General features: G+C 43.7%; 3 protein-coding genes and 2 pseudogenes across 15 annotated transcripts; 2 read left to right on the forward strand and 3 right to left on the reverse strand.

The window, feature by feature from the left end:
- Positions 1-28,761: 28,761 nt before the first annotated feature.
- Positions 28,762-79,822, reverse strand: PRMT2 (protein arginine methyltransferase 2). Of its 5 annotated transcripts, none has more exons than XM_053564805.1 (11): positions 79,687-79,822; positions 78,539-78,637; positions 69,076-69,180; positions 67,959-68,141; positions 62,897-63,058; positions 61,917-62,081; positions 52,632-52,807; positions 42,125-42,254; positions 30,935-31,071; positions 29,756-29,927; positions 28,762-29,346 (listed from the first exon to the last, which is right to left on the reverse strand). In XM_053564805.1, exons 2-11 carry the CDS (start codon positions 78,575-78,577, stop codon positions 29,314-29,316), a joined length of 1,302 nt encoding a protein of 433 aa, XP_053420780.1. In that variant the 5' UTR covers positions 78,578-78,637; positions 79,687-79,822; the 3' UTR covers positions 28,762-29,313. The 5 variants fall into 5 exon arrangements, with proteins under 5 accessions (XP_053420780.1, XP_053420781.1, XP_053420782.1 ...); XM_053564806.1 differs by having other exon boundaries at positions 78,539-78,640; positions 79,687-79,803; XM_053564807.1 differs by lacking the exon at positions 69,076-69,180.
- A 21,267-nt stretch (positions 79,823-101,089) lies between these two features.
- LOC128567520 (dehydrogenase/reductase SDR family member 7B-like) lies at positions 101,090-102,342 on the forward strand (annotated as a pseudogene). The gene has a single exon (XR_008374891.1). The product of XR_008374891.1 is annotated as a dehydrogenase/reductase SDR family member 7B-like (transcript).
- Positions 102,343-104,182: 1,840 nt separating this feature from the next.
- LOC128568094 (regulation of nuclear pre-mRNA domain-containing protein 1A-like) lies at positions 104,183-111,909 on the reverse strand (annotated as a pseudogene).
- Positions 111,910-115,719: 3,810 nt separating this feature from the next.
- Positions 115,720-125,651, forward strand: S100B (S100 calcium binding protein B). Its single transcript, XM_053564692.1, has 3 exons — positions 115,720-117,094; positions 119,736-124,592; positions 124,708-125,651. Exons 1-2 carry the CDS (start codon positions 116,970-116,972, stop codon positions 119,896-119,898), a joined length of 288 nt encoding a protein of 95 aa, XP_053420667.1. The 5' UTR covers positions 115,720-116,969; the 3' UTR covers positions 119,899-124,592; positions 124,708-125,651.
- Positions 125,652-125,791: 140 nt separating this feature from the next.
- DIP2A (disco interacting protein 2 homolog A) lies at positions 125,792-243,568 on the reverse strand. 8 transcript variants are annotated; one of them, XM_053564666.1, is made up of 39 exons: positions 243,249-243,568; positions 215,495-215,566; positions 211,513-211,632; positions 200,729-200,848; positions 198,583-198,834; positions 193,131-193,259; positions 183,278-183,397; positions 181,172-181,369; positions 175,470-175,561; positions 171,823-171,933; positions 170,039-170,162; positions 169,560-169,669; positions 168,876-168,978; positions 167,133-167,197; positions 166,865-166,958; positions 165,845-165,964; positions 164,060-164,174; positions 158,551-158,690; positions 156,169-156,305; positions 155,565-155,645; positions 154,468-154,595; positions 151,317-151,431; positions 150,448-150,649; positions 149,468-149,577; positions 149,313-149,393; positions 146,960-147,083; positions 141,216-141,337; positions 141,028-141,139; positions 139,893-140,002; positions 138,995-139,125; positions 138,294-138,462; positions 137,686-137,856; positions 136,705-136,734; positions 135,809-135,870; positions 133,668-133,725; positions 131,613-131,687; positions 129,622-129,796; positions 128,833-128,956; positions 125,792-127,932 (listed from the first exon to the last, which is right to left on the reverse strand). In XM_053564666.1, exons 1-39 carry the CDS (start codon positions 243,337-243,339, stop codon positions 127,680-127,682), a joined length of 4,746 nt encoding a protein of 1,581 aa, XP_053420641.1. In that variant the 5' UTR covers positions 243,340-243,568; the 3' UTR covers positions 125,792-127,679. The 8 variants fall into 8 exon arrangements, with proteins under 8 accessions (XP_053420641.1, XP_053420640.1, XP_053420645.1 ...); XM_053564665.1 differs by having other exon boundaries at positions 164,060-164,177; XM_053564670.1 differs by lacking the exon at positions 198,583-198,834 and having other exon boundaries at positions 164,060-164,177.
- Between the last annotated feature and the right edge of the window lie 225 nt (positions 243,569-243,793).

Raw genomic sequence — 243,793 nt, forward strand, 5'->3', positions numbered from 1 at the left:
GAGCTGAAACTCAGGGCCATAATCTGCTGGGGATTTCACAGGGGAATGCAGCCTACTCTAGCTTTCACCCACATTGAATGACTGATGAACATTTATACTCAGATTTTAAATCCAATTCAGAAAAAGATTTACATATAAGCCATACACAAATAAAGGGAATTGAACACAAAAAAAATCCCTTACCCAAAATAGGTTTTGCAAATATTTTCTTCCATTCTGTGAATTGCTTTTTCACATTGTTGATAAAGTCATAAGACACACAATTTTTTTTTTCATTTTTAGGGAGTTTCACTAGGCTATTTTTTTCTGCCTGTGCCTTTGATGTTATAACCAAGAAAATCATTACCAAATCTAATGTCATGAAATCTGTGCCCTAAGTTTTCTACTAAGAGTTTTATAGTTTTAGATCTTTCAGTTAATCTTTGATTCATTTCAAGTTATTTTTTAAATATGGTGTTAGGTAAGGGTCAAACCTGATTCTTTCCCATTTGGATATCCTGTTTTCTCACCACAGTTTGTTGAAAGACTGTCTTTTCTCCATTAAACCATTATGCAAGAGTTCATTTCTGGCCTCTCTATTCTGTTTTTTGTATTTTATTTTTCTTTTTTTGAGACAAGAGTCTCGGTAGAGTGCTGTGATGTCACAGCTCACAGCAACCTCCAACTCTTAGGCTTAAGGGATTCTCTTGCCTCAGCCTCCCAAGTAGCTAGGACAATAGTCACCTGCCACAATACCTGGCTATTTTATTGTTGTAGTTGTCATTGTTGTTTTGCAGGCCCAGGCTGGATTCAAACCTGCTAGCCTTGATGTATGTGGCTGGTGCCTAGCCCCTAAGTTACAGGTGCTGAGCCTGGGCTCTGTATTCTATGTCACTGGCTTATACCACACTGTTTTTACTTCCATAGCTTTGTAGTAAGTTTTGAAATCAGGACGTTTGAGTTCTTCAGCTTCTTTTTTAGGATCATTGTGGCTATTCAGTGTTCCTAGATATTCTGTGTGAATTTTAAGATGAGTTTTTCTATTTGGAAAAAACATCATTGGGATTTTAATAGGGACTGTATTGAATCTGTAGACCAATATGGGTGGTATTGACATTAAAAATATTAATACTTCCAATCCATAAACAGAGGATGTCTTCCCATTTATTTATGTCTTCTTTACTTTCTTTCTAGTAGCTTTCATTGTAGAGGTTTTCAATTCCTTGGTTAAGTTCATTTCTAAATATTTTGTTCTTTTTGATCTGCACATAATTTTTTTTAAAAATTCCTTGTCATAGGCTCGGTGCCCATAGCATAGTAGTTACAGCACCAGTCACATATCTTCAAACCTGGCCCAGGCCAGCTAAACAACAATGACAACTGCAACAAAAAATAGCCAGGCGTTGTGGCAGGCATCTGTAGTCCCAGCTACTTGGGAGGCTGAGGCAAGAGAATCATTTAAGCCCAAGACTTGGAAGTTGCTGTGAGCTGTGACACCACAGCACTCCAGTGAGGGTGACATAGTGAGACTCTGTCTCAAAAAAAAGAAAGAAAGAAAAATTCCTTTTCATAAATTTAACAGAAATTGTTAATATAGAGAAATACGACTGATTTTTGTGTGTTGACTTTATATCCTATAACTTTTCTAAGTTCATTGACTAGATAGTTCCACCAGTTTTTTTTGTGTATGTGTGGAATCTTGAGTATTTTCTACATACAAGATTACATCATCTGGAGACATACAATTTTGTTCTTTCTTTTCAATTTGAATGTCTTTTATGTCTTTTTCTTACCTAATTGCTCTGGTTAGAACTTCCAGTACAGTGAGGAATAAAAGTAACAAAAGCAGTGAGAAATAAAAACAAAATCCAAATCAACTGAACAGTTGCCAATCAACTGAACAGACCCCTTCTTGGCTGACCGGACCCCAGAGAAAACTTAAAACAGATTTCCTGCCTAATGATGGGCAGGGGAGGTTGAGCACACCTTTAGGCTTCTTCCCCACACATTAAACAGACCAGTCCTTTGGAAAGACACACTGTACTACTGATTTCTCAGTTGCACATGTGCGTGTTTCTCCCTTCATAAATAGTCATGACTCTTCCTATAGCTTATTAAGTATGGTATGTAGACTCAGACTCTCCTTATAGCACAAATCCTATTCCCTTTACCCTTCCCTCAAAGTGCTTACTCTTGACTTCCGCTTGAGGCTTTGCTTCCCAGCCTACAAGACGGCCAGTCCACAGGTTGCAACTCTTGTCATTCATCAGTTGACAGCAGGTATCCTTACCTTGTTCTTGATCTTAGAGTAAAAGCTTTTAGTCTTTGAATATTGAGAAGGTAAAAGTAAGAACTGAAATTATAAAACTCTTAGAAGAGTTTATAGGACTAAACCTTTATGATGTTGAGTTAGGCAATGATTTCTCAGACATGATACCAAAAAGTACAAGTAAAAAAAACTATATATGTGTGTGTATACATATATATAATACACACATATATATGCACACACACATATATGTGTATAAATTAGGTGTAATCAAAATCAAAAACATTTTAAAAAGCAAAAAATTCAATCCAAAGAATAGGAGAAATATTTGCAAATTGCATATCTGATAAGGGACTTGTAACCAGAATACATGAAGAACACTTACAATTCAATAACAAAAAGGAAAATAAATGGGCAAAGTGTATGAATAGGCATTTGTTAATAAAAAGATATAGAAAAGGTGAATAGAGGAAGATGGGAAGATGGAGGACTGAAGCCAGCTTTCCACAGAGGCTCCTGTCCTGAAGGAGAGTTAGGGGACGAAAATTTAGCAAGTAACCTGATGGTTTCGAGCAACACCAAGCGAGAAAGTTGAAGAACGCACATCAACCCCACTGAGGAGAGCTGCGACCACAAGGAAGCAAACAAAAGGTACAAAACCCATCACCAAGCGGACGGGAGTCCCCCCTCCCCCACCTGATCGGCTTAAGGGCCCCACAAACAAAAGGGCAGAAATCAAAGGCCATCCCACTACACTTCACAGGAGAGACCTACTACAAACTGGACCTACCTCCCTTACTAGGATGCCCAGGTATTCTCTTGCCAGGCATAAAACTGTATAAATCTGTAAATATCCTTTGCCGGCAACTCTGAGCACCCAGCACTTCCCTCCACTCTCTCTGAGGTCTGAAAGCCTGTCCCCCAGGAGTTCGGATTCTTGGGTGACTCCTAAAGGGGAGAGGACAGTCCCCGAGCTGCGGCTGGTCAGCACTGATTCTGGGGCACGGGAGAGAGGTGAGGACAGTCAGCAGAGGGAGACTCTCACCAGGGCAGCACTTCCCCAGGCGAGGTGCAGCAGCCCTCCTTGGGCAACAATACAACCAGGCATATAACTGAGTCAAACTCGCTACAAGCTGCTCTGAGCTCCCTGCTGCTTTGAGCTCCTGGTGCTCCCCCCGCCCTCGCTCTGTGGTCCGGAGACCTGGGTGCCTGCCATGGGACCGGGCAGGGAGCCGGGTGGAGCTGAGTCTGTTTTTCGCTGCCTGGCGGTTCTGGGCTCCAGCTGCTCCCTCCACCCTGCCCCCCACTCTGAAGCCTGAAGGTTTCTGCTGCGACGGTACAACCAGGCGAGAGACTGGGAGGAACTGAATTTGCTCACTGTCGACCGGGCTCCCTATGGCTCGGAGCCCCTGCTGGCTCTGGGCTCCAGGTGCTCCCCCACCCTCACTCTGTGGTCTGGAGACCTGAGTGCTGGCTGTGTAGCCGGGCAGGGAACTAGGGGGAGCCGAGCCTGTTCACTGCCCAGTGGGCAGTTCTGGGCTCCAGCCGCTCCCCCCCACCCCGCCCCCCACTCTGAAGCCTGAAGACTTGAGCTGCAGCAGTACAACTGGGTGAGAGACTGGGAGAAACTGAATTTGCCCCCTGCCAACTGGGCTCCCTGCAGCTCTGAGCCCTTGCTGGCTCTGGGCTCCCAGTGCTCACCCCGCCCTCGCTCTGTGGTCCGGAGACCTGAGCACCTGCCATGTGGCCGGGCAGGAAACAGGGTGGAGCCGAGTCTGTTCGCTGCCCAGCGGTTCTGGGCTCCAGCCGCTCCCTCCACCCCGCCCCCACTCTGAAGCCTGAAGGCTTGAGCTGCGGCAGTACAACTGGGCGAGAGACTGGGAGGAACTGAATTTGCTCACTGTAGACTGGGCTCCCTATGGCTTGGAGCCCCTGCTGGCTCTGAGCTCCCGGCACTACCCCCCACCCTCGCTCTGTGGTCTAGAGACCTGAGCACATGCCGTGTGGCTGGGCAAGGAACTGGGTGGAGCTGAGTCTGTTCGCTGCCTGGCGGTTCTGGGCTCCAGCCACTTCCCCACCCTACCCTCACTCTGAAGCCTGGAGGCTTGGGCTGCGGTGGTGCGGTGGAGCCAAAGATTGGGAGGAATTAAGTGAGCTTGCTGCCAGTGGCTCTGAGCTCCCAGCACCCCACCACACCCTCACTCTGGGATCTGGAGGCCTGTCCCCCGGGAGTCCAGATTCTTGAGGGATTTGTCAGGGCGTGGACAGTGCCTGAACTGCGGCTGATCAATCCTGACTCTGGGACATAGGAGTGAGGCTGGGGGAGACCCACATCAGAGCGGCAGTTCCCGAGGCAGCTGAAGCCATACCCCCTGCCTCCCTGGGCAACCAGAGGAGGCCACCCCTGAGTATAGGATTTGCCTGAGGTGACTCACAGACCCCGGAAACATCCAGGGTAGGGCCGACTCAGAGAACTGAGACTTCAACCCAGAGTAAGTGCTTCACTGAGGTCAAACAGAAGCCAGCTGACAATAAGTCAGAACCACTCAGCCCCACCACACCAGACAGGGCCCCAGTCTCTCAGGCTACAACACTGAATGGGCCCTCAACAAAACCCTAGGGGAAAAATCAAAGGGAGTAAGACCATGGGGCGGAATCAGCGGAAAATGTGATGGTAACATGAATAACCAGAATAGATCAACCCCCCTAAGGAAAGAAATGGTGGATGTAATTGAAGATCCCATTCATAAACACCTGGCAGACATGTCAGAAATTGAATTCAGAATTTGGACTGCATACAAGATTGATTAAATGGAATTAGGAATCTGAGGAGAAATTCAAAAGTTGTCTCAAGAATTTAACGAATTTAAAGACAAAACCACCAAAGACTTAGACACACTGAAGCAAGAATTTGCAGCCCTTAAAGATATGAAAAATACAGTAGAATCCCTCAGTAACAGAATGGACCAAGCAGAAGAAAGGATTTCTGACATCGAAGATAAAGCCTTCAAACGCTCCCAAACTCTCAAAGAGGAAGAGAAATGGAGAGCAAAAATGGATCTTTCTCTTAGAGAGCTCTGGGATAATTCGAAGAAGGCAAATATACGAATAATAGGAGTTCTGGAAAACAATGAAGTGGCATTGATGGGCACAGAGGCCCTTCTGCATGAAATTATGAAAGAGAATTTTCCAGACATGCCTAGAGATTCTGAAATTCAGATAGCAGACAGTTTCAGAACTCCAGCACGATTCAACCCCAATAAGTCATCCCCCAGACATATCATAATTAGCTTCACTAAAGTCAACATGAAGAAGAAAATTCTCAAGGTTATCAGGTGAAAGAAAGCCATTACCTACAAAGGTAAAACATTAGAATGACTGCAGATCTCTCTGCTGAAACTTTTCAAGCCAGAAGAGGGTGGTCATTGACTTTTAATCTCCTAAAGCAAAACAACTTTCAACCCCAGATCTTGTACCCAGCTAAACTGAGTTTCATCTATGATGGAGAAATTAAATACTTTAACGACATTCATATGTTGAAGAAATTTGCCACAACCAAACCAGCTCTTCAGGATATTCTCAGACCTATCCTCCGTAATGACCAACCCAATCCTCTACTACAAACGTAAACTCACTCAGAAACTCCTGATCAAACTCCAACTTCTACAATGGCGAAAAGATTAAAATTGTCCACTGGACTTTTGAAAAACTCGATACCCAAAATTTCACCAAACTTATCAATAATCTCCATTAATGTGAATGGCTTAAACTGTCCTCTAAAGAGACATAGGTTAGCTGACTGGATACAAAAACTCAGACCAGATATCTGTTGCTTACAAGAGTCACATCTTAACTTAAAAGACAAATACAGACTCAGGGTGAAAGGATGGTCATCCATATTTCAGGCAAATGGTAACCAGAAAAAAGCAGGTGTTGCAATTTTATTTGCAGACACAATAGGCTTTAAACCATCAAAAGTAAGGAAGGACAAGAATGGTCACTTCATATTTGTTAAGGGTAATACTCAATATGATGAGATTTCAATTATTAATATCTATGCACCCAATCAGAATGCACCTCAATTCGTAAGAGAAACTCTAACAGACATGAGCAACTTGATTTCCTCCAGCTCCATAATAGTTGGAGATTTTAACACTCCTTTGGCAGTGAGGGATCGATCCTCCAACAAAAAGCTGAGTAAAGAAATTTTAGATTTAAATCTAACCATCCAGCATTTAGATCTAGCAGACATCTACAGAACATTTCATCCTAACAAAACTGAATACACATAATTCTCATCAGCCCACGGAACTTACTCCAAAATCGATCACATCTTAGGTCACAAATCTAACCTCAGTAAATTTAAAGGAATAGAAGTTATTCCATGCATCTTCTAGGACCATCCTGGAATAAAACTTGAGCTTAGTAACAACAGGAATCTACATACTCATGCAAAAACATGGAAGTTAAATAACCTCATGCTGAATGATAGCTGGGTCAGAGATGAGATCAAGAAGGAAATTGCCAAATTTTTGGAACAAAACGACAATGAAGACATGAACTATCAGAACCTCTGGGACACCGCAAAGGCAGTTCTAAGAGGGAAATTTATAGCGCTGCAAGCCTTCCTCAAGAGAATGGAAAGAGAGGAAGTTAGCAACTTAATGGGACATCTCAAGCAACTGGAAAAGGAAGAACACTCCAACACCAAACCCAGTAGAAGAAAAGAAATAACCAAAATCAGAGCAGAACTAAATGAAATTGAAAACAAAAGAACAATACAACAGATCAATAAATAAAAAAGCTGGTTTTTTGAAAAGGTCAACAAAATAGATAAACCGTTGGCCAACCTAATCAGGAAAAAAAGAGTAAAATCTCTAATCTCATCAAGCAGAAATGACAAAGACGAAATAACAACAGACTCCTCAGAAATCCAAAAAATCCTTAATGAATATTACAAGAAACTTTACTCTCAGAAATATGAAAATCTGAAGGAAATGGACCAATACATGGAAGCTCATCACCTTCCAAGACTTAACCAGAATCAAGTGGAAATGTTGAACGGGCCCATTTCAAGTTCGGAAATAACATCAAACATACAAAACCTCCCCAAAAAAGAAAAGTCCGGGACCAGATGGTTTCACATCAGAATTCTACCAAACCTTTAAAGAGGAATTAGTACCTATATTACTCAAACTGTTCCAAAATGTAGAAAAAGAAGGAAGACTCCCCAACACGTTCTATGAAGCAAACATCACCCTGATCCCCAAACCAGGAAAAGACCCAACAAAAAAAGAAAATTATAGACCAATATCACTAATGAATATAGACGCAAAAATATTCAACAAGATCCTAACAAACAGAATCCAGCAACATATCAAACAAATCATACATCATGATCAAGTTGGCTTTATCTCAGGGTCTCAAGGCTGGTTCAATATATGTAAATCTATAAATGTAATTCAGCACATAAACAAAGTAAAAAACAAAGATCATATGATCCTCTCAATCGATGCAGAAAAAGCTTTTGATAACATCCAACATCCCTTCATGATCAGAACACTTAAGAAAATTGGTATAGAAGGGACATTTCTTGAACTGATAGAGGCCATATACAGCAAACCGACAGCCGATATCATATTGAACGGCATTAAATTGGAATCATTTCCACTTAGATCAGGAACCAGACAAGGCTGCCCATTGTCTCCATTGCTTTTTAACATTGTAATGGAAGTTTTAGCCACCGCAATTAGGGAAGAAAAGGCGATCAAGGGCATCCACATAGGGTCAGAAGAGATCAAACTTTCGCTCTTCGCAGATGATATGATTGTATATCTGGAAAACACTAGGGACTCTACTACGAAACTCTTAGAAGTGATCAAGGAATACAGCAACGTCTCAGGTTACAAAACCAACATTCATAAATCAGTAACCTTTACATATACCAACAATAGTCAAGTTGAAAAAACAATTAAGGACTCTATCCCATTCACAGTAATGCCAAAGAAGATGAAATATTTGGGAGTTTATCTAACAAAGGATGTGAAAGATCTATATAAAGAGAACTATGAAACTCTAAGAAAAAAGATAGCCAAGAATGTTAATAAATGGAAAAACATACCATCTCGTGGCTGGGAAGAATCAACATTGTTAAAATGTCCATACTACCCAAAGCAATATATACCTTCAACGCAATCGCTATTAAAGTTCCACTGTCATACTTTAAAGATCTTGAGAAAACAATACTTCGTTTTATATGGAATCAGAAAAAACCTCAAATAGCCAAGACATTACTCAAAAATAAAAACAAAGCAGGAGGAATTATGCTACCAGACCTCAGACTATACTACAAATCGATAGTGATCAAAACAGCATGGTATTGGCACAAAAACAGAGAAGTAGATGTCTGGAACAGAATAGAGAACCAAGAGATGAACCCAGCTACTTACCGTTAGTTAATCTTTGACAAGCCAATTAAAAACATCCAGTGGGGAAAAGATTCCCTATTTAACAAATGGTGCTGGTTGAACTGGATGGCAACCTGCAGAAGACTGAAACTGGATCCACACCTTTCACCACTAACAAAGATAGACTCTTACTGGATTAAAGACCTAAACTTAAGACATGAAACTATAAAAATACTAGAAGAGAGTGCAGGGAAAACCCTTGAAGAAATTGGGTTGGGTGAGTTTTTTATGAGAAGGACCCCCCGCGCGATTGAAGCAGCTTCAAAAATACACTTTCGGGACTTGATCAAACTAAAAAGCTTCTGCACAGCCAAGAACACAGTAAGTAAAGCAAGCAAACAGCCCACAGAATGGGAGAAGATATTTGCTGGTTATGTCTCTGACAAAGGTTTAATAACCAGAATCCACAGAGAACTCAAACGCATTAGCAAGAAAAGAACAAGGGATACCATCACAGGCTGGGCAAGAGAATTGAAAAGAAACTTCTCTGAAGAAGACAGGCGAGTGGCCTTCAGACATATGAAAAAATGCTCATCATCTTTAATCATCAGAGAAATGCAAATCAAAACTACTTTGAGATATCATCTAACTCCAGTGAGACTAGCCTATATCACAAAATCTCAAGACCAGAGATGTTGGCATGGATGTGGAGAAAAGGGAACACTTTTGCACTGCTGGTGGGAATGCAAATACATTCCTTTTGGAAAGATATATGGAGAACACTTAGAGATCTAAAAATAGATCTGCCATTCAATCCTGTAATTCCTCTGCTGGGCATATACCCAGAAAACCAAAAACCACATCATAACAAAGATATTTGTACCAGAATCTTTATTGCAGCCCTATTCATAATTGCTAACTCATGGAAGAAACCCAAGTGCCCATCGATCCACGAATGGATTAACAAATTGTGGTATATGTACACCATGGAATACTATGCAGCCTTGAAGAAAGATGGAGACTTTACCTCTTTAATGTTTACATGGATGGAGCTGGAACATGTTCTTCGCAGTAAAGTGTCTCAAGAATGGAAGAAAAAATATCCAATGTATTCACCCCTACTATGAAACTAACTTAGGACCTTCACATGAAAGCTATAACCAAGTTACAACCTAAGAAAAGGGGGAAGGGGGAAAGCGTGGGGAGGGAGGGGGGAGGTGGGTAGAGGGAGGGGGATTGAAAGAATCACACCTGTGGTGCATCTTACAAGGGTACATGTGAGCCTTGGCAAATATGGAATGTAAATGTCTTGGCAAAGTAACTAGGAAAATGCCAGGAGGGCTATGTCAACTAATGAGATGAAAACGTGTCAAATATTCTATGAAACAAGTGCATGGTGCCCCATGATCATATTGATGTACACAGCTATGATTTAATAAAAAAAAGAAAGAAAAGGTGAATAAGCACATGAAAGGATTTTCAACATCTTTAGCCATTAAGGAAATGCTAAACAAAATCACAGTGAGATATCGCTTCATACCTACTAGGATGGCTATACTATTTATTTATTTATGGGAGAGAGTCTCACTCTGTCACCCTGAGTAGAGCACCGTGGTGTCATAGCTCACAGCAACCTCAAACTCCTGGGCTGAAGAAATGTTGCTTCAATCTCCCTAGTAGCTGGGACTGAAGGTGCCTACCCCCACACTTGGCTAGTTTTTCTATTTTTTGTAGAGACAGGGTCTTGCTCTTGCTCAGGCTGGTCTCAACCTCCTGTGCTCAAGGGATCTGCCCACCTCAGCCTCCCAGAGTGCTTATACTTATTTTAAATCAACAAAAAGTGCTGGCTGGATGTGGAGAAGTTGAAACCTTCATGCGTTGGTAGTGGGGTCAATTTGGAAAAATACTTTGGCTGTTCCTCAATATGTTAAAAATACAGTTATCATACCACTTGCCAATTCCACCCCATTTCTCTCTACCCAAGAGAAATGAAAATGTATGATCCACACAAAAACTTGTAATGAAAATTTATGGCAACATGATTCACAATAGTCAAAAAGTGCAAACAACCCATATGCCCATCAACATATAAATGGGTAAATAAACTATGGTATACCCAGACAGTGGAATATTATTTATTCATAAAAAAAGAATAAACTACTGATACATGCTACCCAAACTTCCCTCTCCCACCCTTAGAAGGTTTGAGAACCTTCTACTAATTCTAATATTTATCATTAGTGGTCTAAGATTTTACAATCATTTTCTGGTGTGTGTTGTTCCTCAATTTTCCCACAGTCCTCAAGGCACTTGAAAAACCCTTTCAGTCTGAAGACCCACACCTATTCATCATGGACATGTTCAACTCACTACGGACAGCTTCCTGCCCTGGGTCTCTGTGTCCCTCCTCCTAGTCTGGTGGAGGATAGGCCTTGACCACCCCATCTGGGTCTCCCAACAGTGCACACTAATGGTTTTGTTTTGTTTTAGACAGAGTCTCAAGCTGTGCCCTGGGTAAAGTACTGTGATGTCATAGCTCACAGCAACCTCCATCCTCTTGCCTCAATTTTTCCATGTTTAGTAGAGTGGGAGTGGGTCTTGCTTTTTTGCTCAGGCTGGTCTTAAACTGGTGAACTCAAGCAATCCACCTGCCTCTGTCTCCCGGAGTGCTAGGATTATAGGCATGAGCCCCCGTGCCTGGCCACACACTTGTGGTTTCTGTACTATTGCATTTCTCTGCACTCTGACAGAATTTCTTGCATATTTCCAGATATTTTGCTCAGCTATTGGCTAGGATTGGGAAGAGACACACAGGACTCTGAGGGTCACCAAGAACCTGTTTCTGGTACGTTTGTAATTATTTGGTAAATGGAACATTTGTTTTATGACTTTTATCTGTAAATATACTGCATTCTACAACTTTTTAAAAAGTTGAACAAATTTTCTTGTCCTTGGGGCACTCCTTTTTCTCAATAGCTGTTCTCATCTGTGAATGTCTCTGAGGATACTCAGAGTTTTTTTCAAGATTCTCTCCTCTTCCTTTAACTGTTTCTTTATTTCCATGGCTCTGGCTTTTCTCCAGTGTTTGGTGACCTTTGGCACCAAGGGATGGCAATTTTTGCCTCACTGGCCTTTGCCCTGACCGAAAAGTTTATGCTTGGCCTTAAGGGCTCTGTGGGAGGGAAGAGACCCTCCTGTCCCAGGGAAGGGCCCCCAACCCCCTCTAGAGACCACTCCATATGCTCAGGGGATTCAGTAATCTCCTCCACAGTAGGGAATATGCAGGTGGGTCCTGGCAGGCCACTCACAAGGGCCTTGGAGCCTCTCCCTGTGGCACTTGTGAAACAGAGCAGCAAACATGGCTCTGTGACAACACACATTTCTCTGGAAAGATGCTTTTGAAGACAGAGCACCCACGTACACACACACATCTCTTGCCTGGGTCACTGCATTCCTTAATAGATAAATAACCCCAGCCCTTGCCTTTTCCTACACATAAGACAACATCAGATGGGGGTAGTGATTATACCTCTGAAATCTATAATCAAATGTACCCTTACACCCAAACCTTGATAGAATTTGCTTTAATGTAACTTCTGAACAAATTAGGCTTGGAATACTGAATCTTCACCATCTGTATATAAATTGTGACCAAAATACTGTGTTGGAGGAAGCAGACAGAACTGCTCTTGGGCTATAGACTTTGGACTGTAGACCACAGTAACACTGTGAATAAAACTAACTTTAATTCTCTATGAGCTTGTCCCATGAAGGGACCCAAAGCACATGATCCAGGATTATTGCAACAGTGCCATGCCTGGTGCCAGCACATAGAGTCCTTCTGGCTCCCCAAGGGCTGCAGACAACTATATGAGTCTCTCCTGGGTCTTGGGCCTCCTACTTGTTGATGGTCCTGTGCTTTATTTGACTAATTGTTTTTACTCCTTGACAAAGGGGTAAGTCCTTCCTTAAGATTTCTGTTTCTCAAGAAGGGGAATTCTCCTAGTTGAAAGCTACTAGGGAAAAATGGCTTCCTGTTAAACATATAGATAGTCCCTGATGGTAGGGGTTACTAAAGGAAACTTACCACTAAAATGGCCAAAAGTGAGGCTCTTAAACATTAGGCCCACCAGATTTCAAGGACTCTAACCATCTTCTTATTATGGCCCACTCTTCTGCACATTTTAAACTGATGGGCAAGGCCAGACACTGGGCTTATGCCTGTAATCCTAGCACTCTAGCAGGCTGAGACGAGTGGATGGCTTGAGCTTTGGAGTTGGAGACCAGCCAGAGCCAAAGCAAGACTCCATCTCTAAAAATAGCTGGACAATGTAGCAGGCACCTGTAGTCCCAGTTACTTGGGAGGCTGAGGCAAGAGAATCACTTGAGCCCAATAGTTTGAGGTTTCTGTGAGCTATGATGCCACAGCACTGTACTTGTTGCCTCAGCAACAAAGTGAGACTCCGTCTCAACAAAATGAAAATAAAAATAAATAAACTGATGGGCAAATTGCTGTAACTGGCTCCATAAGCAAACAAAAACCATTTTTAATGGGTTTTGGGTTTGGGGTTTTGTGGGGTTTTTTTAGTTTTTTAGTTTTGTTTCAAGTTCCCAGGCCAGTAAGATTTACTGACCAGAACTTTGAAACTGTCTGTCCCACTGATACATTCCCTTTTGAGTTTCTTTCCCAGGAATGGCAGAGCTCCTTGCAGCCACAAGCCTTACCCCACCTGTTTGTCCAGAAAGACAGTGATACACCACCACAGATTGTGCCCAAGGACCACAGAGCAGGTGCTCAAGACCGAAGAATGACCAATGTTAATCCCTAGCTCATTATAATACTAAACTCTCTTCTCATATCCAATTCTTGTTCATGAGAAGTGTGCAGTAGCATGATTCCTCACCGTGTTTGTATGCCCAGAGCTCCACCCCAAACATGTAATGATGTCACAGCTCTCATGCATTATTCTTTTTCACCTCCATAGAAACTCCTTGACCCTGTTGGTTGGGGAGACAGATTTGAGGTGGCTGTGCAACCCACAGCAGACGCATCTCCTTCAGTGAATCCTCCTTGACAGTCCTTATCTTTTCAGCCATTGATTCTCTGTGCTGGAGCAATGTGAGCACCTGTACCCCGTGGGTTCCTTAACATTGTATCAATGAAAATTCAGAGGTCAAATGGTCAATCTGCAACTGTAGAGTTAAAATATAGAGTTTTCTAAATTCTCTATTTATGTCTTTATTACTTTTCTGCCTAATTTAAATCTGGTGACTTTTCTACTGGTGGTGACATAAAAATTCACAGTTTAGGCAGTAACTAGTTCAAGGCTACTTGGAAATTTTGTTTGTCTTATACAATTTAGCCAGTTCTAGCTAAAATGCAAACATTAAAAATTTAACCTTAAATCCATTTAAAAATGTTTAAAAGGTAAAGTTTTAAAGATCAAACTGCCACAAAAATTGCTTTATTCAAAATTTTATTCTATAGTCTTCATTAAATTATCCATTGTGGAAAATAAAGTTTGTCCATATAAACTGATCCCAATTTAGTAAAAAAATATAATTTGGACCTAATCATCTTTTATAAATTGGTGAACCTGTATTATCCCATGGCTAAAATTCTAGAATGAAAGCTATTTTTATGTGTGTATGTCTGTTTAGACATGTTTATGCACAAGTACAGGTATTGTGATATATATTGAGTCTACATAGTACCAAATTGACTTATAAATAAATGTGCACTCACAAATTAGTACACTCAAATATTTTCCAGGTCACATGACTTCAGTAAATCCTTGATAAATAAGCTGCCTTTAACATTGTTGGTGAAATAAAAACTAAAACATCTTTCAATTATCAGCATACATTTTAAATCAACAATAATAACTTAGTTTTATTTATTAAAAACTTACGCACAGGTCATTTTAAATCTAGATAGGCAGTGACACCTTTGACTTGGGGAGGGAGTGTTTCATTTGGTGATTTTTCAAAGGACTTTGGTGGGAGCCCTATGGGAGGAACTGGGATTGCCTAGTAAGAAAAGAGTTCTGATGTGCTTACTTTGAGGCAAGGGAGTAAAGCAGAGCTAGACTCTGTCCTCATAACTCTGTACAGGCATTAGCCATGCAGTCTGTGTTAAGTACAATAGCCACTAATTGCTATCCCTACTGCAACAGATGTCTCTGTTACCTATATACCCTTAGGAGGGTACTTGTTGAACCTATGTAGTAACTTTGTAACTTCCCTAACCTTCTGTTGTCTTTGAGGACAGGTGGCCCTGCAACAAGGGCATGGGCCAACCTGACCTTTCCCTGATTCACAAGATTTTCACATGCACCCAAGCCCTAAAATGTATAAAAGGAAGGCCAGAGATTGAGTCAGCAGGCTCGATTTTCAGAACACTAGTCCACCGAGTCTCCTGGCTGGAGAATAAAGCCACTTCCTATTCCAACTTGTGCCTGGGGTCTTTTGTCTGTGTTGTCTCTTGCTACAATATGAACAATTACTTTATGTATTTTAAGGCAGTCATTTAGACAATTTGATTAAAAGTTGATTGTAGCGGCGGCACCTGTGGCTCAGTCAGTGGGGTGCCGGCCCTATATACCGAGGGTGGCGGGTTCAAACCCGGCCCCGGCCAAACTGCAACAACAACAACAAAAAAAAATAGCTGGGCGTTGTGGCGGCACCTGTAGTCCCAGCTACTTGGGAGGCTGAGGCAAGAGAATCACTTAAGCCCAGGAGTTGGAGGTTGCTGTGAGCTGTGTGATGCCATGGCACTGTACCTAGGGCCATAAAGTGAAACTCTGTCTCTACAAAAAAAAAAAAAAAAATTGATTGTAGGTTATGAACAAGGAACTAGAGACTGAAGAAGTTAATGCTGAGGAAGGCACATACACAGACCACAAAATCAGTATTGAGAACACCAGAAGTCTGCTGAATTGTTGCAGGAAGATGAAGTCCAATGGAGAGAAAGAGCACCCAAACACCATGTTTATAAGAGGAAGGGCTTTATTCACCAGCCAGGAACTTACAGCATAGAAGAATTCCAAATGGCTGTGCTCCCCGACTGGCTCGGTCTTTCCCTTTTTATCTTCAGTCAAAAAAGTTCCAACCCATAGGCACCTTTTTCATTGGCCAGTTTGAATTAAGTGGGAGATGCTATTCCAGCCCCCACAGAACTACAGGATTTCACAGAAGTGGAAATTTCCAAGTTCCAGGAAGTTAAATTTATAAATTCCCAAGAGCTGAGTCACCATGGAGAGGACCCTGCAGGTATATCCTTGTGGTCTCCTTGAGAAGACCTGTTCTCCTAGACCTCACCCTTCTCAGGTATCCTCTCTCATTCCCCCCTTTTGAGACTCCATTATATTTTAATTTGGGGTCTCAATATCAGCTTGCTTCTGCAGGTGCCAATATTAATCACTTTTCAGCACTTAGATTTTAGGGACTGTGATTCCTCTTGGGTTCTCTATTCAGGCCTTAATAGCACTGTAGTGGTAGTGGTGGGCTAATATACATACGAAGTTTTACTTTTCCCTCTGTCATATCCCTCTCCCCCTTTTGTCAAAGTCCAAAGTCCAATTAAGACAAGTCCCTTGAGGAGTTTCCTCAGGCTTCAGCTGTGCATTGACCAGCCAGCTCCCAGTATATGGCGGGAGCAGGGCATGTTGACTGTCTTAAAAGTTACTTTGCTTCCCATGGGGCAGTGAAGCTCTATTCAGCCAACTGTGATGAATCCAGGCGAGGATTCCTTTCACCTTCGCTACCATGCATGTGGTCAGGATGATGGTGTAAAGTCCTTTCTACCTTGGTTTGAGGGGGACCAGGTTCTGATCCTAGACCTAGACTTGATTCCCTTGATCCCACAGAGAAAGGATGTACAGACACAAAAGACTGTCTTTTGGTTAATTATTTAAGTGGAGATTTTTCTTGCTACTCTTCCTAGGGCTTTTGTCTGTCTAATTCTGTCTCTCCTAGTTCTTTTATGAGTCCTTGCTAAATTGCAGAGGATTGATGGAGGCCTCCTTGAATAACCAGTGGCAAGGCCTATAGCCAATTAAGCTTTGCTTCCTGGAAGAGTTTACCTCCTCTTATGGCCCTGTTTATGTGCTTTACCCTTCCTAAGCTTTGAGGCCTATAAGTCACATATAGGTTCTAGGTGATCTTCAAAACTTTAGCTATTATTTGCACTGATTCTGTTGTAAAGGCTAGTCTATTGTCAAATTTAAACCAGAGTGACAATCTAAACCATGGGATGATTTCTCTTGGCAACACTTTTACTACTTCAGAAGTCCTCTTCATCTTGGTGGGAAAGGCTTTTACCTATTCCAAGTATGTGCAGACCATCACCAGAAAGTACTTGCTCCCTTTACACCTGGGCATTTCAGTAAAATCTACCTGGAAGACCTCAAAGGGCATTGCCCCATACGACTGTATTCCTGGTGATACCATTGGTCCTAGGCATGCATTGAACTGGCTGTCAGTGACACACCATTAACTGACAGTTTGGGCCAGGGCTGCGAGGTGGGAGATGTAGAAGTGCCAGCCCAATATCTTCACCAAAGACTCCTGTACACTCCAGATGCGTGCTCTCATGCATGGCTGACACTATGGTGGCTCCTAGAAGCTGGGGGACTGCTACTTGTCCATCTGACATCTTTATCCATCCTCCCTCTATTTCCTGGCTCCCCTCCACTGCCAACCATTCCTTCTCCTCCTGGGAGTAGATAGGCATGAGCTCTGGAACCCATGGGATGAGGGGAGCTACTCTCAACACCTGGTAGGGCTTGGACGCAGCCCTTTTTGTCTCAGTATCGGCCCTAGCGTTCCCTTTAGTGATGGTGGAAGCATCTTGTTGATGTCCATGTCAGTGCATCACTGCCATTTTCCTGCATTTCCAACTGCCTCCAGCAACTACAGTATCTCCTGCTGATACTTAATGTCCTTTCCCCCAGAATTTAATAGTCCCTTCTCCTTGTACAATGCCCCCATGCACTTGGAGAGTCAGAAAAGCATACTTGGAGTCTGTGTAGATAGTCACACTTTTCCCTTGACTTAGTTCTAAGGCTCCAGTCAAGGCAATTAACTCAGCCTTCTGAGCCTATGCTCCTTGGGATAGGGGCTTAGCCTCTACAGTCTCTATTAAGGTGACCACTGTATACCCACCCCGCCCCTCACCTTGCACCATCACGTAACTGCTTCTGTCTACATACAAGTCCCAGTCTGCATCTGTCCAAGGCTGGTCATGCAAGTCAGGTCTGCTAGAATATACATTATCAATAACTTCGGTACAGTCATGCTCAGTCTCTCTTCCACTAACTGGAAGCAGTGTGGCTGGGTTCAAGGTGTTACATATTTCTATTGTTATGCATGGATTGCCACACATTAAGCTTTGTTAGTTAATCTTGCATTAGTGAGCCATAAATGTCCCTTAGTGTCCATTAAAGTGACCACAGAGTGGGGTACTTTCACTAGGAGATTCTGCCCTAGAGTCAGCTTATCACCTTCTTGCACCAACATGGCAGTGGCTGCAAGTGCATGGTGGCCATCCTTTCGAGACCCCGTCAAATTGCTCAGAGTGGTAAACTACAGGTCTTGGACAGGACCCAACCAGCTGGGTTAACACACCCACAGCCATCTTTTCTCTCTCTGAGACATACAAAGTGAAGGGCTTGGCCAAGTCTGGTAGCCCCAGTGCAGGTGCAGTCATCAGGGAGAAGGCACATTCTTGTTCTCCTCCCCATTCTAAGGGCTCTCCCTCCTCTCCTTTAGTTGTCTCATACAAGGGTTTGGCCAAGATGGCAAAGTTGGAAATCCAAAGGCAACAGAAGCTGACTATGCCTAAGAATTCCTGAACTTGCTTTTGGCTTGTGGGGGTGGAGAGGGAATTAATGACTTGCCTCCATTCCATGCCTAGATTCCTCTTCCCCTGCTGGATAGTAAATCCTAGTTAACATACTTGCCACTGGAAAATCTGGGCCTTCAATTTAGATACTTTATAGCCGTATACCTCTAGATGTCCTAAAAGACAGTCCATGCCTCAAGCACACCACTCCAGGGTAGGGTGTCCTATGAGGAGGTCATCAACATACTGGAGCAACACACACCCTAATTCTTCAGCCAGAAATTTCTGGAGATCATGAGCCAGTGCTTCACCAAAAATCATGGGAGAGTTTTTGAACCCCTGTGGCAACCTGGTCCATGTGTACTGGATTGAAGTTCTAGTGTCTGGTCTCTCCCACTGGACAGCAAACAGCCTCTGGCTTTCTGGAGCCAGCCTTATACTGAAAAAGGCATTTTTTTTTTTTAGAGCTCACTGGTGGGAAAACATCTTTAGCAGCTCACAAGGCTGTGCTTTATCTGGATTAGTAGTGCATTGTGCTCATTCTTAGGAAAGTACATATTGACAATTTATCAGAACAAACAGACTTCTGGTACAGGATGACAAACACATGAGTAGACGCCACAATCTTTAAACTTAAGCGGGTAACTGAGTATGCTAGGCAACATTTCTGATGCTGTGCATACTGGGGGCGCTGGGGGCAAAGCTCCGGGGAGCACGAACCACCTTCCCGTCGTTCTGTAACGCGGACAGCACTGCCTCACTACGGCTATATGCCGTGGGTGCGGCAGACCTAATAACCTTGCCCAAGGTGAGGGACTGCATTCATTCATTTGCTAGAAAGCTCATTCAGTTTGTAAAAGTATTTTTCCATCTACCAAGTTCTGGCCAAAATATCTCTCAGGGCCAATGTTTTTTACCCCTGGACAAAGGACTCATGCAGAAGTCCTCCGACTTGGGCTTCCTCCCCGCTGCCAGTAGCTTTGGTGCTCTTCACTTTCTCTGCATGGCCCTCTGTCCAACAAAATCCCATTTTATCACTGATCTGTGGCCTCTGGGCTCAATTCTCAAATCCCCCAAACCAAGGACTCACTGAAGAAATTCCAGTAACAAAACCACAACACAGTCATCCTTTCTGATGTCTTTTCATTTTTCCCCTAAGTCTCACATGGCCACATGGTCATCAAAGACTAGATCTGTGTCTGAGACAGAAAGCAGAAAACCTGGAACTTCCAGTTTCTCTCAGAATAGCCAGGGGACAAAGTTGGAGCAGGGAAGAAGAGACCACTCACACAATCATTTCACCCTGTGTGTGAGGTGGGGGGGCAAAACTCCACCTATTGTTACCTACCTCAGTCATTCTCCAAGCACTCACATGCACACAATTCCAAACCATTTCTTAACCTGGGAAAGCCTTGATTTCCCACTGGAACTGCCATTTAGCCATAGGAGGCAAACCAACACTCCCCTAGGCCCTGAAGTTGAACCTGAAGACAGGTTTAACTCCACCCTCAGGGTTCTCTCAGTCACACCACATCCACACACTCTCAAACACCTCTCGCCAGACCTGCCGGTGACCTAATGCCCCACAGGTTGATCAGACCCCCACTTCCACCCAAATGGTGGGAACCCCAGATCAACTATACCTTGCCTTAGACATCTCCCTGTGTAAATACCTGTTCCAGTTGCCAGTTCCTCCTGGTGTTTGATTCCTTGAAGACCCACCAAGGGGGTCCTTTGTCCAGCCACTTGAGGTGTCCACACAGGGAGGCCAAACTGCCTCTCTGACATGCTCAGTGGTTCTTGTCGACCAGGCTGATCAAGGGCCCCCCGCATGGGTGTTCAGAGGATTGGTGGCAACACCAGGTGCATCTGAGCCTGTTCTCTCCTAGGGTGGTTTCACTTCCCAGTCAGGGAACCAAAAATGTTGCAGGAAGATGAGGTCCAATGGAGAGAAAGAGCATCCAAACACCATGTTTATAAGAGGAAGGGCTTTATTCATAAGTCAGGAGCTTATGGCATAGAAGAATTCCAAATGGCCATACTCCCTGACTGGCTTGATCTTTCCCTTTTTATCTACAGTCAAAAAGTTGGCACCCATAGGCACCTTTTTCATTGGCCAGTTTGAATTAAGTGGGAGATGCTATTCCAGCCCCCCCAGAACTACGGGATTTCATAGAAGTGGAAATCTCCAAGTTCCAGGAAGTTTACAAATTCCCAAGAGCTGAGTCACCATGGAGAGGAGCCTGCAGGTATATCCTATGGTCTCCTTGAGAGGACCTGTTCTTCTCCTTGAGAAGACCTGTTCTCCTAGACCTCACCCTTTTTGTGTACCCTCTCTCAGAATAAGCAGCAGCTGAGGCCTGGCAGTTTTAGGACAAAGACTTGACTATCCAAGCCTTCACCTTTCTCGGGTGGGACTCTGGATAAAAGTCACTGAGAGGGGTCCGTGCTGAGGCAGGACGTGCCTATCAGTGAGAGTTCCGCTGTGAAGGAGGTTGGAAAAGATAATGAGCAGGTGTAGGATATGCAGGGAACAGTGCAAACACCAGATCTCATTAAGAAAGAAAAACATCTCTAGGGGTGAACATGCTTCTTTCCCCCCAGTTCTTGTTATGGCATGACATCAAACTGTCTGCCAGCAAGGTTCTGAAAGGCATTTGTGTACATGTTCTGATTGGGGGGTCTGCCTTCACATTCTGCTTCTAAGTTTTGTTGTTTCATTAACTGCATCCCAATTCTTCAGTTTAACATAAGAGTAGAGTCTAAGTAGTTAAAGAATAACTTAGCTATAGTGAAGAGTAGCTGAGTTAAAGTGATAAATGTGTATAGTGCCGTTTTTTACTTTCCCCCATTACTATTCATTTGTTGATTTCAATACACTGTAGGTAATACACCTGGACCATGCTACAAATGCAGTGAAGAAGGACTCTGGGTGTGATGTTGCCCTCGTCCTAGGCCCCTACCAGGGCCATGCCCTTTCTGCAAAAGAAAGGGCCATTGGAAGGCTGACTACTCTTTGGCCCAGAGAGGACATGGGGCCACCCAACCTGTGGCACCTACAACAGACTTGTTGAGTCTTGCCTCTTCTGAAGACTGATGGGACCCTGGCTTCTCTCACCCAATGAAGATCACCTCTGCAGAGCCAAGGGTAACCCTGATGGTGGCAGGTAGGACGATCACCTTCCTATTAGACACAGGAGCTAGCTTCTCAATTATTAAAGAGTTCAGTGGTCCTACCTCCCTGTCACCCACCTCTATTGTTGGGGTAGAGAGTTTTTCCCACTGTTCACATCAAACTCCTTTTTTTACACTGCATGATTGGCAATTTCTCATTTATACATTCCTTTTTGGTGCTGCCTTCCTGTCCAGTTTCCCTTCTGGGACATGACATACTTTCCAAATTAGGTACCACCCTCACTTTTGATCTTAAATTGATAGATGCTGACCCATCTCCTTCTGCCTCACTCTGCCTCATTCTTTCCCAAGCCATTAAAGACCCACTGCCCTGGCAAATTCCACCAAAGAAAGTAAATCCTAAAATTTGGGATACTCATAGTCTCCTGCTCTCCAATTCTTGTTAAACTAAAAGACCCCTCTATTTTTCCTTCTCCATGTCAATATCCACTTCCCCAATCTAGTCTCCTGAGACTCCAACCTATTATACAAAATCTCCTAGAAAAAGGGGTTTTATGACCTTCCCACTCACTAAAAAACCTAATGGCACCTATCTCTTAGTACAAGATCTAAGACTCATCAACTCTGCGGTCATTCCCATACACCCAGTAGTCCCTAATCTATACACCCTCCTATCAACAATCCCACCACAAACCACTTATTTCTCCATGCTAGACCTCAAAGATGCCTTATTCTCCATTCCCTTACTCCCTGATTGCCAGAACCTATTTGCCTTCACATGGACTGACCCTACTTCTCAGACTTATTCTCAACTCACTTGGACTGTAACTCCCCCAGGGATTTCGTGACAGCCCCCACTTATTTAGCCAGCCATTATCACAAGACTTTCAGTCCTATGATCCTTCTCCTTCAACCTTAGTTCAGTATGTTGATAACCTCCTGCTCTGTAGTCCCACCTTACATGATGCTAAGCAAAACACCTGTTCCCTCCTTAATTTCCTTGCAGATAGGGGATATCAGGTCTTTCCCTCAAAGATTTAATTATTCCAACAGGAATAATTAAATGTCCTTTTGTCCCCAGGTTTCAAAACTATTACCATAGACAGAAAAAGCCTTCTTTGCGACTTTCCTCTACCCACCACAAAACAAAACTCCTCTCCTTTTTAAAATTAGCTGGATTCCTCAGAGCATGGATTCCCAACTTTTCTCTCCTAGCTGCTCCTTTATATAATGCTACTCAAGGTGACCCTCATGAGCCTCCCCTAACCTCCATTTCCACTTCCTTTAAATCTCTACAGCATGCTTTATTAGAAATCCAGCCCTCCACCTTCCTGATCTTTCTCACGACTTCCTCCTCTATGTCACAGAAAACCGTGGTTTGCTCTCGATGTGCTTGAACATCAGCTAGGCCCCACCTTTGCTGAAGTTACTTATCTCTCAAAACAGATCACACTGTTCAAGGTTGGGCCCCTTGTCTCAAGGCATTGGCAGCCGCAGTTACTCTAATACAAGAATCAAAGAAACTCACTTTCAGTTCTCCTACTACTGTCCTGTCCCCTCATTCTCTATCTGATCTTTTAACATCTTCAAAATCTTCAAATCCTGCCACCATGCCGCATTCTTAACCTTCAAACCTCTCTCTTATCTGACCCATCATTATCTTTTAACACATGTCCCATACTAAATCCTGCATCCATCTTGCCTACTCCCTCTGACTCATCACCCACTCAGGATTGCCTCCAAACACTAGACACTCTTCTCTCTTACCTCTCCAACATACAAGAAGGACCTCTTCCTGATACTGATCTCCTCTTGTTTTCAGATAACAGTTCTTTTATGTACGAGGGAACTCATAAAATAGGCTATACAATTGTGTCCTCCAATAAGATCATCAAGGCACACTCTCTTTCCTCTTCCACCACTAACCAACAAGCAGAACTAATAACACTAACCAGAGCCTTCACCCTAGCACGAGATAAGTCTCTCACTATCTATAGTGACTCTAAGTACACATTCCACATATTATTATCCCATGCAGCTATATGGAAAGAGTGAGGCTTATGTAACACCAAAGGTAACCCTATTCTTGACTCTCACTTTATTATCAAACTACTAGAAGCTTCTAAATTGCCTAAGGCGATAGACATTGTCCATTGCCATTCACATCAATCTGACCACTCACCTATATCAAAGGGTAACAACTGAGCCGACCATACAGCACATATGGCTGCTCTCCCACACTCATCTCCTGACACCTCCTCTCACCTCCTGCTTATTTCTGCTCCTATTGCTGCTACAATAAAAGAAATGAATCAACCTCCCACTTGTGACCTCCTCATCTATCTCCATGAGTTGTTTCACCCCAACTCTCAGACTTTACCACAATTTCTCAAAACTTTCTTTCCTCTCTCATAGATAGATTCAAAATTTCTAAATCAACTTGCATCATCCTATAAGTCTGCCAACACTCCAACCCACAAATAAAGTCTCGCCTCCCACACTTTCCAACTCACCAGGCTAGGGGACTTCTTCCTAGAACAGACTGGCAACTTGATTTCACACACATGCCTAAGGTCAAATGTTATAAATACCTCTTAGTATTAATAGATACCTTCTCAGGTTGGATTGAAGCCTTTCCTACTACAAACAAGAGGGCTACCACTGTTGCTTCTATCATACTAAAAAATATTGTTCCCTTCTTTAGGATCCCCTCTTCTTTACAGTCAGACAATGGACCTAAATTCACCTCCACCATTTCTCAAACCTTAACCAAGCCTTAGGTATCCCATGGCACTTCCATATTCCTTTCCATCCTCAATCTTCAGGAAAAGTTCAAAGGTCTCTTACACACTAAACTTCAGACCACCCCAGTTATGATTCCTAACATTTTATCTTTCAACCTTTCAAACCCTACATCTCTTAATTTAACAACTTGAACACACGAAACTAAACCTTTTGTGCCTTCACTCAATCAAGTCATCTTTACTTCAACTTAACTGACACCACTTCCCTATTGGGTCTAAACCCATCAAAGTACTCTAATATAGTCACTTTCCCTTCTAAGCCAAAAAGAAGTTATACAGAAAGTGCCATCCTTCCTTCCAGTTTCTCTGTGGAAAAAAATTATACCGAATTCCCCCGTCCACATTCAGAGTCTCTGTTCCGTAGTTGTGTTGCTACCTAATTTTAAAATTATTGCAGGAGCTGAACCTGTTCCAGTGCCTCCTCTATCTCTCTATCCAACAACCCATATGAAACAGACCACCCAAGTTGCCATACTTCCCTTACTGACAGTGGTGGGAATCGTGGCTGACATAGGCACAGGAACAGCTGGCATTTCCTACTCAATAACTCATTTTATTCAAACTCAACTCTCAAAGTTGTCTCAACAGGTAATTACTCAGTTGGTGGTCCAAACCTACACCCCAGATACAGCTCCTAACCTACAACAAAAAGAAAGTGTTCTTCGTGAATGGGCTACACTCTACTCCAGACCACAAGACTTTCCTGAACACCACTTCTAAACAGCCACCACTAAAAGGGAAGTCTAAAAGCAAAAACTTACATCCTCCCAGCGAAAAAAATCATAATCGCCTTCTAGTTGGTCAATTGAAACTACGAGCCCCTCTCAGCAGGAAGAAACTACAGAAGAAAGAACTCAACATCCCCATCCCAAAGCCAACCCCCTATTTTTAACATATCGAGAAGGGAGGAATGTTAGGTAACTGCCCCAGTCTCAAAACTTACCTCATCTCCTTGTCCCAATTACCCACTGAAAATTTCAAACTTATGGCCTACCCCTAACAGCTCTTCCTGCCAGAGCAGTAACTCCTCATTGGCTATTCTACCATCCTGGTCACCATTCTAAGACTTCCCCTAAGCGAACTTCTATAAAGGTGCGCTCTCTCTCTCTCTCTCTTCTTTTCTCTCCTCCTTGGTGCTACTCTGCAGCATCCCTCCCTCACCAATAAAGACCTTTCATACAAGCCTTGGTGGTCTGTGAGATCTCTGCCAGTCGAATACTGCCCTTTCACAGACTGCTGCTGAGAGCCCTGTGGATGCAGGAAGAGTGAAGGCCCATGGCTGCGTGCTGGGTCTTGGGGCCACCATAGAGGGAGGTATGACTCACCACTCTGAGTCATCCAAGTCAGGAACTTCTCTCACAGATTGGCCAGAGTGGAGCCAACTTTCTCTTCATAAACAATCTAACACCTGGAACAATGATAGCCACATCCTCTGGCACATTGCCTCTCTTTAAAGCTTGGATCAGCTGAGTTTGGAAAGGGGGGTGGGGAGAGAGGGTCCGTCATCCTGTGCTCACTGCCCACTCCTCCCTCCAACTCCACCACTCAGCCCTGCAGCAGCCTCGCCGCTCCTGTGCCAGGTGCTGCCCCCACGCTCCTTGCTGTGGCTATTGCCTCTCCCTGACCCTCTGCAGGAAGTTTGACCAGCTCCCAACTGCAGATCAAACTTTCTGAACATGTTTGGGTTGCACCTAGCACTTTTCCCTCCTCCCAGCCACATTTCTCTCTCCCTGGCACACACACAGTTACTTGTTTCTCTGGAGAACCTGGCTAATACAGACTGTGGAACTGAGAAGTGGAGTGTGGCTGTAACAAACACTTAAACATCTGCAAATAGCTTTAGAACTAGATAATAGTGTTAAGGTTCATGCTAGACATATGGACATTCGGGTGACCCTGAAGAGGTCCAGATGGAGATGAGGAGCAGTGACTGGAAACTGGAGAGTCTGTTTTGGGCAAAGAACTTGGCTGAGCCTCGTCCTAGGTGCAGAAGGCTGAACCCGAGTGCCATAAAATGAGTATTTAGCTGAGAAGATTGCTAAGCAAAGTGATGCTATAGTGGCTTTTTCCTCCTGCTGCTTGTAGTAAAATTAAAGGAGAGAGAGGAATTGATGAGGGAATAGTTAAGCAAAAAGAAACCACAACTTGAATATTTGAAAAATTCTCTGCCTATTCATATTGCAAATATGAAAAGGCATGTTTTGGTGGTTGGCTGGTTGTTTTCAGTAACACAGTCTTGTTCTGTCACCCAGACTGGAATGCCATGCTACAATCATAGCCTCATGTAGCCTCAAATGCCTGGGCTTACACAGTCCTGCAGAGGGATGTGCTGAAGAGACACTAAGGGTGTGGCTGAGCAATCACTTGGTGAAGAAATCATAGGTGTAACTCCTGCAAGCCAGGAATAAGAGATTTGATTACACCAGCAGAGAAGATGCCAGTTTGGACTGACAAGAGTGGAACCCAGTGGCAGCAGCTGTCAGAGGCCTTGGATTTTCCAGGACTGACCTACAGAGCTATTCAGCTGGAAACATGTACTGCTCTTCCAAGAAAAGTGAATAACTCACAGGTGACTCAGAGACTATAAGGCTGGCATGCCTACCCCAGACCCAAGGGACATGTCTGTTTCTTCCTTGGGTCCAGAGCCTGGGGATCCATCTCTGGTTTCTGTAGGCCAGGATGACCTCCCAGTGCCTCTGCACAAGGTGGCTGTACCCAGGGCACAGCCCCATCCAGGAGTGTGGCCCTTCAGCCTTAAGAAGCTCATGGAGTTGGTCTTGCTGGGTCCTGTACTTTCTTGGGACCTGAGTCCTTCCTGCTCTCTAATTTGTTCCTGTTCCACCCACCATTGTACGGGGAAGCCTGTAACTTATTTGATTTCACACTTCACAGCTGGATAGAAGTTTTGCCTCAGGATAAATCACAGCTCAAGTTTCACCCTAGCTAGTTTAGGTGATATTTGGATAAGACTTTGGACCACAGAGTTGATATTGTAATGAGCTAAGACTTCGGTGGCTACTGGGATGGAATAAATGCATTGCCCATGTGAGGACATAGATTATGGTGGGCCAGGTTCAGAATCCTATGGACTAAATTGTGTCCTCCAAAATTCTGGTGTTGAAGCCATAACCCCCAATATGCTTGTATTTGGAGATCAGGCCTTTGCAGAAGTAATTAAGGCTAAATGAGCTCACAGAATGGAGCAGACACAAAATAATACACAAATATAATCCCATTTACATAATGCTCAAAACCAGGCAAAAGAAATACATAGTATCACAAGTCAAGGCACTGCCTTTGAGGGTAGGTACTCAGTGGAAGGGCCCTGTGGACCAGGCGCTCTCAAACTTTTTAAACAGGGGGCCAATTCAATGTCCCTCAGACCATTGGAGGGCCGGACTATAGTTTAAAAAAAACAACTATGAACAAATTCCTATGCACACTGCACATATCTTATTTTGAAGTAAAAAACAAAATGGGAACAAATACAATTCATACCACTTCATGTGGCCCGTGGGCCGCAGTTTGAGGACACCTGCTGTGGACAGTCTTGGCCCGGGTACTGGCTACACGTGTGTCTATTTGTGAACTCTCATCATCCCCAAATCCAGGGCCACACAGCATCATCTCCCTTAACTCCCTCTCTTATCCCATTCCAACCCCCATCCCACCACTCCTTCATCTTGTGGAAAAATTATCCTCCATGAAACTGGTCCCTGGTACCAAAAAGGTTGGGAGCCACTGATCTAGATATTCATGACAGTTCAGTTTTTAGTATATACCTTATTTTTCTTATTTTTTAAGAGACAGAGTCTCACTTTATCTCCCTCAGTAGAGTACTGTCACGTCACAGCTCACAGCAACCTCCAACTCTTTTTTTTTTTTTTTGGCCGGGGCTGGGTTTGAACCCACCACCTCCGGCATATGGGACCGGCGCCCTACTCCTTGAGCCACAGGCGCTGCCCTCTACCTCCAACTCTTGATTAGGTGATTCTCTTGCCTCAGCCTCCCGAGTAGTTGGGATCACAGGCACCTACCACAACACCCAACTATTTTTTTGTTGTTGTTGCAGTTTGGCTGGGGCTGGGTTCAAACACACCACCTTTGGTAAATGGGGCCGGCACCCTACTCACTGAGCCACAGGTGCTGCCCCTATACCTTATTTTGCAATAAAATTTTATTAAAAAATAAAAATGGTGGCTGTGTATCTACTGACATAGAAGCTTCTTCATAATATTAAGAAAAGGTTACAAGGCAATGCATATGTGATCCCATGCTTATAAAGACAATGTATATACACTGAAATAGGACATACACCATCCACTCATTAAAAAATATTTATTGAGCATGATGTACTATGTGCCACATATAATTTACCTGGAAGACATCCACACGACGGCACTACGCCATGCAGAGTCCCGCCACATGCATCGCCACCTCAGCTTTCCTGCACACCACCTGCACAGCACGGTGCAGTCCTGCATCCTGCATGTTGACTGGATCAGATGATGGCAGTAAGGACACCACTAACACAGAATGCGTGAGGAGTCACTGTCACAGGGTACATAAGGCTGACATGTGTGCGTCCTAGGAGTGCAGAACTAGACCTAGCATAGGAACACTGAGCCACGACTTAACCACAGGCAGCACCTGGGACACACAGCTACTTCTAGAGGACAGACACTGGGCAGTGAGGGTGGCCACAGCAGTGTGTTTGTGAAGGGCCCTGGCATCACCTGCCAGGCTAGGGAAGGGTTGATGTGGAGTGAACATTCACAGACTTTCACAGGAGTGTGTGTTAGCAGCCAGGTGCGTCTTGATTCACTTGTGTTCACCCTCAAGATACGCATGCTGCTTTCCAATGAAGACCAATTGTCATCTCCAGATTGGAAAGACTTTTTCTCCAACCTGAAAAAGATAAAGAAAAACTAATCAATCAAAGAACAAAATTTCTATTTCATGAACATATAATGAACATATAGTATTTCCTAATATCAGACAAAAGAATGCCATTCAAGTGCAGAAATTTTTAAATGACAAACACTAAGTTTTTAACTTAAAACTATCACAAAGCAAAGCACAAAAAAAGTATTAGAAAATAAAGGGAAATCATGTGATTATTTTTCTTTTCTCTCCCACATTAGCTCTGAGTCCAAAGAAGAGAATTCCATTTCTCAATGGCCTTTGAGATTTGAAGATTAAATAAAATGATGCAGATGGGGTATGGGCCATGGGGCCAACATGAAAACTTGCCACTGTTATCCCCACACTTGTCTCCTAGCATCCGCAAGACATAATTTTCAACAGAATATCTTACTTTTTGAGATGTGGGATCTTGTCTTGAAGTGACCACCCAGCTCAGAGCGACTGACATGTGCCTTCTCCACACAGGGTTTCTTTGCAGCACAACCGAGCCTGTGACTACATCACCTATGTGGACAGGGACGGGGTCATCCATCATAAACAATGTCTGCTTCCAGTGTGTGGGGCTGCAAGACAAACAGTGCACGTCAGCTGGAAGCTGCTAGTTTCATCTCTAAGTGGCCCTTGGGCACTGATCCCTGGCCACACTGAATTGTGTCCATGGCCCTCAGACAACCTGCAGTCCTCCCAGGTAGCCAGGGAACACAGAGCTTGATCTTCCAGTCTAATTTATGGGATAGAAACCCCTCAGCCTTGTGATCTAAACAGAATTTACGAGACACACTGGGATCAAAGTTACACAGTGAGGCAGACATTGCCAACTCTTTATGCAACAGTGGTAGTCTTCTTCAGGAGACTGCCCCATTCAGGGTGGCCTGCAGGACATAGGGGCTTAAGGGCACACACAGGGTCCCTGAGCAGTGCTTGGCTTCCTACACCCCTCACCAGGGCAGCTATCCACTCTGTTGCCCTCCCCGGGCAGTCCAAGCTCCTGATGCCAATGGTCTGGTCACTGCTATTTGAGTGAGATACACACAGCAGGATCAGTTCCCCAACAAGTCACTTCTGTGAGGGTTACATTCCCTGTGAGCAAGACAACCTTAACGTGTGGGGAACAGTCAGTTTTGGGTAACCCCAGGCTGCACTGGAAATGTCTCTTAAGAGCTTGGCACTCTCCCTGCTGCCCTAGGGTCTAGCCAGACCTCCTGTCTCTCTGCTCTCAATCTTCCTATCTCAGTACCTCCCCCCCACCAAGCCTGTATCCTGTGCCCACAGACACTGGGCACCTCAGGGCAGGATGAGACCTCGCTGGAGCTGTCCTGGACACCAGGACTGTAGTTTAACACTGGTATATGGACTCCTGGTCCCCTTCACCTTAAAGGGCAGGTGCTGAAAGGGGTAGCTGACCATGACTCCGACCCCCAGGGCCAGCTGCAGGGGGACTCCAGGGTGGCAGAGAGCACTGGGCAAGAAAAACTCCCAGCAGCTGCCTGTTCTGGATGCAGGCTCGCCTCCACCTCCATGCACAGGGGCCCATCACCCACCCTACCCCCACCCTACCCCCAGCACTCACGGGTGGAAGGGCCCAGTGCTGAGCACCTGCTGTGGCTGCCCCTCTTGCAGGCTCTGGAAGTGCACGCTGAACCAGGCTGTGAACCCATGCAAGGTGCCAGCCCTCCGGATGTCGAAGCACAGGTCACCTCGCATGGTCTAGGGTCAAGGGGCCAAGAACACAGACAGAGGCATGGGTCCAGGCAGGTCACTGGCCTCCTCAGCACCATCCCTGTGGGTACTCTCCTTGGCCTGCTCTGTGCTGTAGCTTGACCAAGCTGGGAAAGACTGAGGCCTGAACACCTGGCTCCCTGTGGTGTCCCCCTAATCTCCACCAGCATGACAGGTCCTGAGCACCTAGACATGTCCATAAACCCCATCCAGGACCTGATAGAATCAGGTACCTGCCCAGATAAACTTGCCATGCCCAGGAAGGGTCACACTTATGTCCCTCCCAGGAAATAGGAATGCCACCAATCCTGGCAGCTCTAACCCTTTAAGTCCCTGTCTGCCACAGCCCATGTGTAGACTTCTCCGTAGTCAGGAATCTTACCCCATCTGCACTCTAGATGGAATAAAATCACTTTAATCGCATGAACTGGATCTCCGTTTTCCTTTCGTCTCGTGTCTTGGAATGATTTTATCCTTGAGTCTGGAGCCTTTCATATGATGCCTTTGACTCACTGGGGAAAAGTCCCTTTGCAGGGCTGAAAATAACACCCCACCGAACCTGACCAAATGGCCCCTTATTCCCATGAGACAAAGAGAACCAGTGCACTCTCTGACCTTATCTCCCATTCATACTAAGGTGAGCCCTTATCTAAAAACTTTTTCTTCACTTCTTTCCTCTTCCAGTTCCTACTCTACTTCCTCCTGTCCCCGCCTCTTTTCGCACTTTTTACATATCTTTTATATAATCTCTGGACTCCTTTTACACATACTCAAGAGGTTGAATTTCCCTCTCCCTCTATCTTGCCCCCTGGTGCTCTACTGTGGGTCCACGTCCCTCCAGCTGGTTAGGTCATGTACAGAGGTAGTACCCTCTTTTGACTGAAGTCATAAGTTAAGAGTCCAGGTAATATCTCGATGCCAGCCTTGGCAACCCTATTGTGGGTCTGGATTATTTTCGGTAGTTCAGTTCAGTGAACTGGGTTCACTCATCTAGAATCTTACTGGAGGTCTAGATTCAGCTGACAACCATAGCAGAGGAAGCCCTCTTTGGTTGCAGTCTCAGTCCTTTTTTTGGTCCTTTTGTTCCCTTTTTTCCTTCGAAGGTCTACCCTATTTTCCACTCATAGCCTCTTTGTGTTAGATTTAATCTCATTTACTTTCTTCCTCCAGTTTTTACTATGGGCACCACTCAGTCACAGATTCCCCCTTCACCTCTAAGCTGTCTTCTAACTCACCTGAAACCTCTACATCTCTATCCTGACCTCAAACCTAAACGTCTCATTTTTCTATGTAACACTGCTTGGCCTATGTATAAACTTGACAATGGTTCATATTGGCCTAAACATGGCTCCTTCGAAGGCAATGCCTGTGGCTCAGTGAGTAGGGCACCGGCCCCATATACCAAGGGTGGCAGGTCAAACCCAGCCCTGGCCAAACTGCAAAAAAAAAAAAAAAAAAAATAGCTGGGCATTGTGGCGGGCACCTGTAGTCCCAGGTACTTGGGAGGCTGAGGCAAGAGAATGACCTAAGGCCAAGGGCTGGAGGTTGCCATGAGCTGTGACACCATGGCACTGTACTGAGGGCAACAAAGTGAGACTCTGTCTCTAAAAACAAAAATGGCACCTTTGATATCTCAGTTCTCACTGATCTTAAAAATCACTGTCACAAATGAGCCAAAGGGTTGGCGATTCCTTATATTCATGCATTCCTCACACTCTGAAATATTCCTTCCCCGTGTTTGTCCTGTGAACCCTCTCAAATTCTCCTTGGGCAAATACCTCCAAATTTTGCATACTCATCTGACTCTCCATTATCTTCTTTCGATTAGGCAGATAACCCCCACCCTCAACTTCCTCCCTACTGGCAAACTTCCATCCCTCCCCTTCTCCAATTTCCCAAAGCACAGTAAGAGAGAGAAAAAAAAAGGTAGATCTGGGACAGGAAAAAACGTGCCAGACCCAGCTTCCCTGCCATGTACTAGGTCTGGCCACACCTTTAGACCTCCCACTTCTAAAATACCTCAACCCTTATACCCAATCTGAGAGGTTGTGGGACTGAAGGCATTGTTAGCGTTCATGTCCCATTTTCTCTCTCAGACCTCTCCCCCATAAATCAGATTAGACTCATTCTCTATGGATCCCATAAAATACTCTCAAGAATTTAGATATCTAACCCAATCATATGATTTATATGTTATCCTCACCTCCACTCTATGAGAGCAAGTCTGGACTCAAGCCCAAATTTATGCTGAAAACCTACACAGGATAGATCAAAATCTGCCAGAAGGCATTAGGGATGTTCCCTGAGAGTGAGAGAGGATACCCAAGAAGGGTGAGGTATAGAAGAACAGGTCTTCTCAAGGAGACCACAAGGATACACACGTAGGGTCCTCTCCATGGTAACTTAGCTCTTGGGAATTTATAAACTTAATTTCCTGAAACTTGGGAATTTCCAAGTTCTGTGAAATCCTGTAGTTCTGTAAGGGCGGGAATAGCATCCCCAGCTTGATTCAAACTGGCCAACGAGTAGGGTACCTGTGGGGTGGAACTTTTTGACTCTCAATAAAAAGGGAAAGACCAAGGCAGTCGGGGAGCGTGGCCATTTGTAATTCTTCTATGCCATAAGCTCCTGGCTGGTGAATAAAGCCCTTCCTCTTATAATCGTGGTGTTTGGGTGCTCTTTCTCTCCGTTGGGCCTTGTCTTCCTGCAACATTTTTGGTTCCCTGACCAGGAAGCACCTGGAGAGAAGTAGTTGCTGCCAATTCTCTGGACACCCACGTGGGGACCCCTGATCGGCCTGGGCGATGTGAACCACGAAGCATGCCAGGGAGGCAGTTTGGCCTCCCTGTGTGGATGCCTCGACTAGGCTGAGCAAGGACCCCGTCGGTGGGTCTTCAAGGAGTCAAACACCAGGAGGAACTGGCAGGCAGGAACAGGTACCTACACAGGGAGAAGTCTAAGGCAAGGTATGATCAATCTGGGGATCCCACTACAGTTTTAGTGGAAGAGGAGCCTGATCAACTCCTTGGGTATTAGATTGCTGGCAGGTCTGTTGAGAGGGGTGTGAGAATGTGTGGATGTGGTGTAACTGAGAGAACTCCAAGGGTGGAGTTGGATCTCCCTTCACAGTTGGTTTGCCTTCTATGGCTAAGTGGCAGCTTGAGTGTGCTTGGGGACCTCAAGAGAAGAGGGATTTACCCAATGATTACAGGTATCTAATGGCACAGATGAAACCTGGGCTCTGAAAGGCTTTCAAAAAGTCCAGCCTGAGATTCCTTATAAAAGGTTCCAGCAAAGCCAATTTTAAAGGAAAGAAGAGCCTAGATGGCTAATAATTATTCTTACTGCACTTTATGCAAATAATCAGACCCCGTATATTGAAGGTACAGTTTATTTTGGCAAATAAGTTAGTTCTACTATAATTTGCCTTTAGTAAAGAGAGAAGTTGGAGAGAGAAAAATAGTTTAAAAGGAGGAAAAAGAGGCTGTGGTCCACCTGTATTTAGATCCCAGCCTTGTCTGTACTATCAACTCATAAAATGAGATGTAATTGTTTTTTTTTTTTTTTTTCTGTAGAGACAGAGTTTCACTTTATGGCCCTCAGTAGAGTGCCATGGCATCACACAGCTCACAGCAACCTCTAAGTCCTGGGCTCAAGCGATTCTCTTGCCTCAGCCTCCCGAGTAGCTGGGACTACAGGTGCCCACCACAACACCCGGCTATTTTTTTGTTGCAGTTCGGCCGGGGCCGGGTTTGAACCTGCCACCCTCGGCATATGGGGCCAGCGCCCTACCGACTGAGCCACAGGTGCCACCCCGAGATGTAACTGTTTTACTAAATGGATCTGTTAAATGGGACTAAGAGACTGGCCAAAAAGTATAGAATTATATACAGTAATTATATTTACTCTGAAGCCTTAAGACTCAACAAAGGTCACCTGTTGGCTACACTGGAAAAACTTGTGCAGTATTAAATGTTATCTAAAATTTCCCAGTAAATGGTGTAACTGTAACACTGCATAATACTGTGCCTAATCCATATACTCTGCTGAGTCTGCTGCCAGCAGAAGCCAAGTGGCCCACTTGTCTGGACTTAAAATATGCCTTTTTCAGTATAAGGCTGGCTCTGGGAAGCCAGAGGCTATTTGCTTTCCAGTGGGAGAGACCAGACATGGAAACAGTACACATGGACCAGGTTACCACAGGGGTTCAAAACACCCACGATTTTTGGAGAAGGGCTGGCTCATGACCTCCAGAAATTCCCAGCTAAGGAATTAGAATGTGTGCTGTTCCAATATGTCGATGACCTCCTTTCAGGACACCCTACCCAGGAGGGCTGCGCCCAAGGCATGGACTGTCTTTTATGACATCTAGAGGTATGTGGCTATAAAGTATCCAAATGGAAGGCCCAGATTTGCCAGCGGCAAGTACATTATCTAAGATTTACTATACAGCAGGGGTAGAGGTATCTAGGCATGAAATGGAGGCAGGTCATTAATTGCCTCCTCAGCCCCACAAGCCAAAAGCAGGTTTGGAAATACCTAGGCCCGGTCGGCTTCTGTTGCCTTTGGATTCCCAACTTTGCCATCTTGGCTGTTTTGGCTAAGCCCTTGTATGAGGCAACTAAAGAAGAGGAAGGAGAACCCTTAGAATGGGAAGGAGAACAGGAACATGCCTTCTCCCAGCTAAAGATGAGGCTGACACCAGCCTTGGACAGTTGCAAACTGGGACTTGCACGTAGACTGAAGCAGTTTTATGATGGTGCAAGGTGAGCGGCAGGCTGGGTATATAGTAGTTACCTTAACAGAGACTGTAGAGGGTAAGCGCCTACCCCAAGGAACATTGGCTCAGAAGGCTGATTTAATTGCCTTGACTCAAGCCTTAGAACTAAGTCAAAGAGAAAATATGAATCCTTTCTGACTCTCCAAGAATGTGACACTGTACAATGACAAGGGACTATTAAATTCTGGGGAAAAGGACATTAAGTATCAGCAGGAGATAACTTCAGTTGCTAGAAGCAGTATGGAAACCCTGGAAAGTGGCAGTGATATACTGTTGTAGACATCAAAGAGATGCTTCCACCATCACTAAGGGGAACATCAGAGCCAATACTGAGGCAAAGAGGGCTGCCTCCCAGCCATACCAGGTGTCACAAGTGGCTCCCCTCATCCCATGGGTTCCAGAGCTCACCCCTAACTACTCCCAGGAGGAGAAGGAATGGTTGGCAGTGGAGGAGAGTCAAGAAGCAGAGGGAGGATAAATAAAGATGCCAGATGGATGACCAGCAGTCCCCCAGATTCTAGGAGTCACTGTGGTGACAGGAGTATTTGATGAAGTTGCTGGGCCAGTACTTCTACATCTCCCACCTGGCAGCCCTGGCCAAAACTGTCAGTCTACAGTGTGTCACCAGCAGCCAGTTCAACACGTGCCAAGAAGCAGCAGTACCCCCAGGAATCTAGTTGTATGGAGCAACGCCCTTGAGGACTTCCAGGTAGACTTTACTGAAATGCCAAGGTTTAGAGGGAACAAGTACTGGCCGGTGATGGTCTATCAGACTTGGAATAGGTAAAAGCCTTCTGCACTGGGATAAAAAAGGACTCCTAAAGTAGAAAAATATTGCCCAGAGAAATCGTCCCATGGTTTAGGTTGCCACTCTGTTTTAAATTTGACAATGGGCTAGCCTTCATAACAGAACTAGTACAAATAATAAGCTAAAGCTTTGAATAATTTATAGGCCTCAAAGCTTAGACAGGGTAAAGTGCATAAACAGGACCATAAGAGCAGAAATTGGTAAACTCTGCCAGGAAGCAAAGCTTAACTGGATGCAGGACTTGCCACTGGTGTTGTTCAAAGAGGCCTCTGTCAATTCTCTGCAATTTAGCAGGAACTCCTAAAAGAACTAGGAAAGACTGAACTGAATAGACAAAAACCCTAGAAAGAGTAACAAGGAAAATCTCCACTGGGGTAATTAAGTGTGTTCTGTTTAGTCATTTGCGTCTTTACATCTTTTCTCTCTGGAAGATCAAGGAGACCAAGTCTAGGTCTGGAATCAGAACCTGGACCCCCTGAAACCAAGGTAGAAAGAACTTTACACCATCATTCTGACCACACACAGAGCAGTGAAAATGGAACAAATCCTCAACTGAAGTTATCACAGCTGGCTGAATAGGGCTTCACTGCCCCTTGGAAAGTAAAGGTAACTCAAAATCACAGTCCTTACAGTCTCATTTAGCTAAAAACAGCTTTAAGTTACTTAGGATTAGTGTAGCCATCAAAGAAGTTCAAAAGAAAGATAAACTATTATGTGCCCATAATAAAAATTTAAAAAACAAAGTTCAAATGGTAAGACTACTTACCACATTTGCAAAATATACATATCTTGTGTACATCCTAGAGCTAATGAGATGATGCAATTGGTACATTCAGAGAAAGCTGTGGCAGTGTAAATAGTCTAATCTTCTAAAAAGTCATTTGATAGTACTCTGCAGAGCCTTAATAGGGATGTGACTCTCTTTTGACTCATCACTACCACTCCTAGAAACTTCTCCTTGAGAAATAATCCTCCCAAAAAAGAGGCCACATGCATGGCAATATTACTATGGTCTTATTTGTGACAGTAAAATTTTAGAAACAATTCAGAGAGGAGAAAAGAAGAAGAAGAAGAAGAAGAAGGAAGAAGAATAAAGAAGAAAGAAGGAAGAAGAAGAAGGTAACTTTTAAGAAAATCAACATGCCCTGCTCCAGCCACATACTGGGAGCTGGCTGGTCAATGCATGGCTGAACCCTGAGGAAATTCCTCGAGGGACTTGTCTTAATTGGACTTTGAACTTTGGGAAATGGGGGGAAATGTCACAGGGGGAAGTAAAAACTCGTATATATATTAGCCCACTACTATGGTACTATTAAGGCCTGAGTAGAGAACCCAAGAAGAGTCACAGTCCCTAAAACCTCAGTGCTGAAAAGTAATTAATATTGGCACCTGCAGAAACAAACTGATATTGAGACCCCAAATTAAAATATAATGGAGCCTCAAAAGGGGGGGAATGAGAGAGGATACCTGAGAAGGGTGAGGTCTAGGAGAACAGGTCTTCTCAAGGAGACCACAAGGATACACATGCAGGGTCCTCTCCAAGGTGACTCAGCTCTTGGGAATTTGTAAACTTAACTTCCTGAAACTTGGAAATTTCCAAGTTCTGTGAAATCCTGTAGTTCTATAGGCGCAGGAATAGCATCTCCCGCTTGATTCAAACTGACCAATGAGAAGGGTATCTGTGGGGTGGAACTTTTTGACTGTCAATAAAAAGGGAAAGACCAAGGCAGTCAGGGAGGGTGGCCATTTGGAATTCTTCTATGCTGTAAGCTCCCGGCTGGTGAATAAAGCCCTTCCTCTTATAAACGTGGTGTTTGGGTGCTCTTTCTCTCTGTTGGGCCTTGTCTTCCTGCAAAAAGAGGACCCCAATTGTAATTACCAAATTGATGCTGCTGGAATCTGCCTCTGTAACCACATGGTCGTTTCTTAGAGGGATGAAAAAAAGCAGCCCATAAGGCTGTCAATTATGATAAGTTAAAAGAAATTACCCCCAAAACAAGATGAAAATTCTGCCCAGTTTTTAGCTCATCTTAACAAAGCTCTGTGGTGATATACTACCCTACCCCAGAAAGCTAGCAGGGCAGACTCATTGTTAACATGCATTTTATCTCTCAGTCTGCACCTGACATCCAGAAAAAAAACTAAAAAAGGCCCTCAAACCTCTCAGTGAGATCTTATGAACTTGGCTTTTAAAGTTTTTTGGATTTTTTTTTTTTTAAATAGAGACAGAGTCTCACTTTATGACCCTCGATAGAGGGCCCTAATGTCATAGTTCACAGCAACCTTCAGCTCCTGGGCTTAGGTGATTCTCTACTAGTAACTGGGACTATAGGCGCCCACCACAGTGCCTGGCTATTTTTTTGTTGCAGTTTGGCCGGGTCCGAACCAACCGTGAGGACACTTTTAAAAGGCAGCAGCTCTCAAAATTCCAGTTATTGGCTTCTGCCATTAGACAAAACCCCACAGTTTCTCAGAATTCCCTAGGGTACTCTAAAAAAATTGAGATTTGCCCCAGGACTGTGTTTTAAATGTGGCAGGCCAGGTCACTGGGCAAAACTATGCCCAAAGCCAAACCCTCCCTGCAAACCATGTCCAACCTGCAGAATGTCTCACTGGAAGTTTAACTGGCCACATTCTTCTGAGAATTTGATTCACAGACATTCCCTGAATGGGGTTAAATTCTGCCTAGGTTCTCCTGAGAACCTGGTTTGTGGACGTACCCAAAATGTGCCTGAATTTCCTGACCCTCTGGGCCTAGCTGTTGAAGATTCCCGGTTTCCAAAGCATTAGAGTGCCCCCTGGATAATTACAAAATCTAAACTCCAGAGGAATTTGCTAGTGGAAGGTAAGCCAATTTCTTCTTTAATAAACATGGGAGGAACCTTTTCCATGCTGCCATCTTATAAAGGTCCTTTAGAACAGACAGAGATCTCAATGATAAGGTATTGATGGTAATGTAATCTACCCCCATGTTACTCCACCTTTATGCACTTTCTTGCTCGCATTCATTCCTTATTATTCCCTTATGTAATGTTCCCCTACTAGGTAGAGATATTCTCCCAAATTGTAAGCAACTTTGATGATTCCCACTGGTCCACACCTCTTACTATCCGTCCTGCCCCTCCAACTCCTCCATTCTCTCAATCTGACCTCCCTGCAGATCCTATTGTAACACTATACCCTTTTCCAAGTATTTCTCTTTCCCTTACCTGATCCTGAAAACACCTGGTTTATTAATAGCAGTTCTTTTAAGCCCACATTGCCAAGGCAGGTTCTGCTATTGTGTTTTCTTCCCACATTATCACCTTTGTTACTCTGCCCCTGGGCACTTCCTTGCAACAAGCAGGACTCTGAGCCCTCACTAAAACTGTTACAACTCCACCATACAGCCATATGGCAAGAAAGGGGATTCATTACCACCCAAGGCTCCTCAGACTTCCTAAATAGAGCTACACTTCCAAAGGAAATTGCCATTATTCACTGTAAAGGTCACCACGTTATTCCTAGATTCGGTCTCCCCAGCTCTATTCAGGGCCAATGACCCCAAATCTCACAAGCCCTAGGAATTCAGTGTCATCTACATGCACCTTACAGACCCCAATCAGTGTGATCTACATGTGCCTTACAGACCCCAATCATCAGGAAAAGTAGAACAGATGAATAGCATCCTTAAACAACATCTCACAAAATTAGTACTCCAACACAAACAAGACTAGATTAAGCTCCTCCCCATCCTCTTACACCACATTCGCTCCACCCCTCGCAAACTCTTCTTTTATAGTCCTTTTGAAATGATGTATGGCAGAACTAGAGACCAACTTAGAAAAACAATCAGCTTTTACCCCAACCCTCAGCAGAGAAAGTCACAGACCAATTGGCAGGGCAACAAGTTCTCCTTAAATCTCCCTTGCCCTGCAAGACTTTATCTCCTCCTTGGACAGGCTGTCACATGGTTCTTTACAGCACCCCCATGGCTGTTCACCTTGTGGACCTCCCAGTTTGGATTCACTGATCCTGAATAGAACTGTGTCCTACGGAAAAAATTCCAACACTGAAAAACTATCACTGGAAGTTGCAAGTACTGTCCCCTGCCACCTTAAACTCACCAGGATCCCTGAGGAATCCACTCCCTGATAAATGTGTAACATTCCTCCCTAATTTTTTTCCTTTTCTCAGGATGGCAGGCTATTTTCACACGTTCAAAGTTGGAATGACCTCCTTGAAGCCTCTAAAAATCTGTGGTTACAGGGCACCTTCCAAGACTTTCTCCCTGAAGAAATCTAATTTTCTTCTTCCTTCTTTTTTTTCCTTTTGGCTACCCCTCCTATTGATTCTGGCCTTTCTTCCCTACCCATAGACCTCAACTGATGATAAGGTCGCTAATTACAATTCTTCTCATTCTCAGTTACAGATCAGCAATTCCTTACTTCATCTCTTAATTTATTGAGCAATCACCTGAAAACTGCTCATATCCTGCCCCTACTGGATACCAACCACCTCAAACTGAAAAAAAGCCAAAGAATTCATGTAAACACCACTCCCCTCCCCATTCCTCTCCCCCTCCCATTCTTTTTACAGGCAGCCCAAGCAGCCCCTCCCCCAGCAAGATACAGTGAAAGAGATGCCACGCCCATCACCCCACCTCCTTATAATAAACTGAAGAAGCTGTTATGATAGAATCACGTACCTGCCCAAATAAACTTGCCCTGCCCAGGCAGGGTCCGGTTCATGGCCCGCTCAGGAAGGGTCATACTCATGTCCCCATGGCCCTAACCCTTTAAATCTCTGTCTGCCATAACCCACGTGTAGATTTCTCCCTAGTCATGAATCTCATCCCACCTACACTCCAGGTGGAATAAAACCACTTTAATCGCATGAATTGGATTTCCATTTTCCTTTCATCTTGTGTCTTGGAATGATTTTATTCTTGCATCTGGAACCTTTCAGGACCCACATGCCCATTGGCTGCCAAGGAACTAGGGGAACAACTTCTAATAGTCTGTCATCAACTGTAGCTAAGAACACTGGGAACAAATTTTAATTCAAATATAGTGATGAAAGAGAATGTAATTTGTTTGATTTTGAAGTTGCTGAGACTATTAAACATAAATCTAAAAGTAAGACTAAAGAAAAGAAAACAATGTAAAAATATGAAAGACAATCAGAATAGAACATTAAAAAATGATGGGAAAAATCAATAGTAAAATGTTTATAGGTTCATTTTTTTTTTTTTTTTTTTTGGCCAGGGCTGGGTTTGAACCCACCACCTCTGGCATATGGGACAGGCGCCCTACTCCTTGAGCCACAGGCGCCGCCCTATAGGTTCACTTTTTGTATAAAAAAATAATTAGTTACACTTACACCCAGCATTCACTGAAAGTTTACAATGTGCCAGGCCTCTCAGTGTTTCAGTCAATTAAACGTTAAGAAGGAACAATTCTGATTTTTCTCACCTCTAGGTCTGAGATTTGCACAGTTCTCATGTCCAGCTGCAATATAGTGCACGGTTCAGAGAGACAGTCTTCTGGTTTCAAAATGTGGTTATACTTGGGCTTTGAAAAAAACTCCTTAATTGCTAAAGATCTAGAGAAAAAGAGCAAAAACAATTGTTGAGAGTCCCAACCAACACCCTGGGCTTTGAAATGTGTGTGGCCACCATAAGGCTTTTCTTCCACACCAGCAGGGACTTAACACTGGGAGTTCTACCTTGAATGCTAGGTCCTGCCTCCCTCCCTCCCTGCAGGACCCTTCTCTGCTCAGCAGGGCTCACCTAGGCATCAAGGAGCCTGCACCTGGACAACACCCCAAATGGACAGCACCCCAAAGTGTGTGAGGAATGGGGTACTCCCCTTTTATACCTTATTCCCAGGGAACTGAGCACATGGGGTGACAGTGTGTTTTCTTTAGTTCTACAATCTACTTTATTTCAAATACCTTCTGTGGGTTTTTTGTTTGTTTGTTTTGTTTTGTTTTGAGAGAGAATCTCACTCTGTGCCCTGGGTAGAGCAAGCCTCCTGCCTCAGCCTTCCAAGTAGCTGGGACTATAGGCACCTGCCACAATGCCCAACTAATTTTTCTATTTTTAGTAGAGATGGGGTCTCACTCTTGTTCTGGCTGGTTTTAAATTCCTCAGCTCCAGCAATCCACCTGCCTAAGCCTCCCAGAGTGTTATGATTACAGATGTGAGCCGCTGCACCCAACCTTCTGTGGGTCTTCTATCCCATAGCAAATAAAAAAGGTACCCCTGCCACAGGTGACTCTAAGATAAATATGACAAACTGGCAGGACTGAACTGGCCCATCTGAGCCTGAATTTTAGGAGAAATACATGTGTTGTTATACAAATTCCACACAGAAACAGACAACTGGACCTCCCCTTCCACCTATCACTCCTTTCCCTTGTGCTTGCCAGAAAGTCATGTATTATTCACCATGGAAATGTTTAAGAAATAAAGCAAAGACCTTCTGAAATAGCAAATAAATGCTTTAATAAAGATCCCATTATATGTACATATTTCTGAATATTTTGATATTAAACATAATTATGAATTTATTTTAAAAATTGGAAAACATACACAAGTATAAAGACAAAATTTAAATTTGCCATATTCCTGCCATAGAATTTGATGTATTGGGAATTCTGGGAAGATGGCTGACTGGTAGCAACCCTCAGGAGAGGCTCCTGAGTAGAGGAAGAAAAAGTGGATGGAATGGGACTCTATGAAGCCAAAGACAGGGAGCTAAGCCAAGAAAGAAGTTTGGCAAGCTGTAACTCCGAGGAAGAGCATTCAAGAAAACAAATTACAGGTACAAAGCCTATCGACCAGAGGACAGGAGACCCCTCCCCCAAGCAGGGGGGCTGCTGCAGGCTATCTGCGAAGGAGATAGCCTCTCATTTTACCTCACTGGAGTGAGCCGCTAAACTCCAGTCTCTTTCTCCAGGGGGGTCCCACTTATGAACCTAGACACCACCCCGCCAGGCATAAAACTGAACAGATATTTTCTCTCACAAGTCCAAACTCCCAGTCCACCCTTTCCCCCTAGCATGGTGGTCTGAAGTTCAGCCCCCTGCAGAGCATAGAGTGTTTGGTCTTGTCCTGAGAGATCTGGGCATAGTGTGGTCCACCAACTGGACCGAATCTATGACTAACAGGTAAGAAAGAAGGCATGGGAAGACAGGGACACTAGTGGGAGGAGAAGCAGTCCCCTGGTTATGACTATGCTCATCCAGTGGTAGTGTTGACCCTCAGTTCGGGCTGTGTCTGCCAGGACGGGGTGCAGAACCCCCAGCTCTGATGGCACCCATGGCAGGAGAGTGATTGCCCCGTATGGACTGAGTTTGGTAGACAGGGCTGGTCCCTACCCCCTGCTGGGCCTGAGAGCAGAGGCTTGATAGGTGTGGATTATAACAGCAAGGGCGTGGTCCCCTGTTTCTAACAGAATCCTTGATCAGTGGCTTACTGGGCATGATCCAAGACCTGAGGGCTAGGGTGTGGCCCACTGTCTCCATTGGGGCTGGTGAGCAGAAGCTTACCAGGTGAGGACTGAGACCTGCAACTGGAGTGCAGTGCCCTGACTCTAACAGAGCCTGTGAAGAGAGGCTTGCCAGGCAGCAGACTGAGACTGGCAGTGGACTGAGACTGGGGGTGTGGTCCTCTGACTCCAACTGGTCTGGCGAGCAGAGACTAGCTGTGTGTGGACTGAGACCAGAGTGCGAGGTCCGGTGGCCTGACTCCAACACAGCCTGTGAACAGAGGCTTGCCAGGCAGTGAACTGAGACTAGCAGGTGGGAACGTGGTCCCCTGACTCTAACAGAGCCTGTGAACAGAGGCTTGCCAGGCAGTGGACTGAGATTGGCAGGTGGGGGTGTGGTCCCCTGACTCCAATAGATCTGGCAAGCAGAGGCTAGCTGGATGTGGACTGAGACTGGTGGGTGGGAGTGTGTCCCCTGGCTCCAGCTGGGCCTGTGAGTAGAGAAGCAGACAACAGTGTGAACTGAGTCTGGCAGGCATGAGTGTGGATCCCTGGCTCCAATTGTGTTGTTGGAGACCCCTGAATCCCTCTGTTGGGTATGGTTTGCACTGTCTAAGACAATTTGGTTGGAACTCGTATCTGGGGCTGTCACACTCGGGGACATTCTGAGGTTGACCTTCAAAGTTCTGTAGTGGAAAAGAACTGAAGGGTGGGGGCTGGGTGCTGCAGCTGTTTGTATCTCTTCACAGTCGAGATTTAAACCTAATACTGCGGTTTCTTAGGTTAGGGTAGAGGTTGGCTGATACCAAAACAGAGCTAGCTTGTGCTGTCTCACCAAGTAGGTCCTCAGAGTCTCTGGCTAAAACTCTGAAAGGGGCCTTTGTAAGGTTGTAGGAGATAAGCCACAATTACAAACCCTAGTGCTTTGGTAAGGGGCTATCTCTACTACCTGGGAACCCCAATTCAATCTCACCCTAACAGTTCTAATAACCAAATGATGGAAAATAAACATGGTGAGGACCCAACAGAAGAACTCTGGCAACATGAATAACCAGAGTAGATCAACCCCTCTAAGAAATGACAAAGGAGATACAACTGAAGATGCCATGGATAGACAAATGGGAGCAATGTCAGAAACTGAATTCAGAATATGGACTGCAAATAAGATGAATAGAATGGAAGACAAGACAGAAATTGAATTCCAAAAAGCAGTTCTAAAGTTGTCTCAAGAAATTAATTCATTCAAAGTTGAAGTCACCAAAGATATGGACATAATGAGAAAAGAGATAGCAGAGCTCAAGGAAATGCAAAAGTTAGCCGAGGAGCTCCAAAATACAGTAGAATCCCTCAGTAATAGAGTTGACCAGACAGAAGAAAGGATCTCTGAAACTGAAGACAAAGCTTTTGAACGTTCCCAAACACTCAAAGAGGCAGACAAATGGAGAGCAAAAACTGATCATTCCCTGGGAGAGTTGTGGGATCACTCCAAAAGATCAAACATTCGTCTTACAGGAATTCCTGAAGGAGAAATGGATGGTGCTAAAGGTACAGATGCTCTACTCAAAGAGATTTTGGAGGAGAATTTCCCAAGCATTGCAAGAGATACAGAACTTCAGATATCAGACAGTTTCAGAACCCCAGCAAAACTCAATCCAAATAAAGCATCTCCTAGACACATTGTGATTAACTTTGCCAAAGTTAAGATGAAGGAGAAAATTCTGCAAGCAGCCAGACGTAAGAAAAACATCACCTAAAGGGAGAAATATCAGAATGACTGCAGATCTCTCAGCTGAAACGTTTCAAGCCAGAAGAAGATGGTCATCGACCTTCAGTCTCTTAAAACAAAACAACTTCCAGCCCAAGATCCTCTACCCAGCTAAAACGAGTTTCATTTGTGATGGAAAAATCAAATACTTTAATGACATAGACATGTTGAAAAAATTTGCCATAACTAAACTAGCTCTCCAGGATATTCTCAGACCCATCTTCCATAATGACCAGCGCAATGCTCTACCTCCAAAGTAAACTCACCCAGAAATTTTTGAACAAAACCCAACTTCACAGTGGTGAAAGGATTAAAAATGTCCACTGGACATCAAAAATCATGACACCCAAAGCACATATTGGCTTATCAATTCTCTCAATTAATGTGAATGGTTTAAATTGTCCTCTAAAGAGGCACAGGCTGGCTGACTGGATACGTAAACGCAGACTGGCTATCTGCTGTATACAAGAATCTCACCTTACCTTAAAGGATAAAAATAGACTCAGAGATGGACTTGTATATTACAGGCAAATAGAAACCAGAAAAAAGCATGGGTTGCAATTTTAGTAGCAGATACAATTGGGTTTATATTATTATTATTTTTTTTTTTGAGACAGAGCCTCAAGCTGTCACCCTGGGTAGAGTGTTGTGACATCACAGCTCACAGCAACCTCCAACTCCTGGGCTTAAGCGATTCTTCTGCCTCCACCTCCCAAGTAGCTGGGACTAGAGGCCCCCGTCACAACACCCAGCTATTTTTTGGTTGCAGCTGTCATTGTTGTTTGGTGGGCCCAGGCTGGATTTGAACCCGCCAGCTCAGGTGTATGTGGCTGGTGCCTTAGCCACTTGAGCCACAAGCGCCGAGCCTACAATGGCTTTGAACAAACAAAGATAAATGAAGATAAGGAAGGTCACTACATATTTGTCAAGGGAAACATCCAACATGAAGAGATTTCAATAATTAACATTTATACACCCTACCAGAACACTCAATTCATAAAGCAGACCCTAATGGATATGAACAACTTGATATCTTCCTGCACTATAACAGTTGGAGATTTTAACACCCTTTGACAGTTTTGGATAGATCCTCCAAGAAGAAACTAAACAAAGAAATATTAGACTTAAACCTGACCCTAGAACAAATGGACTTTACAGACCTCTACAGAACATTTCATCCTAATAAAACTGAATATACATTCTTCTCATCAGCCCACGGGTCGCCCTCCAAAATAGATCATATCCTAGTACACAAGTCTAACCTCAGTAAATTTAAAAGTGTAGAAATTATTCCTTGTATCTTCTCGGACCATCATGGACTAAAAGTTGAACTCAACAGCAACAGGAATCTTCATACTCAAACAAAGTCATGGAAGCTAAATAATCTTTGGCTGAATGATAGCTGGGTCAAAGATAAGATTAAGAAGGAAATCACCAAATTTGGGGAACAAGATGTTAACGAAGACATAAATTATCAAAACCTGTGGGATACTGCAAAGGCATTCCTAAGAGGGAAATTTATAGCATTGGAAGCCTTCATCAAGAAAACAGAAAGAAAGCCAACAACTTAATGGATCATCTCAAGCAACTGGAAAAGTAAGAACACTGCAACCCGAAACCCAGCAGAAGAAAAGAAATAACTGTAGAGGAATGGACACCATGCTTGCAAAGGACAGTTACTGAATCTTTTAACACTAAAAGAACATGCTGAGACCAGGAAAGTCTCCTGGCAAGCCTAAAGACATTTTATGACTTGGGGGCAACTCAGTGTTCCGGAATGAGATAAGCATGTGATAAACATTGATGCTTTGTACTTCTTCATGAGTGTTGTGGGGAAAGAAAACATGGGGAAAGAACACATGAGGAGAGCACGTGGCAATCCTTAGGCATGCAGCCCTCATATGTAATTACCTTAATTCTCCACACCTGTTGTGTATGTCAATTACCTTAACTCTTCACACCTGTTGTGTGTAACCCTAATAAACAGCCATTGTGGAGGGGGCTCGGGGCTACCCTGCAACTAAAGTTAGCCCGCCTCCCACAAACTTGTACTTCTAATCCATGTCACGCTGGTTCCTTCCTGTGGTGACTGAGACCAGTGCCTTAGGGGTTGCTACAAATAACCAAAATTAGGGCAGAATTAAATGAAATTGAAAACAAAAGAATCATTCAGAAGATCAATGAAACCAAAAGTTGGTTTTTTGAAAAGATTAACAAAATTGACAAACCTTTGGCCAGCCTAACCAGAAATAGAAAAGTAAAATCTCTAATATCACCTATCAGAAAATATAAAGGATAAATAACAACAGACACTTCAGAAATTAAAAACAATCGTCAATGATTATTACAAAAATCTCTATTCCCAGAAATATGAAAATCTGAAGGAAATGGACCAATACCTGGAAACACATCACCTTCCTAGACTCAAACAGGAAGAATTAGAAACCTTGAATAGACCTATATTAACCACTGAAATAGCATCAACAATACGAAGTCTCCCAAAAAAGAAAAGTCCAGGACCAGATGGCTTCACATCCGAATTCTATCAAACATTTCAAGAGGAACTAGTACCTATATTATACAACGTTTTCCAAAGCATAGAAAAAGAAGGAATACTTTCCAACACATTCTATGAAGCAAATATCACCCCGATCCCCAAACCAGGAAAGGATCCACCAAAGAAAGAAAATTATAGACCAATATCATTAATGAATATTGATGCAAAAATAGTCAATAAGATCTTAACAAACAGAATTCAACAACACATCAAAAAAATTATACACCATGATCAAGTTGGTTTTATTCCAGGGTTACAGGGTTGGTTCAACATATGCAAATCTATAAATATAATACATCACATCAATAAAATAAAAAGCAAAGACCATATGATTCTCTCAATTGATGCAGAAAAAGCCTTTGATAATATTCAGTATCCTTTCATGATCAGAATTCTTAAGAAAATAGGCATAGAAGGGACATTTCTTAAACTAATAGAGGCCACTACAGCAAACCCACAGCCAATATCATATTTAATGGTGTAAAATTGAAAACATTTCCACTCAGATCAGGAACAAGACAAGGATGCCCACCATCTCCACTGCTATTCAACACAGTAATGGAAGTCTTAGCCTTCGCAATCAGGCAAGAGAAGGTGATCAAGGGTATCCAAATAGGGTCAGAAGAGATCAAACTCTCACTCTTCACAGATGATATGATCCTGTAGCTGGAAAATCCCAGGGACTCAACTTCAAAACTCTTAGAAGTGATCAAGGAATACAGCAGTATCTCAGGATACAAAATCAATATTTACAAGCCAGTAGCTTTTATATATGCCAGCAAAAGTCAAGCTGAAAAAACAATCAAGGACTCTATTCCTTTTACAATAGTGCCAAAGAAGATGAAATATCTGGGAATTTACCTAACAAAGGATGTGAAAGATCTCTGTAAGGAGAACTATGAATCTCTGAGAAAAGAAATAGCTGAAGATGTTAACAAATGGAGAAATATACCATGCTCGTGGCTGGGAAGAATCAACATTGTTAAAATGTCCATACTACCCAAAGCAATTTATAAATTTAATGCAATCCCTATTAAAGCACCATTGTCATACTTTAAAGAACTTGAAAAAATAGTACTTCATTTTATATGGAATTAGAAAAAACCTCGAATACCAAATACATTACTCAGAAATAAGAACAAATCAGGAGGTATCATGTTATCAGACTTCAGGCTATACTAAAAATCTATAGTGATCAATACAGCATGGTACTGGCACAAAAAGAGAGTGGTTGATTTATGGAACAGAATAGAGAACCAGGAGATGAACCCAGCTACTTATCATCATTTGATCTTTGACAAGTCTATCAAAAATATTCAGTGGGGGAAAGACTCCCTATTTAACAAATGGTGCTGGGTGACCTGGATGGCAACCTGTAGAAGACTGAAATTGGACCTGCACCTTTCACCATTAACAAAAATTGATTCACACTGGATAAAATATTTAAACTTAAGACATGAAACTATAAAAATACTAGAAGAGCGTGCAGGGAAAACACTTGAAGAAATTGGCCTGGGAGAATATTTTATGAGGAGGACCCCCAGGGCAATTGAAGCAACACCAAAAATACCTTACTGGGATCTGATCAAACTAAAAAGCTTTTGCATAGCCAAGAGAACAGTAAGTAAAGCTAACAGACAACCTTCAGAATGGGAGAAGATTTTTGCAGGTTATGCTTCTGACAAAGGTCTGATAACTAGAATCTACAGAGAACTCAAACTAATCAATAATAATAAAAGAATAAATAACCCTATTTTTATGTGGGCAAGAGACTTGAACAGAAACTTCTCTGATGAAGATAGGCACATGGCCTACAAATACATGAAAAAATGCTCTTCATCCTTAATCATCAGAGAAATGCAAATCAAAACCACTTTGAGATATCATCTAACTCCAGTAAGATTAGCCCACATCACAAAATCCCAAAACTACAGATACTGGCGTGGATGCAGAGAGAAGGGAAATGCTTCTACACTGCTGGTGGGAATGCAAGCCATTATGACCTTTTTGGAAAGAAGTTTGGAGAATACTCAAGGAACTAAAAGTAGACCTACCGTTCGATCCTGCAATTCCTCTACTAGGCATATACCCAGATGATCAAAAATTATTTTACAACAAAGACATTTGCACCAGAATGTTTACTGCAGCCCAATTCGTAATAGCCAAGACATGGAAACGGCCCAAGTGCCCATTGACCCAGGAATGGATTAACAAATAGTGGTATATGTACACCATGGAATACTATGCAGCCATAAAAAAAGGTTGGAGACTTCACATCTTCTGTGTTTACCTGGATGGAGCTGGAACACATACTTCTTAGTAAAGTATCTCAAGAATGGAAAAAAAAAGTATCCAATGTACTCAATACTACTAAGAAATCATTATATAACCACTTACACACTCATATGAATGACAAAACATAACTATAGTCCAGAAAGTAGAAGGGAAGAGGAGAGGGGAGGGGAAGGGGGATATGGGAGGAGGGAGGGCATTTGTGGGGCCTCACCTAATGTGCATGATGCAATGGTACATTTCAAAGCTATTAAGAAACGAGTATAATTGTGATGGATGTGTTACTTAGTTCAGTGTAAGCATTTCACATTGAAGCAGTACCCTGAACCCCATAAATGTATCGATGTACAAAGTTATGATTTAATACAAAACAATTTAAAAAAAGAATTTGATGTATTCTCTCCCAAAGACATATTCTCATATATTTACTGATTTATGCAAAATAGGAAACATTCTGTAAAAATTGTTTGTCCTGACAGTTTTACTATCTCTTAAACACCTTCTAGTATCATTACATATTCCTAAAAACCCATGGTTTAAAAAAACAAAACAAAACACGGTTTCTTTAATAGCTGTACAGTCCTCTGTCAGATGGACACACAGCAATTTAACCATGTTCTTATGCGCAGCCACTTGTGTCCAGTGTTTCTCACATGCATGAACACACTGTTGACACGCAATCCTAGAGGGGCAGTCTCAGTGGAAGGCCCTGCAGTGACTGGGAGGCACGCAGGCCTCTGATGCTCCAGCCCACGCTCCACAGCTCAGGCAGTCACAGCATAAGCCAAAGGCACCTCCACTGGTGCCAAGAAGCACAGATTTTAACTTAATCTTTCCTCATCTGTTGGGCAAAATAGCATTTGTTTTAATTTGCATTTTAACTATTAACAACTTTTCAAGTACTTATTAGTAATTTTATTTCTTTTTTATGATTTGCTTGCTCAAGTGATTTGGTTATAAATTTTCATTTGGATATTAATCCTTTTCTAACTGATTCTAAGATCTGTCTGCAAATGACTTTCCTTAATTAGTTACTTCCTTCTAGAATTGTGTTTTTGCAGATTTCTGGCACATAGACTTTGTCAAAAAAAAAATTTTTTTTGATTCATTCGTTCAATTGATATTGTCAAATACCATAAGCTCAAGCCCAGTGCTGACCTCTCCACTTGAGTAGGTCTGGCACACCCCACAGACACCTGCAATCAACAGGAGATGCTGATGCTGTAACTCAACACTCTAGAATCCACACAGAATTAAATTTTAACATATGAGGTAAGAGGAGAAAATAACCTTTTCTAAAGTAACTAATCAAGTGTCCCAGAATAATAGGACACTCTGCCCTTCCTGCCCTCATACCATGTGGCACTTCCATTCTTGGATACAGGGGTTGCTGTCCCATGAGTCCCATTTTAATTCTCATCACATCTGTTAGTATCAAGGCACCAAAAGCAACATGCAAAGTTCTCAGGCAGGTACTGAGTTCAGATGAGCTTCACCCAGGTTTACAAGGAGGCTGTTACTCTGTGGCATAAGCACCTATAACTTCCGGGTGGAGCTTTCTCCACGGGCTACCCCAACCCCGCACACCTCCTCTAGCAGCAGGCATTGGCTTAATGCAGACACACCAGGCAGGGGCAGCCCAAGAAATGGTGGGAACCTCAGCAGGGCCCGAGGTCACAAGCGGGGGTGGGGGGGGGGGCGCAAGGACAGTTTTCCCAAAACAAGGGTGACTGTGTCTCCACAGAGAGTACCCCCCTCCAACTGAGGCTCATGGAAGGCAAAGGCAGCATGTGTATATAGTCTCCCAGCACCCAGCAAGCACCACCTGTCCAGCACCCACCCTGAGACACTATGGCCCTGCTATGTATACCTACTTCAGCGCGCTGAGGTTGAACTCGTAGGCATTGTCCCAAAAGAGCACCTTGCTGTGGTAATCCTTGTCAGCGCTGCAGGGCACAAGGTGCAGTGCAGCTGTGGTCGGCCAGATGACCCCGTCCTCCTTCAGCCAGGCATCCCGGGCATACAAGATGGACTCAATCATGAACTCGAACTGCATGAGGAGAGATACAGAGGGGATGCACCATTGAGGCCCTGCATTTGGAACATTCTGGACAAGAGTATCACAGGGCCAGCTCCAAGAATGTTCCCGGGCAGGTCAGCCTACTACAGATTTATTCACTCATTCACCCCAGTCATCATGGGGGGTCATGGATGCATCTGCAGCATTTCCCATCAAGGGCTAGACCAGGGCTACAGAGAAGACTTTACTCTTGTCCTACCTCAGCTATTCAGGAGTCAGCAACTGCCAGGCTGCCCCCCACCATGGGTTGCAGGCCCCTAACGTAAATAAAACTGGCTCAGTTTGGGGAATTGTCAGAACGCTTACAACCCCTTAAGCTGACTAAAATCACTACTTAAAAACCTGCAAACCACACAGGTATGCCTTGACCATCTGCACCACCGGCTCATGCCCCTCTAGCTGAGTGCTTAGAGCCAGGATCCTGCCTGAGGATTAGGAGGGCACAAGGAAGGTGAGGCCCAGGCCATCAGGGCACCTGCACTTCATCCTGCAGCTGTTAAGAAACAACGGCTTCTCGTGAATAATCTCAAGCAGGGCTTATGATCTGAGTAGTAGATCTTAAGTATGAAAAATTTATACTACTCAGAAAAACATAAAAATAAAAATCACAAGTAAACCAAACACTCAGAAGGACCCTTTTTTTTTTTTTTTTTTTTTGTAGAGACAGAGTCTCACTTTATGGCCCTCGGTAGAGTGCTGTGGCCTCACACAGCTCACAGCAACCTCCAACTCCTGGGCTTAAGGCAATTCTCTTGCCTCAGCCTCCCGAGTAGCTGGGACTACAGGCACCCGCCACAACGCCCGGCTATTTTTTGGTTGCAGTTTGGCCGGGGCCGGGTTTGAACCCACCACCCTCGGTATATGGGGCCAGCGCCCTACCGACTGAGCCATAGGCACCGCCCAGAAGGACCCATTTTTATCACTCTTTGGTTTATCTTCAAGCATTTTTCTGCACTTGCACACAAACATACACACATACAAAAATACATACACATAACGTTTTATCTTTTTAAGACATCATACAGTAAAATCAGCCTTTTCGGTGTACCATCCATGAACTTCAGCACTGTGCACAGATCTGTAACCATGGCCAGGACATAGTGCCACCACTGAGACATGGCCCTCACCCTTCTCATCCACTAGCCTCTGGAAATCAGGCACCTGGTCTCCATCCCTACGCTTCTGTCTTTTTGAGAATGTCTTGTAAATGGGATCATATAGTCATAACCTAAAAACCGTTCCAGGCGATGTCTCTGGGGTCACCCATGGAGCTGCCTGTTCCAATGGCTCCATCCTCCTCACAGCTCAGTAGTGCTTCCCTGTGTGGACACACCAGGGAGGATTATCCTGATGAAGGATGCTTAGGTTGTTTCCAGTTTTTCGGCAATTATAAATAGAGGCAATATAATCATTTACATGCAGGCTTTTGTGTGAAGATAGCCTGCCTTTTTGCAAGGTGAACACCTGATAGTGGGACCGGTGGTCATGTGGGAGTGAGCAAGCAACTCTGTGAGAAACCTTGGACTGTATTCCACGTGCCCATCAGCCATCCTCCCCAGCATGTGGTACTGTCAGAATTTCTTTTTTAATTTTAGCCATATTTTAATAGGTGTCAGTGATAGCTCAAGGTGACTTTCATATGCATTTCCCTGGTGGTTAGTAATGCTGAACATTTCTTGCTGACCTTGCTGTCCACACGTCCACTCTGGTGAACAGTCTAAACAAGGTTTTGCTCATTTTTCAATTGGCTTGTTGACTCCTTGCTGAGTTTTCAGAGTTCTTTGTACGCTCAGGATGCATATTGGATATGTTATTTGCAAGACTTTCTACAATTAGCTTGTCTTTTCATTCTCTTAAAACTGTCCTTTGCAGAGTAGCCATTTTTACTTTTGATGAAATCCAATTTATCTTTTTCTTTACTTCTAAGCATTTCTTATTTTTTAGAGCTACTGTAAATGGTATTATTTAATTTCAGTTTCCAATTGTACAGTGCTAGGATATAAAAATGTGACTTTTGTATGATGACCTTATACTCTGTGATCTTGTTAAATTCACTTATTAGTTTTAGGAAATTTTCATGTAGATTCCTTTGGATTTTCTACATAGTTGATCAGGTTATCTGGCAACAAGGATGGTTTCCTTTCTTTGTTTCAATCTACTTTTTCTTCTTCTCTTTTTTGTACCGTTTAGGCACTCTGGGAAAGTGAAAGTGGGTGTCCTAACTTGTCCCCACTCCCTGATATCAGCTGTAGGTTTCTGTAGATGTCCTGTATCCGTTTATGTTTCCTTCCATTCCTAGTTTGTTGAGAACTGTATTATAAACTGATGTTGAATTTTGTATTAATTTAGTCATTATTTTTCTTCTTCAAATGAAGAAGAAAAATGGTAGATAAGGTAGATTACATTGATTGATTTTGAAATATTGAACCAGCCTTGATTTTTGTTGTTGCATGCTATTACTCCTTTTATATATTGCTGGATTAAATTTGCTAACTTTTTTTTCTCTCAGGAGCATGTTTATTGTGTTTTCAGATGATACGTGAGGTGTGCTCTGAGCTACAAGAGGCAAAAGGAAATCCTGTCATTACCAACTGACAAAGGTAAAACACTTTTCACAACAGCATTTACCACATTCAGAAACAGATCTGGGTTTAATACAAATGACATAATTCCTAGTCATCTACAGCAACTTTTATAACTTCATACAGATAATGAATTACTGACTCAGCGCCTGTAGCACAGTGGTTACGGCACCAGCCACATACACCAAAGTTGGCAGGTTCAAACCCAGCCTGGGCCTGCTAAACAACAACGACAAAAACAACAACAACAACAACAACAACAACAACAACAAAAAATAGCCAGGCATTGTGGCGGGTGCCTGTAGTCCCAGCTGCTTGGGAGGCTGAGGCAGGAGAATTGTTTAAGCCCAAGAGTTTGAGGTTGCTGTGAGCTGTGATACCACACCACACACACCAAGGGCAACATAGTAAGACTGTCTCAAAAATAATAATAATAATATATGAAAAATAAAGATAATGAATTAGGCTAAAATGCACTAATATTTGGCAAACTTTAGGACCAATATCCTTAGTTCATCACAAAAGCAAGACTTGCAAGGTATTTTAAACATAACTAATCTACAGCTGCAAAGTTCTGTACTCAGTAGCATTTACATTTCCAGGAAGTCTCTCATACTTCACAGGATAAAAGCAGAGGGTAGAATCAGTATAACGTACAGAGGTCTGACATCACTATGTGCTTATGTTGGCAGTGCTGTACAAAAAGCTCAGCAAGGTTGCATAACCTAGGTGTATCAGTGTCTCACAGCTGTGTTTGTGTCAACATGTGGCAGTGTCTCGCAGTTGTATGTTTTTGTGTGCCATTGCAAGAATGTCGGAGCTTGGATTAGAGCAACAAACATTCTTAAATTTCTTGTTAAACTTGGCAAAAGTGGAAGTAAAATCAGAGACATGTTATTCCAAGTTTATGAAGATAATTCCATGAAGAAAAATGGCAGTATACAAATGGATGAAATGTTTTTTTTCTGAAGGGAGAGAAAGTGTCACTGATGAAAAGAGATCAGGGTGGCCAGTAACAAACAGTACAAATGAAAACATTACAAAAGTTCATCAAATTGTGTATCAAAATCATTGGCTGGCTAAGAAGAATAGCATACCAAGTAAACATTGACAGAGAAACAGGAAAATCTTAACTGAAAACTTTGGCCAACAACTCATGGCTCTTGTATCACGACAATGCACCAGCGCACACAGCACTATGAGGGAATCTTTAGCCAATAAAAAAATAACTGTACTGGAACACCCTCCCTACTCACCTGGTCTGGCCCCCAAGAACTTTTAAAGGAAATATTGAAAGAAAGACATTTTTTTTAATTTTTTGAGACAGAGACTCAAGCTACTGCCCTGGATAGAGTGCCGTGGCATCACGGCTGACAGCAACCTCAAACTTCTGGATTTAAGTGATTCTCTTGCCTCAGCCTCCTGAGCAGCCAGGACTACAGGCACCCGCCACAACACCCAGCTATTTTTTGGTTATAGTTGTCATTGTTGTTTGGCAGGCCCAGGCTGGATTCGAACCTGCTAGCTCTGGTGTATGTGGCTGGCGCCTTAGCCACTTGAGCTACAGGCACTACCAAAAGGAAGACATTTTTATGACGTTCAGGACATCAAGGGTAATATGACATCTTTAATGGCCACTCCAGAAAAAGAGCTGTGAAGGGTAGACTTGGTGCTGACATTGGTGCATAGCTTCCCAAGGGGAGTACTTCAAAGGTGACCATGGTGATATTCAGCAATGAGGCACATTGTCAGACCTCATGCACAGAAGCCGGATGGTAAAGGCCAGCATGAGTGGCAGCACCATGAGAAGATGCCTCTGCGCCTCACACTGCACACACATCACGTGAACTGTGCTGCACGCTGCCAGGTCCACTGCCCAGCTGTTCTGCATGTTCTGCTCTGCTGCTTGCACATGGGGTGCTATGCTCCTGACCTGAGGAATTGTCAGAAGGGATAAGCTTTGAAACAGTCAAAGCAGCACCAGTTGTCTTTAAAGCTGTTCAGACAGAGGACTCCCTGACTGCTCATGTTGTAGTGATATATTCTGGTGCAGAAAGTAAGCTTTGGTGCTTAAATGGGTAATCTGATAAAAATGCAACATCCAGAAAAAACACACCACCTTAAAACATAGAACCTGGGGGCCAAGCACAGCCGATCTCCACTCATGACAGTACCTCTGTCAGGCCCAGCACTGCAGCTCAGCAGAGTCTGAGTTCCTTTAGCACCAGCGGACAGCCTTGCAATGGTTTTGCTGGAGTTTGGGTGGGTTACGGTAAAGGTTTTTGTTCTTCTTGTTCTTTAGGCTCCGGAGCAACTGGGTCTCATGGGGTGTGTCTGATGTGCCACTGAATGTGCTGGGGGTCTCAGCATCAGACCATCATCATTGCTGGACATCTCGGTGAAGTTGTCTCTTGGGAATCTCAGCCACCCATCTGTCCCATGGGCACAGTGGCAGGGAGGGAGAGAGGAAAAAACCCTTCCTGGGGAAATATAGGCAGTTGGTGGGGGAGCTCAGGAGGCTCTTGTAAGGGAATGCAGGGCAGGTTGCGTGGTGCTAGGAGGCTCGGTGCTGGGCAGGCAAGACTGCAAGCTCCTGGGAGCTGAGGGGACATGGCCTCCTGCTGCTACCCCTAAATTTGCTAATATTTTCTTGAGGGTTTTTACATTTATGCTCATGACAGTTATATGTCTGTAGTTTTCATATCATACACTACTTTGGTTTTGATATTGGAGCAATGCTGCCCTTGTATAACAAGCTGAGCAGTACTCCCTCCACTTCTATTTTCTGAAAGTACCTGCTTAGAATTGGAGTTATTAATATTCTTCTTTAAATGTTGGTAGAATTCACCAGTGAAATCATTCAGGTCTAGAGGCTGAATTTCAGAAGGCTTTTAATTAGTTTAAATATGAATTCAGTATCTTTATTAGTTATTGGACCATCCAGGCTAAATATTTCATCTTAGGTAAACTGTGATAATTGGACCAATTCCTTTCACCTAAGTTTTTGACCTTATGTACACAGAGTTAACAACCAAATGGGGGAAATGATAAACTCAAGCTTGGCTCAGGGTACAGTTGTCCTTCAATGTCCATGGGGGATGGTTCTAGGACCCTCAGAAACCATATTCTTGGGTGTTCAAATCTGCTGTATAAAATGCTGGGGAGGGGGGTTGTTTGTTTTTTTGAGACAACATCTCAAGCTGTCGCCTTGGGCAGAATGCTGTGGCATAACTCACAGCAACCTCTAACTCGGGCTAAAGTGATTCTCTTGTCTCGGTTTTTCCATTTTTAGTAGAGACAGGGTGTCGCTTTTGCTCAGGCTGGTCTCCAACTCATGAACTCAAGCAATCCACCTGCCTCGGCCTCTCTGAGTGCTAGGATTACAGGCGTGAGCCACCACACCCACCCCTAAAATGGTGTTTTTTGTATATAACCTGTGCACAACCTTCTCATTCTTTAAATCATCTCTAAATTACTTATAATTGCTAATACAATGTAAATGCTATATAAATAGTTATTATACTATATAGTTTTTTTATTTACATTAATTTTGGTCATATTGTTTTCTTCTGCATATTTTTTTTTTTTTTGTAGAGGTAGAGTCTCACTGTACCACCCTCGGGTAGAGTGCCGTGGCGTCACACGGCTCACAGCAACCTCTAACTCTTGGGCTTACGTGATTCTCTTGCCTCAGCCTCCCGAGCAGCTGGGACTACAGGCGCCCGCCACAACGCCCGGCTATTTTTTTTGTTGTGGTTGTTGTTGTTGTTGTTGTTGCAGTTTGGCCAGGGCTGGGCTCGAACCCTCCACCTTCGGCATATGGGGCCGGCGCCCTACTCACTGAGCCACAGGCGCCGCCTCTTCCGCATATTTTTAATCCACAATTGGTCAAATCTGCAGATGTGGAACCCACAGATATGAAGGGCTGATCTTCTTCTGTTCTTCTTCCTCACTGTACCTGCCACTGTCTATTTCTCAGAGCCCTCAGGGAGCTTCTCCTTGCCAGGATCTACAGCTGCACTCAAGGCTGACTAGGGGTGAAACTGGGTTGTTGCTGTGTATAATTTTAGACAATAAAATTAGAATCATACTGTATACACTCTTTGTGCTTTTTGTAAAATCAGCAACGTCACCAACTTTGTCTCAAGATTGTTAAAAATCTTTCTAAAAAATATTTTTAACATAAATTTCTGTACAAATCTATTACTTCCTTAGGATAATCCTGTTTAAGAGTTTTTGGCCTGCCTGGTGCCCTGGTTCATACCTGTAATCCTAGCACTCTGGAAGGCTGAGGCAGAAGGATCACCTGAGCTCAGGACTTGGACACCAGCCTGAGCAAGAGTGAGATCCTATCTCTACTAAAAATAGAAAAATTAGCCGGGTGTTGTGGTGTGCGTCTATAGTCCCAGCTACCTGGGAAACTGAGGCAAGAGAAATGCTTAAGCCCAAGAATTTGAACTTGCTGTGAGCTAAGATGCCATGGCACTCTACCCAGAATGACAGTGAGACTCAGTATAAAAAAATATATTAAAAAAGAGTTTTGGGCGGCGCCTGTGGCTCAGTGAGTAGGGCGCCCGCCCCATATGCCGAGGGTGGCGGGTTCAAACCCAGCCCCGGCCAAACTGCAACAACAAAAAAAAATAGCCGGGCGTTGTGACAGGCGCCTGTAGTCCCAGCTACTCGGGAGGCTGAGGCAGGAGAATCGCCTAAGCCCAGGAGTTGGAGGTTGCTGTGAGCTGTGTGACGCCACGGCACTCTACCGAGGGCCATAAAGTGAGACTCCGTCTCTACAAAAAAAAAAAAAGAGTTTTGAGCGCTTCAGTCTCTCAATTCTGCTGTGTAGTCTCAGGGCTGCTGGCACTTCCCTGCTCGCAGGCCAACATGGCCTCAGGAGTGCAAGGTGCTGATAGAACATGTCATTTTACACAACATGAAAGTTCAGAAATGCTCAGAAAGGACAGAGGCTATCATTTTCTGTCTCCGTTTAGACAAAAAGTACATCACTGCAGAAGAAGGTAAGGGATCTTGGTTGGAGAAGCTGGTATAACCATAACTAGTTCTTTCAAGCATTTTGTGGACTGATCCCTGAAAAAGACAGGTGCTATGCTGTGTATGACACAAGCTTTGAAACCAAGGCATCCAGAAAAGAAGAGGTGGTGTTTTCTTTTCTTGTGAGCACCACCACTAGCAATTTTGAAAAGTCAAATGACCTATGCATGCTTTGAGGATACAATCAAAAAATTTTTTTCAAGGCAAAAAAAACACAAATGTCACATAAATGGACCAGAAGAGCTTGATCAGGGTTGTACTGCTGAAAAGCCAGGTGGATCCTTAACTGCAGCCTCTGAGAGGTGTCACCTTGAAAGTGTCACATAGCACAGAAACTGGAAGCTGCCAGGTCTCACTGAGGAGGTATTGTGTCATCTTTAAGAGTAAACAAGTACAAATAGCCCTATATAAATCTAAAGTCTAGTTTTATTGGTATGAAGTTAAGTTCTTATTGGCCAAATGCCTGTTTTGATGAGGTGACTTATAAAAGTTTTTGTTGAGCTCAGAATTTTTTTTTTTTTTTTAGAGACAGAGTCTCATTGTCACCCTCAGTAGAGTGTGGTGGTGTCACAGTTCACAGCAACCTCAAACTCTTGGGCTTAAGAAATTCTCTTGCCTCAGCCTCCCCAGTAGGTGGGACTACAGGAGCCCACCACAACACCCAGCTATTTTTTTGTTGTAGTTGTCATTGTTACTTGGAAGGCCCAGGCTGGGTTCCAACCCACCAGCTCTGGTGTATGTGGCTGGCGCCCCAGCCGCTGAGCTACAGGTGCTGAGCCTGAGCTCAGAATTTTTAATAATACAGTCCACAAAACAGTACTAGGCTATATTAGGATAATTATCAAATCAAACCTTTGTTAACCTCAGCAATTAAGCTCTGTTTCTTTTGTTTAAAGAATTGGTCAAACATAATCTGGTGATAATTTTGGCCTACATTTTTTATTTTCCTTGAACTAAGCAGAATAATCCCCAGATGCCCAGGAGGAGAGGGCTGGGCAAATGGCATCAATCTCATTGGTGACTAAGATTCATGCGGGGCATGTTTGTCCCTGCCACCAATATGTGAGATGGGGTCAAATGGTAGGAAAGGCCATACACACACCAGGTCTCAGCTACTCGACTGCAGTTCTCACAGCATCATGGGGCCAGGCCCTGCTACATAAAAGACACAGCCTCCTGGGTTAAAGATGGTATTTTTACAGGTTCCCAAGGAGAATCTGGTAAATTGTTCATGAGAAAGTTACATGAACTTGGATTTAAATTTCTCATGAAGGCATGTTTTAATCTGTTAAAAATTCAAGACACTGGGCCAATGTCCATATGAGAAATTAATTACTTTATCTAAGGAAAAAAAATCAAAATTAATCATGATTTTTGAAGGTTCCTGAGACCAGCTCAACTGTGTCTGTGCTTAGAAGCACTGTAGCCCCTGCATGGTTCCTCCTTACCAGCAGGCAGGTGCCCATCCACTCGGACACCAGCACGTCCACCTTCTCAGGCAGCACCACGTCCTCCACCTTCTGCTGGAACACGGTGATGGTATCAGCAAAGCCATTCTGCAAGACCAGCTGCCCTGTATGCTGGGCCATCTCACTGGCCTCCACTGCGTACACCTGTAGCAGCAGAAGTGCCATCAGGGCATGCCCAAACCTGCGTTCGAGTCACAGCCAGCACCAAGAAGACAGTCACTGATCACAGGAGGCAGTATTCTGGACCGCGGTGGCTGGCACAGGACAGGCCACACCTGCTGCCTAGCCACAGAGCTCTGTAACCCTGAGGGCACCGGGCAAGGAGCCTCTCTGCTGCTGCTGCTTCTTCCACCCTTCACAATGTGCAACATGTGCTGGAAAGAGCCTCCTGCAGGGCAGGGCAAGCACTTGGCACCCACTAAGACCAGTTGGTCTATTAGGACATCTTGTGGCCTAGGAGATGACTTCAGTGCAGGTTCTTAGAGTAGGTGTCTAGCAGGGTCTAGACTCAGGAGTCACTGTGCTGTGACCTCACATGTTGTGTCAGGCCCTCAAAGGGCCACACCACAGCACAGAGTTGCAGAGGTGTGGAGGGCAGAGGTGCAGGGTGCAGGAGCCCAGAGTGTGTCCCATTCCCACGTGGCCACCCTCACACATGCCAAGCAGACACAAGGATGCACCTGTGTCTATGTTTTATTGAAAAACAAACATCTCACAAATTCCTCCTGCCCCATGCAACTCACTGGGCTTCAACCCTGCCCTGTTTCATTCTGTGCTGACTCGCTAAACTGACGTTACAGCTACAAGCAGGTCTGGCATATAGTCTGAACATGCTGCCCATTTTAGCAACATAGGGCCTCACATATGAGGACGAGGATGTTCATTTTAGCAACATGCAGCCTCACATATGAGGACGAGACCCTTGGGGCCTTGCCCACCTCTCACACTTGTGCACTTACTGCCCGGGGCCGCGCGTGATGTGCGCAGAAGAGACTGATGATGCCGGTCCCACAGCCAACATCCAGGATGACTTTGTCCCTCAGGGACTCTTTGTTCTGCAGGATAACACTATGGTATTTTGTTGTCCGGGGCTGGTCTGCCAACATTTCCAAGTGGAGTTTCTAGAGGAGACACAACACACTCATCAAGTCACCACCTGCCATCTGAGCCATGCCCAGTTCTGGTTGAGATACAGAGTAAGTGCCTCGGCCGATGCCCCAACCCACATCTGCTGAAAGTATGAGCAACAAACAAGGGCAAAATATAGTCTTTTGTTTTAAAAAAAGAAAAAACCAAAATATGCCAACAGATAAAAATGAAAGTGGACAGTAATGGAATGAAACAGCAGTTTCTGGAACTGCTCCCCCTCAGTACGGCATAGGCTGCACCTTTGCCCTACACCTCCCTGAGGGCCAGGTGAGCAGAAAAGCAGGTGTGGGCCCCTTTGGACAGGGCTATCACGGCACCTGCCCACCCACACCCATGGAGGCAGGAAGGCCCACCGCATGCTGACCAGAAACTCTAGGCCAGGTGTCCATCCTGAGAAAACAGTGAACACACCAGGGAGGTGCCGTGAGAGGTGAGCAGGGCCCCATGTGCTCCTCACACACACGCTTGCCTTATTTGCGTGGGCACCCAGACATGGTGGCTCAGGTTCAACCCTCAAGAGTAAGTGTGAGGCCCCCTGCCACATCCTGAGGGCAGAAAACACCTAAAAACCCCAGGATGCCCACTGGAGTTCGGCCTGCCCCAGGAGGCCTCAGGGGTGGTAAGAGCCCCTGGCCGAGGCACCCTCCCCACATTTACAGGCTACAGAAGGCCCCCAAACAACACCTCCCTGGGCAATGGCCCAGGACCATGTGGAATGAAAAACAAAGGTACAGGAGGGAAGAGTAGACAAAAGGGGAAGGGAGGCTCAACCATCCTGCTTGCAAGAAAAAGACAGAAAAGGTGGACCATGCCAACACCCATAGAAGGAAGTCGGAGCTACATGGACATTCAGAGTGAGAGAACCCCCAGGGCGAACATTCCCAACATTCGCACAGGAATCAGCTCCTGAAAGGACATGACAACTCTAAATATTTTTGTACCTGATTACAGAGCTTCAAACTATGCAGAGCAAAACCCAATAGAAAGGTGAGAGGAAATCAACAAATCGACAATCCTGGTCAGAGATTTCAGCACCCTCCTCTCAGCAACTGACAGGAGACAGAAAATGAGTAAGGCTGGGGAAGGCCGCACATCACCATCAGCCACTGACACTCACAGACACTTCTCCCAGCCCCTTATAATAGGAATAGTGAACAAAAAATACACAGAAATGAATTTCCAGTATTAGAAATTATCTAGATGCTGGGATAGCTGGGTATTTGCAGAGGTGAATTAAGGAAGAATTTTACCTTATTCTTTACAAAAATACACTCCAGAATGATTAAAATATAAAAGGATCATGGGCGGTGGCTGTGGCTCAGTGGGCAGGGTGCCGGCCCCATATACTGAGGGTGGCGAGTTCAAACCGGGCCCCAGCCAAACTGCAACAACAACAACAAAAAATAGCTGGGTTTTGTGGCAGGCGCCTGTAGTCCCAGCTACTGAGGAGGCTGAGGCAAGAGAATCGCCTAAGCCCAGGAGTTGGAGGTTGCTGTAAGCTGTGTGAAGCACAGCATTCTACCGAGGGGTGATAAAGTAAGACAACATCTCTACAAGAAAAATAAATAAATAAATAAAATTAAAGGATCATAACAGCTCTAAAGTATAGATATTTATAATCTCAGAGTAGGGAAGGTCTTTTAGAGTGATACACAAAACCCAGAAATTACAAAGAAAAGAAAAACATATTAGACTACACAAGATAAAAAGTACTATTTAGGAAAAAAAGAGTGGCAAGTGGTAAAAGTAACACACATCACAAATTTAGGCTAAACCACTTCAACTAAATAGACTCAACATATGAATCAACAGAAATAAAAACAGGCAAATGACATCAAAAGTTCACCAAAAAATACATACAAAAGGTCAACAAACACATAAAAGACAATCAATCTCACTTTAAAAATTGGAAATCAAAATCAAGAGATACCATATTTCACCTTCAAGACTGGAAATCTGTCTGTACTTGTGGTCTGAGGTAGGGAAAGGGGTGTGCACATCCCCAGGATTCCTTAAGAGGCAGGGGCTTGGGAGGTGAGGTGACTAGGTCCTAGGGACTCCACATTTGTAAATAGGATTAATACCTTCATGGAAGGGCTCCAGAAGCCTCTTGCCTTCAGCCAACAAGACCAGGGCAGCCTACCCAGCCCTAGTGCTGGTACCATTCCAGACCCCAGAATAATGGGAAACAAATTGCTGTTCATTATCATTTACCTAAAGTTAAGGTATTTTGTTATAGAAGCATGAACTAAGATAGAGCATAATTAGCAAGTCTTTTTGGAAGGAAAACTGGCACAATCCACTAAATAAAAAATATATATACAGTAGGAACTCTGAAAGTTTGACCACCCAGGGTAACAAACTGGTCAACATACAGGGGTGGTCAATGTAGGACCCAGGCCTGCTGTACTGATACACACACGCTGTGCATGTCTAGTCTGTGAACTTTAGGTCAACTTAAGTAGGTGGTCAGTGTGGGCAGTTGGTCAATTTATTAGGAAATACTCATGCAAATATATAGATATACATATATATTTACACCCTAGGAGTTTACCCTATGGAAATTCTAACTGGAATTTACCAGGATTAGGAGGATTCCACTACAGCATTATCTGTCATGATAAAAAGTTGTTAAATAACCACTGTCCATCAACAGGATCCTCCTGAAACCATACAGTGCTCTGGAGTTATTATGACAGCTACCAACACCTTTGAAATAACACAGCCATGTGAAAAGAGCAAGGTGAAGACCTGTGTTTGGGGAATAATTTCTTTTCCATAAATTAAAAAAAACAAACAAACAGGTATTGTTTGGACATGGTATAAGCACAGAGGAGTCTCAGTGGGCAGGGGCTATCTATGGGCCTGGATTGAAGACTTTGGTTTTCCATTATGTATCTTTCTGTAATGGATTGAAAGCTTTAACTACATAAATATATTAGTTTTGTTTAACTAAACATCTTAATTGGGAAATAAGGCATGCCTACAAAAAGTGTCTTAGGGGCGGTGCCTGTGGCTCAAATGGGTAGGGCGCTGGTCCCACATGCCGGAGGTGGCGGGTTCAAACCCAGCCCCAGCCAAAAACCACAAAAAAAAAAAGGTGTCTTAGGAAGTAGCTATACAGTTCATCAAATATAGTCACATAGCAAACACCTGTATAAACCTACTCCCCAACACCCCCAGCAGCCCAGTCAGTCTGCCCCCTCAGCATTGCCAGAGCCCCCCTCCCACCAGTCACCTCCCTCTGACAGGTCACTTCCCTCTCACTGGTCACTTCCCTCCCACCAGCCACCTACCCCCTACTGGTCACCTTCCTTCCACTGGTCATCTCCATTCAGACCCATAGGGCACTGGGTTCCTGCCCTCAGACCACTCATGCACATTCATAAACAACACCTTTCTTTTTATTTATTTTTTGTTTTTTTAAGGTTTTTTTTATTGTTGGGGATCATAAACAACACCTTTCAACACTGCCTCTTAACTTGATAAACTGAGACAAATGTTATATATTTTTCCTTCTTTGACTCAACATTATTTTTGCAGCACTCATCCTGTAAGTAACTGCTTTCATTTAGTCTTAAAATGTAAACCGGGCTTATTGCCTGGGCCATGGATTATGGCCTTCCTCCATAGCAGGAAGAAAAACTAATAATCTGGCTGTTTAGAAGTATTGTTGATCATTGACATATTCTTTTTTCAATTTTATTTTTGTAGTAAAATTTATTATTATTATTATTATTTTTAATTTATTATTTTTTGGAATATCTGGCCATAAAATAAGCATGCTTTGTAAAAGATGCATCATAATCTGTCTTCTTTCAGTGAATGAAAGAGTTTTACAAGAAAATTGCCTAACGGTATGAACTAATAAATTTGTTAGAAAAACATGTTTCTTTGCATATTGGTAGCTATAAGTAAGAGTTGGCTCTAAAACACAAACGTAAGCATATTACCTAAAAAAAATTATTACTTGTTTGAAATACTGAGAGTGCTAGGCACAGTGGCTCACCCCTGTAATCCCAGCACTCTGGGAGGCCGTTGTGGGAGGACTGCTTGAACTCAGGTGTTTGAGACAAGGCTGAGCAAGAGCAAGAACTTGTCTCTACTAAAAATTAGAAAACTGAGACAAGAGGATCACTCGAGCCCAAGACTTTGAGGTTGCTGTGAGCTGATGATGATGCCACTGTATTCTACCCAGGGTGACAGAGTCAGACTCTATTTAAAAAAAATAAAATAAATACTGAGAGAAGTGCATAATCCCACTGCTCAAATAACATCTCTAGACCAAAGTCAGTAAACCACAGCTTCTGGGCCACGTCCAGTCACCAAATATTTTCATATGGCCTCCAAACCAAGAATGGCTTTTTCATTTTTAAGTGATTTTTAAAAATCAAAAGAAAGTTCAGCTCAGTGGTTAGGGCACCAGCCACATGCACTGAGGCTGGTGGGTTCGAACAACAATATCAACAACAACAACAACAACAACAAAAAAAATAGCTGGGCGTTGTGGCGAAAGCCTGTAGTCCTAGATACTTGGGAGGCTGAGGCAAGAGAATTGCTAGAGCCTAAGAGTTGGAGGTTGCAGTGAGCTGTGAAACCACAGCACTCTACGGAGGGCAACATAGTGAGACTCTGTCTCAAAATAAATAAAAATAATAATAAGATGATCTTGTGGCATTCAAATTTCAGTGTCCATAAGTAAAGTTTCACTGGATCATAGCCATGCCCATAGCCGCATATGTTTACAGCAGCAGAACTGCTCCTCTGCTGCCAATGAGGACAAGCCTAGAACTTAGTTTTGAAAAGTTAGAGCCTGAAGCTAAACAAAAGCCCACCCACTGGCCCACTGAGCAGGGGTCTGGAAAGCAGTACCAAGGTCCCATAGCTGCCGAAGTACTCTTCATCTTGCCAGGTATCCTCTGGGTCATACTCCTCCAGGGCCTTCCCGACATGGTTCGCGGGAATGTACCCACAGCAGCCACCACGCTCGCCCCACCACCAATCTGCAGTGGTTTGTCGCAGGATAAGAATTTTTTCTCCTCTCAAAAAACTGAGCTGTTAAAAAAAAAGAAGTTAAAATTCAATTAAAAAAAAAAAACTTGGTATTTCAAGTGTGATTCAGTAACAAAACCCCCATCAGTGGTGACGAAATCACAGCAATTTCAAAAGGGATTAGAGGGTAATTATAGCATCTGAAAACTTACGAAAGTGGTACCAAGATTTAGAAATTTTTATGGAATGTCCACCTGAAGGAAGGGCACATTTTCAATATTTTTTAAAAGAAAATATAAAGACTGTTCAATGGCTCAGGACAGAATTTCTCAATGGCCTCTTGAGAAATTTGCAGTGATTCAACTACGCCATAGCCTATTTAGTTACTGGAGGCTTACTCTAAGAAATTCCTTTTCTAAAGTCAAGACAGCTATATTATTCAAGCAGATTTTTTTTTTTTTTTTTTTGAGACAGAGTCTCAAGCTGTCGCCCTGGGTACAGTGCTATAGCATCACAGCTCACATTAGCCTCAAACTCTTGGGCTTAAGCTATTCTCTTGCCTCGGCCTCCCAAGTAGCTGGGACTACAGGCACCCACCACAATGGCCGGCTATTTTTTTGGTTGTAGTTGTTATTGTTGTTTGGCAAGCCCATGCTGGATTCGAACTGGCCAACTGCAGTGTATGTGGCTGGAGCCCTAGTCAGTTGAGCCACAGGTGCTGAGCCTCAAGCAGGTATTTTTATTTCATAGCATTACTTTTCATTAGCAGGGTAGCTTCTAAATCAAGGTCTCCAAGCAGAACCTGAGATAGGGGCTTTCTGCCCTGACTGTGGTCATCATACTATGCCTGGGTCAGGCTGGGAAGTAGTCACATAGAGGGTGGGGTGGCTCTGAACATCTGGATGTTTCTTTATTCCACTTTGGTATGACTTATGCAAAATTTATATCTAATTCTGCTTTGAGCATGCTGAAATCCTAGGTGCCTGACACACGCTACCTGGGTCTCATCGGTGGCAGCATAGTCTGCAATGGCCACAAATTCCTCTGGCTGTGCTGCAGCCTGCAGAAGGACCTCCTCGCTGCATCCAACAGGGGCTTCTTCCTGCTCCAAGCCAAGAAAAGCACAAGGAAAAGACTGTGAAGCCTTCTTTTTCTGTTTTGGTCTGTGTTGTTTGTCTCACTCTGTAGCCCTGGGAAAAGTGCCCATGGCATCATAGTTCACACCAACCTCATACTCCTGGGCTCAAACAATCCTCTTCCTGAGCACCTGCCACAATACCTAGCTAGTTTTCCTATTTTTATTAGAGACGAGTGTGTCTTGCTCTTGCTTAGGCTGGTCTCAAACTCCTGAGCTCAAATAATGACCCCTCCCCCCCAGCCTCCCAGAGTGCTGGGATTACAGGCATGAGCCACAGTGCCCCAAGAGAGCATACTTTTATTTTCTCTCTTTCTTTTTCTTTTTTTTTTGGCTACGTTGTTAGTATGGTTTCAAACTTAAAAGGAAGTTTCCTGTGACCAAGTATTCCCCATGCGAATGACCTGAGTTATCTTCCCTGGCACATCAAGGGCTTGTCTTTACATCTAAAGAGAAGGCCTAGGAAGAAGCCAGGAAGAGACAGCACTGGGTCTCTTGGGTAGGGTTAGGGTTCTCCGGCAAGGCCTTCTCAGAGGGAAATCCTGGGCTCTGGGGACCTCATCAGACCTAGGGTCAGAGTGGGACCCAGTGCCCCAGGCAGGCACAGCCAAGGGCTAAGGCACAAACCTCCAGTGCCCTGGATGGCCACAGCCCAGGCAGCCTCCACTCAGACCACTGCCAGCTCAGACCCCAGAAGAGTCCATGCACCACCCCCCACTACATTAGAATAAACCTGCCCAGCAGGCAGAGGCTCCAACCACACATTTCAATTTTCCTAAACATAAAAGTAATTCATGTTTATTTGAGAAAATGTATGAAAACACAAAAGTCACAGAAAATTAAAACCTCCTTTAACTTCACTGATCAGAGGTAATGACAGTCAATTCAATAGCAATTATCCTTTTAGACTTTTTTTTTTTTTTTTTTTTTAGACAGAGCCTCAAGCTGTCGCCCCGGGTAGAATGCAATAGCATCACAGCTCACAGCAACCTCCAACTCCTGGGCTCAAGTGATTCTCCTGCCTCTGCCTTCCAAGTAGCCGAGACTATAGTCGCCCGCCACAACACCTGGCTATTTTTTGGTTGCAGCCATCATTGTTGTTTGGCAGGCCCGGGCTGGATTTGAACCCACCAGCTCAGGTGTATGTGGCTGGAGCCTTAGCCACTTGAGCCACAAGTGCCAAGCCTATCCTTTCAGGCTTTTAAAAAAGTGTACATATTACATAGGCAACAAAGCGTTTGCTGGGTTCACACAACACAGCCTTGTGCCTGTGTCTCTTACTTCCAAAGACCACACCTTTAATACCTACACACTGTTCCACACCATGAGTTGTCATGACTTACCGTCCAATCTCCTAGTCTGGACATTTACGCTGTTTTCAGTTTTTACTCATAAATTTTTAAGACAAACTTTGTTACACATGAGTCATTCTGGCTGTCCCTGATAGCTTTTTTAGGTTAAACTCCTAATTGTGAAACCGATGGGTCAAGACAGCACAATTTATAACTTGTGATTTCACCACCAAATGCCCTCCAGAAAGGGTGTTCCTCAGACAGGTGAGAGTGATCTACCAACTGGCCTATACTTTCATCCAAATAGCTATTGATCACTTCACTCTCAGCCAATCTGCCGGTTAGAATCACCTCTTTGTTCCATTTGCCTCTCTTTGATTACCACTGTGGTCAAACATAATATTTTGCTAATCATCCTGTCAGGCCCTTTGTACCTTTTCCTTTATCATGACTTGCCCTCAAGACCATCATTGCCCTCTTAGCCCCAGGGGGCCACTCCACCCCTGTTCCCGCCCACATGATCACCTCACAGCCCTCCCCAGGCATCCCTTACCACCTGGTGTGCACTCTCCTGTGTATGTCATTTACAAACACCCAGGGACCTCCACACACACACACACCCCAGCACACCTGTACACCTACACACAAACACCTACACACAACACCTGCACACCTGCCTATACAAAGACCTGCACACCTAAACACACACCTGTTCACCTATATACACACCTGTGCACCACACCTCTGCACCTACACACACACAAACACCTGCACACCTATGCACACACCTGTGCACCTACACACACAAACTGTGACATTTTTTTCTTCTAACACAGTGGTTTTATCGTAAAGAACACAACAGACCCATTTTTATAGTTTGGGCGTCACAGCTCTAAGGCTGCTGTCAATGGCTGTACAATATTCCTTCTGGGAGTTCTGCCTGCTTCGTCAACCAGCCCCCACCCATGGGCTTTCTCCTGGTGTGTACCTGTCTACCACCATAAACAATGCTATAATAGGACAAACTGGTGGATGTGCACTGCACGTGGTGACATTTCAGTTCTACAGGACTGCCAGGGTTGAAGTAAGTGTGTCTTTGCTCAGACATGTCCTATTCTCTTTGTAAGGGTGAACACATCACACTTCTCCAGCAGTGCAGGGCCTCCTACCTGAACATGCAGCCACCAAAGTCCCCACCACTGTCACCTTTTTTGCCAGAGTGACAGGAGTAAAGCGATACCTCACAGTTACTCAATACCCATTCTTTGACTACTAAGTTAATCACGTTTTTTTGGCTGCTTGGATCTGCTCTTCTACAAACTGCCTCATTATTTTGTTTTATTTTTCCCATTATTCTATTTGGCAGGTTGGCAAACTCTTTGAATAATATAGATCTTATTTGAGATCTTGAGCAAACATTTCTTGCAAATATATTGATTTCCCAGTTATTTTATTTAGAATCAGTAAACTTGGAGTCAGGTTAATAGAAATTATCTGAATTGAAGCACACACACACACAAAATGTGAAAAAAATGATAATAGGGCATGAGAAACATAAAATAATAGCAAAAAATCTAACTTATGTATAAGCAGTCCCCCCAAAGAGGAGAGAAGATGAAGAAGTAACTGAAGAAATAATAATGGAAAAATTTCCAAAATTAATAAAAATCATCAGCTCATAGATTCAAGAAGCTTAAGGAACACCAAGGAGGATAAATACAAACAAAACTGCTATTAAAAGAATAAGAAGCTCTTAAATGTAGCCAGTGGGGAAAAAAATAATAATACATTAGTAGAACAACTGCAAGACATAGCTGACTTCTTTTTTTTTTTTGAGACAGAGCCTCAAGCTGTCACCCTGGGTACAGTGCTGTGGCATCACAGCTCATAAGAACCTCCAACTCTTGGGTTTAAGCAATTCTCTTGCCTCAGCCTCCCAGGTAGCTGGGACTACAGGTGCCCGCCACAACACCCAGCTAGTTTTTGGTTGTAGTTGTCATTTTTGTTTGGCAGGCCTGGGCTGGATTCTAACCCGCCAGCTCTGGTGTATGTGGCTGGCACCTTAGCCACTTGAGCTACGGGCGCTGAGCTTAGACATAGCTGACTTCTTATCAGAAACAACAGAGGACAATAAAATGACACCTTTAAAGTGATGAAAGGAAAATAAAATCTCTTATCAAGCTAAAATATTCTTCAAAAATGTAGGTAGGGCAGCGCCTGTGGCTCAGTGGGTAGGGCGCTGGCCCCTTATACAGAGGGTGGTGGGTTCAAACCCATACCCAGCCAAACTGCAACAAAAAAATTGCTGGGCCTTGTGGCGGGCGCCTGTAGTCCCAGCTACTAGGGAGGCTGAGGAAAGAGAATTGCCTAAGCCCAGGAACTGGAGGTTGCTGTAAGCTGTGTGACGCCATAGCACTCTACTGAGGGCGATAAAGTGAGACTCTGTCTTTATAAAACAAAAAAAAAGTAGGTAAAACGTTTCTGTTCAAACCAACATTGACAGTTTGACAGAAGACTCACAATACTAAAAACAAAAGTATCAATATGTTGTTCCAGTTGAAGGGAAATGATCCTACATGGAAAGAGAATGCAGGAAAAAAACCCAGAAAGACCTAAGAAAAGGTTAGTATGCAGGAAATAAAAAAGACTATGTTTGATAGCATAAACATATCAACAGTATGTAATACCAACAGTAATCATTATTGTGGAGTTTATAACATTATTATAATGTTAAATTATAATAGAATTATACATATAATTCTATATAACAGAATTAGAATAGAATTAAAACATTACAACAATAGTACAAAAATATGGAGCTATAAATCTAACTAATTTGTAAGATCTTCACGTTATGAAGTGGTTAAAAAAAAAAAAGAGTGGAACAGGGCGGCGCCCCATATGTGGAGGGTGGCGGGTTCAAGCCCAGCCCCGGCCACACTGCAACAACAACAAAAAAATATAGCCGGGCGTTGTGGCGGGCGCCTGTAGTCCCAGCTACTTGGGAGGCTGAGGCAAGAGAATCACGTAAGCCCAAGAGCTGGAGGTTGCTGTGAGCTGTGTGACGCCATGGCACTCTACCGAGGGCAGTAAAGTGAGACTCTGTCTCTACAAAAAAAAAAAAAAAAAAGAGTGGAACAGATTAAAAAAGCATATCACAATTTCTTGGGAAACCAGTAAAATAATATAAAGAAGGTACAGCTAATAAGCCAATTGATGAGATGATTTGGAATTACAGAAAATACTTATTAACAGAAAGGAGGGCAGGAATGGAGAAATGTACAAAGAAGAAATGTGACCAAATAAAACAAACATCAAAATGTTAGACTTAATAATATAAATCATTACGTTAAATGTTAATACTCTAATGTACCAATTAAAGGGCAGAAATTGTCTAACAGTGAAAAACAAGATCCAAGAGCTAGACCCAATTAACTCTTCACAAGAGAAATGCTTTAAATATAAATACTTAAGTTGAGAAAAAAATATATAAATATATATATTCTCTCTCACTCATACACTCCACATGAGCACTAACCATACAAAAGCTGGTATAACTACCTTAATATAAGGAAAAGCAAATTCAAGATAAGGAGAATTTTACAGGTAAAAAGAGAGAAATTTTATAAAAATAAGATCAATTCATCTAGAAAACAAAAACTTTCCTAAATGTATGTATCAAATAAATAGGGATTAAAAACATAAAGCAAAAAGTGACAGAACCAAAAGGAAAAATATATAAATAAATCTATAGTCATAGTGAAGATTTTTTAGTAATTAATGGAGCAAGTGGACAAAAAAAATAGAAAAGATATACAGAGTTAAATATTATTGATAATAATCCATTTCACCTTAGTAACATTTATAGAACACTAACACACAGCAATTACAGAATACAGTCTTTTCAAGTGTTCATGGACATTCACCAAAATAGCCCACATGACTAGGCCATAAAACAGGCCTGACTAAATTTCAAAAGACTTAAGTTATAGAATATGTCATGTTCTTTAACCAATATAATCAAAGTTAAATTAAATTTTAAAAAGGAAAATTTCCCAAATGTTTGGAAATTAAGCAACATAATTTCAAACAGCCCTGGAAATTTCTAATCTCCATTGTGATATACTAAATATTTTAACTGAATAATAATGAAAATACAATGTGTTCAAATGTGTGGCACAACTATAGCAATGATTAGAAGAGTTCCAGCTTTGAAGATACACATTAGAGAAGGTTTCAAATCAATGATCCAAGCCTCCACCTCTAGATGCTAAAAAAAAGGTTTGGCACCTGTAGCTCAGCCGCTAGAGTGCCAGCCACATACACCAGAGCTGGCACGTTCCAACCCAGCCCAAGGCCTGCCAAACAACAATGACAGCTCCAACAAAAAATAGCTGGGCGTTGTGGTGGGCACCTGTAGTCCCAGCTACTTGGGAGGCTGAGGCAAGAGGACTGCTTAAACCCAAAAGTTGGAAGTTGCTGTAAGCTATGATGCTACAGCACTCTACTAAGGGTGCCATAGTGAGACTCTCTCTCTCAAAAAAAAAAAAAAAAGATGCTAAAAAAAAAAATGGAAGTAAAATAGAATAGGCATAGCACAGTGGCTCTGGCCTATAATCCTAGCACTCTGAGAGGCCAAGGCAGGTGATGGCTTGAGCTCGGGAGTTTAAGATCAGCCTGAACTAGAGCAAGACCCAGCCTCTAAAAATAGCTGGGCATTGTAGCAGGACCCTGTAAGTGAGCTCTGGGCAATCCACCCACCTTGGCCTCCGATAAATAAATAATTTTAAAAAACAGAATAGAATGAAGGAAATAAAGATAAAAGTAGACATCAATGAAACATAAAACAGAATAGAGAATTCAACAAAGATGAAACTGGTTCTCTAAAAAGATAAAATTAATAAAACCATAAAAAGTGTGTTCAAGAGTGATAAAAAGAGATAAAACACAAATCACCAATATCAGGCATCTCTTCTTTAATGGAAGATGGTATTAACAAGATGAATACAAGTACAACTGAATACTACCATGACCTGTAAGTAATCAGGAAAATTAATAACAACAAAGCACTTCCAACCTACCGAACCTATCAAAATTAAGACGCCAATGCTGGTTGGCTGTGGGGGCTCACGCCTGTAATCCTAGCACTCTGGGAGCCTGAGGCAGGTAGATTGCCTGAGCTCAGAAGTTTGAGACCAGCCTGAGTAACAGTGTGACTCTGTCTCTAAAAAACAGCTGGACATTGTGGCGGGCACCTGTAGTCCCACCTACTCAGGAGGCTGAGGCAAGAGGATTGCTGGAGCCCAAGAGTTTGAGGATGCTGTCAGCTATGACACCACAGCACTCTACCCAGGGTGACAAAGTGTCTCAAAAAAAAAAAAAAAAACGAGAGAGAGTCTGATGGCCTCAAATTTTAGCAGGCACTACCATGGCTACTGGCAGACTTGCAAACCAGGGAAGTTGCCTGGGAAAACAATTGGTCATCTTGTAAAACTAAACAATGCAATCCCTTCCATCCTCCAATGCCATCACTGGGTATACACCCTGGTGCACACAGGTATGGGAAGGATGGTCACTGAAGCACTGTTTGAAACAGAGAAAAACTGGAAACAACTTAAGTGTCCAACAAAAAGGAAATTAAAGGGGATATATGCTTACTGTATCGCACTGAGACCGCCACACACCCATACATTCAGTATCCGTGAATGTGACACTGTCATAGAAGGAATATGCTACAGGAGAACCTACAGTAGCAGCCAGGACAAATCCTCCCAACGTAGTATCAAGTAAAAAAGGCAAGCTCGCCGGGCGCGGTGGCTCACGCCTGTAATCCCAGCACTGTGGGAGGCTGAGGAGGGAGAATCGCTTGAGCTCAGGAGTTCGAGACTTGCCTGAGCGACAGTGAGACCCCGACTCGTAAAAAAAAAATGGAAAAACCCAGCCGGGCGCCGCGGTGAGCGCCTGTAATCCCAGAGGCTTCCGGAGGCTGAGGCAGCGGGGTGCCCGCAGCCTGAGTCTGAGGTTGTGGTGAGCTACCATGCCCACTGCACTCTGCTCAGGGGCATAGGGTGGGACCCTGTCTCAACAACAACAAAAAAAAGGCAAGCAACAGATGATGCAGAGAGTATGACACCACATATGCAATTTCTAAAAGCACACACAAACAAAACTGTATGTTGTCCAAGGACCTCTATTACAGTACAAAGGTATAAAAAATGATGCAGTAGCGCATTTCAAATTCATAATTCACTGTAGTGGTAGCCTCTGGAGAGACAGGAAGAAGAATGAGACTAAGGTTAGAGAATAAACTTAACCCATGGTATTGCTATTTTTTTCCCAGAGATGGGTTCTTACCATGTTGCCCAGGCTAAAGTGCTGTGGCTACTCACAGAAGCAATTTATAGCACACAATGGCCTTAAACTCCTGCCTTCAAGTGATCCTCCTGCCTCAGCCTTCCAAGTAGCTGAGACTACAGGTACACTCTAATGCACCCAGCAGTGCTGTCACTTTATGTACATATGTTCTGAAGCAAATATGATAAACGTTAACAAGTTTTCAACTCTGTATAATATGTGCTTGATGTATGCAATATTATTCTGAAAATACCCAATATTTTTAAATTTCTCAAAATAAAAATAGACAACCATTGAGTTACAACATTTTATAATTATAAAAAACAGATTAATAAGATGAGACACTATAAATAAATTCCTCCATCAAAAAGTGGGCAAAAGACATGAACAAATTTTTTTCAAAAGAAAGCAGACCAACAAACATATGAAAATATGCTCAATATCATTAATCATCAGGGAAATGCAATTTAAAACTACAATGAGATATCACCTGACCCCTGTCAGAATGGTTATTATTAAAAAGTTAAGAAACAACAGATGTTGGCTCCAATGCAGTGAAAAAGAAACATTTATACCCTGCTGGTAGGAATGTAAACTAGCACAATGTCTATAGAAAGCAGTACCTAGATTCCTCAGAGAACTAAAAATAGACCTACCTTTGTATCCAGCAATCCCACTACTGGATACTTACCCAAAGGAAAAGAAGTCATTTTATAAAAAAAGACACTTGGACCTGAACATTTATCACAGCATAATTCACAATTGCAAGATATGAAATCAACCTCAGTGTCCATCAACTTTAAAGAGGATAAAGAAAAGGTATACACTATGGAGTACTATACAGTCATAAAAAGGCATGAAATAACGTCTTCTGCAGCAACTTGGGTGGAACTAGAGACAATTATCCTAAGCTAAGTATCTCAGAAATGGACAAACACTGATGTTCTCACTTGTAAGTGGGAGCTAAACAGGATATATATGGTCATAAAGAGGTGTAATGGACATTAGAACTAAGATGAGGGGAAGGAGGAAGGGATAAAAATCTACCTATCAGGTATAATGCATGTTATTTTGGTAATAACGACACTAGAAGCCCCAACTTTGGCATCATACAGTTCATCCACAAAACAAGAATAATTGTACCCCCTAAATCTGTTGAAATATAAAATCAATTCCTATATATAAAAATCCAAATGAAAGTAGACAACTAGAATAAAAGAAAAACGATTGTTAAAATTGACATCACAGACGTGAAAATGTTTGATTTTTAAAAACATCATTTATTAAAGTATTTACTTTGTTAATTTTACATAATCAACTTTCCTTTAAGTTTAAGGTGACTTTTTAAAACTTACTAACTTGAATGAAACTAGATGAGTATCCCAGGGAGAAAATCAGTGCGAATCCATGAATCTTTGTTCGTATGTCAAGCTTGCCTTCAACACACTGCTAGTATTATACCTGGAATTTTGCTAAACTAAAAAAAAAAAAAAAACGCTTGTTTCACCAGCTCAGGTACCAAAAATGATATCTTGGATGACTAAGATGTTTTGGAGCATCCTAAGTATTTCCTTAGAAGTGTTACCCAATTCAGGATGTCATCCTACAATTGCATCTCAGCTCCTGGCAATGTTGTCGTTCATTAAACACAGGTTCCTAGAAACCAGAACCGAAATTACCTGAAATTCACTTCTGGGGCAGTCACCTGAAGTTGCCATAGTTCTGTTAGGCTCTTCCTCATAACTGCTGCTTTAAGTATTTCATTTTCTCTTCCATTTCTACTTTAAAAGAGAGAAACACAAAGTATTTATTACATTGCTTAATTATATTCACTTAACTTCTAAGGTCAAAGGTACTCTATTAAATAGAAGAAAATGTGTATGTGTGATGAGTGATCTAGAAGTAAAAGTTATAATCACAATTATTTACAAAGACTTCTAAACTTCAAATAGTGTTTCTTCACCTATCTGCAAGGTTTTAACCTTATTCATTTGCTGAAGCCTGTTATTAATAGCTTCTGTGAGATCACAGTGGTAATTTAAAATAATAAATCGAGGTCCAGTTCTTCTTTTGAACTCTGACAGCTTTAACTCCAATTAAAATTCCCTACCTCGGGCTTTAGTGTTTGCACTAACAGGAACCAACCTCTGCAACTCTGTACTATGCTACAGGATGGATGTGTTTTTTTCCAACGGCATAGCAATTCTTTATTTAAAATGCATACTTCACTACTAAATCAAAACCTGACACCTATTTTTGTGATACATATGATAAACACTGCTGTACATACAATAAGTCGTAAATCCTGGGTCCAGGGTGACACGGTGCTGGGCGGAGGCAGGACCCCGGCCCACCGAAGGGTGCCCAGAGAGGCCGAGGATGGGGAGGCAGAGGCCGACCAGAGCGAGGCGGAGTGCAGGGTGGCTGGGGCAGCCGCGTAAGGGCGAGGACCGGCGGAACCCGCCACAGGCTCAGGGGAGAGTGGACCGGTGAGGTGGGCGTGGCCCGGAAGAAAGGGGTGTGACTACGGACAAATTGTGAAGGTGGAGCCCCGAGCGTAAGGTGTGGCGTGGCTTAAGGAAAGGGGCGTGATTGAGGAAGAAGGGAGTTGGGAGGTGGGCGTGGCGCTGGGAGATGGGCGTGACGGGGCCCGGAGCCCACAGCCTCAGAACGCAGGGCAGACAAGCAGGGAGCTCCTCAGTGGTCCCGAAAAGGCGCGGAGGCCTTGGCCCGCCAGCGACGCACAGACAGGGAAAGGACCCCCTCATCTGGTGTGCCCTGAGTCACATGCGGTCCAGCCATCTGATCTGCCCATCAAGAAACCTACCTCAGCTGCGTTTCTCCGCTGGGTTCAGCAGCCACACCGCTGGTGCAGAGGGGCAGACTGCTCAGGAGACTGAGCCACCGCCCTCGACCCGCGCAGGCGCACTGCGTGAGGGCTGTCTGCGGAGAAGGCCCCGCCCAGGGCCCGGCGTCCCACACAGGCGCAGTCCGTACGCGCCCCTTCGTCTGGGGAAGCCGATCCGCCACCCTTGATCTCCGCAGGCGCGGTGCGCACGGGGCTCCAGCGGACAGGACTCCGCCCGCGGCTTGACGTCCCACGCAGGCGCACTTCAAGCTCTGTCCTTCCCGCAGTCGTTCGCAGGGGTAAACCTCCTTCTTGTGTGGAGGTTCAACCTTGTCGTGGCCGGTATTCAGAGGCTCAGCAGAGAGTCAGATCCAGAGGCGGGTGTGGGGCCCGACCTGGAGACGGGGCGCGGGGCTGGGAGTCCGACCCGGAGAGGAGACGTGGGTAGTGGATGGGTTCCGACCCAGAGAGGGCTGAATGAAGTGAAGTGGTGACTCCACTGTGGTTTGGTCAGTTGAGCCTGGTGCTAGAGCTCAGTCCAAACCGTGAACTAAAATCTTGAGTACTCCCAGCTGACTAGGACCCCTGCCCTTGGTGAAGGGGACCCCAGAAATACCCAAAAGCTGATTTAATGACCATGAGAAGGGCAGTCAGGCCTCGTCAGACCCCCTCACTTCCCCCTCTTCCTGGAGATGTCTTTTGTCACTCATTAGAAGGCGAAGGCTACACAAGACAAAACCTCACCTGCTGGCCACCAATTTACTTAAAAAGGTCACCTTAGTTTCGGTATATGTCTGGTATATGTTCATTGGCTTGTGTCTGATTAAAAGACTTAAAATATGGCTTAGCACAGTGGTTAGGTGTTGGCCACATACACCGAGGCTGGCGGGTTCAAACCTAGCCCGGGCCAACTAAACAACGACAACTTCAACAAAAAATAGCCAGGCGTTGTGGCGGGAGCCTGTAGTCCCAGCTACTTGAGAGGCTGAAGCAAGAGAATCGCTTAAGCACAAGGGTTTGAGGTTGCCGTGGGCTGTGACGCTAGGACACTCTACCGAGGGCGACATAGCAAGACTCTCAAAAAAAAAAAAAAAAGATTTAAAATATTCCAAGCCTTTGACCAATTACAAATCAAAGAATCTTTAAACCTACCTGTAATCTCCTGGCTTTGGGATGTGTTTTCAGGCCAAAGCAATGTGCACCTTCCATATACTGCTTTATGATATTCCCATCTCCCTGAAATATATAAAAGCAAACTGTAACTCCCTCACAGGAAACCACTTGTTCAAGGCTTCTTGGGTGTGGCTCTGGGTCACTGTCACACTCAGAATAAACATCTTTAAATTATTTTACAGGGTTTGGGTTATTTTCTGTTGACAAAACCAGTGACCTCCCATGAATCTCATTTAACAATTTTCCCCCTTGGTCAGGCTCTGCCTAGGACCTCACTGCTTTCAGTCACCATCAGTTGGATTTTCAGCTCAATGCAGTGTTCATACATTATAGTGTCTTAGTTTTCATGCTTTTCTTGAAGTTGTCATTCTTGCCAGAAAAAGACTCTGTGCTTAATTAGCATTGAGCAGATGGCTGCGTGTAGACATTTAAGATGGTTGGAGGATGCAGTGCACAGGAGGACACTATTGTCACTATCAGGAGGGGACTTTGGAGTATGCTCTTAGCAGGGTCCCCACAAATCAATCTCTCTAAAAGCAGCAAATCAGAGAATAGCCAGTTGAGGAATCTACCCAGTTTAACAGAACAGCCTGTTAGTTTTATTTATCTCTATGGTATAGAAAATGTTAGCACTACACAGTCTGCCCTCAGCAAATTGGTAATCTGGCATCCCATGATTGATTTAAATTAAAGCAAGGAGTGAGAATAAGTGGGTCTAGAAGTCAGTCCATAAAAGGGACTAGTGGAGCAAACAGTTGTGTTAGAGACGTTGCTAAATTTAGCCATTGGGTGGACTAAAGGATCCAAGATCTGAGTTTTCCTTGACAGATCCAACATGTCAAGTTGCCTGGAGAAGCCACTGATTGTGAAATTCTAACGATAGCAACATAGTGCCAAGCAAAAGTAGTAGGCATAAGCAAGAAGAAATTAAGACAGGGAGTGCTATTCCAACATCTTAGGAAAAGCTGTCCACAGCTTTGTTGTTGTGAGGCCATCAACAGCTCATCCTGGTTTGTAGTTTGAGCATCTCCAGTTGTGGCACCAGGCCTGTCAGTGACCATAAGTGGCCCACACATCACACGTTGTCCCTTGAAATCTTCATTGAGTTCTTGTTCTACATTGGAGAGTCACAGCCAGATACTGGAAGAGACCAGAAGACTTTAAGATCCAGTCCAATCTACAGGTAAATAATAAAAATGCAAAAAGAGGGCGGCGCCTGTGGCTCAGTGAGTAGGGCGCCGGCCCCATATGCCGAGGGTGGCGGGTTCGGACCCAGCCCCGGCCAAACTGCAACAGAAAAATAGCCGGGCGTTGTGGCGCGCGCCTGTAGTCCCAGCTGCTCGGGAGGCTGAGGCAAGAGAATCACTTAAGCCCAAAGGTTAGAGGTTGCTGTGAGCCGTGTGACGCCACGGCACTCTACCCGAGGGCGGTATAGTGAGACTCTGTCTCTACAAAAAAAAAATGCAAAAAGAAAGATTATAATAACAAGTACAATATAGATTTTTTTTCAGAAACAATTTTTCTCTCTGCAGTACCACTATTTCTACCAAAGATAATCGGTAAGATTAATTTGTTTGCAAAATAACTTTAGTCTCACCAAACTTGTCCTGATTGTTTACCTAAGTGCAGGAAGAGCAGTAGTGATTGACCGCATAGACTCTGTAATTTGCTTGCTGGAACTTTTTTTTTTCTTTTTTTGAGACCAAGTCTCACTTTGTCACCCTCAGTAGAGTGCTATGACATCATAGCTCACAGCAACCTCAGACTCTTGGGCTCAAGTGATTCTCTTGCCTCAGCCTCCCAAGTAACTGGGACTACAGGTGCCCACCACAATGCCTGAGGTCTCGCTCTGGCTGAGACTGGCCTTGAACCTGTGAGCTCAGGCAATCTACCTGCCTCGGCCTCCCAGAGTGCTAGGATTACAGGAGTGAGCCACTACACCTGGCCAAAAAAAATTTAATTAGCTGGACACAGTGGCACAAGCCTGTAGTCCCAGCTATTCAGAAGGCTGAGGCAAGAAAACTGACCCCAGTGTTTGAGATTATTGTCAGCTATGATGACGCCCCTGCACCCCAGTCTGTGACAGAGCAAGATCCTGTCTCTAAAATAAAAAAATAAAAAACAAAAAACTTTCAGGAAAGCATCTAATCAAAGTTGTTTGTGGAGTCCAATACTTAAAATAGCCATGGTTGCAAAGCTAATTAATTCTTTATGATAATGATACAACTCACAGAGAAATTTGGTTATTTCTGTGGCATTGAAATATGTTAACATAATATGATAGATAGATAAATTATGATAGATAACATTAGATTTATAGGAATCTCATACACATTTTGGAACATGTATCAATAACATGCCCATAAATATAACTTTAAAAAGTTTTGGCATCACTACCATTTCACAATGCTTCCTATATAATTTAATGTATTAAATAAGCCTAATTGGCTGGGCGCGGTGGCTCACACCTGTAATCCCAGCACTTGGGAGGCCGGGGCAGATGGATTGCCTGAGCTCACAGGTTCAAGACCAGCCTGAGCCACACCGAGACCCCCATCTCTAAAAACAGCCGGACATTGTAGTGGGCACCTGTAATCCCAGCTACTTGGGAGGCTGAGGCAAGAGGATCACTTGAACCCAAGAGTTTGAGGTTGCTGTGAGCTAAGATGAGCTAAGATGTGAGCACTCTACCAAGAGTGAGCAAGTGAGCCTATGTCTCAAAATCAATCAAGAAATAAATACATAAATAAGCCTAATTAGCTTATTTCTCTTTTATGAGGTGAGAGTCATATCCTTCAAGGCTTTCCAGTGGCTGGACCGCATTTGATTTGCTTGAAACTTCGTTTTGGTTTTAAAATTCTGATTTGAGAGGACTCGTGTCTGTCTTCTTGTGTCTGTATAGGAAACCCAAAACAGTTGCTAGCAGAGCCAGCAGGGGGGTATGTTTTGTCTACTTTGCCAGATCCTGAGCAGAGTAAAAGGCCTTGGTGTCCTTGTTATTTACGTGGTCTCATATCATCTTGGCTGATATAGGAAAGGCTAATTCAATTCCTCCATTAGTCCACTGGGGTATATTCTGCAGACTTGGATGGCTTTTGGCTACAAACTAAAAATTCCAAGAAAATGGTTCTCTTTTGTAGCCAGTGAGTGGGATGGTCAAAGTTCCAACTCTTCTAGAAGCTCCTGCTGAGGGAACCCAGGAACCCAACAAGCCAGCAAGAGAGTAAACATTCCGGAGGAGGGAGACAAGATGGCGGCCTGAAGCCAGCTTTCCACAGAGGCTCCGGTCCAGAAGGAGAGTTAAAGGACAGAAATTTAGCAAGTAACCTGGTGGATTAGAGCTGCACCAAGAGAGAAGGTTGAAGAATGCACATCAACCCCGCTGAGGTGAGCTGCGACCCCAAGGATACAAACAAAAGGTACAAAATCCATCACCAAGCAGACAGGAGTCCCCTCCCCCATGAGAATGGCTTGGAGTGCCCCACAAACAAATGAGCAGAGTTCAAAGGTCCTCCCACTATACTCCACAGGAGAGACCCTCTAAAAACTGGACCTAACTCCCCTACTAGGGTGCCATGGCACTCTCCTGCCAGGCATAAAACTGTATAAAACTGTATATGTTCTCTACCTGCAATTCTGAGCTCCCAGCACTCCCCTCCACTCTCACTCTAAGGTCTGGAGGCCTGTCCCCCAGAATCTTGGGTGGTTTTTTGAGGGGTGTGGACAGGGCCTGGACTTCAACTGGTCAGTGCTGATTCTGCGGCACGGGAGTGAGGAGAGGACAATCGGCTGAGAGGGAACCACACCAGAGCGGCGGTGCCCCAAGGTACAGACCAGCAGCCGTTTTTGGATACAATAGGAATACAACAATGTCCCGGGATATTCCAAAGTCACCCCGCCCCCCAGTCTCTCTGGGCAACCAGAGGAGGCCAGGCATCTTCTCAGGTGGCAACCACCGCAGACAGATCTGGGACAGAAATGCAGGCCCCATGAGTAAAGGGTTTGCCTGAAGCAGTACCGGCCTGGGTGGAGCGCAGGGACTAGAAAACGCACGCACAGAGCCGGGAGATTCCCAGGGCGGGGCTGACCTAGAAGACCACTTTACTGAGCCTAAGGTGCACCCAGCCCCCAGGGGACCATCAGCTTAAACAAAGGAGGGCAGGCAGAGGCTGGATCTGACAGGTAACCATGCTGTGAATATAAACAGCTGAGACAATCAGCAGCACAGACAGGGCCTGAGGCACAGCTTCTGGGAACTCAAAACAGCTTCTCTTCTGCAGGGGAATTTAGCAGGGACAGAAACAACCCCCCGCAAAGTTGTTCTGTTCTGTCAGTAACGTCAATCAGGGGCAGGGCCGGAACTGAGTGAACACCCCCCAGCCTCCATCAAGCACCCAAAGTTGACAGGCCGCACCTCCCCCTGCTGGATAGAAGCAGAGAGCAGCGGCCTGGCTGAGTAGATTCAGATTTCCTTGTGATTCAGGTGGGTGCAAACCCCTGGAGTATCTGCTCATTGGAGGCAACTGGGTCACAGCCCTTCGGGATTATCAGTGGCTGGGTGTGATAGAGGTGCAAGGTAGGGAAGGAGGCGTCAAACTTCCCAGACTAATCTATGTTCTGGGTGGATCCTCCTGACTTCACGGAGCACTGGAGCAAGTCATATTTGAGTTGTCAGCAGACCCCTGTGATCTAGTTGCCAGAGACCTTTTAAACTCACCCACCTGAGATAGGTGTGGACTGAGACAATTGATTTGGACCTTTTGAACTGAGCCAATCGCCCAAGGACTATCCAAGTGGTGCCCCGGGTGTGTTGTTGTAGAAAGGATTGATTTTCCTTTTCCAATTGTTACCTAAGTGGGGCAGGGTGACTTAATTGCTGGTATTTCTCCACAGCTGAGACTTCAACCCAGAGTAACTGTTTCACTAGGGTTGGACAGAGACCAACTGAAAACAAGACAGAGCTACTAAGCCCCACCACACCAAACAGGTCCCCAGTTTCTCAGGCTGTAGCACTGTACAAGTCCTCGACAAAGCTCCAGGGGAAAAGTCAAATGGTGTAAAATAATCATGGGCCGGACCAGGCTGTAGCACTGTACAAGTCCTCGACAAAGCTCCAGGGGAAAAGTCAAATGGTGTAAAATAATCATGGGCTGGAATCAGTGGAAAAACTCTGATGAATAACGAGAATAGATCAACACCTCCCCTCCCCCTCCAAGGAAAGATATGGCAGATGTAACTGAAGATCTCATTCATAAACAGCTGGCCGAGATGTCAGAAATTGAATTCAGAATTTGGATTGCAAACAAGATTAATAGAATGGAGGAAAATTTGGAATTAGAAATTTGAGGAGCAATTCAAAAGTTGGAATTAGAAATTTGAGGAGAAATTCAAAAGTTGTCTCAAGAATTCAATGAATTTAAAGACAAAACCACCAAAGATTTTGACACACCGAAGCAAGAATTTTCAGCCCTCAAAGATCTGAAAAATACAGTAGAATCCCTCAGTAACAGGGTGGAGCAAGCAGAAGAAAGGATTTCTGACATTGAAGACAAAGCTTTTGAATGCTCCCAAACACTCAAAGAGGAAGAGAAATGGAGAGCAAAAACTGATCATTCTCTCAGAGAGCTCTGGGATAATTAGAAGAAAGCTAATATGCACCACATTGGAATCCCAGAAAGTGATGAAATGGCTTCGCAGAGCATAGAGGCTCTTCTCCATGAAATTATGAAAGAGAATTTTCCAGACATGCCAAGAGATTCTGAAATTCAGATAGAAGACAGTTTCAGAACCCAGTATGACTCAACCCAAATAAGACATCCCCCGGGCATATCATAATTAACTTCACTAAAGTTAATATGAAAGAGAAAATTCTGAAAGCAGCCAGATGTAAGAAATCCATTACCTACAAAGGTAAGAATATTAGAATGACTGCAGATCTCTCAGCTGAAACTTTTCAAGCCAGAAGAGGATGGTCATCGACTTTTAATCTCCTAAAGGAAAGTAACTTTCAACTTCGGATCCTGTATCCAGCTAAACTGAGTTTCATTTATGATGGAGAAATTAAATACTTTAATGACATTCATATGTTGAAGAAATTTGCCATAACCAAACCAGCTCTTCAGGATATTCTCAGACCTATTCTCCATAATGACCAGCACAATCCTCTACCACAGAAGTAAACTCACTCAGAAACTTTTGATCAAACTCCAACTTCCACAGTGGTGAAAGGATTAACAATGTCCACTGGACTTTCAAAAAACTCGATACCCAAAATTTTACCAGACTTATCAATATTCTCCATTAATGTGAATGGCTTAAACTGTCCTATAAAGAGGCACAGGTTGACTGACTGGATACAAAAACTCATGCCAGATATTTGCTGCATACAAGAATCACATCTTACCTTAAAAGATAAATACAGACTCAGGGTGAAAGGATGGTCATCCATATTTCAGGCAAATGGTAAACTGAAAAAAGCAGGTGTGGCAATTCTATTTGCAGACACAATAGGCTTTAAACCAACAGGTAAGGAAGGATAAGAATGGTCACTTCATATTTGTTAAGGGTAATACTCAATATGATAAGATTTCAATTATTAATATTTATGCACCCAACCAGAATGCGCCTCAATTTTAAGAGAAACTCTAACAGACATGAGCAACTTGATTTCCTCCAGCTCCATAATAGTTGGAAATTTCAACACTCCTTTGGCAGTGTTGAATAGATACTCCAGTAAGAAGCTGAGCAAAGAAATTTTAGATTTAAACCTAACCATCCAACATGTGGATTTAGCAGACATCTACAGAACATTTCATCCCAACAAAACTGAATACACATACTTCTCATCAGCCCATGGAACATACTCCAAAATTGATCACATCTTAGGTCACAAGTCTAACCTCAGTAAATTTAAAGGAACAGAAAGTATTCCTTGCATCTTCTTGGATTAAAGGAATAAAAGTTGAACTCAGTAACAACAGGAATCTGCATATTCATACAAAAACATGGAAGTCAAATAACCTTATGCTGAATGACAGCTGGGTCATAGATGAGATTAAGAATGAAATTACCAAATTTTTGGAACAAAATGACAATGAAGACATGAATTATCAGAACCTGTGAGATACTGCAAGGGCAGTCCTAGGAGGAACTGCAAGCCTTCCTCAAGAGAATGGAAAGAGAAGAAGTTAACAACTTAATGGGACATCTCAAGCAACTGGAAAAGGAAGAACATTCCAACCCCAAACCCAGTAGAAGAAAAGAAATAACCAAAATTAGAGCAGAATTAAATGATATTGAAAGCAAAAGAATTATACAACAGATCAATAAATCCAAAAGTTGGTTTTTTGAAAAGGTCAATAAAATAGATAAACCTTTGGCTAACCTAACCAGGAAAAAAAGAGTAAAATCTCTAATTTCATCAATCAGAAACAACAAAGACAAAATAACAGACTCCTCAGAAATTCAAGAAATCCTTAATGAATATTACAAGAAACTTTATTCTCAGAAATATGAAAATCTGAAGGAAACTGACCAATACCTGGAAGCACGATACCTTCCAAGACTTAGCCAGAATCAAGTGGAAATGTTGAACAGACCAATGTCAAGTTCTGAAATAGCATCAACCATATGAAATCTCCCTAAAAAGAAAAGCCCGGGACCAAATGGCTTCACATCAGAATTCTACCAAACCTTTAAAGAGGAACTAGTACCTATATTACTCAACCTGTTCCAAAATATAGAAAAAGAAGGAAGACTACCCAACATGTTCTATGAGCAAACATCACCCTGATCCCCAAACCAGGTAAAGACCCAAGAAGAAAAGAATATTATAGACCAATATCACTAATGAATATAGATGCCAAAATATTCAACAAGATCCTAACAAATAGAATCCAGCAACACATCAAACAAACTATACATCATGACCACGTCGGTTTTATCCCAGGGTCTCAAGGCTGGTTTGATATACGTAAATCTATTAGTATAATTCAGCACATAAATTAAAAAGCAAAGACCATATGATTCTCTCAATTGATGCAGAAAAAGCTTTTGATAATATCCAGCATCCCTTCATGATCAGAACACTTAAGAAAATTGGTATAGAAGGGACATTTCTTAAACTGATAGAGGCCATCTACAGCAAACCCACAGCCAATATCATATTGAATGGAGTGAAATTGAAATCTTTTCCACTCAGATCAGGAACCAGACAAGGCTGCCCATTGTCTCCATTGCTCTTTAACATTGTAATGGAAGTTTTAGCCATCACAATTAGGGAAGAAAAGGCAATCAAGGGTATCCATATAGGGTCAGAAGAGATCAAACTTTCGCTCTTCGCAGAGGATATGATTATATATCTGGAAAACACCAGGGATTCTACTACAAAACTCTTAGAAGTGATCAAGGAATACAGCAGTGTCTCAGGTTACAAAATCAACATCCATAAATTGGTAGTCTTTATATATACCAACAATAGTCAAGCTGGAAAAACAGTTAAGGACTCTATTCCATTGACAGTAGTGCCAAAGAAGATGAAATATTTGGGAGTTTATCTAACAAAAGATGTGAAAGATCTCTATAAAGAGAACTATGAAACTCTAAGAAAAGAAATAGCTGAAAATGTTAACAAATGGAAAAACATACCATGCTTATGGCTTGGCAGAATCAACATTGTCCATATTACCAATAATGTCCATATTACCCAAAGCAACATACAATTTTAATGCAATCCCTATTAAAGTTTTACTGTCATACTTTAAAGAGCTTGAAAAAATACTTCATTTTATATGGAATCAGAAACAAACCTCGAATAGTCAAGACATTACTCAGAAATAAAAACAAAGCAGAAGGAATCATGCTACCAGACCTCAGACTATACTATAAATCGATAGTGATCAAAACAGCATGGTACTGGCACAAAAACAGAGAGATACAAGTATGGAACAAAACAGAGAACCAAGAGATGAACCCAGCTACTTACCGTTATTTGATCTTTGACAAGCCAATTAAAAACATTCAGTGGGGAAAAGATTCCTTATTTAACAAATGGTGCTGCGTGAACTGGCTGGCAACCAGTAGAAGACTGAAACTGGACCCACACCTTTCACTATTAACTGAGATAGACTCTCACTGGATTAGACATTTAAACTTAAGACATGAAACTATAAAAATACTAGAAGAGAGTGCAGGGAAAACCCTTGAAGAAATCGGTCTAGGTGAGTATTTTATGAGGAGGACTCCCCAGGCAATTGAAGCAGCTTCAAAAATACACTACTGGGACCTGATCAAACTAAAAAGCTTCTGCACAGCCAAGAACACAGTAAGTAAAGCAAGCAAACATCCATCAGAATGGGAGAAGATATTTGCAGGTTATGTTTCTGACAAAGGTTTAATAACCAGAATTCACAGAGAACTCAAACGTATAAGCAAGAAAGGAACAAGTGATCCCATAGCAGGCTGGGTGAGGGACTTGAAGAGAAAATTCTCTGAAGACAGGTGCACAGCCTACAGACATATGAAAAAATGCTCATCATCCTTAATCATCAGAGAAATGCAAATCAAAACTACTTTGAGATATCATCTAACTCCAGTAAGATTAGCCCATATCACAAAATCCCAAGACCAGAGATGTTGGTGTGGATGTGGAGAAAAGGGAACACTTCTACACTGCTGGTAGGAATGCAAATTAATACATTGCTTTTGGAAAGATGTTTGGAGAACACTTAGAGATCTAAAAATAGATCTGCCAGTCAATCCTATAATTCCTCTACTAGGTATATACCCAGAAGACCAAAAATCACATTATAACAAAGATATTTGTACCAGAATGTTTATTGCAGCCCAATTCATAATTGCTAAATCATGGAAAAAGCCCAAGTGCCCATCGATCCACGAATGGATTAATAAATTGTGGTATATGTACACCACGGAATATTATGCAGCCTTAAAGAAAGATGGAGACTTTACCTCTTTCATGTTTATATGGATGGAGCTGGAACATATTCTTCTTAGTAAAGTATCTCAAGAATGGAAGAAAAAGTATCCAAGGTACTCAGCCCTACTATGAAACTAATTTATGGCTTTCATATGAAAGCTATAACCCAGTTATAACCTAAGAATATGGGAAGGGGGAGGGGAGGGAAGGATGGGCGGAGGGAGGGTGATTGGTGGGATTACACCTGTGGTGCATCTTACAGGGGTACATGTGAAACTTAGTAAATGTAGAATATATACAGATATATATAGATATATAGATATATTCTGTGCTTTCACCACTGAAGCTCGGTTCACATCCCCGTCAGGGAACCAATCTTTTGAATTTGATATTGGGGTGACTTTTGACTCTTTGTGTTGTCCCTTTATTGATCCTTCCCATTCCATGGATGCTTTTTGAAATACTTTTCCATTGGTGGGGCATGTGGGGCTTTGACGCCTTTGTGTTGGAGACAGCTGAGAAGTTAAAGCCCTAGAGAATGTGTCTGCAATGGAATGCAAGTTGTATTCCATTTGCAGCTAGCAAAACTTTCCTTTCTTTGAGCTGAGTTTGGGTGGTTGTGTATCTGGTAAGGACCACCTTGTGTGTTCTTGGTTAAGTTGGAACCAGGATTAAGGTCCATGGGCTTCATTCTGAAGGCACCTTTGGTAGAAGAGATTCATAAGCCAGAATTATCAGCTGTTTATCTTGGGTAAAATCTGAATAATATGAGTTTTAGAAGGATTTTTTAAAAGGAGCTACATGGTCAAAAGTCAGCTAAATTAAAGGCTAATACCCTACCCCTACAGTAAAAAAGGAAAAGGGAGAAAACACTTGTGTGTGGCTGGCAAGTCACTGGCTGAGGGTGGCTTTTTACAGTAAACAGTTTTTACTACAGGGGCTACTCTGTATGTTCAGATTTTTTTAAAGGGTACAGTTTAAATGCTTACAAAAATGCATTTATAAAAAGTGCACTGTAAAAACATTATGTATCCTGGCTCATGGCATTTCTCTCTTTCAGGAAAACTGGGATTCAGTATGGGCCCCACCCTGAGCTCAGAGGTCCACTTAGAAAACAGAATGCCACGTACATAACTAGATTGGTTTCCAAAATGTAACATTCTGACATTTAGCCGGTTATTTTTTTGAGATTTCTGAATTTCCACTAGGCTCATCCATGTGTCTCCTTATCAAATTGACTTGATAATTTATCTGTAAGTTTATAAAGACATAATATAAATGTCAATTACTTGATAATTTATCTATAAGCTTACAAAGACATAAAAATGTGTTTTTTCTTTTTAAAAAGTAATTTTGTCTAGTTTAGAGGTTTTAAAAGTTGTTTTAGGCTCCTCATATAGAACACATTACCCCAAAGATAAAGAATATACATTCTTCTCATCACCCCATGGAACATTCTCCAAAATTGATCATATCCTGGGACACAAAACAAATATCAACAGAATCAAAAGAATTGAAATTTTACCTTGTATCTTCTCAGACCATAAAGGTGGAACTCAACTCTAACAAAAATGCTCGACCCCACCCAAAGGCATGGAAATTAAACCATCTTCTGTTGAATAACAGATGGGTGCAGGAAGAAATAAAACAGGAAATCATTAACTTCCTTGAGCATAACAACAATGAAGACATAAGCTACCAAAACCTGTGGGATACTGCAAAAGCACTTTTGAGAGGAAAATTCATTGCTTTAGATGCCTACATTTGAAAAACAGAAAGAGCGCGCATCAATAATCTCACAAGCGATCTTATGGAATTGGAAAAAGAAGAACAATCTAAGCCTAAACTCAGTAGAAGAAAAGAAATATCCAAAATCAAATCAGAGATCAATGAAATTGAAAACAAAAGAATCATTCAGAAAATTAATGAAACAAGGAGTTGGTTTTTTGAAAAAAAAAAAAATAGATAAGCCATTGGCCAGACTAACAAGGAATAGAAAAGTAAAATCTCTAGTAACCTCAATCAGACATGATTAAGGGGAAATAACAACTGATCCCACAGAGATACAAGAGATCATCTCTGAATACTACCAGAAACTCTATGCCCAGAAATTTGACAATGTGAAAGAAATGGATCAATATTTGGAATCACACCCTCTCCCTAGACTCAGCCAGGAAGAAATAGAGCTCCTGAACAGACCAATTTCAAGCACTGAGATCAAAGAAACAATAAAAAATCTTCCAACCAAAAACTGCCCTGGTCCAGATGGCTTCACTCCAGAATTCTATCAAACTTCAAGGAAGAGCTTATTCCTGTACTGCAGAAATTATTCCAAAAAATTGAGGAAGAAGGAATCTTCCCCAACACATTCTATGACGCAAACATCAACATGATACCAAAACCAGGAAAATACCCAAACAAAAAGGAGAATTTCAGACCAATCTCACTCATGAATATAGATGCAAAAATTCTCAACAAAATCCTAGCCAATAGATTACATATTTTCAATCATATTTTCAATCAGACAAAAGCTTGATAACTAGTCATTCATCATGATCAAGTAGGCTTCATCCCAGGGATGCAAGGCTGGTCTAACATACGCAAGTCCATAAACGTTATCCACCATATTAACAGAGGCAAAAATAAAGATCACATGATCCTCTCAATAGATGCAGAAAAAGCATTTGATAAAATCCAGCATCCTTTTCTAATTAGAACACTGAAGAGTATAGGCATAGGTGGAACATTTCTAAAACTGATTGAAGCTATCTATGACAAACCCACAGCCAATATTTTACTGAATGGAGTAAAACTGAAAGCTTTTCCTCTTAGAACTGGAACCAGACAAGGTTGTCCTCTGTCACCTTTACTATTCAACGTAGTGCTGGAAGTTCTAGCCAATACAATTAGGCAAGACAAGGAAATAAAGGGAATCCAAATGGGAGCAGAGGAGGTCAAACTCTCCCTCTTTGCTGACGACATGATCTTATACTTAGAGAACCCCAAAGACTCAACCACAAGACTCCTAGAAGTCATCAAAAAATACAGTAATGTTTCAGGATATAAAATGAATGTCCATAAGTCAGTAGCTTTTGTATACACCAATAACAGTCAAGATGAGAAGCTAATTAAGGACACAACTCCCTTCACCATAGTTTCAAAGAAAATGAAATACCTAGGAATATACCTAACAAAGGAGGTGAAGGACCTCTATAAAGAAAATTATGAAATCCTCAGAAAGGAAATAGCAGAGGATATTAACAAATGGAAGAACATACCATGCTCATGGATGGGAAGAATCAACATTGTTAAAATGTCTATACTTCCCAAAGCAATCTACCTATTCAATGCCATTCCTATCAAAATACCAACATCGTACTTTCAAGATTTGGAAAAAATGATTCTACGTTTTGTATGGAACCGGAAAAAAACCCGTATAGCTAAGGCAGTTCTTAGTAACAAAAATAAAGCTGGGGGCATCAGCATACCAGATTTTAGTCTGTACTACAAAGCCATAGTGGTCAAGACAGCATGGTACTGGCACAAAAACAGAGACATAGACACTTGGAATCGAATTGAAAACCAAGAAATGAAACTAACATCTTACAACCACCTAATCTTCGATAAACCAAACAAGAACATACCTTGGGGGAAAGACTCCCTATTCAATAAATGGTGTTGGGAGAACTGGATGTCTACATGTAAAAGACTGAAACTGGACCCACACCTTTCCCCACTCACAAAAATTGATTCAAGATGGATAAAGGACTTAAATTTAAGGCATGAAACAATAAAAATCCTCCAAGAAAGCATAGGAAAAACACTGGAAGATATTGGCCTGGGGAAAGACTTCATGAAGAAGACTGCCATGGCAATTGCAACAACAACAAAAATAAACAAATGGGACTTCATTAAACTGAAAAGCTTCTGTACAGCTAAGGAGACAATAACCAAAGCAAAGAGACAACCTACACAATGGGAAAGGATATTTGCATATTTTCAATCAGACAAGCTTAATAACTAGGATCTATAGAGAACTCAAATTAATCCACATGAAAAAAGCCAACAATCCCATATATCAATGGGCAAGAGACATGAATAGAACTTTCTCTAAAGATGACAGACGAATGGCTAACAAACACATGAAAAAATGTTCATCATCTCTATATATTAGAGAAATGCAAATCAAAACCACCCTGAGATATCATCTAACCCCAGTGAGAATGGCCCACATCACAAAATCTCAAAACTGCAGATGCTGGCATGGATGTGGAGAGAAGGGAACACTTTTACACTGCTGGTGGGACTGCAAACTAGTATAACCTTTCTGGAAGGAAGTATGGAGAAACCTCAAAGCACTCAAGCTAGACCTCCCATTTGATCCTGCAATCCCATTACTGGGCATCTACCCAGAAGGAAAAAAATCCTTATATCATAAGGACACTTGTACTAGACTGTTTATTGCAGCTCAATTTACAATCGCCAAAATGTGGAAACAGCCTAAATGCCCACCAACCCAGGAATGGATTAACAAGCTGTGGTATATGTATACCATGGAATACTATTCAGCCATTAAAAAAAATGGAGACTTTACATCCTTTGTATTAACCTGGATGGAAGTGGAAGACATTATTCTTAGTAAAGCATCACAAGAATGGAGAAGCATGAATCCTATATACTCAATTTTGATATGAGGACAATTAAAGACAATTAAGGTTATTGGGGGGGGAAGCAGAAAGAGGGATGGAGGGAGGGGGGTGGGGCCTTGGTGTGTGTCACACTTTATGGGGGCAAGACATGATTGCAAGAGGGACTTTACCTAACAATTGCAATCAGTGTAACCTGGCTTATTGTACCCTCAATGAATCCCCAACAATAAAAAAAAAAAAAGAAAAGAACAAAAAAGTTGTTTTAGGCTCCTGCTAAACAACAGTGACAACTGCAACCAAAAATAGCTGGGTGTTGTGGCGGGTGCCTGTAGTCCCAGCTACTCGGGAGGCTGAGGCAAGAGAATTGCTTAAGCCCAAGAGTTTGAGGTTGCTGTGAGTTGTGACCATGGCACTCTATCAAGGGTGACATAGTAACACTCTGTCTCAAAAAAAAAAAAAAAAAAATAGTTTTAAATTTAGAAGTGATAGATAAAATATAAAAAAAAATTTAATGTTCATTTATAAAAACTGATAAAGGTTTATAAAAACCTACTTTATATGTATCAATACTGACCCAAATTGAGTACATCAGTTTAATGTTTTATTAAAATTAGCTTTAGTATTAATAATACACTAATATAGGGGGACAGGGTTCAGCAAGTTCCCACCCAAAGGGAACAATGCATGGGTATAGGGCACACCTTCTGGGTGAAGGACACAATTATAACTCAGACTGTACCTTACAAACATAAACAACATAACCTAATAGTGTGTACCCCTGTATTAATCTGAAAGTTTAAAAAATAATATACTAACATAAAAATATTAATTTTTATTTTAAACAGATTATTTTGTAGTCATAATGAGGTAATAAAAGATTTTTGGTCACTTTTTAAATAAACCACAAAAAAAAAAAAGGAAGAAAGAAAGATTCAGTTTCCCTCATGCTGTCTTTATTAGGTTGTTTGATTACTTAGGAAACTGAGTCTCCTGTCTATCAAATAGTAAAGGATTTTGTATTTTAAAATCTCTGTCACTTTAGGCTGGGTGCAGTGGCTCAGGCCTATAATCTTAGCACTCTGGGAGGCTGAGGCGGATGGATTACATGAGCTCAGGAGTTGGAGACCAGCCTAACCAAGAGCAAGACCCGTCCTCTAAAAAAAAAAAGAAAGAAAGAAAAAAGAAATCTTCATCACTTTGGTTAAATAAATGAATTATTTTACACTGATTTGTCATCCTATTTTGTGATATCAAGTGTTTTAAGCCTTTGATATTTGACAAACTTCCCAAAATCAAATTCTAAATTCAGTCTTTTTGACCTTAAACTAGCTTTTTGGATCTTAGGTTCTAGAAGTCCAAGAGAGAGATGTTTGCTTATTCAGCATGTTATAATCATACAAAAACATGGTAAAATATGTTTAACTTTCTTTGAGTTGTATTTATATAAATGTGTTGTTCATGTGTGCTCTAAAATTATGCAAAATTTCTAAAATTCTGCTATGTACGAATTACCAGGAATCATAATTATAGTAAAGTATCACATTCCACAGAAATAATCAAGTTTCCTTGTCAATTATATCTTTATTGCCAGTCTAAGACTTCTGGCATCCACAATTATTGTTTGACTTTGTTCTCAAAACCATTTTTTTTTTTTTTTTTTTTTGAGACAGAGTCTTACTGTGTCACCCTGTGTAGAATGCTGTGGTGTCAAAAAAAAAAAAAAGAATGCTGTGGTGTCATCATAGCAAAGTCAAACTCTTGGACTCAAGTGATCTTCTTGCCTCAGCCTCCTGAGTAGCTGGGACTACAGGTTCCCACTACAACACCTGGCTAGTTTTTCTATTTTTAGTAGAGACAGAGTCTCGCTTTTGCTCAATCTGGTCTCAAACTCTTGAGCTCAGATGATCCACCAGCTTCAGCCTCCCAGAATCCTGGGATTATAGGCCTGAGCCACCGTGCCCAGCCTGATTCTTCTCAAAAAACAATTTATAATCAACTGTAGTCCAAAATTTGATGCCGGTTTTAAAAAAATTCATTTAAGACGACGCTAACAAGTACTCCTGAATACAGGTTTCTGGTAACTTTAGAGGTCATGCTATTAAAAAACTGTTAGGGCTCCAATTTAAAAGTTGATGGATTCATGAGGACTGCTAACCCAACACCAAACAGAACAAGGGTTAGACATGAGACTAAACCAGTAGAGGACTGGAATCATTTTTCATTACTTTTTTATTTTAAAAATGCTTATTCTTTTTATATTTTGTTTTCCAGAAGTCAATAAAACTTGTGTTTTGAGCTGTTTATAGCTTATAACAAATTGGGTGAATTACATCTTTGTAAACAAAAATTGAAACGCTTTTATTTGTCTCTACTTGATTTCTCTAGTTTGGAAACTATTTGTGAGTATTCTTAATATACTGTATCATTATTAGTATAGTTACTTATGTAAGTGCAATAAGAATCTGTTTTCTCTTGTAACTGGACACAATTGGAAACACTGGTTACTTTAGAGAAGTTTTGACTAGAATGGCATATTTTCAGATATGCCCTGGGTGCTTTGAAGAATTAAGGTTGACTTTGCAGAGCTGACAAAAACACCCTTTAAAAGACTGCCTTGAAACCTTGTCTAATGATTCTATTACAAGGTTCCTGACCTGTGATAAGCAAAAAATGTCATGATCTGACAGGCCCAGGAACCTCATGTTATTTTGGACCCTTGAAAAGAGTAATTCACCTAATTGATACAAGTATCTATAAGGCACCAATAAATCCTTGGCTTGTTTAGCCTCAAGAGATTTGTAAAAGTCTAATCTGAAATTCCTTATAAAAAGTTCTAGCAAAGCCAATTTAGAAGGAGGTCAAATGGCCAATCACTATCCTTGCTGCCTTTTACACAAATAATCAAACTAAGATTAGCCCTTATTTTGCAAATAAATTGGTCCTATTTATGTCTTTAAAAAATGGAAAATTAGAGAAAAAAATGTTTCAAAAACTATAGTATACCTATTATTAAATTCTAGGCTTGTCTACTGTTTTTGAGATTTTATTATTTGCCTATAATTTGGACTGCATCTTGAATCTTTCTAATGTTTCCAAATTATTCTTCCATTTTTCTGACTTGAACTCAATAAAATTATTACCACCTTTTTCTTGAGGTCCTATACATGGAAGCTCATGCCTGGTGATGCTTCAGGTCTAACATCTAGATACCTCAACTGACTATTTTCCAGACACTAATTAAACTAGGTTAAGATCAACTTCAGGATTGGCATAGTGGCTCACAGCTGTAATCCTAGCACTTTGGGAGGCTGAGGCGAGAGGATCTCTTGAGGCTAGGAGTTTGAGACCAGCCTAAGCATCATAGCAAGACTTTGTCTCTAAACAAAAGGTAGAAAAATTAGCCAGGCATGGTGGCAGAAGTAGAAAAATTAGCCAAAAATTAACCTACTTGGGAGGCTGAGGCAGAAAGATTGCTTGAGTCTAGGAACTTAAGGCTGCAGTGAGCTATGATACCACAGTACTCTGGCTCAGGGCAACAGACTGAGACCTTGGCTCAAAAAAAAATCAACTTCATCCTCATTGACTGGGAACATACTCAGTAAAATTAAAAAGAAACTGTGCAGCCACCATTCCTGGGTGAGGCTATTTCCCCCAAAGTCATCTGACCCCTGCTATCAGAGCATGACAAGAAATGGAAACCACACCAGAGGAAAAAGTCATTGTTCTGACCATCCAAACATGGGGTAGTGACATGCTCCTACACCTGACTCCTCCATATCGACCAGCAAAACCCTGACAGATATCAAGTTTCTGCTCAGGAGACAAACTCCTAATGAGAAGCAGTGAAAGGTCATGTCACCCTGATACTGCTGTTTGGCATTGCTTTTCTTACTTCCTTCCTCTGCTACTGGCTCAGCCAATCCTGGGAGCTGCCATGAGGTATCCTTCACTGCACATGCTCCCTGGGAACTAGGAAGGGTCGGCCATTTCCTCTTTTCTTTTTTTTTTTTTTTAGAGACAGAGTCTCACTTTGTCACCCTCGGTAGAGTTCTGTGACATCACAACTCACAGCAACCTCCAGCTCTTGAGTGTAGGTGATTCTCTTGCCTCAGCCTCCCAAGTAGCTGGGACTACAGGTACCCACCACAATGCCCGGCAATTTTTTTTTTTTTTTGTAGTTGTCATTGTTGCTTGGATCCAGAACGAGCAGTGAGGCCAGCTTCCCACCCTAGGATGCTTGTGTTCAGCTTGTGCCTCTGGGAGGGCTGGTGAGAAACCAGATGGAGTCATGGCATTTGATGTGATGCAAAAGCAATATAATGTGATACCCATGGAACACTGAATTTTCTTAATTTGCCTAATCAAGGCCCTTCTGGATTCAAAGTATTCTAAATTAGCCTACAGGCTCTTCTGTGCTCTTGGACTCTCGTTGCCTGCTCAGAAGCCTCTCCCTGCCATCTACTATTCTTTGCTGGAGATGCACCTGGAGGTTACTGCCCTGGCTCCTTTGATAGACAAGAATGGTGACTTTTATAATAACAGTGACCATTAATTGCCACATATTCATGTGTTGCATCTGAGTGTGTGTGCACATATATAAGTGCAAACTTCAATCACAACTCTGACAATCCACTGCAGGGTGTAGCTTTTTTCCTCTTTTCAGAGGTCGTCATAGTCCTACATCATAACCCGGCCCCAGCACCGTGGCCACAGCAGTCCTTAAAATAGGAAAGGCAATTAATTCTCACTGCATCAACAGTTGCATTTACTACAACAGAAGCTTTTTGTCCCTTCTCCATGTTTCTTTAGAACACAGGCCTTCTCTCCTGTGGACATTAGCCACTGGAACCAATCTCGTGAGCGCTATCCTTTGTGTGAGAAAACAATGTTGCTGCCCAAGGCTTTTCCTTCTGGAAAACGCAAGCCAGAATGACTTCTTTCTGCCCACTGAGCAGAAAGAGGGACTGGCAGGCTTGGGACTGGCTAGCCAAAGGATTGGTGAATGGATGAAGGACTGGCTGACAGGGGAAGGGACATTCAAGTGACTGGAGAAGATCTTGGCAGAGCTTTTATGTCCAAAGAGAGGCATCTGTTGATCCACCAGCACCTCTGTGTACTGGCCGGGTGGAAAAGGCTCTGCCTTGCCACAATAGATGCCTGACTCCTCACCGTTATGGAGCCACACTGCCATACTCCCCTCCATGGCAAAGCCTCCCCACTGGGACAGCAAACGGCGGGAGGCCAGTCACACAGAGCTTCCCCCACCACTCTCCCAATTACCCCCCAAACTTCACATATTGGAACATTGGGCAGTTCTTTCGGATGCCATGACCACTATCAAGCAAAGGTCCTTGGCTGTGGAGTTGTGCCAGTGCTCCCCAAGGTGGGAACTACTCCCCCTGGGCCTGCCAGCCCCCTAGTTTCACCCTCTTGAGAGATACCCATAGTGAGCTCTGCACAACACTCAGCTCCTGGTTGGCACTCTGCCTTCCTAAGCTCTTTTATTATTTGGGTGATATGGGTAGTATGTATTTCTTTTATAGATGGACTATTTATATTTGCAATGTCTTATGAAATCAGCTTGGGTATTTTATGTATTTTAAAAAATAACTATTCAGTCACCTTCCAGGCGGGAGGATGAAGTTGATTGACTATGATCTTTCCAGCAACCAGGAGGAGTCTGCTGAAGCCGAGGGTCATGGACTTCATCACCTCTGCGGCCATTCTGCCCCTGCTGTTCGGGTGCCTGGGCATCTTTGGCCTACTCCGGCTGCTGCAGTGGATGCGCATGAAGGCCTACCTATGCGGGGCTGTGGTGGTGATCACAGGCGACACCTCGGGACTGGGGAAAGAATGTGCAAAAGTCTTCTATGCTGCGGGTGCTAAGCTAGTGCTCTGTGGCCGGAATGGGGAGGCCTTGGAAGAGCTTGCCAGAGAACTCTTTACTTCTCCTGCCACCAAGGTGCAGACCCACAAGCCTTACGCAGTGACCTTCAACCTCGCAGAACCTGAGACCATAGTTGCAGCAGCAGCAGAGATCTTGCAGTGCTTTGGCCATGTGGACATACTCATCAACAACGCTGGGATCAGCTACCGTGGTGCCATCATGGACACCACCGTGGATGTTGACAAGCGGGTCATGGAGACAAACTACTTTGGCCCAGTTGCTCTAACAAAAGCACTCCTTCCCTCCATGGTCAGGAGGAGACATGGCCACATCGTCGCCATCAGCAGCATCCAGGGTAAAATCAGCATTCCTTTCCGGATCTGCATACGCAGCCTCCAAGCATGCAACGCAGGCATTTTTTGACTGCGTGCAGAGATGGAACAGTATGAAATTGAGGTGACTGTCATCAGCCCCGGCTACATCCATACCAACCTGTCTCTGAATGCCATCACCGCTGATGGGTCCAGATATGGACTTATGGACAAGACCACAGCCCAAGGACGAAGCCCTGAAGAAGTGGCCCAAGATGTCCTTGCTGCTGTGGGGAGGAAGAAGGAAGATGTGATCCTGGCCGGTCTGCTGCCCTCTTTGGCCATTTATCTTCGAACTCTGGCTCCTGGGCTCTTCTTCAGCCTTATGGCCTCCAGGGCCAGAAAAGAGCATAAATCCAAGAATTCCTAGTGCTGTGTCAGATCCAATATAAAAGAGTGGGGGCAGAGAAGCCACCACTGCAGGGGACATCTGCATTTGTTGAGGCTTAATGGAGATCTGTCTCACAGTGGGAAAGATGGCAGAAACCCTTCTCAGCAGACCCCTGCTGGCAGAGAAGGGCAACCAACACAGGCAGCAAGCTTCTTTCCAGGGGGGAGGGGTAACACTTAAGAAACTAAAAATATGAAATAAATGAACAGTAAGAGAGTCCTCAAGGACTACAACTACACACTCCTTGAATTCCAGCCACCCGCCCCCCCCCCCAAACTCCTGGGAATTGTTTGAATCATGGAATCAGAAAATGTTGTCACCTGACCCAGCTGTTATCTTATAGAACTTATCCAGCAGCAGACCACTTTCAGGGACCACTCACTTCAAGAAAGCAGCCTGCGGTTTTAGGAAATCTGTTGTAACCTTGGTTCTCAGGCCCCTGTGACATCTCACTAGTTTGTGGTGGGTTATTTGCATATCCCCAGTGACGGGGGCTCTAGCACCTGACAGGAATTCCTCAGTTTCTCTTGATTCTTGCCACAGCCCAGCAAGATGCCAGACACTATTCCCAGCAGAAGAGGAATTTACTACAGAGACAGCAGCCAGAAGGGAGAGAACCCTGTGTGGCCCCGTGCATTGTCTAGAAAATGAAGCAGTGGGGAACTTGCCAGGTGGACACAGTTCTGCAGCAGCCCCTGGTCCTGGTGGAAGTATGCCATTTGTTAGCTATGACTAGTTGGATTGTAGCCAGAAAGAATGCTGCTTCCACCTTCCTGATTTATTAAAAATACATGATGGAGGCTGAGTAGATCAGCTCCCTTTCTAAAGGTCAGGAAGAAAATTTTTCTATTGCTGAAATGTAAAGTTGAAATTCTGGTCCATTGTAGACTTTCCCAAATTGGAATAAAACCACCCAGCATACACTGAAAAAAATAAATAAATAAATAACTATTCATTTCTGTCTTCCAGTTCAGCACACAAAGAGCTTAGAGGTCTTCACTACATCCTGACATCAAACAAAAAGCCAAACAAACTGAAAAATCAACAAGTGTTCGTAGATCCACCAGAAAAGAGGGATCATAGGACAAACTCTTGTTCCCAAAATAGGAGCAACAGATAGGTGTAAGGAGAGTCACACTTTACCCAAGCAGATACCTCCAGCACCAGGGTAGGAAATGGGAACTGTGGCTAAGAAGGTGCTGGAGGCTCAGTTGGGAGAGTCCAAGAGACAAACCTGCTGGGCTGGTCACAGGGGCCTCCTAGAGCTACACCAGGTCATCACAGCAAATAATGGGGGGAAATCCCCTCATTCTTCAGCAGGAGGAAGAAAAAAGAACCATTTTTTTTTTTTTTTGTAGAGACAGAGTCTCACTTTATGGCCCTCGGCAGAGTGCCGTGGCCTCACACAGCTCACAGCAACCTCCAACTCCTGGGCTTAAGTGATTCTCTTGCCTCAGCCTCCCAAGTAGCTGGGACTACAGGCGCCCGCCATGATGCCCAGCTATTTTTTGGTTGCAGTTTGGCCGGGGCTGGGTTTGAACCCACCACCCTCGGTATATGGGGCTGGCGTGCTGCTCACTGAGCCACAGGCACCGCCCCCAAAAAGAACCATTTTGAAATACACCAAAGCATTCTGTTCTTCCCTTTTTTTTTTTTTTGGTTGTTTTTTTTGGCTGGGGCCAGGTTCGAACCCACCACCTCTGGCATATGGGGCCAGCGCCCTACTCCGCTGAGCCACAGGCGCCATCCAGCATTCTATTCTTCTTAATGATGTTTGCCCTCAGGAGAAACTATTTTACTAGAGCTACCCTGGCTGAGAGTATTGAGGGAAAAACCCTACCAAAATAGAATTCTGTACCCTGTGAAATTATCCTTCAAAAGTGAAGGAGAAAAGACTTTCTGAGACAAATAAAAATTATTGCCAATGGAGCTGAGAGAAAAGTTCTTCAGAAAAAAGGAAAATGATATTGTCAGAAACTCAAGTCTATGTAATGAAAGAACATGAGAGAATGAATGTAATGGTAAAATGAAAACTTATTTTTCTTATTTTTTTTGGCTTTGAAGTTTGATATTTATTTTTAGCAGGAAGAATATGCTAATGGTGATGACATAACATTAGAAGATACGCCCATGTCCAATGCTTCCAATTTATGCTCTTTCTCTGCCAGGGCTTCCTTTTGACAACGAAGAAAATCTGCTAACATTCAAGTGAGTTGCTTCCTATCATCTATATTTGCCGCCAGTCTGTCATTGTAATCTGCCAGCAACATAGAAGCATCTTCTACCATTTTAGAAAGCCTTTCTCCAGATTCTTTATCTGTTATTTTCTCTAGTGGGGATACTTCTTGGACTTCAACAGGCAAAGAAGCTATCCTCTGATGAACTGCTGCATGACCTGAAGCTGCATTTTCTAGATCTTGTAATGCTCTAACAATATCTAGAGCAGAGGTCCTCAAACTACGGCCCGCGGGCCACATGCGGTGGTGTGAATTGTATTTGTTCCCATTTTGTTTTTTACTTCAAAATAAGATATGTGCAGTGTGCATAGGAATTTGTTCATAGTTTTTTTTTTTAAACTATAGTCCGGCCCTCCAACGGTCTGAGGGACAGTGAATTGGCCCCCTGTTTAAAAAGTTTGAGGATGCCTGATCTAGAGTCTGTGGTGGTTCACTTCGAGATCCCAGAGAGGAACAGTTTTCATTTTCATCTACCTCTTATCGCCATACAGAGCTTAAGTTGTTCTAGCACATCATTTTCATAAACAGACCTTTCTTCCCAAATAGATAACACTCTTCCAAGATGCTTCTTACAACTGTCATCAGTTTCTCTTGAAACATGCTTAAAAACTCCACTATAACTGGTGCAAAATCTTTTGTAAACTCTGGCCCCTTCCTTTTGCCATTCTGAATGATATTATTGGCTAGGTACAGAAAAGTAAGCTTCTTGTTTGGTTTGGCTTTCCACAGCTCCCGCTTCCACGCAGTGACTATGGGCTGTAAGTGCTTGCGATGGTGGATGAGCCACAGGGACAAGGTCTGCACACTGTGCTGCGAGTTGCTTAACTCAGATGGATTCTTCTCCAATGCCGCCTCGGGGTATTTTTCTTATTCTTAATTGATTCAATAGATAATATTAAACTAAATAATAGATGCTGGGTACAGTGGCTCATCCTGTAATCATAGCACTCCGGGAAGCTAAGGCGGGTAGATTGCTTGAACTCAGGAGTTCCAGACCAGCCTGAGCTGACCCCATCTCTAAAACTAGCAGGGCATTGTGGCAGGCACCTATAGTCCCAGCTATTCAAGTGGCTGAGGCAGGAGGATTGCTTGAGCCCAAGAGTTTGAGGTTGCTGTCAACTATGATGCCAGGGCATCTACACAGGGTAACAAAGTGAGGCTGTCTCATTAAAAAAAATCAAGATTTGGCGCCCGTAGCACAGTGGTTACAGCACCAGTCACATGCGCCAAGGCTGGAGGGTTCTAACCTGGCCCAGACCAACTAAACAACAATGACAACTGCAACAAAAAATAGCCAGGTATTGTGGTGGGTGCCTGCAGTCCCAGCTAGTTGGGAGGCTGAGGCAAGAGAATTGCTTAAGCCAAAGAGTTTGAGGTTGCTGTGAGCTGTGACATCACAGTACTCTACTGAAGGTGACAGATTCTGTCTCAAAAAAAAAAAAAAAAAAACAGAATCAAAATAATAGCAACAGCATATTTGATGACCATGTATACTGTGTATAGATGTATGTAGGATCAGAAATATCTTGTTATTTTAAGATACTTGGACTACCCATGACATGGTATAATGTATTGAAAAGTGAATTTAGATTAATTTTAAACACACACATTACAAACTCTAAGGCAATATTCACTGAAAAAGAATTTTTTTTTTTTTTTTTTTTTGTAGAGACAGAGTCTCACTTTATAGCCCTCGGTAGAGTGCAGTGGCATCACACTGCTCACAGCAACTTCCAACTCCTGGGCTTCAGCGATTCTCTTGCCTCAGCCTCCCGAGTAGCTGGGACTACAGGCACCCACCACAATGCCTGGCTATTTTTTGGTTGCAGTTCAGCCGGGGGCCGGGTTTGAACCTGCCACCCTTGATATATGGGGCCGGCACCCTACCGACTGAGCCACAGGCTCCGCCCTGAAAAAGAATTTTTTTTTTTTTTTTTTTTGTAGAGACAGAGTCTCACTGTACCGCCCTCGGGTAGAGTGCCGTGGCGTCACACGGCTCACAGCAACCTCTAACTCCTGGGCTTCCGCGATTCTCTTGCCTCAGCCTCCCTAGTAGCTGGGACTACAGGCACCCGCCACAACGCCCGGCTATTTTTTGTTGTTGTTGTTGTTGTTGCAGTTTGACCGGGGTTGGGTTTGAACCCGCCACCCTCGGCATGTGGGGCCGGCGCCCTACTCGCTGAGCCACAGGCGCCGCCCCTGAAAAAGAATTTTTAAGAAGCATAAATTAGCCTGGTCTGAATGTAGTGGCATTCACAACTAATTGATCACAACCAGTTACAGATTCCGTTTCTTCTTCTCCACTCCCATTGCTTCAGTAGATTAGCCTTAAAAAAAAAATTGACATTCTAAGGAAGAAAAAAATAGAATCATATAAAATGCTCAGTTAAAACCACTGAGGCAACCCCCGAATAGCTAAGGCAGTTTTTAGTAATAAAAACAAAGTCAGGGGCGGCGCCTGTGGCTCAAGGAGTAGGGTGCCGGCCCCATATGCCAGAGGTGGTGGGTTCAAACCCAGCCCTGGCCAAAAACCGCAAAAAAAAAAAAAACAAAGTCAGGGCATCAGCATACCATATTTTAAGCTGTACTATCAAAGCCGTAGGGGTCAAGACAGCATGGTACTGGCACAAAAATAGAGACATAGACACTTGGAAACAAATAGAAAACCAGGAAATGAAACTAATATCTTACAATCACCTAATCTTGGATAAACCAAACAAGAACATACACTGGGGAAAGACTACCTATTCAATAAATGGTGCTGGGAGAACTGGATATCCACATGTAAAAGACTGAAACTGAACCCACACCTTTCTCCACTCACAAAAATTGATTCAAGATGGATAAAGGACTTAAATTTAAGGCATGAAACAATAAACGTCCTCAAAGAAAGCATAGGAAAAACACTAGAAGATATTGGCCTGGGAAAAGACTTTATGAAGAAGACTACCGTGGCAATTGCAACAACAACAAAAATAAACATGGGACTTCATTATACTGAAAAGCTTCTGTACAGCTAAGGAGACAACGACCAAAGCAAATAGACAACCTACACGTTGGGAAAGGATATTTGCATAGTTTGAATCATATAAAAGCTTGATAACTAGGATTTATAGAGAACTCAAATTAATCCAGATGAAAATCCCATACATCAATGGGTAAGAGACATGAAGACAGATGAATGGCTAACAAACATGTGAAAAAATGCTCATCATCCCTAATTATTAGAGAAATGCAAATCAAAATCTCCTACCATTTAACCCTAGCAAGAATGGTCTACATCACAAAATCTCAAAACTACAGATGCTGGCATGGATGTGGAGAGAAGGAAACACTTTTACGCTGCTGGTGGGACTGCAAACTAATACAACCTTTTTGGAAGGAAGTATGGAGAACCCTCAAAGAACTCAAGCTAGACTTCCCATTTGATCCTGCAATCCCATTACTGGGCATCTACCCAGAAGGAAAAAAAATCCTTCTATCATAAGGACACTTGCACTAGACTGTTTATTGCAGCTCAATTTACAATCACCAAAATGTGAAACGGCCTAAACGCCCACTAACCCAGGAATGGATTAACAAGCTGTGGTATATGTTCACCATGGAATACTATTTGGCCATTAAAAAAATGGAGACTTTACAGCCTTTGTATTAACCTGGATGGAAGTGGAACACATTATTTTTAGTAAAGCATCACAAGAATGGAGAAGCATGAATCCTATGTACTCAATTTTGATATGAGGACAATTAATGACACAGTGGGGGTGGGGGAAGGAGAGAGCAGAGAGAGAAAGAAGGGACAGGTGTGGGTGTGGGATAAATTCCCACATGTGTGCCATTGAGGCAGGGAAAGACAGGTTGACATGATTTCTGCCATCACAGGGAGTTAAAGCTCTAGCTACCTTGGTCAGCATATAGGGCCTATGAAGTAGGAAGATAAAATTCCATTCGCTATGTCTCTGATGCAGTCATTAAGCCCAGCAAGGTCACAGGTTGAGAGCCTGCTGGCTGGAGACACAAGCCAGAGGTTGACTATGTGGGAACACATTGTCTTAAACAGCTATGTGGCTTCAAGCACTGTAGATAAACAGAATCATAAAGCTTGTCTCTTAGATCTCAATGGGCACATGAAAATCTTCGGAACGGTGCTCACCCATCTCTCAGGACCGACTGACCCATGTTCAACTGCTATTCACATGGAACCCTTCCCCATTGGCACATGAAAATCTTAAGTGTAATCTCCCCAAAAAACTTTCTGACTGATAGCTTTGTGTAACAGATAGCTGAAGCATGTCCATAGATAAAACATGATGGAATGTTTATTGTTGATGTATAAAATAGACATTGTTGATTTCTAGATTTGATATCCCCAACTAGAGTTAAAATTAGTTAAAAATTGTTTAGAAGGATAATTCTTAGATTATAGATTAATAGTGTGTATGTGACTGCTTGACTTTATAAGGTGGTTGAGAATAAAGCTCATCACTACATGCCACTCTGAGCTGTAGTCCGCTTCTTGCCATTGTAACAATTGCAGGAGCAAGCTTGTATTCACGGCAAGGCTGCTGTTCCCTCGCATCGTCCATCACCGCAACATGGGGGAAAGGAAGAGTAGAGAGAGGGAAGAAGGGAGGGGGGCAGGGTCTTGGTGTGTGACACACCTTTTGGGAGCAAGACACAATTGTAAGAGGGACTTTACCTAACAAATGCAATCAGTGTAACCTGGTTTCTTGTACCCTCAATGAATCCCCAACAATAAAATAAAATAAAATAAACCGCTGAGGCAGAAAAAGTGTGGAAGATAAAAACAAGAATAAAGAACAAAGGCAACAAATAGAAAACAGTAACAAATATGATAGATATTAATCCATCTGTATCAATAATCAGTTTGAACAGCAATGGTCTAAACCAAACCTGGCCTGTGGTCTAAACCAAACTGCGGCCTGTGGGCCATATGAGGCAGTGTGATTGTATTTGTTCCCGTTTTGTTTTTTTAACTTCAAAATAAGATATGTGCAGTGTGCATAGGAATTTGTTCATATATATTTTTTTTAAACTATAGTCTGGCCCTCCAACAGTCTGAGGGACAGTGAATTGGCCCCCTGTTTAAAAAGTTTGAGGACGCCTGGTAAACATCCCAAATAAAAGACAGAGATTGTCAGAGTGGATCAGATTATATGTTGTCTACTAGAAACCCATTTTAAATATAAAGATGCATATAATTTAACAGAAAATAGATAGAAAAATATATACCATGCTAACACCAACTGAAAAAAGTGGGAATAGCTATGTTTACTTTCAAACAGAGCAAACTTCAGAGCAGGGAAAGTTATCAGGGATAAAGAGGGGGAACACAATGATAAAGGGAGCAACACTTCAAGAAGACATGACAACTGTTAACATGTATGCATTAACACCAGAATCTCAAAATGCATGAGGCAAAACAAGTAGAACTTCAAGAATAAAAAGATGGATCCATAATGAGAGTTGAAGATATCAATGCCTTCTATCAACAGTGGTCAAACAGCAGGAAAGAAATTAATAACAATATATGTGTATAGTTGAACTCTACCATCAATCAATCAAATAGATAAAATGGACTATAGACTACATCATCTGATAACAACAGAATACACATTCTTCTCAAGCTACATCATACTATGGGCCACAAAATGCACCTTAACTGATTTTTAAAAATAAGAACCATAAAATAAGTGCTTTCATACCACAATAAACTAGAAATAAATAATAGAATGATAGCTAGAAAATCACAATATATTTGGGCTTTAAGCAACACATAAGTAACACATAGGTCAAAAAAGAAATCTCAAGAGAAATATTAAAAATTTAAAACTAAATGAAAATGAAAATACAATTTAAAATTTGGGGGATATAATAAAAGCAGTGCTTAATGAGAAGTTGATAGTGTTGAATTAATGTATTAGAAAAGAGAAAGATATGCAATCAAGAATGCAAGCTTCTACCTAAGGAAACTATAAAAGGAAGAGAAAATTAAATCCAAAATAAACAACAGAAAAAAATAACTATTGATTTTAGGCCTCAGTACTATTGTTTTTCTGAATTTTGTCTCTTCTACATTTATCTTTCCACATATTATCCTTTTTCTAAATTAAAAAAAATTTTTAGATTAGCAAGAAAGTTTTAATTTTTTTTTTTTTTGAGACAAGAGTCTCAAGCTGTCACCCTGGGTAGGGTGCTATGGTGTCACAGCTCACAGCAACCTCAAAATATTGAGCTTAAGTGATTCTCTTGCCTCAGCGTCCTAAATAGCTGGGACTACAGGCACCCCCCGCAATGCCTGGCTACGTTTTGGTTGTAGTTGTCATTGTTGTTTGGCAGGCCTGGGCTGGGTTTGAACCCACCAGCTCTGGTGTATGTGGCTGGTACCCTAGCCACTAAGCTACAGGCACTGAGCCAAAAGAGTTAAAAAATTTTAAGGCTGCGTGCAGTGGCTCATGACTGTAATCCTAGCAGTCTAGGAGGCCTAGGTGGGTGGATTGCTTGAGCTCATGGGTTCCAGACCAGCCTGAGCAAAAGCAAGACCCTATCTCTACTAAAAATACAAAAACTGAGGCAAGAGGATTGCTTGAGCCCAAGAATTGGACGTTGCTGTGAGCTATGATGCCACGGCACTCTACCCAGGGCAATAGCTTGAGACTTTGTCTCCAAAAAAAAAAAAAAAAATTTTTTTTTTTACTAAACCTTTCATTTTTCTTGTTCCCTAGTGTTTTAATCTGGGTCCAATCATGAGATGGACACTACACAGTAATTTAAACAGAAAAGTTTAACATAAACAATGATAAAAACCATGAAAGGACAGTAACTGCAAAGGGTGAGAGGAATCACCAGGGAAGGCAAATTCAGAGGAGAGACCCTGTCCTCAAGGCAAGGGTGCACTTTGTTAGAAAATTTGCTGGTTGCCAGGCCAGAGCTGACCCACAGCTGGATCAGATTGGGTCAGCTGGGGACAGGCAATCAATATGCCATGGCCCTGAGTGTCCCTGCAGATTGTTGCTCTGTGAGCCAAGAATGCTTTACCGGCCATTTCTCAGACCTGTGTTTGTAGAGCGTGAGCCTAAGGGATGAGGACACAGAGCAGTCTCATTTACACTCTCCATGAAAGCAGCGAACCCCTAAGCTCACTGTGAGCCTTCATCCAGGTCACCTGCATCACTGCAAGGAGCAGAAACATTATGCTCTGGCTGTTGATTTTGCTCTAAGTAATCTCTGAACTATAACCTTCATGTATTCGGCCAGCATCTATAAAACAATAATAATGCTCTAACTAGGAAGCAGGGTAAAAATCTCAGGCCATTTGCAGTTCTTGGCACAATCCCATGGAACACGGGTGAACCGAGGCAGGTGATGGGTACACAGAAGGTGCTGGGGTCCAATCATGGGTCTGAGCCTGGACTGTGCAGTTCCTATATCAGAAAAGTCACAAGAAACAAGATTGCTGGGCACAGGAAAGCCAAGGCTGGTAGTGGACATGCAGAGAGTGTTGGGAAATGAAGTCCTGATGTGGGCAGCGTCCATGTCGGGAGACCAGACAAAGGAGCCTCCAGGTCCAGGCCAGACTTTGGGGCTGCACATCTCTGGACATTTGGCTGGAACACAGCACCACCAGATGTACCCATGCACAAGCACCACTGAGGGCACGATGTAGGACAAAGACAAAGCAAGACACATTCCTCTAGAAGCAGGAATACATACCTACAGAGGTCTATCCACATGACCCTTCCAGAGCCTGCCCTGTCACCAATTTTCCAATCCTGTTCTTTCTAAATTGCTGACCAACCAGACCATTAGCAACTGCCCATGAATTAAAGCAGATCCCTGCTCATAGCCACCTCTTGGCCCAAACGTAGTGGGTAATCCAGTGTATTGCTCAAAGTTCTGCCCACTGAGGGAGCGCTCTTCCCACTGTCTTTCAGGGTGATCCTTGAGTGGGGCTGCAGTGCTGTGACTGCCCACCTCAGAATGGTACCAGTATCTCCTGCAGACCCACCTGTAAAGCAGGCTCAAGCTTTTTTCTTCTGTGGTTTTAAGGTACACCCCAGGAGTCCACAGACATGCGGTAAGAGAAGGGAGGCAAGAAACAGGAGTTAGTGTCAAAGGAATCTGAGCCACCTTCTCATGCAATTTGCATCTTCAGATTTACCTCAGATCAGTCACACACATACCCAACTTCATGGCTGCATAGGTGAGACAGCACTTGGGCCACATTCCTGATGTCACCTGGTTAAGGCCCAACAGCAAGCCAGAAGCTCACAAAGACATGGCCTTACTCAAGAATCCCAGAGTTCTGTCCTATGAGTCTCTACTGGTGCATGTGGTGGTCCACACACTGTGCTCCAGACATTTTAGATATCAATGGACTTGTAAGGGCAACGCAATACTCTGGCTTCTCTTCGGATCAAATAAATCTTTCACCTTTTAAGGGAAAAGTGGTGCAGCAGCTTGCACCACAACCTACACTGTCTCTGGTCACTGTCTCTGGGTGGTGGAAATGGCACATGGAAGTACGGTAAATGTTCTACCAAAATCCCCAAAGTCCAACTAAAATGTTCTGCTTCTTTTTCATAGTAGGTGGTAAAAAACCACAGCAACTTGTCTTTCACTGGGAGGGGTATTTCATCATATTCTAGCCCACTGAACCTCCCAAAACTTCAGTGAGGTGGGGGGCTCAAGTGCTTTCCTGGGCTGGTCACAGGCCTCAGTGCCTGCACCCCACAAAAAAAAGCGTTTGGACATTTCTGGAGGTCATCTAACTCTGACAGTCTGTGACCTCCTACCCAAGGGAGAAGGGAGAGAGGCTTTGGGGAGCAAATGGAAGGTGACCAGGGTTTTCCCTGAAAGCACCAAGTGTCCAGATTTTGTTAGAGTGGGAAGCTACTGGTAGGTGCTCCATGGGCTGAGAAAAGATTTCTGCAGACCAAGATCAGGACATAAAAGTAGGCAAGAGAATCGCCCAAGCCCAGGAGTTGGAGGTTGCTGTGAGCTGTGTGACGCCACGGCACTCTACCGAGGGCCATAAAGTGAAACTCTGTCTCTACAAAAAAAAAAAGTATAAACTTTATCTTCTTAGAAGGAACTTTATCTTCTCTTTCTCACTGAAAGAGAATGAGGAAATTAAGAGGAAAATAGAGCTGGGGAAGAAAGGAGAAATACAGTCTCACACTGACAGGCAGCAGCTCTTACAGAACAAAAGAGAAGGAAGAGAAGGGACAGGCCTTTCCCAGGTGTTTCTGATCATCTATCTGTTGTTGATTCTGCCCCGAGATGCGGGTCTGAGGCCGCAGCGCCCACCTTGACCAGTCTGGCTGAGCATCCCTTCCACCTGTCCGCAGCGCCACAGCTCGGGGTGACCGCCAGCTGGAGAACCAGGAGGAGGAGGGAGCCCGACTTTAGCCCTTCCTGGAACTATGTCAAGACTTGTCGGACTTTCAGAGACCGCACAGTTAGTTCCACAGACGTCTATGGGGTCCAGGGCAGGGGCGCCGGGGGCCCTCCCTGCGGTCGCCCGGCACAGCCCGTCCGCTCGATCTGAATTCGCTAATCCAAGTCTCTCACCAGCCCCCAAGGGAGCCTCAATATTACGGAACAAACATGCACAGCCTCCACCGCACTTCGTTCCTGCCCAAAGGCCCCCTTCTCCCGTCCCCGCTGTCGGCTGCGAGGCAGTAAGAGGTGCCTGGGCCCCAGCTCCAGCCAGCGGATGCCGGCAAGGCGACAGGGGCCACAGGACACTCCAGCCTCGCCGGAGGTATCTGCGTGAGGGAAGGGACCGTGCCGTTGCCCCAGCACTAGTGACCGCGCTGCGCGTCCTGATCCCGCTTCGCCTCTGCGCCCTGCGGACCCGGCGCTGCGCCTTCACCGGGACACGTGGCCGGGCACCTGCGGATGCCCAGTCTCCCCAAGGTCCTGCGGGCGCTTCTGCTTCTCTTTGAAGAGCGAGGTTCGTGCTCCATGGGGCTGAGAACGCTGGAGACCTGGATGCTTGTTTGGCCTCAGATCACAAGCAAACCGTCTTCCCTTCGGCCCAGGTCCCCCTGCACCCCGTGTCGGAAATTAAGAAACAGCTGATAAGGTCTTTACCAATAAATTATGAATTGGGCCAAAGAAACTGGGGTTATGATGGGTTTTAACTTTCCTCAGTCTTACAGTTTCTCAGGGAGGCAGAGCCCCTTTCTTAAGAGAGGACCCTCACGACATAGGTGACAGTCCAAGACATTGACATTCAGAAGTTCTCCTTTTCAGTGTGAAGATCAATGCAGAATGTTCACAGAATGATACAAACGAACATGGTTTTTATTCCCATTTCTCTTAAAAGATAAGCTATACACCACGGTTTCTCAAGTCAAAGGGAAGAATGTAACAGGAAAAAAGTTTTAATTAATTTGTAATGTTATGAAGAAAACCATACTTTATGTAGTTTTCTAATGCATGAAATATGTGTTTTATGTCTTTGTAAAATCATGTTAGTCATTCTCCACAGAAAAATAACTCCACGTCCCCTTCCTCGAATCACCAGAATGACAGAAAAGTTGCTTGTTTTTTGTTTTGTTTTTTACTATATATCAGTAATCTAAGACTTGAGTGCAAAGAATTAGAAAATAAGAAATGGCAAAGACTTTAATCCATCTGAATTGTTCTATGTCAATGAGATTTGTATCTGCACAGACATACACAAGGAAATGGGAAATTGTAGCTAAATGTACCTTTATATACAAAATATTCACCGCAACATTTTACAAAATATTTCTCTATGTGTTGATATATAAAGGTATCAGATATAACTACATTAATTTTTCTATGTATGGAGACTTTTGGGACACCCTGTATTTGTGTGGATACAAATCTCATTGATATATCAGATTTTTAGGATTTAAGAGCAAAACAAAGTACACTGATTAATAGGATGGCTTTAGCAAAGAGCAGACCAATATAAAAATCTTCAATCCCATTTCTTTTGTGAGATCAGAAATAAGTAAAATTTTAAAGATTTTATTCTAAGGTCAGGTGCTGTGGCTCATGTCTGTAATCCTAACACTCTGGGAGGCTGAGGCAGGAGGACTGCTTGAGCTCAGGATGTTCAAGACCTGCCTGAGTAAAAGCCAAGACTCTCTACTAAAAACAGGAAAACTAGCTGCCTCAGGTGGGTGTCTGTAGTCCCAGCTACTAGGGAGGCTGAGGCAAGAGGATCTCTTGAGCCCAGGAGTTTGAGATTGCTGCGAGATATGATGCCACAGCACTCTACCCAGGGTGACAAAGTGAGACTCTGTCTCAAAAAAAAAAAAAAAAAAAAAAAGATTTTTATTTCAAATTATTTTAAGACGTGATAGATTCAACATAGAAGTAATTTTTCAACAGTATTTAATTAATTTCATTTAATTTTGACAGTGCAAAGATTCTTGTTCCATGATTAGAACTAAATGCCTGGGACTGACGATTTCTCAGTTTGGCAACTGGGAAGCATGCTTGTGGGGAGGTGGCAGGAAGCGCCTCACGTTGAGATCTGCAGACACAGTTCCTGCCTGTGCGGGTCATTGGTGAGTGAGCACCAGGCGTGCTCGGCTAACACACAGCAGCCCCCGCATGGATGCTCGTCAGCTGGCACCCAGCTCTGCTGAACTCTGTCTGTCCCAGCCTCAGGACCACTCTGGTTTAACCATTTGACTAAGATTTCTATTTCTAGTAGATCAAGTACCTTTCATTGCTATTTTTTTTTAAATGGTGGCAATTCCACATTTATTTTTCCAAATGAATTTTATATTTTGTCATGTTTTTCACCCATCCAAAAAAAAATTCCACTTATATTTTAAATGACTTAAATTTATATATTAATTCAAACAAAAGAAACTTTCCACATTTTATATTCCTTACAATCTTCTGGGACTGTAGTTTTCTTCCTAAACTTTTTATTTTTCTGTCACCCTGGGTAGAGTGCTATGGAGTCATAGCTCACAGCAACCTCCAATCTCAGCTCAAACAATCCACCTGCATCAGCCTCCCAGAGTGCTGGGATTACAGGTGTGAGCCACTGCCCCTGGCCTCTTCCTAAACTTTTTCTTAGCTAATACGTCATTGCTAAATAGGATATTTTGTACCATACTTTCTATTTGTTGATCAAATATGGGAATGTGTATATTGTGTATTCGTATTTTGCTCTACTCACCTTAGCGCTTTCTGGTTAACTCTCAATGGTCTGCAGATACTTTGCTGGCTAATATTGGAGCCCTGCAGAGCAGAGGTGCTTAGCCCTGAATTCCCTTCCTTTCTGCCACTGTACGGCTATATTTTCACTAAAGTTTCCTATAGCCCCATGCTAACCCAAAGCCAGAGGGCATGAGACCCCCACCCCCACCCCAGAGTGGAAGGGGGCAAGAAAGGAGGACCTAAGAGACAGACAGACAAGACTCCAGAATTGTCACAACTGTGCAAATTCCCAGAATGCCCCAGGCCACACCCACCTACTGTAAGCCTGAAGAGAAACAAGCCAAGGCCAGCCCCATCATCAGGGCTGGAGTGTGGGAGGACAGCACGGTTCCCTGTTCCTTGTGCAAACCAGGCTTCTTTCCTCTACGGGCCCAAGGATGTCCACAGAGAAGGCCGTGGTGGCCCTTAGTGATGGTTTCCAACAGTATTCCGGGAGGGAGGGTGACAGACACAAGATAAAGAAGTTGGAATTCAAGGACCACACCAACAATAAGCTCTCTGGGTTTTAGAACTGAGTGTGCTTTTTAAAATCAATGGCTTACTTGTTCCCATTCCTCTTTACAGAGCCACCTGTATACCCGACCTGAGCTGTCCTGCAGATGACTCCAGTTCTATTTGGGGGGACTCCTAGATAGCTTCTGAAAATAGTTGAATGACTGAATGATGGTTACAGAGGTGGCTTGGATGGGCCTGTTGTTCTCATTTTCTTGTCAACTGTCTTGTATATAGTAAGCCCATAGAGGAAAAATGGTCTCAAAGGCAAAAGTAAAGGAATGCTGACCTTTATCCAAAAATCTGAGGATTTACAATGATAATGATAGCAGAATATGATGAAAAAAATGCTCATGACTTACCATGGGCCAAAGTGAACATGTAAGGAAACAGTTAAAAGTTAAACTTTGGGAATGTTTTTGGGAAAAAGATACTTTTGGCTTTAACTGTTTGGCATTTATGTAGAGACAGAGATGCCAGACATATACTCTCTAAATCAGTGGTTCTCAACCTTCCTAATGCCGCGGCCCCTTAATACAGTTTCTCTGGGTTGCCACCCAGAAGTTGAAAACTGCTGCTGTAGATGGCCACTGGGCACTCAGTGGTCCACACTGCAGGGACACAGGCCCTGCAGACCCAGCCTCTGTCCTGGGGACACCCAGGCTGGCATATCAACAACTGACTGAGGACATAGTGGAAGTCTATGCACACCCTGGAAGCCCTGGGGCCTCAAAGGACACCAGCCAAGTGCTGTCTTTGGTCAGGGCCCTGGTGAGCCCTTGCGTGCTCCAGAAAGGTCCTGCTCTAGCCTGAGGTGGAAGCATGTTCATACGCCTGCATTAAGGACATACTTCCTGACTTTGGCTGGCTGCCCTTGGGTCTGACCCCCACTGCTCTGCCCTCCAGCCTCATGCCCCTGTGGAAGTGAACAGAAGTGTCCTGGTAGCTGGTGCTCCCTCAGTGCTCAGAACCAAGGCTGGCCGACAACATGCCGTAAGCTGTGGTACATACATGAGATGTGCCTCCTGGGCCAGATGTGACCACTCACACAGACGAGAAACAGCCAGTGAACTAGCATTCTAGTGTCAATCACATGCTGAGTCTGGGTAAATGCCAGGGCAGAACCCTGCTGTATGGCGCTGAGGCTAGGGAACCACCCTCCTAAGCAGGTCCAGCCCCTAGCTTCAGGATGGCAAGTCCTGGGTCTCAGAGTGAGGTGGTAAACATGGTCCAGAGGGCTGGCCAGGGCTCTGTACCTATCCCCACCCAGACACTCGGTCACACCACCAAGCAAAGCACATAGGCCTGAAGCTCACTGGGAGTACCCCAAGTCTGCCTCTGGATTGGCTTTCTCAGGCATTTGAGTTCTCAGAGCAACTGCTGCCCCACCCATGATTAGGAGTCTCATCTCACCAATTCTGCCTTTGACCTGATAATTTAAAGTTTCAGTTTCTTCTTCTGTAAAATGGTTGAAATAAGACAGTGTTTGTTGAGTGCTTAACACCCAGTGAAACTCAAAAAATAGTAGTTACTAATTACTGATCTCAAAATATTGAAAAGGTTTAGCATGTGAGAACCACACTTTATAAATAAAAAATAATTCATAGCAAGCAAATCAGGGCATCAGGAGCATTTGCTGCCTTTGCTTTACCAAGGTCACTTTAGATCAGAAGCAGGTCTGTCATATGGCTGAAGTTACTGTCCTGCTCCCACCCATTCTTCACAGACGTTCTCAGACTCCGCTAACCCTAATTCTGGGGTCGCAGTGCGTCTCATCCTTGAGGCAGCTATTGTACCTTTGACCTCTCTAGCCAGGCTGTCCTGTCTGGGGAGTCGTCATTCTGAACAGTCTGCATTTATGCTCTTCTTGTGTTCAACACCCACATTCTTCCCACCATGTTTGCAGCCCTGCCCTGTGTTTGTTCCTGAGACTTTGTACATTACTTAATACGTGGGTCATTACAAAAGTTTTGAAATACACAAAAATCAAGAAAGGTAGAATCTGTTCAGACAGAAACAAATGAAGCCCTCCCAGCCACACTGATAAACTGAGGAAATTAAAACTTGCATGGGTGAATCAGGAAGGACAGTGTCCGCGGCTATGTTTCTTGGAAGTGAAATAATGGACGTAACACTCACTCTCAATGCTTTTGTAGGTAACCACATCATTTGCTTTGCTTTAGACAGAACTTTCAGGAAAGTCTTTCGGTACCTGGAGAGTAGCTCAATTGGGAAAAGGAACATAAGGCATGGATGTGTTCCCAAGGGTTATTTCAGCAACACGGGAAACTTCCAAACATTAAATTTCACTGGAGCCTTCCTATAGGGGATTCCACACAGAGAAACACATGAAAAGCTTAGGAGGGCCAAAGTTCATTTTTATTTCAAAATACTTGCTCAGATTTAGGATAGCAACCTACATTTTCACATCTTGGTTGTTCCATTGAGGCTTTCCAAGTCGCCCAGGTCCAGGCACAGACCTTGAGGCGTCTGCCTGCCAGCAGTCCCCTGGCCACAGGATTCTTCCCTATCTTGAACTTTATATCCTAGGTTATTTCTCAAATCTTACAGTATTTCTGATATGCATGAAAACTTTTCATCCAACTTTTCACATTTTGATGGCCCTAAAGTCCATTTAAAAAGAAGCGAAGCAATTTCTCTTATCTCTCTTGGGAACTCAGAGAGAAGGAGGTTGTGGACAAAGACATGAAAACACTGGACAACGACAGAGATGGTGAATGTGACTTCCAGAAGTTCATGGCCTTCCCTGCCACGGTTACCAATCCCTGCTCCAAGTTGTTTGAACAAAAATGAGATGGAGAAAGCAGCGGGGTGCTCCTGTAACAGAGAAAGTCACCCAAAGAGGCAGAGAGCAGGAGCAAGCAGGAGCATGCAGGCTTGTAGGAGCTGAACTCCCTGGTCATGCAGTAGCTACTGAGGAAGTTTGATTTGCTTTGTGAACGAAAAACTGGCAACCTCTTTCTGAGGGCTGTTTCATATGGCCTGTACCATTATTTCTGCTATATTAGACCAGTAAGCTGGCTGGTCCCAGGGACTTTGGTAATAACCATTTAGGAAAGTCATTCTCAGTCATAAATGCGCTGTATGACCACTATGGCTGTGTAGAGCCCTAGAGAAAGCAAAGCTGACTACCAAAAATTACCTTGGGGTGTCCTTAACACTTTCACTGCATTTTAACATGCAAAGCCTTATCCAGCATCATTCCAAAAGGCTGTGCTTCCTGAGATCTGCTCATCAGCACAAATAAAGCCTAAAGCATGTAGAGGGCCTGACTGTTCAGCACCACCTACCCAAGAACTGGGTCACATTTAGGTCCCTGTTCCAGGGATGACCTGAGATGACCAAGTACATTAGACAGTTCTAAATGGAATGGTGTGTCTCATAAACCACAAGTCCTGACAGTTTAACCCCAATGGATGGGAATGCGCCTGCTGGGGATGATCCTGAGGTATGGGGCCAGGGTTCCAGCTCTGACCTGGGATGACTGTGGGGGGCAATGTGGGCCTGCCTGCCCCTGAGCTGCAGACCACTGAGTGCCCCACCCCAACCCAGACTGGCCCACTGGGGAGGCCAAAGCTGCCTTTGATGCTTCTGTGTTCCAATAAGCCAAAAAGCTGCAAATATGAAAAACCACTCCCAGGAAACTCCAATTAATTGTACCTGCCCTCTTCCCATTAAGGGCGCAGATTATGGTCATCTTCAGAGTACTGCCCATGGCCATCTGGTGAATGCAGTGATATTTAGCAATGAGGTATATAGCAGTTTTAGTTGGAGAGTTTATGCACTTGTCAGACCTTGTATAGCTATAGCTCTGACGGCCATTCTAGAAAAAGAGTCCCAAAATTGCTTTGAAGGGTGGACTAGGTGCTGGCATCAATGCATAGCTTCCCAAGGGGAGTATCTCAGAGTTGATATAGTGACATTCATCAATGAGGTATGTAGCACTTTCTCTAGGACAAGTTCACAAACTTAATTGGCATATCTCATACATTGGATTTCTCTTTACACATAGGTTCGTACTAGAATTTCAAGTTCCAAATTGTTTCCAAGTGACTTTGAAATGGAGTTTCCTTATATTGCAACAAGACTCAGAAATAGCAAGCAATACAGGGGATCTTCAACACAGAAATGCCAGGGCCTGTCACACAGATGGGAACCCAAAGAGGACAAACGCCATCTCAAATGCCCTGCCACTGGGCTGGAAGGCTCACAAATGTGAATCCACAGGGGATAAATGCCGCCACACATAGCTGGAAGCTCTAAAACCTTCCTCCAATAGGTGGCCTAATCCCCCCATTCTCTGGGCCTCAAATAAGTGTCCTAATCCTGTTCCCTGGCAAACCCTTCCAAATGGTGGCCTAGACCCTCTGGGAACCACAAATGAGCTGCAAATTCAAACCAGCTTCCCTAGTTTCACTCACAATCTCATGACCTCCACCCCAAAAGGTACCCCAAAAGAAACACAATTGACAGTAAGGTCTGAAAACACCCCACATGGGCAGAATCAGCATCTCAGCATACACACTGGGAAATTTACCCAACAAGATGCGTAGTGTCTGGACACTTTTCAAATCCATTTCCTTTCCAACTCAGTTTAGGATGCAGGGAGTGCATCTACTTTGAGGAGACAGATGGGGGTTCCCCCAGGCTCCAGCAGCTGCTGTGGCCATCCCTTGTTCCTTTACCTCAAAAAGTTGCTCTGACTCACGAAAACCTATGGCTTTGACCCAGGGCTGCTCCCTGCCTCTTCTGGCAATAGGGGCTGCCACGCCACCGGGGATGCCAAATTCTGTTTCCAAAATTTCAGCATTTGTTCCTGAGGCTGTATCCGAAGAAGGACGGTAAGTTGTTTGAGGAGAAGGAAAAGAGGTTTATCAACTTGCCAGCAAATGAGGAGGTTGACAGGCTCCCCTCTCAAAGCACCAGCGTGTTTTCTTTCTGTTGGTATCCTATTCTCTCCATACGCTGGCTTCTAACTTTCCCATAGCCCCCAGCTCCCTGAGCAGCCACTTTTAGTCTCTGTGGAGTAGATCTGCCATCAGGTCTGTTTCAGGGACAGTTTCAATTGATTTTTCCTTTGAAGGAAACACAGTTCACTATTCCTTTGTATGCCTGGTGGGTTTTTTGTTGAAAAATAGGCATTTAAATCTAATCATTTTATAACTCTGGAAATCTGATTGTCCTCATTCCCCAGGGTTTGCTGATTTAATGTTTTTGTCTATCGTTTCTGTTTTGATTGTTGTAGGCTGTGTATATTCTCAGGTCTTTTCAGAACCTGGGCTTGCAGTATCACTTTCTAATTTTCTTCACATATGCAAGTGCTTTTCAATGTCCTTGTCTTTAATGTCTGGCTCCCAAGGGAGGAACCAGAAAAGACAGAGAGGGGCTCACAGAAATGAGAGGATATGCCACAAGGGCCCACAGCCTCTTTGCCCCTTTGAAATCAGAAGCAGCAATCAGAACAGAGATCCCTGGGACTTGGAAGGCCCATGTTGCCATGCCGGCTCCACAGCACTGTTCCTGGTACACGAGTACAGCTGCCTAGGGGTGGGGCAGCTGCTACTGTTCTAAGAGCTGAAATCGACCCAAACCAGATTTACGTCCCAGCCTTTCGCTGGAAGCTGCAAGCCATCAACACAGTTCCAAAACAGCTATATCCAACCACCTGATTCTACCAGTACAATTAGCAGTGGGGAGAGAGCTTCCTGGTGCTTTCTGCTCTGTCATCTTTCCAGAATCTTCTGTCTTCCCTACATTTTAATGTAAAATAAATTTTTAACTCACCTTCCTCTGTCACAGCAGCACCACCCACAGGGTGGTTCAGCCCTGCTGCTCTCCACCTGGAGCCAATGCCAGGCAGTAACACAACTGTGCTCTTTCTTCCCCTCAAAGCTTGATTTGGTCCCTAGGGTTCATTTTTCAACATCTGACTTTTATGGGGCATCTGTAGTGAACATTCATGATTTCTGGCCTTTTCAATTCCTGTAAGAGTCTGAAGAATCAGTAACTATACACTTAATAGGCACTTAAAACAAATAACAACCTTTCACTTCCTCTCACCTTGCACCATCCTCAGCAAACTCTACAATGTCCTTCCGAAATATCCTGTTTCTCTCCTTAACCCAAAGGCAGAGCTGAATTCAGGGAACCTAGGGTGAGGGTGAGGATGAGGCTGAAGAGCGAGGCTTTCAGACTAGCCACAGGGAGGAGGGAGGACACCATCCACTTGGATATGTTGAAGTCGTTCCCCTTCAATACATGATTTTAAAATTAAGAAGCAAATGGCTTGGTGCCCCTAGCTCAGTGAGTAGGGCGCTAGCTATATACACTGAGGCTGGCAGGTTCGAGCCCAGCCCAGGCCTGCTAAACAACAATGACAACAGCAACCAAAAAATAGCTGGGCATTGTGGCTGATGCCTGTAGTCCCAGGTAGTTGGGAGGCTGAGGCAAGAGAATCACTTAAGCCCAAGAGTTTGAGGTTGCTGTGAGCTGTGACATCACAGAGCTCTACAGAGGGCAGCATAGTGAGACTGTCTCAAAAAATAAATAAATAAAAATAAAATAAAATTAAGAAGCAAAAATGTTAAAACAATTGGTTTTGAAATTTTGCATGTAGTTCATTTTTAATTTCCCATTGCTGAAATCGAACATCATACAAAAGGCTGAATGCCACTGCCACACACCACCTTATGACACTGTTGTTGTTGTTTTTTTTTTTTTAATATCTAACTTATAGAGAAGTACTGGGTGGCCCAGTGGCTCACACCTGGGATCCCAACACTCTGTGAGGCCAAGGTGGGGTGGGGATATGGATCCTGGAGCTCAGAAGTTTGAGACCAGCCTGAGTAGGAGCAAGATCCCTGTCTCTACTAAAAATAGGAGAACTAGCAGGGCACTGTGGCAGCCACTACAGTCCCAGCTATTCGGTAGGCTGAGGCAGGAGGATCATGAGGCTGTTGTGAGCAATCATGCCACAGCACTCTAGCCTGTGCAACAGAACAAGAGACTGTCTCAAAAAAAAAAAAAAAAAGACTGAGGAAATGTTTCTTCCCTAACACTTCAGGACCCAAATTTACATGAAGTGGATTCAGAGAAGGGAGTGCTGCTATTTATTCTCTCTGCACACAGCAAGTAACATGCACATAATTTCCTCATAGCAAAACACAGAGGGGCCAACAGGCTTCTTTACCTTTTCCTTAGAATAGCCTGCAAGGCTTGAGGCCAGGTCTGAGGCAGGAGCTGAGCAAACACCAGAAGTCAGTTACTTATTTCTCTGCCATTTACTGCCTCATTGGATTATGCTGAATAGTCCAGTAGAACCACTTTGAAATACTGGTAAATCAGCTATATTTATAATTTGAAATTAAGTGTAAGTGACAATAGTTCACATAAAGGTAATAGAACATTTTTTAAAACCGGAATTAAAATAAATGGAACCAAAATACTAGTACAAATGACCCACTAGGTAAAGCAGGGAGCATATGGAGGTTATAATTCTTTTTTTTTTTTTTTTGTGATTTTTGGCCGAGGCTGGGTTTGAACCTGCCACCTCCGGCATATGGGACCGGCGCCCTACTCCTTGAGCCACAGGCGCCGCCCGAGGTTATAATTCTTAATGTAAAAAGGCTCCAACAAATCAGTAAAAACTTAAAACTTGGTAAGAATTGTCAAATGTGATTAGAATACATCAAATAAGAAATAAAAATGACCATAACATGAGAACACATTCAACGTGACCAGACCCAACACTTGCTTGCCTATCAAACTGACTTATTTTAATCTTGCGCACTGCGGCCCACTGCCAGCTGCAAAGAGGCCTCTGCCCTGTTGCCATCCTGTCCCTGATGAGGAAGCAAGTTCCCAGAGTGTCATACCTGGTATGAACTCTGACCTACTCACCCCACCTGTAACAACTGAGCTCCACGCAGCAGTTGTGACCATGCATGTGTAAACACAGCCTGAGAGGAGGCACACGGCAGCCTGAAGTGGGACACATGGCCATGGAGCACACGCTATACTTAGTCCTGGCACGACTATATGGTATAGTCATTAAAATATGAAAGAATAAATGTAATGAATTTTAAAGTCTGTAATCTATTAAGTACAAAAGCAGATTATAAAAGTAAGTACATGATCCTAATTTTGTAAAACTAAAAAAATGAAAAAAGTAAGATTTATGTCAAGTACTAATAGTGCCATTACCCAGATAAAGAATTATAGATTATAATTTCCTTCATAGTTTAACATGTTTTGTAGATTATATGCTGTAAACATAACTGTTTTTTTTTTTGTTTTTTTTTTTTTGAGAAAGTCTCACTCTGTCACCCTGGGTAGAGTGCCATGGGCATCATAGCTTACAGCAACCTCAAACTCCTGGGCTCAAGTGACCCTCCTGCCTCAGCCTCCCGAGTACCTGGGACTATAGGTGCCCACCACAACACCTGGCTAACTTTTTCTATTTTTAATAGAGATGGGGTCTTGCTCTTGCTCAGGCTGGTCTTAAACTTCTGATCTCAAGTGATCCACAGGCCTCGGCCTCCCAGAGTGCTGGGATTACAGGTGTGAGCCACCTCACCCAGCCAGCATAACTGCTTTTATATTCAGAAAAAAGTAATGCAAAATAAAATATATCCTATTTGGGGTAACTCTTAAAACCTTTTCACACATTTCAAAATGCAGAATTACAAACAGTTAATAACTTTTATTAACATAATGATATAAAAAATTTTAGTGTAATATACAGAACTCCCAGAGAGTAATTCTAAAGCATTTTAATGTGTTTCTTAAAATCTCAATTTACAAGACACCTTATCTTCCTGCCACTGACCTTCTAATACAAAAAGTTTATGCTTTTGTTTGTTACAAAATGACAACATTAAGGGACAGTTAGGTAGTTCTTTTCCCTTCTCAGCCATTCTATTGCAAAGAAAGTCCATTAGTCAGTTGGCTGCTAAAACCTCTGTGTGACAATAAGTTACATAGATTCTGTACATAATTACAACAGGAATATTAAAATTCCAAGGTGTTGCAACATACTATACCACAGTCCACCACCACCAGCAGACAGGGCTGCTGTGTATTTGCAGCCAGACTCACTTGTGGAGAATAACAGCTTTGTTAGGCACTGATCCAGGCTAATTCTGGAAAAATCTGGTTGTTTCTGTGAAGCATGCATAATTCATAAAATTTAACCACACTCAATCCCCCTAAAATCAACAATTTCATAACATATTCTTAATTAATTATATAAAAATAATGTCTTAGATTCATGCCTTCAAATTCTTAGAAATATTTAAAGGATTTTATGTTGTCTTCTTTGATTTAGGTTTGGTATAATTTTAGATCACTTGGCTTAGTCAAGTTTAAATAAAATAACTGAAAAATGATTGGGCAAATTTCACATGCACACAAGTTAAAATGGGAAGCCAGAGATAACTGTGCCTGACTCCAGCTCCGAGAGGCAAGGCTGCCCCACTGCCCCTCAGTGGTCTGCCAGGTGCTCACCAAACAACACCAAAAATGTGAAAACCTCAGACTTTGCTACCAATGCTTTTGCATCTGCTGATGTGGAAATCAGTACACTTCCACGAGAAGGATTAACATTGTAGTGTTATAAAAACCAGCAATTTAACGAATAGTATGAAGTTACAAGCCAGGACAGTGACTTAAAACTAAATGCTGGCTTCTCTTTGAGTAACAGAGCAGTTGCTTGACAGTCCAAAATGGCACCAAACGAGTGTTAGTGGTGATGCGTTCAGACTGCACACATGTGTCTCTGTGAAGACACTGGCAAAGAAGCAGCACCAGTCTTAAGCGGGGAGGGCAGCCTGTACTTGCTCCCTCTACCAGTTTTCCTGGGCTCCGCCACCTGGAGATGGAAGAGAGGCTGCTGTGCTCACAGCCTCAAAGTTCTTCAGCCAAATTCTATCAATGAACTTGTTATTTGAAATGGAAATAACTAACTGAATTTGTTAAACCAAAAATTTTTTTAGCTTAAGGCAGCGGTTCTCAACCTGTGGGTCACAACCTCTTTGGGGGGGTTGAATGACCCTTTCACTGGGGTCGCCTAAATACGTCCTACATATCAGATATTTACATTGATTTATCATAACAGTAGCAAAATTACAGTTATGAAGTAGCAACGAAAATAATTTTATGGTTGGGGGTCACCACAACACGAGGAACAGTATTAAAGGGTCAGGCATTAGGAAGGTTGAGAACCACTGGTTTAAGGGAAGTGCAAACTTGTAGTACAGCCAAGAACCACCAGGGTGTCTGAGCTGCCTCCAGATGCACACACCCGGCCTTTCCTTTCCCTGTCACTACATCTGTTAAGGTGCTGGCATCCATGTTTTTGTCAAAGCACTTGACAGATGGAAAATATTTCTTTATATCATTCAGGAAGTGCTGTCTGGAATGAGATTTGGGGAACTGTTGAGGGGATCTATGAAGCCCAGAAGAGGTGAGTCGTTGTGGAGACTTATTCTCCCAGTAAGGGCTCTGTGGCATCAGCACGCTCACACCTGTGACTTGCAGAGTCACACCCTTTCCCACACGTGGGCCGTGTGCCTTGCTCACATGTTGTAGGCCACGTAGATCGGGTCCAGCTGATCAGCCAGAAACCCGTCCCGAAGGTGCATGCGCTGCTTCTCGCCTCGCGAGTTGATGGGGATGACACCCGGGTCCACAATGACCACCACACCCACCACCAGGTAGTGCTCCTCCAGCACCACGTTGGTTACCAGGGCCACGAGGTCCAGGGCATCCTGCTCCAGCCCGTCCAGCTCCACCACCACCACAAGCAGGTTGGTCCAGGTGAACACAGCACTGCAGAGAGAAGGACCAGGTCACGCTGGTGGACATAGGCTCTGGGCACAATGGACATTTGAGGAAGGCACATAAAGATGGGGAAAGACGCTGACACATATCTGCTGATGGCACTTGCCTGTCCAGCACCACTCAAAACCCAGACATCAGACCAAATATGTTCTGTAGGGATATCTGCTCTAATTAAAACTCTTGCTGAGACGGTAGCGCCTGTGGCTCAGTGAGTAGGGTGCTGGCCCCATATACCGAGGGTGGAGGGTTCAAACCCGGCCTGGGCCAAACTGCAACAAAAAAACAGCTGGTATTGTGGCAGGAGCCTGTAGTCCCAGCTACTCGGGAGACTGAGGCAAGAGAATCACCTAAGCCTAAGAGCTGTGCTATGAGCTGCAATGCCATGGCACTCTACCAAAGGCAACAAAGTGAGACTGTCTCTAAAACAACCGAACAAAAAACTCTTGCTGAGACTTGATGCTGAAAGCTAGCCTCATCACACACCAACAGAAGCTCCCCCTGAAGTTACTAAACCATGAGCCACAATCATCTAAATTAAGAAATTCTCATCAAAGTAGAAACACTGTAGAAAAAGAACTGTGGGACCTGTGCATTTGGGGATAGTCTCTCAGTTTAAAACTCATTAGAGAATGAAAAAAAAACAAGCAAAACCCAAAGGCATCAAGGCATGTTTTGGCACCATGTTCTGTAATATAAGCCCAGGGGAGAGGAACTCACAGGTCCACTCACGGAAGGCAGGTGACTGCTGGCACAGCCAAGGTGGACAGAATTCATCTAACCCAGCACCCAGCTCTGCCTGGAACTAAGGCGACCACACAGGAGGCCTGATGCACAGCCTGGCACTCCCTGGGCAGCAGGGCAGAGACTGACGTTTATCTGGGCTCTTACCATTCAGCAATGCTCCTGTGAGCTCGGATCACCGATGTCTCGATGTCAATAGGGTGGTACCGCAGACCTCTTAGCTCCAGGGTTTCATCCAGAGACCCGACAACATACAGTGCATCGTGCCGTCCTGTGAGCACACATGTGCACGTGCTCAGACAGACTGGGCACCTGGTGAAGGACCCCCTAGCACAGGGAGGCTGTAACTCAACACATGGCACCCACAGGCCTTGCTGCAGGATTGACAGAGGTGCTGGCTATTAACCTGTGCAGACAGTAGCTACCTCCAAGCAGTTATAGCAAATGTTATGAACGTATGTATAAAAATAAGGTTCATCTCTGGGAACAGAATGGTGTCTACAGGGGATTCCCAAGCTGTGACTTGATCTGGTCAGCTTGCTGTGCTGCATGGGGTCCTTGGGTCATTGGCCATGACTGAGTGGGTCATGGGTGGGGAGGACACTGGAGAGATCAGACTGTGGAGAAGGCTGCTTGGCCAGGGAGGGACCAGGTGGCTTTAGCACCAACTATTGCCACTCCCAGCATATCCTCAGCAGAGGCCAAGGGTCCATGTAAGGGATGTCATGGAGGGAACAATAGCAACTTTCAGAGAAAACCTGTATCAGAGTACCTCTTTTATACTAAACAAAACAACACACAATTGTGGCAAGGAATGAGGTGCCGTAAGGTAACTGAGGCTCTCACAGAGCCTGACAGGCCCTGGCATGAGTCAGGTGGGCTCACAGGGCAACACCACGGCCCACAACACGCGTACCCTGTGCCTGAGCTCCTTACCTCCGCTGGCATCGGTGAGCTCTGTTCTTCGGAGGAAGCCAAGGTAGCCAGTCCTTGCCCAAATGGTTTGGGTGTCTCCAAAACTCAGCCGGGCACTGAAATGGTCAGCATGAAGGGCCTCCTCCCCGTAGACTGTGTAGTATCCCGTGGCATTGTGTGGGCTGCTCACCCAGATCTGGCGGGGCCCAGGGCACAAGAACATGGGCTTGTTACAAACCACCGAGTACAGATTCTGCCAGGAGACACTCAGCTGGGCAAGAACAGCGCTCAAGGAGACGCTGAACAGAAGAGGGTGTCACATCTTCTCTCTGACTTTGTGAACTGAGTCAAAACAACAGGCAAAGGTTTCTCCTCAAATAAAGTTTTCCTTCCTTTGAACCAAAAATGACATTTGTCAGATTCTGTCCTATGTGATAAGTACACAGAGATAATTTCACCTTCCTCACATCAAACTACTGTTGATAACTGAGAGCGAGCTGTAAGCAAACTAAATGTCCACAACAGGGATTACAGCTACCTACAACAGTGGGGATGGATAGCCCTTCAGACTCACACTGAAATAGAATGAAGTGCTGGTAATACAGACAGTGGGCCACAGAGCCCAGGCCAGCACTGTACACACGTTTATGTGCGCTCCTGTGTTTACCCCATACCTGTGTGCACGGGTTTCTGTGCACCCCCACATCCGTGTGTTTGCGTATGGCCCCCTACCCATGTGCGTGGGTTTACACGTGCCCCCAAACCTGTGTGCTTAAATGCATTCCCATACTCATGTTTATGTAAGCCCCCATACCCATGTGTGTGGGTTTATGTGTACCCCCATGCCTGTGCGTGTATGTTTATGTCCACCCAAAGGACCACGGTACTCAGTGTGTCCTGGGACACTCCTAAGAATAGGGCCTGAATGGAGTCGGTTCCCATGCTTACAGCACCTGGCTCTGAGACATCCCTACACGGCAGCTCCCAAGGAGAAGAAGAGAGCCAGCAGGACTCCTTCCCTGAGTACCTGCACAGCCGTTTGTGGGACACCTTTGCCTTACAGACCTGGGTTCGGCTGGCTGAGGGGAGGGCCCCTCAGTCCATCCACACTCAGCATTAGGATCCAGAACACTTTCCCATTAGGACACTGTAAGACCACCCAGGAGCTACTGGCTCACACCTTGTCCCACTCAGGTGGAGCCGCCAAGGCGTGTCCCGACTGGCTTTATAGCAGAGCCCACCTGACCCTGGGATGTCACAGGACTAGGAATGTGAGCCCTGTGCCCCCACAGTAATGAGAAGCAGAGCATTCAGAGTATGACCTGCACACAGACCGCCACTACTGCCTGCAGCTGCAGGTACCACGCGCCCCAGCTACAGCAAGATTCGTATAAATGCAGGTGTGTCAACACTGCTGCATCCTGGATGACCAGGACCCCTCCCAGTTCCACCACTGTTTCCTCGGGACAGGATCTGCCATGCTCCCTGGGCCTCCCCTCCCAGGTGGGGGCCCTATCAAGTCCCTCCCCAGCTCCCTATCTGTACTCCTGGCTCCATGCAGGAGACACTCTTCTTGAGACAAGGTCTCCCTCTATTGCCCAGGCGAGGGTGTCCTACGTCACAGCTCCCCACAGCCTTGAACTCCAGGGCTCAAAGGGATCCTCCTACCTCAGTGTCTTGAGTTGCTGGGACTGTGGGAGAGGAGCCACGTGGCCAGCACAGGAGCCGCTCCCCATGGAGCAGCCATGTGCATCTCCTCTCATTGTCCTCAAACCTTAAGGGCTCCCTCTGCTGCTGTGACAACCCAGGGAGGGAGCCGTTAGTCACATGGCACTCCAAAACCCTAAACAAGAGCTAGTCTGAAGCACAGTGTACACAGGGGAAAGGGCCAACAGTGTCTGGTGGATTCCCCAAGACACATGTGACCCCAAAGGATACAGAATTCCCAAATCTGGGGCAAAGGAGAAGCCAGCTGGGGCGCTTTTGTCCCCCAAAGGGCCCAGAGTGCTCACCTCACCCAGGTGTGAGTCTCCCAGGGGCCCTTTGGTCTCCGTGTGTGCGATGATGACCTTCACTCCTGGGAGGATCTGGAAGAGGAGAGCTGTGTCCCTTGTTCAAGACAACACAACTCGAGACTTTCCTGATTCAGTGACATTAAAATTAATGTCCCCTAGAAACCTGTAGGACTGATGTGCCTGTGTCAGGTCAGAAGTTGAGAAGCCACCCCAAATTTGGTTTAAATTAAAAAAAAGAGACATTAATAGAAATAAGTTGTGAATCTTAGCAAGAAGACCCCAGTTCTTTGGATGTCAGGAGAAGCAGGGGGCCTAGGGAAGCCTCCGGCTCTCCCCTGGGAAGACCACCTGCCAGACAAGGACAGCACATATTGGGGCCGTGACAGGGTTACACCCAGCTGCACCCCTCTGGAGGCCTGTGTCTGTCAGGTCCAGCAAGCCTCCTGGTTCCTGCCCAGGAGCCTGATCTTGAGGAAACTCTTCCCACCCCTGACTGGAGGCTGATGTAGGACAGTGGGAGGCCACTGTTTTGCCCAGCCTCTTGTGTCCGTTTCTGGTGGCCCTCTCTGGGGTCAGTCAGATCCCTCAGCTGCACAACGCCTGGCTACTTTTTCTGTGTCTTCAGTTCCCATATGGGAAGTGGGGTGATGACAGTGCCCATGAGAAGAAGGGACCAGGAGTCAGCAGGAGGCGACAGCTAGTGCCCTGCCTACTGGGGTCCCCATCCCCTCCCCATGTGGCCGGGCTGAGCCCGGACACCAGAACTCTCCTTCCAGAACACAAATCCAACAGGCCCGAAGTGATCGTAAAAGCAGGAAGAAAAGCTGCAGACACTTTGGCAGAGCAGAACAAGCATGTACGGGAGCTACTATGATAGGTGGCATGGGAGAAAGATGGCTGTACAGAAAAGGCCACGCAGAACACACACAGAGCATCTGACCCAGCACAAGGCACATCTCTCTGTGCTCTGAGAAACACCGGGAAGATGTGCGGTAGCCTCAAATCTCCCACAGATGTGCTGTCCCAGCAAACTTGCCTGCTTCTCAGAGTATCTTTTAGGAGGAGATGAGGGCAGTCGGCTCCCCAAAACCTTGGCCCTCCATTCTCTGCTCTCCCTCCACCTGGTTCCAGCCATGACACCCCCCAAACTGTGCTCCAGCTGTGCCATTTGCCCTACATCTAACCCCCACCTCCCTGCAAGAGTCTGCTCAATCCTCAGCACATGGCCCACCCCTCTCTAGGGACCTATCTGCCCTCCCCCAAGGCAGCAGCAGCCACAACACAGTGAGTAGAATCAAGGTGGCCAAGCACCATTTCTTGCCTCTGGAGTTGTAAAGGAGCCCTGAGGCCGGGGTCAGTGCATAGCAGCTATGGCTTGAGGCCTATGGTTCCTGGGCCCGTGGCAGCTGCCTCCCCACACTGTGTTACTTTCCATGCTGCATAACAGGGCTAGGTGGTTTGTTCCTTCCTTTGACCCTTTGCTGGTTCTGAGTGTGCTTTCTCCTCGGCCTACTTCTGTAGACCCCTCACAGAAGCTCACAGTTTTACCTGGGATCCTTGAGCAGTTTCAGGCCCCTAAAAGGCCCGGACAAGGATGGCTTGGACAGTAAATCCCCACGTGGAGTGTAAGACTCCACCTCCTGCCCAAGGCCCTGGAGGGGCCCCATCCTTGCTGTCATCCTGAACTAGGATATAGGTCTTTCCTATCCCCAGTGCAACACCAGGGCACCAGCTCTGAGTCTGGATGGTGAGTGGGCTGGGCCTCTTCACCCACGGCCTTGACCCCAGAGGCCTAAGGACTCACACCACCCAGTGGGAGCTCCTTCTCAGTTTCCGTACCTCGAGTTCTCCCTTTCTTGGTTTTGAGCTCAGATACATATTCAAAAGACTTAACCCAGCACATTCTGTGTCTCAGTAAAGCAAAAGAGGCTTGTAAAATAGTGCAGCCCACCCCAACCAGAAGCTGGCCCCTGGCCCCCAGCCCTTTTAGGGTGACGCCTGAGATGGGGGCTCAGCAGTGTCCTGGGGTGGGCAAGTTGCAGCTCCCACTACCTTTCCAGACTCCATCAGCGGCAGACTGTGCGGAGAGCCCCGTTCCACCAAACGTACCCTAAAATGTAATAAGGGAGAATTTCAGAGTAAAATTACTACACGGTAATTTCTTTCTTTTTTTTTGAGACAGTCTCACTTTGTCACCCTCCATAGAGTGCTGTGGCATCACAACTCACAGCAACCTCCAGCTCTTCGGCTTAGGCGATTCTCGTCTCATCCTCCCAAGCAGCTGGGACTACAGTCGCCCCCCTGGCTATTTTTTTGTTGCAGTTTGGGGCCAAGTTTGAACTCACCACCCTTGGTATATGAGGCCAGCGCCCTACTCACTGAGCCACAGGCGCTGCCCACTACACAGTAATTTCTAAAAAAAAAAATAATAATCATGGGGTAAATGGAAATTGATCCTCACTCTAGGGGTTGGGCTATGGATGCCAGGCCAGCCAGGACACTAGCCTTTTTTTCTTAAAAAACAAAACAAAACACAGAAGCACGACCATTTCTTTATTAAATTATACAAAAAGGGGAGGGAAGGGGGCAGTTGTGGGACTCAGCCCCAACCCCGGCCCTACCCTGGCCTGGCGCTGTATGAGAAGAGGGGATTTGAGGGAGATCCAGGAACAGGCAGGACAGGGATGGGGCAGGGCATGAGGCTGGGGGCTGCAGAGGTTAGGGAGGAGGCCTCCAGAGAAGGGGTGGGACTGGTAGGGGACGGGAGGAAGAGCGCAAAGAGATAAGAGTAACAGGGGCCAGCTGGGGAGTCAGATGGGGTAGGTCGGGAGTGGGACAATGGGAGAGTGAGGATGGAGAAGCAGAAATAAGAAGACTGGGAGTAAGAGGGTGGCACCTCTGGCAAGGGCCCAGGGCAGAAGCCAAGTGAAGAGTGGCTATCCTTGTCTGTTCCCATCCCCATCTCCAGGCCCTGAGGGGCCTCCCACCCCCGGCCCACTGGCAGGGGACTCATGCTGATGTCCTGTTTTCTATCTTCTGCCTCCTGGGACCCGCTTCACCCCCCTCTTCCGTGGTACAGGCCCTTAGTCATCATCATCCTCTTCTTCCTCCCCTTCATCCTCCTCTTCTCCATCTTGGCAGTTTCTTCTTCCTCCTCCACTTCTTTCTTTCGCTCTTTCCAGCTTGCCTTTCCTCCACCTTCTCCTTCAGGTTCTTGGCGCTCAATTCGGCCACTGCCTCCACGATTTTCTCTGACATGATGCCAGGGCTGGGGCTGGGCCTGGCAGGGAGCTGGGATGGCGGAGGGGGCCGCAGCTGGAACCTGACACGGTGGCAGCCACCTGGCAAACTGGGTCTCTGGAAGAGGCAGCTGAGGCATGACGGGTGGGGCCGGATGGATCTAGAGGGGAGACCTGAAGGGCTGAGGCCCTCTGAAGGGTGGGCGGTGCAGGTGGTAGCTAGCAGACTTGCCTCAGTCCTGGCTAGTAGCCCCACACCAGCAGAGCTGCCACCAACCAGCTATGACACCAGCCTTTCGATGACTCAATAGACGTGAGTGCGCTGGGCAGTGACTCTGGGCCACTGGGAACATTCCACTAACACCGAGGGTCTTGTGGGTCGGCGCCCAGGCACGTTCTTGGCCTGCTGTGCCCACTCATGTTTCTCCTGGGTCCACCCCAGACCCTGCTGGCCCCTGACACGCAGTAAGCTGCACTCATTATTTACGTCACACTATAATGTGGCCAGATTTGAGGGTCCAGGATTAGGATCTGAGCTTCAAAGCTGCAAGAAACCCTGAGCGCATATCTGAACACAGACCGGCAAGCACACACATAGGCCCCAGCTCACGCTTACTAGTGTGAAAACTAAGATGTCTTAATACCATCCGGGAAGAAGCACTCTGTCCTTAGTTGGTCTACTTGTCTTCCATGCATCCCCTTAAAAAATTGAATGTCACACATCTGGTCAATCTTATCACCCTTCCTGGTTGTGACAGAGAAATGGACCTGGGGCAGCAAAGCCACAGAGGCCGAGCTTCCCCTATGGGATACACCCACAGCTCTGCTCCTTCCCTCTCAGTGAAGATAGGCTGGCCATCTCAGCCAGCTGTCCCTGATGTCTGAGTACCTGGAGGTGGTCAGCCTGCACTTTGTCATTGGGTGAGGACAGGGCTTTGTGGGCAGGGATCTCACCTGTCATGGCGTAGTGCTCGCATGTCCACGTAGACAGTTGTGGGGTCTGGGCCTGCTGTACCCTGGAAGGAGAGCAGCAGAGGAGCCTCTGGTCAGGGCCAGATCACTCCTCTTCTGTGAGCACAGGTGTCTGTGGGCGACGCCCCAGAGGGTAGCTGCTCTGCTCGCTATAGTAATTCCGCCCAGGGCTAGGGTCCCCAGGGCAGGGCTGACACTTCCATCCAAATATTCAGATGGCTTGATAATATCAAACAAAAAATGTTTCAAACACTGAATAAAAATGTCAAATCATACAACTTTGTATTTCAGTTGTAACAACTTTCTATTCTCATTGGTCTTTTGCTGTGATGAAAACAACACTAGTTTGGGGGGTCATTTCCATTGAGCTGTTGGGCAGGGCCAAGCCTCTCTCCAAGTAACTTAATCTCTAAAACATGGGACACAGATGAGACCACCTGGACGGGTGGATGACAGCCTTTGCTTCTCCCTTCTGTTTCCCTGATTTCTGAATCTTACATTTGAAATTGATTGTCATTAAAGGATGTTATGTGCCATTTTATCAGATAAGGAATGCCAGATTAAGTGAGTGCTCTGATGGATGTCACTCCCTAAAGATTCCAGACAATATAACCTATGTCTGTCCTGGAAATAAAACAAATATTTCTACTCTGAGACAAAACACATCCCTTTATCCCAAGACAATGACATAAACATTATTTTTTTTTTTTGAAAACAGTTTACTTTAAATTTGGTCACAGAAGAACTCTTGTGAGATGTCAAATAATAGGCACTGTGGACAAAGAAAGAGCAAGAGAAGCATATATTTGTCTAGAACTCACAAGGAAGCCACATGAGCTTGTGGGGGAGCAGAGGCAGCAATAGGGTTGGGGTCGTACCTGCTCAGCCAGCTTTCCCAGCCTGTTGGGCTGACAGAGGCAGAGTGGGACAGGGAGAAGACAGCCACAGGAAACACAAACAGAAGGCAACAGGCACGAGAGAAACAAGGAGCAAACGTGAATATCCCATGAACATTTCTGCACTCACACGCACATCTATGTGCCAACAAATAGAACAGAGGCCTCCCAGTAGCTGTTGTGGGTGCAGGGGCTCTCACACACAAAGTAGACAGAGGGTCTCCACTCACAGCCACCAACACACCCACACCAGCAGGAAAGGACGTTTAGAAAGGGTCCTACCCCAGCTCCTCTACTCCCTGACAAGGGTCCAGGGTGTTTTCCAAGCTGAGAGGACACGAGCAGGACACTAACCAGCCCTGCATGTGCTGCTACCTTAGGGCACACAGGCAAGGCACGGATCTGGGCAGGCTGACCCTGCTCCTCCCTGCCATTCTGTGTGATGTGAGCGAGTGAGGCAATTGATGTGTGGGGTGTCTAATGAGCTACTTGGTTTTCAGATGTTTGTAGAAATGGAATGATTATACTAGCGCAAAATATGAAGTAGTGGTAAACAGCATTGCAGTCAGCTGTTGGGATTTTTGAAACTGCTTCCTTTTAAAAAATAAAATACCTTAAGGTTTCAAAAACAAATCAGTCAATACAAAGTATCACATTAATCATTCACCAATGTTTCAACTTAAAATTGCTAGATGTCTTGAAACAGTAAATTCAATCTTGCTTTACAAAATTAGTTGCCTATTTTACCCAAGTTAGAGATTTTTACAGGTTAAGATATTAATCATTATTCAGAAAGTTTGGTCCCCCCCCCCCCCAAATAAGCCTCTGCTCTTCAACAAAAATAGAAGCAAGCTTTTCAAAGGAAACCCTTGCACTCTCTAAGCTGCACAGAAAGAACAGGCCGAGGCTCAGGCTCAGGCTCAGCAGAGGATGGACCAGGCAGGCCCTGGAGCATCCCCTCACCTGCAGGCAGATGGCCACGTTGACCCGGCACCCGAATGTGGTGCTCACAGCACGCGCAGGCAGGCCCAGGTCCTTGAACAGCTTGGAGAAGGACTGAGTAAGCGCGATCCTGGGCCGTTCCTCGGCCACCACCATGCACGTACGCACACACGACAGGTTCACCCCCTTCATCTGCCAGGGGAGTGAGAGTCAGGCCTACAGAGCTTGAGGCTCTGCAAGGGGCTCACGAGAGAGCACTCAAAGGTGACGTGCACTCTGCCTCTGCTCCAGGGAATTCTAAGTGCCTGAGCAATGGAAGGCATGCATGTGATCCATGCCCCACAAGTGCCCTCTGGAGCTGCCAGACCTCTTGCTAGCTCCAGGCCCTCAGTGCCCCCACCCTGCCCCACCCCTTCCTGTTAAGGGGCCAGAAACCCAAAGCCAGGTTGGCCCTGGAGGAGGGAAGGAAGGAGGAGGAGAGGGAAGGAAAAAGGGAGGGGAGGAGAAAGGAGAGAAGAGGAAAGAGGGGAGAGGAGGAGGAGGAAAGTCCGTACACCAGGTCCAGCACAGGGAGGATCTTATGAGTCCAGTTTGGTTTGCTCCTTAAGTTCCAGGATCTGAGAACTCACCCTCAGGACGCCTGTCTGTGTGCCCAGCCCCCGAGTGCACATCTCCATCACAGAGTAGGAACAGAAGGTGACTCTGGCCCTGTACTGGCTGACAGCCGATAGCCACAGAGACACGTTGCTCTCGAGCTCCAATGGTGGCACCAATACCGACTGGTGTCCTGAGTAGACGCTGTGAGAAGGGAAGGCCGGCCCGTCGCTGCCCGCCTAACAAAGACTCTGAGAAAAACCTCACCGCCGTTCCCTTCCTCAAGGACACTTCTTTCCCAGCCAGGACAGGAGCACAATTCTGTTCTCACATCAAGTGGAGTTCAGAGAAAAACACCCTGCGGGATGGAGGTGCAAGCACAGGTCCTGGCCTGTGCCCCAGACTCTCCAGATGGACCCGCAATGCCATAATGGGACATTTTGCTTTCAGAGATGGATCACCACTTCCCAGCATTTGAAGGAATCAAGTAGATTCTTCCCAATTATCAATAATGGATAGTATTTAATGATCATTAAATCATTGTATTTAATGAAATATGTATTTTTATTCTTTTACTCAATTTCAGACTCTGATTCCAACCTACCTCATCCCCCAGCAAAACCACTCGCATGAATCCCTCCAGCTTCCTGACACTTGCGAAAAGGGCTCCAGAGGTTCAAGGCCCTGGAAAGCCCCCCTATAGCCCCAGCTCTAGACAGGTAGGGCCCACACTCACCTGCACAGACACCACAGAGCAAAGCCGAGTCCGCAGTAGGGGTCCAGGCAGATGGCGATCTGCCTTGAGGGGTACAGCTCACACTGCAGCTTTATGGAGCGGCATAGGGCACTGGTGGCTGCGTGTGACATCTTAGGAGTAAGATAAGAGTCTGTTCAGTGACGTTCGGGAAGAAAGAGGGTTTGGGACATTTGTGGTAGCTCCAAACTATTAAACACTATTATCACATCCTTAAATAGACTGGCTGAATTCTCATGTAATCTATAGAATATCCACAAAATAGCTCACAAAAAACTTTTTTTTTTTTTTTAAGAAGGCAGAGTCTCATTTTATAGCCCTCATTAGTGCCATGGCATCAGAGCTCACAGTAACCTCAAATTCTTGGGCTCAAGTGATCCTCTTGCCTCAGCCTCTCAAGTACCTGGGACTACAGGTGTCTACCATACACCCAGCTTTTTTTGAGGTGTGATCTCACTCTTGCTCAGGCTGGTCTTGAACTCTTAAGCTCAATCCATCCACCCGCCTCAGCCTCCCAGAGTGCTGGGATTACAGATGCCGGCTTCCCACTAAAAACTTTTGAAACAAAATTTTAGGATAGGAAGAAATTTTAATAGTGCTATTGGCTCCTACGTAAGGAAACTGACTCATCAAAGCCACCTATTCCTGGAAGCCAGTCATAGATCAGAACATTTAGTTATTACCAGTAAGCATCAAAATATGCAATACTCTCAGGCTAATCACACCTGGGGGTACCGCTATTTAACACAAACTTTAAGAAGCAGTATTACTGTTTTGTGCTCTGGGTAAGGAATAGGACCTGCTTAGACCTGCACAGACATTCCTCGGGTCCTGTGTCCCAGGGGCTGACCTGAATGGGAGCCTCGCTGAAAGGACCCACCTTCACACCTGCCAAGATCCCCGTGGTCGACACACTGAAGTCCAAGTACGCCAGCACATCTGGGGAGGGGGGTCTGAAAATGCTAGCTACCTTCTTTTTCGGTATATCATCTGTTAAACAGGAGACAGTGGTGACATCAGTGCTCTGGCATGTATTTTGACAAGGTAAAAAGCCAGGGGCGGACAAGATGTGCACTCCGGGAGTCCTGAAGACATAAGTGAGGCTGTCTGTACGTGGAAAGATTATCCTAATCTTTAAGAAAACGCCAACAGTGCAGACCCACCAAGACCATGTTGAGCCTGTAGGGACAGAATAGTGGGTGAGGGCAGGCATAGGCTGGGAGAGCTGCACAGGAAGTTGAGTTATTGATATAGGAGAAAGCTGAGACCATGGAAGACTGCCCCAAGGTCCCAGAGCCTACACAGAGCCACACCAGGCTCCACGCATCTCATCAAGTCTTTGTGGCCCCATCAGACAAACACCACTGCCATCCCCGAGCGCAACTGGACACAGGTCCAGACAGGACAGATGCCGCTCCCCTGGGGGGCCTGAAGGCTGCCAACTGCCTGGCACACCAGCTGCCCTGGCTACACCCAATCCAGGGACTGGGATCCATGGATGGCTCAGCCTCTGGTTGAGATGGTCTCTTCAAGCTGAGCCAAGGCTAAAGGGAACCAGAGGCAGCCACAGTACTTCACGGCACATGGCGACATTCACTGGAGATGGTGGGGGCCACGGGGGCTTTGTCCCCGACCAAGCAGCAGAAAGCTGCAGAAGAGGGCCCACTCCTGTGCCAGCAGAAGAGGCGGTGAGGGGAGGGGAGGAGAGACTGTGGTCTGCACTACTGGGCACAGGCACTACCCTGGCCTGGAGTGGAGAGAGGATTTGCAGAGGAAACACTGGCCCCAACACTCACTCCCGCTGTCGTGCAGGAAGTACTGACATCTGATTTCTCTGGACTCTGCTGGGCAAACCCACAGATCCCAGGATACCCGACCTGCCTACTAGGCCTGCAGTGGCCCTGTCACTACTTACTGGGGCTGCTCTTGCTTACCACTTACATTGAGACCAGCAATTGAACACTATGACAAAGAGTGGGAAAAGCTCCTTCAGTGGGCCTGGAAAGGACATGCACCTGTGTCCAGAATGGTTGGCCATGTCCTGATGTCTACCGCAGCAGCAGCTTCCTTAGACCGGAGGAGCCGTGTGACGGCCTGAGTGGTAAGCATGCACGCAGACTTGCTGACCTGGCAGGGCAGAGGTGGAATGAGCATGGCCTTCCCAAGGGGTGCAGCCCCAGGGAGCCCGCCCATCTGTGCGCACCTCCACGATCATCTTGACGGTGGGGAGCGTGGTGCTGAGGTTCTGCGGGTGCGGGGGCCGTACCGTGACCGGCACACAGCCACAGTACAGGCAGCCATAGAAGGCAGCGATGAGGTCCACGCCTGCGGAGACACAGGCTGTCACTGCTGGCTCAGGGCCAGCATCTGACCTACATGTGTCCACTGAGACCTGCGGAGTCCGTCGGCTTTCCAGGTGGTACGGCTGCAACCAGCTCCACACTGGCGCTCAAAGTGAGGCGAGGCTGCCACAGAGCATGGCACATGACAGTGGCCCAGGAAGTGCCACACAGGGTTCCCTGGAGACCCGTGGGACGCCGTCTGCAATATAGAATGCTGCAGAAGGTGCTGGGCACCCACAGAGGCTGCTCAGAGGAAAATGGGAGGTCCCCAGGAGGCCTACCAGGACCCTACCACATGACTGCTCTTCTAGTTCTCCATAGAACCCCCACAGTTAAAATTGGGAGTAAAATCATACCAGGCTCACAAACTGGTTTTCACTGGGCCTGGTGCTTCATGCCTATAATCCCAGCACTCTGGGAGGTCAAGGTCAGAGGATCACTTGAGGCCAGGAGAGGCATGAGCAAGGGCAAGAACCTCATCTCTACTAAAAAATAATATAACTAGCTACCCAGGAGGCTGAGGCAGGAGGATCACCGAGCCTACCAGTTTGAGGTTGCTGTGAGCTATGATGCCATAGCACTCCAGCCTGGGCAACAGAGTGAGACTCTGCATCATAAAACCAAATACCAAAAAGCAAAACGAAGAATCTGCTTCCTGGTACTGAGGAAACTACACAGTGGAGGTCCCGGGGCATGGTCCTCCTGTCCCCAGCGTCTGCAGAGCCCTTCCTAACCCTAAGCCACCACCTCTTTGAGACCTGGATGAAAGTCCTAGATACTACCCGCCCCACCCCATCCTTGGCCAGTGTGCATGTGCAAACCTGTCTCCACCTATGAAATTCAGGTCTGTCTCCCATGATTATACTCTCCAGCTGCTAAGTGTTTCAATTGCAGACGCAGAACTCTAACATGGATTTTCTTTCTCTGATTATAAGTATTTTACCAGTAGTATTGAAAACTAACAAAAAAGCAAACAGTTGTGTCTGTCCTACATCTCACACAGCACTGCAAATGCTCCATGTCATTTCTTCCTCTGTGCTTCCTTTGACCAGTGTCGGAGGTAGCTCTCTCAGCCCGCCCCTCCCTAAGAGCATCTGCCCAAGCACCACCACCTGCCCCTGCTCTAGGAAATGCTCTCAAACTCCCAGGCTGAGCTCAGCCAGCTCTGCTGTGGTTGGTGTGGACAGCAGAGGCAGGTAACTCCAGCCTGGCTGTGCTGCCACTTGCAGAGTCTCTGCCATCTCTCAAAGTCAAGGTGATGTCTGACTTACATGAGGGGCTGCATAAAGCACCAGATGTGTGCTTGGGACACATGAAAAATAGGAATTATCACCATTCCTAGAGAAAAATTACCTCACATTATAGGGCCTGGGTAGAGTGGAAGCTCTGGAGTATCGAAATTACTATATGCCTATACCAAGAAACAAGCTAAGCCACCACCTTTCCAAGAGAAGACTCCGTGACTGCAAGGGACATGTACATCCCATGGCAGACCCCAGGAAGATACCCCATGGAGGAGGTGCTGGGGCAGTGCCCCACAAGAGGACCTGGAAAGGAGGACGGACCATGCTGAAGCCTGAACAAGTGACACAAAAGACCTCGCAAGAAAGATGTCAGCACAAGAGTAAAAACAGGTGAGGACAATTGAGAAGATTCGAGAGGCAGGTAACAGGTCCACAAGCAAGGCAGGTTCCAGAAACAGAGCAGGAGAAAGACACTTTATGAGATGCAGATGAGAGTACAGAGATTAAATGGGTAAGAAAATGATAAAAGACTCACACAAGGGCCTAGCCCAGGAAGATTCCTAACCTCTGAGGCAGAAAGAAAAATCTATGTTTCCAGGCAAAATAGCAACAAACTTACAGGAAAAAAGGCTGGCATTTTTTCCTTAAGACTCCCCTGCACAGAGAAGCAGACTCCCAACAGCCACGCCTGCTAGCTCACACAGTGCAGCCTCCTGGCCTCAACACTCACCAGCACCCACCCACCCCCTCTTTTTTTTTGAGACAGAGTCTCACATTGTCACCCTGGGCAGAGGGCCATGGCATCACAGCTCACAACAACCTCAAACTCTTGGACTTAAGTGATTCTCTTGCCTCAGCCTTCCAAGTAGCTGGGACTACAGGCACCCACCACAATGCCTGGCTATTTTTGTTGTACTTATCAGTTGTTTAGCAGGTCCGGACTGGGTTTGAACCCGCCAGCCCCAGTGTATGTGGCCAGAATCCTAACCACTGAGCTATGGGTGCCGAGCCTCACTAGCCCTTTATCATTCAAAAATGCTCACATCACCTCTGTAGGAAATGAAATGGTGCTCAGCTCTTTTCTGAATGTCAGCAATTACTGAATAAAATCTTTTTTTTTTTTACCACTTTAAACTTTGAGACAGAGGAAAGAGGGCAAGTAAAGATGGGACAGGGGCAAACCAGACCTGGTAGGCACATGATTCTGGAAACATGCACCCCGAAAAGACTCAGGAGACTTCTAGAAAGAGCCAAAGGCTCAGTGAAGGGTGAAGGAAAAAAGAAGTGAAATTTTCTAGAAGTCTCTGTGAGGCAGGGTGGGGTGGGGGGAGCAGGGTGGAAGTGCCACACTCTGGGGGAACATCCCTGGCAACTGTTCTTAAACCTTGTAGGTCTGATCAGAGAGTAGAGGGCAGAGAGGCCACCAGTATGAAAATCATCTATCCATTCACCAATGACAAGGACACCTATGGGGCTCTGAGAATGGGACAGAGCCCCACGCCTAGGAGATGCTAACAGGACTGTGGGAAAACAATTGAGCAGAAGACAGGGAAAGGTCATGGTGAGAGTGAGGATGGGAACACAGCCAGGAAATCTGAGAAAACAGTGCCATATGAGGTCAAGTCCAATACAAAGTTATTAGAAAAGTCAAAAATAGGGCGGCGCCTGTGGCTCAGTGAGTAGGGCGCCGGCCCCATATGCCGAGGGTGGTGGGTTCAAACCCAGCCCCGGCCAAACTGCAACCAAAAAATAGCCAGGCGTTGTGGCGGGCGCCTGTAGTCCCAGCTACTCGGGAGGCTGAGGCAAGAGAATCGCGTAAGCCCAAGGGTTAGAGGTTGCTGTGAGCCGTGTGACGCCACGGCACTCTGCCTGAGGGCGGTACAGTGAGACTCTGTCTCTACAAAAAAAAAAAAAAAAGCCGGGTGTTGTGGCGGGCGCCTGTAGTCCCAGCTGCTCGGGAGGCTGAGGCAAGAGAATCGCGTAAGCCCAAGAGTTAGAGGTTGCTGTGAGCCGTGTGACGCCACAGCACTCTACCCGAGGGCAGTACAGTGAGACTCTGTCTCTACAAAAAAAAAAAGAAACAAAAGAAAAGTCAAAAATAGAATATTATCTGAACATATATATGAAGCATGCCAAAAGACAAGCCCATAAAAACTGTAGTTGTCTACTTCAAAATGTGCTAAAATTTATCTAAAAAATACAAGACAGAAAAGAATATCAGAAATCATAATTAGAAAAATGAATCAGAAATCAAAAATTAATGTCAAAAACGAAGATGAAGCTTGAAGGAAGACTTAACAGGTAAAAACTTAGGATATACGAACACACTCTTCTTAGTAAAGCATCACATGAATGGTGAAGCAAGAATCCAATGTATTCAATTCTAATATGAAGGCAGTAAATGAGCTAATACAAGGTGGGGGGAAGGGGAAGGAGAGAATGGTGGAGGGAGGAGGAGGATGGTGGACACGGTGTATGGCACACCTCTTGGGGCTGGGACACAATTATATGAGGAACTTTACCTAACAAATGCAATCAGTTAACCTAATTCTTTCTACCCTCAATGAATCCCAAACAATAAAAATTAAAATTCAAAAAACCAAGAAGACCCCAGCACTCTAGGAGGCTGAAGCAGGTGGATTGCTTGAGCTCAGGAGTTCCACACCAGCCTGAGCAAAAGTGAGACCCCCATCTCTACTAAAAATACAAAAACGGAGGCAAGAAGTTCGCTCGAGCCCAAGAGTTGGAGGTTGCTGTGTGCTATGATGCCACGGCACTCTACCCAGGACGACAGCTTGAGATTCTGTCTCAAAAAAAACAAAACAAAACAGAAAAAATTTTAGGATAAAATAAAAGATAAAGATGAGGGTAATTTAAGACTCAAACTGAAATTTAGTAAGCAACAGAGGCAGCACAAGAGTGAGTGAACAGTACTGAGACACACTAGATCTGGGGAGTGGGAGCAGCAAGGGGAAGCACAAACAAGAACCACAATCCAAGAAAACCTGCAAAAAGAGACTTGGAGCTACATATGCAAAGATGCCCTGGACAGAGATTGTTAGCCCACAGCAACTAACATCAAGACTGCAACATACTGGACCTTAAAGAAAAAGAAAAATACCTGTTTTACATCTAAGCCAAAACAGCAAGTGACTCGTAAGAGAAAAATAATCTGAGATTATCACCAGATCTGTGACAGTGATGCTGTTTTATGCCCTATTCATGATACTTAAGGAAAGAAAATGTGAATCAAGGGATTGTTTTGCCTAGCAAAAACTGACTTATAGAGTCTATGAACTATGATCCACAAATAAGGACTCAGGAACTCCTGCTCCCAAGGCCCTTCCTGAGAAGACCATGTGAGAAGGGCCCAAAGAACCAGCAAGACCAAGAGGCAGTCACGGAACTGAACACAAAGCAGTTTGTGGCAAAGAGGAAGAGGCTGGAGTATGTGAAGCCTGTCCCTTGGGTCACAGGTGAACATAGTTTGAGAAAAGGGGTGGGGAGCTGCACATGTGTGAAAAAAATCTCACACTTGTTTCATCAGGAGGAAGGCCACTGTTACTGCTAATTTGGGGAGTACTGTGGGTGATGTTGAAGCACATTAGAAATTATGGGATATTCTGTGTCATGTCCCCCTCCTAAAGAAGCCGGATTCCTAGTGTGGAAAAAAGGAGAACTGACACATTGTACAAGGATCATTACAAAAATTTTGAGATAGGTCCATAGCGTCCTGATTTACCTGTGCATCTTTCAATATGCTGAGCTTACAGGTGTTGCTGGGAGGGCTTCATTTGTTTCTGTCACTGCGGTTTTACATTTCGTGATTTTTGTGTATCTCAAAATTTTTGTAATGACCTATGTAAAAGAGTTGTAGTAAAAATCCTACAATCCTGAATTTGAGTTGGCTGTGACGTTATGAACTATGAGCTGTTTATTTATAATTCCTAGCTCTCCTCACTGAAAATGCCAAGGAACAACAGCTCCGCGGCAATGAAGCTTCCCGCCCCAGCACACACATTGTTCTGAGAGCATCAGAGCTGAGGCTGCTGGAGAAAGGCCTGGTGACAGGTCTAGGGCAGGAGTGGGGTGAGCCAGGAGCTGCCACACCTGAGGTAAGGAAGCCATCAGGACCACTGTCCCTGGGAGACAGGAAGACAGACAATGCTGGGGAGGGGGTGTGAGTGAGGGATGGGGCCAAGGCTTCCATAGCCTACTGAATGTGAGCTGACGGGGGGGCGGGGGGGGGCAGGCATGTGTAGAGAGGAGGGGCTGAGTTTAATTTTGGAAGGCTGAGGAGGGAATGTCTCAGGTAGCTGCATACAAAGAAGTGGTGATGGACAGCCTGGTGCTGCACTTACCTGGGGGATAGACCAGAGCCACGTGGTCCCCAATGTTCAGTCTTCCCTTCTCCATCAGTGCTGCAGCCACTCGTTCAGCCCTTTTGTGCAGCTGGGCACAGGTCGCAGTGCTGGTGACCGTACCCTAGGAAAGCAATTGAGTCAGTGTGCTAGGATATGCAGACAAGTCTTTGCCTCAGACCTGGGTACACACTACATGCAGCCCACTGTAGCCCACATGCCTGCAACTAGGGGCCAGGATAGCATCCCCATCCTGGTGGGCGGCTGGTCTTTTCCAGTCATCTGCACCCTCTCCCCTGCAGTGGAGGGCTGAGTCTGAAAGCCAGAGTGCAGGCACTCTGCAAATCTGGGACAAAGCCAAAACACCCGATTTGCATAATGTTAAGAATAATGTTACAGATATCCAGGTACTCTTTTTTTTTTTTTTAAGAAACAGAGTCTCACCCTATCGCTCTCAGTAGAGTGCTGTGGCACCATAGCTCACAGCAACCTCCAACTCCTGGGCCCAGGCAATTCTCTTGCCTCAGCCTCTAGAGTAGCTGGGACTACAGGCACCTGCCAGAACACCCAGCTATTTTTTTTTGTTGCAGTTTGGCGGGGGCCAGGTTCAAACCCGCCACCCTCGGTATATGGGGCTGGAGCCCCACCCACTGAGCTACAGGCGCCACCAAAGGTACTCTTTATCTATTAATATTTTACCATATTGTTGCAATTTCTCTTTTGTAAAATATATTGTCATTGTGCTTGAAGCCACTTTGAAAACCACCCCCAAAGTCCATCCCCTTTTTCCAGAAGCAGCCATTGTCCTGCATATAAATACACGTGGGACAATAAGCAAATATAAATATAACACGCACCAAGTCAGGACCTGTGCTGTTCTGCAACCTCCCTCTCAGGTGCCCCCAAGTCCCTTCCATGGCTGAATCAGCTCATCCCCTCTGCTGAAGAATGTCTAGATTATGTGAGCAGCTTGGTGCAAACGGAAAAACCTTGTAGCCCCTCCCTCCACTCTGTAGACTCAGAGCCTGAGCCTGACCCCCAAACATACTGGGGTGCTGAAGTCCTCAGCCTCCTGACCCCTTGCCAGCTGCACAGCTTCTTAAGATAGTAGAAAGGACAACTCAGTCTAATAACCACAGAACTGCTGGACAGATCAGTGTCATATCTGGGTTGGTGGCCTCTACTGAAGGCAGACAATGAATGGGAGAGAGACCAGTGGACACACCTGAGTGCTGTGCCCAGGCACAAGGGCCAGGAAGATCCTGAGAGTCCAAATCCTGGAGCCTTGACAGGCCCTATGAGTCAGGTACTTAGAGCCCCCACATTCCTAGATCCTACTGCACCCCTGGGGGAAACCCAGCACCCTCCTCATATGCCACACTGGCCTCATCTCCTGTCTTGAGCCCACCAGGCATCACTGCCTCAGAGCCCTTCCCCGCACCCCGGGATCGCATTCCTCCTCTGCTGATCTCAAGGCCCTCAGCCTGAACTGGTTAACCTTGGTTTATTGGTAATCACTGGCTGTCTGCAGGCTTTAGTACTCAATCATGAAATGAGTGTTATTGAAAACTGTTCTAGGGGCTGCCAGTAAGCCAGTGAACAGGAAAGACGGTCTCCTCAGAACTTGTTTTCTAGCAAAGAAGAGTTATATTGAGGGTCCTGAGAGCAGGTGCCCTCTTTATCTCACATAACAATGTGTGCACAGTAGGCATCAATCAATATTTTAGAATGAATGAGCAGCTCTGGAAGATAGATTAACATTTTCTAAGCACGTGGTGAGCCACCCTTTACTGTGCCAAAGTGAAGGAGTCCTTACATCCTGTACAATATGTGCAATAGGAAGTCTTTCTAGACTTTTATTCTTGTTTAACTTGTTTTCGTATTTTGTATGCCTGCTCATAAAATGGATGTAAAGATTACAGCTTCTCCTTTATGTCCTAAATGCTCCTGGTATAGTATAATGCACATCAACAGGTATTCAAACTACATGTGAGTGAATTTCTAAGTCACCAGCAGGATTCGGAAAATAAGTAGTATTTATCATTTTAAAGCTGTAAAAAACAGATATTCTAAATGCCTAATTTTTACAAAATAAAAATTTCCTTTTAGCTCACAAACTTAGAAGTATTTACATGTATACAGCTCATAATTTAAAAAGATGGAATGAACAGACTTTTCCTGCTAAATACAAAATCAAAAGAAATACTAGTGTACAAATTGTACAGAAAGCCAGGCTCTACAAAGAAAAGGGCAGGCAGAGAGAATTTGCCAGACAGTCTGCAGACACACTATCTCTGAAGTGAATGTACTGGGGTACTGAAGTTACACACTGGACAATGGTGGATATCCTCACCTTGGCGTTGAGCAGCAGAAACAATGGGTGGTCAGGAGTGGTGTGGGCCCGCCACTGCAGCACGTCAGCCAGGAACGGGGACTGTGTGGGAGGGCAATGGTCACTGGCAGCACCATGTGGGGTCTTGCTGTCCCCCTCTAGGAACCAACTGTTACCTTCCGAGCCTGCTCGCTGTCCTCTAGGTGGGCAAGCTCCCTCCCCGAGGCCTGCGCAATCCTCTTGCCAGCAACCAGGTTCCCAACGATCATTGAGGCTGGTCCCACCTCTAGAGAAGGGGAATTCTGAATAAACTGATAACTTCTAACATTTAGTCAGCATGTGACTTCATTTTCACCACACCAATTTTTTTGAAAACCTTCTTGAATTAGGCATTTAACTCTTCTACTAAGACACAAGAGCTACAAAGTTTATGTTAAGTGACAAAGAATTTCTCTCTTAAATATGAACCATAAAATACATGACAGACATCTAGGGCGATATGATTTAGCTTCAGTCATAGCCAAATTCTTAATATATGTCATTGTTTTACCATACATTATGTATAAATCAGGAAATTAAATCTTCCTGGTGGAAATGTATTCAGTGATATTTTATGTGTTCAATAATTAGCAAAAGAAAAGTTAGCCTGTACTAAAAATTTACACAGCTGAAGGAAAGAAAACTGCATATATATAAAAAGTTAGGTTAGTCTTTAAAATTAACTTTAAATGTATAAAGTCAGGGATGGGAAAACTGACCATTTGTGAAGAGACTTCCAAGGTCTGTGACAGCTCCCAGGGCCTAAATGAGCAATTGGCTTCTGAGGACAGGCATTGCCACCCTCGCAGAATGGCCCACAGAGGCTTTGTAGGTCCCAGAGCTCCAAGTCTGCTCTAAGCCAAAGGTAAGCTGCTGTCTCTAGATGTCTTTGAATTTATGACTAAAACTGGTTCCTAACCAGTAGTGGAAACCACCATACAGGTGAAATGGTAAAGTTCTCTCATTCATGGCTCTGTCCCCAGAATTCAGGAGGCAGCTACCACACTGGTGTGTGTACTCACTCGAGACCCAGCCCCGAAGACATGGGCAGTTTCTTCTATAGGGCCTGTGGGGCTGCACCTTGACCCGGCTCAATTTGATGACTGGAGGGACTAACCTGGTTGTTTCTGACGAGGTTTGGGAAGGTTGGTAACACAAGTGTGGGGGCACATCAGCACATTACACGGGTGCAGCGTCCCTTCCAAAAAGCGCTGTTTGGTCTCAGAAATGTGAATCCCTCCGAGAGGAGCCTTGGGCAAGGTGTTGGCAGGAACCAGGGCCAGACAGTACACGCCCACCTGGTGGATGCTGTCCACGGCCTGGAAGGGGAAGGCCTGCTGAGCACCTGCTGCCACCCGGGGCAGCTGAGGTGCTAGGAGGCCTGGCACTGCAGGGAGGCACTGGCACCCAGAGACCCAAGGTGGAGGGACCTCAAGATATCCTGTTAGGTGAGGAGAAGGAGAAAGGCCATGTGCTGCATCCTACTGTTTAACTCAAAAAGGGGAGACACACACATGTACGTAAACCTCTGCCCAGGGAGCAGAACAAGGGCTCCCAGTGGCTGGGGGAGATTGGGAGATGGCAGTAAAAGCTCTAAAGCTTCAATTAGACAGGAGGACTAAGGACTTTTCTTTGAGATGTATTGCACAGACTAATATAGTAAAGAGTAATATAATGTACATTACTAAATTACTGAGAATAAATTTCAAATGTTGCCACAAAAAATAAGTATTTGAAGTGATGGATACATTAGCTTCATTTCATTATTCCACAATGTGTTAATACATCACAATGTTACTCTGTACCCCGTAAAAATATACCACTATAATATGTCAATTTGCAATTTTTTAAACTGCAATAAAAATAAAACAAACTGGAGATAGGGAGGCTGGGTGGAGCAAGTGTAGCACTCTGCCCTCAGTGGAGCCCATATGCCCAACCAGCGGGGCAGAGGCCCATCTGGACCACAGGCCACACAGCACACACCTGTAGCACACGGCTCATCCATTGGAAGCTGTCCTCCTCAGAGGCATCGGGCCGCTGCTCGGCTACCAGGACAACACGGTCATCACGCAGCACGGTCACGGAGAACACAGCGATCCTGCAAGGAGAGACAGCAAAAATGGCCAGGCAGCAGGAGCTCAAGCGAGACACAGATACCTTCTTGGCTTCAAAATAGAATATGCAGAATATATTAACATTTAAAATTCAGTCTAACGGATGGTGCTATATATGGTAAATTCACAAAGAATCAGTCTTTCTAACCTAGAGTATGGCTGAAGGAGTTTCAAGTCACAGAAACAGCACTTCAATCCAACAGCCAGGCACACATTTTTAAAAGAAAAGTTTCTTTAATCTAACATCGAGGTACACTACATACTTCTTTGTGCACAAATCTTTGTCTAAAATTCTATTAATTATATTTTTGAATTCATCAGGTTAAATCTCTCACTATAGCTAATCTATTCCTATTTATTGTGATTGGTGCACAGTAGAACCTCATGGCTGACCAGCTCCCTACAGTGACCACCTCCTGATGTTGCCCTAAAGCAGGGGTCCTCAAACTGTGGCCCGTGGGTCACATGAGGCGGTGGGATTGTATTTGTTCCTGTTTTGTTTTTTTACTTCAAAATAAGATATGTGCAGTGTGCATAGGAATGTGTGCATAGTTTTTTATCTAAAAACTATAGCCTGGCCCTCCAACAGTCTGAGGGACAGTGAATTGGCCCCCTGTTTAAAAAGTTTGAGGATGCCTGCCCTAAAGTTTACAGACTAGACATGCACCACATGCATGCTTACCGGTACAGCAGGCCTAGGCCCTTGGGTTGACCACCTCCTGTTGCAGCCCTGTGTCAGCTAAAGACTTCTACTTTATTTGGACTTGTTTGTACTATGTTGCTTTGAAAATTTCAGCACATCCTCCTTTTTCTTGTGTTCCTCTTTTCTTCTTCTACACTGAGTTGATCTCTACGCTATCCCTCATCTCCAGCAGAGCCATCATCCTAGTGAATCTACTGTGCTAACTCTGGGCCATTACAGACAGACCTCTCCCTGGCTCTTTGCTAGTGCACACATACCCACATCCCCCACAGGCACACACCCCCGTGCACACATCCTCCATGCACCCATACCTACACCTCCCCTGCATACACACACCAACACACACACATCCCCCACATGCACACATATCTCCCACATACACACACATCCCCATCTCCACCACATGCACACACACATTCTTTAAACAGACTTCACCCGCTATCGAGTTTTCCTTACTTTCGTATACTGCATTACACTTCTTGAAATTATTTCTCTTAAGTACCATGACTATGTTTCGGACTAGATCTTTTTGTTACAAAACCAGTGATATTTATATGTCTGAAAAAATTTTTCAATTACTGTGCAATCTGTATGACTATAACACTGAGCTAAACTTTACTGCACTGTCGTCATGCACAGCCCCACTGTGGGGCAGACTGAGGTGTTCTGCTTGACTGCTCTGTTGTGCACTGTGAATGCTGATAAACTTGACATGCCATGGGGCCCTCAGTGGACTTGTCCCCATACAGAGAACTTCCATCTCCTGCTTCCTCAGACTTTCCCTTCTCACCCCCAGCCCACCCACAAACCTGCTGTCTGGATGCCCCCTTCTCTCCTGCCTCTCAACTCATTCTCTTAAGATTCCTATTTATTTACTTCTACAGTAGTTCCTTAATCCAACTTTCTACCTTTCAAATTTGTTCTCCAGCTGTATCCATCCTATTTATCCCATCTGTTGTGTTCCTTATCTAAATAATCACTTTGTTAGGACTTCTTGATCTTACTTCATGTTGCTAATATTCTTGGCCCTGGGCCACACCCCGCACATCCCTCCATGTCCACATGCGCACCCACACAGGCTGCCCACTGATCTCCCTCAGAGGGTACCTCATGTACTTGCCACCCAACCTCTGAGGGTTTTCTTTAGGACTGCCCTAGGGGGCTATAGCCCATGGTGACTTCCCTCACAGGTACCCTAACTTGAGTAGGGAGCATCCCCTTGAGAAGAATAACATTTTGAAAGGGAGCTGAGTGGAACAGACCAATTAGAAGAGATTCCTCCAGTACAAAGAACTCAGGAGCAGAAACAGGGATGAAATTCTCCTCCTGGCTGCTATGCCCTATGGCACAGGCCCAGAGGTCCATTTATTTGCTCAAAGGACATGAAACTCTCTACGGTCCTTGCTTAACACATGCAGAAAAGCAGAATTGATTTTTATTCCAGGAGCACGGTAGGGTACTGTGTATGTCTCACTAAACTTTAGTAGAAAAAAGAATCGACCTTTCGTGATTTCACAGAGAAAACAGCGCTTCTCTGTTTTAACCACATTTCTAAGGGTATCAGGAGATGGGACCCATTTCTCTTCTGTCACTGATCACATTTCTTCTTTTGGTTGATCTGTCCCAGGACCCTGTGCACAACTGCACGTTTAAATCTTATTTTCTTCAGGAATTGAATAAATTCTTTGGACAGGGATGATGTTAACTTTGGTATCACTGTTGCAAATGCTTTTCTTTTCTTTTTTTTTTTTTTTTTAAGACAGAGTCTCACTATGTCGCCCCTGACAGAGTGTCGTGGCGTCACAGCTCACAGCAACCTTAAACTCTAGGGCTTAAGTGCTTCTTCTGCCTCAGCCTCCTAAGTAGCTGGGACTACAGGTGCCCACCACAATGCCCGGCTATTTTTTTGTTGTAGTTGTCATAGTTGTTTTGTCAGGCCCAGGCTGGGTTTGAACCCGCCAGCCCAGGTGTTTGTGGCTGGTGCCCTAGAACCACTGAGCTACAGGTGCTGAGCCTATTTTTGTTTTGTTTTGTTTTTTTTTTTGCAGTTTTTGGCTGGGGCTGGGTTTGAACCCGCCACCTCCGGCATATGGGGCCGGCGCTCTACTCCTTTGAGCCACAGGCATCGCCTCTATTTTTCTTTTTCTTTCTTTTTTTTTTTTTTTTCTTTTTCTTTATGAGTTTTTCTGATGTACAGAAATTTCTAGGTTCTCTGAATTCAAATTTGCTGTGCATGTCCTTCCACAGCAGACAGCCTTCTCAAATTTTCAGTAGAGAAGGATCTAAATCCACAGTGCAGGGACCCGTAGCACATCACCTGCCTCTGTAGACAAACTTCATGGGTTCTACAGCCAGCGCAGTGGCCACGACGTCATCTGCGTTATGTCTGCGAACTCCAACAATCATCAGCCCATCCAGCTTGCCCACGACGAAGACCAGGTTATCCTGAGGGCGAGGGTGGTGGTCAGTGCTCAGTCCACAAGGACAGGTGCTGACACTGTGGTCAGGCCGCACTGCAAGGAGCTGACAGCATAGGAATGCTGAGTACTATTCAGACAGAGCCCACCAAGGGCCATGCACCCAGTAAAAAGTTACACCTACCGTGGGGTAAGCCATGTGGGAACAGGGGGACTGTGAGGACAGCCAGGGAGGTTGTTACCATAAGAGAAGCTCAGAGGGGCACCTTAAGCCATGACTGAGGTTTGAAAAGGACTGAGAACTCCTGTGCCAAAGGACATGTCAGGACTGTGGAGGGCTGCAACACTCTGGCAGGCACTGTCCTAGGCACTGCCGGACACTAATGTCAGTAGCCCCCTCCCCCCTGGAGTTGTGACAACCAAAAATATCTCCAGAAGTTGACACATGTCCTCTGGAGGGTTGGGAGGTAAGATTTCTCAGCTGAGAACCATTAGGACCAAAATGTCATAAACAGAAGTACAGCAGAACCTCTATAGCTGACCACCTCCCCACACTGACCACCTCGAGTTGACCTAATTTTTACATGTCTCACTCTACTCCTTTGAGCCACAGGCATGTCCATGACAGCACAGGAGGCCTAGCTCTTACAGTGACCTCCTCAGTATGTTGCCCGGTTTGTAGTCCCTTGGGTCACCTTACAGAGGTCCTTTAGACATCCAAATGGTAAAGAATTATCCCCAAGTACCTAACAGCCCATATAAAGAACAAAACATTATCATCCATCCCCAGGACACTGCTTAGGACCTATGTGAGTTGTGGCTGGTCCACAGATGTGGACGGCCCTACATACAGGTGAGGCAATGGGCGAGGAGATCATGACTGGCTGAGTCCACAAGAGGTCAGGGACATCCCAGCTGTCCTCTCATGCAATGAGGCATCCCTTGTTCACTCCCTCCACCCCCGCCTGCCAGCCCTGGTGAGAGAGGATGTACTCACAGGCCCAATGAAGCCCAGCAGCCCCGTCCTGGTGAAAGGCCTGTCAGAGACGGGCACTCCTCCTGCAGTGACCGGGACAGTCTGCAGAGCGGGGGGCACCATCAGGCTGTGGAAGTCAACCCATGTTTCCAGAGAGGGGAGGAAGCCACCCCAGACCCAGAGGCCCTAAGCTCACACGGCCCAGGCCTGCTTCTTGGATAGCTGCTCCGTGAGCTCCAAGGCAAGATACAAGCATCCTTATCTCTATGTTCCCCATATCTGACCTTGCCAGCCTTACCCTGAACTGCGTGTGCCCCAACAATGCAAACACAGAAGAGGCTGCTTTCCCTGGGGCCACCTTGAGCGTCCTCCTGTTGGCCAGAGGCAGCAGGTGACACCCACATGCCCTTCTCCTGCTCAGGACTGTAGGAAGTAGGCTGGCTCACAGCGTTCAGCCCACCAGCCCTGCCCACCCTCTGGTGGCTATATTGCCACAGCCCCTGAAGGCCTGTGTGAAAGACCCTGTTCCCAAGGACTCGGCTCCCTTCATAGCATCCTGCACACCTGGGCCCAGTCAATGCTCAGGGGACTTAATTTTAACACAGGAGTAAGAAAAAGTACAAACCTCAAATACATTCTTTGTGATTCCAAGCAGTCCATAGTACGCTGTGCCAGTTGTACTGGAATTGACACATATTTCTCCAACTTCATCAGTTTTACAAAGATAAGGGGTGCCTTCCACCTTCACAACACATACATTAGCTAAAAAGAGGAAAAAAAGCCTCAAAATCATAAACAAGGAATACACTTAAGTGACTCACAAAGATCAACTTGCTACTGTCTTTGCACTTATGGGAACAGGACATTATCTGTGGTATGTGCAGGATGCTCCCATGGTAAGTTTTATAACAATGGATAATACACATGCTACCTAGTCATAAGTTTTTATCTTTTATATATATTAATATTTTTATAACCAATATGAAGTGATTAAAACTACAATTTTCATGTAATAAACCAAGCTGACAAAACACTCCATCTCAGAGACACAATCTGTGGCACCACCCTCTCAAATCCATGTGGGTGTAGGTGCAGTCTGACGTGGCACCTGGGGTCACCACCTCTCCATGCTTCCCCTCCAGTGGGGACCTTGCCTGTCTACTTCCTGGCCACAGGGGACCAGAGGCATGGAGGAGCCTCAAAAACAGCTTTGCACAAAAGCACAAGACACACATTTGAATGTGCTGGGGTCACGTCATGAAACTTGGGTACTCAGTGACCAGTTAGGAACTGCCTTGCTATGCCTCCTCTTGAGTTTTTACTAATACCTATCATCTCCAAAGACAGCAAGCAAGAAAAAAGTGGAGAACGATCACTTCTTTGTTTTGTTCACACAGATCAGAGGAAAGACACTGCAGGGGAATGCTTGGGCCCTTGCTAGCGGGGAGGACGCTGCTTATCTGTGTCTTACATCCAGGCAGGATTTGGTGCCTTAAGGAGCTCACAGGCAAGCACAGTGATGGATCACAAACCAAAAATCCACTTGATGTTGTGGCAAACACGAATACCATGTGGCCCATGCAGCAGAGATTGTACAACTACTGAAGATAAGATGCCACCAGGAGTCACTGTGTTGGTCAGCCTGCCAACTAGGAGCACAGCCAGGGGTTCTGGAGGATCACGGACAAGAGAGGCCCACCTACAGGAGCACTACATGCAACTAGGGGGTCACTGCACACACCCAGGGGACACACCCCCAAGATCACTGCAGATCCACACACCCGGGGGAGCCCTGCGTGCATGTCCTGTCCTGTCCTAATCTTTGCTTTACCAATAAAAGAAAATGGCACAACCGAGAATGTTTCTGCAAATTTTCACCAATGTTTGTTAGGGTTTCCTGTACTTTCCTTATAATAAAAATAAGTAAGACCCATTCATCACTATTTGTGAAAATGTCTAACCCACAGGATAAAGCATTCTCTAACACTGATGAGTCCATTTCTGGGTAGAAGTATAGGAATAAATGATATCATTGATATTATTAATAATAAAAAGTAGATCTAGAAACAAAAGTTTAAAATCTCCAGTCTTGTTCAAAGAGACCACAACTTCTGTGCACACACAGGGGTCAGCATCACTTGGTCCCAAGCTCCAGGTTAGGGGTTGGCCAGACTGCCCACCTGAGGGAGACAGCTGCAGACATGAGAACTATGTGGTGCCAGCAACCTGTGACACATCCCTGGTAGCACTGGGAATACATTCTAGACAGAAATGGGACCTGCCTTGAGAAGTCACTAGGAAGGAACAAAACTGTTCCATGGGGAGGAGAGAAAGCCAGACAATTGGTAGCCTCAGACTGCGTGAGAGTGCCTCATCATGCTGTTACCAAGTCCTCCTGTCCTCACGAGACTTTGTGCCTGCATGAAGATTGATTGCTCCGTCACCCTCTCTTCACCGCACTGCCACGGGACCAGCAAGGGAAACCGCCAGGGAAACCTGCTGTGACATTCAGACCCATGGGGCCAAATTCTGCAGGAGGGTTTACAAGGGCCTTTCTGAAACTCAGAGGAATTGCCAGGAAGCTTCTGCATCAGGCCCCTATCACAACATATACTTGCTACAACTTACTTAGATAACCTAATTAAGTTATTTATCATCTTCCTCATCAATGCCCACTTTGTGGGGTTGCAGTGGGGCTCATGCATGTCGAAGCATGAAGACTGTGCAGTGAGCTATTATCACATGTGCCCCAACGCCAGAGAACCCCCAGTCAGTTTCACAGCCATGAACCTTACATTTTGGTTCATCCTTAAACTTAATACAAAGAGAAGAAAAGACTGAAAAAAAATTTTACAAATTAAAACCCCAATTCACATTGAAAAGGGTTTTTGAGAAAGCGTTTATTCCTGCATTTGCTTCTAGAGCACTACCATGAAGCTGGAGCAGTTATGACCTGTTTGGTTATGCTGCCAGGTCACAGGACATGCACGCTGGTTCAGTCCCTCACCTCCAGGCATCACCTGACCGACGTCCTGAACAGTGAGGACTGACAACTTCTCCTCAGTATCGACTCTGATCACACCGTAGCTTAGACCATTCATTGACAGGACAGCTTTCCTTGGAGGGGGTCCTCCCAGATCAGGTGGCCTAGAAAACAAAACTAACACAAAGTTAGCAGGGGAGGAATATGATTCCAGGACAGAGGAGACCAAAGTCCTGCTCCATGTGACAGTCTAAGGAAACTGCATGTTCTAAAGATGCTCACACAATGTGTCTAAACCATGGCCCCTATGCAATGTGACACTGACACTACTCTCATCAGGAGGCAGCCTGTGACTACAGAGTAAGTGATGCTATGAGACTTCCAAGGCAAGTCAAGAAAGGTGACTCAGTTTCTACTCAGCTGTCTTGGGACAATTACCTGTAGCCCTTGGCAGCCAGTAAGAAGAAAGACTATTGGGGACACCACGCTGCAAGGAAGTTTGGACTAGGCTGCTCTGAGGGACTGGGAGGAGCCCCACAGTTGTATAGCCCTCTACCAGTTTAGTTCAGACACCACCTCACATAAACCAGAACCTTCCCCAACTCCCAATCTACAACACCTGAGAGACAATATAATAAGACTGCAGTTTTAAGCCATTGAGTGTGGGAGAGATCTGTTGTGCAGCAAAAGTAACTGAACACTGAGCAACAAAGGTCAGCGCTGTCTCTAGCAAGAAAGAGCTACAGTGGCCAAGACCAGGTGCAGGTGCTCATGCCTATAACCTCAGCACTTTTAGGAGTCCCAGGCTCCCAGGAAGATTGCATGAGGCCAGGAGTTCAAAACCAGCCTCGGCAACAGAAAAAAATTGTACTATCATCAAAAAAATTTATCATACAAAAAAGGAATGAAGAATAATTTAAGTTGTGAAGGAAACTATTTTTATGCTAAGTCATTAAAAATTTAGTTACTTAGGGCGGCGCCTGTGGCTCAGTCGGTAAGGCGCAGGCCCCATATACCGAGGGTGGCGGGTTCAAACATGGCCCCGGCTGAACTGCAACCAAAAAATAGCTGGGCGTTGTGGCGGGCGCCTGTAGTCCCAGCTACTCGGGAGGCTGAGGCAAGAGAATCGCTTAAGCCCAGGAGTTGGAGGTTGCTGTGAGCTGTGTGATGCTACGGCACTCTACTGAGGGCCATAAAGTGAGACTCTGTCTCTACAAAAAAAAAAAAATTTAGTTACTTAATACCTGCATATATGTAAATATAGCAGAACTTCCATAGCTGACCACCTGCCTGTATTGACCACCTCCTTGTCATAGACCAGACACATACCACATGTGTATATTGACCACCTCTGTATGTTGACCAGTTTGTTATAGTCCTTGAGTGGCCAACTTACGGAGGTGCTACTGTGTATACTATTTATGAACTAACGATGTGGTATAAGACTACAACTTTCTACCAAACCTTTAAAGAAGAACTAGTACCTATATTACTAATCCTCTTCCAAAATATAGAAAAAGAAGGAATATTACCCAACACATTCTATGAAGCAAACATCACCTTGATCCCTAAACCAGGGAAAGACCCAACAAGAAAAGAAAATTACAGACCAATATCACTAATGAATACTGATGCAAAAATATTCAATAAGATCCTAACAAACAGAATCCAACAACACATCAAAAAAATTATACACCATGACCAAGTGGAATTTATCCCAGGGTCTCAAGGCTGGTTCAATATACGTAAATCTATAAATGTAATTCAGCACATGAACAAACTAAAAAATAAAGACCATATGATTCTCTCAATTGATGCAGAAAAAGCTTTTGATAATATCCAGCATCGCTTCATGATCAGAACACTTAAGAAAATTGGTATAGAAGGAACATTTCTTAAACTAATAGAGGCCATCTACAGCAAACCCATAGCCAATATTGTATTGAATGGAGTTAAATTGAAATCATTTCCACTTAGATTAGGAACCAGGCAAGGTTGCCCATTGTCTCCATTGCTCTTTAACATTGTAATAGAAGTTTTAGCCATTGAGGGTGGCGCCTGTGGCTCAAAGGGGTAGGGCGCCAGCCCCATATGTTGGAGGTGGTGGGTTCAAGCCCAGCCCCGGCCAAACACTGCAAAAAAAAGAAGTTTTAGCCATTGTAATTAGGGAAGAAAAGGCAATCAAGGGTATCCACATAGGGTCCGAAGAGATCAAACTTTTACTCTTCGCAGATGATATGATCGTATATCTGGAAAACACTAAGGATTCTACTACAAAATTTTTAGACGTGATCAAGGAATACAGCAATGTCTCAAGCTACAAAATCAACACCCATAAATCTGTAGCCTTTCTATATACCAGCCTTTCTATATACCAGCCATGTACTTTATCTAACAAAGGACGTAAAAGATCTCTATAAAGAGAACTATGAAACTTTAAGAAAAGAAATAGCTGAAGATGTTAACAAATGGAAAAACATACTATGCTCATGGCTGAGAAGAATCAACATTGTTAAAATGTCTATACTACCCAAAGCAATATATAATTTTAATGCAATTCCTATTAAAGCTCCATTGTCATATTGTAAAGATCTTGAAAAAATACTTCGTTTTATACGGAATCAGAAAAAAACTCGAATAGCCAAAACATTACTCAGAAATAAAAACAAAGCAGGAGGAATCACGCTACCAGACCTGAGACTGTACTATAAATCGATAGTGATCAAAACAGGATGGTACTGGCACAAAAACAGAGAAGTAGATGTCTGGAAATCCAGCTACTTACTGTCATTTGATCTTTGACAAGCCAGTTAAAAACATCCAGTGGGGAAAAGATTCCCTATTTAACAAATGGTGCTGGGTTAACTGGCTGGTGATCTGTAAAGGACTGAAACTGGACCCACACCTTTCACCATTAACTTTCACCAAGACAGACTCTCACTGGATAAAAGATTTAAACTTAAGACATGAAACTATAAAAATACTTGAAAAAAGTACAGGGAAAACTCTTGAAGGAATCGGCCTGGGTGAATATTTTATGAGAAGGACTCCCCAGGCAATTGAAGCAGTATCAAAAATACATTACTGGGACCTGATCAAACTAAAAAGCTTCTGCACAGCCAAGAAGCAGAGGAGAAAATATTTGCAGGTTATATACCTCCGATAAAGGTTTAATAACCAGAATCCACAGAGAACTCAAACATATTACCAAGAAAAGAAAAAGTGATCCCATCTCAGGGTGGGCAAACGACTTGAAGAGAAACTTCTCTAAAGAAGACAGACGCACGATCTACAAACACATGAAAAAAAGCTCATCATCCTTAATCATCAGAGAAATGCAAATCAAAACTACTTTGAGATTATCACCTAACTCCAGTAAGAGTAGCCCACATAACAAAATCCCAAAACCAGAGATGTTGGCGTGGATGTGGAGAAAAGGGCACACTTCTACACTGCTAGTGGGAATGCACACTAATACGTTCCTTTTGGAAGGATGTTTGGAGAATACTTAGAGATCTAAAAATAGACCTGCCATTCAATCCTGTAATTCCTTTACTAGGTATATACCCAGAAGACCAAAAATCACAATATGATAAAGACATCTGTAGCAGAATGTTTATTGCAGCCCAATTCATAATTGTTAAGTCATGGAAGAAACCCAAGTGCCCATCGACCCATGAATGGACTAGCAAATTGTGGTACATGTATACCATGGAATAGTATGCAGCCTTAAAGAAAGATGGAGACTTTACCTTTTTCATGTTTACATGGATGGAGCTGGAACATATTCTTCTTAGCAAAGTATCTCAGGAATGGAAGAAAAAGTATCCAATGTATTCAGTTCTACTATGAAGCTAATTTATAGCTTTCATATGAAGGCGATAACCCAACTATAGCACAAGAATATGGAGAAAGGGCCAAGGGAGGGAAAGGGAGGGAGGAGGTTAGGGTGGAGAGAGGGTAATGGCTGGGGTCACACCTATGGTGCATCTTAGAATGGGTACAAGTGAAACCTACTAAATGCGGAATACGAATACAATAACCAAGAAAATGCCATGAAGGCTACACGTTGAACAGTTTGATGAGAATATTCCAAATTGTATATGAAACCAGCACATTGTACCCCTTGACTGCACTAATGTACACAGCTATGATTTAACAATTAAAAAAAAAGACTATAACTGAGATTATAACAGTCGAATTGAGGGTAGGAAATGAGCACAGAAGCCGCCCTCAACTGTAAGCACACTGACTCCACCCCAGATGGTGCTGCGGCGGGCAGGTGAAAGATCAGCAGAGCAAGCACAGTGAACAGAGGGGCCCAGGCCCGGCCACGGCCTGAGGTGCAAAAGGAATACAGGGAAGGCCATAAGCCTAGTGCCCACATACAAGGACAGCTCAGGAAAGTCAGGTGGCCTCTCAACATCACCCTCAAGACTGAACTACATGACAGAGGAAAACACAGCCATAAGAACAGCAGGGGCCTTCTCAGGGGCAGGGGCTGGGCACAGGTTAGGTGCTTCTTTGGGCAAGTCAACAGTTCCCCATGGACAGATCCATGGCTGATAGGAACTGCTTGGAATGAGGACCAGTCCCTGGGTCATGACTTTACTACAGCTAAGGATGTGATGACCAGGCCTTTGTGATTAGGGAAGAGGCTCTTAGGAAAATAACAGGCAGACGTAACAGCAAGAATTCAGAATCTGGGTGGCACACTGTGGCTCAATGAGTAGGGCGCTGGCACCATATACCAAGGGTAGCAGGTTCAAACCTGGCCCAGCCAAACTGCAACCAAAAAATAGCTGGGCGTTGTGGCGGGTGCCTATGGTCCTAGCTACTTGGGAGGCTGAGGCAAGAGAATCACCTAAGCCCAAGAGCTGGAGGTTGTTGTGAGCTGTGAAACCACAGCACTCTACTGAAGGGGACAAAGTGAGACTCTGTCTCTAAAAAAATAAAAAAGAATCCAGAACCACCCAACTCCCAGCACGAATCCAGGCTTGCGAGGAGCATGGGGTCAGAGGAGCAGCACAGAAATGGTGGGGTGAAGGGAGTACACCCACAACTGCAGTGCCGCAGACACTGGGGGCCCCTGGCACCCACACAGCAGTGCTATATAGACACTGAGGGCCCTAGTACCCACACAGCAGTGCCGCACAGACACTGAAAGCCCCGGCACCCACACAGTGGTGCCACAAAGAAACAGGGGCACCTACACAACAGTGCCACACAGACACTGGGGCCCCTGTTACCCACACAGCAGTGCCGCACAGACACAGGGTCCCAGCGCCCACAAAGCAGTGCCGCACAGACATGGGGGGGGGCAGCAACTACAGAGCAGTGCCTCACAGATACTAGGGGCCCCGGCACCCACACAACAGTGCCTCCTAGACACGGAGGCCCCCAACACTCACACAGCACTGCTGCAGGGCTCTTGCTGTGCACAAAGAGTAGTAAGCTCGGGGCCATGGGCAACTCAGATGTACATGGAAGACTAAGTTATGGGCTCACAGGACAGAGCAAGGAATGAGGTTACCTGCGGATGGCAACTGTCAGTGCCTCAGGAGAGCTGGCACAAGGACAGATGACCTCTGGCCTCAGACCTCTGGACTGGAAGACGTTGAGGAAAGCATCACAGGAGGATATCGACCCTGCTTGAAGCAACAAGAGTGGAGCCAGAGGTGACTGGAAGGCAGCAGGACATGGCACACCAGGGATGGTCACTAGTGCCCAGGAGCAGAGGATGCACATGCTAACCCACCAGTCCATTTTGTGTGTCAGCTCCAACCTACTGGGAGATCACTGCTATATCACAGAGAGGCTGGGACTGTTTCAACAAAACACACATGACACATTTTCAAGTTGCCTGCAAGTCAGAGGCTGGAAATCTAACCTTGTGTTTCTTACTGAGTCCAACTCACTGCCAGCCCTACTCTTCCCTGCCTGCTCCTGGACTAGTCTGGAAGGAAGAGCCTCCTTGTGTTTCATGTCCTGGGGATAGCAGAGTCTGCCAAGTGGCTGAGAGGTGTCCCATCATGGCCAGGTTAGGGCACTGTGTGCCCCGTGGTGCAGTGAATTTGGCTCCAAAGAGCTCAGAACTGTACCATCTGCATAACCGGCTGCAGGGGCAGCCTCTGTGCTCTGGCCCCAAGCTGCCCCCCTTCTCCCAGATGTCCCCTTCCCTGGGGAGCCACCTGTCACAGTCAGGGGTGTCAAGCCTCAGCAGCCAGCCCTGCAGATGTGTATACTCAGCTCTAAGGAGACTCTGTATGCTTGGAACTCAAGCCTCCACAGCCCGGTGCCCATGGGGACCTAGCTTTCTCCAACTTCCTGTTTCCCACAAGAGCAAGGGCCTCAGACTCTGTGTTCTTCGGGGAAGAGGGAGAAACAAAATAGCTACAGACTGCCTATGCTGAGGGACACACAGAGGCCCAATGGCCAGCCGCACGGTGGGGCGCAGTCACTGGGAAGGGCTGTTGGAGGAGGCAAATGCTGTGACCCCACTGCAGGGACCAGCCAAATGGCCAGGGCCAGGCAAAGTGCCGAGGGCCAGGTAAGCATGGCACTGCAGAGATGTGAGCAGCACGTAGGACTCAGGGGCAGGCCCTGTTTGGCCAGTGTAGACAAAGGGACTGGGGAGCTCTGGAGGTGCTGGAAAGTGGGGTGCTCACATGAAATGGGATACACAGGCATACATGGGGACATGGGCACTGGCGGAGATAAGGAGGAGATAAGATGAAGGCCAGGTCCAGGGTGGTTTCCAGCACAAACTTCAACCTAGGCTTAGCAAACACCACTGAGGCCCTGAGGGTGGGTCAGCCCTGGACAGTCCTGGGCTCCAGGAGGCTCACAGTTGCAGCCTCCAAACAAGCAGTTATACCCAGATCACTCCGGGTGCCTAGGGTATCCTTGGGAACCCCTGTAAAGGACATGGGATGAATGGCTGGGGCCAGAAGCAAGACAGGTAGAGGCAACAGCACACAGGCAGGAAGCTTGGCATAGGGTCCAAAGAGAAGCAGGGATTCTGATTTCTTAGGGAAGGTGATTCTCATTAAAGGATTGACTTCTGTCAATTATGATAAAATTGCTCTTAGAGTTAGTAAGCATGCACGAGACATGCCAGCAAATTATCCACAAGATGTTCTGTGTCACAGAACATTACAGGTTATTTGTGAACTCATACAACAGTGGGGGTGAAAACACCTCCATTTTGCTTCTCAACATGTTCTATTTCAGCAGGTTGCCTCGGCCACCTGGTGAGTCGCAGTTTGCAAGAGGGGATACCATGTGGGCTGTGCCTTGGTCACGTGGGCTTACTCACAGGGGTTAGCGCCATCGGCCACAATTAGCATTCGCAGTGAGCTGAGGCTGACATCCCTCTGACCCCTCTGTGCCAGGAGAGACCAGTGCATGTCTCGGGACTTCACCAGCGCAGCCTGGGCTACAGAGACAGGAGTAGAGATGCTGCAGTGTCACGGTAGTGGCCAGCACCCTTGTGCAGACCAACACACATACCCTGCTCCCATGTGGCAGTGCACAGCACGGGGTACATAGATTCACATCCCAGGCCACAGGCTCTCTCCTGCCCCCAAACCATTTTCCTTAAAAGTCAACTTTGAGGTATAACTTAGAAAAAATTCAGATCCATTTCAACATTATTTTTTTCCCCAGAAGCTCTATATTGCTCTTTTCCTATCTGCCCATTTCGTCTAATATTGTCCCTCCCTGAGTTGTTGGCACTGAGTTGACAAGCTGTTATCACAGCCTGCTGTGTGGTGAAGCTTCCAGGCTGCAAGGTGGGAGGACTCCAGCATCCTAATAGGTAGACTCAGCCTGGCCTGTGGTGCCAGGTGAATCCCCCTAGACTTCAGTTTTCCTCCATTAAAAAAAAAAAAAAAGAAAAAAACAGCTATCACCACCAGGCGGCTTTGAAGCAGAGCACAGGATCAGCCACAGGCAGAACCAGTCAACAGCACAGCCAGGGCCTCAGGGGCTGCTGAAGTAGCTCTTGAGCTCCACAGGGTATGACGGGCCCTGAACCACCAGGTGGCCACATCTCACCTCATCTGCCCTGGACTGTACCAAGCCCCTGACAATCTACAAGGCTGTGCCCCCAGGAAGAGGCAAGGCCTCAATTACCCGCCCCCCCTCCACTCCCCGCCACCAATGCCTAAAACACATTAGCCCCAGCCCAGGCAGGAGGAAGGCAATTCCTGGAGCTCCTTAGCCCACACCTGTAGTTCCACAAGTCAGCTTCATTTTTTTTCTTAATCACCGAAGATCAGTTCAAAGGTAGTTCTCTGAAGAATCATGAGCCCAGTTTGAGTGGCATTTCCGTTACCTTTATAGGAACACACTTTCTGAATCCAGGAGAGGGGGTTGACCTTCATCAGTGCATAGGGGATGTTGACCACATGCATCCTGTTCAGGACACTCTGCCAGAGAGAGAGACCTGCTCAGAGACTAGCAGGACTGAGCCACTCAAGGAAAAGCAAAAAAAGCCCAGGTATTCTCACAACAATACTCAGGCACAGGCGTGGGCTCAGTTCTTGCACGAAACACTAGCAATCTCTTGTTCCAACAATTAGTCATTAGCAAACAACACTCACTGTTAACACTCCATGCCAGAGACCAGCATCTCTTTTGAAATCCAGCACATTTGTTAATGTTTCAGCTGAAAGTAGACAAAGAAGGTTAAACTGCTGAACAACCATGTGCTTTTCTAGAGAAATTCTGAGTACATCACTGACATGTACGAGTTTTAGGGAACAGAAGCATTTCTAAATACCAGGCACCAATTAATCAATAATTAATTGGTTATTCAAATTATTAGAAACATGTAAAAGTAGAAGGTCATACAACTCTGGACTGAAACAGAGAATCACACTGTGATCACTAATCTGAAGTACGAATGTCACATACTTGGGAAGCTGTACACATCACCATTGTTCCCATCTCTTCAAGTGAGGAGACAGGTGAGGAGCTGTCCTAGATATCCTCACTCCTTAGCCTCACAGACAGGCACTCCCATCCCCAGAGGCCAGAACCTGGCATCCTGGGGCTGGAGGTTTGTGCAGAGGTGTGTTATGTTCCCAAAGGCTCCCGGCCTAGCCTGGGCTGTGGCAGACCTGCCTTCCCACTGAAGGCACTGCAGCTCCCAGCTGCACCCACTGACAGAGACCCCAGGGAACAGGAGGTTTGACTGCTATGCCAGCAAATGCTGCTGCATCACCTGGACAAGGTCACTCTAAATATCTCTCTGGTAGCTCAAGAACCCAGTTCTAGGAGACTATGTGAGATCAGCACTGGATTGAAGAAAACCATGGGACATGATTTGATGGATCTAACCCTTTAAAAAATATTAGAAGTCCTTAAAACTGCAATCATTTTCCAGTCTCCACTAAAATCTTTAGCTGTACCCTCATGTTACCCCTTGCTTTTAATTGTATTTTAAATATTTAAACATAACCATTCAATTTCACTTCCAAGTTTTATTCAGTTCAGTACTGCACTGTAAGAAAACTACTTTAGTAGTCCTCAACTATTATTGTGTTTGGGTCTATCACTCTGATTAGCTTTAATATTTGCTTTATATACCTTGTTGTTCCCATGTTGAGGACATATATATATATATATATATATATTCACAATTGCTAAATCCTCTTGCTAAATTGATCCTTTTACCATTATATAATGATGTAATTAAAAAAAATCCTTAGGTCCATTTTTACAGTTTTAAAAATAACATTTCTCACGTTGTACCCCATAAATACATATAATTATTATCTACCAATTTAAAATAATATTTTATACGAAAAATTATTTTAAAATATCTGATATTTAACAGTAAATCAGGGACTACCTGTAAATTACCAAGAGATAATCTATGACCATAAAGATTCCACTTGTATATTTACATGCATGATAGCTTAAGTCAAAACTAGTCATAGAAAACAACAATAGAAAAATAAGAGTGCTTTCTATTTTTTTAAACACAAATACCCTGTCCCTCAGCATGTCACAGATTGAGCCAGCCCAGCTAGTACTGTGCACAGACTGAGTGGTGGGTACACTGGTCTGTACTCCAGGAAAACAATATGCACGAGAGGGTACTGAAGACGATCAGCACCAGGCAGCCCAGACTCTGCCAAGAGAGGGGGTCCAGCATAACCAGAGACCTCATGACCATGTTGGGGATGGGTACATGGCCTAACCTGGTATGGCTGGGGTTAAAGGGCAAAGGCTCAACCCAGGGGTGGCTCTGACAGGCATAGTGACAGCTGCATGATGAGATCTGTCAGGTCCCTGTGCAAGGCCAGAAGTGCCACTGCCCCTGCCCCAAGAGCCCTTACCTTCTGAGTACCCGCACGCCTGGGTCAGAGCCCGGCACTGTGCCAGCAGGGATGCGTGGGACACGGTGACACCCACTGTGCTGCCTTCTTTGCTGGTTTTATACTGAAAGATTTCAAGGAAAAAAACATCTTGTGGTATTTCTAGAGGTCATACCAGACAGAATGGAGGCTGATGGAATGTTTAGAAACAGCAGCATAAAGCATTGGGTGTAGTGGCTAATGCCTGCAGTCCCAGCTGTTTTGAGAGGCTGAGGCAGCAGCATCGCTTGAGCCTGGCATTGAAGGCCAGCCTGGGCAATAAAGTGAGACCTCCATCTTTATAAAAAAATTAAGGAAGTGGCCGGTGTCTCCCATTTGCTAACCCCAGGTCCTGACCCATGAAAGGACACTCTGCACATGGTTGTGGCTCTCTCTGGCAGGGGCCCAAGAGCAATGGTACACATGGCTCCATCACAATGGTTTGTACCCTGGGGGCCAGCTGGGGAGAATCAGGTGAAAGTGAGACTGGAAAGGGTCTGTGCAAGGTTTTACATGATACTTTATATTGTATTTCTGGGCCAGAGATGAAACAATGAGAAGTTAGCCTTAAGTTCTAAAAAACAATAGCTTATGTGCTCTTGAAACAACAAGGCCCAAACCTCTGGTGTATGCCTTCTTGTGTTCCGAGTCAGGAGTGGCAATTACCTCAATGTAGGCGGTTCCAGCCCCTGTGTCTTGGGCCAGAGGGTGCCAGTCCTTGGGGGGTTTGGCTAGATGCTTCCCGTCAATCACCAGCCAGGACAGGGGGGGCCAACCTGTGAACAGGCAGATAGGAAAACACTGCAGTGTCAGAGGGTCTGGGCTCCCCACACACAGAGCCTGCACCTCCAATGCCCAACTACCCACTGAGTGACTAAGGAGCTCACGATTCAGTCTCGCTTTATTTTATTCACTTTAAAAAAGTACAGCAGGCCATAACAGACTGCAAAGGTAGGGGAACCCAATCAGATGAAAATAAGATTCACCAATGCCTTGAACAAAGGCATTCACCAATGCTTTTATCACTTTTGATAAAAACCCTGCAGTCTCCCTATGGTTTAATTTCTGGAACAGCACATGGGGGGAATGGGCAGCCTAACAAAGACCACATCAGAACACTGGTGCTCTTTCCACAGAGGCCTCACCTTTGAAAGTCGCTACATCTCCTGTCTGTGCCTTGGGCAGGCCTTTCTGACAAGCATCTGTGGTCAGGGCCAAGGTGACTCCACAGCTGCCCAGCAGAAACCCAACCTGCTGGCTCCCTGCATCCTGTGGAGAACACAACAGCAGCTGAGGACAGCAGCCCCAGACCCTCAGGACTCCAGGCCATGCAAAGAATACAGCCTTTTTCCCACACCTCATAAAACTTCTAGAATAATTCACTCCTGTTTTGGCATATATGATAGGTTCATGGAAATAGTTCATGAAAATATGAATTATTTTTAAATTTGAAAAATATTTTTAGTTTGTTTTTGTAGTGAAATATAAAGTTCTACATAATAGGCTAATTTCTCAAAGATTTTTTTTTTTTTTGAGAGTCTCATTTTGTCACCCTCGGTAGAGTGCTGAGGCGTCACAGCTCACAGTAACCTCTAACTCTTAGGCTTAAGATATTCTCTTGCCTCAGCCTCCCAAGTAGCTGGGACTATAGGCGCCTGCCACAACGGCCGGATGTTTTTTGTTGTTGTTGTTGTTGCAGTTGTCATTGTTTAGCTGGCTCAGGCCAGGTTCAAACCCACCAGCCTCAGTGTATGTGGCTGGCACCATAAACACTGAGCCAAGGGCACTGAGTTTCAAAGTTTATTCTTATAAGTAACATTTAGAAGCATTTTAATAAACTCTAAAAATAACTGCATTGAAATTTCTATTGAATCATGTTTGAAATTTACAAATTAATCTTGGGGGCCTGACCTTTAACAATATTATTAATCATTTCTTTTTTTTTTTTTGTTACAGTTTGGCCGGGGCTGGGTTTGAACCCGCCACCCTCGGCATATGGGGCCGGCGCCCTATTCACTGAGCCACAGGCGCCGCCCTTATTAATCATTTCTACACAGAAATACGTGTTTTCTTCTGGCCAAATCTTCAATTACATAGGTCCCTCAGCAAAGTTTTGTCATTTCCTTCATATGAGTCTGACAAATCTCCAGTTTTTTCCTAAGAATCACTGAATTAAAAGACCTGTTCATCCTCTGAAATATACTGGTTTTGTCTGCAAACTTTACTATTGGGATGTTTGCATATTTGTGGATAATGTTCACATTAACAACTGCCTGAACACTGGAATAGGATGACAGAAAACTAACTTTGTAAAACATGTCTAGTCTTACTCATAAACTGTATCTTTTCAATAATCTGAAAATCTAATCCAATATTTATCTCAGATAATAGCTACCTAGAACATTGGTAAGTTCCCAGTTAGTTTTTGGTAACAAAAACTGCTTTCTGTCATGTAAGTGAACAGAAATACAAGAGGATTTCTGTTTATTCAAAACAGTGAACTATACTATCACTGTAATGGTATTATATTTATCCCTAAGAAATGCATATCATTATCAACAAACACACGGTTTTCAGGAAAAGTTTAACAAAATCCTATTGAATCACAAATTCTATTCATTAGAAGAAAAAAACGCCTATCATTTTTGTTGAGAAATTCAAACAGAGTTTGAATTGAATTTGCCAGAGCAACTCTGAGTGACAAGGGTGTAGCATGGCCTCATCACCACCAAAGTTGTTCCAAGTGCCCCTTGCCAACAACACAGGACAGTATCTGCAGACAGCGCTGGCCTTCCTGCCATCATCTTCCTCTTCTTGTCAAAACAGCTACTTGCTTCCAGCCACATTGAGAGAAGCTTGAGTAAAGGGGAAGCTACACACCACTGACAGTGACGACACACACATGCAGGCTCAGCCCCAGCTTCGCTACCTTTCTTGTTAATGGCACTTCTATAGGGACGGGAACCAGCTCTGCCAGGAGACACCCATAAAAGGCAACCATGAACATCACAGGGTCGCTGTTCGGGAACACGAGCGCCACCTGCAACGGTACAAAGAAAAACATGAAATCTGCTTGGGAATAGTTGAGTCTTCTTAATATTTATAGATGTAACTATAGATTAGATGGAACTCAGACATTTTAGATTCTCTTATAGTTTTCCAAATTTAGTTCAGAAAATTTAATTTTGGAATTAACTCTTGGTTACATTTCCTTATTCATGTCATTTTTAATAAATAGTTTTTAGGTTGAGGTCTTTATTACACATGTAACAAAATAATTTTAAACTTCTGGGTTTAAAGTCCACTAGGCCAGGTCTGGCTGTGGGGTCGAGATCCAATTCCCACCCACAACAGCATAATCCGCCCTCCATTAGCCCAGGTAAAAAACACCTTTACCAACATAGAAAGTGAACAAGGAATAAAATTACATCTAAAACAATAGTTTCCAAAGAAAAACTCCTAACACCAAAGCTCCGCAGAGATACACAGAGCCTCCCGAATGTCTGTCCCCATGGGTGGGGCACTCCTTGGTCCTACCTGGTCACTAAGTTGACACTATTTTAATTGTAAGTTCTACTTTATTTACATTTTAATTTTTATCTTTAAAACACAGATTTAGGCTTGGTGCCTGTAGTTCAGTGGCTAGGGCGCCAGCCATATACACCAGAGTTGGCGGGTTCAAATTCAGCCCCGGCCTGCCAAACAACAATGACAACTACAACCAAAAATATCCTAGTGTGTGGCAGGCACCCGCAGTCACAGCTACTTGGGAGGCTGAGGCAAGAGAATTGCTTAAGTCCAAGTGTTTGAGGTTGCTGTGAGCCGTGACGCCACGGCGCTCTTGAGGGCAACAAAGTAAGACTGTCTCAAAAAGAAAAAAGTAAGTAAAAAATAAAAAATAAAACACAGATTTAAATCGCCAAAAGTACTAATGAAAAGAAATAGGCCACATGCTACCCTTCTCCATTCCTCAAAGCAACCACTTTTTAAAAATTTTAGATTCTTTTGTTATTCACTCTTATATTTTTAAATATAACTTATACATTGCTATATTTTGTTTTTAAAATTTATAGACATCTTGTACACAGCTATGACTTAATAATAAAAATAAACAAATAAAATAAAATAAAATACATCTCAAAAAAAAAATTTATAGACATCTACTTTACTTCCTGTAGATGACTCTTCAGCCCTGCTTCCCTCCTCCATCAGCACAATCCTCATTTCTTACAATATCTGGTTAAATTAAAAGCTATTTATGAAACAAATTATTATAATAATTGTACCTAAAACCATAAGTGGTAAGTCAGAATAGTACGTAACAGAGACTTTCAGAACATATAATGTTGGAGAACTAATAACCCTTCACTTTATAAGACAAAATTTAAAGTATCTTATTTTGTACATGAGGTCTGCAAGCTGAGTTTCTAACAAGTTTGTCTTTCAAAAGCGTCTCCTTCAAAATTTTATTTTTATACTGGTTGTGCCAGAACTGTAACCTATAACCTGGAGACCAGATGTTTGGTATGGAACACATTGTTCTAGAAAATTAGTTGTGAACAGTTATGTTCACTTTTATGAAGTATAATGTCATGGGAGGTGAAATTTGACACCAATCCCTGATAATCAATTCACTCTCTGTGACCCTATTACCTTTTACAATTAACCCAACTATTATATGTGGATTCTCCTAAGTGTCAAGAAAGTATCTGAAGGTCTTTGCCCTTGTAAGAATGTTTTTCAAGAAAAATAAATCAGTGACTTTTGTATTCACTCTAAAACACAACATAAAATCTCTTCTGCCAGCACAACACATCATAATATCATTCTCGAATTGTTTGGATTTCTACGGCCAACTGCAAGTTTCCTTTCTTGTCTGATAGTGAAGGCACCAGCATTATCGTTTGCCTTTTCTATGTATGTCCCAGCCAATCTGTCCTAAAATGCTCTACCAGATGTGTCAAATACCTGGCAATTGTATTTTCCAAGTGAACAGCCAGGGGAGCCCACTACACGTGTCCCCTACTGTCAGCTCTCCACTCCACCCTGGGGCCTTAGGCCTCCTGTCATGTCTGGGCTGCTCCTTGGTCACCTGCTTGTGGCCACGCTGGACTGGGCTGTAGCTCTCCTGCTTGGGCCCCATTCACTCATCTGGCTGAGGCTTATGCTCTAGGGACTTGCCAAGGAAGAGTGCTTACAAGCCGAAGTGTTCTGAGTCCTGCACATCTAAAAATGATATGCCAGCCTCACATTTGGTAAGTCTCTGGGAACAGAGCTATAGGTTAAAAGTCATATTCCTTCTGAAGTTCTGAAGTATCACCTCACTCTCTCCCAGTTTCACCATTGAGAAGCTCCGAAGCCACCATGACTGGAGATCATCCACATAAGTCCCACTTTTGCTTCCCTGAGAGCTGTAAGGTTCTCCCTCTGGGGTCATGCGCTGGCACAGGTTTGTGTGATTCAGTCAAGCCGACTGCATTTGCTCTCCATGTCAGGAGATCGCCATGTCTAACACTCCCCTTTCTCATCCTGGACTCCTGTCATCCATCTGATGTTGGGTCTTCTTAACCAAGTCTTTAATTTTGTCCTCTATTGCCTACTACTTTGCATTTCTTGGTTTTCTTACTAGCATCTTTTTCATAATGTATGGAACATCTCCACCTCAGATCTCTGAGGATATTAACACTGACTTAAGGGAAATTTGTCTTCTGTTATCTACCTTCCTCCAAATTTGCCTGCTCCTCCCTCCCTCTCACTCTCTTCCCTTTTCTTTGCCTTTGGTTGTTTTCTTTCCTAGTGATGCTTTCCTCTCAATTGTCCTTGGCTCCTGGTGAGGCACAAAGGGTCCTTGTGACTGCTAGCCAGCTTGTCATCATTAGAGGACCGGACATAGGCAACCTCTTCACTAGGGGATTTTACTGGTTATGTAGGTTGGTTTTCACCATATTCTCTTGTTTCCTACCTGGACTTTTTAGCCCACCTGGCCACCTCCAGCCTGGTTCATCTTGCCATGCTGGTACTGTCCGACAGAGTTTTCTGGGATGATGGAAATGTTCTAGCCACGTGTGGCTACTCAGCCCTTGAAATGTGGCTTTTATGAATGAGGAACTAAATTTTTATTTAATTTTGGTTATTTGAATTTGTCTTTTTCCCTATCCCATGCGGGTTGCCAGCCATGAGGGCCATGCAGCCAAAAGCACATGCCCGCGACTCCACTTTGTCCTGTTTGGCAGATAGGCCAGTGGCGCTACCTGGACACACAGGCAGGGAAGAACATAAATACAAAGCCCAGCATTAAAGTCAGGCCAGTGTTAACTCACAAAGCTTAAGTTCTGGATATTTAATATCAGCACATTTAAAGTCAAACAGAAAAGAAGAACAAGAATCAGCAGATGGTGGCAGAATGAGGATCATACATCACAAACTTTTCCCATTTCAATTTTTTTCATCACTGACTTTCAATGCCTATATTAATGCTATGATTCTAACCAAGGGACAGAACGCTGATTTCAGTGAAACAGGTTTTTAAAGTCTCTCTTTTTGCTCATTCAACAAAGTTACCGTCCAGTTACTTACTCTGTCTCCAGGTTTAAGTAGTGGTTCATTCTTACTAGTCAGTTTATTAAGTAGAGTATAAGCTAGCTTTAAACTCCGACTCCAAAGTTTGCCTAAAATAAAATAAAAATACTAAGCAATGTAAAATTTAAGAAACTAATAATTAACATTTTAATGTAACAATCATAAAGCCCTATAACATACCATTACCCTATTAATGGAAATTCATATACTTTCTAACTCACAACTATTATGCACAATGCTGTGATAATAGTTTTCTCTTATAAACAAATTTATTTTTGTTCATACAAAAATATAGAAAATTCAGAATATAGACAAGTCAGTAGAAAAAAGCCAGTATTCTACATACATATATAAATGTGCATACACACAGAAATATTCACATACACAATTTTCAAGAAATGACATCATACTTCACCCTACTTTTCCAATTAAGTGTGAATGCATTTTTGTGACATTAGCTATCCCTCAATTACACCAGTTATAGGAATGGCTCATAATTCACTTAATCTTTACAACAATTCATAAAGTAGGTCATATCTTTGTCTCCATTCTTTCCTCAAGAGAGCCATTGGCTGCTAGAGCAGGGTACTGGACCTTGCACCAGGCCCAGGGCCCAGGAGTCTTTGCCCTGTGGGGTTGTCCCTGCTCTCAAGCCTGCACACAGCCAAGACACGAGCTATGCACAAGGCCCAGCTGGGGTGAGCACAACCAAGGAGAGCTTCGCTGAGGGAGGGTGATGATGAAACAAGGAAGCCCAGAGGACTGAGGGTGTCCAGGCAGGCTGACACAGACACAAGTATAATGGGACAGGAGGACTAAAAAACCTGAGTGCACCCCAACACCTTAAGCAGCTATAACATCCCCCTTTAGCTCCCCTCAAGCTCCTGTGGCTCAACCACACTAAGGCTGAGCACCCAGGCCCTCCACGTGAATGCTCAGATCCCACAGTAATAATACAAAACTCAGGTGCAACACTGTGAAAGTAGTGAACTGTGGGACCAGAGAAATAATCAAGGAAAAAATATTCAACTTAAAACACTGTTTTAGCCTTTTATAAAAGGCTAAATCAAAATGATAATAGTTGTTTAAGATTTCCAAACCAAATCCACCTATATGTAAAAAGAATTATGCATCATGACCAAGCCAGTTTCATCCTGGGAATGGATGCAAAGTTTAACAGAAAATCAACTTAATTTGCTACATTAAAAGAATAAAAGTTAAAAAAAAAATCTTCTCAAAGGATGGCAGAAAATAACAATCATTCATGATTTTAAAATGAGTATAAATGATTTCTTAAATCACTTCAGAAGACAGGATAGGGAATTTGAATAAAGGAAAATATTCAAACTGAAGTATTATTTAAAAAATGTGAAATATAAAAAAGAACACTAAAGCAATGTAAGACTCAGAGAAAAGGTAAAATATAGTATAATATAACTGGAGTCCCAAAAGAAGAGAAGAAAAAAATTCAGGAAGAAGCAATATATCAAGAGATGATGGCTGTAATATTCTAAAACTGGTGAAAGACACCCTGTGGACTTCTTGAAAATTTCAAAGAATATCACAGGAAAATTTCAAAGAACATCATTTCTAAATATGTCATAGTAAGATAGCTGCAAGCCAAAGAAAAAGAACATTTTTAAAGCAGCCGGAGGAAAAAAGACATAATAATATCAAAAGGACAATAGTCCGATATCTTCTCAAAATCCAATAACAATATCTTTATACTGCTGTAGGAGGATAAATGGCTACCAAATATAACTTTCAGAAATGGAGATAAAATACACTATTGTCATGCGAGCACGGAGAGACTTCTTCAGCAGCAAACCTATTAAATACCAAACATGCAGAAAGTTCTTCAGGCCTGAAGGAAATGATTATGCAGGAAAATGTGAGACTGCAGGAAGAAAAGCATAGTGAAAAAAAAGAGTAAGAATGTACGACTGACTTTTAAAAACAGTGGCAGTAAATCTTACACTGTGTAAATAACAAGGAGAATGCAAAAAAAAAGAGCAAGTGTGCCACAGAAACAGACTCAGCCAGACTCTGTTTTACTAGAGAACAAAGTGTAGTTCTGACAGGGTTTCTGCAAGGGAAATCTGCTGAGCAGACATGACCAGGCCCCTGCTCCACCACCACGCTTAGTTGCTGACCCCAGGCTGCCCCACCAATAGCATGACTCAGACCTGAAAGCTGAATTTAACAGGTAGAGCTGTGTTCCTTTATGAAGGAACTATAGATCTCTAAGGAACCCAGATATAAAAACTCTAAACACCACATTGGCTAATCAAATGCAGATGTATATTTTAAAAAGGTAAGCTGTCATAGCCATGTAGGATTTATTCTAGGAATGCAGGGCCACTTAAAATTTGAAAATTAATGTAATTCACCAAATTAATGGGGGAAGGGAGAGGGGAAAAAACCACACGATCATCTTGCTAGAGCAGAAACAGCATTTGACAAAATTCAGTGCTAACCATGATAAGAACTTTTAGCAAACAAGGATTAGAAGGAAACTTTCTTAATCTGACAGTTTCTACCAAAAAACGAGCAAACGAAACTACAGAAAGCATCATACCTAATTACCAAAGGCTTTTCCTCAGATGGAGAAAGAGGCAAGAAGGCCAACTCTCCAACACTGTTGTATTCAACATGGTATTGGAGGTTCTAGCTTGTGAGGCAAGAAAAAGAATAAAGGTATAAGTACTGAAAGGACAAAATAATAGTCATTGGTCACAGATGACATGATTTTTGTACACAGGAAATCCAAAAGATACATGGACAAACTACTAATTAATGAATAAACAATTAATTTGTTAACTTAGCAAGATCACTGGATGCAAAGCCACTATTTAAAAAAAAAAACAAAACTGCACTCCGATGTATAAGTAACAAATCTGTATAAAAATAAAAAATTATACAATTTACAGTAGGAATAAGTCTCATAAAAATGCTCAAGACTTCTGTACTCAAAAGTATAAAAAAATATACTTTTTGGGCACAGTGGCTCAAACCTATAATCCCAGCTACTCAGGAGGCTAATGTGGAAAGACTGCTTGAGCCCAGAAGTTCAAGACCACCCTGGGCATCATAGCAAGACAAAAAAAAAAAAACAATATGAAAATATTACTGAGAGAAATAAAGATAAGCCTTTAAAAAGGGAAAAATAATACACGGCCATAAAATGGAAGATTTCATAATTGTAACATAGGTTTAGTATTCCTTATCTAAAATGGTTAGAAACAGAAGTGTTTCAAATTGTGAATTTTTTCGGGTTCTGGAATATTTGCACTATATGTACTTACTAGTTGAGCACCCCAAAGCTCCAATGAGCATTTCTTTTGGGCATCATATCTGTTGTATTCAAGAAGTTCCTAATTTTAGATTTTAGGATTTGGGATGCTTAACCTGTGATATCAAATCTCTTCAAATTGAACTACAGATTCAAGGCAATGCTAATCAATATTCCAGTAGGAATGTTGATGGAAACTGACAAGTTGATTGTGAAGTGTACTTGAAAATGCAAAGGGCCAAGCGTAGTTGAGGCAACCCTGAGGGACAATCACAGAGCTGAGGATCAGCCAGCTGCAGCAGCGCAGAGCATATAGACAACAAACCGAGGAAAACAAAGGAGCTCAGGAACAGACCTACAGGAACATTTCTGACTGGATATATGACTCTGGGGAAAGGACTGCCTTTTCAGTAGACAATACTGAGTCAGATATCCACAAGAAAGAAAATGACTCTGACTTTACACCAGACACAAAATTAAATTCTAGATGGATTATAACACCTGTGAGTAAAAGTTTTTAGAAGAATATGTAGGAGTTTTCTTTCTTTTTTTTTTTTTTTTTTTTGTAGAGACAGAGTCTCACTGTACCGCCCTCGGGTAGAGTGCCGTGGCGTCACACAGCTCACAGCAACCTCTTAACTCTTGGGCTTACGCGATTCTCTTGCCTCAGCCTCCGGAGCAGCTGGGACTACAGGCGCCCGCCACAACGCCCGGCTATTTTTTGGTTGCAGTTTGGCCGGGGCTGGGTTTGAACCCGCCACCCTCGGCATATGGGGCTGGCGCCCTACTCACTGAGCCACAGGCGCCGCCCTTCTTTCTTTTTTTTTGAGACAGAGTCTTACTCTGTCACCCTGGGTAGAGTGCCGTGGTGTCATAGCTCACAGCAACCCAAAACTCTTGGGGCTCAAGTGATCCTCTTGCCTCAGCCTTCCAAGTAGCTGGGACTACAGGTGCCCACTACAAAGCCAGGCTATTTTTTAAAGACGAGATTTCACTCTTGCTCAGGCTGATCTTGAAATCCTGAGCTCAAGTGATCCACCCTCCTTGGCCTCCCAAAATGTTAGGATTACAGGCATGAGCCACCGTGCCCTGCCTGGAGGCTTTCTTTCTGACCTCAAGTTTGGCAAAGAGTTTCTAAACTGGACAAAATTAACCACAATAAAGGGGGAAAAAACAGATAAGTTAGACTATATTAAAACTTTTCAATCACCAAAAACCACAATGAAAGTGTTAAAAGGCAACCCAAATAGTGAGAGGATATTTGCAAAACATGTATCTAACAAAAGATATGTATCTGAAATATACAAAGAAATAAGAAAGTGTTAGCAAGCAAATAGAAAAATCAGGCAAAGATTTGAAAAGTTTATAAAAGAGGATATTCGAATAGCCAATAATCATATGAAAAGCATCATCAGGCAAATGCAAATTAGAACTAAAACCTGACACGCCAACAAAAATGAAATAAGCAGGTATCAAGAGCTAGTGAGGACACAGAACTGAAACTGTGCACTGCTGATGGAGTGGAAACTGCTGCAGCCCCACTGGAAAACCATCTTGCACCACGTCCCAAAGCTGAACAATTACACTTCTCTGTTTATACCCAGCACAAATTCCTGCATGTGCTTACCAAAGACTCACATCAGAATGTTCAAAACCACACTATACACAATGGCCCCAAAGTGGAACGATCCACATGTCCATCTACTGGAGAGTGCATAAATAACTAGCATCTAAATAAAATAATATTCATCAATAAGAATAAATTAACTATAACTCCATACAACAATGGAGGAGTGCACGTGCTGAGTAAATGGATAGAAGTGCAAAAAAATCCATTTTTATATAATCCTGTTTGCACAAAATGTAAAAACAGATAAAGCCAGTGGTGTGAAGTAGTTAGGACAACGGTTATCCTTGGGTGTGGGAGGACGTCAGTGCTGGAAGGAGCATGAGATGAGGGGCCTGGGGATATAGGAAGACTTGTGCTCCAAGTGCTGCTTATTATAGGAACATGACACTCTGTGAGACACACCAAGCTGTACCCACACTTACAATTTGTATTACATAAAAACATAATATGGAACCAAAAGTTGCCAGATACAAAAACATATATAACTGCATGATTCCATTTATACCAGTTCAAAATAAGATAAAACTAAAGTACATTGTTCAGAATACATTTACAAAAGGTTCAAAACACTCAAAACCAAAGTGGTGGTGGTCACCATCAGTCAGCTAGTGAGGGAGAGGCACCAGGAGTGAGGTGATACTCTACTTATTTGCCAGCTGCATTGATTTCTTAGGAATTTGTTTTATGGCATTTTAAAAGATACCTGCATACACTGTAAAATATGTGTCATATGTCACAGCTAAGCCCACGGCACAATCACACTCTGCTAACACTTGCCATAGGTCAGAGTGCAGGTGGCCTTTCCAGTTGCATCCAAGGCAGTCAGACAAGGGGCTTTCGGTTGTGTTGTGCCCCACCGCTGCAAGGCAGCCAGCAGTGACGGAGCCCAGGGAGTTCCCACAGCCAGAGGCTCCCCTTTCAGCATAACCATCTGATTTCCTTCAGGCTTTGGCTGATTCGGATCTGGCTGCTGAACTACAAGAAAATCAAAATTTAAAAATCAACATTTCAGAGTACCATGCATACAATCTGTTTTTAAGCATTCATATTTTATCATTTTGTTTTCTAATTCCAACTATGAATAGCTTATAAAAAATGTGTTCAGTTTTTTTTTTAATCTTATCACAATCATAGACCAATTAACCAAAGGACTAAAGTCATGGATAACGATAGTTTTGAAATAAAGTTAAAAACAACTCATGGGGGTGAGCGCCTGAGGCTCAGTGAGTAGGTTGCCAGCCCCATATACTGAGGGTGGTGGGTGCCTGTGGTCCCAGCTACTTGGCAGGCTGAGGTAAGAGAATTGCCTAAGCTCAAGAGCTAGAGTTTGCTCTGAGCTGTGACGTCATAGTACTCTACTGAGGGTAACAAAGAGACTGTCTCTTAAAAAAAAACAACACATCTGCTTGGGAGGCTGAGGCAGGAGAATCGCGGAAGCCCAAGAGCTAGAGGTTGCTGTGAGTCCTGTGTACATCATGGCACTCTACTGAAGGCGGTAAGGTGAGACTCTGCCTCTACAGAAAAAAAAAAAAAAAAAAAAAACAACACATGGCTGGGCACGGTGGCTCACACCTGTAATCCTAGCACCCTGGGAGGCTAAGGCAAGAGGATCCCTTGAGTTCAGGAATTCAAGACCAGCCTCAGCAAGAGTAAGACCACATCTCTACTAAAAACAGAAAAATTAGCTGGGTCAATGTTGTGGTGGGCGCCTGTAGTCCCAGCTACTCAGAAGGCTGAAGCAAGAGGATCACTTAAGCTCAAGAGTTTGAGGCTGCTATAAGCTATGACGCCACGGCACTCTACCCAGGGTGACAGAGTGAGACTGCCTCAAAAAACAAAAATCTCCAAAAACCCACCATCCTGGTAACTGCAGCCTCACTTAGTAACAGTGTCCACTCTCCCCCTCCCCTTCTTTGGTTTGGACAATGGCACCTTTAATGCCTACAACCAGCACAGCAGTGGCCAACAGCAGGCTCAAACAGCCAGGGGATAGGACCTGGTGACCTGCTCTTATGGGATCAAAGTGAGCAGAACTGCTTCCATGTAGACATCAGCATAACCGTCACCATGTTCAAAGGAAAAAGAGTAAATACTATTTGCAGTAGTTATACAACTAAAATAGGCCCAAGCACTAAGAGAGACATCTCTAAGAAGCATTGACACCATTGAACTCTGAATTAGAAGGGCACTGTCCATTTATAGAAGGGAAACAATGTCCTAAAGGCCATGTCTAGTCCCCTGGTATGGAGGAGCCCTAGGCCAACCTGCTGCAGAGACACTGCCTGCACCAGAGGCAGGGCTGAGCTGGGCCATGTGGGACCCTAGGGTTCTACAAACCCACTCGCATGCTATGCTGGCCTCATGTTTGGTTTACACTTCCTTCCGCTTCTTTGAGGTTTTCTCTTTAAAAAATAAACCTATATTCTTTCTTTCTAACTATACATTTCATTTATAAATGCAAGGCTAAAATTTTGAAAAGGGGCCAAATTGATGCTGAAAATTGAATACTTTAAAACCATGAGAACACAAGAATTTTAGGTTTAAAGCTTAAATAAAAACTTAAATATGTAACTGAGAAGTACTTTTACAATAGTATTTTCATGAAATACTAACCACTGGACTAGATGCACAGCAAAATGCTAAACCACTTTAACATGAGCACCAAATTTTCTACCTGCTCAAATAAAGGAAGCAGTCACGTGTGATTCTAAATTCACCACCATGCAGAGTGACCACAGAGTCTGGAAAGAGAATATTACTTCATTGCATGACAGACACCATGATAGCAAGGATCCATGCATGACGCACATCTGCCTGTGTTTCCAGATTTCTAGGCCATTCTTTTCATACAAACACAAAAGCTCAAAGCCAGACTACTCTTACCTTCCAACAGCTCCTCAAAATCATCCACAAAGAACTCCTTCAGAGGGGGGCGCTTTGGCCTCTTCAGGGTGTTCAGAAGCTGCTGGATCTTGGAGGACACTCTGCTGTTCACAGGGACACCTGTCATATGAAGGACAGAGGCACAGGAACACTCACTGAAGAAGTGGAGATGGGCACAAGGTCCGAGGACAGATCACATGAGTGCATCGGAATTCACAAACCCAGCCAGGTGCTGGGTCCATCGCATGGCAATTTTGCTATTAATTCATTTAACAGCATTTACTGCTGACCTCTACAAAACAGAATTTGTTCTAAGGTAGTAGCTATTAAAGTGGTCCAGGGACCCCAAGGGGTGCCCAATGCCCTTTCATGGGGAATCCTGGGGTCAAGACTACCCTGTGATAATGCTTACAAGGGGTCTGCCTCCTTCCAGATGCTTGTGTCATGCTCACCAGAAGTGAGACTAGCAAAAATAAAAAATAAGCAAATTCCTTTCACTAAATGTTTGCTGTTTTGAAAATTGTTTTAGAAGTATGCATAAGTATAGGCTATTTATGTTAACAAGTAATGAGCTGTTACTGTTATTACTTATTATTATTTTTTTTTAGAGAGACAAAGTCTCCACTTTACCACCCTCGGTAGAGTGCCGTGGCATCACACCACGGCTCACAGCAACCTCCAGCTCTTGGGCTTAGGGATTCTCTTGCCTCAGCCTCCCAAGCAGCTGGGACTACAGGCACTTGCCATAACACCCAGCTATTTTTCTGAATTTTACAGCTATTGGATCATTCTTGCCAGAACCAATCTTTACTGAGATTGCCCCAAAATAATTTTCTACCTCTATTTGGATTTATCAGCAAGCATTGGTACTCTTATCTGTCTTAGTATTCTTATCTATATATCTGTCTAGAGGGACTTGTAGCTTGTTATTTAATGTACAAAATTGTCCTAGACTTAGCCAGTGGATGCTCTTGCAGGATGACACATGACATACTCCCTGCCTCATACTGTTTTCAAAGCACTGCCTGACATCTGTCATAAGAAAATGCTTCGGAGTTATTATTATTTTTTTTTTGTAGAGACGGAGTTTCACTTTATTGCCCTCGGTAGAGTGCCGTGGCGTCACACAGCTCACAGCAACCCCCAACTCCTGGGCTTAGGTGATTCTCCTGCCTCAGCCTCCTGAGTAGCTGGGACTACAGGCGCCTGCCATAACACCCGGCTATTTTTTTGTTGCAGTTTGGCCGGGGCCGGGTTTGAACCCGCCACCCTCGGTATATGGGGCTGGCGCCCTGCTCACTGAGCCACAGGCGTGCTGCCCCAGTCCTAGAATCTGCCATTTCTCTAAGGAGCTCTGGTTCTTCTTAAAGACCAAGGTGCAGGCACTATGCATACTCATGGCTACTGTAATGTCTTGGCTTTGTTTAGCAGATAGAACTAAAAAGTACACACGTATATATACATGCGTGCACTCACATATATACATACACTTCTACCTACGTAACATATGTGCATAACAGCCATAAACAGATACATGTTTGTGTCTCAGAAAGCACAGTCTATAACAATACTTCCAAAACCCAATCTGCCCCAGGGTCCTCCTTGCCATTCCCCCTCACGTCTGGATGTCCCCTGGTTCCCCCCAACATCAATTTTCCCCCTAAGGAATTAAGCTATTTTGCATTCCTACCAATAATGTCTATTTCTCTAATTATGAAAAGAGTTGAAGATTATATTTAAGAGCTTCCTTTACATATCTTTTTGTGATCTGTCAGTTCTTTTTTTTTGAACCTATACTGGACTTGGCAAAAAAATTTTTAAGGGCTAGATGATAAATATTTTCATCTTATAGGCCACACAATGTGTCACAACCACTCAACCACAGCCTCTGCAGCCTAAAGCAGCCACAGATGATACATGAAAGGATGACATGGGTGTGTTCCAACGAAACTTTATTTACAAAAACAAACAGCCAGTCCAAGTCCAGTTTGCTGACCCTGATCCATATGAGTTGGGGGTATATTCCCCTTGATTTTTAAAAGTTCTTTTGTAAGAGAAATATTAGATCTTTATCCATTGCATATGTTGTACATATTTTCTCCTAGTTCATCAAATCTTCTTTTTGCTTTCCTTATAGTATTATTTTACCATGTAAAAGACTGTTTTGTAGTTTTGTATCAATCACATCAATCAAATTCATCTATTATGACCTACAGAATTTGGGTCATATTTTAAAAGTTTTTAATCTATTACCAGGTTAAAGTAAAATTCACCAACTTTTTCCTTTTATTTGTCATTTCTTATACTTAAATATCTGATTCATTTGGAGTTTTTCCTTGTCAACAGTATAAGAAAAGAATGTACTTTTAACTTTTTCTGAAAAGCTTCCCAGTGGTCCCACTAACATTTATTAAAAGACCATCTTTGCCACAGTGAGACAGAGGTATTATAATATCATTTGAAGGCTTGCAGTGATGGGATGACAGCCCATATTGCAACCACTAAAAAATCTGGAGATAAATAGAATGACAATGCAGAAGAAATTTAATGAAACCAAAAGAAGGCAGAAAAAGTGGGAAAGTTAAAGAAATTAACAAAAGGGTAAAATAAAAAACAATATATATTTTTTAGAAGTGAGAGTGGGAGACAGAGAAAACAAACATGACAGGGTCACAGATAAAAACCCAACAATACTGCTAGTAACACTAACTATAAATGGTTCAAACATTCTAATGAAAAGGAGATTGCTTAAATAAAAAATCAAGAATGAAAAAATGCTAAACATAAGAAACATTTTTAATTATAAAAATGTTAAAGATTTCAGAACAAGAAATATCACCAAGAAGTATTCCCTAACAATGAAAGAGTCAATTTATTAAGACATAATCTTAAATAGGCGTAAGGCTCATAACAGAACTTCAAAACACACAAAACAAAAACTGATAGATCTAAATGAACAAACCAGCAAGTGTAGACAAGATCAGTACACTGAGGACAGACTGACAAGCACACAATTAGCGTTAGAGGTTCAACACTCCTCTCTTAGCAAGTTATAGAACACGTAGACAGAAAATCAGTAAGGATAGAGAAGACGCAAACTAAGGGGTCAACCAAATAGATATGAATCACTTATTTTACAAAATCTACCCCCTAAACAATAGAATAAACATTATTTTCAAGTAGGAACACTCACCAAAATAGACCACGTGCTGGGCCATTCAAAAGTTTTTTTTTTTTTTTTGTGGTTTTTGGCCAGGGCTGGGTTTGAACCCGCCACCTCCGGCATATGGGACCGGCGCCCTACTCCTTGAGCCACAGGCGCCGCCCCATTCAAAAGTTTTAATAAACCTAAAAGAGGTTAAATTATATAACAGAAATATACCTGAATATTAGGCGGCACCTGTGGCTCAGTGAGCAGGGCGCCGGCCCCATATACCGAGGGTGGCAGGTTCAAACCCAGCCCCGGCCAAACTGCAACAAAAAAATAGCCAGACGTTGTGGCGGGCGCCTATAGTCCCAGCTACTAGGGAGGCTGAGGCAGGAGAATCGCCTAAGCCCAGGAGTTGGAGGTTTCTGTGAGCTGTGTGACACCACGGCACTCTACTGAGGGCAATAAAGTGAAACTCTGTCTCTACAAAAAAAAAAAAAAAAATTAAAAAAAAAAAAGAAGAAATATACCTGAATATTTAGAAATCTGTTGAAAGTAAATAATACACTTCCTAAAAAAGATGGGTTAAAATTGAAAGCATAGCATAAAGACTGAATGTTAAAAATAAAAAGGCAACATATTAAAATATGTGGAATGAAGTTAAAATTGGAACTTAGAAAGATGTTTAAAGTTTCAAATACTTATATTAGGAAACAAGAAAGATAGACTCAATGATCTAAGAGTCACCTTAAGAAACTAGAAAAAGTGCCACACGCACAGTGGCAAAAGGATCACTTAAGCCCAGGAGTGTGAGGCTGCAGTGCGCTGGGATCACGCTACTGTGCTCTAGCAACCCTATCTGTTAAAAAAAAAAAAAATGCAACCCTATCTGTTAAAAAAAAAAAAAATCAGTGTATAACCTAGAGATGAAATGGACAAATTCTTAGAAACACAAAACACACCAAGACTAAGACACAAAGAAATAGAAAATGTGAGTAGACCTATGGCTAAGAAGGAAACTAAACCAGTAATAAAAAATCTCCCAAGATGGGCGGTGCCTGTGGCTCAGTCCGTAAGGCGCTGGCCCCATATACCGAGGATGGTGGGTTCAAACCCAGCCCCGGCCAAACTGCAACCAAAAAATAGCCGGGCATTGTGGCGGGCGCCTGTAGTCCCAGCTACTCGGGAGGCTGAGGCAAGAGAATCGCTTAAGCCCAGGAGTTGGAGGTTGCTGTGAGCTGTGTGATGCCACAACACTCTACCGAGGGCCATAAAGTAAGACTCTGTCTCTACAAAAAAAAAAAAAAAAAAAATCTCCCAAGAAAAAAAAAGCCCTGGGCTTGATGGCTTTATGGGTGAATTCTGCTAAACATTTAAAGAAAAACTAACACCAACCCTCAAACTTTTCCAAAAATTGAAAAGGATGGAACATGTCTAAACTCATTCTATGAGGACAATATTCCTCTGCTACCAAAGCCAGACAAAGACATTAAAGAAAACTACAGACCAATAATCCCTATGAATTATGATGCAAAATCCTCCAAAAATACTAGCAAACTTAATTCAACACCACATTAAAAAAAGATTGCAGGGCGGCACCTGTGGCTCAAAGGAGTAGGGTGCCAGCCCCATATGCCAGAGGTGGTGGGTTCAAATCCAGCCCCAGCCAAAAACAAACAAACAAAGATTACACAACATGACCAAGTGGAATTTATTCTGGAATGAAAGAACGGTTCACCATTTGAAAATTAATCAATATATTACCTCAACATTAATAGAATCAAAGGGGGAAAAAGCACATATGATCATCTCAATAGAAGTAGAAAAAAATCTGACAAAATTCAACACACTTTCGTGATTAAAAAATACTCAATAAATAAGAAATAAAAGTCATATATGAAAAACCCAGAGCAAATACAATACTCAGTGGTAAAAGCAGAGAGCTCTTCCTCTAAGATCAGGAATAAGCCAATGATGCCTGCTTTGCCACTTCTATTCAACACAGTAACACAAGTCCTAGCTGGAGCTTTTAGGGTGAGAACAAAATAAAGGGCATCCAATTTGAATGGAAGAAGTAAAATTATCTGTTTGCAGATGATAATGATCTTATACATAGAAAACCCTAAAGATTTCACAAAAAACCTGTTAGAACTAATAAATTCAACAAATAAGATACACAGTCATCAGTCAAAAATTAGTTGCATCTCTAGATACCAACAGCCCATCTTAAAAGGAAATTATACAAAGTGTTTCATTTACAATAGCATCAAAATAAATGACTCAACCAAGGAGGTGAAAGACTTGTACAACTGACAACTACAAAACATTGCTAGAAGAAAGTAAAGACATAAATGGATATACATCCATTTCATGGATTAGAAGTCGTAATAGTATTAGGATGCCACTATTACTTAAAGTCATCTATATATTTAATGTAATCCCTATCAAAATCCCAATGATGTCTTTTGCAATATAGAAAAACTCAACCTAAAATTCATGTGTAATATCAAGGAACCCTAAATAGTAAATAAATAAATAAATAAATAAACAAATAAATAAAAATCTTGAAAAAAAAACAAAGTTGGAGGACTCCTTCCTGATTTCACAAAACTATAGTAATCAAAAAAGTGTAGAGCTGGGCAAAGTGACTGAGACAGGGTGATTATTTAAGGCCAGGAGTTCAAGACCAACCAGGGCTACAAAGAGAGACCTCTCTCTAAAAAAATAAATAAAAATTATCCAGGTATGGTGGCACATGCCTATAGTCCCAGCTGCTTGGAAGGCTGAGGTGGGAGGGTCACTTGAGTCCAGGAGCTCAAGGCTGCAGAATGAGACCCTGTCTCTTAAAAAAAGAAAACAAAAAACAGTTGTGGCTCTGGCATAAAGACAGACATACAAACCCATGGAACAGAATAGAGAATCCAGAAATAAACCCTTGCCTATATGGTCAAGTGATTTTGGACAAGGGTGTCAAGACTATTCAATGGGGAAGAGATGGTCTTTTCAACAAATGGTGCTAGGAAAACACGATACCGACTTAAAGAATGAAGCTGGACCCTTACCTCACACAATATACAAAAATCGAATGAATAACAGAGCTAAATATAAAACCTAACACTACAGAACTCTTTTTCTTTTCTTTTCTTTTTTTTGCAGAGACAGAGTCTCACTTTACCGCCTTTGGTAGAGTGCCATGATGTCACAGGACTCACAGCAACCTCTAGCTCCTGGGCTTCCACGATTCTCCTGCCTCAGCCTCCTGAGCAGCTGGGACTACAGGCACCTGCCACAACGCCCGGCTATTTTTTGGTTGCAGTTCAGCCGGGGCTGGGTTTGAACCCGCCACACTCGGTATATGAGGCTGGCACCCTACTCACTGAGCCACAGGCGCCCCCCCACTACAGAACTCTTAAAAGAAAACATGGGATGAAAGCTTCATGACATTTGATTTGGCAGAGATTTCTTAACAAAGGTAACAAAGAAAAAATAGACCCATTAGAGTTCATGGAAATTTTTCAATTTTGTACACCAAAAGACACTATCAACAGAGGAAAAAGGCAACTCACAGAATGGGGGAAAATATTTAAAAATCATGTATCTGAAAAGAGATTAATACACAGAATCTATAGAGAATTCCTAAAGCTCAATAACAACAAAAAATTAAACCACCCAATTCCAAAACTGGCAAAGGAATTGAATAGACAATTGTCTGAAGAAGATATACAAATGGCCAATAAGCATATGAAAAGATGCTTAGCATTATTAATCATTAGAAAAATCCAAATCAAAACAAGATGTCATCCCCCCACCCATTAGGATGGCTACTATCAAAAAACCAGAAACTAACAAGTGTCAGTGAGGATGTAGAGAAAGCAGAACCCTTGTATACTGGTACTGGAAATTTACTGTGAAAGCAGTAGGTGATTCCTCAAAACATGAAAAACAGAGGATAACAGCCTGTAATCCTAGCACTCTGGGAGGCCAAAGAGGGTGGATTGCTTGACCTCATGAGTTCAAGACTAGTCTGAGCAAGAGTGAGACCCTGTCTCTAGTAAAAATGAAAACCAAGGCAAGAGGAGTGTTTGAGCCCAACAGTTTAAGGTTACTGTGAGTTATGACACCATGGCACTCTACCAAGGGCAACAAAGTAAGACTCTCTCTCAAAAACAAAAACAAAATATGTAACCAAACATATGTGTTCCTATAAGATTCTGAAATAACAACAACAAAAAAAAAAAACCCAAAAAACAGAATTATCATATGATCTAGCAGTTCCACTTACAGGCATATGCCCAAAGAACTGAAAGCAGAGTCTTAAATCACTATCATCACTACCCCAGATATCCATCAACAGAAGAATAAGCAAAATGTGGTATATAAACACCGGAACATTATTCAGCACTAAAAAAGAAGGAAATTCTGGTATATGCTAGATGATCCTTGAGGACATTATGTTAAGTGAAATAAGCCTGTTATAAAAACAGAAATCCTGTATGATTCTACTTATATGAGGCATTCTAAGCAGTCAAAAATCACAGAGACAGAAAGTAGATGGTTCTTGCCAAATGCTGAAAGGAAAGAGAAATGGTGAGTTAGTTTTATGCATATAGAGCTTCAGTTTTACAAGACCAAAAGTGTTGTGGAGCTGGACGGTGGTAACAACTGTACAACATTAGGAATACACTTAATACAACTGAACTGTATACTGAAACACAGTTAAGATGCTGAATTTTAAGTTATGTGTATTCTAACACAACAAAAAAAATTGGAGAAAAACCTCAATCAACATACACTAGACCCTCTGTAAAGTTGACCAGACACAGGACTGTTAACAATGTGGTCAACATACAGAGGTGGTCCATATAAGGAAACTTCCATTGAGTACATGTGGTATATGTTCGGTCTATGAAAAATTAGATCAGCTTACAAGGTGGTCCAGGTAGGGAGGTAGTCAGCTATGGAGGTTCTACTGTATTTATAACCTTTCTAACTTCTTCATTTAGAACTGCCTTATTAAAGCCTTTATTCATTGTATGCTTATTCTTTCTAGATCTTTAATATTAATCCTTTTCAAGTTACATGATTTTCAAATGTGTACTCTTCTGTGTAAAATAGAACTTCTGTAAATTGGCCACCCAAGGGACTGTTAACAAACTTGTCAACATGAGGACCTAAAGCCTGCTGTACTGACATACATACATGGTGCATGTCCAGTCCATGAAAATTAGGTCAACTTGAGAAAGTGGTCAACATAAGGAGGTGGCAGACTGTGGAGGTATTAGTGTAACTCAGTATTTGGAAAAACTATAAAAGAAAAGCTATGTGATCATTTCATCAGGTCAAAGAAATCATTTGATGAAAAACATGATAAAAAAACTTTCAAGAAGGTCTTTGGCTGGGTGCGGTGGTTCACACCTATAATCCCAGCACTTTGGGAGGCCGAGGTGGGTAGATCGCCCGAGCTCATGAGTTTGAGACCAGCCTAAGCTACAGCAAGACCCCGTCTCTAAAAATAGCTGGGCACTGTGGTGGGTACCTGTAGTCCCAGCTATTCAGGAGGCAGAGGCAAGATAATCGCTTGAGCCCAAGAGTTAGAGGTTGCTGTGAGCTATGATGCCAGGGCACTCTCTCTACCAGGGATGAAAAAGTGAGACTCTGTCTCAAAAAAAAAAAAAAAATTTTTTTTTTTTTTTTTTTTTCAGGAAAATAAAAGAAAAAAAGGGGGGCTAGGTGTGGCCCATAATCCCAGCACTTTGGGAGGCCAAGATAGGAAGATTGCTTGAGGCCAAGAGTTCAAGACCAGCCTAGCCTGCCTCTACAAAAACTTTAAAAATCAGCTGGTCTAGCGGTGCACACCTGTAGTCCTGGCTACTCAGAAGGCTGAGGTAGGAGATTACTTGAGCCCAGAAATTTGAAGATGATGCCACTGCACTCCAGACTGGGCAATACAGTGAGACTCTGTCTCTGAGGGAAAAACCAAACAAGGGAAATTTCTCAATTCCTGATGAAAGACATCTATCAAAAAGTTATACCTAAGATCACAATTGAGAAATGAAAAAATGGCAGGGCTCACGCCTATAACCCTAGGACTCTGGGAAGCAGAAGCAGGAGGATTGCTTGAGCTCAGGAGTCTGAGGTCAGCTTGAGCCAAGAGTGAGACTCTACTTCTACTAAAAATAGAAAAACTAGCTGGGCATGGTAGCAGGCACCTGTAGTCCCAGCTACTGGAGAGGCTGAGGCAGGAGGATAACTTGAACTCAAGAGTTTGAGGTTGTTGTGAGCTACCCCACCAGCACCCCACCCAGACTCTGTCTTGAAAAAAATTGAAAGAGAGAGAGAGAGAGAAAGAAAGAAAAAATAAGCGCTTTCCTCCTAAGATTGGAAACAAGACAAGGATATCCACTCTCAACAGCTACTCATTTTCCCACTACATTGTAGATTTAAACTCCTTCTGCATCCAATCTAAATTTGGAAGTTTTTTCCCTCCCTATGCAATTTATTTACCATTTGACCAATTCCAGAAGTATTTCCAATTATTTATCTACATAATGCTTTCTATAATAACATTAGCTGCCATGCTGGTTTCCATTTACCTGCAATGGTTGATTAAAACTGGCTTAGGTTTGTAAGTGGAAGGTATGTTCAGTACCTGAAGAGAGACTCTGTGCTCTGCTGTCTCAAAAGGAGAGAGAGAGGTATGCTCACCATCTGCCGTCTGCAGGATGCTCCCATCACATCCCTGAGGAACACCTCTCACAGCAGCCACCTGTGGACGTTCACGGTACGAATGCTCCACCAGGCCCGTAGTGACGTCAGGAGGGGCAGAGTGCAGATCTGTTTGGAAACACCAAAATAAAGTGGCCGTAAGTCACACAAGTATTAAGCTGCATATAAACCCCATGAGTTTATATTTCTACTAGCTAAGCTCTAAGCAGGGAGTATGCACTCCAATTAACTATTTTCCTGGGTGGCCCAAGGCACACTGGCACCCTGTGATTTCCAGACATGTGGTGTGGAGGTCTGCATGCACAGTGACTTGTCACCTGGATCTTGCCCGAGCACCAGATCTAGCACAGACACAGGCACAGGCACAGAGGAAACCACAGCAGCCTGAGGAGAGTACAGTTCAGAAATTCCACTCAAGGAAGTAGAAGCAAATTTGAAATCAGTCCTCATTGGAACATTTTTTTGTTACATTATGAAAAAATAGGCAGACTTCCAATCCCCCCAAAAGTATGTTGGTCCTAAAGAATAGGTCCTAAAGAATAAAACTACAAAATCAAAATTAAAACTGTCTCCACTGCCAGTTAAAAGGTAATCTGTAAAACCAAGAGACCACAATCAAAATTCTTACAGTATATTAGCGTAACATTGAGGTTAGTGTGACATCAGGTACAGAACATGTTTAAAAGTCATTTGTCCGGGCGGCGCCTGTGGCTCAGTGAGTACGGCGCCGGTCCCATGTGCCGAGGGTGGCGGGTTCAAACCCAGCCCCGGCCAAACTGCAACAAAAAAATAGCCGGGCGTTGTTGCGGGCGCCTGCAGTCCCAGCTGCTCGGGAGGCTGAGGCAGGAGAATCACGTAAGCCCAAGAGTTAGAGGTTGCTGTGAGCCGTGTGAGGCCACGGCACTCTACCCGAGGGTGGTACAGTGAGACTCTGTCTCTACAAAAAAAAAAAAAAAAGTCATTTGTCCAGCATCTGCATGGGCACTTTCATGTTTAATGTTCATGGTACAGCACACTGATCTCTTCAGAATGCAGGCCAGCAGTCAGTAGCTGCAGGATTTTTGTTATAACTAGGTCAACCACTAGCAGAGGCACACATCTTACGCCTAGTAAGAAATTGTGTCCACCATGACATGGAGCTCACAGACACCCACAGGAACCAACACTAACCTGCGTTGGTGGACACTGGTGAACTGTTTAGTATTTTATTGGATATGCCTGCCAGTCCCACTGTGGCACTTGAACACCTTAAATGTTCAATTCTGATCGCCTATCATCTCATGATACGATGCAAAGTAAGAATTTTTTAGATATGTAGAAAGATGAAGTTAGCTACATGGAAACAAACACAATAAACTCTATTTATGTAGGAGAATGCACTTTTCAGAAAATCTAAAACTTTAATGACAGTTTCACAATGCTTGAAAAAGTCTGATGCTGACCAGATCAGCCTTTTAAAGTACATCCCAGGAGGTTCTTTAATTTTTTTAAAAAGCAGTTTTCTTCATCTTCCAAAAACAATAAATGGAAAAGCAGGAATACAGGGTAACTTACACATGACAAAGTAGTTTAAAAAATAGCTACATAAAAATGAACATAAACTATCAAAATAAAAATTAGCTACCATAAACAAAACTATCACTTTTTTTTTTTTTTTTTTGTAGAGACAGAGTCTCACTATACCGCCCTCAGGTAGAGTGCCATGGCGTAACACGGCTCACAGCAACCTCTAACTCCTGGGCTTACGCCATTCTCTTGCCTCGGCCTCCCGAGTAGCTGGGACTACAGGCGCCCGCCACAACGCCCGGCTATTTTTTTGTTGCAGTTTGGCCGGGGCTGGGTTTGAACCCGCCACCCTCGGCATATGGGGCCGGCACCCTACTCACTGAGCCACAGGCGCCGCCTCAAAACTATCACTTTTAAATACAGGTATTTATAATTACGTCAAAATATTTTACATAGTGGATTTCCTTGACCCAAAACTAAAAGTATTACCCAAAGATATTTGCACCAGAATGTTTACTGCAGCCGAATTCATAATTGCTAAGTCATGGAAGAAGCCCAAGTGCCCATCGACCCACGAATGGATTAATAAATTGTGGTATATGTACACCATGGAATATTACGCAGCCTTAAAGAAAGATGGAGACTTTACTTCTTTCATGTTTACATGGATGGAGCTGGAACATATTCTTCTTAGCAAAGTATCACAAGAATAGAAGAAAAAGTATCCAATGTACTCAGCCCTACTATGAAACTAATTTATAGCTTTCATATGAAAGCTATAACTGAATTATAGCCCAAGAATATGAGGAATGGGGAAAGGTGAAAGGGAGGGGAGGGGAGGGGGGAGGATGGATGGAGAGTAATTGGTGGGACCAGACCTATGGTGCATCTTACAAGGGTACATGTGAAATTTACTAAATGTAGAATATAAATGTCTCAACACAATAACTAAGAAAATACCATGAAGGGTATGTTAACCAGTTTGATGAAAATATTTCAAATTGTATATAAAACCAGCACATTGTACCCCATGATTGCATTAATGTACACAGCTATGATTTAATAAAAAATAATAATAATTAGAAATAAATAAATGAAAGTATTCCTCAAATTTTTTTACTTAAAATATTTTTCCTTTTGGCTTGGAGCCCTTAGCACAGTGGTTACAGTGCCAGCCACATGTACCAAGGCTGGCAAGTTTGAACCCGGTCCAGGCAAGCTAAAGAACAATGACAACTGCAACAACAAAAAAAATAGCCGTGAGTTGTGGAGGGCACTTACAGTCCCAGTTACTTGGGAGGCTGAGACAAAAGAATCACTTATGCCTAAGAGTTTGAGGTTGCTGTGAGCTATGTCGCCACAACACTCTACTAAGAGTGAGACTCTGTTTAAAAAAAAAAAAAAATCCTTCTTTTTTCCATACTCCATTCAAAGTGAAGAATTATCTAGTTTTAAAAACTAACACAAAGAGTAATTTCTAGAATAAGAAGAGGGAAAATGAATATTTTGAGATTTAGAAATTCCAATCAATTATGTCCAGCAAATGGTTAGTGCATGAGAACTATAATCTGCAGTAAAGTATTAAATAGATCCTGATTAAAGATTTTTTAAAAATTTACCAGAATTAATCATAAAATGTCTACATTAGGACAAGCAAATGAGAAATGAAGAGTTCAGTACAGATGTAATTGCAGAAGTTAGGCATCAACACAGGCAATAAACCTATATTATAATATTTACAGACAGGTCCTTTTCAGAGAATAAAAACATCTAATTCAAACTCATGTGAGAGTTAAGTACTTTGTTGGAAGATAACCACAACCACCGGAAGTTCGAGGGCCATATGGTTAAACATTTTGAACTGTGGCTAATTTTTCATGCTGAGTATGCTTTTATTCCTAACACCTCACCAGGAGACGATTCTCAGATTGCTGATGATGGCTCACAAACCCAAACCATAGGTGCTCCACCTGCTTCCCACTCTCTCCCTGGAACAGCTGCAGGGTGACAGAGCAGTGAACACTACTCTTCCGTCACATTGGAGCTGTGTGTCTCTACAAACGTAAATCTCCGTGATGAGCAAAGAAGGAAAATAAGAAGCAAAGCTGTTTTCCAGCTGTGGGAAAGGTGGGCAGCAGCCCTGGCCATAGGCAGGACACTCAGAAAATCTACAAAAGCAGTTAGACAGGCTACTTTCCAAAGGGCACGTTCCCATGGAAAATGCTGCCTCCCTGCCACCATGTCAGTCTTGGCAGTTCCTCTGAGAGCTGGAAGCATGGTGTACAAGCAGTGAGCATCGTGCATTTCCATCTTAGACTTACATTGCAGGAGAAAGACATATGTTCAACAGAAATATGCAGACTTTCTGCATTGACTCAAACAAATAAAAAATAAAAAGCAATAGTAACGTGCTCTACAGAGGGTCCTGAGACAAAAGCTGTGGGCCCTGAACATGCCTGACTGGCCCCCAGTCCCACTAAATGGTGACCAAGATTCACAAAGAAATAACACAGCACACAAGCCCAGTGCCCACCTGGGGTGACCCCACCACAAACACCAGCCTGTCACAGGTGCAATGCGGGTGCTCGCTGTTTCAATTTTAGCAGAAAATCAACTACAAGCAAAGAAAATGAACAGAAATCAAGAAAACTGGTATCAACCCTGGCTTTATCACTATGCCAGTCATGTGATCAAAAGCAAGTTAAAAGTCACCCAACTTTTTGTCTTCCTCACTCATCTAGGAAAAAAGGGAAGGGTTTACGATGAGTCTTTAATGACACTGATTGTATTTTAAGGTATTAATGCAAGAATGTATGTGGGCTTCATGTACCAGCTACATACAGCTAACTACACTACTATTTTTGTTAACAAATAGGATTTCCAATAATGAAAGGTGAACATAATTCAAAGAACTGCGTGGTTTAGAAAAGATCCAGGCATCTTTACAAGTAACTTCAATTGCCATCTTTCCAGGGTGAAGAATTGTTTATCCTGGTATCTGGAGGAAGAAGGGCCAGACCACAGCTGCAGCACCAGCCCTCTGCCTCAGGAGCCACCAGGCAAGGGTGCATCATGATCACTACTAGGTGTGTGTACCGACCACTGCCTTGTACCTGCTGCCCCTGCAGCCACCCCAAGAGGAGGAAGGGGCAACACAGGTGTTTCAACAATATGCAGAAACACCGCACACTTCTGGGGTGCCCAGGGAGGCCCACCTGCCACAAGGACATAGGACCACCAAATCACAGAAGCTAAAGAACTACTCTGTTACCAAAAGGACATTCTCTTTTTTTTTTGAGACAGTCTCACTATGTTGCCTTCGGTAGAGTGCCCTGGCGTCACAGCTCACAGCAACCTCAAACTATTGGGCTTAAGCATTTCTCTTGCCTCAGCCTCCCAAGTAGCTGGGACTACAGGCGCCTGCCACAATGCCCAACTACTTTTTGGTTGTAGTTGTCATTACTGTTTGGCAGGGCTAGGCTGGGTTCGAACCCGCCAGCTCCGGTGTATGTGGCTGGCTCCCTAGCCGCTGAGCTACAGGCGCCAAGCCCAAAAGGACATTTTCTAGATGAAAAAGGGGTGGGTCTGGATGGGGAAAAGTTTAGCAACACAGCTGTGTTGTCCAAAAGGTCAAGGATTTACCTAGACGATGAAGTCACCAAATATCACCCCTCTTCCTTTCAAGTGCAATTTTAAAACAAGTCACTGTCTCAAGCAGATGAGCCACATGGGCTATTTGGGCTTTCTGACCTTAGCCACTCAGAGAACTCAGGTTTGCAGCTAACTGCTGGGAGGAGCGAATGCTCAGGTGCTCTCCAGCTCTGGCAGAGGAATGGTGCTGCTGCCGGGGCATGTCACCTGTCTGTGTTGGACGCTCTTGGCTCTGCTGTGCTGGAGTCGGGGCTAACGGCAGCTCATTACTGACCTATGTGGGTGTGAGCCGGGAGGCCTGTGACAGCAGTGGCAACGGTGGCCCCCGGTGTGGCGGCAGCACTGGGACCAGCGGTGGGTCTCCCTCCCAGATGAGATGAGGTGGAGGATGCAGAGGATGAGGTGGACGAGCCCTGAATGACCCAGTCAAGCCAGGGCTCAACGCTGGAATGGCTCTGGAACGGAGTGGAGGTGAGTCGCCCCGGTCGCCGTAAAGAGCCCTCATCTTCTGAGGCAGATGATGTGTCTGTGTTAAAATAATGATGACAGGCATGAAGTAGGGGTGAGTAAGAGGAGGACGGGGTTCCCAAGCACAGCACAGCACAGCACAGGACAGCACAGCATAGCACAGCCCAGATGCGGGCAAGCAGCCACATCAAAGGTCACCCTCAATCTCAAGGATATACAAGGAGTCCTACTGGGTGGAACACGGTTCTCTGAGCTCCCAGCTCTGCACAGAGACCTCAGCCATGGGTACCACATGCCAGGCACAACGATGACCGCTGGTTTCCTAAACAGCTTCAGTGCATACCTCAATGGGGTCCCCGACTGGCAACTGTCCTCTGGACGACCAGTGCTGCTACCACACATCCACTGAGCTCTTAACACATTCCAAGGTAAGCCAGCACACAAGCCCCAGCAGCACTGTGGTAGCTGTGAAGGGGACTGTGGCCCTGTACACATGTGTCCTCTCAGGGAAATCATGTGAATTAGCTATAGAAAGAATTCTTTCCCGGCCAGAAGCAGTGGCTCACACCTATAATCCTAGCACTCTGGGAGCCCAAGGCAGGTGGATTACCCGTGCTCAGGGGTTCCAGACCAGCCTGAGCCAGAGTGAGACCTCACCTTAAAAAAAAATAGCCAGGCGCTGTGGCAGGCCCCTGTAGTCAACAACTACTTGGGAGGCTCAGGTAAGACAATCACTTAAGTCCAAGAGCTGGAGGTTGCTGTGAGCTGTGACACCACAGCATTCTACCAAGGGCAACAAAGTGAGACTTTGTCTCAGAAAAAAAAAAAAAAAAAGAATTCTTTCCCCAAGATAACTGCTTAACTAACTATGAATTAAGGTGCCACTGAGTCAGCACAAGTGTGTTTTACTATGGCTTTTATAATTAAAAATTATTGTATAATTGGATAATACCTATAGTTGCATTTAGTAGAAATAATAATTTAACAGTTTCTTCTAAAATTTTTTTCAGCCAAGCGTGGTGGCTCACACCTGTAATCCTAGCATTCTGGGAGGCTGAGGCAACGGATCACCTTAACTCATGAGGTTCAAGACCAGCCTGAGCTAGAGCAAGATCCCCGTCTCTAAAAATAGCCGCGCGCTGTGGCAGGCACCTGTAGTCCCAGCTACTCAGGAGGCTGAGGCAAGAAGATCATTTGACCCCCAGAATCTGAGGTTGCTGTGAGCTATGATGCCATAGCACTCTACCAGGGCAACAAAGTAAGACTCTGTCTCAATAAATTAGTAAATAAATAATTTTTTTTTGTTTAAGGAAGAAAGTGTTACCAAAACCACCGATTCATCTTGTAAATATGGTGCATTTGTCTTTTACTGTGTGGTAATTCCAAATGCATCAAACCAAACACGAATGTCACCATCTTGGTACTTAAGACCAGAGGTAAGCAGCAATAGAAGTTCATGGATGTGAAGTCCTGAGACTTTATCAACACCCTGGAACAGTTTAACAGGAAGCTTATAATACACTACTGATGAAAAAAAACTCTAAAAAACTCTCCAAATAGTCTTATACTGTCACATTTAAGTCCTATTAACAACATATTAAATGATAGATAATGAGATGAGAATAATTTAAAATTCTAATTCAGCAAGCTTTATTATTGTACTAAGTACTTATTTTAGGTTCTTATCTTTATTAAGAAAACATAAATAGTGTTTGAGAAAAAAATTATTAAAATCTACCCAAGAAGTCCTATAAAAAGCAAGTACCTATTTGGGTAAAAACAATACTATGTACACAATAGGTTTTTAGGTAGGACATGCATGTATAAAACAATTTTACCCAAATTTTCCAAATTTACACTACAGGCCAGAAGATATTCTAACTCAACTGGCAATAAATACAACACCTGGCCTGTGAAACACTCACACGAGCTGCTCCTGAGTTTCTCAGTACCTGGAGGAGTGTAGGCATCCACAGATGAATGCGCAAGAACAGAGCGTCTCTTGGAAGGCATCGGCATCCTCCTCTCTTTATACTTGGCCAGAGCTGCTTGCACTGCTTCAGTGTGAATATCTACATAGAAACAACAGCAGCACAAACATTTTTTACAAGATTGATTATGAAGTAACAAAACAATTTTCATGTTTCTGTTTGTTTTCATTGGGTGGGAGAGGAACAGAAGCTCCAGCTACCTATTTTATCAACAAACTGGCCACGCCTATAATCCCAGCACTCTGAGAGGTTGAGGCAGGTGGACTGCCTGAGCTCACATGTTTAAAACCAGCCTGAGCCGTCGCTAAAAACAGTCCCAGCTACTCAGGAGGCTGAGGCTAGAAAATCGCTTGAGCCCAAGAGTTTGAGGTTGCTGTGAGCTATGTCGCCATGGCACTCTACCAAGGCTGACAAAGTAAGCTCTGTCTCCAAAAAATAAAAAATGAAAACAAATTGGACATAGATTTCTTTAAATATTCCTTTGTTTGTAGATTTGACTTTGGAGCCATGAACTATGTCTACAGTGATAAATCAAAACTAAATAAAAAAGAAATCCCAACTTTGAAAATAAAGTGAAACAAATGAACCTCAATGCATATCTAGCTGTCAGCTTAAACTATTCCAGCTGACTGGAGAACAGTGAAGTTAGACCTTTCAACCTGTTCCTCCAGAAATGTCTACTAAGGACACACAGAGCTGCATAAAAACTGTCCACTCCACTGAACTCTGTCATCAGAGTGCTGAGGCAGCAAGGGCACTACCACATTGCAACATTCTGTGAGTCATGTGGGATGCAGCAGGTACAGAGCACAATGCAGTCTGACCCACCCTGGTGACCAAGAATATTATGACATCTAAATGAAATAACGTATCTGAGATTTGCTCCAAAATCATGTGGGAAGGGAGGAAGTAAGTGGGAATATAAGTGAACCCAAGACTGAGCAAATCTGAGAGATGGTGGAGACAGACAGTAGGTCCCAGGGCTTTATTATGCTATGAAGGCCATTTTTGTATGGGTTTGTATGGGTTTAAAATTTCCCCCAACAAATGTTTTAAAAATCTATAAAGAATACATTTAAATGGCTTGTAGGGTGCTAATCAATAAAGATGAAAAATTCATACTTAAAATACATTGAAATAAAATTTATGGTCATCAAGACCACAAGACAATTCTAAAACTTCTGGAAAAAAAGAGCAAATCACCTTTAAGGATTAAGAAACAGACTGACAATAACAGTACAAGAAGGCAACATAGTATTAAAGGAAAAGAAAAAGTATTGTACTCAGTCAAACTGCCATTTAAACACAAAAGCTTCATGAAAATATCTTCAGACATACAATGCTCAAAAGCACTGACACACACCAACTCAAATGAAAACACTCATGAAAGAAGGTACTTGACAAAAAGAAGACGGTACGAAGAGACAAAAAAAACCAGGAGACCCTCAACTGACAGCAACATAACTGCGATACCCATGTTATTATCTTAGGAAAAAAGAAAAACATTAAGATAAAATGACCCAGAACTAAAAAATCTAGGCAATGTCAACAAGATGGGATATAAACCAATAGATTCAAGAAACTCAACAAAACCTAAGCACAAAACAAACAAAGAAAACTATACCAGGCACATTGAATCACTCAAAACCATCATGGTCTTGATCTGCGCAGCTGCAGTAACTAAAGACCACAGACTGGGTGCCTTAAACAATAGAAATGTATTTTCTCACAGGTCTGGAGGCTGGATATCCAAGATCAAAGAGCCAGCCTGGCCGGTCCCTTGGGAGAGCTTTCTTCCTGGTTGTATACACTGCCTTCTCCTCACCTGGTGACACAGAACAGGTGAGGGGGCAAGCTCTCTGCTGTCTCTTCTTACCAGGGCTCTAATCCCATTGTGAGGGTCCTGCCCTAATGAACTCATCTCAACTTAATCACCTCCCAAAGGCTGTAGCTTCAAATACCATCCCGTTAGGGCTTCAACATGTGAATTTTGGGAAGAACGCAATTTAGTCCATAGCACAATGATAAACAGAAAAATCTTAAAACTGACCAAAAAAAGATGCATTATGTACAAAGAAACATGGATAAGGAAACATTAATTGGATAAGAAATGGATCCATGGATAAGAAACATTAATTCTCGAACAAGTTGGAGAATTAATACTACTGATCTCAAAACTTATGATTATGCTACAATTATTAAAGAAGTATACTTTTGCCTTAAAGACAGATGAATACATTAATAGAACAGAATAGAGTCTAGAAATGAAGCAGATCCTCTGTAAGTTGACCACCCAAGGGACTGTAACAAACTTGTCAACATATGGAGGTGGTCAACATAAGAAACTAGGCCTACTATACTGACACGTACATGTGGTGAATGTCCAGTTTATGAAAATAAGGTCAATTTAAGAAGGTGGTCAGTGTGGGAGGTGGTCAGCTATGGAAGGTCTACTGACAGCAACATAACTGCACATATATATGCAATTGCTTTTAGAAGAAAAGTGCACTGGAGAAAGCAGTCTCCTTAAGGAATGGCCCAGGAACCACTGATATCTATGTGCAAAAAAAAAAAAAGTATACTAAAATTATTAATAATATTGGGATCACTGACCAAAGGGTAAAACCTAAAACTATAAAAGTTCTACAACAGCTATGATTTAATAATAAAATAAAATAAAATAAAATAAATACAACAGGCCAGGAACTGTGGCTCATGCCTATACTCTCAGCACTTTGGTATGCCAAGAAGGACTTAAGGCCTGGAGTTCATGATCAGCCTGGGCAACAATGAGACCCATCTGTACAAAAAATTTAAAAATCAGCCAAGCATGGTGGTGCTTGCTTGTAGTCCCAGCTACCGAGAGGCTGAGGTAGAACTGCTTGAGCCCAGGAGTTTGAGGCTGCAGTTGAGATGTGATGACACCATAGCCCTCCAGAGTGATTGACAGAGTGAGACCCTGTCTCAAAACAAAACAAATAAAAAACCCCTTCTACGACAAAACATAAGAGAGAATCTTTGTGACCTTGGGTTAAGAACAGATTTCTTTTTTTTTTTTTTTTTTGGTAGAGACAGAGTCTCACTTTACTGCCCTCGGTAGAGTGCCATGGGGTCACAGCTCACAGCAACCTCCAACTCCTGGGCTTAGGCAATTCTCTTGCCTCAGCCTCCCAAGTAGCTGGGACTACAGATGCCCGCCACAACGCCCAGCTATTTTTTGTTGCAGTTTGGCCAGGGCCGAGTTTGAACCCACCACCCATTGTATATGGGGCCAGCGCCCTACTCACTGAGCCACAGCGCCGCCCAAGAACAGATTTCTTAAACTCAAAGAAAAAAGCACAATCTATTTTTTAAAAATCAGTAACTTAGACTTCATCAAAATTAAAAACTTCTCTTCAAAAGACAGTTTAAAGAAATACAAAGACATACCACACCCTGGTAGAAAATAGTGGCAAATCATAGACTTGTATCAGACGAGAAAGAACATACCTAGTATAAGGCTCACGAGGGCAGAAACCAGTTTCATGGGTATGGACAGGGTTGGGGGGAGCAGTAGAGGAGAACTGTGAGGGTCAGGGACAGAGGGAGGAAGGGGGGCCTTCCTATGACCCACCCAGGGAAAGTGTACATGTGTATGTTATAAGTGTGTATCCATACCCAGGCAGGAGAAAACAGCGCTCAGTGGAATCCTGAGTGTGGCTATCTCAAAGTTCAGAAATTCCTGGAGATTTTTACCTTTGTTCTTACAATATTTTATATACATTTAATACTAAGTGTGTGTTATTTTTATAAGCAGAAAAGAAATCTGTCAGTCAGGTGTGGTGGCTCACGCCTATAATCCCAGCACTCTTGGAGGCTGAGGAGGGTGGATCGCCTGAGCTCAGAAGCTTAAGACCAGCCTGCACCAACAGTGAGACCCATCTCTAAACAATAGTTGGGCAGGGTAGTGCCTGTGGCTCAAGGAATAGGGTGCTGACCCTATATATGGGAGGTGGTGGGTTCAAACCTGGCCCCAGCCAAAAACTGCAAAAAAAAAAAACAGCCAGGCATTATAGCAGGTGCCTATAGTCCCAGCTACTTATGAGGCTGAGGCAAGATGATCAATTTAGCCCAAGAGTTTGAGGTTGCTGTGAGCTGTGATGCCATGGGACTCTACCAAGGGCAACAAAGTGAAAAATTTTTTACAAATGTATATCAAATTAGTAAAAAATTATATGGTTGAATATTTCTTCACATTTTCTCACATTCCTATGTTGAAGACACATTTAAAATTTTAACGTTCTTTTTGAGTATTCTGAGACAGAGTCTCACTATGTCACCCTCAGTAGAGTGCCATGGCATCACAGGTCACAGCAACCTCAAACTCTTGGTCTTAAGCGATTCTCTTGCCTTAGCTAGGACCACAGGCGCCCACCACAACACTATTTTTTTTTCCTTGTTCCATTTTATACATATATATTTTTTATTGTTGGGGATTCATTGAGGCACAACACTATTTTTTTTTTGTTGCAGTTGTCATTGGTGGTTAGCTGGCCGGGGCCAGGTTTGAACCCGCCAGCTTTTGTGTATGTGGCCAGTGTCCTACCCACTAAGCTATGGGTGCTGCCTTTTTTGAGTATTCTTAAAATGACTATTTTTAATCCCTATTGAAAGTTTTTCTGAACTTATCAAAAGACCTTAAATAGAAAGGAAACAAATATTTGTACAGTAGTAGAAGTTTTGTTACATAGATAAAGTACTCAAAAGTAATATATAACCTGTAACAGAAAACAGGAATTTTCTCAATGAGCATTCTGATAACTCAAGTAAAATATCAGAGACAAATTTAAATATTCATAAAACCACTGTCAAAAAGAATGAAATCTAATTAGAAGGGAAACTCCAAAATGAGAAAAAGAAAGGAATATTCAAATAACTATACCTAGCAATAAAGCCACTCCATAAAGCACAAAAATTTCTAATACCAACCTCAGAGTTCTAGGTGGAAAAATGTACAAGAACATTTAAAAAAACGATTCTAGTGAACGTGGGAGGAAGATGTCTCTGGAGATTATTGTAGGCATCACTTAAGAAAACAACACTTAAGCTACATGATACATTGAAACAGGCTGTAGTTATATGAATGTTAAATGTTTTTCTTGAAAAATGTTATGTACATTATTGCTCAAGTGAATAACAATGTCTTTGGCACACATTTTATCTAAATTTTTTTATTAAATCATAACTTTGTACATTGATACATTTATGGAGTTCAGGGTACTGCTTCGATATACAAAGTGAAATTCTTACATTGAACTAAGTAACACACCCATCACAATTATACTCATTTCTTTTTTTTTTTTTTTTTTTGTAGAGACAGAGTCTCACTTTATCACCCTCGGTAGAGTGCCGTGGCCTCACACAGCTCACAGCAACCTCCAACTCCTGGGATTAAGCGATTCTCTTGCCTCAGCCTCCCGAGCAGCTGGGACTACAGGCGCCTGCTACAACGCCCGGCTATTTTTTTGTTGCAGTTTGGCCAGGGCTGGGCTTGAACCCACCACCCTCGGCATATGGGGCCGGCACCTTACTCACTGAGCCACAGGCGCCGCCCCTCATTTCTTAATAGTTTTGAAATGTACCACTGCATCATGCACATTAGGTGAGGTCCCCCAAAATACCCCCCTCCTCCCATATCCCCCCTCCCTTCTCTCTCCTTTTCCTTTCTACTTTCTGAACTATAGTTATATTCTGCCATTCATATTAGTGTGTAGGTGGTTATACATTGATTTCATAGTAGTATTGATTACATTGGATACTTTTTTCCCCATTCTTGAGATATTTTACTAAGAAGAATATGTTCCAGCTCCATCCAGGTAAACATAAAAGATGTGAAGTCTCCATCTTTTTATGGCTGCATAGTATTCCATGGTGTACACATACCACTATTTGTTAATCCATTCATGGGTCAATGGGCACTTGGGTTGTTTCCATGTCTTGGCTATTACGAATTGGGTTGCAATAAACATTCTGGTCTTTGTTGTAAAATAATTTTTGATCATCTGGGTATATATCTAGTAGAGGAATTGCAGGATCAAATGGTAGGTCTACTTTTAGTTCCTAGAGTGTTCTCCAAACTTCTTTCCAAAAAGGTCGTATTAGCTTGCATTCCCACCACCAGTGTAGAAATGTTCCCTTCTCTCCGCATCCATGCCAACATCTGTAGTTTTGGGATTTTGTAATGTGGGCTAATCTTACTGGAGTTAGATGATATCTCAAAGTGGTTTTGATTTGCATTTCTCTGATGATAAAGGATAAAGAGCATTTTTTCATGTGTTTGTAAGCCTGAAATTACTTAGTCCAATTTTGCATGAGATTACTTAGTTCAATTTTTTTTATATTCCATATAAAAAAATAGTACTTCGTTTTATATGGAATCAGAAAAAAACCTTGAATAGCAAATACATTACTCAGAAATAAGAACAAATCAGGAGGTATCATATTACCAGACTTACCTATAGTGATCAAAACAGCTTGGTACTGGCACAAAACCAGAGTGGTAGATTTGTGGAACACAATAGAGAACCAAGAGATAAACCCAGCTATTTATCATTATTTGATCTTCAACAAGCCTATCAAAAATACTCAGTGGGGGAAAGACTCTGCATTTAAGAAATGGTGCTGAGTGAACCGGCTGGTGATGTGTAGAAGACTGAAACTGGACCCCCATCTTTCACCATTAGCAAAAATTGATTCTCACTGGATAAAGGATTTAAACTTAAGACATGAAACTAAAAATACTAAAAGAGAGTGCAGGGAAAACACTTGAAGAAATTGGCCTGGGAGAATATTTTATGAGGAGGACCCCCCACACCCCCCGGGCAATTGAAACAACACCAAAATCTACTACTGGGATCTGATCAAACTAAAAAGCTTTTGTACAGCCAAGAGCACAGTAAGTAAAGCTAACAGACAACCTTCAGAATGGGAGAAGATTTTGGGGGGTTATGCTTCTGACAAAGGTCTGATAATTAGAATCTGTAGAGAACTCAAACTAATCAATACGAAAAGAATAAATAACCCCATTTCTATGTGGGCATGAGACTTGAACAGAAACTTCTCTGATGAAGACAGGTGCATGATCTTTCACATCCTTTGGTAGGTAAATTCCCAGATATTTCATCTTCTTTGGCACTATTGTAAAAGGAATAGACTCCTTGATTGTTTTTCAGCTTGACTATTGTTGGCGTATATAAAAGCTACCAACTTGTAAGTATTGATTTTGTATCCTGAGATGCTGCTGTATTCCTTGATCACTTCTAAGAGTTTTGAAGTTGAGTCCCTGGGATTTTCCAGTTATAGGATCATATCATGAGTGAAGAGTGAGTTTGATCTCCTCTGACCCTATTTGGATACCCTTGATCACCTTTTCTTGCCTGATTGTGATGGCTAAGACTTCCATTACTATGTTGAATAGCAATGGAGACAGTGGGCATCTTTGGCTCGTTCCTGATCTGAGTGGAAATGGTTTCAATTTTACACCATTCGATATGATATTGGCTGTGGGTTTGTTGTAGAAGGCCTCTATCAGTTTAAGAAATGTTCCCTCTATGCCTAATTTCTTAAGTATTCTGATCATGAAAGGACCCTGGATGCTATGAAAGGATTTTTCTGCATCAATTGAGAGAAACATATGGTATTTGTTTTTTATTTTATTGATGTGATGTATTATATTTATAGATTTGCGTATGTTGAACCAACCCTGCAACCCTGGAATAAAACCAACTTGATCATGGTGTATAATTTTTTTGATGTGTTGTTCAATTCTGTTTGCTAAGATCTTATTGACTATTTTTTTTTTTTTTTTTTTGTAGAGACAGAGTCTCACTGTACCGCCCTCGGGTAGAGTGCCGTGGCGTCACACAGCTCACAGCAACCTCTTAACCCTTGGGCTTACGCGATTCTCTTGCCTCAGCCTCCCGAGCAGCTGGGACTACAGGCGGATCTTATTGACTATTTTTGCAGTGATATTCATTAATGATATTGGTCTATAATTTTCTTTCTTTATTGGATCCTTTCCTGGTTTGGGGATCAGGGTGATATTTGCTTCGTAGCATGTGTTGGGAAGTATTCCTTCTTTTTCTATGCTTTGGAAAACATTTTATAATATAGGTACTAGCTCCTCTTGAAAGGTTTGATAGAATTCAAATGTGAAGCCATCTCATCTTGGACTTCTTTTTAGGGAGATTTCATATTGTTGATGATATTTCAGTGGTTGATACAGGTCTATTCAAGATTTCTAATTCTTTCTGGTTGAGTCTAGGAAGGTGGCATGCTTCCAGGTATTGGTCCATTTCCTTCAGATTTTCATATTTCTGGGAATAGAGATTTTTGTAGTAATCACTGAGGATTTTTTGAATTTCTAAAGTATCTGTTATGTCTCCTTTATCATTTGATAGGCAATATTAGAGATTTTACTTTTCTATTTCTGGTTAGGTTAGCCAAAGGTTTATCAATTTTGTTAATCTTTTCAAAAAACCAACTTTTTGTTTCATTGATCTTCTGAATGATTCTTTTGTTTTCAATTTCATTTAATTCTGCCCTAATTTTGGTTATTTCTTTTCTTCTGCTGGGTTTCAGGTTGCAATGTTTTTCCTTTTCCAGTTGCATGCGATGATCCATTAAGTTGTTGGCTTCCTCTCTTTCTGTTGTCTTAATGAAGGCTTCCAATGCTATAAATTTAAATTTAGGACTGCCTTTGCAGAATCCCACAGGTTTCGATAATTTGTCTTTGTTAACATTTTGTTCCAAAAATTTGGTGATTTCCTTAATCTTGTCTTTGACCCAGCTATCATTCATCCTAAGATTATTTAGCTTCCATGACTTTGAGTATGAAGACTCCTGTTGCTGTTGAGTTCAACTTTTATTCCATCGTGGTCCAAGAAGATACAAGGAATAATTTCTACACTTTTCAATTTGCTGAGGTTAGACTTGTGTCCTAGGATATGATCTTTTTGAGGATGATCTGTGGGCTGATGAGAAGAATGTATATTCAGTTTTATTAGGGTGAAATGTTCTATAGAGGTCTGTAAAGTCCATTTGTTCCAGGGTCAGGTTTAAGTCTAATATTTCTTTGTTTAGTTTCTTGTTGGAGGATCTATCCAAAACTGTCAAAGGGGTGTAAAAATCTCTAACTATTATAGTGCAGGAAGATATCAAGTTGTTCATATCCATTAGGGTCTGTCTTATAAATTGAGGAGCATTCTGGTAGGGTATATAAATGTTAATTATCAAAATCTCTTCATGTTGGGTGTTTCCCTTGACAAATATGTAGTAACCTTCCTTATATTTGTAGGTTTAAAGCCAATTGTATTTGCTACTAAAATCACAACTTCTGCTTTTTTCTGATTTCAATTTGCCTGTATTATACAAGGCATCACTTCACCCTGAGTCTACTTTTACCCCCTAAGGTAAAGTGAGATTCTTGTATACAGCAGATATCTGGTCAGAGTTTATGTATCCAGTCTGCCAGCCTGTGCCTCTTTAGAGGACAATTTAAACCATTCACATTAATTGAGAGAACTGATAAGCCTGGCTGTGTTCTGGGTGTCATGATTTTTGATGTCCAGTAGATATTTTTAATCCTTTTACCACTGTGGAAGTTGGGTTTTGTTCAAAAATTTCTGGGTGAGGGCGGTGCCTGTGGCTCAAAGGAGTGAGGTGCTGGCCCCATAGGCCACAGGTGGTGGGTTCAGGCCCAGTCCCGGTCAAAAACTGCAAAAAAAAAATTCTGAGTGTGTTTACTTTGGAGGTAAGAGCATTGTGCTGGTCATTGTGGAGGATGGGTCTGAGAATATCCTGGAGAGCTGGTTTAGTTATGGCAAATTTCTTCAACGTGTCTATGTCATTATGTCATTATAGCATTTGATTTCTCCATCACAAATGAAACTCAGTTTAGCTGGATAGAGGATCCTTGGCTGGAAGTTGTTTTGTTTTAGGAGACCAAAGGTCTATGACCATCTTCTTCTGGTTTGAAATGTTTCGGCTGAGAGATCTGCAGTCATTCTGATATTTCTCCCTTTGTAGATGATGCTTTTCTTATGTGTGGCTGCTTGCATAATTTTCTCCTTTATCTTAACTTTGGCAAAGTTAATCACAATGTGTGTAGGAGATGCTTTATTTGGATTGAGTCTTGTTGGGGTGCTGAAACTGCTATCTGAAATTCTGCATCTCTTGCAATGCTTGGGAAATTCTCCTCCAAAATCTCTTGGAGTACCTTTAGGACCATCCTCTTCTCCTTCGGGAATTCCTAATTCCTATGTTTGATCTTTTGGAGAGATGCCATAGCTCTCTCAGAGAATGATCAGTTTTTGCTCTCCATTTGTCTGCCTCTTTCAGTGTTTGGGAATGTTCAAAAGCTTTGTCTTCAGTTTCAGAGATCCTTTCTTCTGCCTGGTCAAATCTATTACTGAGGGATTCTACTGTATTTTGGAGTTCCTCAACTAACTTTTTCATTTCCTTGAGCTCTGCTATCTTTTCTCATTATGTCCATATCTTGGACATAATGTAATTGGCTTTGTAATTGTGGCTTATCTCCTACAACCTTACTAAGGCCCCTTTCAGAGTTTTAGCTGGAGATTCTGAGGACCTACTTGGTGAGATAGCTGGCAGACATTTTAGCAAAGAAAAAACACCTAAAGACTTAGTGGTCAGAGTCTGAGTGCCAGAACCAGCCACCCTCCTCACTGTCCAGGCTGTGAGCCTACCTGACCGGAAGCGCTCATCACGAGAGTTGGTGGGTCGAGACTTCTGCTGTTTGGGAGCAGTAGCCATGGTCTGTGAGGGCACAGGGGTTCCATTCTCCGCTTGCAGAGATGAATCTCTTCCTGAAACACAATTATATGAGAATACTTGTGTAAACAATTTGCTTTTTCAATTATGAAAAACTCTATTTAAAAAAGGACACATTTCATATCTATCACCACACAGCACATATGCTACCAAACCTGCACAGAAGTCTTTACTCTGAAAGTTGGTGGTAGATGTGTGGATGCTAGGGGTTACAGGCAAGCTCCATTCCCACAGCCTCCTCTCCAAACACCACCCTGCCCTGCCTCTCCTTCACCACCCTGGGGGGGTCAAGTGTAATGACCCTGCCACTGTCCCTCTCCTAGGCCTCTCAGTAGTAGGCTCTCCATAGAAAGCCCTTTCATTGTGGTTTCCAAATCACTTGAGGGCCACCAGTAGCCATCTGACACAAACAGAAAAGGTAGCAAGGTGACAAAGAGCAGCAAGAGGATGCAAGGTATTCCAAGATAGGCTTTTCAGGTCACTGCCATCCTTCTGCCCCCAGACCATGTGATGACATCAGGATGACCAGCAGTGCCTGCTCTCCACACTCCACCTGCTGGCCCTTGTTTTCACACAGGAGGACCCTGATGACGAATGATGCACTGGGGCACACATAGGCAGGGTCGCTAAGCAAAATGCCTGGCATCAATGGAGTCCTAACTTGCTAACGTCCGCAAACAGTACATTGCAAAACCTGTTGTCCCCCAACAAAAATGTCTTTAACTGTAGCCTTTATTGTTTCAAACATCCCAAAAAATGGCCAGTAGGGACTCCAGTCCCCCTGCTCCTCGAACCCTTTTCACTTCCTAAAAAAAGGTGGAGCCTACTCTACCTCAAACCTCCACAAGTCAGCAACTGCCCCACGTGCCCACAGTAGAAGAAGCACTCATGAGTGGCTTCTGGGGCTAGTCAGGAAAGAAGGCACAGCCCAACCTGGTTCTACAGAAAAACATGCCACGCACAGTGGCTAGACCCCTTGCTAGAGGACCCACGCTAGCAGAGTAGGGAGCCGGGCACTTGACTGTAGAGTCTTCCCATCTCATAGCCACACTGTGGCTGAGGACCCTTGTGGGACAGTACCCTGAACTCAAGTACCTGGAGGTGACCTCGGCTCACTAGACAAGTTAACATTTGCATTGGGCCTGAGGGGCAGGGTTGTGAGCAGAACAGACACTACACACATCTTGGGGTGGTTAGTTGGGCAGCATTAGAGGACCTACCTACCTATGTTTCCAGAAATCAAAGATCAGCCCTCCAAAACAAGAGCACACACATATATCTGCACATGTGCAAGTACATGCACATATATATGTACATAAACACACATAGGACAATACCGAGCAGTATTCCTACTGGCTTTTTGCTTTTTATGATTGGATAAGACTACTTTATAGTTTATAATGGAGATACACAGTCTTATGCATTATGGATTACAAACAGGCATGCTGCAAAATGATAACATATGCAAGTGGCATCCCTACATTTATATTTCAAAACGTCATGCTTTTATTCTTATCTTTTTCTAAGAGACAGGATATTGCTGTGTTCCCCAGGCTGGTCTCAAACTCCTGGGCTGAGGCAACCTTCCTCCTGGGCTCTCGGATGGCTGGGATTGCAGGCATGAGCCATTGTGCCCAACTGCTTTTATTCTTTGAGACAGAGTCATTTGTCAACAAAGATATAAAACCCAATGTGAAATTATTAGGTAAAAATTAAATTTATTTTTTATATTAACAGTTACCGAGAGGTAACTTTCCCAAAAGGTTGCGGTGATTTCCACTCTTTAAAGCAATGTATTAAAGTGCCATTTCCCCAAATCTTTGGATTAGATGTCACTAAAGGTTTTAAGAGGTTTTGCCAATCAGATAAGAGAAAAATGGTTTCCCTTAACTTACACTTCCATTCTACTAATGAAGTTGAACATAATTTAATAAACATTCTTTGAATGGAATTAGTATAAGGTGCAAGCAAACAGGAGTTTCTCTAGGGCACAGACATAACTCAAAAACAATCACTGTACTTCTTCAACTTTACTACATGATACTAGCTAGCAAAACACTCCACGTTTGAATCCTTTCCAACAACAGAACGGTGGGTTGTAATTTTGATTTGCATTTGTCTGATTACTAGAGAAGTTAAGCATCTTTTCATTTGCTTATGGGCTGTTAGGGTTTCCACTTAGGAAATATCTATTTGATTCTCTGCACATTTTTCTACTGGGTATTTTCTTATCATGGTGGGAGAATTTGGAGCTAAAGTTTAAGTTAAGTAAAATTACATTAAAAATCCAGTCTTGGTTGCACTAGCCAAATTTCAAGTGCTCAGTCACCAGTGGCTAGTTTTAGGGTGTTTTTGGTTTTTGAGATACAGAATTTCACTCTCTTGCCCAGACCAAAGTGTCATGGCGTCAGCCTAACTCAATTCACTTAACCCCTAACCTCAGACTCCTGAGCTCAAGCGATCCTCCTACCTCAGCCTCCAGAGTAGCTGAGACTACAGGCACCTGCCACAATGCTCAGCTAATTTTTTCCACTTTTAGTGGAGATGGGGTCTTATTTTGTTCATGCTGGTCTCAAATTCCTGACCTCAAGGGATTCTCTCACCTGGGTCTCCCAGAGTAGTGGGATTACAGGTGTGAGTTATCATGCCTGGCCGTCCAGTGACTACTTTTTAATGTACTTTTTCATATTCTCTAGTTTAATGCAACTAGAGATATGTCTGTTACTACAAACAGTTCTGCTGAACAGTGCTGCTCTAAACATTCTGGATACCAGTTACTCTTTAGTTATTTGTGTTATAACCATCTCCTCACACTTGACAATTGCTCTTTTCTATCTATGTACGGTGAGTTTTGATAAAAAAAGAAGTGCTTAATTTTAATATAGTACAATTTATCAACCTTTTCCTTTATGGTTGCCAATTTTATTACCTTTCATGACTTCAGAAATCCTTCCTCCTTTGAGATGCTCATGATTTTCCTATAAGTTTTTCTAAAGGTTCTACAGTTTTTGTCTTCCACAGTTAAGCCTAATATACTGGGAACTGATTTTCTGTGTCAAATCATTTGTTTAATGTGTGGACAAGAAACTGTACTAGCACCATAGCCGCAATGCCGCCTCTTCCAGGCACAAAATCCACACGTGTGTGCATCCATCTGGCTGTCTGTCCTGGCCCAAAACACCCTACCTCAATGACAATGGCTTTACACTAATTCTTCATGTCCTGGTTAGGCAAATCCTCTCACTTCAGTCTTCTTTACTAAACACACTTTGGATCTCTTGACATTTCACACTTGGATATATATATTTTAGAACTTATTAAGTACCACCAAAAAGCATCTGTTGAAATGATGAATGCACTGAATCTACAAATCAACCTACCATGGTCGATTTGTTCTAGCCCTAGTAAGGAAATGTGCCAAGCTGTCCTATTACCATAAAAATAAAACAAATCCTATTTGGGAACGAGATCTGTCCTAAGATAGAGCTGTAAATTATGAAGCATGTACAATGTTTAAAACTTGGTTCAACATCGCCAATGCTGAACTCTAAAATAAATTTTTTTTTTTTTTTTGTAGAGACAGAGTTTCACTTTATCGTCCTCAGTAGAGTACCATGGCGTCACAGCTCACAGCAACCTCCAATTCCTGGGCTTAGGTGATTCTCTTGCCTCAGCCTCCTGAGTAGCTGGGACTACAGGCACCCACCATAACACCCGTCTATTTTTGTTGTTGTTGCAGTTTGGCCGAGGCCAGGTTTGAACCCACCACCCTTGGTATATGGGGCCAGTGCCCAACCCACTGAGCCACAGGCACCACCCTCTAAAATCGATTTTTAAGTTAAGTTTCAGCTGTCTCAAGCTTTATGAGACAATTATAACTATTACAAAACACCTTACCTTGAAAAAGTGGTATGTAACGTGCAAGTAGCTTTGCCCTTTTCTTTTCATATCCTTTTTGAGTGATGTCACCTAAAACAATAATGGAAAAGAGAATTACATTTGTTATAGATCCAAATTTTTAGTTAAAAATTAATTCATGGCTCTCTTCCCCTAAGCAGCCTGAGGTAATCTGTGAAAATGGTTCACTATTCACTTGACACAGAAGATCTCACAAAGTCATGCAAGTCAAGAGGCTCAAATCTTCGTGTTCACATTAAGAATACATGTGAAACTGCCCAGGCCATCAAGGGTATGCATATACAAAAAAACCACCAAGTATCTAAAGGATGTCACTTTGAAGAAATAGTATGTACCATTCCAAGGTTGCAGCGGTAGAACTGGTAAAGTGCCCAGGCCAAACAGTGAGGCTGGACACAGGGTCAGTGGCCCAAAAAGAGGGCTGAATTTTTGCTCTCTTAAAAATGCAGAGAGTAATGCTGAACTTAATGGTTTAGATGTGGATTCTCTGGTCATCGAGCATATCCAAGTGAACAAAGCACCCAAGATGCATCACAGAACTTACAGAGCTCACGGTCACATCACCCCTTCTGTGAGCTCCCCCTGTCACATCAAGATGATCCTTACTGTAAAGGAACAAATTTTTCCCAAACCAGAAGAGGAGGTAGCACAGAGGAAAAAGGTGTCCCAGAAGAAACAAAAACTTATGGCACAGGAATAGATGCAACAAAAATAAATGCAAATAACAGTAAAAAAATTAATGATCAAAAAACTGGAAACAATGTCCTTCAATTGGGTGGACTGGATAAATAAACTATGACATATCCATATAACAGTATACATTCTGCAGTAAAAAGGAACAAACTATTGATACAGCAATTTGGATACATCTCACACACATATTGCTGAGTGAAAAAAGCCAGACTCAAAAGGCTATTTACTGAATGTTCCATCTGTAGGAAATTCTGGAAAAGGCAAAACCACAGAGTTAGAGACAGATAGTCATTGCCAAGGGCTGGGAGTGGAGGAAGGATACGGGAATTTTGGGGGTAGTGAAATTGTTCTTTATCTTGACTGTAGTGATAGTTCCATACCTTTTTCAAAACTTCATACACTGTACAACAGAAAGGGTGAATTTTACTATATGTAAATAATACTTAAGTATTAAATTTTGATCAGCACCCCTTGGGAGACTGTCAAAAATGCATTCTCTGAAGCCACAACCAGAACAAACAATTCAAATTGTATTTTATCAAGATCTTCAGGATTCCTGTGCAGACTCAAGTTTCAGAAGTAATAGAACACGGGGCCCAACTGCTGCAGGCCCTCTCTGGCCAAGGGGTACCCCTAGGGGAAGAGGCAGGAGCTGGGCTTTCTTCATTTGTTTGTTTGTTTTGAGACAGAGTTAGTAAAGAAGGGTCATGCTCTTATTTAGCCTGGTCTCAAACTCCTGAACTCAAGGGATCCTCCCACCTCAGCTTCCCAGAGTGCTAGGATTACAGGAAAACGGCTGTTGTTCCAATAAATAATCATAAAGAAAAACAGCCTGAAGGCAAATAAACCACCTAAGAAGGAGGAAAGAAATGTTTCTTCACGGAAATACCTTGTAATCCAAGCCACTATTTGGCTTCCTACACAAAACAGGAAATGCTCATAGTGAGTCTATGATATTTTGAAGACTTTATTTAGACAGAAATATGTATTACAGGCCAGGTGTGGTGACTCAACACCTGTAATCCTAACACTCTGTGAGGTTGAGACTGGAGGACTGCCTGACTCAGGAGTTTTGAGATTGACACAGGGTGTGAGCACCCCGGCTTGGTCAGTGCCAGCCACCTGGGAAGACCTGCTGAGCCTTCTGCATCTCCACTGGCAGTTGGTGCAGCAGAGAGGGCAAGTGTAGTGGAAGTCCACAGGTCTCTAGTTAGTTACGGGAGACCATGGTACAGGCCATGCTCCTGCTGGTGCCAACCCCAAAACCACCCTTGGACCTAGAGAGCCCTCCATCGGTTGCACTACTCCCCTGTGACCATTTCAGTCCCAAGGGTAATACAGGGTTCCCCCATTCAGGGGGACCCCTCATTTCCTAGGCCTGGCCAATTTCATGAATGGACTGTATCCATTCATCAGTATGTTCATTCACCTTGCCCCAGGAAAAAGGACAGTATCCATTCATTTGTTACCATGTCCTGGCCAAATGTAACTACAAAGGACACATGGGACTATATATATACCCCTAGACCAGTGGTTCTCAATCTTCCTAATGCCGTGACCCTTTAATACAGTTCCTCATAGTGTGGTGACCCCCAACCATAAAATTATTTTTATTGCTACTTCGTAAGTATAATTTTGCTACTACTGTAAATCATAAATATCTGATATACAGGATGTATTTAGGCAACCGCTGTGAAAGGGTCGTTCGACACCCCCAAAGAGGTCAGGACCCACAGCTTGAGAACCGCTGCCCTAGACAAAGAACCCAGGCAGAGAGAGAGATTTTCTGAGTTAAGTCTTTCTCCCTGCCTGGAGTTTTGGTGCATTTTTGTATTATTTTCTGTAAAATAAATCCTTTCTTACCACTGATCTGGGGTCCATGGATTTGTTCTTCAAATCCCTGAGACCAAGGGAGACCTACTGAAGAAGAAATTCCAGTATCAAGACCAGCCTGAACAAGAGAGACCTCGTCTCTAAAAAATAGCCAGGCATCCTGAATAGCCATGCATGATGCTACCAGGTCTGGTTTCTATGCTCAAGGGATCATCTTGGCCTAGGGTAGCAGTTCTCAACCTGTGGGTTGCGACCCACAGGAACTGTATTAAAGGGCCCCAGCCAGAAAGGTTGAAAACCACTGGCCTAGGGGCTGAGAGGCCTCCCTAAGTGCAATAGCCTTGGGGAAGAGAAGTTGCCAAAGAGCAGGGTCAGCAAGGCTTTCTGGCAAAGGTGACCCTTGAACCCAGTAATGTGATAACACCTAGCAATTCCTCAAATGTTGAAATAAACTGATGCCGCTGAATGAAGAGGACACTGGATCTGGCAACTGCTCAGAGGAGAGCCAGCCTCAAGTTCCATTCATTGAGCAAGTGTTTTTTGAGCCCACCACACAGAGAGCACCAAGTATGAAGACAACTACAGGATGTGCCAGGGAGGACAGACTTCTCAGGGAGGTCCCTGAGTTAGACCTGAAGACTTGTGGGAGTTTCTGTTTGTGGGACATGGTGGTGACCTGTGTGGCACACTAGGAATTCAGAGGTGCCTACCTCTGTTGTGGAGTAGTGGATTCTGAATACTCAGTGCTACCAAGGACAGAAGCTGGACCTCTGGAGACCATTCTGGGCCTCTGGGAAAGCCCCACAGCCCTGGCCGTGCCTGCATCTGCCCCTTTACTCCTACCTTGACCCTGTCCTGCTTGGCAGCCTTGGTCTGTGTCATTAGTGGCCTCAGTGTACCAGAGGTAGACACCCAGGTGCCCTCCACCTAGACCTGGAGGGAGGGGAGAGGACATCATTTAAAAAACAGAGGCAGGGAGTTTAGGCTTTGCTGAGGCCTCAGCCCCTCTCCAGGAGATGCTTGGAGACCAGGACTTGCTGGGATTGAGGTGACACAAGATGTTGCTAGAGGTGCAAGAGGAGGCAGGCCCACCTACTGGGGCTTTTCCTTTTCCCCTGGCTGTCTTGTGGCAGGGGAAGTAGAGCTCAGCACATCCTGGAAAGAAGCTGAAGTCTGAGGGGGAGGGGCCTGGCCCAGGTCCCCAGTGCTTGAGTGTAGCCACCCCCCAGTTGCACCCCCACTGGTGCCCAGCCAGCCTGTGCATTAAAGATTTAAGCATAAATATTTATGCGTAAATGAAAAATAAAAATAAAACTCAAGGGCAGAAGTGGCTTGTTTGCCATCCATTCACTGGCCCCAGGGATTGAGGTCTTAAGTACCTAACATCTTTCTTTCTTTTCCATGGAGCAGGCCATCTCGGATTGGTTGGCCAGGGCTGGTCTCTTTCCTCCCCCATCTGGCTCACACACAGCCCTGAGGGTAGGGTCAGAGACCAGACTGCCCATTGTTGGAAGGAAAGATGAGAGATCTCGTCATTGGCGACCTATCATTCACTGAGGAATGGACAGGGAGAGGAACCAGAATGGGCAAGGGGCATTGTATACAGTGGACTAAGCAGGCCCTTGCTCTTGTAGAGGTCACAGTCTAGTGGAGGACATGTTAGTAGAAATGTATGAAGTACTGGGAGGGCAGATACTAGGATTTGCTGTCATAGTGCAGGGGTGTTAGAAAGGCAGGTCTTGGAAAGTGGTTTGAGCTTCTGGATAACTAGAAGTTAGATAAAGGAGGTGAGGTGGTGATTGAAATAAATCTGTCTTTACCCAGGTTACCCTATGCGAGGCAGTGCTGAACCTTTTCCAGCATCACCCAAGGTGGGATGGTGGGTGGGTAAGACCTGGACTCCTAAGTAAAACTGGCAAGATTTGAATCCTCCCTCTGCCATTTCCTGGCCACATAGCCCTGGGCACTTTATTTATCTTTCTGTTGCGTCTGACAGCAAGAGAGATGAAATTAATCTTGTTTTAAGGTGTTTTCCTGGGCTGCAGTTTGGAAATTGCATTAGAGCAGTGGTTTAAGGGACAGGAATGGATTTTAGTGCTTCAAAGGTGGCTTCAGCAGGGGTAGGAAGTGATAACTGGATTCGGTTGGTCAGAACACGGTCAAGGGTGACTCCCAAGTTTCTGGCTTGTGTTATAAATAACACAGAAAAAGGATGCGTTCATTTTCTATTTATTGTGATGTTTTTCGCACATGTAAAAATATTTTGTATGTGTTTTATTTGAAGGACAATAAAAATAAATGTGTATTTACCTCATAGGTCACTTGAGAAAAAGAATTTGCTAATACCCTTAAAGCCTTTGAGTTGTCCATTTTTGATATCCTGGATTTTTTTTTTTTTGCAGTTTTTGGCTGTGGCCGGGTTTGAACCTGCCACCTCCGGCATATGCGGCCAGCGCCCTACTTCCTTTGAGCCACGGGCACCGCCCTGATATCCTGAATTTTAATTAATCTTGTCTTGTTATCATATATGTATTGATTCCTAAATAATGCAGTAATTGGTTTTATATGGTTTGGAATTTTGTTTACTCTGTTTGGGGTTCATTGAATTTTTTTGATCCAAAAGTTTACAGTCTGAATAAAATTTGGAAATTAAAAAAAAAGCCAGTCGCGGGCGGCGCCTATGGCTCAGTCAGTAGGGTGCCGGCCCCATATATCGAGGGTGGCGGGTTCAAACCCGGCCCCGGCCTAACTGCAACCAAAAAATAGCCGGGCGTTGTGGTGGGCGCCTGTAGTCCCAGCTACTTGGGAGGCTGAGGCAAGAGAATCACTTAAGCCCAGGAGTTGGAGGTTGCTGTGAGCTGTGTGAGGCCATGGCACTCTACCGAGGGCCATAAAGTGAGACCCTGTCTCTACAAAAAAATAAAAAGCCAGTCGTTGTGTTTGGTGCCTATAGTCCCATCTATTTGAAAGGCTGAGGCAAGAGATCACTTGAGCCCAGGAGTTTTAGGTTGCTATGAGCTGTGAGGCCATAGCACTCTACCCAGGATGACAAAGTAAGACTTTATCTCCAAAAAAAAGAAACATGTATTATAGTTCTCACTTTTAGCTTGTTCTTTATAGTGAATACTCAGTAGTTTCTAGTATTTTGTAAGCCCCCCTCAGAAAGCCAATCAAAGCAATAAGCTTGCTGTGTCATAAGACACAGTCTACTGGGTGGGGGCGGTGGCTCAAGCCTGTAATCCTAGCCCTCTGGGAGTGCCAGCTGAAGCGGGTGGATTGCCTCAGCTCATGAGTTCGAGACCAGCCTGAGCCAGAGCAAAACCTTGTCTCTAAAAAAAATAGAAAAAAAAAAAAACAGTTGGGCGTTGTGGCAGGTGCTTGTAGTCCCAGCTACTTGGGAGGCTTAGGCAGAATTGCTTGAGCCCAAGAGTTAGAAGTTGCTGTGAGCTATGATGCCACAGCACTCTACTAAGAGTGACAAAGTGAGACTCTGTCTAAAAAAAAAAGGGGGGGGCTACTATTAATTGAGTCCTTAAGCAAGTTTCCTTTAGATAAATTTTTGACTGTAGGATTTGTTCTATGAAAAGATTAATGCCTTTGAATGCAGGACATCTAATTATGCCTCACTAGCAGCCTCAAAGTGGGTATTAAAATGCCATCCTACAGAGGAAGGGCCTGAGCACAAGGCCTGGAGCCTCCCACAAGCCCCGTCCTCTGTGCATAGCCTCTGCTCTGGGATCTCCTTGGCCAGGCCCCTCCCTACAAATCTCTTTGAGCGCTGTTTAGCTGTCTGTCGGTCCCCACCATACTCCACCCCTACCACCATAGGCAACTATGTCTTTGCATTTACTGTCTTTTAATATATTCTACAGAATGTATACTGCTTTGTATCCATGTATTTTTACTTGACCTGAATGGCATTATATGGTAAATCTCACTCTGTCTGTTTTCTTCACCAACGCTTTCCATTTTTAAAACCAACCCATTCTGAATGCAATGAGCACACCTGGTCCATTGTTCCGATGCTGGTGCCCCTTAGAAATGCCTCTTCCTCATCCCCTCATAGGATACTCACAGTGCTTGGGGTCACCCACACACTCAAGTGTTTCACTGACAATCCTCATCTAGTCCACGATGGGATTGTTTGATTTCACTTACTAAATTTCAACTTGGGCACAACTTTAAGGTATACGTATGCATTATTTTTTAAAGCATCACCTACTAAAAAAAATTGTTTCCTCTGGAATAAATGAAAACATGTAACAAATTTAAATAAAAACTAAATATTGCTACATTAAATTAAAACTGATAAACCTTATTTAAAAGCACAGCAGTATCTGGGCACAGTGGATCACCCTTGTCATCCCAGCACTCTGGGAGGCCAACACCGGTAGATTGCTTGAGCTCAGGAGTTCGAGACCACCCTGAGCTACAGCGGGACCCTGTTTCTACTAAAAATAGAAAAACTAGCTGGGCATCAAAGCCAGTGTCTGCAGTACCATACCTAGCTACTCAGGAGGCTGAGGCAAGACGATCACTTGAGTCTGAGAGTTTGAAGTCGCTGTGAGCTATGATGACACCATACCATTCCACCCAAGGAGACACAGTGAGACTCTCTCATAAAAAAATAAAATAAAAATGAAAACAATAAAAGCCCAGCAGTTTATTTTCCAGAGTACTTAAAAATTATTCATGTCCTAGCAACATTCCTTCTATGTTCCCATTTTAAATGAATGTTAAGATGGTGAAGATACCTAAGGAGAAGGGAGAAATGAAACATCCCAACTACCTGCCTAAGGCTCCAGATATCCCAAAAGCCATTTTTTTACTTAAACATTTGGATATAACCAACTATTCAATTTTCATGTATACCTAGTTACCATATTTTCATGGATCTAATTTAATGCACCCTAACTTCACACTCCATCAAGTGCATAGCTTCCTACCAAGCCAAGTAAAGAAGAATTCCGAAATGGAATCCAGACACAAAGCTAGCATGCTAATAGAGAAAGAACTGAAATCCAAGTTTTCTGACCCCAATATCAGTACACATTCCCTTGCAGAACAAAGCAACATAAATACAAAAGAGACAAACAGGCTCAATGCCTGTGGCTCAAGCAGCTAAGGCGCCAGCCACATACACCTGAGCTGGCGGGTTCGAATCCAGCCCAGGCCCTCCAAACGACGACAGCTGCAACCAAAAAAAAAAAGAGACAAACAGCAACACCAAGCACCATAATCCACAGGGTCACACAGAACTGGTGTGACCCTGACTTAAAGGTTGACAAGCGGAACTCTCCTCTGGCTGAGCATCCAGGCGGCTGTGGAACTCTGGACTGATGCCCGGGCCCATCCCCAGGATATTCTGCTCCAGCGTTCTGTGGGCTGGCAGCTGTTCTTTCCACCTCTCCATGTAGGGGCATGATTCGTGGCCCTGGCTGAACTCCACTGCTTCGGGGAGGAGAGGCCTCACTCAGGGCTGCAGAGGCCAAACCTCATGCACTATCACCAAGTCCTTGACTTAGCAACACAAGTACTCTGTCAAGTCACAGGAACAAGGATAGTAGTATGTGCTACACATAACAGCATAATGGTCCATCAAAAAACAAAAGCAAAAATTTTAACACACATCTTTAATACAGAATACTGTCAGTCGTAAAGAGGTGATTGAACTCTTTAAAATTTTTTAGCACATGAAATCCTTTGTAATTAATAATATATGAATTGGTAGGATCATACCTAGGGTGCATCTTACAAGAGTACATATGAAACTTATTAAATGTAGAATATAAATGTCTTAACACAATAACTAAGAAAAGGTCATGAAGGCTATGTTAACCAGTTTGATGAAAATATTTCAAATTGTATATAAAGCAAAACAAACAAAAAAGAATATATGGAAGGCTTGGTGTCTGTAGCTCAGTGGTTAGGGCGCTGGCCACATGCAGCAGTACTGGCGGTTCAAACCCGGCCAAGGCCTACTGAACAACAATGACAACTACAATAACAACAACAAAATAGCCAGGCGTTGTGGCAGATGCCTATAGTCACAGCTACTTGGGAGACTGAAGCAAGAGAATCGCTTAAGCCCAAGAGTTTGAGGTTGCTGTGAGCTGTGATGCCACCGCACTCTGCTAAGGGCAACAAAGTGAGACTCTGTCTCAAAAAAAAAATATATATATATATATGTACACACATATATAGAAGACAGTTTTGACAATGTGTTATAGTTATGTAAGATGTTACTGAGGGACACTAGAGGAATTCTGTATACTGTGTTCACAGCTTCTTATGAGTCTAAAATTATTTCAAGGTAAAAAGTTTTAAAATACATGGGAGAGACATGTAGCATTGGTGATATTACTTTTTTAAATAAAAAAAAGAATTTGCCAGTTAAACCATATGGACTTGCAGATGTGATTTCCAGAAGGCTTTTAAACTATAAATTCAATTTATTTAGTAGTTATAGGACTATGTGGGTTATTTGCTTCGTTATGTATGAGTTTTGGTAGTTTTTGGTCTTCAAGGAATTGATCATTGCATCTAAGTTGTTTTGAAGGACAGTCATACATCACTTAACAACATCAGGATCTATTCTGGGAAATGTGTTGCTACGTGACTTTGTTGTTGTGTGAGCATCACAAAGTCTGCCTACACACCAGGCCACAGCCTGCTACACACCTAGGCTGCATGTGATGGCCTCTTGCTCCTGGGCTACAAGCCTGCACAGCCTGTGACTGCAATGAACACAGAAGGCAATTTTAACACAATGATAAATATTAGTATCTGTGTATCCAAACATGGAAAAGGTGCAGTAAAAAGATGGCATAACAGATTGTTAAAGAAAGGTACACCTGCATAGGGACTTTATCATGAATAGAGCTTGCAGGACTGGAATCTGCTCTGGGTGAGTCAGTGCTGTATGAATATGGAGGCCTGGGATATTATTCCACATCACCACAGACTTTATAAACACTGAACTCTTAAGGCTACACTAAATTTATTTCTTAAATTTTCTTCAATAGGGCAGCGCCTGTGGCTCAGTCGGTAAGGCGCCGGCCCCATATACCGAGGGTGGCGGGTTCACACCCGCCCCGGCTGAACTGCAACCAAAAAAAAAAAAAATTTTCTTCAGTAACAAATTAACCTTAGCTTACTATAACTTTCACTTTATAAAAAAAAGTTTTTTATTTTTGGATTCTTGTAATAACACCCTAAAATACAAACATATTGTACAGCTACATAAAAATATTTTCCTTCTTTATACCCTTATTCTATAAGCTTTTTTGTATTAATTTTTCTTAACTTTTTAAACTTTTTTGTTAAAAACTAAGACACAAAAAACATATATTAGCTTAGGCCCACACAGGGTCAGAACCATCAATATCTCTGTCTTTACCTCTATGTCTTGTCCCACTGGAAAGTCTTCAGGGGGTATAACTGGCATGGAGCTGTCATCTCCTAGATAACAATGCTGCATGCTGCCTCCTGGATATTCTCTGAAGGGCTTGCCTAAAGCTCTTTTATAGTTAACTTTTTAAAAATAAGTAGAAGGAGCACACTCTGACAATAAAACATGGTATGGTGAATACATAAACTAGCGACACAGTCACCAGCACTCCTGAGTGATACGAACTACACAGTGATAGTGGTACACATTCACACAACTGGCAGCCCAGGTCAGTTTACGCAGCATCACCACAAAGATGAGGCGTGTGCTGCACCACACGTCACAGTGGCCACAGCAACACTACGCCACAGGAACTTTCCAGCTCCATTATAATCTCATACAACCACCACTGTATACGCAGTCTGTCATTGACTGAAATGTTATACAGCACGTGACTGGATACAGATGTTACTAGTATTCTCTCATCACCCTTTTAATGTCTCTGTAGTCAGTCATGATAACATCTCTTTCATTCCTGATTTTGGTAATTTGTTTTTTTGTGTCTTTGATAACCTGTATTTTTTACTTGTCAATCTTGTTGGAGGTTTATCAATCTTATTATCTTTTCAAAGAATCAGGTTTTGGTCCCACTGATCTTTTTCTTATTTTTCCATTTTCTTTTTAATTAATTGTTGGGGACTCGTTGAGTGTACAAGAAACCAGGTTACACTGATTACATTTGTTAGGTAATGTCCCTCTTACAATCATGTCTTGCCCCCAAAAGGTGTGGCACACACCCCTCCCTCCTTCTCTCTCTCTCTGCTCTTCTTTTCCCCCATATTTTTCCATTTTCAATTTCATTGATTTCTGTTCTTATTTTCCTTCTATTAGGAAAATGTAAATTAAAACCATGATGAGATAGCACTACAAACCTATTAGAATGGCTAAAATAAAAAAAATACTGACAATATCAAGTGCTGACAAGGATTGTGAACAACAAGAATTTTACACGTTGCTGGCAGGCATGCAAAATAGTACAGCCACTCGGAAAAACAGTTCAGAAGTATATAATTGTACAGCTAAGCTTACACTCACCAGATGAACCAGCAATTCCACTCTTGATTATCTATCCTAGAGAAATAAAAAGTATGTTCACATGAAAACCTATATACAAATGATTATAGCAGCTTTATTCATAATCTCCAAAAACTAGAAACAGCTTTCAAGCAAATGGATAAACAGACTATAGTATAAAATCATATCATGGAAAACTATTCAGCAATGAGAACAGACTATTGATACATGCAAAAAGTGTGGCTGAATCTCAAAGACATTACACTGAGTGAATTATATGACATTCCTGAAAAGACAAGACCATAAGGACAGTGAACAGGTCGGTGGCTGCCAGGTCAGGAGTTGCAGCATGGTGACTGCACAAGCACAGAAGAGGAGTGTCTGGGGGTGAGGGTGCTATCATGCACCCTGATTACAGTGGTGGTTACATGAATCTATACATGTGTTAAAATTCACACACTATACAGCAAAAGAAAAAACTCCATTTGATTACAGGATAATTAATAAAGTAAAAGTACGTATGTAGCCTAGGAGGCACTGTGGAGGCAGAAGGTGGCTGGGTGGGAGAGAGCAGCCCAGGTAGGTGAACTGGGGACAGGGAAGCAAGACCAGTAGGTGGTCACTTATACAAGACCCCTGCATTGATTTTGCACACAGGACAGCAAATAGAGCAGAAACTTGTTATAAATCAGCCCTCCGTAGTCTTAAAGGAGTGTCTGACAAATATTTTAGCAGTTAGCAACTGGGTAAACCTACTATGGACCAAATGTGGCTAAGGAACACTTCCCTGGGCAGGACACAGGGGTGGCAGCCATGGGCCCAGGCAGGTTCCAATCTAGTGGTCTGCCCTTGAGCAGATCGCCTTGACCACTGGCAGCATAGGCACCAGCCAGAGCTCAGTGGTCATCAGAAACATCTGGTGACCCATGGTGTCCCAAGTGAGCTGCACTCAGATACCAGTATTTATTTCTTTAGAAAGGGTGTTGGCCCTCACACTGTTCCCAAAGAAACCGTCCTAAGTGTCCACTGTGTCCTAATCTGGGCCACATAAGCCAGCCCAGGTTCCCAGGGCAGGTCTCATGCCGTGGCAGCATTGCATGCCCAAGACTGCTGCTAGATTGCACAGGTGTCTGCACAGGCAGGGAAGGAGCAGGAGACACTGGATGAGGGTGAGCCACACCCGCGCACTGTAAAACTTCAAGACAAAACACCACAAATCCAGGCAGCCTACAAGCCTGTGACAGAACAAAAGGTGAAGAAAATCTATGAAGATGAATATTTTGCCCCATGGTACCACCTGCCACCACAAAGGACTGAGCCAGAGAATAAAAGTCATTCTTACACTCAATATAAACAGGTGGAAATTCTGTTTTCCAAGTCTTTTCAAAGTTTCCAAACAGTGAGTGGTCTTAAACATGCAGATCTAATACACACACATGCAAAAACCATAGAGCCTATCTGACTGTAATTTAAATTATTCATGCTCAACACTTAGTGTATAGTAGACATGCTTCCACAGTAGGGTCTGAATGTCTATTGCTTCATTCATTTGTAAACATTCATTTGCAGACTTACTTTTTTTTTTTTGTAGAGACAGAGTCTCACTTTACCGCCTTCAGTAGAGTGCCATGATGTCACAGGACTCACAGCAACCTCTAGCTCCTGGGCTTCCGCGATTCTCCTGCCTCAGCCTCCCCAGCAACTGGGACTACAGGCGCCCGCCACAACGCCCAGCTATTTTTTGGTTGCAGTTCAGCCGGGGCTGGGTTTGAACCCGCCACCCTCGGTATATGGGGCCGGCGCCCTACTCACTGAGCCACAGGCACCAACCTCCTTTGCAGACTTTCTAAATGTTAAGATTAACGAATATTTTATTTCTAAGTTTTATGGGATTGAGACAGAGTCTCACTATGTCGCCCTGGGCAGAGTGCTATGGCATCTTAGCTCACAGCAACCTCATACTCTTGGGCTCAAGCGATTCATCTGCCTCAGCCTCCCAGGTAGCAGAGACTACAGGTGCCCATCACAATGCCCGGCTATTTATAGAGACGAGCTCTCACTCTGGCTCAAGCTGGTCTTGAAACTGTGAGCTCAAGCAATCCACTTGCCTCGGCCTCCCAGACTGCTGGGATTACAAGCATGAGCCACTCCTCTTGGCCCAAATTATCTCTAAGTTTTAAGTAAAATATGCAAAGTATGTTCATTAAACTGAACAGACACACACACATACATACACACAGAGGAATTCCATTTACAAGTATGACAAACTGTCCCAATTAAACCAACTAGAAAGACTGCATTAGAAATTGTCTTTAAATCTGAAGACATTATAAAACTAAAAAAGAAGTGAGGGTCTGAGGCCGATTTTCTCCTGAAGGGGTTTACTTTTCAAAGTGAAAAGTAAAAACCAAGTAACTGAACTAAGGAAACTTGCACAGACTCACAGAGCTAAGAGCTCACCAACGAGGAGGGCCCTGGAAAGCACCCCAAGTTGTTTTCTGGGACTTAGAAGGACCACCCATTGGATATCAACTGAAAATAAAGCGGGCCTTGCAGCAACTGGAGCCAGCCTCAAATCACTTTCTTCATTTGTGAATTAAGGTGATCTAGGAATGTAGGTACCCTTAGCCCATCTACCTGCCTGAAGCAAAAATAAACCATTTACAGTCACAAATCATCACCAATATACAATATTTGGCATTAGATCAGAAATGACTATGCATATAGGGGAGCAAAAAGCTATAACTAAAAATCATGAAAAATGATTACAGAAAGATGTATGTAGTGAAACTTTAAGATAACTCTATCAATACGTTCAAGAAACTAAAAGGGAGATTTGTGAATTAGGGAAAAAAAACCCCAGGAATTCTAGAACTGAAAAATACTGTGTCTCAAATACAGGAATAAATTAAGACCACTAGCCAGAAACTAAAAACATTCCTGAGAAAAATTAAAGAAGAACTCAACAGGGCAGTGCCTGTGGCTCAGTGGGCAGGGCGTCAACCTCATATACCGAGGGTAGAGGGTTCAAACCCGGCCCTGGCCAAACTGCAACAAAAAAATACCCAGGCATTGTGGCGGGTGCCTGTAGTCCCAGCTACTCGGGAGGCTGAGGCAAGGGAATTGCCTAAGCCCAGGAGTTGGAGGTTGCTGTGAGCTGTGTGATGCCACAGCACTCAACTGTGGGCGATAAAGTTAAACTCGGTCTCTAAAAAAAAAAAAAAAAGACAACGACGTAAACAAATTAAAGGATGTACCATGTTTGTGAACCTGAACACTCAGTACCATAACAATACAATTTTCCTCCGCACAGATCTTTAGAGACAGTCTGAGTAACTCTAACTAAAATTCTTGCAAGTTTTTTGTATGGAAGTTGATACACTGATTCTAAAGTATATAAGAAAATTCAAAGGGCCAAGATTAGCCAAATTAAGCTTGAAAAACAAAAATTAAAAAGGCAGACTTACTCCACTCAGAGACAGAGGGAAGTAGGTGCTCAGATGGGCAAGCAGAGAAGCAGAGCAGACACCAGTCCATAGCAGGGGCAAAGGTGGCCTTGCCCACGGGGCGCAGCAGCTCAATCCTGTAATCTCAGCACTGTGGTAGGCTGTGGAGGGAGAACTGCTTGAGCTCAGGAGTTTGAGACTTATCTGAGAGTGAGACCCCAACTCCTAAAAAAATGAAAAACACAGCCGGGCGCCGTGGCGAGAGCCTGTAATCCCAGCAGTTTCTCGAGTCTGAGGCAGCAGAATGCCCACAGCCGAGTCTGAGGTTGCAGCGAGCTATGACACCATTGCACTCTGCTCAAAGCAAAGGGTGGGACTCTGTCTCAACAACAACAAAAAAAGGTAGCCTTTCCCATAAACGTACTGGATCAACCGAATAACGACATGCAACAGAAATGAAATGAGTCCTGTCACACTGTATTCACACTTCCAGGTAGATTATGCATCTACATGTAAAAAACAATGGAGCTTCTATAAATAATATAGGAAAGTATCAGCTCAGCGCCTGTGGCTCAAGTGGCTAAGGCACCAGCTACATACATCTGAGCTGGCGGGTTCGAATCCAGCCCAGGCCCGCCAAACAACAATGACAGCTGCAACCAAAAAATAGCCTGGCGCTGTGGTGGGTGCCTAAAGTCCCAGCTACTTGGGAGGCGGAGGCAGGAGAATCACTTGAGCCCAGGAGTTGGAGGTTGCTATGAGCTGTGATGTCACTGCACTCTACCCAGGGTGACAGTTTGAGGCTCTGTCCCCCCAAAAAATATATATATAGAAAAGTATCTTCATGACCCCGAGGTGGGGCAAGATCTCTTAAACAGGACATAAAAGAAATACTTCAGACCTCCAATAGAATTCACAATCTTTCTAAGAAGTAATAAAAGAATGAAAACACTTTTGCATCTAAGAATGTCACACACCTTGAGATGGGTCCTGTCACACTGGACCAGTTTCCTGTGGCGGCTGTAACTTAGTGGCTTCTAATAAGAGAAATTTATCCTGTCACAGCTCTGGAGCCCACAGTCCAGAATGAGTCTCAGAGTGCAAATCAAGGTGACATGAGGGCTACACCCCAGCTTCTGACTACTGCTGACATTCCTTGACCTGTGACCACAAAACCCCACTCTGCCTCAGGTGCTCCCTCCTGTGGCTCTCTCTTCTAAGGACACTCGTGATTGCCTTTAAGGTCAAAAAATGCACAACTCATTTCAGGATCCTTAATCACATTTGCAAAGACCCCTTTTCCATATAAGGTAATACCCATTCACATGTTCTAGGGGGTAGGACCTTACATCTTTGGGGCCTTCACTGAGCACAAATATATAAATCTACAATTTTACTATGCTGTTAGGAGAGAGAACATGTGCTTCCTAGCCTTACCTGCAGAAGGGTAACCCTCTCCTGGTCAATTTTCAGATTTACCCTAACCAAGTGGTGGCGGAGAGAAAGTAGATGACCGTTTTTACATACCCATAGCCTTGCAGGGAACATCAACCTCCATATTAAGACTGACAGCATGGCCAGAACATTTTGTTGGTGAGATTCATCCCAGACCTGCCATGACTCACCCTAGACCTGCTTCCTCCAATTCCGAGCACACTTCCTGACGGCTCTTTCCATTTCCCTCTCCTTCCTAAGCTCCCTCACGCTGATTTGTGTCTACTCTTCTGGGCTGGGACTCAGCACCTTCCCTGGCCCTCTTCTCCAAGGACTGATGCAGTGCCAACTCTACAGACTGCTCATCTTCTACTGTTTCAAAAATACACATGGGAGTTAAAAATTAATACATCATGGCATAATCACATGAGACAATAATACATAACGGTTAGTTAAAATGAGCCAGAACATGATCATAATTTTCAAAACATAATATTGAGATAAAAAGTAAGTTTCAGAAGGATTCATGTAGATCATTTACAAAAAGTTTTAAAACATGCAAAACAACACTTAGATTGTTTAAGGATATATGGAAATGCAATAAATTGATAAAACACCAAATTGAGAAGAGAAGCTGGGGAATGAGAAAAGGAATCAGATTGGGGTTTCAACTCACTCAATAATGGATCTTCATAAAAACATCTGTAGCTAATTTGGCAAAATCACGATTTTCCTAAGTTTTTGTGCATGTTTGAAATATTTTACAATTAGAAAAAAAAACAAGTTGATACCTACATGCAAAAGTTTTTAACTTTTATAAGATTTCAAACTGAAGGGTGGTGCCTATGGCTCAAGGAGTAGGGTGCCAGCCCCATATACGAGAGGTGGCAGGTTCAAACCCAGCCCCAGCCAAAAACTGCAAAAAAAAAAAAAATTTCAAACTGAAGCCTATAGTAAGCTAGCTGTGGTTTCCATAGACCAGAAAGTACTCGCTCGACGTGAATGCCTGCCACATTTTCAATAGTACTTATGAACTGATTTAAATTACCCTGTTTAACTGAAGAAAGACCCTGAACACGAATCCAGGACATACAGGTAGATAATGATGTCACAGTGAATAGTAACGATACTCTTCCTTAAAAATATGGCTCCTAGCTAACAAGTATACGTAAGTGTACAAATAGATAATAAACCTTTTAAAATAGCAGGGATTTAGAAGAAGGATGCCTTATACATCACTTGGTGAGCTAAAGCCACATTGTGGTATAGTTCTTATTGGACACGCATGATTAGAACTTAGACTAATCTTGCAACTGGAAAGAGAACTTAGAGATCATCTATCTACTCTGGTGCTTTTCCAATTTTTCAGCTGCACAGCTCTGTTCAAACAAACTCTCTAGAGGTGTATATGGAAAAACACCTCTGGCTGAGGCAGAGGTGGGTGGGATCTGTGCTCTGAGTGCCCCCTTCCCCAGACAATTGGCTGTGCCTTCTAAGGGAGCATCTTGGAAGACTCTGGTAAATCAATTAAAACTACACCCTTTCTTCACCACCACCTGTCCAAACATCTGCTTCTGACTGCCCCATCCTATCTTCCCTAATCAGATAGTTCTCACTGTTCTGACCCACCCTTCTGAGTTCCCAGAATCTAGACTGCTATGAAGGTCTTTTAATTTTTAAAAGTCTTTTATTTAGCTGGGCGCAGTGGCTCACTGCCTTTACACTAGCACTCTGGGAGGCTGAGGCGGGTGGACTGCTTGAGCTCAGGAGTTCAAGACCAGCCTGAGCCAGAGTGAGGCCCTATCTCTAAAAAATAGCTGGGTTTTGTGGCAAGTGTCTATAGTACCAGCTACTGGGGATGCTGAAGCAAGAGAATTACTTGAACCTGAGAGTTTGAAGTTGCTGTGAGCTATGATGCCACAGCACTCTACCAAGGGCAACAAAGTGAGACTCTGTCTCAATAAATAAATAAATAAAACCTCTTTGACCATTGAGATTTAGATCAATGAGATTTAGAGGACAGTCATCTTTACATTGTGAATATCAACCTAGAAAATCCTCCACAAATGTTTCTTCTTCTTAAAACCCTCTCCTGCCTAGCTGCCCAGATGCTCACGTTGATGTTCTACCCCACTCTGTGGGTACTATCTTCTGTCCTCCTGGAAGCCTCCCTTTTCTGCCTTTCCTTTATTTTTTTATTTTTTTTTTTAAGAGACAGAGTCTCACTTTGTCACTGTTGGTAGAGTGTCATGGCGTCACAGCCCACAGCAACCTCCAGCTCTTGGGCTTAGGGGATTCTCTTGCCTCAGCCTCCCAAGTAGCTGGGACTACAGGCGCCCGCCACAATGCCTGGCTATTTTTTTGTTGCAGTTTGGCCGGGGCTGGGTTGGAACCCACCACCCTCGATATATCCGGCCAGTGCCCTACTCATTGAGCCACAGGCCCCGCCCTCTGCCTTTGCTTTATGTGTTTGAGTGCCTCGGGATTTTTTCCTAGGCCCTTTGCATTATTCAATTCTCCCTAAAGGGCAATCATATTCAGTCCAATTACTACGTATGTGCCAAGTGTGTTTCAAATTTATACCTCTAATCTACCCCTTTTCAGAAAGTAAAAGACCCACGTATCCAAATGTGCCCTCTGGATCCCATCAGATCTCCCAGAGTTGCCTCATCCTCTGTGCCCCATCTCCTCCAGAGTCAGAGGGGTCCTCAAACTATGGCCCGCAGGCCACATGTGGCGATGTGACTGTATTTGTTCCTGTTTTGTTTTTTTACTTCAAAGTAAGATATGTACAGTGTGCATAGGAATTTGTTCATAGTTTTTTTCTTTTATAGTCTGGCCCTCCAGCGGTCTGAGGGACAGTGAACTGGCTCCCTGTATAAAAAGTTTGAGGACGCCTGAGTGAGCCTTCTTCAATATGCACTTCACACAAAGCCTCTGGCTCTGCTTCTGAGGACCCTCTCCATCTTTCTAGTTCAGCCCTGTGAGGCCAACATATTCTCTTGCCCTAAATTACTGTAATTGGTTTTTCAAGCTAATTTTTCTGCTCCCTGATTTCTGATTCCTCCAATCTCCTTTTCACATACTGCAGAATAATCTTTTTAAACCAAAGACAAAGAACAGAAAAAGAGACAGAGAGCCCAAGCCACATACTGAGGGTGGCAGGTTCGAACCCGACCCTGCCAAACTGCAACAAAAAAATAGCCGGGCATTGTGGCAGGCGCCTGTAGTCCCAGCTACTCAGGAGGCTGAGGCAAGAGAATTGCCTAAGCCCAGGAGTTGGAGGTTGCTGTGACACCACAGCACTCCACCAAGGGCGATAAAGTGAGACTCTGCCTCTACAAAAAAAAAAAAAAAAAAAAAAAAATCTTTTGTTTTAAGAGATAGGTCTCCCTCTGTCACCCAGGTTAGAGTGCAGTTGCTTCATCACAGCTTGCGTCGAACTCATAGGTGATCGCTTAAGTGATCCTCCTACTTTAGCTTCCCAAGTAGCTGGGACTACAGGCTCCTTTCACTATAATCAGCTAATTTTTTTTTTTCTACAGAAATGGGATCTTGCTGTGTCGCCCAGGCTGGTCTTAAACTCATGCCTCCAGCAATCCTCCTGCTTCAGCCTCTCAAAGTGCTAGGATTGCATGCTTGAGCCACTACACTCAGACAGGAATATTTAATTTTTACTTACTGTCTTAAAAAAAAAAAACTGGTGGTTCCATCATTTATTAAGAAAGATCTACTTAAAATAAAGCACCCAAAAATAACCACCCCTGTAGCTCTTCTTTTAAAAATAAAAAAACTGGCCACCTATGTTTCAAGAGTTCCTGCATTCCTTAATGTGCACACCTATCATATTTTTATCTTGTCCATGTCTTCCTTTTTGTCAAGAGTGGTGGTAGAAAACTGCACAAAATACATATTGATAGTACTTCTCTTTAATAGGATGCCTTTAAGGAAGTATACCATCTGCTGTGTTGTCCACACAACAGCCACTGGCCATATGTGGTTATTTAAATTTTAATTAATTAGAAGTAAATTAAACTGAACAATCGAATTCCCAGTCCCACTGGGTACATCTCAAATGTTCAGTAGCCATATGTGGCTAGTGGCTACCATGCTGGGTAGCAGAGAACTGATACCCTCCATCACTAGGAGGGTATCAGTAGATCCTTGTCAAGAGGAGAGGAAAAGCAGGCAGGTCTGGCAGGAAAAGTCTTAAGACTGAGGACAGTTCTGAGAAGTGGAGGCTCAGCTTACAGGCGGAGTGGACCCAAAGCACATAAATGGATCATACCAGCGGGACCCCAGCAGCCCATCCTGACTCCTTGGAAGAAGGGAGGAGCAGCGGCAGGGTTATCTCAGTGTCTCTGTTTTTTCCTCCTGGTGGCTTCGAGGAACAAAGACCACATCCCAGTTCAATGGCTCCTTGAGGAACAAATCTATCTTGCTGATAAGGTTAACTGATTTTTTCTTTTTTTTAAGAGCCTCAAGCTGTCACCTGAGTAGAGGGCTGTGGCATCACAGCTCATAGCAACCTCCAACTCCTGGGCTCAAGCGATTCTCCTGCCTCTGCCTCCCAAGTAGCTGGGACTACAGGCGCCAGCCACAAAGCCCGGCAATTTTTTGGTTGCAGCCATCATTGTTGTTTGGCAGGCCTGGGCTGAATTTGAACTTGCCAGCTCAAGTATATGTGGCTGGCGCCTTAGCCACTTGAGCCACAGGCGCCGAGCCTAAGGTTAACTGATTTTTGAAAAACTATTATTAAAAAGCTAAGTATTCAGCTGGGTGCCCATAGCTCAGTGGTTAGAATGCTGCCCCATGCACCAGGGGTGGCAGGTTCCAAGCCAACCTGGGCCTACTTAGTAAAAAAAAAAAAAAAAAAGGCCACTAAAAAGCTAAGTATTCAACCAATTACTGAGGACTCTTGATTTAAAACAGAATAAACATTGTGTGAAGTTTGAATTCTTTTATTAATTCATTAAACATTAAAATCCCTAAAATTGCAAGGTGTTAGGAACAGAAAAATAATGAGATCAAAACTTCCTCTTGAAGCAGTCCCTGTGAAGTGACAGAGAAAAGATAAGCAAGCAAAGTATTACAATATTGTGATAAATCCTACAAAAGGAACACATAAAAGAACATGGAGTGTAAGCTCCTGACTCTGGGAAGTAGAATGGGGTAAGGGGGAATAAGGAGGTCTTCAATGGAAGGCAGAGCTTCAAAGATAAAGTGACGTTTAAACTTTAGTAAAACAAAGACAGATATTGAACAGATATGGAATCACTGGCAATGAAAAATGTGTACAATTTTAGAATCCTAAAATTAAAATCATGGTACTGATATTCCTTTTTTTGTTTGTTTTGTTTTCTTTTTTGAGACAGAGTCTCACTATGTCACCCTGGGTAGAGTGCTGTGGCATCACAGTGATTTTCTTGCTTCAAGGCTCCCAAGAAGCTGGGACTATAGGCACCTGCCACAATACCTGGCTATTTTTTTTTGTTGTAGTTGTCATTGTTGCTTAGCAGGCCCGGGCTGGATTCGAATCTGCCAGCCCAGGTGTATGTGGCCAGCGCCCTAACCACTGGAATACAGGTGCTGAGCCTAATATTTCTTTTTTTAATATGAGGTATGACTGACTTACAAAAATGAGTACATATTTAACATAGGCATCTTGATGAATATGAAGATAAGTATACACCTATGGAACACCATCACCAAAAACACGACCATCACTGCTAAAAGCTTCTTCCCTCTTTTTATGTGTATGGTAAGAACATTTAACATAAGATCTAATCTCTTAACAGATTTTTAAATAGACTATAATAGGCTGGTGCCTGTGGCTCAAGGAGTAGGGCGCCAGTCCCATATGCCAGAGGTGGCGGGTTCAAACCTAGCCCCAGCCAAAAACAAACAATTAAATAGACTATAATAAAGAATTGTTAACTATATGCCTATGCTGTACAGATCTCTACAAGTTACTCACATAACTAAAACTATAAACCCTTTGATCAGCACCTCCCAGATTCTCCCTCCTCCCTATACCCCAGTAAATACCATTCTACTCTCTGCTTCTTTGGGTGTGACTGTTTTAGTTTTCTGATGTAAGTGGAATCATGTAGTACTTGTTCAGTACTTATGTATTTTTGTTGTTGTTGAGATAGAGCCTCACTTTGTTGCCCTGGATAGAGCGCTATGGTGACATTGTAGCTTACAGAAACCTCAAACTCTTGGGCTTGAGCAATCCTCTTGCCTCAGCCTCCCAAGTAGTGGGACTATAGGCACCTGCCACAATGCCCAACTAGTTTTTTTTCTATTTTTAGTAGACATAGGATCTCATTCTTGCTTAGGCTCGTCTTGAACTCCTGAGCTCAAGTAATCCACCTGCCTCAGTATGCTAGAGTGCTAGGACTACAGGCATGAGCCACTGTGCCTGGTCTCTAAAAAATATTTCTTTAAATATTTTTCCTCTTGTGCCTTCCTGCCTTCTGCCACAGGATGATGAAGGCCCTCGCCATATGCCAACACCTTATTAACACTGGACTTCGTAGCCTTCAGAAGTGTGCAAAATAAATTTCTTTTCTTTATAAATTACCTCATCTGTGGAATTCTGTCATAGCAACACAAAATGGACTAAGACAGAGGGCATTTGAGCTGAGCTTTGACAGATAACATTGAACTTGGACACAACAACTTTCATTTGCCACAAAATATTTGGGAAGAACAACAAATGTTTGTTACCATGAAGGCACTGCTGGTGTATCATTTTGAAAACTAAGAATTATATCACAGATTTTAGAAACTAAACAGAATTAAAGAGGAAAAAAGCTTTGTGACAGATTCCCTTCCTATATACCCACAACCTGAGCTTTTTCCCCTTCTCAAGTGACTACATTATCAGAATACAAGAAAACAAGAAAAAGACTAAAGTTTAAGCTACAGAATAGACCTATTGACCAGAATAAAGTAGAAGTAGGACAAATGTAGCCTATTGTGTTGGAATTTCCTCTCTGATTCTCTGCAGGGTACTAAAACAAAGAACAAACCTTATTCCATTGTCCATGTTTTTTAAAGCAGTTTAGGGACAACAGCTCCAAGAATCTGTACATTATCAGTGTGCCAAAATCAGCTGTGAGGGGTGTCCCAGTAATTTGTTACAGTAATAGGTAAAGTACAAAGATTGTGAAATTAATTTCTTTTTAAAAATCAAGGTTATATACCCCAACAATCTCATTTCCATCCAAGAACATTCTAATATGCTTTCAGAAGCCACATGTATTAACTCATAGTTGAGGGGGTGGGTCTCAGAGCGGGGTTCCATGTACTGCTACCCTTCATCTTCATCTTAATCTAAAGGAGACTCCCTAAGTCAAGAAGGTTGAAATAGCCAGAAAAGTTAGGAAGCAAGAACACTGCTGTGTCTTATTTCCCTCTTAGAATACTTAACAGATATTCAGCAAATGTGTCCTCTAAAAAGAAATAATTGCATACTCTGACCAGAACCTTCCCTGAAGCCCAACCCCAATCACAACTGTTGCTGATGAGACTTCAGCGAGGAAGTTGGAAAATAAAATCACAAGAGAGGCAGGCATAGTATGAGCTCACACCTGTAACCCCAGCCCTCTAGGTCAAGGCAGGTGGACTGTCTGAGCTCACAGGTTAGAGACCAGCCTGAGCCAGACCAATACCTCGCCTCTAAAAATAGCCAGGCATTTTTTTAGTGCCCATAGTCCCAGCTGGTGCCCTCAGTCCCAGCAACTTAGGAAGTGGAGGCAAGAAAATCACTTAAGCCATCGGTTCTCAACCTTCCTAATGCTGTGACCCTTTAATACAGTTCTTGTGGGTCACTTGAGAACCGCTGGCTTAAGCACAAGAGTTTGAGGTTGCTGTGAGCTATGACACCAGAGCACTCTACGGAGGGTAACAAAGTGAGACTCTGTCTCAAAAATAAATAAATAAATAAATAAATAAAATCTAGCACTCTGGGAGGCCAAGGCAGGTGGATACCCTGAGCATGGTAGTCCAAGACCAGCCTGAGCAAGAGTGAGACCCTGTCTCTACTAAAAAACAGAAAAAACTAGCTGGATGTAATGGCACTTGCTTGTGGTCTCAGCTACTTGGGAGGCTAAGGCAAGAGGATCTCTTAAACCCACAAGCTTGAGGTTGCTGGGAGCTATGATGCTACAGCACTCTACCCAGAACAACAGAGTGCAACTCTATCTCAAAAAAAAAAAAAAAAAGAAAGAAAGAAAAGAAAAGAAAATTGTATATGAATTATGAAAAAAGGTAAGGAGACACTTTCAACAGACTGAAGGGAAGGTGTGCAAGATTTTTCAGATTAGCCAGGTGTTACTATTAGTTCCCCTGAAGGCAACATCTTTTCTCGGTTAAGCTTCTTTTTCCTTTAACCTACGTACAATGACAACTCTAAATTTTAAGCAATTTCTCACTCAAGCAAATATGAATGCTATGAAGAAGGTATCCTATTTTGACATTACTGTATTCTGAATTAGAAGTTTATCTCCCCCACTGAACGGAGGCAGGGAAGGTCAGAGAATAGAGTGACTGAGTCCCACTTTCTACAAACTGTACTTGATCAAACTATTAAAATTATAAAGACAACAAAACGCTAACTTTGTTTTAGGACTATGATTCATTAGTAGTATCTCCTTTTAATTACACAAATAAAATACCTCATCAATTTCAAAGCTTTTCACAAACTGAATCTTTACAAGAAACTTGGAATACCAATAAAAGTAGTATTCATCTCCTTTTACAGAAGGAGATGCAGGTTTAGAGATATAACTCAGTAAACATTCACAGACGCTTATCAGATGCCAGCCACCCTGTGAAGATGTCAAAACCTGCCTGAGACATAGTCTCTATCACCAAGCATCTCCAAGTCCAACAGGGAGGCCTCATGTCAACAATAATCACAACATTGGCCAGGCGTAGTGGCTCACATCTTCTAGTCCCAGCACTCTGGGAGGCCATGGTCGGTGGATTGTCCAAGCTGAGGAAATTGAGACCAGCCGGAACAAGAGTGAGACCCCGTCTCTACTAAAAATAGAAAAAACTATCCAGGTGTGGTGGCATGTGACTGTAGTCCCAGCTACTCAGGAGGATAAGGCAAGAGGATCACTAGAGCCCAAGAGTTTGAGGTTGCTGTGAGCTGATGCCACGGCACTCTACCCAAGACTATAGAGTGAGACTTTGTCTCAGAAAAAAACAAAACAAACAAAAAACCCCCAGCAAAACCCAAAAAACTACAGAAATCAGCATTAAAGGTGTAGAAGTATGGAAGTTCCCTGGGAGCAGGGTCAAGAGTGACTTGGCCAAGTAATTGCCAACCTATTTTGGCCAAAAAAAAGGTGTCAGGCTAGTCTAGAAGGAGGGGGAAAAAAGCCAGGGATCCTGCCTCCTTGAGTGCTGCTGTACTCTACTCTCAAACAATTTTTTTGTCCACCCCCTTTCTCAGCTTAAGCTACTTTTCCAGGTTCATATCCATGTTACATAATCTTATACCTTTACTTACCCATACATCCCCTATATATATCTAAAATGATAAGAGGCCAGGTATGGTGGCTGATGCCTATAATCCTAGCACTCTGGGAGGCCGGGGTGGGAGGATGGATTGAGTTTAGGAATTTGAGACCAGCCTCAGCAAAGTGAGACCCCCATCTCTACCAAAAACCAGGCATGGTGGTGCACACCTGTAGTCCCAGCTACTCAGTAGGCTGAGGGTGGAAAATTGCTTGAGCCCAGGAGCTTGAGGTTGCTGTGAGCTTGGATGATACCACAGCAACACTGTCTCAAAAATAAAAAAAATTTTAAAAAGCCTCTTTTGTTGTTTTCAAGGTTTTGTCTACTGTTATATCCCCCACTGCCTACAAAAGTGCCTGATACACAGTAAAAAATACTAAAAAATAATTGTACAATCCGCTGGGCATGGTAATCCCAGCACTCTGGGAGACCGAGTCAGGTAAATGGCCTGAGCTCATGGATTCAAGACCAGCCTGAGCCAGAGTCAGACCTCGCCTCTAAAAATAGCTAGTACCGGGCGGCACCTGTGGCTCAGTCGGTAAGGCGCCAGCCTCATATACCGAGGGTGGTGAGTTCAAACCTGGCCCTGGCCAAACTGCAACCAAAAAAAATAGCCGGGCGTTGTGGCGGGCACCTGTAGTCCCAGCTACTCGGGAGGCTGAGGCAAGAGAATCGCTTAAGCCCAGGAGTTGGAGGCTGCTGTGAGCTGTGTGAGGCCACAGCACTCTACCGAGGGCCATAAAGTGAGACTGTGTCTCTACAAAAAAAAAAAAAATAGCTAGTGCCTGAAGTCCCAGCTACTTGGGAGGCTGAGGCAAGAGTTTGAGGCTGCTGTGAGCTATGACAACATTTTACTGAGGGCAAGAAAGTAAGACTCTATGTCTCAAAAAAAATTTTAACACAACAAAATGAAATGAAATGACAATAGTATAAAATAGTATAAATGGAGTCAATAGAAAAGTACTTTCATTAGAATACTTGTGTTCTGGCTCAGCGCCTGTGGCTCAAGCAGCTAAAGCGCCAACCACATACACCTGAGCTGGTGGGTTCAAATCTAGCCCGGCCCGCCAAACAACAATGATGGCTGCAACCAAAACATAGCAGGGCATTATGGTGGATGCCTGTAGTCCCAGTTAGGTGGGAGGTGGAGGCAGGAGAATCGCTTGAGCCCAGGAGTTGGAGGTTGCTGTGAGTTATGATGCCACAGCACTCCAAACAATCAAACATACAACCACCAGACAACAATAAGTTTAGGGAATAATGACTACACTGGAGCAGAAATTAGGAGCAATTTGCAAAGCATATTTGAAACTGCATATTTAAACAGCATCTACCTTATTTTCCCCAGACGAAGAGCCTTAACAAATGCAATACGTTAGGTCCAGTCAGAACCTTTGAGTTTTTCATACTTACCAAGATCATCTAATCACCAAGAATTCTCAAACTCACCATTTCTTATCGCAGTTCCATTTTTTAAAACGTGCCAATATCACAGAAATTTAATTTAAATGTTGAATACCTAAGATGGACGGGGATTAAATGTGTTACTATATGCCAGTGCATATTTATCAGATGTTGTTTCAAGAATTCACTACCCCAGCCCCAGCAAAACATACCAGTGTGAAACTTAAAGTTAGAATAATAACATTATTTTTAAAAAGGATTCTAAAGGCTGAAAATGCATTTAAGTCTCAAAAAGAGTTCAGAAACATTTAGATGCTTTTCTTCAAGGGTTGCAAGGCTTCCCTGATACTAGGGGAGGACTACTCTTTCCCAATGGCAGTTGAAAGTAACAACAGGACATAGGCCTTGGGGAGGAATAACATCAAAATGGGAAATACCACTCATCATCACTGAAGCCATATTACTCCAGTCTATATTTAACAAACAACCATTTACTGCAAATTTTTTTAACTTAAAAATTCCACAAAGTGAGCTATAACCTCCTAAGTGTTAAGTGCTTTGAATATATTAAAGTATGTTGACCTCATAACAACCTGCAGAGAAAAGTTAATGACCCCGTTTTATGAAGAAACTTAAGTCATCTGGTGCAGCGCCTCACCCCGAGATTCAGGACCGGGATGGGGCTCTCAGGACGCAGGCCGCCTGCAGACATTTGAAGCCTTAGGACAAGCAAGGATCAAAGCAAAAAATGGTGATTCTCTTCCTGCGCCTGAGGCCAAACCACCTAGTCAGAACCCTCCAGAGCGGAAACCCTCGAAAAGGGGCTGAGAGTTGGGATAAGGTCTCTCGAAATCGGGGTGGGGGGTGGGGGGAAGGGAGGGAGCACCGGGGTCTAGGGCAGGCTCCCGGGGTGAGGGCCGCTCACCTTCGGACAGCTCCAGCTCCAGTTCCGCCAGGCTCTCCCGCACCTCGGCGGGCAGCGGAACCGCCTCCAGCGGGCACCCGCGGTCAGCCATGGTCAGGCGGGATGGCCCCGGGTAGGGTCGGGCAGAACGGCTGTAGCGCGGCCGGCAGCTACGTAGTTCCCCTCACCCCGACAACCCGCATCCGCCCGGCTGGGAACAGAAGACTGCAGGGCAGGGGTGCAACCCGAGAGAACGCACCAGCTTGGGCGCAGATGGCTCTTCAGGGTCGCCGCCGCCCGACGCGCCTAAAAACACCCGGCCGCCCTACGCGGGGCGCGTGTGCGCGCGAGTAGGGCGGGTGGAGAGCGCGCGTGCGCAGTGGGACAGGCCCCGCCCAGCAACACCGAAGCTTACGACCATTGGCTCAGAGGACACGTCAGGCTGCTCGGGGATCCAATTGGATAAGGCAGGAGAGCGTCCTCCTGAGAGGCTCTGGGCGTGAGCGATACTGGTCGGGACCTGAGGTGCGGAGCCGCGTCCTTGGCGTAGGCCCTGGTCTGGGGTT

The sequence above is a fragment of the Nycticebus coucang genome, chromosome 16, assembly GCF_027406575.1.
Source record: "Nycticebus coucang isolate mNycCou1 chromosome 16, mNycCou1.pri, whole genome shotgun sequence".
Taxonomy (NCBI): Eukaryota; Metazoa; Chordata; class Mammalia; order Primates; family Lorisidae; genus Nycticebus; species Nycticebus coucang.

What these genes read in the sequence shown, in the direction of transcription:
- S100B (XM_053564692.1), top strand. Translation starts at nt 116,970, where the DNA reads ATGTCCACAGAGAAGGCCGTGGTGGCCCTTAGTGATGGTTTCCAACAG. An exon ending in ACCAACAATAAGCTCTCTGG is followed by an intron (nt 117,095 to 119,735) that starts GTTTTAGAACTG and finishes AAAGAAGCGAAG; the next exon opens with CAATTTCTCTTATCTCTCTT.
- DIP2A (XM_053564665.1), bottom strand. Translation starts at nt 243,339, where the DNA reads ATGGCTGACCGCGGGTGCCCGCTGGAGGCGGTTCCGCTGCCCGCCGAG. An exon ending in GAAAGTGTGTTCCTATAAAG is followed by an intron (nt 165,965 to 166,864) that starts GTAACGGAAATG and finishes CTGTCTCTGTAG; the next exon opens with CCCAGGCTGCGCTGGTGAAG. An exon ending in GGATCTTGGCAGGTGTGAAG is followed by an intron (nt 139,126 to 139,892) that starts GTGGGTCCTTTC and finishes CTTACTCCTAAG; the next exon opens with ATGTCACACGCAGCCACCAG.
- PRMT2 (XM_053564805.1), bottom strand. Translation starts at nt 78,577, where the DNA reads ATGGCAACTTCAGGTGACTGCCCCAGAAGTGAATTTCAG. An exon ending in TTCAACCTCAGCGCGCTGAA is followed by an intron (nt 42,255 to 52,631) that starts GTAGGTATACAT and finishes CTTTTTCTCTAG; the next exon opens with ATCTTTAGCAATTAAGGAGT. An exon ending in AAGATCCCACATCTCAAAAA is followed by an intron (nt 29,347 to 29,755) that starts GTAAGATATTCT and finishes TATCTTTTTCAG; the next exon opens with GTTGGAGAAAAAGTCTTTCC.